The 260,273-nt window shown below is 41.2% G+C and overlaps 2 protein-coding genes, 1 long non-coding RNA gene, 1 other non-coding gene and 2 pseudogenes across 11 annotated transcripts; 4 read left to right on the forward strand and 2 right to left on the reverse strand.

Moving 5' to 3' along the window:
- Positions 1-16,838: 16,838 nt before the first annotated feature.
- On the reverse strand, positions 16,839-144,395 carry ATP6V1H (ATPase H+ transporting V1 subunit H). 2 transcript variants are annotated; one of them, XM_053558756.1, is made up of 14 exons: positions 144,175-144,395; positions 142,819-142,966; positions 133,961-134,063; positions 128,839-128,928; positions 126,696-126,809; positions 123,207-123,311; positions 119,895-119,948; positions 107,805-107,902; positions 100,073-100,265; positions 70,352-70,530; positions 67,543-67,668; positions 57,827-57,928; positions 40,021-40,134; positions 16,839-17,172 (listed from the first exon to the last, which is right to left on the reverse strand). In XM_053558756.1, the coding sequence occupies exons 2-14, from the start codon at positions 142,929-142,931 to the stop codon at positions 17,112-17,114; spliced, it is 1,452 nt and encodes a 483-aa protein (XP_053414731.1). In that variant the 5' UTR covers positions 142,932-142,966; positions 144,175-144,395; the 3' UTR covers positions 16,839-17,111. The 2 variants fall into 2 exon arrangements, with proteins under 2 accessions (XP_053414731.1, XP_053414732.1); XM_053558757.1 differs by lacking the exon at positions 119,895-119,948 and having other exon boundaries at positions 144,175-144,394.
- On the forward strand, positions 25,329-25,429 carry LOC128564219 (small nucleolar RNA U13). The gene has a single exon (XR_008374077.1). It is a non-coding gene; the product is annotated as a small nucleolar RNA U13 (small nucleolar RNA).
- LOC128563464 (importin subunit alpha-1-like) lies at positions 73,574-75,485 on the forward strand (annotated as a pseudogene). The gene has a single exon (XR_008373791.1). The product of XR_008373791.1 is annotated as an importin subunit alpha-1-like (transcript).
- LOC128563525 (60S ribosomal protein L3-like) lies at positions 84,167-91,142 on the forward strand (annotated as a pseudogene).
- Positions 144,396-155,907: 11,512 nt separating the features above from the next.
- On the reverse strand, positions 155,908-177,709 carry LOC128563496 (uncharacterized). Its single transcript, XR_008373795.1, has 3 exons — positions 177,600-177,709; positions 172,542-172,655; positions 155,908-156,002 (listed from the first exon to the last, which is right to left on the reverse strand). It is a non-coding gene; the product is annotated as an uncharacterized LOC128563496 (long non-coding RNA).
- A 148-nt stretch (positions 177,710-177,857) lies between these two features.
- RGS20 (regulator of G protein signaling 20) lies at positions 177,858-237,904 on the forward strand. 6 transcript variants are annotated; one of them, XM_053558821.1, is made up of 6 exons: positions 178,295-178,779; positions 179,129-179,212; positions 214,652-214,797; positions 222,390-222,473; positions 230,503-230,737; positions 235,246-236,808. In XM_053558821.1, exons 2-6 carry the CDS (start codon positions 179,144-179,146, stop codon positions 235,432-235,434), a joined length of 723 nt encoding a protein of 240 aa, XP_053414796.1. In that variant the 5' UTR covers positions 178,295-178,779; positions 179,129-179,143; the 3' UTR covers positions 235,435-236,808. The 6 variants fall into 6 exon arrangements, with proteins under 6 accessions (XP_053414798.1, XP_053414796.1, XP_053414801.1 ...); XM_053558823.1 differs by lacking the exons at positions 178,295-178,779; positions 179,129-179,212 and adding an exon at positions 177,858-178,268 and having other exon boundaries at positions 235,246-236,798; XM_053558826.1 differs by lacking the exon at positions 178,295-178,779 and having other exon boundaries at positions 178,978-179,212; positions 235,246-236,802.
- The last annotated feature ends 22,369 nt before the right edge of the window (positions 237,905-260,273 follow it).

Here is a 260,273-nt window from a genome sequence, read left to right on the forward strand (position 1 = left end):
AGTTTAGCCATCCTGGGAGGACAGCTGGTGACAGTAAGCAGGTCAGACACCAAATGGTGTGGTTACAGCATCCCCTTCCCCACCCTCCAGAAATGTTTCAAGGCTGGTGTTGCTGGTCCTGGCTGGCACTAGAGATAAAGCCTTCATGCAAGATTAACATCTTTTGTGGAAGGCAGTAATTTTAAAATCAGTCTTGGACACAGCCTCATTCACTCTGCAGGAAAGATGACCTCCCTCACCTCTCATGCCCCCCTCCCACATTCCAATTACACTAATAAAAGTCCCTTGAAACTGTGTGAAGGGGGCTGACTTCCATCTGCTCCTTTAAAATAAAGCCTATCCTGAATCCCTGGACTGGCCTCCTCTCCTTCCTCCGGACCGTGGCCAGATCGAAACCTCTCAAAAAGCATCTGGAATTGGTAGGATAAACTCAACTGGGACACCTCTGCAATTAACCAACTGAGAGGCCCTGAGACCCAGTTTGCAAGAATGGCAGTTCGAGTAGAATTAAAAGGCTGTTGACGTGACAGATCTGTGGCTAGACCAGGAATTCCTCCTAGGCAGGGATTAAGCCCTATTCATCTAGTTAATAGCCCCACTTTGCACAGCACCCAGAGGAGGTACAAGATTTTCTGAAATAGGCTCTACATGACTTGACAAGTTGAAGAAATGTTGGCAGTGAAACCTAATGACAGAGAATGCCGTGCTGCTGACTGCCACAGAGAAGCCACAGGAGTATTTGAAGGAGAATTGAGTTGATGGAGGTTGAGCTGGACCTGCTGCAATCAGAGTGGTAATGACACTGGTGCAGAATCTTGAGAAAGAGCGGGGCCAAAGATTTGGTGGCCTAAACATCTAAAGGACCCAACAGAACTGGTGGAAAGGCCTGGGTCAAGCAGCATCCTGGAAGCCAGACTTTCAAGGCCAAGAAAGTGGGTCTGCATCCTACTGCAAAGGGCTTGAGGGGCCTGTGGGAGAAGAGCAATCAACTGTGTTTGGGAGGGCACTGGAAACAGTGGAGTGAGCACCTGTGGTAGGACTGTCCCCCCAGGGCTGGGCGCTCGTTGTACTCTCCCGAAAGATTAAAAAGTTTCAATGCCTCTTGACAAAAATTGATTCTCACTGGATCAAATATTTAAATTTAAGACACAAAACAATAAAACTCTAGAAGAGAGTGTAGGGGAAATGCTTGACAATATTGACCTGGGAAAAAAAATTTTTGAAGAAGACCCCCCCCCGACAATTGCAGCAATACCAAAAATAAATAAATGGGATCTGATCAAACTAAAAAGCTCCTGCACAGCTAAAAGGACCACAAATCAAGCAAACACACAGCCTTCAGAATGAGGGATTTTTGCATGTTACAATTCTGACAAAGGGCTGATAACTAGAATCTACAGAGAACTCAAATTAATCAGTAAGAAAAAGCAACAGGCTGGGCACCTGTGCTCAGTGTTTAGGGTGCCAGCCACATGCACCAGGGCTGGTGGGTTCAAACCTGGCTCGGGCCTGCTAAAAAAGAGAAAAAAAAAAAAAAAAGCTGGGCATTGTGGCGGGGGCCTGTAGTCCCACATACTTGGCAAGAGAATCACTTGAACCCAAGAAGTTTGAGGTTGTTGTAAGCCATGACATCACACATCACTGTCCCGAGGGCAACAAAGTGAGACTCTGTCTCAATAATGAAAAAAATAAAAAAGAGCAAACAAGTCCATTTATAAGTGGACAAGAGACTTGAACAAAAACTTATCTGAAGATGACAGACCAATGGCCAAACATGAAAAAAAATGCTCATTTTTAATCATCAGGGAAATGCAAATCAAAACCACCCTGAGATGTCACCTAACTCCCATGACATCAGCCCACATTACAAACTCCCAAATCTACAGATGCTGGCATGGACATGGAGAGATGGGAACACTTCTATGCTGCTGGTGGGGTTGCAAACGAATACAACCTTTATGGAAAGAAGTACGGGAGAATTCTTAAAGAACTAAAAGTTGACATTTCTTTTGATCCCACAATTGCATTAGTAGGTAACTACCCAGAAGGACAAAAATCATTTTACCACAAAGACATTTGCATCTCCCATTTTTAAAACATACTCCAAATCTACAGTAATTAAAACACTGTAGTACTAGTGTATGACAAAATATATAGAGCAATGGAATAGAATTGAGCGTCCAGAAACAAAAAAATATATCTATGGTAAATTGATTTTCACCAAGGATGCCAAGACCTCTACACCCTCTCCTGGCTGGTGAACCTCTTTTCATCCTTGAATGTTCGACTCCAGGATCATTTTCTTTAAATAACCTTCCCTGAATCCCAGGTCAGATCAGGGATGTCATTGCTGTTCTCCCGTTGCACGTATTCTTACTGCAGGTATTCTTGAGGACCCTTGTAAATGACACTCCTTTTCCCTACCTGATCCTGAACCCATTGAGAAGAAGGTTGAATGTCATTTTTGTTATGAATGCAGCTGTTGCTGAGAATGCACACAAGTCAGCTTCACATGCCTGAGCTCCAGACCTTGGCTAACCCAACCAGTCGTGACTGTAGGGAGATGGACTCTTCCAAAGAGAGCAAACCTCTCAGCAGGCTGCTTACTCTAGTGTATTGGAAAAGAAGCTTCTGAGAGCCACATGGCAAGTGTCTCCTAAATCACTCCCTGTCTCCTGGGTAAAGTGACTGAAGGACCCCAGAGAGGCCAGCTGGTTGCCACTCAAGCAGCTGTATACATAGAACAAATCGGGAAGCAGACAAGATGCAGAAGAAATGCCCACTTTGCCTTCTTCACAGCAAAACTAGTGTAAATTTTCATCTAGAGCTGACGCTTCTCTCAATGAACTGTAAGTTACTAAAAGACAGTGTACCCAGTGGGTAGTGTGGCCCACACACAGGGAAGTTGCTCAGTAAGAGCTTCCTGAGCTGGACAAGGCTGGATTCCCTCCCGCTGGGACTCACCTCCATGCCCTACTCACTGACACTACCAGATGCCCCTCCCCAACCACAGGCAAAGAAGGCTCAGCACCTAAGAGACCCTCCTTGTAAGGGTTGTTGTCCACTGTTTCTTTGAAAAAGATAATAAAATAGATGATTATAAGTGGTGGTAACAGTGAAATTATCTAGTGATAAAGAATGTTCACCATCATTGTAGGGTCAGCAAATAATGTTATGTCAAACAAGATTCTACACGCATGATAAATGCCGTTGAGATCCTACTGCTGAAAAATAAAGCCGCATCAAAATACAACCTCTGTTTGTTAATGTGGTCATTGTTTCCCAGATCAATGGCAAAAAATGAGATGCCCCCCCCTTTTTTGGGGGGAGACAGAGTCTCGCTCTATTTCTCTGAATAGAGGGCTGTGGCATCATCATAGCTCACAGCAACCTCAAACTCCTGGGCGCAAGTGATCCTCTTGCCTTAGCCTCCCAAGTAGGTGGCACTATAGTCATCCACCACAATGCCTGGCTACTTTTTCTGTTTTTAATAGAGCTGGGTTCTTGCTCTTGCCCAGGCTAGTCTCAACCCCCTGAGCTCAATTAATCCACCCACCTCAGCCTCCCCTGAGTGCTAGGATTACAGGAGTGAGCCACCGTGCCCAGCTGACATTGCCTTTCAAAGGTGGAATATGATTACAAAATATCCACATAGAGAGAGAACAAAGAGTAGAGAATAAGCTCTAACTTAGAAATCGAATATGCTGAAAAAGAAAAGATAAAACAAAGTACTTTCAAAAATGGGAAATAGTCATTTTCAGCAAATTATATTATGTTAAATTAGTACAGAACCTCAGAAATCACAAATATATTTCAATTTTTTAAAATACATTTCAATTTTTAATGCTGATCATTAATGAAAGTATCGTATTTTCTGCATTAAAAAGTGAAACAATATCAATGACAACACTAGTAGGGCCAAGGTCACATGTAGAGCCATACACACTTATGTGCTTCTAGGCCATCTGTCCTCTCGATGCCCAAGATTACATATGTCAAGGGTCCTTCTTTCTCTCCTATTTATTTATCTTCTAAGTCTTCAGGGAAAGTTAGGAACTGTTAGGGTTTGGAGGTATGGGTGCCCTCCAAAATGCATGTGTTGAAACCCAAACTCCATGTCTTAAGAGGTGAGGCTTTTAGGAGATGATTAAGTCAGGAGGACAGAGCCCCCAAGAATAGGATTAGCAACCTTCGGAGAGAGTCACAGGGAACCAGCTTGGCCCCTTTCCTCTCTTCTGCCACAGGAGGATATAGTATTCCAGCAAGAAGGTGCCATCTTGGAAGCAGAGCCCCAGACACAACTGCCAGTGCCTTGATCTTGGACTTCCCAGCCTCCAGAACTGTGAGAAATTTTTCTTTTTTGTAAATTATAAAATACACTCTAGTATTTTGTTTAAGTAGCACTAACAAACTAAGAAAGGAACCAATTCAGGAGCATAGCTCTGGGCCCACCTCTCTGGGTGCCATGAGAGGGAGGAAGGTGGGCAAAAGGGAGCCCATGGTACCTGTTGTCAGAGAAAACAAGTGGGTTTTAAATATCCACTCAAACATTTGACAGTTTTAGGTTTCATATTCAAGTCAAAGATCAAGTTTGAGTTCATTTTTTAAAAATTTAATATCTAATTGTTCCAGCAACATTAGTTAAAACAACTATCTTTTGTCACTGAATTGCCTTTGCACTCTGATAAATCAATTTATCACATAGGTGTGTGTCTATTACTGGACTCTAAGAACATTAAATCTCACAGTGATTTCTATATTTTTTCTTAAGCCAATATCATCCTGAATAATTATTGAAGCTATAAAGCAAGTCTTTACATCAGGTCCTCTAAGTCTCCAACTTTGTTCTTCTTTTTCAAAATTGTTTTGGCTATTCTAGGCCCTTGCATCTCCACATAAATTTTAGAATCATGTGGTCATGAGTTCACTCTAAGTTCTTTCTAAGTTAACATTACGTTGCTTCTAAACCCTGCCTTTCATTAGCATGCAGTTTTGTTGATAGCTAAGACTTTGACGTGAGTGAAGTCAAGCAGGTAAAGGACTCTATGTGCTGCCATTCAAAAGGCAATAAGGACAGTATTTCTCTTTTTAACACCAGTATTCAAAATCCAACTCACCTGGCATGTATTGGGCATCTGCTCCATGCCAGACACTTTGCACGGGTACCTCCTTAGGCTCAGGGCAGTCATGAGCAGTTGGCATGATGGCACTGCTTGTCAAAGGAAACACCACAAACCCACCCGCCGTGAGACTGTGTCAGTGCAGAGCTGGCCACAGCAACTCGATAGAGGGGATTCCTGGGAAGAGAAATGAACTGGCTGAGAGCCATTGACTGGCTTGAAACAGTCTTCCTGGTGCCCTTCAGCTTGTCTTCTGGCCACCAGATACAGTCAAGCTTCACCAGGACAATGTGCATGACCCTGGCCTCACAGGGAGCACATCTTACCTGTGAGTCTTCAATAATCATAATCACTTAGGAATCATCTTAAACAAACAAAAACAATAAAGCAGATTCCTGGGCATTGGACCAAATCTCTTAAATCTGAATTTCTGAGGGTGGAATACCCAACCTTAATCTAGATCCAGTCCTGAGGAGAAAATGTTGCCATAAAGGACTAAGGTCAACAACAACAAAAAAAATTAGCCATGGACAGTCAATCAGACAAAAGCAAATACATGCTTATTTAGTTGATCATCACACCGTGGTTACATAAGATAATATTTCTATTCTGAGCACACATTTGGTAAGATTGAGGGCTATGATGCATGTTACTTGCCATCAAATGGTTCCAGAAAAATAATATGTGCTTGTGTAAGGAGAGCAAGAAAGACAGAGAAAGTGAAAATGATAAAGAAAATGGAGTAAAATATTTTTTAAAGGCGAATCTCTGTATAAAGTTTCTTTATGCTATTTTTTCACAACTTCTTTGTAAACTTGAAATTGTTTCCAAACAAAAATTAAGAAAAACTATTTTAATTATGCATTGATTTTTAGCAACCCTTTGCATCAGTCAAGCTCTTCACGTTGAATAAACTCAGAATCCCTGGGAAACTGTCTGTATCCTAAAAGAACCAAAAGGAGACATGAGTTCCTGTACGATGCACTTGTATTAATAGAACAGTGAGAGGTTACTAAGCAACTCAAGACACCTTTCACTGACACTATTTAAAGACTAAGTCAGGTTTCTCTTTTAAAAACCTATTTAAGTAGACATCCAACTGGTTGGTGCACTTCAATTCTATTTTCTTCTTTTCAAATCCTCCAAAATCCTTCGCTAGGGCTGATATGCAGATACACATCTCATAAAAACCACCAATATTTACCAAGCACCTGCCATGCGTAGGAGACGGTGTCAGGTGCAGGGAGTAGGCCGTCTCTCCACAGTCTGTGCTATACACTCTGCAAGGAGACGTGCTGGGCGTGCTGGGCTCGCCTGCTCGCCTGACTGAGAAGCGGGGCTGGGACAGGCATATGCACACACCCCACCCAAGAGTAACCTTGTCTAGAGCTTGGAGGACTAGCACTCTCTTTTTATTTACTGAAGAATCTTGGAAGGCCCTTGCCAGAGCAGGGAGCAACCTTGGGCCTGTGCAGAGAACACTGCAGCTGGCACCAGAAAACTGGTGCCAAGACCACAATTCACTGTGCATGCGCCAGGTTGCAACTCTAACACAATGGGGGATTAAGTCACAAAGCTGATCTGTGGTAGAGCTGGGATTTCAGCATCTATCTCACTTCAACAGCCTATGGCCTACTTTTGTTTTATTTTTAAGAGTTAGCCCAACTATTTCACTTTCAATATTTAACTTATAAAGCTCAAAAGGTAAGAAACATCTTTTTCTTTCACCCAAGCAAAGTGAAGGCTTTAGAAGACAAACTCAGATCATGATCCTCAATCTATTACTATCTGATATATTTGTTCTATTTTTTTTTTTTTTATTTTACTCTCCCTAAGTAGGCATCACTCAATTAGTTTTGTTTTGCCAAGCTCTGGACTCTATTCTGTCCCACTGGTTTATATGTTGGCCCTTACACCAGTACCACTCTGCCAGGAGCACTATCTCTAAACCAGACTTGTAAGTCTTCCAACTTGGTTCTTTCTTTCAAAATTGTTTTGGCTCTTCTAGGTCCTTTCCATTTCTACATAAATTTTAAAATCAGCTTTTCAATTTCTTTAGAAAAAAAAGCTTAACGAGTATTTCTATCAGGATTATATTGAATCTTTGATTTAATCGGGGAGACGTGCCTTTTTTTTCAATTTATTTTATTTTTTTGAGATTTGCCTTTTTAACCTTACTGCACTTTCTAATTGATGGTCATGTTATATCTTTTCATTAATTTAGTCTTCTTTAAATTGACTCAGCAATGTTTCGTGGTTTTCATTGTACAGGTTTTTCCCATATTTTGCTATATTTTGTTGAGTAGTTCATATATTTATGCCATTTTAAATTTCTATTTCTAATTGTTGGTTGCTAGCAAAGAGAAATGCTTTTGATTTTTGTACATTGACCTTGTATCACATTTATTAGTTCTGGGAATTTTTGATGTTACTTCAGATTTTCTACATCAATGGTGATGTCATCTATGAATAAATAAAGTTTTATGTTTTGCTTTCCAATCTATAGGCTTTTTTTTTTCTTTTTTCTTTTGGCCAACTTGTGCAAAACTGGGGCTTACATTACAATGTTGACTAGGACAGACATCTCTGACTTCTTCCTAATCTTAGGAATCATCCAATCTTTCACCATTTAAAATAACGTAAACTGTGGGTTTTTAGTAGGTGCCTTATCAAGTTTAGGAAGTTTCCTTTTAGGTCTGTTTTCTGTAATTTGTTATAATGAATACATATTGAATTTTGTCACATTGTTTTCTTGCATATATTAAAATATTCAAGTGAGTTTTTTCTTTTAATTTATAAATGTGGTGAGTTACAATGATTTTTTAAAATGTTAAATCTCTCTTCAATTCTTGCAATAAAATTTACTTGGAAAAGATGTATTATCTTTTCTATGTACTGTTGGATTCCATTTACTAAAATTTTGTTAAGATGTTTATGTCCATGTACATGAAGAATATTGTCTGTTGTCTTCTTTGCTTGTAATTTGGTTTTTCTTGCCGTGGTGTCATTGTAATTTTGGCCTTTGAAAAAATGAATTGCAAATTATTCCCTTGTCTTCCTTTATCTGGAGAAATTGGTATAAAATTGGCATTGATTTTTTTTCCCTAAGTTTTGCATATTTCACTAGGGAAGCCACCTTGATGTAGAGTTTTCTGTTCTCTGTTAGAATATTTTTACCTACAAATTCAATTTCTTTAGCACAAGCTTTGCTTGTAAGTAATATGAAGGTTTACAATGTCCTAACTGGCAAGAGTCATCCTGCCCGCATGTCCAGACTCCAGAAGGCACAGAAAAAAGCAGGGACATGGGTCCAGAGGCGCTGCCCGCTCGGCGTCCACGTGTTCTGGTCACTGCTGCGGCCACCACGTTTGGGGCTGGCCGCGTCCAGTGCCCAGAGGTGGTTCTGGGTCCAGTAAGAGCTGAGCCGGCTGTAGAAGGTCCAAGTCCTGGTCTATAGCCTTGTATTTCCCGCGCTCTACGTCTTCTTCACACCACCAGCTGCCCTGGACAACCAGGGCCCAGAACAAGCCCACCGGCTCAGGGCCTAGCGCGCAGGCAGCCCCCCAGGGAGCTGGGAGCTCCAGACGGTGCCTGCCTGGGGTGACCAAACCACTCCTCGAAATGATGCATTCCTGAGGAAGCCATCTCTCCCTTTTACACGTCAGTAAAATGTTTAAAACTTGTATTGTCTGAGAGGTTAGGTGAGGTCGCTTGGGGCGGGGTGGTGGTGGAGACAGAGAGACAGAGGGTGAGGGACAGAGACTTCCAAGGGAGGGGGTGGCTGAGCTCTTCGAGCCCCAGGCACTCTGCTGCCTCCCCACCCGCAGTGACAGTGGAGGAGCAGGGCTCTGGGAGCTTCCGGTACCATTCCCACTTAGGGGGGCCCCCTCAGCTCAGGTTGTACAAGGCAGTCTCAGCTCTCCACAAATCTGAAATATCTGCAGAGACCTGATGGCCTTAAATTGACATGTAATAATTGTGCATCTTGTGGGGTACACACATAGTGAGTTTTGACACATACAAATGTGTGGTGATTAAATAGCATCGTTAGCAAATCCGTCACCTCAAATATTTACCGTTTCTTTGTGCTGGGAACTTTCGAAATCCTTTCTTCTAGCTATTTAAAAACTCATAATAAACTATTGTTGACTACAGTCACCCTACTGCACTGTAGGACACAAGAATTTATTCGTCCTACCTAGCCTTGATTTTTTACCTTGTAACCAATCCCTGCCCCTTCCCTCTCCAGCCTCCCACAACCACTTCTAGGCTCCACTTCTCCAAGCTTGACTTTTTTAGCTTCTGCATGTGAGTGAGAACACGTGGTATTTATCTTTCTGTGCCTGGCTCATTGCGCTTCACCCCTGATGCCAAGAATGACGGGATTTCATTTTGTAAGACTGAATGGTATTCCACTGTGTACACGTACCACATTTTTTAAATCCATTCATCTGTGGGTGGACATTTAGGTTGATTCTGTATCTTGGCCGTTGTGAGTAGTGCTACAATAGCACCAGACTCCAGATCTCTTTCTGATACACTGACCTATTGTAGAAACCCATTTCAATATATAACCTGAAAACATTTCATGCCAGAGGGCACTGCTCCCATAATGCATCATTTCCTGTGACACGTTCAGTTCAGCTGTCTATAGGCTGAAGCGGTATCTTTTGTGGGACTTCTTATTCACAGTAACTACATTTGAATTCTGTGCCCAATTATGTCAACAACAAAAAATTGACATGCTTTAATAATTTGAGAAAGTACTTTCATTTTCAAAGAAGAAAGTAAGGTTGGTTCCATGAACTAGCAGGCACTTTTTTAATGGCTTACCATTTCGTTTGTTTGGGGTTTTAGTTTGGTTGAGGTTGTTGTTGTGGTTACTGTTCGTAGACCACTACTTAGGAGGAAGGGTGAAGGCTTCAAGCCAAGCCTCTATGACTCAGATGCAAAGGCAATTTGGCAGGTGGACGGGAATATTTGTAGAGGGAGAGAGAGTCAGAGGACAGGAAATGAGACATGCATGTGTCTGCTATTTTGTGAGGCTGAGCAGGTCACAGGTTGGGGTCCCAGGTATTGGGAAGTACATTCCCTCCTTCCTTTTGAGTTCTTCCTGTCTGTCCTCAGCATGGTGCTTAGCACGCCATCAATATTCATGCCTTAATATTCATTTATATTTAGCAGTAACGTGGCAGAGAAAAACAAGGTAAGCAAAAGTTTAGGAGATTCCCTTCTTACTTTCAAAATGTAAAAGCACCTATAAAAACTTCATAGTAACTGCATACTTTTAATATGTGGAGTCAGATATCTCAGAACAATTTTTATTTAGTGGTATTATTAAATATAAAATGGTAACATTTTTATGTAATTGTAAGAGTGTGACTTTTAAAGGACTTTGTTATTCATACAGTCCAATGTGAAAGTCCATAGCCCTTGAAAAAAGAGGACAGACCCCACATTGTCTCCTTCTGGGGTCCCCCTCCCAGTGCCTGTGCTCACAGTGGTCAGGACAGAATCCAGGGCAGCAATGAGGAGAGCTCATTCTAGAGGAAACCTGTCAAAGTCTACCTACCAAAGGCGTCTGTGTTCTTTGTGCACATAGAAATGTTAAGAGCCCAAGTCCAGTGAAATGCCTTAATGTTTCTGGATTATATTCCCTGCGTTTGAAATGTACTGCTGAGTACCTACTGAGTAGGTACAATCTACTCCCAAAAAGCTGAGAGTAGATTCTCCTCAGTAGACGTGCACTATGTCGTTTACACTGTGCCCACAGGCGGCCCCGCCTGGCAGCAGGACCCAGGCAGGCCCTTCTCTGCTGCTGCTTGTTGACAGGCAGGTTAGGATTAGAATGAGCAGGGCAGGCCTGCAGCGCATCGTCCACTGCCAGGGCTCAGGATTGGACTCAGCATCCCCAAGGCCAGGCCCGGGGTGATGGCAGCTGTCTTCAGCCTGAGCGTGATGTGCAGCCAGCCCCATGCCCATTTGAGGGTGATCCTTTCCAGAGCCGCCTCTTGGAAAGTCACCACTTGACTGTCTTAACCCCTGGCTCCCCTGACATCCATCCTGTTAGCAAGGCTGATGACAGGTGGTACTCAGGAGAGCCCTAAGCACTGGGCTGATGGGTTCTATCCTCCAGGGCTACTCATCCGAGACAAGTGCAGCACACACTGAGTAAACATGACTGCAAAGGGCCGATCGTACACAGCACTACAGAACAGCGATTTGTCGGACTCACCGACAACAGGGCCTCGTTGGGGGAAGGGCTGGAAGACAGAGTAACATTCACAGTAAGCAGGGATCATCTGGGCAACTTGTTCTTATCCTGGCACTGGTGGAAATTCAAATCCAGGCCTATTAGCAGAAGGGCCCTGGCTTCCTCCCAATGCACCACGGTGTCTGGAAGGTGGCCCTCTGCAGCACCACACAGCCGGGACCCCTATTCCTCAGAGGATGGTGCTCACTCAATCCACCTCCATGTCTGCACACTGTCTCTGCCAGTGGAACACTGCTATGTTTAGGTACCTCCCTGCTCTACCCACTTCAGGGGAGCAAGGAAGGGCATCCCCCTTAACCTCACAACTCTGCCAATGACAATGCCCTGCTTCTGGCCAGTGAGAAGCCAGGGAATGTCTATAACAACTTGTAGACAAAGAAAAGGACATGTGGAGAGAGGGTGGTGTGAAGCTCAGTGTCCAGGCTGGGGAAGGGTCAGCCTGAGGCACATGGACGCATGGTGGAGAAGCTGACAGCCCAGAAAACAGGATGCCCCCAGGTTTCTTGTAGGGGACATGCTGGTTGCTCACATCAAGTTGTTTAAGCATCATAAAAGGACACATCTATGTAAGACTTAAAGGATTAGATCTCCTCACTCAACACGACTTTGCAGACCAAAGTTGTCAAAGCAAACCCAAAATTCTGATGATGTTCCCTATGGCCTTTACAGTTAATGGATCATAAAATAGAAAGTGTTATGAATTATGGAAATGAGGCTCTAACTGGAATGTTTGGGTTCCTTTCTAATCGATTTCCAGGTTCTAAAGCTGGCCAGGGTCTGGTCTACATTTTCATCAACCACTTGGATGAGGACATAAAAGTTAACAGTTCTTAAAGGTGCAGGTGGCCAAAACCGAGAGGCATTACTAAAAATCACAGAGCGAGCATGTGAAAATTTGGGAAGCTGGAGAGTCTGTGAACAAATGACAACTGACTTTGGTTTCTGCTTTCCCTGTGAAGGGGCCATGGCCATGACAAGCCACTCAGCACTCCAGACCTCTCTCCCCACATCCGGGGCCTGGGCGCGTGGGCTTCCTGCAAGCGGTGGCCGTGAAGCAGCTCTGCCTCTGCAGGGTGAGGTGGCAGTCCCAGACTCCTGCCCGCTGCTGTAGTTACTGGAGGGTTTCTGTTTACTTTCTTGCTACGTGTATTTATTTTCTAAGTGTCCTCTTTGCTGTATATTCTTCTTCTGCACTATTCTGGGTTAATCAAGTATTTTTCTATATTCCATCTCATCACCACTAATGGCCCTTTAGCTTTGTCTTGTAACTTCAGCTTGTTTACTGTTTTGCTGGTGTTTTAGGGAATTAAATATGCATTCTTAGCACATCATACCCTACTCTACATTAACATTATAGCATTTCAAATCTAAAGAAACTGACAAGAATACCAGTCCGTTTCCCACTCTGCAACCTCTGTGCTATACTTTCAAGCACCTCATTTCTACATGTTAGACTGTTACTTGGTGTTCTTTAATCTGTAGATTGGTTCTTTCAACCAAGTCCCCTGATATTTTCTTTCTTCCTTTGAGAAGGGAAAAAAAGAGACCAAGACATAAAAGACCATCTCTGGACGGCAAAACATGGCAGATCAGTATTCCTTTGATCATAGAAGTGTTTCTTCTACCCTATTTTTGGAAGAGTAATCAACAGTCTCTCTCTTAAGAGTTAAAAGATGTGAACTTGATGTCAGATTTGCATACGACATTGAAGTTTAAAATTGTTCCTAGTTCATTCTTCCTCCCATCCGACTTTCTCATTAGAAACTTGTTCAGAAAGTTAAAGAAGCTACTTCTCTTCACCAGAACATTTTGTACAGCAAAACAAGAGAGAAATTTAGAACTAAAAAGAGATGTCATTACCAGGTTCATATTTGGGAAGTAACTTTGCCACCTACCAACTTTGAGTGATTTCAGAATTCAGTCAAAAATATTCCCTATTTTCAAAGAGAAACAATGAGAACAGAGAACTTTTAAAATAATTTTCAGACAAATCAAAAGCATTGCAACCTGTCTTGTGCTTTCCAAGGTTGAAAGCTAGAGTTTACAAGGTTGAGTTTTAATGATATGAAAATTAACCCCATTCATTCTAATGTGGCTAAATAGGAGAAAATCATTTTAACTGGAAACATTCAGTAACTTTGACATGTGTGGCTGGCCAGTACAACGTGTGGGAACAAGCCTCATCTGCCAATAGGAAGGCCATTTACATGCCTCTTTTAAAATACTAGGACCAACAAGACCCAAAAAAAGTTTTCCGAGAAAGCGATTAGATTTCATTCTCTATTTTTTTTTCTCTCTTTAATGCAAATGAATGTCTGTGTGCACCTCAAAATCTGAAAATTGGAAGTTTTCTTTTTGTGAAATTACTAGTATACCTGGCTCGGGTTGGATGATATTTTAGAAATTGGTTTATATAGTTGGGTTTTCTGTTAGATTTTGTAGAGTCTATTATGCCCTCAAAAGAAATCCATTAATACCCCAATTTGACACTATGTTTCTTCCTAATATATTTCAACTTTTAGTGAAATTTTGACAAATTAAGAACAGACTGATGGTCAGTGAAAGCCAAGAGGATTTTAAGATAGAAAGGGGAGAGACCGCCTCCTACTGGCAGAGGCAGACAACTGAACTCGGAGTTATATTTATCACCGAGATGAATAGGAAAGCCCCTTCATACACTGAGTTGCAAAAGGGAAACTTAGGTAGTGGACTGGAACTGAGTTGAAGAGCATGCACTTTAAAAACTCAACTGACAAAAAAAAGGAACGTGTGACCACAAAAACAAATGTACGCCATTAGCCCTATAGTATTGATGAAAATAAATAACAACACATTTTATAATAATGGGTTGTTTAGGCTGCTTTTGAAGATGCTCAAAAATGCTTAGATTTGTAAGCATTTTCTAAGATTTTCTTTGTCAGACTGATAAGTCTACTTAAGTGTTGGACGTTTAACTGTAGGTGGTATTATAGTTTAAGGAGGATTTAATCACTAACATTTATCAAAAACATTAAGCAAGGAAAAAAATGAAAGTGATTGTTTTCATAGTTGTTATAAGTTGTATAAGCTGAGTGCAAAAGTTTAGCGGGGGAAATGTGCCTAGAGATAGTTAATTTTAATGTACAGTATAGTGTAATAATTCCACCATGATGACATGGGAGTATTGCTTCCTGTGTACAAAGGCACTTGTTCCTGGGAGTTAAAGCACTAATAATTTCCACCAGAACGAATGTCACTGATTTCTACTTCAGAACCTCAGAGCTGTGAAAAATGAAACTAAAATCAGAACCTATATCATCAAATGAACATGTTCTTATGAAACTCAAAAGATTGCAGTATCTCCAGTTATCAGAACTTCTAGAAATTAAGTATCTTTAAAACCTAATAACTTTATAGGCTATGACTACATTAACATGAAAACTGATCTTTTGCTAATGGAGAATATAACTAAGAGAAAAGCTCTGCCTAGTGATTTTCCACGTGTCTGGAAAGTAAATTATGTATATCTATGCAATTTAAAAAATTTTAAACTTTTGGGGGGCGCCTATGGCTCAGTGAGTAGGGTGCCAGCCCCATATACTGAAGGTGGCAGGTTTGGACCCGAACCCAGCCAAACTGCAACAACAACAAAAAAAATAGCCAGGCGTTGTGGCTGGCACCTGTAGTCCCAGCTACTCGGGAGGCTAAGCAAGAGAATTGCCTAAGCCCAAGAGCTGGAGGTTGCTGTGAGCTGTGATTTCACAGCACTCTACCGAGGGTGACAAAGTGAGACTCTGTCCCTACAAAAAAAAAAAAAAAATTTAAACTTTTAGTCAAAAGAAATATTGGTTGACCAGACTCCCTATATTCAGGAAAACATGAAATCCTTTAAGGAAAATCACTGTATTATGTGAACCCACAGACTAACTTCTCCCACAAGTTTTCTATAAGCCTAAGTGTCCATCGACCCATGAATGGACTAGCAAATTGTGGTACATGGGTGACTAAGTTAAGACTCTGTCTCAAAAAAAAGAGAAAAAACAACCAAGCATAAAAGTATTGAAAATAAATGAAGCTAATACTAAAACTTTCCACAGAACAGCAGATGGAATATTATGCAGCCTTAAAGAAAGATGGAGACTTTACCTCTTTCATGTTTACATGGATGGAGCTGGAACATATTCTTCTTAGCAAAGTATCTCAGGAATGGAAGAAAAAGTATCCAATGTACTCAGCCCTACTATGAAGCTAATTTATAGCTTTCACATGAAGGCTATGACCCAGTTATAGCACAAGAATATGGGGAAAGGGCCAAGGAAGGGGAAGGGAGGGGGGAGGTTAGGGTGGAGGGAAGGTAATGGATGGGGCCACACCTACGGTGCATCTTAGAATGGGTACAGGCGAAACTCACTAAATGCAGAATACAGATGTCTACATACAATAACTAAGAAAATGCCATGAAGGCTACATTGAACAGTTTGATGAGAATATTTCGGATTGTATATGAAACCAGCACATTGTACCCCTTGATTGCACTAATATACATAGCTATGATTTAACAATAAAAATAAATAAAAATTTTTTAAAAATAATTAAAAAGAAAATGAAACAATCTTTGATATTTAAACAGGAGATGAATCCTATGGGTGTCTTTCTACAAAAGGGAAAGGAAAAAAACCTAACAGAATAAATTGCTTATAAACTTTAGCACATGTATTCAATATTCATCAACTGTTATGAAAATGAATGAAAAATGAGACTCAGAGAGATCAGCTGATGAGGTTAAAACACAAAAGGCTGAGATTTGGGGCTGAGGGCCTACATGCTACATGTGCCCTGCTAAAGGGCTATGGTTCTAGGGATGTAAAAATCTATTGGCAGCCAGGTACAGTGGCTCATGCCTATAATCCTAGCACTCTGGGAGGCCAAGGCAGGTGGATTGGCTGAGCTCCTGAATTCCAGACCAGCCTGAGTCAGAGTGAGACCCCATCTCTAAAAATAGCCAGGCATTGTGGCCTGTAGTTCCAGCCACTCAGGAGGCTGAGGCAAGGAGATCACCTGAGCCCAAGAGTTAGAGGTTGCTGTGAGCTGTGACACCACAGCACTCTACCATGGGTGAGTTAAGACTCTGTCTCAAAAAAAGAAAAGAAAAAAAAAAACAAGCATAAAAGTATTGAAAATAAATGAAGCTAATACTAAAACTTTCCACGGAACAGCAGATGAAATTCTTTTGAACCGCAGCACCATGTTAAAAATTAAGACTTTACAATTCTCTAAGTAATAGCTGCAATGTGTGTAGATAGATGATAGATGTATCTATAGAGATGACTAAATATAATGATGGATGAGAGATGGTGACAGATAACTTCAAAACATTTACTTGACATTCACTGCTTTGCAATTAATAATTTCCCAATCTGGCTTGAAGGTGACTTTTGTACATAGTCCACGTAAAAAGAACACACTTGGAGTGAGAATCCTTTAATAATTATATTCATTTCCAGTGAACAATAAATACAGAAATTGCAAGCAGTATATGTAACACTAGTATTTTCCTTGGATATACCTACTTTTATATAACTTAACGGGAAAACACTGTTTCAAGAAGTTAGCATCAGGAAAAGGTAGACAACAGCAGGAAATTACAAGTAAAATCACAAAGTGTTTATCTTGGCCCTGATCATGGAGGCTCACACTCCCAGCTCACGCCGTGGCAGGAGGGAGGCCGCAGCCACAGCTCAGCTCCGGGCGGCCGCAGTCTGGGGCTGCTCGGATTGCAGCTGCTTGCCAAGGTATTCCCTGAAACACAGAATGAAACGCAGGGTTTAAAAGACAAGTGAACCTCCTTGAAAGTCGAGACACGATATACTTACTTAAACATCTCAGAATTACTAATAAAATGGCCTTAGAAAACTAAACTTCTCCACATTTCAGAAGCTCCTGCACTGTATGAATTCCACTCCTTATATCACACAAAGACAAGCTGTCACACAGCTTGTAATTCTTGTACTAGTACAAGTACAATTACTCAACTGGGAAATGTAATTACTTCTCAGAGAAAGCCCACTTCCCTGCCCAAATAAAGGTCTGGTTTATTGCGGCTGCCACCCCTGCAATCTGAGTTCAAAAATCAGCTTAATTATGACTCCCAGTGGCCTCATGTGTGAAAAACAAATTTCCTGCTGTTGGAGAACACCCATATCTACAGCCTGGTATGGGCACAAGAGCACATGAAAATCTATCACCGAAAGTAACGGCAAGAATCACAACAGCAACAGGAGCTGTGCACGGCGGGGAAACAGTCCGAGCCCTCACCAGAGGTCATGCCAGATCCAGACAGAAGGGCAGAGACGCCCCCCACGTCTCACCTGCCCCTCTTGTCTCTGCTTCACGGCCCAGTGCAAAGGAGCAAAGACTGGCAAAAGCAGCAGCACCAGGAAAGGGGCAGAGGCGGCGGCATCTTGGGGGAGCGCGTGGGAGGTGCAGGGCCCTCCTGGAGGCTGGAGAGAGTGAGCCGAGCTTTCAGACAGGAGGCCGACTGAAACTTCCCGTGGCACAAAGATAGCTGATGGGCCTTTTTACCTTACAGTAAAGTTCTGATGCCTGACTCATTGATTTGGGGTGTCACATTGAAGTATCTAATACTCTGTGTTACTAGGAACTACCCTGACATACTTTAGACAATGGGCATCTACATCCAACCAGGAGTAAGTAAACAGTCATGTCCATTTTATGCAAAGGCCAAAAGGGAAGCCCTTCTGTAGATTTTATCAGACAGGAAAGAACAGGAGTTGATGGTCACTGCTAACGCTGCCCCTCTTATTGTAAAATTTCCAGGTCTTATTTTCAGATTTTATATTTTTCCTACACATACTTAATGAATTAAACCTGAAATTAAATGTGCTCCATTTCAAGGAGCCTTCAAATATTCCAATTTTGAATGTTAGATTGTTTAGCATGGATCCTTAGAGAATATTCCCAAGTACACTCAGAGATGCCGCGGCTCCCTCTGATTACAATAACCATGGTGCTTTCAGTCAAGGAAGGCCCAACATTTCCAAATAGCCAGCAAGGTAACATCCTTTTATACACTCTCACACTTCCATACCTGCAAGGTGGCCCAGAGGCATCCACTTCTTCATGACCTGGTGCCTGACTTGTAGATAAACCTACACCTCCTTTCCTGCCTGCTAACAGGGGTTATGCAGCTTAGGGTCTGGGGGAAAGATAAGGACACACATAGATGTAAAGGTTCCAACTAAGAACTACACGTTACCAGCCCTGGGTGAAACTTTGAGAGCTAACTGTCAGAAAATACCAAAAGCCCAAGAGACGAGCCTAGACGAGGTCCCAGTGGAAGAAGAATCAAATCTCTACACACTTTAACTGCTATTTGTTACGGCATGTGGGTCACTAAAATATCAGAAGGGACTGAGCCACGGTTCACGTGAAAAAGACAGTGTACTTCATAGAGAAAGACCTAACACGAACTCTGGAGAAAACCTACTCCTTTGAACTGGGCTTTAAAGTATTTTAGTTTGCTCCCTGATGCCAAAGGGCAATGTGCCGCCAAATGAAAACATTCCCAACACTGGGGTACCCAAGCCAGTCTCTGACTCCCAGGGGTCCTCCAGCTAAGGGCTCGGGAACACAAGACAGCTTGCCCACTCTGCACTTAAACACGGCACACCCACGCATGACCCTCTTTCATCTCGGAGCACCCCTGCGAGGTGGGTGTCACCTTCTCCATGTTACAGGAGAGGGAAGAAAGTGTGGAAACCTTCAGTAACCTGCCCAAGGGCCTGGCCAGGGCTCTGGTCCCACACTCCTTCTACAGTGGGGCTGGCCGGCCTCCAGAAGAGTCTGGAAAAGTGCAGAAAGCAGACACTTCCTATTTTTATAGATTAGAAAACAATGAAAGGTGTGAATAACTTCTTCGGGTTAAAGTTACATTTCTGACAGTAAGGATTTTATCTCAGGGGATTATAATGTATGTACAACAAAGGATGCCAGAAGAGGTCTTCTAAATGAATGAAGTATTGAGTCAGTCGATCCTTCTCCCTATACACGAAGATCGACACAACAACAAAAATTCAACTTACAATTCCCTCAAAGACGCCTGATTTGTATCAACAATCTACAGCAGTTTAACACTAAATCTTTGTTTCTACTACCTAAAAAGCAAAATTTGAGATGATAATATTTTTTTTCTCTTTTACTTCATTAATAACCAAAACTGCCAAAATCTTAACATCTCAACATCTCTGAAACTGAAAACAGGAACAGTCTAAAACCTCCCCTTAAAAAAAAAAAAAATACAAGTTCAAAACGGCTCACAAAAGACACAGTGTATGCTGCAAAAGGTATATATCTGACTAAGAAATGCATAAGAACTGCTTTCCAGTTCCTACAAAGCACTGCTGAAATAGCTAAGACATGACAGGCAGGGGTTTGAAGGTGACGTTAACAAGCTAGTTTCTATGTGGTTAGAAGCAAAGGCATCAGAAAGCATTTACTTGGGCTATATTAACTCTTAAAACAACAGAAATGTCTTCAACATATTATAATTAAGTGCCAAACCTGCACAGTCTCACTTGCCACCCTGGGTAGACTGCTGTGGCGTCACAGCTCACAGCAACCTCAAATTCTTGTGGTTGAGCAATCCTCTTGCCTCAGCCTTGTGAGTAGCTGAGACTACAGGAGCCCACTACAATGCCCGGCTAGTTTTTCTATTTTTAGTAGAGATGGGATCTCACTCTTGCTGAGACTGGTCTCGAACTACTGAGCTCAGGCAATCCACCCGCCTCAGCCTCCCAGAGTGCTAGGATTACAGGTGTGAGCCACTGTACCCAGCCAATATTTTTATTTTCTTTAGAACTATAATTGAAGACATTGTGCTAACAGTATTCAGCAACATGTTAACTTCACCTATGTAACTGAAACACATGGTAATGGTCGCTTCGGCTATATAATTTAGTGCCAGGAATTACATAGTATAACTTCACTGATTTAATTTAATGACAGGAAAAAAGTGAATTTTCTACTGATAAACACATTAATCAATGAAAACTATAAAGTGTATCTTATTTATTTCACCTTGCTTATCACAAAGCTCAGTGGAAAACCCATCGTTAAAATGTTCACATTTCTGTATTATTTTCCCTGGTTTTCTTTCAGGGTGTAAATTTCCCACAACTGAAATCATAATGTTCCTGGAATTCTATATCTTACTTCTTCCTCTGAGTTTATCATAGTTGTTATTAAAACTAACACTGAATCACAATTAAATGATCTGTTTTCTTTTCTTCATTTTAAAGTTTATTTTTATAGATTTAAGGAGATACAAGCACAGTTTTGTTACCTGGAATATATTGCATAATGGTGAAATCTGGACTCTTACTGTACCTATCACGCAAAGAATGTACACTGAATCCAACAGGTAATTTCTCATCCTTCACCCCATTCCCACCTTTGGAGCATCCAATGTCTACTATTCTCCTCTGTGTGTCCGTCCACGCATACCCATAATTTAGCCCCCAGTAAAAGTGAGAGCGTGTGGTATCTCACTTTGTGTGTCTGAGTTATTGCATTTAAGATAACAGCCTTGAGCAGGGCAGGGTGGCTCACGCCTGTAACCCAAGCACTCTGGGAGGCCGAAGCTGTGGATTGCCTGGGCTCAAGAGTTCAAGACCAGCCTGAGTAACAGTGAGACACCCATCTCTAAACGATAGCCAGGTGTTGTGGTGGGTGCCTGTAGTCCCAGCTACTCAGGAGGCTGAGGTAAGAGGATCACTTGAACTCAAGAGTTTGAGGTTGCTATGAATGACACCATGGTACTCAACTGGGGCTACAAAGTGAGATTCTATCTCAAAAAAAGAAAAAAAATAGGCAGCGCCTGTGACTTAGTGAGTAGGACGCCAGCCCCATATACCGAGGGTGGCAGGTTCAAACCCAGCCCTGGCCAAACTGCAACAAAAAAAAATAGCCAGGTGTTGTGGCAGGCGCCTATAATCCCAGCTACTCGGGAGGCTGAGGCAGGAGAGTCACCTAAGCCTAAGAGCTGGAGGTTTCTGTGAGCTGTGACGCCATGACACTCTACCGAGGGTGACAAAGTGAGATTCTGTCTCTAAAAATATTAATAATAATAATAAGATAAAAGCCTCTAGTTCCATCCTTATTGCTGAAAAAGGCATGATCTCATTCATTTTTTATGGCTAGGTAATACTTCATGCTTTTCTTCATCCAATCATCTGTCAATGGACACAGAGGTTGATCCCATATTATGGCTACTGTGAATAGTGCTGCAATATACATACAAGGAGCATGGGTGACTTTTTACATAACGATATAATGTGTTTCTTAACCTTTGTCCTGTTTTGGAAAACAAGTTGGTATGATATAAATCATTTACAGACAATTCTCTTTTGAATATATAAAAATAATTTATCTTAGAAAATATGATCTTTACAAGCTACTTAGAATAAAGATCTGTATTTGGTAAAGAGGAATAAACTGTAAACCATTTTATAAGGTCCTATTTTCGTTATTGCTAACTCACTATAGTTCAGTTACAAATTCAATGATTCCTCTAGCTTTTATCATGATTTTGAATATGAAACACAAAGCAAATGTAACTGAACCATGTAAAAAGCACAGGTTTGTCTCTCATCGGCATCTAATTTATAGAAATATTTAAATTCAAAACATAAGGACTATACAATCAAACTGTTTCCACAATACTGGAAGACCTCACCCTCGGTCGGACAGTATTAACCATGACACACACTGTTCCCACAATACTGGAAGACCTCACCCTCGGTCGGACAGTATTAACCATGACACACACTGTTCCCACAATACTGGAAGACCTCACCCTCGGTCGGATGGTATTAACCATGACACACACTGTTTCTGGTGCCAGCTTTTCACTAAGCACTGAACTAAGTGACATATATTTTCTTATGGTCTCTTCATATTAATGGTGAAGGGAGAGATAAGGCTCATGTAACAGTTGTGTAACGAGACTTCAGCAGTGACAAACAGCCAGGTGTAAGGTTAGGACAGCTCAGTAAGTGGTGGGGCATGTCTGTCTGATTTTGAAACTTGGTTTTAGTGACTAGGTAGTACTCCTGGGACTCTACCTCCCAGCGGCCAGAGACACTTACGGTCCAGATGTGAGAATCAAGAGCTTAAGAACATCGTGATGTGAATCTCTCATTTATTTTCTCAAACATAATTTCATAACCACTAGCTCCTTCTTTTTCTAACAGCATTTAAATTCAAAAATTAACAGATTAGCAGTCCCCCTAAACTGGTGACCCATACAATTTTTAAAAAGTGGTCAGTGATTCTAAAAGTCTACTCTGGAGTCTCATGTGAGTTGTAGTCTGTAGAAACAAAAACATACATTTTATTGTAAAAGCAATTGCATTAAAGAGTATATTCTGAACAGTAATTTATATAAAATTCATAATAACAAAGTTATCTTTCCTACAGGAATTCCACTTATCAAACTCTTTTTTCACGAGTCATAAAATCTAAACATCACTAGCCAAACCCTGAGTTTCTTTACCTCTGGCCATGCTCAAAAATGTGCTCACTCTCTGCCACGGGTCAGCAGTATCTCAGTGCTTCATCATTTGCCTAACGGATGATATGATGGCCAATGCCCAGAGCCACCTCATTTCCTTTTTTTTAGAGACAGAGTCTCACTATGTCGCCCTCAGTAGACTGCTGTGGCATCACAGCTCACAGCAACCTCCAACTCCTAGGCTTAGGCGATTCTCTTGCGTCAGCCTCCCGAGTAGCTGGGATTACAGGCACCCGCCACAACGCCCAGCTATTCCACCCCACTTCCTTTTAAACGTTGTCTCCTGATCAGCAAGTAGTTACAACCAAACCCAGTTCCGCAATTCGCACCATGGGCAGCAGCCCCTAATGGAGCACACTGCACACACAGTGGCACAGGGTGCAGTGGGAGAGAACCGCCTGTGTTCATAGAAGGACTTCTAACAAGAAAGCTTATTTTATATTCATTACAAAGATAGCGTGTCAGCAAAGTCTACAAGTAAGACTTATGATCTACTCCTTTTTCTTGAATTATATTTCAAATGTAAGACTGAGCGCACAAGATAATGGAATGAACGATTTATTGTCTTTTAGTATTTAGACCAGCGCCTGGCAGAAAAGAGCTTGAAGACTGTCAAATAAAAAATGGCTGAAGATTCATTCCCACGGGAAAGCTAGTCCTGGAAGAGGATGCATTTTTCTCCTAAAAGGAAATCTGCTGAAACACCAGGAGAGACAAAGCCGTCAGCAGTTAAACCTACCAACTACTCCGTAGTCTAAACCATTCTATCGCTGTAGAAATGTTCCAACAAAATTAAATGATTTTTACTTAGAGAGTATGCTAGTAACAAAGAAAGTTCAACTAAACCCACGGTAAAGAAACAACATTTTAGAAAACTAGTTCAACATTTTAATGATATGTAACAGAAAAGGAATTAAATCAGCTTTACAATTAAGCTTAGAAGATCTGCTGGCTTATAAAACTGTTCTTTAGGGCATCATCTCCCCATGAGATACAAAAACCTAAAATAAACCAAAACATGGGGGCAGTTGTTTTTTCAACATGAATGAAATGCTTCTCAGAACTCTTTAAAGAATAAAGCAGCAAAATTATACAACTACATCCATACAAGCTGAGGAGAGGTTTTCAGTTCATTTGTCTGATTTTGTTTGGTAACAGAGCATCAGCTGTGGACCTGGGAGGTCGCTGGCCTGCTCCCTCCTTATTCTTCCCAACACCCACTGGCGTCCTGGTCTTGCAGATGTTCTTCCCTCAACGTGGAGTGTATCTTCCCCTGTCACCCCGTGTCCTGGCTTCCCTGGGAACATCCACACATTCTGTGACTTGGATTGAATCTGCGGCCTCCTTACTGGCCTTTTTTCCTCCAGTCTTAGACCTTCTCATCCACTATCTTCAGAACGGTCTTCCTACAATTTACAATCACCCTGTTATTTTCACTATCCCCTGGTAGTTTTCCACAGCCTTCAGGAAAGAACTCAAACTTCTCAGTACAGAAAAGATGGTTTTTTATGGTGTGGCCTCTATGCACATCTCCAACTTTACAATCGGACACCCACTACCTGTAAACACCGCTAACCCCCCTACCTGGGTATGGTCTTCCCACCTAAGTGTGTTTGCACACAGGACCCTCTCTCCTGAGAAGCCCCTCTCTTCCCCTTTACTGGTTACTCCTCTAATCTGTTCACAGTTTCCCTCCTCTCTGGCCAGAACCTTCCTGGCTGACATGAGGCCCAGCCTGCACATGGCTGCACGGCCCTCCCTACGCAGTTTGATAATGTGCATTCGCTGCTCTCCCCACAGGACGAACAATCTAGCTTTCCCCCAAAAGGATCAACAGAGAAGTTAGACTTGTTTAAATGTGAAGATTTGATATAAACTTAAAGAGTATGTCATTAATGGAACTACCAACGACTATATATCACCAACCTTCTCTGACAAAAATCACTTTTCAAAATATAAATTCCAAATAAAGTTCATTCCAATATACTCTACAATTAGCTATTTTTAAGTTAATAAACCAACAGAAGTGATATAACCACTTCATTGGTTTTGATTTCTTAAATGTTTCAAACATTAAAACATAAAAATTCTTGGCAATTTCTATGCCATAAGATTTACCAAATATTAATTATAAGCAAGTACAAGATTTTTCTAAAACTCTTGAAGAAGGGGCTTAAAGGCCCTGAAACCAGGCAGGCGTGGTAGTATGTGCCTGTGATGCCAGATACTCAGGAGACTGAAGTGAGAGATTCACTTGAGCCCAGGAGTTCAAGGCTGCAGTGAGCTGTGATCTTACCACTTCACTCCAGCCTGGGTAACAGAGTAGACTCTGTCTCTAAATGAACAGATAAATAAGTAGTTATTTGACCATTTGTAGTTCACAACTGTGACAGTTGGGTTTTCATGCTCACGTGTGAGATTATGTCTCCTTCAAACCTTGTTATCACATCAGCATACTATCTGACTTGGAAAAAAAAGGTCCTGAAACCCAAGCAAAACCACAACTTCCTCAATTATCTACACTGGTGGAGGTGGGTGCTGTGCACACCTTCCTAAGGACCTAATAATCAAAGTCAAAGCAGTTAGTTATAATTCTACTACATATGCACATAACACGTATAGCAGATTTTTAACTCCTGGGGAAAAGACTATTTGTTTCCCAATATCTTTTTTCTCTCCTTCCTCAATAATAGAACCCCTAAATTTGGGTACAGCATGGATCCTACCAGGACAAAGACCTCATTTTCCAGTTTCTTCACAGTTACATGCAGCCAGGAGCTGAGTAATGACCAGTAAGGTGTAAGTGGAGGTGTAGAGGGCAACTCCTGGAAGCTCGCCCACTGTCTAGAACATCCACAGCCAGGAGGCTGAGCCCACCCCAGGCACAGCAGCATGCTGAGCTGGAAGATGTGTGGATCCCTGAGCACTTCCAGTGCTGGACTGCCCAGCCCTTACTTGGATGTGAAATAGAAACAGACATCTGCTTTGTTTAAGCTATGGTTATATAGAGTTTCTGTTATATCATTAGCCGAACCTGTCCTTCCAATTGTCTCTTCTCTTGAGTAAATGACCAGTATCCATGCCAGATCTACACCATGGGATTTAAAATATACCTAGGTAACAATCTGCCTTCAAACTTAAACAAATCCGGATAGATGAGCAGAACTCTCAGATTGTTTTCAGCAGCTCATCTGTCATCTGCTGCCCCTCCTTCCAATTCTCACCCAGAAAAGAACAGAAAGGCTGAGTGTGGTTTCAGGTCACAGCTAACAAAATAAAGTCTAACTACAATAATATAGAAAATCTTGAGTACCCCTAGAAAACATTCAGCAAATAAAGTAAATGATGACCACAAAATGTTACTATCTACCCCAATCAGAAAGCTAGCACAGCTTAAGCAAAGAGAAAGAAGAAAGGAATGGAAAACACATAAAAGTAGCTGGGAAAAAAATACCAGAGTTTGATGAGCTGTTTTAATATTACTCTTTGGAAAGTCCTAATTCACATATTAATGATGTTTCTAAAAGCATAATATATGAGCACCTTGGTCTGAAGTGCGCTGACCACTTGCAAAAAATTATTTAGTGTGAAAAAACTAAGCAAAAAAAAAAATTTTTTTTTGAGACAGAGTCTCACTTTGTTACCCTTGGTACAGTGCCATGGTGCCATAGCTCACAGCAACCTCAAATTCTTGGGCTCAAGTGATTCTCTTGCCTCAGCCTCCTGAGTAGCCAGGACTACAGGCACCCACTACAACGCCAAGCTATTTTTAGAGACAGGGTCTCACCCTTGCTTAAGCTGGTCTCGAACATGGTAGCTCAGGCAATCCACCCACCTCAGCCTCCCAGAGTGCTAGGATTACAGGCGTGAGCCACCGCGCCTGGCAGCAAAATTTTTAACAAGTGAAATGTAGAGCAAATCAAAATTCTTTGTTTTAAACATTTTAGACCTCAATCTACAATCAAAACTATCCAAAGATTATTCAAGTAAAATAATTAATACAATTAATTTATCTTTAAATAAGTTAATTTTTCTAGTGTTATGCCACAAATATGAATGCTTTTAACAACAGTAGTATTGTTGTTAGGCACACTTATATATTTATTTTTGTATTTAATAACTGACCTCAATTATATGACCATAATTTATTATATTTGCTCTCATTTAATATGATATAAAGGCAAAACAATTTCTACTAAAGATCATTTCAAAGTTGGAAGCTTGGTTGTTATCTTAAAAGTTTCAACTTAAAAATTTATTTTAGGAGCCAGGCATGGTGGCTCATGCTTATAATCCTAGCACTCTGGGAGGGCTCACGAGTTCGAGACCAGCCTGAGTAAAAATGAGACCCTCTCTTCTCTACTAAAAACAGAAAAACTGAGGCAAGAGGATGGCTTGAGCGCAGGAATTGGAGGTTGCTGTAAGCTATAATGCCACAGCATTTTACCCAGGACAACAGCTTGAGACTCTGTCTCAAAAAAAAAAAAAAAAAATTATTTTAGGAAACTAATTGGTCCCTATTTGTCACAATAAAAAGTGTTCCCTTCTCTCCACGTCCATGCCAGCAACTACAGCTTTGAGACTTTGTGATGTGGGCCATTCTCACTGGAGTTAGGTGTTAGCTCAAATTAGACCTCACGTTTGATCCTGCAATCCCATTACTAGGCATCTACCCAGAAGAAAAAAAATCCTTTTATCATAAGAACATTTGACCTAGATTGTTTATCACAGCTCAATCTACAACCACTACAATGTGGAAACAGCCTAAATGCCCACCAACCCAGGAATGGATTAACAAGCTGTGGTATATATATACCATGGAATACTATTCAGCCACTGAAGAAGATGGAGACTTTACATCTTTTGTATTAACTTGGATGGAGGTGGAACACATTCTTCTTAGCAAAGCATCACAAGAATGGAGAAGCAAAAATCCAATGTGCTCTATTCTAATATGAAGGTAGTTGAGGAGCTAAGACAAGGGGGGATAGGGGAATGAGCAAGAGGGGAGGGGGAGGAAGGAGGGGATGGAGGTCACAGTGTACGGCACACCTCTTAGGGGGCAGGGCACAATTATAAGAGGGAATTTTTTTTTTTTTTGTAGGGACAGAGTCTCACTGTACCGCCCTCGGTAGAGTGCCGTGGCGTCACACGGCTCACAGCAACCTCTAACTCTTGGGCTTACGTGATTCTCTTGCCTCATCCTCCCGAGCAGCTGGGACTACAGGCGCCCGCCACAACGCCCGGCTATATTTTTGTTGCAGTTTGGCCGGGGCTGGGTTTGAACCCGCCACCCTGGGCATATGGGGCCGGCGCCCTACTCACTGAGCCACAGGCACCGCCCTATAAGAGGGAATTTTAACAAATGCAATCAGTGTAACCTAATTCTTTGTATCCTCAATGAATTCCAAACGATAAAAAAAATGTAAAAAATAAAAAATTTGAAAAACAATTTTAAAAAGATACTATTCTACCATGCTACCAAGAGGAATTTCAGAATACTGTTTAAAAAACAGATGCCCAAGTTAAGCAATATATTCTATCACCAGCAAATAACTTCTGTATAAGTGAAACCCTAAGGCATAAAAAAGTATGAGAAACATTATTTCAAACAGACTACAAGTGATAAAAAGGTAATTTTTTTAATGTTTGACACTAAATAACAAAATATAGATAATTCCAAATACAGGTACTTGTAGGAGGAAAAATTAGGTATTGAAATTGCCATGTGATAAATCACTACTTGTAAAAACTTCTTAAATAGATTATTTAATATAGCTTTAATATGTGGTTTTAATATTTGAAACTACTATATTTAATGTCACATAATTCATTTTCTTGATAGTATAGGTAAGTAGGCATAAGTGATTAAATGAGACAAAAATCACCCTCATGATTTCAAAAGCCAAGATACCAAAAAAGAAATGAATGGTGTTAATTCACTCTGTAAAATTTGAAGGCTATGACAGCCTTCTTTACTTAAATACTTGTAACTCATGTTCTGTCTACTCCTAAAAAGATGAAGATGCTTAACATGGGGCTTAGGAGTCAGGCAGAGTTCAGTTGTCTTTAGAAGTTGTTTTCTTAACACTGAGGAGGTAAGTTACCCTAAGCTTAAAGTCAACTTGGGAAATAGGGCTACCCTGTTTCCCCGAAAATAAGACAGTGTCTTATTTTAAGGTGTGCTCCCAAAGATGCGCTAGGTCTTATTTTCAGGGACGTCTTATCTTTCCTGTAAGTAGGTCTTATTTTCGGAGGATATCTTGTGTTCGGGGAAACGGGGTAGAAAGGCATTTCTTTCCATCAACCAAGAGCCAGGACCAGCAGGCAGCAATTAAATAAATGATGCAAAAAGAAGGAAAGGCCAGGCAATCAACCTACTGGGGCCCGTCCATTAGTCCCAGCTGTAGAAAAGGCATGTCTGATTGCTGGGCAGGACCTGCACGTAGCCGGCTTCCTGCATAAAAGTCAGGGTGTGGGGGGAACAAAAGAAAAGAAGAGACAAAAAAAAAATTGAGATCATTCAACAAACTGTAGATACAGTAGCTGCAATCGAGACAGAAATGGCAACGAGTTGGGAGGAAAAGCAAAGAAAGGTGAGGACAGTAAGCAACAGACGCTGACGATGAAAACATGAGAGAAGAGATGGAGGAGGGTGGATCTCCACGTCAGTGCCGTCCACACAGCAAAGCGAATCTCAGAAACCAGCAAGGTGGGAAGAAGGCTCACTGCGTTGAGGAAGAGGCGTAAGCAGCTGTACGCCCCGCAGGCCCAGCGATGCCTTACTGGAGGCAGGATGGAGGGACACCAAGTTTGAAGTTGGGGTTCCAATCTAATGCCCATAAATGGAAGAGTCTGAGACATTTCCTTACCTACCCTTAGACCTTGGACTTCTTATCTATAAACAGGAGAGGCCTGACCTGTGCCGTGCGGGGATGTGTGAGGATTAAAAAGACAACATGTGCCCCTGGTCAGTGCCGCTTTAGTTCCTCAGTCATGTTAACTGTCTTCCCTCCCACGGTGTAGCCAGGACTGCCCCGCTCCACTCCCATCTGCTATCTGTAGCACACACGATAATTGATAAGGACCGGGAAATACTCTGCACTGGAGCTACGGCTGTGAGAAACTGTGGACAGAGGAGAGGCAGATGGAAGAAGGTGCTGCAGCTCCTGCCAGTTTTCCGGTCCCCAGCTTCAGTGGACCGTGTGATTTCACCTAACGTGAGATCGATCCTGTGAGCTACCTGACATCCTATAACATTATCTCCTGACATTTAAGCTAACCTGAGGTTTCTTTTTTTTTGTAGAGACAGAGTCTCACTGTACCACCCTTGGGTAGAGTGCCGTGGCGTCACACGGCTCACAGCAACCTCTAACTCTTGGGCTTACGCGATTTTCCTGCCTCAGCCTCCCCAGCAGCTGGGACTACAGGCGCCCGCCACAACGCCCGGCTATTTTTTTGTTGCAGTTTGGCCGGGGCTGGGTTTGAACCCGCCACCCTCGGCATATGGGGCCGGCGCCCTACTCACTGAGCCACAGGCACCGCCCAGGTTTCTGTTTCTTGCAAACAAACTATCGCTGAAGATAAAGAGTAAGAAAACCATGTTTAGACCTTAGTTTAACTAAGGTAGCCTTTCAGTGTTTCTATAATTTTTTCAATTATGTTATTTCATATAGCTTCATATATAGCTTCTTCAGACAACCTATAAAAACACTAAAACTTTAGATTATCATTTAAAAATCAATTTTACCATCCCTTCTATTTTACAAAAAATGATATTAATAAATCAAAATGCGGGCGCGCCTGTGGCTCAAGGAGTAGGGCGCCGGTCCCATATGCCGGAGGTGGCAGGTTCAAACCCAGCCCCGGCCAAAAAAAAAAAATAAATAAATAAAATAAATAAATCAAAATGCATTATTCTTACTTAAAATAACTTATTCTTCCTAGGGGAGGGGAGAAATAGAAAAATTGTTGTAGGTTGTCAAGAGACAATAAAGTGGATATATTTGATTTTTAACATAGAATATTCAAAAGATATTTTTAAAAATGGATGTGTATGCACACATTTTTCTTTTGTAGGCAGAATATAGTCCTTCTTCCAAATGAAAAAAGAAGTCTTAAAATTATGCTAAAAGTTTGTTAACATTATAACGTATTAGTCATGAACATATGAACCTTACCAAATAATACAGCTCATTCATTTATATTTCCAATCATTAAAGAGAACAAATGTCTGTAGTAATCGAAACCTCTTATAATTTACTTTCTTAAAATTGTATTCATGTGGGAAAACATTCACTCTTGGTATCCCAAATAAAATCTCCAATACTAAATTCTGTTGAAAAGCTTGGTAAGGAGAAGTTTTTCTAATACCTTTATTACCACTGTCATAAAAACACCCTAGAAGAGATCAAAGATACATCATTTTCAGAAAATCATAACTAAGATAGGAAAGTGATATTGAGTCCCATTTTTCTCAAGATAACTACCTGAAATGAAACTTATCAAATGGTACTTAGGTGCCAGACGGAAAACAGAAATGAGATAAAGTACTCCCTGGTTCCCAAGCTCAGGGCCATTCTTACCTCCTCCCAGTCTCTCAAGGAAACTCACACAAGTCTCCCAAACTGTTCCATTTTCTCTGTTTAAGATTCAGTTTCTTATGTACTGCTCACTAAAAAGGCATTAGCACTTTTCAAAAATAAGATCTCAACAAATATTTTACAACCTTTATAATAACTAACTCAGGTAAGAAACACCCATGGATGCTAAAATAATTGGGTGAAGGTGTGCTGGGAAACAGAACAAGTATTTAGAGTCTCAAAATATCACCCCCTAGATTACTTATGTTCTACAAAAGAAAAGAAGTTCACATACGGTGAAGAAATCTAACAAATGCCACTGTAACTACGTGCTCCAGGTTAAATGACCAGTGACAGGGTGAACTGACTCAGGAGCTTCCTGCTGGAACACTGGGGGGACACATCTCTCCTGCCGAAATGTACAACCTCCATTTCATCATGAGGAAATACAGGCGGACCCAAAGTGAAGGATAACATACAAATAAATACTGTCCATGTCACGAAAGACCAAAGAACTGTTCTACTGAAAGAGGACCTGACAGCTAAATGCAATGTATGATCCCGGATCAGACAAAGAAGTATTCGCTAATAGCCAAGAGTACAAACAACAGACAGGAAGTCTAATTGTGAGCTATAAATGGCGTCAGTGCAGCACAGAAAACCCCCCTTCTGAAGTACTCAGGGTCCCAGGGTCATTACGTCTGCCACTCATCCCCCAACAGTTCAGGGAGACGGAGAGAACGCTGAGTGGGAGTACAAACCATGCGGCAAAATGTCAACACGGGGGAATCCAGGTGAAAGTGACTCTTCCATAGGTAAAATTCTTTCCACTTAAAACAGTCAGAACCCAAACCAACCAAACAAACAAAGCTTCATAAGAAAACTTTCTTCTTTGCATACTTTCCTTTTTCATCACAACCAGGACAAAAGCTTCATTCTACAGACAGGGAACCAGGAAGGCTGAAGGACGCTGATGCCTTCATGACCTTGTTGAGCTGCTACTACTGACTCTGGACTTGCCAACATGGACAGCTCACGTGATATGAGAAAGGCAAATCCTTTACTTATTAAAATAAAAATCCTAAAAGAAATAAAACTGACATTCAGATTACTATGATCACATTCGCAGGGTGCCTCTGCAGGGAAGTCCTCCCTGACTCCAACTTCATCTTCCCCACCTGATTCCTCAATCCTCAGGACTCAGCTCAAGCACCACCTCCCTCAGGCACCATCCCTGGGCTCCTGTGACACCTATACATACTTCTGTCCCAGCCCTCGTGACACTGCATTGAAACTGTGGGCTACGCCTTGATGTCCTCCTTCTTATTTCTCTACATTAGCACATTCTGAACATCTATTATAACAAGTATTCCTGCCCCTGCCCAATCTGTGACAAGCAGAGATCAAAGTAAACACTCCTGTAACTCATCATCAGGGACAGGAACCACATACAAATGGAACAGGGCAGTGTCCAAACCAAACACTAAAATGTGTTCTCAGAAGATATTTCTAGGATATTTACCAAGATAGGAAAAATTGTCATCCCAGAAACCATTTTTGTTTCAGGTGTCTACAAAGACCAGGCCTTAAAGCCCTTAAGAGCCAACACAGAGGTATAGGGAAGTAGAGCTCCGACCTCTTAGGGAAACCTCTGGCCCTCAAGCTAACACTTTGGCACCTTTTGTCTGAATTCATTTTCTTTTAAATTTAAGTAAGGATAGATGATAAACTTCACTTAACACATATAAGGGGATTTTAAAATATTAAAAAAGTCACTGCTACATTACTGCATAATTCCTTTAAAATGTAAATTTAATAAAAATACAATTAAAGAATATTTATATCAAAAGGCACCTTTTTTAAGATGACAGGTTTATCACGACTTTTGGGGTGGGAAGGGCCGATTCTTCAGATTTTTACTAGTGACAAAAACTTGTCAGTTTATTTCCATTGCCCAGGAGATTTTCCCCCCCATCAGATACAACTTCTGGATGATATACATAGAAAGAAAACTGAAAAAATAATTCAAAACCTTAAATCTTGGGCCAGGCATAGTGGTTCACACCTGTAATCTTAGCACTCTGGGAGGTCAAGGCAAATGGATTGCTTGAGCTCAGGAGTTTGATACTGGCCTGAGCAAGACTGAGATCTCTGTCTCCAAGAAACAGCCGGGCGTTGTCGTGGCTGCCTGTAATCCCAGCTACTCAGGAGGCAGAGGCAAGAGGAACACTTGACCCCAGGAGTCTAAGGCTGGGGTGAGCTATGATGCTACAGCACTCTACCAAGGGCAACAAAGTAAGATTCTGTCTCAAAAACAAAATAAAAAAATTGAATCTTTTTAGAGAGTAGATATAAAGTTTGTTTAACCTATAATAAAGCACTTTTCAGCATACTCTACAGACTATTGTATTTAAGTTTATTTGATTACTTAACACATGCATGCACACACACCAAGTGACCACAAAGTAACTAACCGCTCCACCCACAGAAACAGAAAACATATAAAAGGAAAGCAAATTAATTCATTTATTCTTCTATTTCTTCTTACTAAACAAGCCTTTTCTGTTCTCTATGCTTTATCAATTCTTTTTTTTTTTTTTTGTAGAGACAGAGTCTCACTTTATGGCCCGCGGTAGAGTGCCGTGGCATCACACAGCTCACAGCAACCTCCAGCTTTATCAATTCTTTAAAACCTAATCCAGGTATTTTGTCTGGGAACTTGATCCTAATCAAACCAAACCAAACCATGAACTAGATCCACCCGTCCTCATCACTGAGTCATATGCACCTACACGTGAAATCTGTATTTGATTTAATATTTCATTGCCAACTGCACAGACTCCATTATCTATCAGGGGGTTTATTTTCTTTACTGTGAAAATGCTTGTTATCTACCTCTTCCATCTTAAGATTTATGTTATGCTGGCATTTCCAATTCAATTCAAATTAAGTGGTACATAGTATCTAGAAAAAGAAAAAGTCAGTACAGCCTCCAGCAGTATATCTTGGCCGGGCGCAGTGGCTCATGCCTGAAATCCTAGCACTCCGGGAAGCCAAGGTGAGTGGATTGCTGAGCTCATGGATTGGAGACCCTGTCTCTAAAAATAGCCAGGTGTTGTGGTAGGCACCTGTAGTCCCAGCTACTTGGGAAGTGGAGGCAAGAGAATCGCTACTTGAGCCCAAGAGTTTGAGGTTGCTGTGAGCTAGGATACCATTGCACTCTACCGAGGGTGACAAAGTAAGACTCTGTCTCAAAAAAAAGAGAGAAATATCTCTTAATTAGCAAAGCAGAAGCAGCTTTAGACTGGGAGACAGAATTGCTCAACTGATGGTGAGACAACAGTTATAAAGATCTCCTCTTTACTTGTAACAGATTTTGATACTCTTTTAAAACCCAGTTGTTTTTAATACACACAGAGGATGACAAAAAATGTATACACATCTTTAGAAAGGAAAAGACTATTAAAATTGTAATACTCAAGTCATGTTTGATGTCTGCAATTGTAAGAGATATCAGATATAATATACAAGATAACAAACGCCGTTGGTATATATTGAGTATTACAATTTTAACACACTTTTTCCCTTTTATAAAATGTGTTCACATTTTTTGGCACCCTCTCTGTGTATGTGTGTATACACACACACACAAAATTAATACACAGAATATATGACAGTAAAGATATTTTCAAAGGTTCCTCCACTAAAAATGTCATAAGAATAATGTGGAAAATTCCAGGCACCCAGAAAGAGACCACAGTTTTCTAAATTAATTTATGGAAAAGTTTAATCTGGAAATGTTATATGTTTATTGAAAATCATATGGAAGTTTAATACCATGATTATTGATGCTAAAAGTTTAAAACACATAAAAGGTTTTTTATTCAGTTCATAAATAAGTATTTTAATTACTATATTTATGGCTCTGCGCTTATAGAGAAACTAAAATATCCTAAATAGATATAAATATCAGAAAACATAGCAGTTTTATCCATGCTGTTGACCTAGTGGGTTTTCTCTGTTATGTTAATCTACCTATATATAAAAGATCTAGAGAAGGGAATACTCTTATAACTTATTCTGCTTTAGAAAGGGTTGAAAAAGAATCTAGAAACACAAATAGAAAATTCTGCATGAGATCCTCTACCTACAAAATTGAGTGTTTCTTTCCTGAAGTCCTGAGCTGTCCATATGCACATACTGTTGCTTCTGAATTAGAGGCTGATTACACTTAAAATCATTCTGTAGGAGAAAAATGATGACATTTTATGATGTTAAATAATATGAACTGGGAGTATATACATAAGTTCTCTAGAGTAAGTTGTCATTGCTTATATATTTTGCCAAATTTATGAATATAAAAATTCACACTGCAGAAAAGAACAAGGGATAGACCAGGAATGTCAGGGTGGATATGAAGAGATCAGAAAGCTGTGCGTGTCACTGTGAGGGGACCCGTGAGCAGGAACCACCTGCTGGAGGCCTCCTGAGTGAGGGGTCCCCAGTGGGCACCAACTGTCCCCTCCTCCCAGCGACTCTATTCTTCTCCCCACCCACACTCAAGTAGGCTATCTGTAATCCATTAGTCCACATAAACACAGATGTGAAGCAGAAGGGAAGAAACTGGCTATTCTAAGACCTAGAAAGAAATAATATAAGACAACTATAAAATTATGAAAAGTAAACATGTTTACATGTTATACGGCTCTATATTTCATGTTATAAAAGCTTAAATCTATCTCTACATTATCAAGAAATTGTACATAATGCCTTATAACAGAATTAAAATCAAGATCCATGGCCAACCCAGTTTCATGATTTCACAAGTATCTAATTTACACATAGAATGAAATTTTAAAATTATGCTTAAAATTTTTTTTAATTCCCTGCCGAAAATAATAAATATTAACTTTACTATGTCAAAAATTACAAATTAGTCTAATAAACAGAAACTTTAAAAATAAACAATGCAATATCAAAACTTTAAAAAACATTTAGGGTAGAAAAGTAAAACATAGCCAGGGATTGTGGCGGGTGCCTGTAGTCCCAGCTACTTGTGAGGCTGAGGCAAGAGAATTGCTTAAGCCCAAGAGTTTGAAGTTGATGTGAGCTGTGACACCACAGCACTCTACCCAGGGCAACAGCTTGAGCCTCTGTCTCAAAAAAAAAAAAAAAGGAAATTCAGATTATACTGCAAATGTAAATTGTGACATGGGAGCAAATGGTGACTCTGGAAAATGGCCAGCAAGGTCAGGAAAGGGTTGCTGTTGCTGCCACACACACAGATTTCCATCCGACTTTCATCCACAATTACATTTTAGTTATTTTCAAATAATGTATTTTACTATAAAGTGCTAAAATACATCATTTATAAAAACTCATTTCAATTTGAATCAAACTGATTCTGAGGCAACAAACTCAACTATGTTTCAAGTTTTCACTTGAAGTACTTCTAAGAGAAGTTTATACGGTTCAATCAATAAACATCTTTAGAACATAACCAGCGTATTTTAGAGTAAAAAATAACTCCTATTATGGGAAGGTAGAAAAGTAGTTTTAAGCAGCATGGCTTAACATAACTAGTTTACCTGAATAAAGACACTGACCCAAACCCCATTTACATTTGGGGATGTACTTTGTAAAAGATTACTTTCCAAATTGTATTCTATATACTCTCCTATTAATCTGATATAGAAATAAATTGATTGGATTTTGACTATTGAAAAAAACTAAATTGCTATTAATTTAGCAACTTTCATTCCTCTGGCTCACAAAGACACAGAAATTTGTTAAGTCACAACAGAGTATAGAGGTCACATATGAATAATAATCTTCCGTAATATGAAAATTTCTTTATAAACAAAGTATAGAAGAATAGTAAGACTAATCTTGTTCATTAAATACAAAAGAGATTTATCAAAATTAAAACATTAAAGTTAAAATAGCTTGGCACATAACTACAGAGAGGGAAGAAAAAGAACACCTTGTCATTAGCCAGTTGATGATAAAGAACAAATAAACCAGTTTCTGTCTATAAAAACACACTCTTCTTCTTCCAGTCATACATAAAAAATGGAACTATGAGACTAAGTTCCTAAATTCAAGGGAAAAAAATCAAATTTCAAATGTTTTATCCTCTACCAAAAAACACAAGCTTGTTCCCAAAAATAAATAAAATAAAATATTTTATCTTCAATGCATAATCATTTAAACAAAAATTCTCAACCAAAATATTTCCTCAAGCAATGGGGAAAGGTCAACATTCTATTTCTATTTTATACACATCTTTTCTTTCACTCAGAAATATACACTTTTTTAAAAAACAAGAAAAACACTAAACCAACCAAAAAACTCTTCAAAAAAAGGCTATTAAAATGAAATCTTTTGTATTAATAAAACAAGAATTACATTTGAGCAAAACTAATTTCAGCAAAAAGGGAAGATAAAACTGTGACTTGCACAGAACCCTAGAAAGACATTTAGCAACAGCCCTCAATTCTATTAAACACTCAGATCCTTTAATTTTGTGAAAGATCCGTAAACAAACTGTAAGGCATGGAATTTCTAAATATTCATGTATGTTGAAAAATCTAGCTCAAGGTAAGGTAAAACAAGGGGGAAAATCCTATAGAGTGTTCTGTGTTTGACTGAGAGACTGGGAGAGTTCTTCCTTCTGCTACACATAAGGAACTGTTTGGGGCACCCTCTGCTTCAATCCCATTCATCTTGCGGTGGGATCTTCAGCCCATCAAGTGCTGACAGCACCAGCTCTGAAATCTATCCCACATCCATCTACTTCTTTTCTCAACATTTATCATTGAGTCCAAGCGCCCAACCATCTGAACCCCAGAGCACCATGTGGCAGCTAAAATGTTCTCACTTTCACACTAAGCCCTGTACGCTCTGATCCTCAGAGAGTAGCCAAAGTGATCTTTTTAAAACATACACCAACTTTTGTCGTTCCCCTGTTTAAAAATCTTTCAGTGGCTTTCAACTCACTTTACAAAATTAAGAGTCAAATGACGAGCTGTTAAGACCTTCTGTGGTCAGGTCCTGCCTGCCTCTCCTGAACCACATTTTTCCATCCTAGCCCTTGTATCATCTTCAGATCAGGGCTTCTCAGTCTCAGAACTGACAGGTTGGGGCCAGATGCTGCAGTAATGGTAGGTACTGTCTATGTCCCGCAGGATGTTTACCAGCACCTCTGGTCCCGACCCTGTAGTGCCAATGCTACCTCCACCCACAAGTGTCACAACCAACCAAGTCCCAATATACTGTTTTAAACAAGCCAAGCTCATTCCTGCTTTATGGGCCTTTTTCCCTCTCACTTCCTCTACCTGAAATGCTTATTATCCCCTAGTAATTGATCTGTCTGCCTGGTTCCTTATTATTGTTTTGGCTTAACTATCTGGCCTACTCAAGAAGTGTTCTCTAATCATCCTATGTATATTTGTACCCACTTCCATCATTATTTATAGCCAGCACTTAACACGTCAGGGTAGGAAGTGCTCAAAAAGCAGTTGTTGTTAAGAATGCAAAAATGTCAGTGTCTGTGAGGGAAGAGCTTGAGTGGCAGGACCGTAATGTATACCACGGGACTCCACAGCAGCTCTCCATACCCCCTCCTACACTGGTCTGTCTGCACCAGCAAGCGCACCCCTGCTAACGCACCATTCATCCCTTCCTTTGGAGGCACTGGTAGCATTATCATTACAGGCAATGTATTATTGTTCCTTAAAAAAACAGTCCAAAAATCTGATCATTCTTCCAGAGGGTGCAGAACAGAGAGGCACCTGGACTGTCCAGAAGAGCACTGGGAATGCTGAATGCATAACTGGTGACTACAAGCACCCACGCCAAAGGCACCCATGTCCTTTCATGTCACGAAGGGCCCACCATCATATCAAAGCAAATGCTCCTTAACTTATCTTGTTTTAAGTAGGTTAATAATTTTTATTTTAAAAATATGAACAGACAATAGGAAAGCTTAACTTCAGTTACTTCAAAAGCAAAAAAGCTGTGATGAATAAAAGGTGACAGTTGAATCTGAATACATTCATCAGTTTTTAGTGCTCTTATGTGAACTGGTAAAATTCATTCAGGCTAACCGTATGTTGAACAGTTAAACACTGCACAAGTGGAGCATATCTCTAAAGTAATCAGTAACCAGCTGTATCCCGTTCAACTATAAAACATACTGACTTACATCACAGGGTTCTTTAATTTACTTCTACAGTTACTTTTGATATCATTGCTCTGAGCACATTAATACATTCTTTGAAACTATTAGTGCAGTTCATCTTTTCAAAATTATCATGTCATTGCTCTGAGCTAATAAAATATATTTCTAAACTTTTAATCAAAATCACTGGTATTAAAAGTGATCACTCATAAGATCATTACATAAGAACTTTGGAAAGGCAAACAAGAACTTGCCGACCGATGTAAGAGGACAAGCAAAAAGCTGAAACGTACCAGTTGTGCACCATGAGCTTCTGCACAGCCAGCAGCGCGTTGTACCGGACCTGCTGGTCCTCGTGATGCATGTGGTTCATCACCAGCTGCTTCCCACCGAGCTGCTCAATGACCCTGACAACAAAGGAGGCTTGGTGAGGAGGCTGCAATTACTTTGACGTTCATGCTGTTCGTAAGCAGAAAGTTTAAGTACCCAAATGCCAAGGGACTTTTTAAAAAGTTACAGTATACACCAGGCATGATGATGGCAATGCCTGTACTCCGGAGCTACTCAGGATGACAAGGTAGAAGAACGGCGTGAGCTCAGGAATTTGAGACCAGACTGGGCTATATAGTGAGACTCTATGACAAAGTAGTTAAGTTAATTATAATTAAATAAAAGTTATATTTGCAACTAAACCATGTCTTTTTTACATAATTTTCTCTGAATCGCAGATTTAAAGTATTCAAATCCAACTGTTGTTTTCATTTCTTAATCCAAGAAAACATCATCTCCCTACCACAAACGATATTCCAGACTAAAGTTTTCTGGGTGGTTGATCACTAACTTATTACCAGCATTTCTGGCTTGCTTAAAATCAGTATTGAGTATCATCTCGTCTCTATAATAAAATAAGATTAACATGAAGTGCACTAGAGACCATGCTGTGTGACAGACACGGACTGAGAAGATTATCAGGGGACAGAGGGTCAAAGAACATCCATGTTAATTTCCTGGACAAGACTGTCCATTCTAAGACACCTGCCTCTTTCTCATAACAAAAGACAGAGCCATGTGACCCTCTGGGCAGTGAGATGAGGAGAAAATGCTTATCTTCCAGAGCCCCAAGGTGATGGGCAGCCAGCACTACTGTCTACCACTACCTCCCTGACACCCTGAAAATCTGCTTACTACAGACACAAAACTAAAGTGAAAATGGCTGTTAGCTTCATGAACAGAAAGACAGAGATTCTTTATTCCTTTGCAATGGTGTAGTCACGGAAGGAGCAGTGTAGTTCTCAGCCCCAGAATGCCTGTGGGGTTCCCTGCCCATTTTTCATCTGCCAGTACTGTCTGCTGGACCATGTCCATTACACAGTAACAAGGGACACTTTAAAACAACAGGGCCTTTAGTCGTTTAAGCCAAACTCACAGATCAAGAAAGTTTCTAGGATCTCAAAGAAATGAGATGAGGGTTTGAGGGAGGGCTTTTACCTGTATTTCTTTTCATTTTTTTATTTTAAAAAATTATTTTAATGTATTAAGGGGCAAAAAAAGAACACAATATAAATATAATGAAACATTACTAGAATACTTACTATGTACCAGGCACTGTCCTTTAAAGGCATAAAGCCCATGTCCCCACACCACAGTGAGCCTAGGTTGGTTGCCATGACAACGATACAAGGGCTGCCCACCTTCTGTCCATTCTCCTCATTGTGGTCAAAGGGATCTTTGTGAAACTCTGAATATCAACTTTCTGCTTAAAACAATTCCGTTGCTTCCACTGCTGTTAACAAAAAGACCAAATGCTTAGAATAGATGGCGAGGCCCTGTACGGTCTAGCTTCACAAAGCACAGCCATAGGCCCCGTTCTCCGGGACCCTCTCTGAGCACGGTGACGCCTGCCTGCAGGAAGCCTGTCTAACACAGTTTCTCCAGGCACATCCTGGCCTTCAATGCTCAGGAACACTACATAGCACTTGAGTACTACACTGGGGGCCCATTTTAAACAGCAAAATCACCACCAGAAAAGCACAAAAATGAAAAAAAAAAAAAAAAGTGGCACCAAATCGACTGCACGGAGGACACTTTATAGAGCAAGATCAAAGAGAAAGGGCAGAACATCACCATCCCCCTCCAAGGGGAAAGTGCCTACTGACAACTCAAGAAAAAGCACCACGGAGTTCTAACGCAGGTAATCTGAGCAGGTTGGTGACTTCCCAACTCTTGAATCTGTGAATAATGAAGATTAAGACAAAATCTCAGAAAGCTATCATCTTATAAGCAAAATGTGACTGATAAAAACCAGATCACACCCCATTGACCATAATACCAACACGAGCACTTTTCCACAGGTCGGGCCCTATGCTAAACGCTTAATATTTTTTATCTCATCTAATCCTCACAACAAATCTACTGCCTAACACTCTATAAAGCAGAGTGTTATTTTTTGACATTTTACACTACCCTGCCCCTTATGTATCTTCCTTCTCATGCTACCAGCAGCCAAGAAAATTTTGAAGAGCTTTGTTTTTCATAATTGATATTATGTTCATTTCTTAAGCATTCATTTTCAAACTACACATGATTGCTCTTCACCCCAGCAAGCAAGCAGATCTCATAGAGAGGCAGGGAACCTCACCTCGATAAAACTCACATTGCTATGAAACAATTGTCCATTTCATCCTTTCAATGCCAGATATAACTGAAGCACTGATTACTTGCAGATTATATAAATCTCTGATACCATAAATACTTGAAAAAAAAAAAATGGTGAGAAGAAGCCTTCCAGCTGGCAGATCACAAGACATTGTTAAAAAGATGTGATACTTGGGTGATTTACTTTAGAACTAGATTCAAGTACTTCATTTATTAGCTATTGTCTAAAAGGGATAAGCTTGTTAATCATAATTAAAAACAAACCGAGTCAATAGCATGTTAAGCTTTAGGGATTTGTAATATTATATACATGATTAACAAGCTCAACAACAGTAAGCACATTGAAGGAGTACAAATAGCTACAAAGAGAGAAATGACATTTCAGAGTCAACTTTAAATATTCTAAAAAGCACAGAACTATTTTTGTTATAAACAGCGGTTCTCAACCTGTAGAGAATACACAGGAACTGTATTAAAGGGTCGTGGCATTAGGAAGGTTGAGAACCACTGGGTACAAAGGTCTTTTTCCCTCTTACTATAGTCTAATTCAGATGAATTTACATAAAATGTCACAATAAGAATTCTATTTTTTAGCATTCTATTAATGGCTGTTTAGGAAATTACTTCATAGTATAACAATTTGATTCCACACATATTGCTAGAGATGGTTAATTTAGGTTTCATGTATACCTCCACCGATATGTAAGTCAATATACACTCTAGAGTTTATAAATTCAATGAGCACAGAAACCATGTTTATTCTGTTCCTCACAAAAAGGTTAACTTTTTTTTTTTTAAATAATAAAGTTCATGGGGGGGGGGGCCGCTGTTTTTTGTTTTTTTTGGTTGGGGCTAGGTTTGAACCCGCCACCTCTGACATATGGGACCAGCGCCTTACTCCTTGAGCCACAGGTGCCGCCCCAAAGGTTAACTTTTTTTAAAGTAAAAAAGATAATTATTTTCCAGATTTCTTTTTTTTTTTTTTTTTTTGAACCTGCCACCTCCAGCATATGGGGCTGGTGCCCTACTCCTTTGAGCCACAGGCGCCACCCTCCAGATTTCTTTTTTCTGGCAGTTTCTGTCCGGAGCTGGGTTTGAACCCACCACCTCTGGCATATGGGGCCGGCGCCCTACTCCTTTGAGCCACAGGCGCTGCCCTGCAGATTTCTTAATGGAGATACTTTTTTTGACACAGAGTCTCACTCTGTTGCCCAGGCTATAGTGCTGTGGCATCAGCCTACCTCTCAGCAACTTCAAACTCCTGGCTCAAGAGATCCTCTTGCCTCAGCCTTCCCACTAGCTAGGAGTACAGGTGCCCACCATAATACCTGGATAATTTTTTTCTGTTTTTAGTGAAGATGGAGTCTCACTCTTGCATAGGCTGGTCTTGAACTCCTGAACTCAAGAGATCTTCCCCCCACCAGCCTCCCAGAATGCTGGGATTACAGGTGTGAGCTACTGACCCAAACAATGGAGACATTCTTTCTAAGCGTAAAAGTAATTGAAGAAACCACACAGGTTTTCCTGGAATGAATATTCCATGAGACAATACTCAACATGGTGCCCAGCTCCTAGAAGATGCTCAATAAAACACTGCTGACCTCATGAATTTCACTATATGATAAAAATTTTTGTGAACAGAAAAATAATGCAAATGGCAATTTTTAAGTGTTTATCTTAAAGATGATAGCTAATATTCATAATAAATCATGAAAGTAATCAAAATATAAGTTAAATGCACCAGGAGGCATTTTCCCTTAAGAGAGAAACAACAGCACTCAGAGCTACAGAGAGGTTGGTGGAAATGGTGCCTCCTATGTTGCTGAATCAGCCTACAATTAATAATGTTTTTAAAAAATCTCAAAAACACGGACAGACCCTGGAGTGGTGTCTGAAGGGAGGTCAGTCAAGCCACTGGCCGGCCCAGGTGCTTCCTCACAATTCAAGATAGACTGCATCAACATTTACTTTTTTAACAAAAGCACTTTGTGACTTTAATAAAATACTAGAGAATAGCAGGATCCCTGGAAGTCCTTTACAAAAACTTATAATAAGACAATTTTGATGATGAACAGATGTGGCAACAACTGGAATAGCAAAAGGAACTAATTTTACAATACTTCCAGAATGCAGGTAGTGAGACAGTTAAAGAAGAAGACACCAGTCTTCTCCCAGAGAGTGAAGAGGAGGATGCCCAGGAGGACCGAGAACAAGTTTTGGAGCAGGAGGAATTCTCAGACATGGGTGCTGATGATCCTAAAGAGTATGAGAGAGCTAAAAACTCAAGTAAATTTGATATGAAGGAAAGCCCACTTTTTAGTGATAAGGATTCTGATCTTGATTTTGGTATCGGCAAACTGGAGCAGCAGAGCAAGGTGCAGTGCAAGAGAAAAACAAGAGAAAAGTGCATAGATGATAAATTCTTCAAACTGCATGAAATAGAGGCCTTTTGGAAAACACAGAAAAGAAGAGCAACAAAAAAGTGAGGAGGACAAAGCAGATATTGAGTTTTTTGAAGATGTTGGTTCTGATGAAGATGAGGAAGGGCTACCTGGAAGTCAGAAACTGAAGTCAAGTGAAAGTTGCAGAAACCTGAAATACACAGATTTCTTTATCCAACTGAAAGTGACGAAGACAGCGAGTGTTTGTGATGATGAACTAGGTTCAAACAAAGATGAGGAAGAAACGGCTGAAGAAGCAGAACTAAGCATTTCTGAAATGGATGAAGATGATGACCTTGAAGAAAATGAAGATGGTAAACAACACAAAGAAAGTTTGAAAAGAGTGAACTTGGCTTTGCCAGACGATGGATGATGAGGAAGCTGAGGATACACATGTTTTAAATATAAATAAAAATTCTGATGAAGTTAAATCTACCTTTGAAAAAAGACAAGAAAAGATGAATGAAAAAATTATATCTTTAGAAAAAGTTGTTGGAAAAAAAGCCTTGGTAGTTTCAAGGGGAGGAGACAGCACAGAAGCACCCAAAAAACAGCCTCTTGGAAAACACAGTACTTAGACCACGCCATCCAGAGGGCACCTGTGATTACAGAAGGGGGTTCCCTTCAGCTAGAAGGCCTCATTAAACAGAGGACAAGGGATCAGCTCGAGATGAGGAGGTACGTGAACAGAAACCTAAAGAAGATACGTCTGACATTAAACCATGAGAAGAGTAAACTGAGCCTTGCTGAAATTTATGAGCAGAAACACATCAAACTCAACCAGCAAAAAACAGCAGAAGAAAATCCAGAGCATGCAGAATTTCAGGATATGATGGATTCCCTCTTCTTAATAAGATTGTGTCAAGTCTACCAGCCATCACCATGGAGGAAGTGGCCCCAGTCAGTCTCAGCAGTGCAACTCTGCTGGCCCCAGAGGAGATCAAGGAGAAAAATGAAGCTGCAGATATAAAAGCAGCTGCTGAGAAAACAGCTACAGACAAGAAACGAGAATGGAGGAAAAAGAAATGTCAAAAGCATATGAAAATAAAGGAAAAGGAGAAGCAGAAAAACTGCTTAAAAAGAGGCAACCCAGAACAAGCAGGGAAATACACCAAAGCAGTAGCTCTAGAGAAGTTCCGCAGCTGACTGACACTGGCAAAGCTTCCCTAATGAAGGGTGAAGGTAAAGACAAGGCCTTAAAGTCATCTCAAGCATTCTTTTCTAAATTACAAGATCAAGTAAAAATGCACATCAATGATGCCAAGAAAACAGAAAAGACAAGATATTTCTGTTCACAAATTAAAGCCGTAATATATTTTGAAAATAATGTAAATATTAATATGTAATCTTATATTTTGTCATTGTTCTGTTTTATAATACAATTCTTGAGAGCCTTAAAAAAAAAGTCTCTTTCTTGGGAGACTCAAAAAGTCTATGGGAGACCAGTCATTTCATTAAATGTATTTCAGGGGACCTTTCAGAGTAAATTGGAATATATGTGCTAAGGCAGCACTGAACTTATTTTCAAAACTTTGTAGTTGGGCAACATCCATGATGAAGGAGTAAATGCAGGAGATAAAATAGGAGGTGTCATATGCAGAAGATCACAGTTTCCGAAGAAAAAAGTATATACTATATATATGCATGGGGAAAAAAGCTGAAGAGTAAACCATGATTTTTAACTCAGAGTGTGTGATATCAAGGATGCTTTTTTCCCTTCAATATTCTTTTCTATATTTTTCAAGTTTTCTACAATGAGCATTTGTTACTTTTCACAATAACTAGAATTTACAAAAGAAATCAACTGGGTTTGGTCAACAAACGGTTTGTGCCACCATCAAAACAATTTAATTTGTATTTGCATATGCTGTGCTGGGCTTGTGAGCACTTCAAGAGAACAAGCGTGAGTTCTTTTGGTAGCTCTGTCACACACCATGGAGTCTGCTCTCCTGTGTGGTGAACACTAGATCTAGTCACATACAGTGGCTCTCTTTTGAAAAATTCACAGTCTCATGAGGGAAAGAGAAGCAATCAGGTTATCTACTAGTCAAAATTTTTAGTTCTAAGTCACAGAACCTTGACTCCGTCTGATGAAGCAGGAAAAAAATTTACTGAAAAGCAACTACAATGTCTAGCTTGGAAGACTGGAGAATCACACTTGCAAGTTGCCCAGGCTGAATAATCAACCTAAAAATCAAGCTACCCAAATGAAATGTTGGCAGCTACATTTCATTTGCTGAGCTCAGCCCACTGGCTAAATGTAAGGGCGCTTAGGAAAGTGAACTGTGGGCATTTTTATCTTCAACTAAGGGAGAAGTGGTGAATTCCTTGAACATGGGAATGTGTTCTAGATACTATACTTCCTTAAAAAAAGAAAAAGCCCACTATGACATTCCAGGGTTTTGCAGCCAGCCAAGCTCTGTAATAGACTTCGGCAGTGGTTTGGTAGTATTGCTATCACAATGTTTTAACAGTTGAAACACTGTTGGATATATCAGACTTGTGCTATTAATTCATTTATGCAAAGGGGGCAAGTTCCCTCAGGATGACTGTCTGGCACCAGTCATCAAGGTGTCTATCAAAGGCCACAAGTGGTTTGTGTTTCCTGAAGAAAATGCAATAAAACAGTTTTGCTGATGTGCATCATATATATTTGAAAACTTAGATTAATGAAGAAGTGTGTTTCCTGGAATCATGTTACAATCTTCAGGGTTACAAGAACTTAATTGGCCAATACAGACGATAGGGTAAATTTGTTTATTTTTGTGTTATTTGTACACAATTTGTACAATTTGAGGGCAATTAACTGCCATGTTATGCTCTCCACCCTAACTTACAAAACAGGTAATCAGATCAAAAATATCTCTTTGAACTACAAAAGCAGTTATGAAAATAATATATTAAAAAACAGAAAAGGTGTTTCATGTTGAGAATTGAATATAAAATACAATATTTGGTACAGTAAGTCTCCACTTAATGTGGTTAAAAGGTTCTTTAAAACTTAAAATTTAAGCAAGATAACATAAAACAAAATTAATTTTTTTCTCATCAACATTATAATGAAATGACTTTATTCAAGGACTTGATATATGTCATTTCACTTACAGTCGCAATTTCCAAGAACCTACTGATGATGTTAAGTGAGGACTTATTCTACCTAAAAATATATCAGTGGACCAGCAAAACACTGACCTGTAGTCCCCCAAAACACTTGTTATAAATTTTATCAACTGATAAAGTCTACTGTTTGAGATAGACAAAAGGACAAAACTCTACAAGAGTTCTGACACTCTACTCCTGACATTCTGACACTCCACTCCTAAGAAACTTGTAAAAAGAAGACCACAAAGTTAATAACATTATATTCTTAGAGAAAGCCAAATTTCTTTACCAAGTAATATGAAAAATCACAATATGAAAAACAGTGAAGAACAACCGTCATCATGTTGAGTAGCAGATACTGTGCTTAACAATTGGACAAAGTCACCAGTTGACTTGCTTTACCAAGTTCCTTAGCAGTGCTTACTCTCAGCCAGCAGGGTTTTAAGTGTTTCTAACTCTCATAGCCATTCCCGCCAACTGATAGTAGTGACTTAGCATCTTCTAATTCAGTAGCAATAAAAAGCATAAAAAGAAACTTGAGTATAGTGATCCTGACTTACGACTCTAGAAGCCTGTTACAGATATCTCAGTAAAAGATCACAAACGAAATAATTCCTATCAGTGACATAAAAATTATCAATAATTTAAAGTATAATTTAAAATTTTTGAATATTATAATTAATCTTTTAAAACGTTTACTTCAAATCATTGGTCTGCAAATCCACTGAAGACCTATTAAGCTTGAGAAAACCCTACTAGCTTCCCTTCCTCAAGTGTAATTAGGTAATGCAAAGCCTACAATAAAAAAATGATAATCTGCAATCCCACAGATGAGAGATAACACCCTTTCATAATAAAAACCCTCAACAAACTAGGCAGAGAAGGAACATATCTCAGCGGGTAGGGCACCAGCCACATACACCAAGGTCGGGGGGTTCAAATCCGGCCCAGGCCAGCTAAAACAATAATGACAACTCCAACAAAAAAATGGCTGGGTATTGTGGCAGGCGCCTACAGTCCCAGCTACTTGGGAGGCTGAGAATAGGTTAAGCCCAAGAGTTTGAGGTTGCTGTTGAGCTGTGACACCACAGCACTCTACCGAGAGCAACATAGCAAGATTCTGTCTCCAAAAAAAAAAAAAAATATATATATATATATATATATATATATAAAAATATAAAATACCAAGTAGAGAAATGTATGGCACAAAATTATAAAACTTCTAGACAAAAATGCAGGACAAACTCTTCTAGATATCAACCTGGCAAAGAATTTATGACTAAGAATCTAAAGGCAATTATAGCAACAACAAAATAAATAAATGGGACTTGGCTAAATTAAAAACCTTCTGGAAATAATCAACAGAGTAAATAGCCTACAGAATGGTAGAGAATATTCATAAACTATTCATCCAATAAAGGGCTAATCTCCAGAGTCTACAAAGAATTCAAACAAATCAACAAGAAAACAAAACAAAACAACTCCATTAAAAAGTAGGCAAAAGACGTGAACATAAGTTTTTCAAAAGAAGATAAATGGCCAACGAATATATGAAAAAATGCTCAACATCACTGATCATCAAGGAAATGCAAATTAAAACCACAATGAGATCACCTTACGCCAGTTAGAATGGCTTTTATTTAAAAGACCAAAAACAATAGATACTGGTATGAATGCAGAGAGGAAGGAACACTTACACACTGCTGGTGGGACTGCAAATTAGTACAGCCTCTATGGAAAACAGTATAGAGATTTCCTCAAAGAGCTAAAAGTAGACCTGCCACTCAGTCCAACAATCCCACGACTGGGTCATCCACCCAAGGAAAAGAAGTCATTTCAACAAAAAGACACATGCACTCAAATATTTATTACAACACAATTCACTTGCAAAGATGTGGAATCAACCCAAGTGGCCATTAATTCGTGAGTGAAAGTAATGTATATATACACACACGTACATATGTATACACAAACACATATGTATAACACACATACACACACCCTGAGTACTACTCAGCCATAAAAAAAAAAAAAAAATGAATGTATGTCTTGGATGGAACTGGAGACCATTATCCTAAGTACCTAAAGAATAAAAAAACAAATAACACACGTACACTGTAATAACTTGGAACTAATTGACAGGCATAAGAGGGAAGTAAAAATCAGTGGAAATCAAGAAGTAGAGGGATGGGGAGAAGTAAAAATTCAACCAACAGGTACAAAGAACACTACTGGGGTGATGGGCACATGTACAGCCCTGACTAAAGCACTATGAAAACTACCAGAGTAACAGAAATGTTTGTACTCCCCTAATATTTTGAAACAAAAATAAATACAAATTATTTTATTTTACTAACAGATAATAGCTTGAAGACCCAGCCCTATCAGGAATAATTTCATATAAAAGGAAATGTTTTAAACTAACAATAGGGAATTAAAACAATATGAAAAGAATTCTCAAAGACTCAGCATCTTCCTAATATTCTGAAATCACATTACTTAGACAAACATTCTTCCCACATATAATCCTTGCCACATGTCTAGATCCAGGCAGAAACTATAAAAGTAATGGGACAATCTCTTGCTCCTAGAATTGGTGGAGTCCTGACATCTCTTCTCCTTAGACGCTAATCTGCTAGCCAAGATTGCCCTTTTATAGATGTTGGAAAAGAACAAGGGACAGCATTAGTTGGGCAATCAGGAATCATGGAGTTCAGCATTTGAAAAGAAGAAAGTAACTTGATTTTTTATGCTGTGCTTTCTCTGTGCTTAAAATGATAAAAAAAAAAAAAAACTTAACTTGTTTCAAAAGAAAAGAAGAAAAACCATCTGTAATCCCACAGATAATAGACAGCCACTGTTAATATGTCTATTGCTTTGTTTCCTATAGCATGTGCATGTTCTAACGACTAAGGCTGTGTTTTGCTCAGTTTATTGGACATAGTGACAAGCATTTTCCCATGTCATTAAAGACACCGGTTATTATATGTGGGCACCATACTGTTTGTCACCATTATTGCATTTTTTTTTTCTTTTGAGACAGTCTCACTGTGTTGCCCTGGGTAGAGTGCCGTGGCGTCATAGCTCAAAACAACCTCCAACACTCGAGCGATTCTCTTGCCTCAGCCTCCCAAGTAGCTGGGACTACAGGTGCCCTCCATAACACCCAGCTATTTTGTTGCTGTTGTTGCAGTTACCATTGCTGTTTAGCTGGCCTGGGCCAGGTTCAAACCCACCAGCCTTGGCATATATGGCCAACTCCGTAACCACTGTGCTATGGGCGCGAGCCATGCATATTTCAATGACTTTCAAAGTTCTTTGCTATAATGGCCTTTTGGCTAGAGATGCCAAGTGACGAACATAAAAAAAGAAAAGGTGGGAGTCACCTGCGCAGGTGTGTGCTGGCGGTGAGGGCGGAGGCTCAAGTAGGTGGTGCAAGATGGCGCCCGAGGAACAGCTTCCCTGCAACTGGGCACAGTGAGTCTGGGGAGATAAGACTCCAGGCATCTCTGGCTGGTGGGATCTGCCTATAATGATCCCTTTCAGGATACAGGGAGTCAGCAAGGCACTTCTGGACTCCAAGAGGAGGACAAAAACAGTGGAAAACTAGCAAGTGGTTGCGTGTGTTCGATTGACCTAATACCGCCGGCAGCCATAATTACAAGCAGCAGTGAGACTGCAAACTGGAAAGGCCTTACCTGTGAACTGTTTCAGTATTTTTGAACTTGGCACTCAGTTGAACTGCCTTGGGGAGAGCTTGGGCAGGAGTGTGGAGAACTTTGAGCATTGCCTAGGGCCCCAGACTGAGCCACTGACCCGGACGGAGCTAATAGCTAATAGTGTTCGGCTGTGAGAGAGCTGCCCCCGCAAGCTCCTCCTCAGGGTCGCAGAGCAAGGATCGGGCAGGAGCTAGTAACCTAGTAACTGAGCAGCCTAAAGGTGGGGACTGAGCTGCCTTACAGACTTAACCCTCAGGGGCAGAGTGAGACCGGTTTTGGCACACTGGAGCCTCGGGCTGTTGCTCTGGGTAGAGTGCCACGGCGTCACAGCTCATAGCAAACTCAAACTCCTGGTCTTGGCGCCGCCCAGACCAACCCGACCCACAACCCGCACCCACCAAGGCTCTGCATGCCCTGACCAGGAACTGCAGGAACTGTGCAACCCTGCATCCTCCCTCCTATACCCTCCCTGCCTCCACATCGGCCCACTCGTCTGGCCAGGGACTCTGGTAGCCTCCAGAGCCCTCCCTGCCTCTGCGCAGAGCCCTCTCCTGGCCAGAGACTTCTGGAGCCTTGGGTTCTCTGTGCCAAAGTCACTGGGCACCAGGCACTCCCAGAACCTGTGTGCACCACCTCCCACCCTCTTGCTGGATCCGGGGGTGTCACATTCCGGAGCTGCTTCCACAACCAGAACTCCCTGGCTGGGGCAGCCTCAGAGGAACTACACAGGGTCACTCCCTACAAAGATCCAGCAACAATAGAGTGATCCTGCTGGGGTCTAATCTTGGAGAGACACCTCCCCAACTCCAACGACAGCCAGAGGCAATGGTGAAAAACAATCATGAGGTGAAATCAACAGAAAAACTCTGGCAATATGAATAATCAGAGAAGATCAACTCCCTCAAGGATCAATGGGGCAGACACAGCACAAGATCCCATGCACAAACAAATAGCTGGGATGTCAGAAATCGAATTCAGAATCTGGATAGCAAATAAGATTGAATTAGAATTCCAAGCAGTAACCCAAAAGATATCTCAAGAATTCAACGAATTCAAAGACCAAATGACCAAAGATTTTGACACATTGAGACAAGAAGTTGCAGCCCTCAAAGATCTGAGAAACACAGTAGAATCTCTCAGTAACAGAATGGACCAAGCAGAAGAAAGGATTTCTGACATTGAAGACAAAGCTTTTGAACGCTCCCAAACTCTCAAAGGGAAGAGAAATGGAGGGCAAAAACAGATCACTCTCTCAGAGAGCTCTGGGATAATTCGCAGAAAACCAATATCCGTCATATAGGGATCCCCGAAAGCGACGAGTGGCTTCACAAGGCACAGAGTCTCTTCTCCATGAGATTGTGAAGGGGAATTTTCCAGACATGCCAAGAGATTCCGAAATTCAGATAGCAGTTTCAGAACTCCAGCACGACTCAACCCAAATAAGACATCCCCCAGACACATCATAATCAATTTTACTAAAGTTAATATGAAGGAGAAAATTCTGAAAGCAGCCAGACAAAAGAAAACCATCACCTATAGGAGGAAGAATATTAGAATAACTGTAGATCTCTCTGCAGAAACCTTTTTGGGAGTATACCTAATAAAGGATGTGAAAGATCTCTACAAAGAGAACTATGAAACTTTAAGAAAAGAAATAGCTGAAGATGTTAACAAATGGAAAAACATACCATGCTCATGGCTGGGAAGAATCAACATTGTTAAAATGTCCATACTACCAAAAGCAATATATAATTTTAATGCAATTCCTATTAAAGCTCCATTGTCATATTTTAAAGATTTTGAAAAAAGAATACTTTGTTTTATATGGAATCAGAAAAACCTCGAATAGCCAAAACATTACTCAGCAATGAAAACAAAGCAGGAGGAATCACACTACCACACCTGAGACTGTTCTATAAATTGACAGTGATCAAAACAGCATGGTATTGGCAGAAAAACAGAGAAGTAGATGTCTGGAACAGAATAGAGAACCAAGAGATGAATCCAGCTACTTACCGTTATTTGATCTTTGACAAGCCAATTAAAAACATTCAGTGGGGGAAAGATTCCCTATTTAACAAATGGTGCTGGGTGAACTGGCTAGCAACCTGTAGAAGATTGAAACTGGACCCACACCTTTCACCATTAACTAAGATAGACTCTCACTGGATAAAAGATTTAAACTTAAGACATGAAACTATAAAAATACTTGAAGAAAGTGCAGGGAAAACTCTTGAAGGAATCGGCCTGGGTGAATATTTTCTGAGGAGGACTCCCCAGGCAATTGAAGCAGTATCAAAAATACACTACTGGTGGGCGGCGCCTGTGGCTCAAAGTGGTAGGGCGCCGGTCCCATATGCCGGAGGTGGCAGGTTCAAACCCAGCCCTGGCCAAAACCCACAAAAAAAAAAAAAATTAATATAAAAAAAAAAAAATACACTACTGGGACCTGATCAAACTAAAAAGCTTCTGCACAGCCAAGAACATAGTGAGTAAAGCAAGCAGACAGCCCTCAGAATGGGAGAAAATATTTGTAGGTTATACCTCTGATAAAGGTCTAATAACCAGAATCCACAGAGAACTCAAACATATTAGCAAGAAAAGAACATGTGATCCCATCTCAGGGTGGGCAAGAGACTTGAAGAGAAACTTCTCTAAAGAAGACAGATGCACGAAACACATGAAAAAAAGCTCATCATCCTTAATCATCAGAGAAATGCAAATCGAAACTACTTTGAGATACCACCTAACCCCAGTAAGAGTAGCCCACATAACAAAATCCCAAAACTAGAGATGTTGGTGTGGATGTGGAGAAAAAGGCACACTTCTACACTGCTGGTGGGAATGCCCACTAATACGTTCCTTCTGGAAGGATGTCTGGAGAATACTTAGAGACCTAAAAATAGACCTGCCATTTGATCCTATAATTCCTTTACTAGGTTTATACCCAGAAGAACAAAAATCACAATATAACAAAGACATCTATACCAGAATGTTCATTGCAGGCCAATTCATAATTGCCAAGTCATGGAAGAAGCCCAAGTGCCCATTGACCCACGAATGGACTAGCAAATTGTGGTACAGGTATAGCATGGAATATTATGTAGCCTTAAAGAAAGATGGAGACTTTACCTCTTTCATATTTACATGGATGGAGCTGGAACATATTCTTCTTAGCAAAGTATCTCAGGAATGGAAGAAAAAGTGTCCTATGTACTCAGCCCTACTATGAAGCTAAATTATAGCTTTCACATGAAGGCTATAACCCAACTATAGCACAAGACTATGAGGAAAGGGCCAAGGGAAGGGAAAGGAGGGGGGAGTTTAGGGTGAAGGGAGGGTAATGGATCGGGCCACACCTACGGTGCATCTTAGAATGGGTACAGGCGAAACTTACTAAAGGCAGAATACAAATGTCTACATACAATAACTAAGAAAATACCATGAAGGCTACGTGGAACAGTTTGATGAGAATATTTCAGATTGTATATGAAACCAGCACATTGTACCCCTTGACTGCACTAATGTACACAGCTATGATTTAACAATAAAAGAAAAAAAAGAAAAGGCACCCAATACAGGTTCCCTAGGCCTTTCAGAAAATACGGAGTTGTTTCTACCAGAAAGGGGATATTGTAGACATCAAGGGAATGTTCAAAAAGCCCCCACAAATCTTATTACAGCAAAACTGAAATATCTCCAATGTTACCCAGCAAGCTGATAGCATCGTTATAAACAAACAAGTTAAAGGCAAGATTCTTGCCAAGAGGATTAATGGGTGTGTTAAGCATATTAAGCACTCTAAGAGCCGAGACAGCTTCCTGAGATGTGTGAAGAAAAATGATCGGAGAAAAAAGGAAGCCAAAGAGAAAGCTGCCTGGCTGGGTTAAGCCGAAGTGCCAGCCTGCTCCACCTGTGAGAACCAATGGAAAGGAGCTGAGGTGCTGGAACCTACTCCCTAGGAATTCACGGCATGATAGATGTAAAAAATAGAAGGCTACTATAAAATGTAAAAAAAAATTGCTCTTATAAATAATGCTGCAAGAAATAGTATAGGATCTTTTCATGTTTTCTTTTAAATTTAGAATGAAACATGAAAATACTATTTTTTGTTAACAGGTTGAGCATCCCAAACACAAAATTCCCAAGTCCTCCAAAATCTGAAATTTTTCAGCACTGACATGACACTAAAAAGAAATGCATATTGCAACATTTCAGATTTTAGAGTTTTACATGAGAGATGCTCAACCAGGAATGTAAATATTCCAAAATCTGGAAAAAATTCAAAATTCAAACTACTGCCAGTCCCAAGCATTTCAACTAAGGGATACTCAACCTGTTTTATTTTTCCCCAAAAGAGTTTTTCCCCCTCAATGTAATCACTTTCCACCTGTTTTTGAAGCTTCTTGTAAAGTACAAACATACATATGCTCTCTCACACACCTGTGTCTGTGCCATCTGCTTCCTGCAGGGCACCTAGTACAGTGAGGGTCGATGCAAGACCAGAGACAAGGCCTTGCACCTTTGGATCAATGTCCTGCAGCTCAAACACTGAGTGATTCAGGGGCTACACTAATGTTCCATTTTCCCTGGCACGTGCTCCAACATTCTGAATCGTTTCCCATCTTGCCCAGGAGCTCCCTGCAGGGCCAATTCACAGTGTTCAGGTATCTACAGGGTGAGAAGTCTGAGGAACTGCAGAACACTCCTGTCTGTAGCTACAACCGTGGCTCCGCCAATTTTTCCTCACATTCTAAAAAGTCATGTGTTTATTCACGGTGACACTGTTATTTGACACATACATTAGTAATAACAGCAACAGTTTTCCTGGTTGGTGATGCTCTGTGTGTTTGGTCATGTACCTGTGCCAAGGAGGTACTGCTACCCTGACTCAGGGCAAGAAGACACAAAGCTCTACATTTGGAGATTTTCCTGGACTCTGCCCTAGGTTTCTCTTCCTTTATCTGATTCTAATTCATAGTCTCCTTTGCCTGTAACAAACTGTGAGTTAAAAATGATAATAATAGCGATTGCACTAATGTACACAGCTATGATTTAACAATAAAAAAAGATAATAACAATAAAAGCAGCTAATAATTATTAAGTATTTACTATGCACTTATCAGCACTATTCTAAACAGTGTACTTGTATTAACTCATTTAATACTCACATCAACCCCATGGGAAAGAAATATTATCATCACTCTAATTTTATAGATTAGGAAACCAGTTAGCAAAAGGAAAAGCACTACACGTTCCTGCTTTTCTAAACAACAACAAAAAAAAAGACCTGTTGTCCCATTTCATGTTCTCTCCCTTGATATAATATTGATACCTTGATTTCCTGATTTTCCAAAATAAACTTGACCATCTTTTGTTCATAATGTACCTAAGTAAATTTACATTGTATATCTTCTCTTCGGGAAAGCCACACCCGTCTCCACCCACACCTCAATACTCTGAAATACATAATCCAATTACTGTGCATCTGCTGTAACTTTTCCTTACAGATGTTATATTTCCTTTCATATTCTGAATCTACTAAGGTCAATAACAATGTCTAATTCATTTCTGTAAATTGTACTCACAAAATGGCTATTAAATTAAGTCATACCAGCCAAAGAAAATCTTTAACATAAGAGCTAATATGAGTTAATATTAATAAAGAGCTAATATGATCCTGCTGGGCACTAAACAGCAGTATAATGCAAGGATACTTATATTTTTATACTACTCTTTGTTTTTTTTTTTTTGAGATAGAGTCTCACTCTGTCACCCTTGGTAGAGTGCTGTGCCATCACAGCTCATAGCAACCTCAAACTCAAGGGTTCAAGCAGTCTGATCCTGCCTCCCGAGTAGCTGAGACTACAGGTGCCTACAACAAGGCCCTCCTGTTTTTAGAGATGGGGTCTCACTCTTGCTCAGGCTGGTCTGGAACTCCTGAGCTCAGCAATCCACCTGCTTTGGTCTCCCAGAGTGCTAGGATTATAGGCATGAGCCACTCACCCAACCTTTAAGTACTCATTTTTAAATCGGTTTTACACAATTCCTACTATTGTGGCAATCTTGCCTTCATTTACGGTGTTACTTCCTTGGCTAAACTACTCTGTTTTAAGTAACACTATTAGGATTCTGTGTCAAAGGTTTCAAGAAGCCACGTCAAGTGAATGGATTTCTCTCACCGTTTGCCTCGTGGGTAATGCCGCACATACTCCCCAACATCATGAGCAGCAACCGCTAAGACTTGCGGATCATCCGACACCTCCAGAAGTTTTGTCAAAATTCTGAAATCAACATAATCCAAAAGAGATCAAGTTGTAATTTCTCTGTAGAACACAACAGAATACAAGTATAGCAAATATCTTCCTGAAAATAGGCATTTATAAATATAACCATGTTTTTCTAGGGACTTCACATATAAGTTAGCAGTTTCCAAACCTTTATACATACATAACAGTTTACTTTCTTTTTTCCTTTTCTTGAGACAGAGTTCCTCTATCACCCTGGGTAGAGTGCCCTCGTATCAGCCAAGCTCACAGCAACGTCAAAGTCCTGGACTCAAGTGATCCTCCTTGCTCAGCCTCCCATGTATCTGGCACATGCTACCACGCCTGGCTGATTTTTCTATTTTAAGTAGAGATGGGGTCTCACTTTGCTCAGGCTGGTCTCAAACTTCTCAGCTCAAGTGATCCTCCTGCATCAGCCTCCCAAGTAGCTGGGACTGTAGGAGCCTGCCACAATACGGTCTAATTATTCTATTTTTAGTAGAGATAGGGGTCTCTCTTTGCTCAGGGAGGCCTTGAACTCCTGACCTCAAATGATCCTCCACCCTCGGCATACCAGAGTGCTAGTATTACCGAGGTGAGCCACTGTGCCCAACCCATTACAGGTTACTTTGAGATTCACAACAAATACTATGCATTATTTCCAAACTATGAGAGACTTCCTCCCCTTCTATCTGAAATAAGACAAGCAGAATAGGCTCGGCACACGTAGCTCAGTGCGGAGGACGCCAGCCACATATACCGAGGCTGGCAGGTTCGAGCCTGTACTGGGCCTGCTAAATAACAATGACAACCGCAACCAAAAAATAGCCAGGTGTTGTGGTGGGCATCTGTAATCCCAGCTACTTGGGAGGCTGAGGCAAGAGAATCACTTAAGCCCCAAAGTTTGAGGTTGCTGTGAGTTATTACGCTACGGCACTCTACTGAGGGTGACATAGTGAGACTCTGTCTCAAAAAAAAAAAAAAAAAAGACAAGCAGAATAGGAGTAAAAGTTATTTTAATATAAGACTTACCAGTGGATCATTGCTCATTTAAGTAAACCATTTGTAAAGCACAGGAGCTACTGTCAGTACTGGGGCACATTACTTTCAATGCCGTATAACCAAGATGTTGAACTAAGTGCTAAGCACACACACCTCTGCTCTTTCTTGCCCCAACTCTAACAAAAGCTTGGAACATATACTTTACAAACAGAATGAAATCCATAATGCAAATGAATGTGTCTGAAAGACGGCAGCCTAAATCCACCACGTGGCTCCTTTCTCCTCCTGATACTTTCTTGTAGTGCTGCTGCACCTGATGGCTACTTCTGAGCACAAGAGAAGGCTCCCCTTGGGAAGCTGGGCTTTGACACCAGCACCTGTGACCCTTTGAAGCACTTTTTCCAGGGTGAGTTCATGAACTTAACTGTCAGACCATGTATGATGACAGCTCTGATATCCATTATAAAATAAAAGTTCCAAAATCGCTTTGAAGGGTGGACTAAGAACTGGCAGCAGTCATAGCTTCCCAAGGAGAGTGCCTCGGAAGTGGCTGCAGTGACATGCAGCAAGGAGGCCAGCAGCACTAGCCAGGAAGGGTTTGCAAACTTAACTGTCCAACTTAGTGTGTGTGTGTGTGTGCTGACTATTCAACATTGCAAACATGGTTTATGACCAATGTTTGATTTTTCAAACTTGTAATCCTGGGAATAAAATCAAAACTTCAGATTGAAAGGACAACCTTAATAGCAAAATAACAGAAAAATTATTAACTCATAGTTTTTCAGTAAGGCTAAAGTCAAGCATAGAGCACTCGCTCTCTGCTCCCTCTCTTAGCTGACTGACAGGCTTCTGCATGGTTCTGTTTTCACAACTCCTAAAAGGACCCGAGAGACAGAAAGGAAACATAAATCTTTCTTTTTTAAAATCTTACTTTGACGCTGGGCATGGTGGCTCACGCCTGTAATCCTAGCACTGTGGGAGGCTGAGGCGGTGGACTGTCTGAGCTCAGGATTTTGAGACCAGACTGAGCCAGAGCAAGGCCCTGTCTCCAGTCCCAGCTAACTCAAGAGGCTGAAGCAAGAGGATCTCTTGAGCCCCAAGAGTTTAAGGTTGCTGTGAGCTATGACGTCACAGCACTCTACCCAGGTTGACAAAGTGAGAGAGACTCTGTCTCAACAACAACAACAAAAAAAAAACTTCAATTTTGAGAATCTCTTTTACAGCCTTGAAGAGTTCCTGAACAGACAGGAGAGGGTGTGAGCTGTACACAGGACTCAGTTTCTGCTTCTGCGGCAGAATCAATGACTAGACCACAATCTTCAGTGACTGTCCTCCTCCATGGACAGGCAGGGAGCCAACTCTTGAACTTGACATCCTGCTGTCACTTATGTTAGCTTCTATTATCTGCCTGAGGATGTATCATTCACAGTCCCCTGTTAATTTGGCTACAGTCATAAATCTTCTGCACCCTCTTGACAACTTCTAAATAAAAAGCCAGAGTACCTGATTTTCTCAGGCAGCATACTCTCCCACCTTCACCTCTGTGATGGTCCTTTCTACCCAGGAAAAGTAAAATAAAGTTTTTCTTTTTTTTTTTCCTAATCTTTGGAGAAATCTTTCTCAAAACCTACATCCACTAGCTCAAACCTTAATCCAAGTACACTTCTGCTACCTAATGGGCCATTTAAACACTTACAGAAGGATTTCATTCAATTGTCATTTTGAATGTATGTTTTCTTATTGTACAGAAGCTTTCCCATGCAAGAAAGCTAATGCTATAAAGGTAGCTAAATGGTTAATAGGAAATGTTTTCCTCATGAAACGTTCCTGGAAATATACAGGATGATAGAAGTACTTGCTTCACTGGAAAAGTTGCAAAATAGTTGAGTAAAGTATTACAGATATAACACTATCAGTCAAAGCTAACCAAACTGATTGGGTTGCCTTGATCAAAGGTACTGCAGATTGATGACAATCAGACTCACTTTTAGCGGAAAACACAAGTTGATCCCTTATGAAATAGTCACTGGAAAGCCTAGGCACCTAATAAAAAAACCTCTCCCGCTACTACACTCTGATACAACTAATAGCCGCAAAGCTTTAATACATTATGCCAAAATGTATTTCTGCCACGTAAAGAAAGCTTTTCATGGTTCATACTGACTGAGGACAATCAAACGCATTACAATCTAGAACCTAGACGCTGGATCTTCTGAGAATGATATCAGACTGCCCTTGCCACCCACACTGCAGCAAAACTTCAGGACCCTGAACCTTGGATTCATAACCTCACAACTCGGAAGGCCCTCTAGACTCTTGCAGTGGTACTCCCTTTGGAGACCTGATAGTGAAGCTAGCCAGAGAAACTTCTCCCCAGAAGAAGACAGCATCCTGCAATGGACAGCATTTTCCCAAGATCACAGATCATGGCTGCTCTGCTATCAAGATCTCTTCGTTTTTTCCTTGTTTATTCCTTAACAAACAATAGTACCAAAAAGGGGGGTCTCTTGTGTAGACTCATGCAATTTCTCATATATGTATTTATATTTTTAATATTTCAAACTGTGTATATTCTTTTTAAATGCAAACTTTCAAATTATTCTTAATCTTAATTTAACTGAAACATTTCAGTAATTTCAAAAGATTAAATTACTTTGATCACTTTATTATGTGATTTTTAACATTAAGAAATTATTTTAAGGAATTGTAAGCAAATTACATTAACAGAATTTCTTAAAAGCACGACACAATCTTCATTCTTGAGAAGAGATAAATAGCTCAGAGGAGTCTGAGCTCTGTGAAATAGGCACAATTTATCAAGTCCAGAGGGACCTGAAAATGGGCCTGAGGCAATTTGTTTGAAGTCATTGTGCCCCCAACTAGCCACCTTACCCATTATCTTCATGTTTCTGGAACTTAAGATACAAAGAACCAAGTAGAGCCAATAAATACTCTAGGTTATTTTAGTGTAAATTCTTGGTAAACAATTTAGGAGTTGTCTCTTTTCCTTAAAAACCCACTTGTCACTGCTGCTAATTGAGATGTATATTTAGAGCAACCTGAATCTGTATTTTCAAATAGCCATCCTCAAACTCTTGAGCTCAAACTCCATACTTACTCCTATTTTCTGAATCTCACTATCTAAGGTTGACATTCCAAATTCCTCAAACCAAAAATCAGCAAATCACAACTCAAATCCAAACATGGCTGCCATCTGTTTTTGCAAATAAAGTTTTTTCCGAATGGACGCTTTGGATCACAATGGCACAGCTGAGTACTTGTGACAGATTAAATGGCTCACAATGTCTAAAATGTTTCTGGAACATCTAGGCCTTTATAGAAAAAATTTGCCAATTCTTGCCTTAAACCAGTGGTTTATAACCTTCCTAATGCCACGACCCTTTAATATAGTTCCTCATGTTGTGGTGACCCCAGCCATAAAATTATTTTTGTTGCTACTTCATAACTGTAATTTTTGCTACTGTTATGAATCGTAATGTAAATATCTGATATTAGGCGACCCCTGTAAAAGGGTCGTTCAACCCCCAAAGGGGTTGTGACCCACAGGTTGAGAACCGCTGCCTTAAACCACATTCAGTGACTTAAGCCAAGAAGGGTGAGGTCCAGGAGAACAGGTCTTCTCAAGGAGACCACAAGGATACACCTGCAGGGTCCTCTCCACGGTGACTCAGCTCTTGGAAATTTGTAAACTTAACTTCCTGAAACTAGGAAATGTCCAAGTTCTGTGAAATCCTGTAGTTCTGTGGGGGAAATAGCATCTCCCGCTTGATTCAAACTGGCCAATGAGAAGAGTACCTGTGGGGTGGAACTTTTTGACTGTCAATAAAAAGGGAAAGACCAAGGCAGTCCAGGACATGGCCATTTGGAATTCTTCTATGCCATAAGCTCCCAGCTGGTGAATAAAGCCCTTCCTCTTATAAACGTGGTATTTGGGTGCTCTTTCTCTCCGTTGGGCCTTATCTTCCTGCAACATTTTTGGTTCCCTGACTGGGAACCGAGATCACCCCTGGAGAGAACATGCATCTGGTAGTTGCCGCCAATTCTCTGGACACCCACGTGGGGGCCCCTGATCAGCCTGGGCGACGTGAACCACTTAGCACACCAGGGAGGCAGTTTGGCCTCCCTGTGTGGACGCCTCGACTGGGCTGAGAAAAGACCCCATCGGCGGGTCTTCAAGGAGTCAGACACCAGGAGGAACTGGCATGCGGGAACAGGTACCTACACAGGGAGACGTCAAAGGCAAGGTATGATCGAAGTGGGGGTCCCACTACAGTTTTAGTGGAAGAGAAGCCTGATCAACTCCTTGGGCATTAGATCGCTGGCAGGTCTTTTGAGAGGTGTGTGAGAGTGTGTGGATGTGGTGTGACTGAGAGAACTCCGAGGGTGGAGTTGGACCTCCCTTCACAGGGCCTGGGGGAGGTAGGTTTGCCTCCTATGGCTAAGTGGCAGCTCGAGTGGAAAATACAAGGATACACATGCACAAGGATACACATGCAGGGTCCTCTCCACGGAAAGCCCTTCCTCTTATAAACATGGTGTTTGGGTGCTCTTTTTCTCCATTGGGCCTTGTCTTCCTGCAACAAAGCCATTCTCCATATGGCTGGCACCCGATGTACAAGTACAAAATACAGTGCACAAATCAGCAGCAGCGGCATCACCTAAGACACCTTTTAGAAATGCTGAATCACAGCTCCTACTCTAGACCTACTGAGTTTGAATCTGCATTTTATCAAGATCTCCATTAACATGTGCAAACCATAATCTGAGACTCAAAGAATGTCAGAACTGGAAGAAAGCACAGAGACTTTCTAGTCAAATTTACAAAACACAGAAATGATTTTCATGATTATAATGTAGGGACACGTCAGAGAAGGAAGGCTGAGGACACGAGCGCAGCCATTCTGACCAGACACCGACCACCCTGAACAAGGAAGTTGAGGCCTGGGACACTTAGTAAGGATGGACTTGCGAAGACTTACTAAGCCAGATCTTACAAACTGTTTGTCCTTACCTTTCTGTGACAGCAATTTACGGTTAACCTTTCCGGCCTGACCTCAAGACAAGGCTGGTTATGTACAGAGTTTTTGAACATTTAAAAAACATTAACATGGCCCCATTAAGGGTCCCCCTCCTGCTCAGGCAAGAACCCCTACTCTGTGCAGAAGCTTTTTAGTTTGATCAGGTCCCAGTAGTGTATTTTTGAAGCTGCTTCAATTGCCTGGGGGGTCCTCCTCATAAAATACTCACCCAGACTGATTTCTTCAAGGATTTTTCCCTGTACTCTCTTCTAGTATTTTTATAGTCTCATGTCTTAAGTTTAAATCTTTAATCCAGTGAGAGTCTATCTTAGTTAATGGTGAAAGGTGTGGGTCCAGGTTCAGTCTTCTACAGGTTGCCAGCCAGTTCACCCAGCACCGTTTGTTAAATAGGGAATCTTTTCCCCACTGAATGTTTTTAATTGGCTTGCCAAAGATCAGATAACGGTAAGTAGCTGGGTTCATCTCTTGGTTCTCTATTCTGTTCCAGACATCTACTTCTCTGTTTTTCTGCCAATACCATGCTGTTTTGATCACTATTGATTTATAGTACAGTCTGAGGTCTGGTAGCGTAATTTCTCCTGCTTTGTTTTTATTTCTGAGTAATGTCTTGGCTAGTCAAGGTTTTTTCTGATTCCATGTAAAACGAAGTATTATTTTTTCAACATCTTTAAAGTATGACAGTGGAGCTTTAATAGGGATTGCATTAAAATTGTATATTGCTTTGGGTAGTATGGACATTTTAATAATGTTGATTCTTCCCAGCCATGAGCATGGTATGTTTTTCCATTTGTTAACATTTTCAGCTATCTCTTTTCATAGAGTTTCATAGTTCTCTTTATAGAGATCTTTCACGTCCTTTGTTAGATAAACTCCCAAATATTTCATCTTCTTTGGCACTACTGTGAATGGAATAGAGTCCTTAACTGTTTTTTCAGCTTGACTATTGTTGGTATATATAAAGGCTACTGATTTATGAGTGTTGATTTTGTAACCTGAGACACTGCTGTATTCCTTGATCACTTCTAAGAATTTTGTAGTAGAATCCCTAGTGTTTTCCAGATATACAAGAACACAGTAAGTAAAGCAAGCAAACAGCCCTCAAAATGGGAGAAGATATTTGTAGGTTATGTCTCTGACAAAGGTTTAATAACCAGAATCCACAGAGAACTCAAACGTATAAGCAAGAAAACAAGTGATCCCATTGCAGGCTGGGCAAGGGACTTGAAGAGAAACTTCTCTGAAGAAGACAGGCGCACGTCCTACACACATATGAAAAAATGCTCATCATCCTTAATCGTCAGAGAAATGCAAATCAAAACTACTTTGAGCTATCATCTAACTCCAGTAAGATTAGCCCATATCACAAAATCCCAAGACCAGAGACGTTGGCGTGGATGTGGAGAAAAGGGAACACTTCTACACTGCTGGTGGGAATGCAAATTAATACATTCCTTTTGGAAAGATGTTTGGAGAACACTTAGAGATCTAAAAATAGATCTGCCATTCAATTCTACAATTTCTCTACTAGGTATATACCCAGAAGACCAAAAATCACATCATAACATTTGTACCAGAATGTTTATTGCAGCCCAATTCATAAATGCTAAGTCATGGAAAAAGCCCAAGTGCCCATCAATCCATGATAATAAATTGTGGTATATGTACACCATGGAATGTTATGCAGCCTTAAAGAAAGACGGAGACTTTACCTCTTTCATGTTTACATGGATGGAGCTGGAACATATTCTTCTTAGTAAAGTATCTCAAGAATGGAAGAAAAAGTATCCAATGTACTCAGCCCTACTATGAAACTAATTTATGGCTTTCATATGAAAGCTATAACCCAGTTATAACCTAAGAATAGGGGGAAGGGGGGAAGTGAGGGGAAGGAGGGGGGAGGATGGGCAGAGGGAGGGTGATTGGTGGGATTACACCTGCAGTGCATCTTACAAGGGTACATGTGAAACTTAGTAAATGTAGAATATAAATGTCTTAACACAATAACTAAGAAAATGCCAGGAAGGGTATGTTAACCAGTGTGATGAAAATATGTCAAACGGTCTATAAAACCAGTGTATGGTGCCCCATGATCGCATTAATGTACACAGCTATGCTGTATAATAAAATTAAATTAAATTAAAAAAAAAGAAAATACAAATAGACATCACATAATACCATTATATGCCCACTAAGATAACTAGAATCAAAAGGTCAGATAATCACAGGTGTTGGTAAAGAGCTAGAGAAATCAGATCCTACATATACTGTAGATGAGAATATAAAATTGTACAGCAGGATCAAATGGAACACAGTCTGGCAGTCCCACAAATGTAAACACAGAGTTACTTATACGTCTCAGCAATTTTATCTACCCAAGCAACAGGAATGAAAACATATGTCCAGACAATAACTTGTACCGCATGTATTGGCAACAATATTTATAATAACAAAAAGGCAGAAACAACCCAAATGTCTACTAACTAATGAATGAATAAATATGGCCTTATCCACACAATGGACTATTATATAAAAAGGAACAACGTACTGACAAATGCCACAACAGGGATGAACCTTAAAACATATTATAGTAAGTGAAAGAAGCTAGTTACAAAAATAGGAATATTTTATGATTCCATTTATAGGGAGTTTAATAGGCAAATCCAGAGATTAGCGGTTGTTTTGGGGCTAAGCAGATGGGTGGATAGAGAAGTAACGGCTAAAAGATACGGGGTTTCTTTTTTAAAAGGTGAAAATGAGCTAAAATTGACTTCTTGATGATTGCACTTACCTGGGAACACACTAAAAACTAGTGAATTATACACATTAGGTAAATCATGTATGTGATATGTGAATTATATCTCACTAAATTATATCTCACTAAATCATGTATGTGATATGTAAACTCTATCTCATGTTTAGTTATCTTATTATAATGGTAAACCACCAGAGCACTGGAGTTTCCAATAAATCATGATGGTTCAATTAGATAGCCATGTAAGGAAAAAATAAATCTTATTGCCTACTTTTTATCTTACCCATAAATCAAGATGGCCTGGAGATCTAAATTTAACCTCTTAAGCTTTTAAGAGGTTAAAAGCTCCTAGAAGGTATTATAGAAAGACATCTTTATGACCTCATATAGGCAAACACTTCTTAACCAGGACACAGGAAAGCACTAACCAGAAAGGAAAATAAGTTAAGCCATATTAAAATTTAGATCTTCTCTTCACCAAGACACCATTGAAGAGTAAAATGGTATAGAACAGAGTGGTACAAAATAATTGCAATGAATTTATATTTGTGACAAAGAACTCATGTTTACAATATATATAGAATTCATATAAAATGAAAAAAAAAAAAAATGAAGACTTGACTAGGCACTTTTGCCAAGAAAAGAAGATGTCTAAATGGCCAAAAGGATATGAAAAGGCATTCAGTCATCTCAGTCAGCAAGGAAATATAAATTAAAACCACAGACTATCTAACACTTAAATAGTGACAAAAACAAATGTTGGTAAGGTTATGCAAGGAGAGGTATTAAGAGTGTAAAGTGGAAAAAAAAAAACTTACTTCAAGAGCTCATAATTCTTCTCATTTAATCTCACAGCATTCTCTCTCCAAAATTTCTCAGATTTATGCACAGGACTCCATTCCAACCTTCCAGATTTAAGTTCTGAACTGTATTCATCAAATGAGCTACAAAATTTTAAAGAATTCAAAGTTTATTAAAATTGGGGAGTTACTCCAAAATTAAGCAAAATTAACATCTTCACGGATGATTTAATTATAAAGACTGACCATCTTTTGTACATTAACAAACTACCACTAAGCAAAGTTTAAATAATCTTTAATAACAAATGTGAAATTTTATTCCATGTACTAAGGTCCAACATGCCTGTCAAATTTGAATGCTAAGCATGACATTTAAAATCAACACATTTTCAAAATCCATATCCCAATGGGTCTAAATAAAAGACCTGATAATCAGAATTTCTACCAGGACACTTGAAATTCTGTATTTGCCAGACCACTAAATATACTAATGTAAATTTATATAAAAGCATAGTACTTTAACATAATAGTGTACTCTATTAGTGTAGGTATCATAAACCACATTAACACATCACAAAAACAAGTATCAGCACAATATTTTACAATGTGATTACCAACAGGGTAGAGGTAAGTTATTAACTGAATTAACCTATTACACATTAATCAAAAACAAAAACTTGTACATATAACAAATTGCAATTCACTTTACTTCAAAAACCATTCACTATGTAAAGAATAACTTGATTATTCAAAGCTTTATAATACAAAAATCACTAATGTGGTAAGCTAGCAGACAAACACAGTGTTAGCACATATTCAGACTTAACAAGTAAAAATTAAAGAGATGTGGCCATTCAGATATTGGCTGGTAATGGAGTGTAACCAGGTTACACGTGCATCACTACAAAAGTTTTGAGAGAATCTTATGGTCCATTATTTTGCTTTCAAGAAACACAGTCCACAGCATCCTTTCTGATTCACCTGTGCAAGTTTCACTTTGCTCAGCTTATCAGTGTTGCTGGGAGGGCTTCGTTTGTTTCTCTCCATGAGGATTTTATGTTTTTTGATTTTAATGACCAACCCATGTACTGAGTAAATTGATAAGAGTGTCTTGTTTGAATAAAGTAGTAATTTACTTTAACATAGGGCCAGCCACTGTAAGAGTAAACTAGTATTTTTAACATTCGTATCCTATACCTGTAACAGCAAAAACAGGGACAAGCCTCTTTCAGGTATCTCTATCACCCATTTGCTCTATGTAAATAAATTCAGTTAAGCAATAATAACTGGCTCACATGGATTAAATCATTTAGAAAGCTAACTATCACTAATCTTACCTTTTAATAGGCCTTACAAAATTATTACAAAAGAAATGATCATAAATTGTTAAACATAATTATAATAGAATTTGTTTGTAAATACTACTGTTGGCCTGCCTATTATATTACAGTCAAATTATCCATATTTGAAATTATAGAATGACAAAAATCATTTGCTTCCCTCCACAAAAATCCAGTACAAACCTATGATACAAATAACACCTGCCATCTCTGGGAAATGTCTTGGGCCTTGGGATGATGGCTGCACTGAATTATCTGGTAAATTTCTGAAGCACATACTATACTACAGGCATTTGCTGGGCAGTAGAACCTTACAATAAGCTCACAAAATTCTGCAATGTGAGCATTTGTATCACTGTTTTACCAAAAGGGCTTTAAAAAGTCAAGCAGCTTCTATAAGGCCACACATGGAGAAAGCAGCAAAGAATTCAAACCCAAGTCAGCTTTGTCCCGAACTCTAATTTACCTATACAGTAGGCTCTATTTCCCGAGAATGGTTTGAAAACAAAGAATACGTGTTAATAGGAAAGATCATCAAGATATTATGAAACAGGAAAAGAACAGGATCCACAAGAATCTGTAAGTCCTATTTATTTTGTTGGGAGGGGAGATATAGGCAGAGAGGGGCTAGAAGGCGTTTTGGAAACAAACACAAGAAACCAGAGGTGGAGCAGGACTAGGCTGGGACTATAGAGAGAGTAGTATGGAGCCCCTTCAATACTGTGTAAGAAGTTTCTTTATTATATGTATATTATTTGCATCATTTTTATATAAAAAAATAAAATTTCATATAATAGTTTTTTCATATAAAAAATAAAACTTTCATATAAAAATAAAATCCACCTGGATGTGGTAGCTCACACCTGTAATTCCAGCACTTTGGGAAGCTAAGGTGGAAGGGTCACCTAAGGCCAGAAACATCTAAATCAGCCTGGGGAATATAGCAAGACCCTATCACTACAAAAAAATAAGAAAAATTAGCCAAGCATGATGTTGCATATCTGTAATCCCAGCTACTTGGGAGGCTGAGAGGCCTCTAGGAGGATCCTTTAAATTCGGGAGTTTGTTGTTATACAGAGCAAATGGGTAACTCAAGCCTGGGTAACAGAGCAAATAAACAAAATAAAATATGCCAATAGGACCTTCAGAAAGCTGGAAAAAAATTCTTGCTTCTCCCACAAATTAACAAACTATCACTGTTGCTTAAAGGACTCTGAGAGAAGACTTCCAGAGAGTTCCTCAGGGAGGAAAGCCAGTCAGCTTTCAGACTGCAGAAAACAGTGGGAATCTCCCTGAGTGAGGAGGGATAGGACACAGCTGTCATCAACTGTTGCCATGTTAAGAATGATGTCTTAAAAGAATACATGCTTTAGTGAAATCTCTTGATTTTTATAGTTGGCAACAAATATAGGTTTTCTTAAACTGTTACACAAGTCAAAACAAAGCTGAACAGATCCAGTATTTGAAAATTTAAAAGAAAAACACACCTAAGGTCCTGGACACTCTCACCAAGTTTTTCCAAAAGAAATTTGATGTCTTCACTGATATCTTCATCATCATACTTCTGCTGTTCCAAGTTCTCCAACTGCTTCAGAACTTTGCACTGAATCATAGCTAGAGCATATTCTTGGCGAGTTTCTCTTTCAGTTGATTTTTCTAAAAAGTTCTGAGTTAGACAAAATGATTATCAGAAACTGTATAGTTTGTCCTGTGATGCTCTCAGACCTCTGAACATTCTTTTATACCCTCACTCCTCTTCCTACCCCCAGATTTAACTACCACCTTCAAGTGGGTGATTCCACCTCAAATCCTTACTTTGTTCCTGAGAGTCTGCACCGTATCAGAGGCCTACTTCTGATTACTTCTGTACTTCCTGGCTTTCTAAATATCTTTAGTTATCAACCCAGATGAGCCTTACAAGACTGAACTCATTTACAATTAAATCCATCACAATCCTTTCTCATGGCCTGCCTGCTGAGCACACCACAGTGAAAGCTCCCTTTTCTGCCCACCAAGAATACTTAAGATACTAAAAAAGAATGTTTCTTCAAGTGTCTCTCTAGTTTTCAGTCACCTTTTTTCTCCTCTCTAATTAACCAGTAAGTGCACAAGTGACAACAATTTAAAAAAACTCTCTTGTCTGAATAATTATCAGAAAAGTTTTGACATTAAGGCAAATTCTTTAGCTTTCTTCTGTGACTTTCTATTTTTAAGATACTTAGGAAAATAGCAAAAGAACCTGCAAGTGTATAAACTGTTCATTGAATTAACCAATATTTCTGAGTAAGGAACAGGCTAAGCCCTAGAAGCAAGAAGAAACAAGACAGAATCCAGCTCTCAAGAAAGCTACTTTCACCAAGCTGGTAAAGAGCTGTCAAATGCCTAAGCAATTAAACAAACAAACAAATAAATAAATCATGCAATCCAAAGTGAAAATCAATCATGCAATAACAACTCTAAATCAACTGCCAAAATTTGAAACTACTTCTTTTTCTTTTTACAAGCAAGTTACATCCTTAATAATTAGGATAATGAAATGAGAAAAGCGAATTAGTGCAGCAGGTAGAAGTTAGTGAGATCAATGCCCACGATTCTTCTTCCCTTTGTTTCCCCCAGATTTTACTTTCATAATAGTTTCTCTTAGTTTATTTATAAGTGCCTTGACAGTAGTTTCCCCCTTAGTCTATTTATATTGCCAGTGCTTAGCTCAATATCTGGCTCACAGTCAATACTCAATAAAATATTTGTGAAGCTAATATTCCTCTTCAGTGCTTACTTACATCTATAAATATCACAAACTACTCGAAATCCTTTTTTATTGAAAACAGGTAAAGAGTAGCAATAGCATAACTAAATTAACTTGCTATAAGAACTACTTCAAAACAAAAATGTGAACTCCCACCCAAGTATGAGGGAACAAGAAACTGCTGGACAAACACCTCTCTTGCAGAAAATATAAAACCTGGACAGACTGACAAAGCGCTACCTAAAAAAAAACAGTGAACAGAAGCAGACGGATCTGACATGAAGCTCACGCTCACGTAGGGTAGAGAAGTCAGGGAACAATACAAGTAAGTTCCTGTCACTGCAGTTTTTATCCTGAAGTTAAGTATGGTCAGTGCATTGGGCACGTGGCAGTCAGAGAACCCACAGAGAAGCTCAAAAGTAGCCCTTTGCCCTGGAGGACCAAAAAGTAAAGCTGAAAAATCACAAACACTGAGGGAGATGAAGAGAACCAAAAAGAAGACAAGCAAAGCTTAAAAATGGACCCAAATTCTGTCTAATCACTTCTCTGACCAACCTGACACATGTATGTACAGACAAACTCCAAGCAGCTCTGCTAATCATAACCAGAGCTGCTGCCCAGAAACAAACTCTGCAGTTCAAAGTCAAAGAAAACTATGAGCTAAAACAAAGGAAGCAATACTAACTGGAGAACAATACCAGAAGGCAGAATCTCCACAATGAAGTATTCATAATGTTCAGGATATAATCTACAATTACCCTAAATACAAAAAACCATGACAAAATAGAATACAATCTCAGAAGAAAAAGAATCAACCAGATATTGGAACTATTCAACAAGGATTTTAAAACAACTACTACAACAATCCTCAGTAAAATAAAATATGCTTTCAGTGGATGAAAATCTCAGAGGGAAAAAACAAATTATTAAAAGGAATCAAATGGAAATCCAAGAAGTGAAAAAACTTAGTGGTTGAATGGACAGTGACATAAACTGTCCTCCCTCAATTTTATTTGTTGAAATCCGAACCCATAGTGTAATAGTATCAGGGCCTGTGGGAAGTGATCAAGTCAAGGGGGCAGAGCCCTCGTTAATGGAATCAGTGTCCTTCTAAAAGAGGACCTGGAGAGGACCTGCCTCTCTTCTGCCATGTGAGGGCAAAGCAAGAAGACTGCCCTCACCAGCCCCTGAATATATTGGCCCTTTGACCCAAAACTTTCCAGCTTCTAGAACTGTGAAAAACAAATTTCTGTTGTTCATAAGCTATCAGTCTGCAATAGTTTGCTAAAGCAGACCAAATGGAATACAGCAGAAGCAAGACGCAGCAATTACCCTACACTTATTGGCAAGAAATCTGTATGTCAGAGGGTGGGAAATAAATCTCACTAGAATTCTGGGGTCTTCTACATCAGTAGAAGGGTTTCTAAGGGTCTAGTGGTGTTCAGCATATCAAGATGTCCCTGCTAAGGTCAAGGATAAGCTGGTACACCACACTAGGTGCGGGCTTATTTGGATTATGGTAGCAACATACTCATTTGGGTGTATTACTCCAGCCCATTTACCAAGTGATCCCAAAAGCTCTTAGTTTTGAGTGAGACCTGGAAGAACAGAAGGTTCTGCCAGAGGTCCAGGCTGCTGGTCAGCTGCTCTGCCACATGAGTGAATGGTGCTTGAAGTGTCAGTGACAGAGATGCTGTTTGGAGCCTTGTGCAGATCCCTGTGGGTGAGTCACAGCAGAGGCCTTTAGAGTTTTACAGTGAGGCCCTGCCATTATAAGCAGATGATTACTTTCCTTTTGAGACACAGCTTTCGGCTTGCTACTGGGCCTTCGTAGAGACACATCAGCCACCATGGGCCACCAAGCTACCAGGCCTGCTTTACAGATGGTATCAAGATATGCAGACACCGTGTTCTGCCTGAGCTGCAGTGGACGTTTCCAGGGCAGCCAACCCAGATCTTCTGAGTCCTGCACCACCTCCTGTGGAAGCTTGAGCTAGCTGTGCAGCTATCTCCCTTTGTCTCATAACCATGTCCACCAATGAGAATGCTAATTCACCAGCTGCCCGACTTAACAGGTTCAAGAACAAGGGAAAAGACAGTACAGAAATGAGGCGACGCTGAATAGAAGTTAATGTGGAATTGAGGAAAGCTAAGAAAGATGACCAGATGCTGAAAAGGAGAAATGTAAGCTCTTTTCCTGATGATGCTACTTCTCCACTGCAGGAAAACCGAAACAACTAGGGTACTGTAAATTGGTCTGTGGATGACATTGTCAAAGGTATAAACAGCACCAATATGGAAAACCAGCTCCAAGCTACTCAGGCTGCCAGGAAACTACTTTCTACAGAAAAACAGCCTCCCATCGACAATATAATCCGAGCTGGTTTGATCCCAAAATTTGTGCCCTTCTAGGGTAGAACTGATTGTAGTCCCATTCAGTTTGTATCTGCTTGGGCACTAACTAACATGCTTCTGGGACATCAGAACAGACTAAGGCTGTGGTAGATGGAGGTGCTATTCCAGCATTCATTTCTCTGTTGGCATCTCCCCATGCTCATATCAGTGAACAAGCTGTGTGGGCTCTAGGAAACATTGCAGGTGATGGTTCAGTTTTCCGAGACTTGGTTACTAAGTACGGTGCAGTTGACCCACTGTTGGCTCTTCTAGCTATTCCTGATATGTCATCTTTATCATGTGGTTACTTACGTAATCTTACCTGGACACTTTCAAACCTTTGTCGCAACAAGAATCCTGCACCCCCATTAGATGCTGTGGAACAGATTCTTCCTACTTTAGTGCGTCTCCTGCATCATGATGATCCAGAGGTATTAGCAGATACTTGCTGGGCTATTTCTTACCTTACTGATGGTCCAAACGAACGGATTGAAATGGTTGTGAAAACAGGAGTTGTGCCCCAACTTGTGAAGCTTTTGGGAGCTACTGAATTGCCAATTGTGACTCCTGCACTAAGAGCCATAGGGAATACTGTCACTGGGACAGATGAACAGACTCAGGTTATAATTGATGCAGGAGCACTTACTGTCTTTCCCAGCCTGCTGACCAACCCCAAAACTAACATCCAAAAGGAAGCTACATGGACAATGTCAAACATCACAGCTGGCCGTCAGGACCAGATACAGCAAGTTGTGAATCATGGACTAGTCCCATTACTTGTTGGGGTTCTCTCTAAGGCAGACTTTAAGACACAGAAGGAAGCTGTATGGGCTGTGGCCAACTATACACGTGGTGGAACAGTTGAACAGATTGTATACCTTGTTCATTGTGGCATAATAGAACCATTGATGAACCTCTTAACTGCAAAAGATACCAAAATTATTCTGGTTATTCTGGATGCCATTTCAAATATCTTTCAGGCTGCTGAAAAACTAGGTGAAACTGAGAAACTTAGTATAATGATTGAAGAATGTGGAGGTTTGGACAAAATTGAAGCTCTACAAAACCATGAAAATGAGTCTGTGTACAAGGCTTCATTAAACTTGATTGAGAAGTATTTCTCTGTAGAGGAAGAGGAGGATCAAAATGTAGTACCAGAAACTACCTCTGAAGGCTATACTTTCCAAGTTCAGGATGGGACTCCTGGGACTTTTAACTTTTAGATTGTATAGCTGAGGCACAAAGTTGTCGTGTACTGCATTTGGTATAAGTTTGTCTTAACTATTTCTCTACTACGAACTCTTTTTAAACGTGGTTTGTTATTGTAGCACTTTTTACAACAAAACTATACTTGAACAGTTCCAAACTGTACATACATACTGTCTGGAGCCTATCCTCTGAAAGGGTTTCTTATTTCTATGTGGAATTTCATATCTTGCAGTGTCCTGTAAATAAAGATTAAAGTCTACCCTTTTCTTTACTTAAAAAAAAAAAAAAAAAAAAAAAGATATGCAGGCACCACTTGAAAGTGGACAGCTGCAGCAGACCCCTGTCTGGGATGTCCCCAGGGGACAGTAGTGAGGGGAAGTCCTCCCATCAGGTAGAACCATGAGAACTGTATCTAGTTGTTCTTTTTCTTGGAGAAAAATAGCTGGATGTGTGAGTATATATGATTCATGACCCAGTGGTCTGGCTGGATGGGCAGGAACATCCCTTTTCATCAGTTCTGTCAAACCAATCACTAAGCCTTATCTATCCTTCCTTAAAAACATGTTCTCATTTCATTGTTCCGTCTTATTACAAAGAATGAAAAGGAGCCTTCCAAGCAAGATGGTGGCCGAGTGATAGCTTCTGTGTAACGGGCACAGTGAGATTGGGGAGAGAAGACTCCAGGCATCTCTGGCTGGTAGGTTCTGCCCAAAAACTTTCCTTTGGTAAAAAAGGAAGTCAGCGAGAGACTTCTGGACCCCACGAGAAGGACAAAAGCGGTGGAAAAGTGACAAGTAATAGGTACGTTTGCTCAGGTCAGAGGCTGCCAGCAGCTGTAACCATAGCAACAGCAAGACTGCAAGCAGGAAAAGCCTTATCTGTGGGCTGTTTTGGTTTTTTTGGACTTGGGCACTCGATTGAACTGCCTTGGGAGATCTTGGGCAGGTGTGCGGACGACTTTGGGCATTGTCTGGGGCGCCGGACTGAGCCAGTGACCCAGAAAGGAGCTAATATTCAGTTGTGGGCTGCCCGCACAGCCACTGTGAGGGAGCTACTCCTGCGAGTTGCAGTGCTGGGATCGGCAGGGAGTAATCTAGTGACTGAGCTGCCCAAAGGCGGGGACTGAGATGCTGGGGAAGAGCAGAGATCTAAGTGTTTGGCAGATTACAGACTTGGCGCTCAGGGGCATAGACTGATTTCGGTTTTGGCACACTGAATAAGCAGGCAGCCACGCCAGGAGAGATCCCAATGATAAGTGCTTTCCTTAGAAAGCTTCTGCTTAGCCAAGGTTCACAATTTGGAGTGTCTGTTAAGCAGGCTGAGGAGACATTTGGGCTCCCAAGCCTGCGGGGTCTGAGAAATCAGCAGAGGCCTCCAGTCTCCCTCTCGTACAGCTGTATCAACATTGTGATTAACATCTCATACCTCAGAAGATCACCTGTTCCCTGGAAAATATTCAGCAAGATACATATACTCTTTGGTTTTTTGGTTTGGGGTTTTTGCTTTGTTTTGTTTTTTCTTAATTTTGACATTTTTTTCTCTATATTTTTCTTTTTTTTCCTTTTGTTCTTTTTTCTACTATTCTGCTTTAAATACAATCATCCATTTTTGCCTTCTTTAACAATTAGAATTGCATTTTTGCCAGGGTTTCTGCCCCTATTATTTGTTTTTTCCCCCCAATTTTATACTGTAAGTGTTTTTGTTTGTTTGCTTCAGTTTGATTTATAGTATTTTTGTCTTTCCTCTCTACCTGGTGGAGGTGGGGTACTGTGTCTGATCAGGCTGGCAAAGAATTGTTGACCTCAAAGGAACCACCCAGGCCAGCACCCCCAGAGATTGGGGGGTTTTAAGGTTGGGTCAAAGTACCTTACTATACACCTATATTACTCCTGTCTCCTTTTGGTGCCTCTCTTCTTTTTGTCAATATTTCCTTTTACTCACTCCCTCTTCTTTTTCTTTTTTCTTTCTTTCTTAAATCTTTTTTCCCTTCTTGCTCTTCAATTTTCTCATCCTTCTGGTCCCATACCAAAAGGACTCATTAAAACTTTAGGCCAGAGGCACAGAAATTTAAAGAGCAAGAGGAAATGAAAGGGCAAGGAAATCGATACAAGAAAACACTCATGAAGAAGAATCAGCAGAAAAATTCTGGCAACATGAAATACCAGTCCAGAGCAACCCCTTCAAGGTACCATGAAGTAGCTAGAGCAAAGGATTCCACCTATAAAGAAATGTTAGAAATGACAAAAAGGGAATTTAAAATACAGATGATGAAAACAACGAAGGAAATTGCTGATAAAGTGGAAAACAGCCAAAAGGAAATCCAAAAACAGAATCAAAACAGAGATGAACAATATGAAGAATATAGGAAGGAGATAGCAGAAGTGAAGGAACTGAAGCAGTCAATTAGGGAACTTAAAGATGCAATAGAGAGTACCAACAACAGATTAGATCATGCAGAAGAAAATCTCAGAGGTAGAAGATAAAGCACTTGAGATAACTCAGATAGTTAAAGAGGCAGAAAAGAAGAGAGGGAAAGCAGAACATTCACTGACAGAATTATGGGACTTTAAGAAGCGTTCAAACATACGAATTATAGGTATCCTAGAAGGGGAAGAAAAATGCCCCAGAGGAATGGAAGCCATTCTAGAGAATATCATAAATAAAAATTTCCCAAATATCATCAAAGATTCTGACATACTCCTTTCAGAGGGATATCGATCCCTTGGTCGCTTCATCTCAAATAGAGCTTCTCCAAGACACATTGTGATGAATCTATCTAAAGTCAACACAAAAGAAAAGATTTTGCAAGCTGCCAAGAGTAAGCGCCAACTGACCTACAGGGACAAATCCATCAGGGTGACCATGGACTTCGTAAATGAAAGTTTTCAAGCCAGGAGACAATGGTCATCTACCTTTAATCTACTTAAAGAGAACAATTTCCAGCCCAGAATTCTATATTCTGCTAAGCTAAGCTTTAAAATTGACAGAGAAATCAAATCTTTTCCTGATATGCAAACATTGAGGAAATTTGCCACAACAAGACAAGTTCTACAGGAAATACTTCAACCTGTTCTACACATTGACCATCACAATGGACCAGGAACAAAGTAAGCACCCAGAAATTAAAGGACAGAACCTAGTTTCCACAATGATGCAAAAGACAAAAATAACCAATGGACTCTCACAAAATAAGATGAATAGAATGTTACCACACTCATCAATTATCTCAATAAATGTTAATGGCTTGAATTTCTCACTGAAGAGGTACAGATTGGCTGATTGGATTAAAAAACACAAGCCATTTATTTGCTGTCTCCAGGAAACACACCTCACGTCAAAAGACAAATTAAAACTCTAAGAGTTGGAATTCAGAAGAAAAGAGGGGTTCCAATCTTATTTTCAGATACATGTGGATTTAAAATAACTAAAGTCAAAAAAGACAAAGATGGTCACTTTATGTTGGTCAAGGGAAAAATACAACAAGACATTTCAATTCTAAATATTTATGCACCCAATTTAAATGCTCCCAGATGCTTGAAACAGACCTTACTTAGTCTGAGCATTATGATATCCTATAATACCATGATAACAGAGGACTTTAACACTCCTCTCTCAGAGCTGGACAGATCCTCTAAACAGAAATTAAAAAAACATATAAGATATAAATGAGACCCTAGAACAACTGTGCCTGATAGACGTATATAGAACACTCCATCCCAAAGATAAAGAATATACATTCTTTTCACTGTCCCATGGAACATTCTCCAAAATTGATCATATCCTAGGAAACCTCAACAGAATCAAAAGAATTGAAATTTTGCCTTGCATCTTCTCAGACTACAAGGCACTAAAAGTGAACTCAACTCCAACAAAAACTTTCAACCACACACAAAGGCATGGAAGTTAAACAAAGTTATGCTGAATGACAGTTGGGTGCAGGAAGAAATCAAAAAGGAAATCATTAACTTCCTTCAGTATAACAACAACGAAGACACAAGTTATCAAAACCTGTGGGATATAGGAAAAGCAGTCCTAAGAGGAAAATTTATGGCTTTGGAAGCCTACATTCGAGAAACAGAAAGAGAACGCATCAATAAACTCACAAGCCATCTTATGGAATTGGAAAAAGAAGAACAATCTAAGTCTAAACCCAGCAGAAGAAAAAAATGTCCAAAATTAAATCAGAGATTAATGAAATTGAAAACAAAAGATTCAGAAAATTAATGAAACAAGGAGTTGGTTTTTTGAAAAAATAAATAAAATAGATAAATCTTTGGCCAGACTAACTAGAAATAAAAAAGTAAAATCTCTAGTAACCTCAATCAGAAATGATAAAGGAGAAATAACAACTGATGCCACAGAGCTACAAAATATTATCTCTGAATACTACCAGAAACTCTATGCCTAGAAATTTGACAATGTGAAGGAAATTGATCAATATCTGGAATCATACCCTCTCCCTAGACTTAGCCCAGATGAAATAGATCTACTGAACAGACCAATTTCAAGCACTGAGGTCAAAGAAACAATAAAAAATCTCCCAACAAAAAAATGCCCTGGTCTGGATGGCTTCACACCAGAATTCCATCAAACCTTCAAAGAAAAGCTTATTCCTATATTGTAGAAATTATTCCAAAAAATTGAGGAGGAAGGAATCTTCCCCAAGGCATTCTATGAAGCAAATATCACCCTGATACCAAAACCAGGAAAAGACCCAACCAGAAAGGAGAACTTTAGACCAATTTCGCTAATGAACACAGATGCAAAAATTTTCAACAAAATCCTAGCCAACAGGTTTCAGCTTATCATCAAGTCATGCATCATGATCAATATGTTTCATCCCAGGGATAGAAGGCTGGTCTAATATATGTAAATCCATAAACGTTATTCACCATATCAACAGAAGCTACAACAAAGCCCATATGATCCTCTCAATAGATGCAGAAAAAGCATTCAATAAAATCCAGCATCCTTTTCTAATTAGAACACTGAAGAGTTTAGGCATAGGTGGCACATTTCTTAAACTGATTGAGGCTATCTATGATAAATCCACAGCTAATAGTTTACTGAATGGAGTTAAACTGAAGCTTTTCCTCTTAGAACTGGAACCAGACAAGGCTGTCCTCTGTCGCCATTACTATTCAACATAGTGCTGGAAGTTTTAGCCAATACAATTAGGCAAGACAAGAAAATAAAAAGGTATCCAAATGGGGGCAGAGAAGATCAAACTCTCCCTCTTTGCTGATGATATGATCTTATACTTAGAGAACCCCAAAGGCTCAACCACAAGACTCCTGGAAGTGATCAAAAAATACAGTAATGTCTCAGGATATAAAATCAATGTCCACAAGTCAGTTGCCTTTGTATACACCAACAACAGCCAAGATGAGAGGCTAATTAAGGATACAACTCCCTTCGCCATAGCCCCAAAGAAAATGAAATACTTGGGAATATACCTAACAAAAAAGGTGAAGGACCTCTATAAAGAAAATTATGAAACCCTAAGAGAGGAAATAGCAGAGGACTTTACTAAATGGAAGAACATACCATGCTCATGGCTGGGAAGAATCAACGCTGTTAAAATGTCTATACTTCCCAGAGCAATCTACCGATTCAATGCCATCTCTATTAAAATATCAACATCCTATTTTCAAGACTTGGAAAAAATGATTCTGCATTTTGTATGGCACCAGAAAAAAACCCGTATAGCTAAGGCAGTTCTTAGTAATAAAAACAAAATCACCATACCAGATTTTAGGCTGTACTACAAAGCCATAGTGGTCAAGACAGCATAGTATTGGCACAAAAATAAAAACACAGACACTTGCAATCAAATAGAAAACCAGGAAATGAAACCAACAACTTACAACTACCTAATCTTTGATAAACCAAACAAGAATGTCCACTGGGGGAAAGACTCCCTATTCAATAAGTGGTGCTGGGAGAATTGGATATCTACATGTAAAAGACTGAAACCAGACCTGCACCTTTCTCCACTCACAAAAATTGATTCAAGATGGATAAAGGACTTAAATTTAAGGCATGAAACGATAACAATCCTCAAAGAAAGAATAGGAAAAACACTGGACGATATCAGCCTGGGGAAAGACTTCATGAAGAAGACGGCCATGGCAAGGAGACTCCTACAGCTAAGGAGACAACAACCAAAGCAAACAGACAACCTACCCAATGGGAAAGGATATTTGCATGTTTTGAATCAGACAAAAGCTGAATAACTAGGATCTATACAGAACTTAAATTAATCCACAAGAAAAAAACCAGCAAGCTCATACATCAATGGGGAAGAGAGATGAACAGAACCTTCTCTAAAGAAGACAGACAAATGGCTAGCAAACATATGAGAAAAAGCTCATCATCCTTAATTATTAGAGAAATGCAAATTAAAATCACCCTGAGATATCATTTAACCCCAGCAAGAATGGCCCATATTACAAAATCTCAAAACTGCAGATGCTGGCGTGGATCTGGAGAGAAGGGAACACTTTTACACTGCTGGTGGGACTGCAAACTAATACAACCTTTTTGGAAGGAAGTATGAAGAAACCTCAAAGAACTCAACCTTCTTCCCATTTGATCCTGCAATCTGTTTACTGCAGCTCAATTTACAATCGCTAAAATGTGGAAACAGCTAGGCGGCACCTGTGGCTCAAAGGGGTAAGGCGCCGGTCCCATATGCCAGAGGTGGTGGGTTCAAACCCAGCCCTGGCCAAAAACCACAAATAAATAAATAAACAGGAAACAGCCTAAATGCCCCTTAACCCAGGAATGGCCTGGCAAGCTGTGGTATATGTATACCATGGAATACTATTCAGCCATTTAAAAAAATGAAGATTTTGCAGCATTTGTATTAACCTGGATGGAGGTGGAACACATTATTCTTAGTGCAGTATCACAAGAATGGAGAAGCATGAATCCTATGTATTCAACTTTGATATGAGGACAGTTCATGACAATTAATGACATGGTGGGGCATGGGGGAAGGGGAGAGCAGACAGAGAGAGAAGGAGGGAGGAGGTGAGGGAAAGGAAAAAAAAAAAAGAAAAGAAAATGGTGACTAATTCTCACATAAATTGTATTTAATTTTGACCAAAGTACATTACTTGAACATTAATTTTTAATTCAACTTGTTAATATGTTGTTTAGGATATTGCATCCTCATTTATAAGTGACATATGTTTGTTATTTCCCTATGTAATAATATATTTTTCCAATTTTAATATCAGATACATCCAGATGAAATAGAATGATTTTGAAGTATTTCTTCTTTTTCTATTGTCTATAAGATTTGGCATGATCTGTTTTTTGAAATTATCTTCTATTTTTATTTATAAATATTAGTTGTCTATTTTTTGAGACTTTGGGGAAAAAAACTAAGAAGTTGTTAACTGATAACTCCATACTGAACTTCAGAGTCAAAGCATTCTATGACAGACATACATTTATCTGACAATCTGAATGTTACTCTTTTTACATTATTATTATTATTATTGCTCAATAAAAAAAAAGAATGAAAAGGAATGAAGGGTTATGAAAAGCACTCAAGAAACCGAATTTGCAAAGGCGGATGGATCACTTGAGCTCAGTGGTTTGAGCTTGCTGTGAGCTGTGATACCATTGTACTCTACCAAGGGCAACAAAGTAAGACTGCCTCAAAAAAAAAAAAAAAAAAAGAAAGAAAAAAAATATTTAGGGGGGAATTGTGGGAAGGTGACTGACCAGAAGCAGCTTTCACCAGAGGCTTGTGCCCTAAGGGAGAGATATTGGACTGAAGTGAATGGAAACCAAATGAGAGGAGCTCTGCACTGTGAGGACTGCATGAGGTACACATCACCTAGGCTGAACAAAGTGGCAGAAACAAGAAAGTGGAAGAGGCTGAATGCCCGTAGCTCAGTGAGTAGAGTGCCAGCAAAATACACCAAGGCTGGCAGGTTCAAGCCCCACCCTGGCCTGCTAAACAACAATGACAAGTAGAACAAAAAAATAGCCGGGTATTGTAGCAGGCACCTGTTGTCACAGCTATTTGGGAGGCTGAGGCAAGAGAATCACTTATGCCCAAGAGTTGGAAGTTGCTGTGAGCTGTGATGCCACAGCACTCTACTGAGGACAACATAGTGAGACTCTGTCTCAGGAAAAAAAGAAAGTGGAAGAAAAACAACAGGTACAAGCCCAGGTCCCAGAAGAAGAGAGACCCCTCCCCATAAACGGGAGCTCTGTGGTAGGTGACCAGTCAGCCAGCAAACTGGGTTTATCCCACGGGAGAGCAGTTGCTAAGTCCCAGTCCTCCCTTCGTCACTACTGAGTTCCCACCACTGAGACTGGGTCCCATTCTGTCTGGCACAAAAGACCAAATATTTTTCCTGTAATCCTGAGCACCTAGATCACCCTTCCCCCACTCTCCTTGCTGGAAGTACTGCCCCTTGTAGCATCCAGATTGCTTGACAAGCTTACTGGGAAGCTAGGGAAGTCTGCCGCCCACCAAGCTGCAGTGTGAGAACAGTAGCACAGCAGTCCAAGCTTTTGTGGGGAGAGGGTGAGCTACCCATCTCCAGCCTCTCAGGCAGCTCTGTTTTCTGTTCTTCAGGACAACTTCTGAGCTCCATTGGGTGGGCAGGGCCAGTGCTTAAACGATTTTGACTTGTGACTGAACGTTGGACCTGCCCCCTCTGCTGGGTACAGCTCTCTGAGCTTGACTGGATGGGCAGGCAGGTGTCTAAGTGACACTGGGCTGAACTTTGGACCTCTGGCCTCATCCAGAGGGGCTTCTGAGCTCAATTGGGTGGGTAGGGCCGGGTTCAAGTTACTTTGGACTGAACTTTGGGCCTCGGGCCTCTACCAGGAGGGGCTCTCTGAGCCCACCTGGGTAGGCAGGGCTGAGGTTTAAGCCACTTTGGACTGAACTTTGGATTAGCACTCTCCACTGGGTGGAGGCTCTATGAGCTCAGTTGAGTGGGTGGGGCCGGAGTTTAAGCAACTTTGTACTGAATTTTGGATTAACACTTTCCACTGGGTGGAGGCTCTCGGCGCTCAAGCAGGTGAGTTGTGCCAAGTGCCTAAGGGACTCTTATCTAAACTTTAGATTTGCACCCCCTGCAGGGCAGCAGCCACCTGAGCCCCAGTGCCCGAGTGACTTTGAGCTCTGGGCCTACACTGTCTACAGAGCTGTAGCCCTCAGCACTCGACTGGCTGGATGGTGCCCAGTACATAAGCATCTCTCCCGAACTCTGGGCCAGCACATTCTCTCCTGAACTTGGGCAGCCTTATGAGCTCGATTTGGTGGACAGAGACAGCACTAGATGAGCAACTTTGATTGGAACTCTGGGCCAGTACTGCCTACTGATACTTGGTAGGCAGAATCCTGGAGACACTGGGGCTGCAGATTCACCACTTATCTGCCCTTGTTAGTGCAGCAGTGGCACTGGAATGTGAGGAGTGGACTCATCAGGGACAACCAATCAATTCAACTGAAAAAGTATAATTAACATATTAAAAAAGAAGAAGCAGCAGAAAATACTCATGAGGAGAAATCAGCTGAAGAACTCTGGCAACATGAAAAATCAGAGCAGATCAATACCTCCTGGGGACATCAAAGAAAATACAACAAAGAATCCCATCCACAGAGAAATTGCTGAAATGTTAGACATAGAATTTAGAATATGGATGGTAAATAAGATAATTGGAATGGAGGAAAAGATGGAAACAGAGAACACAAAAACAGTTCAGAAGTTGCCTCAAAAATGTAATGAATTCAAAGACAAAGTCACCAAGGATGTAGACAAAATGAGGAAAGATATACCAGAGCTTAAGTAATTGAAAAAAGTATTTGAGGAGTTTCAAAATACAGTAGAGTCCCTCAGAAATAGAGTTGAGCAGTGTGAATAGAGAATCTCAGATAAAGAAAACAAGACTCTTGAACTATCCCAAGCATTCAAAGAGGCAGAAAAATAGAGAAAAAGAACAGAATATTCCCTGAGAGAGTTATGGGATCATTCCAAGAAATCAAACATGCAAATTACAGGGATTCCTGAAGAAGAAGAAGATGGTCCCAAAGGCACAAATTCTCTGCTCCAAGACACTATGGTAGAGAATTTCCCAAGTATTGCAAGAGACACAGAAATTCAGATAATAGATAGTAGAACCCCAGCATGACTCAATCCAAACAAAGCATCTCCTAGATACATTATAATTAAATTTGCCAATGTTAATATGAAGGAGAAACTTCTGTAAGCAGCCAGGCATTAAAAAAAGCATTACTTAAAAAGGGAAAAGTAAAAGGATGCCTGCAGATTTTTCAGCGGGAACTTTCCAAGTCAGAAAAGGATGGTCATCAACCTTCAACCTTCTTAATACAATTTCCAGCCCAGGATCCTATATACCCTGCTAAACTGAGTTTCCTTTGCAAAGCAGAAATCAAATAATTCACTGACATCCACATGCTGAGGAAATACGCCATGATTCAACCAGCTCTACAGGAAATACTCAGACCCATTCTTCATAACAAACAACAGGAGGGTACACCACCAAAGGAAACCTACTCAGAAATTAAAAAACAAAGTCTAGCTTCCACAATGGTGAGAGGCATAAAATTAAGCTCTGGACTTGTGAAAAAAAAGATGACAAAAACTCAGCCACATCTATCAATTCTCTTAATTCATATGAATGGTTTGAACTCTCCTTTAAAGAGGCATAGGCTGGCCAGTTGGATACAAAAACTCCAGCCAGATACCTGTTGCCTACAAGAAACTCACCTTATCTCAAAAGATATAACAAGACTCAGGGTGAAGGGAAAGCACAAAAAAGCTGTGGATGTAATCTTGTATGCAGACACAATCGGATTCAAACCAACAAAAATAATGAAAGACAAAGATGGACACTTCATACTGGTGAAGGCAAACATTCAAGATGAAGAGATTTCAATAGTTAACATATGTGCACTCTATCTGAATGATCCTCGGTATATATAAAATACACCCTAACTGATCTGAATATGATATCTTCCCATACTATAATAGTTGGAGATTTTAACACGCCATTGGCAGTACTGGACAAATCCTCCAAGCAAAAACTAAACACAGAAATAATGGACTTAAACAAGACCTTAGAACAAATGGACATACTAGACATTTATAGAACACTTTACCCTAACAAAAACGAATACACATTCTTCTCATCAGCCCACTGATCATCTTCCAAAATTGATCATTCAAAATCGATTAGTCACAAGGCTAACCTCAACAAATCCAAAAGAATAGAAATTATGCCCTGAATCTTCTTAGACCATCATGGAATAAAAGTTGAACTCAACAGCAACAGAAATCTTCATACTCAAATAAAATCATGGAAACTAAATAACCTTGTGCTGAATTGATAGCTGGTTCATAGACAAAATCAAGAAGGAAATAATTAGATTTCTGGAACAAAATGATAATGAAGACACAAACTGTCAAAACCTGTGGGATACTGCAAAGGCAGTCCTCAGAGGGAAATTCATAGCATTAGATGCCTTTATCAAGAAAACAGAAAGAGAGCAAGTCAGCAACCTAAAGGGCCATCTCAAGCAACTGGAAAGGGAAGAACAATCTAATCCCAAACCCAGCAGAAGAAAAGAAATAACCAAAATTACAGCAGAACTAACTGAAATTGAAAACAAAAGAATTATTCAGAAGATCAGTGAAACAAAAAGTCAGTTCTTTGAAATGAATGAAAATCTGATAAACCCTTGACTAGACTTACCAGAAACAGAAAAATAAGATCTCTAATAACTACAATCAGAAATGGGAAATAACAGATGCCATAGAAATACAAAAGATTCCCTTGGGGCTAATCAGCAAATAGCCCTCAAAAGCTGAGTGGAAATGACACTCAGGCCATCGCCAGAACCCCACAAGCAGGTGGTGGTCCCCTGGGTTCCCACCTTTGAAAATTCTATTTTGTGTGTCTTGTCTCTTTCTTTCTCATCCTTTCTAACTTTATATCTCTTCAGTCCATCACCACCAGATCCACAGATCTTAATAGACACTGCCCTGGGGCAGGACCCTGGCAGAATCCTCCCCAACACATTCTGTGAAGCAAGTATCACCCTGATCCCCAAACCAAGAAAGGACCCAACAAAAAAAGAAAACTATAGACCAATATCATTAGTGAATATCGATGCAAAAATATTCAACAAGATATTAACAAACAGAATACAACAACATTAAAAAGGTTATACACCATGATCACGTGGGTTTTATCCCAGAGACAGAGGGTTGGTTCAACATACACAAATCTGTAAATATAATACACCACATAAATAGAATCAAAACAAAGACCATATGATTCTTTCAATTGACGTAGAAAGGCTTTTGACAATATCCAGCATGCTTTCATGATAAAAACACTAAGGAAGTAGGCTTCTCTTGTTAGATATATTCCCAGGTATTTCATCTTCTTGGGTGTAATAGTAAAAGGAATAGAGTCTTTGATTTCGTTCTTATGGAAGCAGAAAAAAACCTGAATAGCAAATACAGTTCTTACAAATAAAAAAATAAATTCTGGAGACATCACATTGCCAGACTTCAGGTTATATTACAAGGCTATAGTGATCAAAACAGCATGATACTGGCACAAAAATAGAGACACAGGGCGGCACCTGTGCCTCAAAGGAGTAGGGCACCAGACCCATATGCTGGAGGTGGTGGGTTCAAACCTAGCCCCAGCCGGAAACTGCAAAAAAAAAAAATAAATAAATAACAATAATAATAGAGACAAAGACCTATGAAATAGGATAGAGAATCTAGAGATGAACCCAGCCACATATCATCATTTAATTTTTGATAAGCCTAACAGAAACATGCAACAGAGAAAAAAAAAAATCCTTATGTAACAAATGGTACTGGGAGAACTGGTTATCTACATGTAGAAGACTGAAACTGGACCCGTACCTCTCACCATTAACAGAAAATTGATCCTTAGATAAAAGATTTAAACTTAAAACACGAAATAAGAAAAACTGTAGAAGAGAGTGTGGGGAAAACACCTGAAGAAGTATCTGGGAAAAAAATTTATGAGGAAGACCCCTCTAGCAATTTCAGCAACACCAAAAATAAATAACTGGAACTTGATCAAGCTAAAAAGCTTTTGCGCAGCTAGGAGTACCACAAACAAAGCAAACAGACAGCCCTCAGAATGGGAGATTTTTGCAAGTTATGAATCTGACAAAGACCTGATAACTAGAATCTACAGAGAACTCAAACAATAAGAAAAGTGCAAACCACCCTGTCTGTAAGTGGGCAAGTGATCTGAACAGAAACTTCTCTGAGAAGGACAGACGAATGGCCAACAAACACATGGAAAAATGCTCATCATCTTTAATCAAAGAAATGCAAATCAAACCTACTCTAAGGTATCACCTAACCCCAGCAAGATTAGCACGCATCATAAAGTCCCAAAACACCAGATGCTGTCATGGATGTGGAGAGAAGGGAATGTTTCTACACTGCTGGCGGGATTGCAAACTAATACAGCCCTTTTGGAGAGAGGTATGGAGAATCCTCTAAGATCTAAATGTAGACCTTCCATTTGACCCTGTAATTTCATTACTAGGTATCTACCCAGAAGAACAAAATCATTTTACCACAAAGACATTTGCACTAGAATGTTTATTGTGGCTTGATTCCTAACAGCCAAGTCGTGGAAGCAACCTAAGTGCCCATCAACCCATGAATAGATCAACAAACTGTGGTATATGTATACTATGGAATATTATGCAGCCATTAAAAAAAGATAGAGGCTTTACATCTTTTACATTTACCTGGATGGAGTTGAAATACATTCTTCTTCTTAGTGAAGTATTGCAAGAATGGAAAGATAAATATTCAATGTACTCCATCCTTATATGAAATCAATATATAAACAATTACATATTCCTAACAATAATCAAACACTAATATAGCCCATTTCACGTGTAGAGGGAAGCGAGAAGGGTGAGGACATTTGGCAGAAGGGGAGGGCATGAGGCGGGATCTCACTTAATGTGCACATTGTTGAGGGTGTATAACATGCTCCTGGGTGAGGGGCTATTCTACAAATGGAACTTTACCCTGGAAGTGAGAACAATGTAACGTAAATATTGTACCCTTATATTAATTTGAATAAAGTTTTAAAAAACTGAATTTGCCATAAATGTTACATAATTTAGCAGCAACATATTCTTTGAATATGTCATTCTTTCTCTAAAACTAAATTATATCTTCACCTCAAAGTCAAAAGTAGCCAATCCAATATAAATATCATTTTGCTTTTGGAAAATTAATAGCATGAAGAGATTCTGACTTCACTAAGGACAAGGTGGAATCAAGTGACAACTCAGATCTTTCCATCACCAAGACTAAACTGCTGGCCTTATAAATGTTGAAGCAGTGCTTCAAAAGCCACCCATGATAAAGACCAGTTCTGCTTGTTTATTAATTTTCAACTAGTCAAGAGCAAAAAATACTTTTATAGAACACAGTAAGAATGACTTTTAAAAGACATGCAATGATGGGTACACTGAGAGCCCTCATTTCAGCATGATACAATTCATCTATGTTAAAACACACACACAACACAATAATAACAAAAAACACTTGTACCCCCTAAATGTTTTTAAATAAAAAATAAATAAATACAGTTTAAAATATAACCTGGAAAAAAAGACATGCAAAATACAAGCTCAATCTCTATCAGCAGAATTTGATGACAGAATATCTCACAGGAAGTTCTCAGCCCCTAGACATGGGTCCCTGGCCTTCTTGCTTCAGAAGTGCAGTAGCAGGCATCATGAGAAGGTAAAGCTTCGAGAACTAAGGATGACCCTTCCAAGCCTGTCTCTGCCTCACAGCCTTCCTGGGACACAAGGCTGGCATGACCCATGACATGTGGCCAGGACCCAAAGAGAACAAGAAGGAAGCTGTAGAGGCTGTAGCCACGTGGAGACACTGCCCATCCTGCTTGTAGGTATCGTGGGCTACATGGAAACTCCTCGAGGCCTCCAGACTCTCAAAACCATCATTGCTAAGCATATCAGTGATGAGTACAAAAAATGCTTATACAAGAACTGGTATGAAATCTAAGAAGAGAGTAAAGTCTTCACCAAGTACTGTAAGAAATGGCAGGATAAGGATAGCCAGAAGCAGCTGGAGGACTTCAGCAGCATGAAGAAGTACAGCCACATCATTCTCACCACTGCCCACACCCGGATGCAACTCCTTCCTCTATAACAGAAGGTGGCCCATCTAATAGAGAGCCAGGTGGAAGGAGACACTGTGGCTAAAAAATTGAATGGGCCCAGGAGAAGCTGGATCAGCAGGTAAACCAAGGGTTTGGTCAGGATGAGATGATCAATGTCATTGGCATGATCAAGGGCAAAGGCTACAAAGGGGTGATAAGTTGTTGGCATGCCAAGAAACTGCCCCACAAGACCCACCAAGAGCTCCACAAAGTTGCCTGCACTAGGGCATAGCATCCTGCCCATGTGGTTTTCTCCATGGCACAGTCTGGGCAGAAAGGCTACCATGACCACACAGAGATCAACAAAAAGATCTGTAAGATTGGCCAATGTTACCTTATCAAGGATGGCAAACCAATCAAGAATAATGCCTGTACTGATTATGACCTATCGGACAAGAGCATCAACCCCCTGAGCGGCTTTGTCCACTACGATGAAGTGACCAATAACTTTATCATGATGAAAGGCTGTGTGGTGGGAACAAAGACGCAAGTCTTCACCCTCTGCAAGTCTTTGTGCTATAGATCAGTTTTCTGGAGAAAACTGACCTTAAGTTCATCAACACTACCTCCGAGTTTGGCCATGCCACTTCCAGACTATGAAGGAGAAGAAAGCCTTCAGGGGACCACTTAAGAAAGACCCAATTGCCAAAGAAGGAACTTAATATCAGGAATGGATTGAGCAGCTGGTAGGATCTCAATAAAAGTTACTTCCCAGTGGAGGAAAAAAATACAAGCTCAAATTTTATATTATAAAATTCAATGGACATACAATTACTGTCAAATTTCTGTAAGTTCCTAAATGCTTACTTCCACTGTCTGTACTTATCCACTGCAGGCTAACAGTTCACTGCACTGATAACACAGACCACTCTATAGAAAGTGCTGTATTAAGAGGACTCACTTCAAGATTAAAAATGTCAAAAAAAAAAAAAAAAAGATTAAAAATGTCTCAGTCTTGCTAGACTTCATCCAAACCTGGTATCTACTAAGCAAGATAGTTAATTAAAGAGGTCAAAGCAAAATTCCTAAGATAGGGAAATTAAGAATAAAATTTCTTCATGGCAATACTTTCATGTCAGACAGTGGCAAACAGCCTCCATCCACTCAGACCAGAGCCAGCTTCTTTGGAAGGGTTACAACTATGAACTGCCCACACAGAAAATGTACATATGTGCATGTCTGCGTCTGGGTGAGTATATGTACTCATGTAGATGTGACTTATAAATCATGATTAATACATCTAACAAAAAGAAGAACTCAATTTAGTGGTGATTCTTCCTAAGCTTTTCTGAGAATCACATACTGTAACAATACAATTTTACTTTATTATCTGACATATGACACAGACTCTCAACTAAGCAGAACCAAAAGGAGAAATCAAACACATAACAGACATAAAACAAAGATGATCTTCAATATCTTTCTCAGTCATGGCACCAAAACATTCTAATTTATTTTAGGAACTGACGTTTGACAAATCAATTTAACCAAAAGCAGTAATATCTGCAGAGACCAGGAGTTCAGCACCTACTATGAATAAGTGAGATTGACATTTTCAAAAATAAAATTCATCCAGCCAAATGGGAAAAAAAAAAATAATTAGCAGCTGCCAGATTTGTTTAGCTCACAGCAACTTAGCAAGCTTCCTAAAGTCTTCAGAAAAAAAAAAAAAATCTTTCATTTTGAGATTCAGGATGTGGGGGAAAAAATACATGACCAGACCATCTTCAAATAATCTTATCCATGACATCTTTTTTAAAGATTATAGGAATTTGAGAAATTTTTTTAAATCATCCTTCTTTCCCCCACCTGTTCGATGGTCTAAAAATTACAAATGGCTTTATTAGGTCCTTACAATAGTTCGATTTTAGCTCCATTGTGTATATGAAAGTTGTGAATGTCTAAAGATGTTCTTCTGACATTCATCTCTCAGCATGTGCCCATAATGATTGCATTATCCCAAATTTAGCACAGAAGAACAAAAAAAAACTAACATTTCTGGCAGTGAACTGGATCTACTTTAAATAATCTAAAAACCAAAATTAGACAAGAGAATTCCAGAAGTTATGTTAATAAATTCCATGTATTATGGGTAAAAAAAATGAAACAAGATTTTTAAATCTTATTAATTTTAGTGACATGTTCATGCTTCCTTTTTAAAAAGCAAACAAAACAGCACTGGATCTTTGCCTAAGCTCAATATAAATTTAGCAAGAATCCAGTTTACCGAGATGGAAGATTAAAGAGGTCAACTGCTATAATAGTATGAATTTATGGAGAAAAAAGAGAGGGAAATAAGAACATATTGTACATTTACTATTGTCTGGTACTACACATGTTATTGACTCCTAATTCAATCTTAAAGTGAGTTAAATATTACCTACCACCTCACACCAGTGAAGAAAGTAACTCTGGAAGTTTAAGCCATTCTCCCAATACTGAACAATCAAGTGCAAGAATTCACACCTGGGTCTGACTACTCTAGAGACACTCTATCTTTCTACTGCACCACACTGAAAGGAAAATTAGCAAAGAGCTACACTACTTCCTAAATTTCCATAAAAGTAAATACAAGAGCCAATGTGGTGGCTCATGCCTGTAATCCTAGCACTCTAGGAGGCTGAGGCAGGTGGATTTCCTGAGCTCACTGGTTTAAGACCAGCCTGAGCAAGAGCGAGACCCCATCTCTAAAAATAGCTGGGTGTTATGGCAGGCACCTACAGTCCCAGCTACTCACGAGGCTGAGATAAGAGAATCGCTTGAGCCCAAGAGTTTGAGGTTGCTGTGAGCTATGATGCCATGGCACTCTACCAAGGGCAACAAAGTAAGATCATGCTCAAAAAACAAAACAAAAAAGTAAATACAGTACAGCCTCTGTAAGCTGACCACCCCAAGGACTATACCGAACAGGTCAACATATGGAGGCCGTCAACATAAGGAACTTGGCTGTGTACTGAGGCCTCTGTACTGTCAACTTAAGGAGGTAATCAGTGTAGGGAGGTTGTCAACTAGGGAGGTTCTACTGCAATGAATACAGAGAGCTCCCAAATCAGGTCAAAATAAAAACTAAGGCTCTCAAACTCTATACTTCCTGTGACTTTTTGAGCTTTGTATAGTGTAAACATGACGACTTCACCAACTCACTCTATCAAGACAAAGATTTAAACAAAATGCAAAGACCCTGTGTCAAGGTATTTCTTTATTCAAGTCTGTACACCCTCAGAAACTAACACATTGCCTTGTACATATTTAATCTTCAATAAATATCTGATACATTAATAGGTAAATAAATAATCTATGAGTGGAAGGAAGGAAAGGAGGAAGGGGAATAAGTAGAGAGAGAGGAAGAAAAAAGAGTAAGGATGAACTTAAAGGGTAGGATTCAATTAGTATCAACTAACACTTTTCTTTGATATTACAACATAAAGAGATACCTGCTTCTAATGACCCTTTTATTTTACATAATAATGATCCAAAATGAAAAATAATGGAAGAGAGGAGGACCTAGGTGGGAACAAAAAACTCAACAGCGTTTGTGGAAAGCTCAGACAGAACAGCTACCATAGACGACTAAAGTGGTTTGTGCTGCTTTAGAGTACATTTCAACTCATCTCTATAAATTATTAACATCTGATTTTTTCCTAGAAACTCAAAGCACTTAAAATACTATTACTTAAATAATACTTTAAAAATTAACGTACCTTCTCAAAACTGAAGGGAAATACAAACGAAAAGATATCTTCTTTGAAACAACAAAACAGCCAAGACCTTGACTTCTGTTATACCTCTTTCCCACACCTCTATTGTACATTAAATAAACAAGTTTATTTTTAACAAATTATTAGAAGATTATGACAATATTGTATGGTAAATTTTGATAATCATTATTTTAATAGATATTTTAATTTCCAAAAATATATAACAGAAAAGGACAAATATGAACAACTGAAAAATAGTATAGTCACTTCCATGTTAATTACTTAGGAAACTGTAGACCTTTCTATTGCCCAAAAGTATTTTTTAAAAGTCATACAAAGAAAATAAAAACAGTATAACTCATCTTTCTAGGATAATCTAACTACAAAGACATCCTATAAAGAGTAACTATCTTCCCTAATAGTTTAGCAAAAAATAGGTTGTCCACTTTTAATTGCACACAAACCTTATGGACATCCTGTAGATCTTATTTTCTGAAAATAGCTTTCAATACCAAGTTTATGAACAGCTTCCAGTTTTGGAAAAACTGCACTAATAGAAAATAGGTTCCCTTTTTCTCTCTCTCTCGTCATGCTTTCTGTGATATGCTTTTAAGTGGGTTATTGTCATAAACTTCTAATATACTCTAAGCAGGCTTAACACAATTGTGTAAAACTAGATGTAGGAGACTTTGAGGTATATCAATTCTTAATACGACAGAAGCTTCAAGTGAATAGATATTCCGTCATAGAATATTATCAAAGTTTTAAATATGAGAAACCCAAAAAGTATCCAAAAGTTTAAAGAAGAATGTAACTTGGTCAATAAGGAAATCAATTAAAATACTAGGACCAGACATGGCTTTCATTAGACATATAAAAAAAAGTTGCAGTATGGAGAGGTTAAGCAACTTGCCAAAGACCCGGGGGCCAGCCAAAAGCATAGCAAATCTGATCTCCCGTGGACAGGCTGTGCATTCCCCAACTTGAGTGCACATACCCCTGCAGTAATGGGTGTCAAGCACAATCCACCTAAGTTGTGAAGAGACAAGAACTCAGAGACTCCAGCTTCTCTGCACCCACTGCAGTTCATCCAAAGTTAAAGGCTTGTGTAGTAAGGAAACAGAGATTATAAATCACTGGGTTTAAAACGTCAAGAGTGCACCATACTGGGAGTGAAACCGTAGGTAATTTGTCGTTTTTTCTTAATATTTCTCTATCATATCTTTTTAACCATAAGACCATATTAACAAACTAGCTCAATTTTCCTAAAATGGTAGACACTTTAGTCCAGAAGATCTTAGTAAAATAAAGGTTGCTGTGATTATAATAGCACAGAAAAGAGGAAAGACAAGGGAGAAAGTCAAAACAAAGGCAAAAGGAATAGAAAGAACTTTAAGCCTTTGGAGAATAAATACATCAAGTCGAAAAGATGCCGTTAAGTATTTGACCACAGTGAATAAATTTAAAAGAAGAATCACTCCTTATTCCATGTTCCCTCAGAGTATGCAAAGTACACAATAACATGGCAGAAGTACATCAGACGAAGAATCTTATTTGAAGGCACTATGCCTTGGTGCATGATGTCTTTAAGTGTGAATGTAAGTTAAGGTCAGATAGCCAACCTTATTAGTTACCTGACATACTAGTGTTGACCTCACCAGTGCAATGCCCAGAATAGAAGCAAAAGCTCCATTTACAAAGCAAGTCAGTGTGGCTTGGCGCCTGTGGTTCAGCAGCTAGGGCGCCAGCCACATACACGGGGGCTGACAGGTTTGAACCCAGCCCCGGCCTGCCAAAACAATGACATCTGCAACAAAAAAACAACCGGGCAATGTGGCGGGCACCTGTAGTCCCAGCTACTTGGGAGGCGGAGGGAAGAGAACCTCTTAAGCCCAAGAGTTTGAGGTTGCTGTGAGCTGTGACCCCTCCCACACACCACGCTACTGAGGGCTACATAGTGAGACTTTGTCTCAAAAAAAAAAGCCAAGCAGGTCTGTGCTTTCGGAAAGTAGACAGCCACAAATACCAGGCGTGTATCTGCAAGAGCCAGGTTTATGTGCTCCATTTACTCTCTCAGAATTCACTTGGGGTGGAGGAGCAATAAATCCTACAAGAACAAATTACTGATGATCCCAGAAGGTTCCTTCCTTAGTTGTTAACATCTATCAATCTCTCTCCACTTTTGCACTTTCAAAATAACCATCTATTCTTCGTGCACTTGTATCCCATGAATATATACTATAAAAACAAAACAAAACAAAACAAAAAAAAAAAACTCTCTCACTCACACATACAAATAAGAGGCCATTTGAGTCCTTTCTTCTCTGAAACTTTCCGAGAACACCCTGCACCCTCTCGTTCACAATACTCTGCTTCTGTACAGTCTGCCTTCACTGAACAGAGAATTACAGTGTTCAGCTGTACCTTGGTCATCTGTATTCTCTATAAAGATTAGCAAAGCACTAGGCACATATAAAGGACATGAAACTTTTTTTGTCAAGAAGAAATTAGCAGAAGACTCTATTTCTGTAATCTTTCATCTTTACTAAATAAATAATATGGACAACAAAATGCTTAAGTAGAAGAAAATGTACATTCACTTTAGCTACTAAAATATTTTAGAATAAAGCCTCATTAATATAACCTAGTCTGATTTAAGAATTCTTAAATGCTTTATCTGAACTACTCTGAAATTTACCTCGACAACTCATACAGAGTTTGCTAGAAATACAAATGGCAAAGCCATCGTGGTATAGAAAAGGCACAACAAAAAAACATGTTTGCCTGGTTCTCAAGAGTAAACTACTTTAAGGGCCACAGAACAATTTTATATGAAAAAGAGGTTACTTTTTATAAAGCAAATCTAATGGCGAGATCAATTCTGAGGGACAGCTGGTCAGCCGGCCACACTTTGACCTCACTTCCCACTCTCCTGCAGCATCTGTGCTGAACGCAGCCTCCCATACCTTCAGTCCCTCTAGAGTCAGGACAGTCACCGCTAAACACTGACAGCTGGGATTTTAGGCAAAGGCACCCATCCTGCTCGTATTAGCTTTATGTTGTGTCACCAGAGACGCGAAAGAACAGCAGCTATGTTTATTTCTAAATATTATCCTACACTTTGTTTTCCTTTTCACAGTTTTCCCCTCTTTTAATGCCAGTCTTAATGCTTCTGAGAAAATACACCAACACAAGAAAAAAAGGAGATGAAAGACAGGTTGAAAGGACAGCTTTGGAGCGTAACAGATCTCACTGAAATGCAAACCCTATCACTTACTGAGGATTAATCTCCAAGTCTTGGTTTCCTCATCTAGAAAATATAAATAGCAATAGAACCTCCTGGGTAATCATGAAGATTAAATAAGGCAATACATGAAAACCATTCAATAAATTATAAAAATTCTAATTCTGAACATCAAAAACTGGTTAGCATAATGGTTCAAAGTGACTCACACTGTCAGAGGTTAAATCACTGCTCTGCCAGTTCCTAGCTATTTTGGTAAATTATTTAACCTCTCATGGCCTCAACCATTGCCTGGAGTTCTTGGGACAATTAAATATGTGACATATTTAAAATAATTAGAACAGTACCTGACAGAGAATAAGCTCTCAATAAACATTAGTTGTTATTATTAACTACAGACATCTAGAAAAGAGTTCCTACACATCAAATTTTAAAATTAAAAGGTGACAAATGCTATGAATAAGCAATTTATAGAAAGAATATAAATGACCAATGACAACATTAAAAGATGCTTAGACTCATTCATCAACAGAATGCAAATTTAAAACAATGATTTCAGCTAGGTCCAATGACTCATGCCTGTAATCCTAGCCATCTGGGAGGCTGAGATGGGAGGATTGCTCAAGCTTAGGAGTTTGAGACCAGCTCTCAAGACAGCGAGACGGAATCTCTATTAAAAATAAAAAAAGTTAGCCTGCCATGATAGTGTGCACCTGAAGTCCCAGCTACCTGGGAGGCTGAGGCAGGAGAATCACTTTAGCCTAGGAGTTTGAGATTGCTGTGACCTATGCTGATAACACTGCACCCTAGCAGTGATGCCAAAGTCAGACACTATCTCAAAAAATTAAATAAATAACATTTTTTATTTTAAAAATTTTTCAAAATAAAATTTCATTTTTTACCTAAGATTTTATAAAACTTCAAAGAAAGATAATATGAGATGCTAGTGAGAGAAAAGAAAAACATGTACTCCCAAGACACATTTGATAGAAATGTAATATACCTGCACATTTTTGAATTGGTATCATCTATCAAGTAAAAAAGCATATAAACTTTGACTAAGCAATTCTATCTCTGTATCTATATCCAAAAATATCCATCTATATATCCATATATCTACCTGTAACTATATCCAAAAGAAACATTCAAGTATGCAAACCTATGTAAAAGAAACTGTAAACACTTCATATGCCCATTACTTGGGTACCGATTAAATAAACCACTTTATACCATCACAATGGAACATCACCATAAAAGAATACTAAACACCTACATCTACAAAAATGAAAATATATTCATTATGTATTGTTAAAGTTATAGAACAATACTTATAATCTGATGCCATTTTTAAATATAAAAAATTATATAACTATTTATATATTTATCTCTATGTGCTTGGAAACATCTGAAAGATGTTAGTGACTGTATCTGGCAAATGTGATATCTATTTCACTTTCTGCAATACATCTACACTCCTTCCTATTTTTGATTTGTTGCTATTCATTTAAAGAAAGCATGAAAACAGGAATAGTTAAAAGTACAGATTCTGAAGCCAACTTCCTGGGTTTGCATGTCTACTATTTACCAACAATGCAACCTCTCTACTTCAGCATCCCCATTCATAGGGTGAAAACCAACACTAGTATCATGAGACCTATATACTTTGTTATATCAAGAACAACAAGAATTGCCACATTAGAGGGCTCTGAAGAGCACTGAATGAGTAAATAGAAAGTCTGGAGAACAACGCATGCCACAGAGCAAGCACTAAATGAGACATGTCCACCATTATTACGCTTGGGTAATGAAGCGTAATGTCTCTTCTTATGCTTCAACTATGTAGTCAGTCAAGAGACTTCAACTAAGCCATCCCCCAGAAGCCCATCTAAATCCTAAGGCAATCAACAAAATTATCAATACCATCAGCATAGCCAATTGCTATAGCAAACACATTGGCTCTGGGTAACCAATCAACAATGCTTTCTTTCTGTCTCACAACTGCCCTTCAACTTTGGACAGATTCTAGCTCAGCTCCTCTCTTGTCCTCAGCTTCCTCATCTGTTCATAGCAGGAGGCTGATTTAGATAATGAACAAAACTCTAATAATCTAATAGGATAACTTTACCATTTAAAGTAATTACAGATCTTTATAGTTGCCTCAGAAACATATTGCTAGTCAGTAGGTGCAGCATCTGAAGCACATGTGCATACTGCACCTGAGCTCTGTAAGAGAAAACTCCTTCAGGTACAGCCTCTTGAAATCCAGGGCAGCAAAAGAGATCCCTGCCTCTAATGGGGTGCCATTACAAGCATTCTATAGCTCACAGCTCTCATCCCCGTAGGGGGCTTCCTCTCCCCTGTCTACTGCCCCCTACCATAAATACAAATTAGTCCTTCTTGCTCTAGGTTCAACAAGACTCTACAGTTTCACAACTACTTGGAAAGTAACTTTTTCTACTTCTCAAAAACTCAAATATACCAGTACTGCACAGTAAAAAATGCCTCACGGGGTGGCGCCTGTGGCTCAAGGAGTAGGGCACCGGCCCCATATGCTGGAGGTGGTGGGTTCAAACCCAGCCCCAGCCAAAAAACCGCCAAAAAAAAAAAAAAAATGCCTCATAGACACACACCCTGAACACAAAGTACTTACATGAAATGCTGCAAGAATGATTCTTGTTACTTTCTCTTTGACAGATTCTTGAAGGATGTCGGACAGAACAGGAATGATATTATAGCGCCGCAGATGCTCACACATTTGAGGACTGAATGCCAGGAGCCATATCGAAAAAATCATCTGATACTGGAGTTGAAAGCCACACTTGTTACTCAAAACTCCCATTATGCTGAAAAAGAGAAGGCATTTAGAAAACATTTAATAGAATAGCACAACAAGAAAGAAGAGAAAAGCAATTATTCTCTTTTTGCCCTAATGGAACAAGTCTCTCTGAATTACGTCATCAGTTTCTGCTCTGCCAACAATAACAAGCAGCTGGACTGCTACTCACAGAGGACCATTTCCTGCACAGTGCCACTTAATCCCCTCCAAAAGTCACAGGAACTCAGGAAGCAGGAGTCCTTGCGGAGTGGAAGCAATGAAAAAGGGAACAAAGACTTAGAATATGGCAGGGGAGATGGTTAAAGGAATATGACAGCAAAGAGAGCCATGTCACACAGAGATTCTGAGTATGGGTAATCGGGAGGATTTTCTTTTTTTTTTTTTGACCCCCTCATTTCCCACTTTTATTTGAAACCCCTGGTCAGGAGGATTATTTTCAAAAGAAGTTCAAAGCACATTCTTTTTTTGACTCTTTTTTTTTTTTTTGATCAACATAATTAAAGTGTGCCATGGAAGTTTAACTATAGGTTCAAGTGTGCTGTGAGATTTAAAAAAGGTTGAAAAACAGTGGCTCTCAAAGTGTATTCTGTGAACCACTGGAGGTATTTTTTGAGTGGTCTACCACATCGAAACTGTCTTCATGATACTGCAAAGGAGTTATTTACCTTTACCAATAAAACTGGTGGTGCTTAGCATGAACCAAGACCACAACACCAAACCAGTGGTAGTCGCTATGATCATCGCCACCAAGTGCTTGCAACTAAAAAATAAAAAGCCAATGTCACGTAACCATTTCACCATATAGAAACTGAAATTTCTGAATTTCAGAAACTGAATACCATCTCCCTATACTTTTTCAAACTCTGGACCCTTGAGTGATGTCTTTTTAATATTCATGACTGAACAGAAAGTTTATAACACTTGTGCTGTGCACAGGGAAAGTCATCGTGCAACTGTTTGAGCTGTGAACTGAACTAGCCATTTTCGTGGAAGGACATTTTACCTGAAAGAATGACTGGTGATATTTGTTATAACTGATAAAATTTAAGTTTTCAAGAAAAAATTAGAACTGGAGAAAACTCACACCTGCTCCCTTGAGCATCATAGCTTTCGAACACATGAAGACTTTTTTAATGAGATTGGAGGGATTAATGAAATTGAAAACAAAAGAATCATTCAGAAAATTAACAAAACAAAAAGTTGGTTTTTCAAAAAAATAAATAAAATTGATAAACCTTTGGCCATATTAACTAGAAACAGAAAAAATAAAACCTCTAATAACCTCAATCAGAAATGATAAAGGAGAAATAACAACAGATGCTACAGAGATGCAAGAGATCATCTCTGAGTACTACAAAAAAACTCTATGCCCAGAAATTTGGCAACGTGGAGGAAATCTATCAATACCTGGAATCATACCATCTCCCTATACTTAATCATGAAGAAATAGATCTCTTGAGCAGACTGATTTCAAGAACTGAGATCGAAAAAACAATAAAAAATCTCCCAACAACAAAAAAAAGCCCTTGTCCAAATGGCTTCACACCAGAATTCTATCAAACCTTCAAAGAAGTGCTTATACCCATACTGCAAAAATTATTCTAAAAAATTAAGAAAGAAGGAATTTTCCCCAACACATTTCTATTAAGCAAACATCACCCTGATACCAAAATCAGGAAAAGCCTCAACTAAAAATGAGAATTTCAAACCAATTTCACTAATGAATGGATATAGATTCAAAAATTCTCAACAAAATCCTAGCCAATAGATTACAGCTACACATTAAAAAAGAAATCATCTCGATCAGGTAGGTTTCATCCCAGGGATGCAAGGCTGGTTTAACATATGCAAGTCCATAAATGTAATTCACCATATCAACAGAAGCAAAAACAAAGATCATATGATCCTCTCAATAGATGCAGAAAAAGCATTTGATAAAATTCAGCATGCTTTTCTAATTAGAACTCTGAAAAAAATAGGCACAGGTGGCACATTTCTTACACAGATTGAACCCATGTACAACAAACCCACAGCTAAGGTAATACTGAATGGAGTAAAACTGAAAGCTTTTCCACTTAGAACTGGAACCAGACAAGGCTGTCCTCTATCACCACTACTATTCAACATAGTGCTGGAAGTTCTAGCTAACACAAGGCAAGAGAAGGAAATAAAGGGCATTCAAATGGGGGCAGAGGAGGTCAAACTCTCCCTCTTTGCTGACAATATGATCTTATACTTAGAGAACCCCAAAGACTCAACCACAAGACTCTTGGAAGTGATCAAAAAATACACTAATGTCTCAGGATATAAAATCAATGTCCACAAATCAGAAGCCTTTGTATATGCCAAAATAATCAAAATGAGAAGCTAATCAAGGACACACAATCCCCTTCACAATAGCTTCAAAGCAAATGAAATTCCTAGAAATATGCCTAACAAAAGAGGTAAAGGACCTCTATAAAGAAAAGTACAAAACCCTAAGAAAAGAAATAGCAGAAGATATTAACAAATGGAAGAACATAACATGCTCATGGCTGGGAAGAATCAACATTGTCAAAATGTCTGTACTTTCCAAAGCAATCTACAGATTCAATGCCATCACCACTAAAATACCAACATTATAGTTTCAAGACTTGGAAAAAATAATTTTTCATTTGTATGGAACCAGAAAAAACCCTGTATAGCTAAGGCAGTTTTCTGTAATAAAAACAAAACTAGGGCATCAGCATACCAGACTTTAGGCTGTACTACAAGGCCACAGTGATCAAAACAGATCACAAAATAAAGACATAGACATCTAGAATGGAATAGAAAACTATGAGATAAAACTAACATCTTACAGCTATCTAATCTTTGATAAGCCGAAGAAGAACATACACTGGGGGAAAGACTCCCTATGCAATAAATGGTGCTGGGAGAACTGGATATCCACATGTAAAAGACTGAAACTGGACCCGTACCTTTCTCCACTCACAAAAATTGATTCAAGATGGGTAAAAGATCTAAATCTAAGTTATGAAACAATAAAAACCCTCAAAGAAACTGTGGGGAAAACATTTGAAGTAAATCCGACTGGGGAAAGACTTTATGAAGAAGACTTCCGTAGCAACTGCAAGAACAACAAAAATAAACAAATGAGACTTAATTAAATTGAATAGCTTCTGTACAGCTAAGGAGACAACAAAAACAAATAGACAACCATCAGAATAGGAAAATATATTTGCATATTATGAATCAGACAAAAGCTTGACAACTAGGATCTACAGAGAACTCAAATTAATCAACATCAAAAAGGCCAACAATCCCTTATATCAAAAGGCAAAAAGGATGAATAGAACCTTCTCTAAAGAAGACAGATGAATGGCTAACAAACATATGAAAAAATGTTCATCATCCCTAATCATCAGACAAATGCAAATCAAAACCACCCTGAGATATCACCTAATCCCAGTGAGAATGGCCCACAACACAAAGTCTCAAAGCTGCAGATGCTGGCGTGGATGTGGAGAGAAGGGAACACTTTTACACTGCTGGTAGGACTGCAAACTAATACAACCCTTTTGGAAGGAAGTGTGAAGAATCCTCTAAGAACTCAAACTAGACCTCCCATTTGATCTTGAAATCTCATTACTGGGCATCTACCCAGAAGAAAAAAAAATCCTTTTATCATAAGAACATTTACACTAGACTGTTTATCGCAGCTCAATTTACAATTGCCACAAGGTGGAAACACCCTTAAATGCCCACAACCCAGGAATAGATTAACAAATTGTGGCACATGTATGCCATGGAATACTGTTCAGCCACTAAAAAAGATGAAGACTTTACATCTTTTGTATTAACCTGGATGGAGGTGAAAAACATTCTTCTTAGTGAAGCATCACAAGAATGCAGAAGCAAGACTCCAGTGTACTCAATTCTGATATAAGGACAAAGGATGACCTGGTACATGGTGGGGGTGGGGAAAGGGAGAGTGGAGAGAGGGAAGGGGGGTCACGGTGTGTGACACACCTCTTGGAGGCAGGACACAATCGTAAGAGGGACCTTCTCAGTACCCTCAATGAATCCACAACAATAAAAAGGAAAAAAAAATGGACACCGCATCAGAAATGTTTTAGAAAAGTCAGAATAAAATGAAGCTTTACTGTTGAGTGGAAAATATTACAAAATAATAATAATAATTGAACATAGTAAATTGCACATGAATGTTATATTCACCCTGTATAATACTGAAATAAATTATTATCCTTTGCAATTGCACTAGCCAAATATTGCATCATCTTTTAAGAAAGTAAAAAAACTGGCAACACCATTTTGGTAATCTACCTTTAGGTTTCTGTGCAGAAAAGAGTTAACAGCAAAGTTAACAGTCTTCCCAAGACTGCTAGCCTTACAAAGATCTGCTTATAAGCCTGGCTCTTGGCTGGCTTCTAGGAACTTGGCTGATGAACAGTTTCCTACACTGATAGAGTATTTTTCCTAAATGATAAGGGTGGCTTGCTGTTTGTATAAACAATATGGTTTATGCTGAACACCTACTGCTATCATCCAAATGCTTGTGTTCCTCCTAAATTCACATGTGAAATGCTACAGAGCTCTCATGAATGGATCCCTTTCCCCTTCTGTCCTGTGAGGTTACAATGAAAAGATGGCCATCTATAAATCTGGAAGCAGGCCCTCACCAGATATCAAATCTACTAGTTCCTTGAACTTGGACTTCTCACACTCCAGAGCTATAAGAAATAAATTTCTAAAAAAAAAAAAAAAGAAAGAAAGAAATTTCTGTTATTTATAAGCCACCTAGTTTACAGTATTCTGTTATAGCAGCCCAGATACTTTCCTTTAGGAGTCTGGAATTTTGTTGTATTCTAGACAGAGGGTGCACATGTGACTCACCTCCAATAAAAACCTTGGGAGCTAAGTCTCTGATGGGTTTTTGGACAGAAACTCTCCACACAAATTTGCTGCATTTTCGACTCAGGGGTAAGAAGTGCTGTGTGTGACCCTCGTGGGAGGAAGAGAGCATGAGGAGGGCTGCATGCGAATTCCTCCAGACACGGCCTGTGTCTCTGTCCCCGTGATCCAGTTGTTCATCCTAACTACGTCCCTGTAATAAACTGTATACTAAGTCCATGAGTCTTTCTAATGAATCTCCTGACACAGTGCAAACACAAAGGAGAATCCAGAGATTTTTTTTTTCCACCTACAGTGGAAATTAACAAAGAGAGGCATTTCACAAACATTGGGTTAATCGGAAGATGAAGACAAAGAGACAGACAGCACTCCAGTTTCTAACGGGAATAGTGAAACTGGTCAAAAAATTAAACCTTAAACTGTGAGTCTTTAGATGACTATGCCTTATACCAGTTTTCTCAAACTCAGGAACTGATTAGTGAGCAACATATTTAGGACAAAAAGGAAATACAGTATTCTCACCCAGTTAGCCACTCAATAGAAAAAGCTTCTACAGCAGCGGTTCTCAACCTGTGGCTCGCAACCCACAGGAGCTGTATTAGAGGGCCAAGGCATTAGGAAGGGTGAGAACCACTGTTCTAGATAATATTTTACAAATCAAACTTCAACCGTGTTGATCAAGGACATGTGATGACTTTCTTTCATCTTTTATAATATTTGTGAATCAAAATATACTACTACAAAAATGTCTGCTATGCTTAAATTCTTATTAAAATTTATAATCATTGTTTTTCACTCTCTCTTTATCCCAAGTTCTGTTCATTTTTAAAAAAATGACTAAAACTCAATTTTTTAAAGGGCATATTATACCAGATAGCAAATTGTGGTGGGTATTTTTCCTGCCACATTGGGAGCTAAATTAACATGAATTGATTTGAACTGTATAGAATAATATGAAAATAATTACTAATTTGTTAAATTAATAGATATTAAGCAACTGTGGCACTTCAAATCCAATTCTTAAGAATAGCCTTGCAAACCTGGCTTATTGTACCCTCAATGAATCCCCAACAATAAAAAAAAAAAAAGAAAAAAAGAATAGCCTTGCAGAACCGACTCTATGAAACTGTACCTAAATAGTGTCTGAGGAGATCTAATCAACTCAGGTCTCTTTTCCAAGTACATCCCTACACTGGAGATGTAGTGCAGGCATCTGACGGAACCTGATGCTTGCTCTACATCAGTGTTTTTCAACCTTTTATATCTCACGGCACACTTGAACCTATAGGTAAACTTCTGTGGCACACTGAAATGTTGTTGAGCAAAAATAAAAGTTAAGAATATACTTACTGTGCTTTGAACTTCTTTCGAAAATAATGTATTTAATGATCTTTAAAAATTTTCATGGTAAACCTAATATCCTCTCACAGCACACCAGTTGAAAATCACTGCTCTAAATCCTCACCAAGCAACCTGTGGTTGACAACCTGTATAGGTTTTCTAACAGAGAAATAATGCCCTCACTAACTGAAAAGCATATCTGGCTGAAGAATAGTTAGGTTGTTCGTTATAAATAAATAAACTGGCTTTCTGGTGGTAAAATAGAGCTTCCATTGTTTTTTGTTTTTTTTTTTTTGAGACAGAGTCTTACTATGTTGCCCTAGGTAGAGTGCTGTGGTGTCATAGCTCATAGCAGCCTCAAACTCTTGGGCTTAAGCGATTCTCTTGCCTCAGCCTCCCAAGTAGCTGGGACTACAGGCGCCTGCCACAACATTGGGCTATTTTTTGTTGCAGTTGTCATTGTTTGGCAGGCTCGGGCCTGGTTCCAACCCACCAGCCCCAGTGTATGTGGCCAGCGCCCTAACCACTGAGCAACGGATGCCACGCCTGTTTTAAGGTTTTCTTTGGTTGTTTGTATAAGTTTGTTAAGCCCAAGAAGGCAGCTCCTCAAAGTTTTTGTACCTGCAAATTAGAACCCCACGAAGAAAGAAAAAAAAAAAAAGAACCCCACAAAGAATGAGCTAAACTATATGGCATTAGAAAGGAAGGTGTTTTTGTTTTTGAGACAGTCTTATTTTGTCATGCTCAGTAGGGTGCCATGACATCATAGCTCACAGCAACCTTAAAATCTTGAGCTCAAGTGATCCCCTCTCCTCAGTAGCTGGGACTACAGATACCTGGTAGCTGGGACTACAGACACCCAGCACAACACCCAGCTATTTTTAGAGATGGAGTCTCCTTCCGGCTCAGGCTGGTCTCTAACTCATAAGCTCAGGTGATCCACCCACCTTGGCCTCACCCCAGCCTCCCAGAATGTCAGGATTACAGGCATGAGCCAAAAAGAAGGTTTTTAAACACTTTTTGGGTAAGACTTTTTCTTGTTGATTTTTGCCTCTACTTACCACAAAATATTTATATAATTTTTTCATATTCTGAGTACTCGGAATTTTTATGTGAAACATTAACATCTTATAAAAGCATAGATTAAGAAATGTTCGGTTTGATAGTTACTAACTTCTAAGAAGGTAAGCATAAATCCATTGTTAAATAGACATGAAAAAAATAAAATACTTCTTTTAGATGATGTATTTAGTTCTTTGAAAATGTCACATTAAAAGCAAAGGGCACTCACCAGTTCACCCCATCTGCTTCCACCCAGGCAAAGCGGTACTCATTGACCCGGAGCATCAGCTGCAGACACCCGGCAACACACTGCACGTACTGGGAACTCTACGTGAGAAGAAGCACACAGTCTTCAGCATGGGAAGTCCTGAGACCATGCACACCCATTTCTAGACAAAAAGTCTGTCAGCACCACAACATCTCAAATTCCCTAATATCATCTCAAAAATGGATATTTACTATTATCTGTAGTCCTACCTCTCCCAAATCAAACTTCCACAATTCCAGATGACTTAAACACACATATTTAGAGAAATCAGGAAAAAAATAATTATGTCTTTGACATAATTTGATAAATAAGCACATTGTCTGATAGTGTTTCACACACCACTGAATAGAAATACTATATAAACAGAATACTGTTCTACATAATTATAGAAATATCAAAGAACAACAAAATCGAAAAAAGAAGAATGTGTATTTTGAGACACTCGATGACCTTGGGCAAGTTACTAAATCTTTCCAATACTCACTTTCTTCATCTTTAATGAAGACAACACCATCAAGTGTTGTCCCAGAAGGAGCACTGTTAGGTTTAAGGGAAATAATTCATTTAGTAAGCAGCTAGACATACTGTAAGACCTTCATAAGTGGAAACTTTATTAAAAAAAAATCTCTATGATACATAAAAAGTCTAATTTAACACTTGAAAAGGCTGCTTATGTTTTGGGGGTTTTTTTTGCAATTTTTGGCCCGGGCCAGGTTTGAACCCATCACCTCTGGCATATGGGGCCGGCACCCTACTTTTTTGAGCCACAGGCGCCACCCAAGATGGCTTATGTTTTTAAAACTGTTAGTTCAATAGTACTGTCTCACAGAAATTGTACTTAAATCTGAAACTTAAAATAAACAGGAATAATTCCCCTGGAAGTTGTAAGCCCCTTCACTTTACCAAAGCCAGCAGGAACGCCTGGCCTGTGCTCTGCCCTGAATATTGACAATGACCCTTATATCTTCAAGAGGTAAAGAGAAAAAAGGAAATTTCAGATGTCAGACTTCACAAAGAATATGCTAAAAAAGTTTTTGTAGGTGCTATATATTCACAAAATCTAATACAGATGATGCTATTAAACTAGTCTAACTTAAATAACATTCAGAAAAACTGAACATTCAAAGAAATTCCAGGCAACACAATAATATAAACACATATGTTGGAACAGTCAAATTTTATCAAGAAAATGTTGTATTAGGTTCTAAGTAGAAAGTAGTTATTAATATAGTTCCACAAAAAAACACCATATATCCAGAAATATATATTATTGGCCTGAAAACTCAAAACATTAGCAAAACTTAATGACAAAGAAACAGCGCATTTTTTAGCTCTAAAACAATCCTCCATAATGGAAAGAACACGTATTTTCCCAGTTAAGTCAGCAAGTAGAAACTTTTTCTGAAGAAGAGGAATCCCACCTTTCTTATTTGGAAAGATAACCTAAGTAAGGTTTCTAGACATTGTAGCACAGCCCGTATAGCCTATGGCTAGGAGGAGTGAGAGTTATAAGAAATACCTGTATAGCTCAACAATGGAGCACCGTGGTGGAAAGGGCATGGAGAGGATTTAGCGCTCCTAACAAGCAGGAGAGCTCGCGAGATGAGAGCAGTGGTGAATTGGCAGTCTCTACACCTGTGGTGTTGAAAGGCGCAAGATCAGCCTTATATTAGGCTGGAGGAGCAGGCAGTTGGGAGCATGCGCATTCTACCACGGACCCGCTTACTCTGACTCTGTCTCTTCACCTGCCTGCAGAACGCCAGCACGGCGTCTCTCTGCTGAAGATCACTAAGCTCTACTAAAGACTAAAATCTATTCTAAGACGGCTTTACTCTAAGACTCTCTCTCTCTCCTGCTGAAGTAGATAGCCCTCAGGCACCTAAGGGAAACTGTTCCTGAACAAGGCAGCTTAGTGGTCTGTGTCCAGAACCTAGTTAAGCTGGGCCCGAGACCCGGCCAATCCCGGGCCCTAACAAGACATAACTAAATAAGAAGGCAACCTAGAGCACTCTCTTCTCCTTGATTTACCATCAATTTCCTCTCACGGCAAAAATGTGTTGGTTCAGTACAGGTTGCTATACCATTCCAGGGATTACTTTGAAAGTAGAGTGAGACAGCATTGGCAAATGACTCAGTATTGCCTTCGATTAAACAAAGTAAAATGCATCCATTTGTCTTACACTTAAATCATCTTATGAGTCTGCTAAAGAAAATAATCAGCCTCAGATCAGTCCAACCAGTGACCACCTCTAATTCTACGCATGGGCAATTCAATCCTGCTGGAGAGAATCACAGGACCACGCAAAGCCATAAGCACCTGGCCTCTCTCGGCTACTGCCTAGGGTCTCTGCAGTCACCATCCTCCTCCTGTCCTGTTCCTTTCCCTCACTCTCTGCAAGCAAGAGAAAAACAGAGATTCACGCATTAGAAATTTACTCAACTATCAACACATCTCACCCCAAACTAATCTACTTCCAGACAGACCTGGGAGAGACGACAGGCCTCTTCTCATCCAAGAGCCATAGCTGCAGAAGTCTGTATCCCTCCCTCCCCTAGAGTGCCCCGTAAATCAGGCCTTTCTTCTACGGGTTCATCTCCTCACGCCTTACGTTTCCCCAGGACAGCCTGAGCCAGTGGGAACCCCTAGATGAGACCCTCTGTTGTACACTCAAAAGACTCTGTGCTTCTGCCCTATGGGCAGTACCACTAGTTTACTGAAATAATCAACTGTTAATTACTTGTTTCATGCTGTCTTCCCCAGATACAATGTAGCCCTCTGAAGGCAGGAATCATGCCTTGTTCAGTATTATATTTTCAGCACCACGCATTGTACCTATAAGGTACACAATAAATATTTCTTGAATGAATAAATAAAAGAAGTGCAAATAAACTTTATATCTTATACTAATTCCAAGTGAACATTTGATATCGTGATCAATATGGTTAACAGTCTAAAAAGTCTAAAAATTTGACTAAAAATTCTATATGATAATAATATTGAAAAAATATGCAAAACATGGCACTTACTATTACCCTATTTCTTTTTGGAGCCAACATGAGATCTCATTGTTAAAAGCGCTTCCTAAAGCAAGTAAGGACCTTATAAAATCACCTAAATTTTTTTTACGCTATCTCAATTGCAAAACTAATACAAATTGCTAATAAATTTTTACCTCACCCTAAGTCACCCTACTTTACTAAGAAATATTTATGGTGTTAGAGCTCATTTAACCAGATAATAGCTTAAATTTAAATTGCTAAAGTAATTCATTTCTCCAATAACAAAGTACTACTGTAAATGGAATTACTTCACAAAATCACATTCACATAAAAAAAAGAGTGTTAGATGCTCAATGTACTGTTTCCTGAATACAATTTTGTTTGTTTTAATGTCATTCGATAATAAATAGTTCTTGGTCATAAAGTTTTCCTGTTTTTTCTGTAATCAAAATATATTTTTTAGCCCTCGCAACTACCAAGAAAACCGTCAAAAAAGAAAAAAAGACCACTTTTTACAAAGGCAAACATGCATATGTTTTTAAAGTATGCATTTACATGATATGTTAATAAAGTACTTTCTAAAGTACTTTCAAATGAAAATAATAAAAGGAAAAAAAGTCCTATTTTAATGACAATAGAAGCTCATTATGATAATGATTTTTTCAGATGAGAAACCCAAAGCTTAAGAAATAATTTGTTGAAATGAAGATAGTTAAGTCTTAAATTGACACTTGAAGTCAACTCTCTTCGCGCTTAAACTAGTCTTTAGATTTGTTCTGCGTTAAGATTCTCAGGCTGAGAACTCACCACAACATGCAGTAAATCTCAACAGTGGAGGAAAAAGACTTATTTCTCAACACATTTAAGAGAATATCATTTAGATAAATTCTACAACATTGCTGAAAATGCAAACTCTTACACTAGATGGTAGAGTAATCACATCATAGTGAAAATAGCTTCACCTTCCTGGTAAGTATGTTCTCAGAGAGCCATGTTCTGTAGAATTACAAAGTCATTCAAAAATGGAGAAATTTCAAAATAAATATACATTAAAAGACCAACATAAAGCCATCAGTGATATTGTACCAAAGTAAAATAAATGTTATAAAAATGTTTATAGGCTTGGTGCCCATATCTCAGTGGTTAGGGTGCCGGCCACATGCACCTGGGCTGGCAGGTTCGAACCCGGCCGGGCCAGCTAAACAACAATGACAATTGCAACAAAAAATAGCCGGGTGTTGTGGCGGACACTTGTAGTCCCAGTTACTTGGGAGGCTGAGGCAGGAGAATCGCTTAAGCTCAAGAGTTTGAGGTTGCTGTGAGCTGGGACACCACGGCACTCTACCGAGAGTGACATTGTGAGACTCTGTCTCAGAAACAAACAAAAAAAAATGTTTATAGAAACATTTTCAATAGTCATCTACAAAACACTAGGATTTAAGTATAAACTACATGAAAAAGAGTAAAGATAACATTCACCTAAGTTTTGGAATTGTCAGCCTTTGAGAAACCAAGAATGCACTGAGGTAAAGGGCATGCATCTGTCCCAAGGAGACAGAGTAAAAACACACAGTGTGTTGGTATCAGTGAAGCACCAAGATTAACTTTTCAAACACACAACTGACTAAACTATAAACCAGTTTTATATGAAATGCGACGATGCTGAGAAGTACTTCCAAAAGTACAGAATGCTTGATGACTACTAACTGACTCTCTCTCCTCTTAGAACCAAAAAGTGAGTGTGCACGTCTGTCCATGGAAGTTTGGCTTCTATTATAGATACTCGCTTAAAAAATAACCCAAGACAATATCAAGTGTCAGTAGAGAACTACAACAAATGCAATTCTCATACCATGTTGAAGAATACATACATTGGTTTAGAGAATTGATAGGCAATACCTACTAAAACTAAAGGTACCTATCCCATTGCCTAGCAATTCCATTCTAAAAATCTAAAACTACCCAGACAGAAGGATACATATCTGCCAAAAGACATATATAAGAATGTCCATGGGGCAGCGCCTGTCCAAGGGGTAGGGCGACGGCCCCATATGCCGGAGGTGGCGGGTTCAAACCCAGCCCCAGCCAAAAACTGCAAAAAAAAAAAAGAATGTCCATGGCAAGATTATTCATAATAGTCAATACCTAGAAGGAACCCAAATATCTACCAATAAAGAGAATGGATAATACACATACATGTGATGAAATAATACCCTGCAAGGAAACAGAATTGCTGCTAAATGCAACAGGCTTTGAAAGACACATAGAAACCTAAGCGTTCACACTCCATATGATTCCGTTTCTAGAGTTCCACATCAGACAAGGCTACTCTACAGTAACAGACAGCAACATAATGAGAATCTCTGTGGGAGGTGAGGTGAAGGCAGTAGGAGGGACCATGCAATATAAATTCATCCTGCTGAACACTCAATGTCTCTGCATTTGACTTTAGTAAGGAATGACATAATTTAAAATAAAAAAGACAAAAGAAAGGGAAGGAGGGAAGAAGGGCACAAGTACTGGGATAGGAATCAGAAGTTCAGCCACATTACACTGGACAAATCATTTAACCTCTTCAAATTGTTTTCTCATCAACAAAGGAAAATAATACTAACTCTACCAACCCCGCCCCAAAAAAAAACTTCTATGATACTAAAGTCAGTTTCTATATAGTGTTAATTAATATTCAGGGATTAAAATATATTTTCCCCAAGAATCTTTTTAAAGTTGGCTTATTAAAAGAGATTCTCTAGTGAATATTCACAAAATACCTAAATTAAATTAAGATACAGTCTTATAAAAAAACATAATTTCACAATTAGCTTAAAAATGTATAAATCTTCTTCAAGTACTACTTTCGATCTAATGTGTTTAATCATATAAGTAGTTACACGATTACTGGGATCTTTATTAAAGGGAAAAATTATTGCTGGCATAACTAAGAAAACATGATTTACTTTATAAATTATTCCTTTGTATACAACTCCCAAGAAAACAGCTAACAAATACATAGTATTGTTATTATTATCAGTGCTACACTCTGAAAATGACACATAAAAACAAAGTTGTGTGCTTAAATAGCATTTATTTTCTTTTGCATTGCCAGAATATATCTCCAAGCAATCCTTCCAAAATCTTACCAGAAAAACAAAAGTCACAGGTTCTTATCCTTCCTCCTTTTCTTAGCATTCATTCTATGCACTTATTTAAAAGATTCCCAATGTTTGAAAAGTATTAAGTTTGTAAAAAGAAGACAACAAAGAACCATCAAGAATTGCTTTAATAATACTATTGAAACTTATACACACAAAAACATGTAGACGCTCCTTGACTTAAGATAGGGTATGTGACAACAAATCTCCTGCAAATTGAAAATATCTTATGTCAAAAATGCATTTAATACACCTAACAACCAAGCATCATAGCTTACCTTAGCCTACCTTAAAAAAGCTCAGAAGATTTACACTGGCCTACAGTTGGGTAAAATCATCTAACACAAAGCCCATTTTATAATAAAGTGTAGAATATCTCACCTCACTTTTTGAATACTGTACTTGAAAGTGAAAAACAGAACTATTGCATGAGTACTCAAAGTACTGTTCCTAGTGAATGCATATTGCTTTCACATCATTGTAAAGTCAAAAAAATCGTGAAGTTGAACTATCATGAGCCCAGGGACTGTTTGTCATTGATTTGAGTTACTTTAGGTCTCTACAGACTTCAGGACTCATAAGCAGGAGATTACATCTGAAGAGCAGGCCTGCACTGTGTGAATTACTGACACGGCCCACTGCTTTCTGCTGCTTGGGCAGCACTCATTACCATGGACTTACCAACAAAGTGGTAAAGAACTAACTCCAGGAAGTTCTCCACCTCTTCTAGAAGACAGACAAGCATCATATAAGCACAGCATTAAATTAAAAACAAAGCCAAAGCTGGAAAGTTAACCTCCCCTTCACAGGGATATTAGAGATACCACAAAAAACAATCTAAGGAATTTAGCCTAAAGCAAAAAAAGTCTAAGGTTTCTGTCCCCTCTTCATTTTAAAATGCTGTTATTTCATGCTAAAACTTGGATGAATCTAGAAAACATTATGCTCAATGAAAGATGTACATAACTTCATTCACATGAGCTGTTCAAAAGAGGCAAGTCTGGAGATGGAAAGTAGCTAATGGTTGCTGAACATTGGGAGGGAACAGCAGGAATGCGGAAGACTGCTAATGAGACCAGGGCTGGTGTTTTAGGGGGGTTTTGTTTGTTTTTTGAAGTGTTGAAATGTTACAAAGTTAGAGTGAGATGGAAATGCTTGCACACTCTAAAAATATTAACCACTAAACTGCAAATGAATGAATTTTATGGTAAAAAAAACTATTTTTTAAAATTTTCTCTCTATATATACATGTGTTTATTTGGTTTCCACTTTTTGCCTTCACAAAATTAAAAAGGCTTAAAATTTAATAACAATAACAATGTTTAAGATAAGGACTAAAAACCAAAACCTCGTAAAGAACAAACGAAGATAAATACATTCAGAAAAGAAATCAGATGATTGCTGCAACAAAATATTGAGCAATAATAATAATAATGCAAAAAAAGTAACATTCACATTGCCAGATAAGAGTATGTCTATCATAGAGTGCTTTGACTCTGAGGTTCAGTAAGGAGTCAGTTAACTTATTTTTTTTTCCCAAAGTCTCAAAAAATAGTTTTTTTCAAAGTCTCAAAAAAGCTATTTTTTTCCAAATTCTAAAAAAAAAAATCTATTTAAAAAATAAATTGAAAATCTACATCCTCACTCACACTGGCCACATTTCTAAGTATGCCAGAGTCCCATGTGGCTAGGAACGGCCATAATACAGATATGTACAGATACACTTCACATTTCTAACACCACAGGAAGTTCTACAGACAGAACTGTGGAGAGTCATCAGGCCCAGACCATGATCCTGGCAGTGTAGGAGGCCAAGGTAGAAGGACTGCTTGACACCAGGGCCTTAACACTAGCCTGGGCAACATAGTAATACCCCATGTCTACAACAAATTAGCCAGGTGTTACCCTGTTTCCTTGAAAATAAGACACTGTCTTATTTTAAGGTTTGCTCCCAAAGATGTGCTAGGTCTTATTTTCAGGGGACGTCTTATCTTTCCTGTAAGTAGGTCTTATTTTCGGGAAAACCGGGTAGTAGCACACACCTGTAGTCCCAGGTAGCTGGGAGGCTGAGGTAGGAAGACTGCTTGAGCCCAAGAGTTTGAGGTTGGAGTGAGCTACCCTGGGCCGCCGCACTCCAGCCCTATGACACCGCAAGATCCTGTCGCCAAAAAAAAGGAAAAAAAAGAACCAGAACCACTGAAGAACTGAACGGTTTAAGATAAGAACATGCAGTTTGATATCATCCACTATTTTCACAAGTAGAGAAGACACGCTAGTGCATTTTAAAGAAATTCCATTTACATACTTTTATTTACATTAAAATGTAATGGTTCACTTACAACTTACGATGATGCTTCTGTGACCGTTTTAAAAGTAATTTTGTTGAATCATGTTTCTGTTGCTCTTTGCAGTGTAAAACTTTGTGTTATACTGACATCAAGTGGCAAGAACAGGTAATGCAGTTTACTAAGCTACTTCCACCCCTTTGTGAAGATCTGAAGTGACTTTAAGACACAACATCCGCATGTTAAAAAATCTGAGTAGGCAATGTCACTTGAGGAATTCCTAAAGATCCAATTCCAGTTCAGCTTCCTCAAAAGTAATTCTCCAAGTAATGCATTCCGTTGGAGCCACTCTTAGCTGTGTGACTTCAGGCAGCCTGGTGTGCTTTCCTGTGTGGCATTGCCACTCATCCACAAAATGAGGCTAATGTTGCAACCCACATCTGAGACAGACTGTAAATACTCAAGGAGATGTATCCATAAAATGAGTGAGATAGCGCCAGGCACATAGCTAGTGCTCAGTAAACATCATCTGCCAGATTCAGATCCCCCTATGAAAATACTGTCAGAAGCTTCCAGATAACTGAGTGTATGGCAGTTCCCAGAGGAGGGCAGCCAGGGAGGACCATGCCCCGCTACTGTATCCTTTGTAATATCCTTCATAATCAATAGGTAACGTTCAAAACAGTGTCCTACCTAAACATAAGGATCCCCTTCCAGTTTTAAAGTCGGGGAGCTACTGAAGTCAAAGCAGCAACTGCTGTCCCTGAGCCTGAGAGCTCTGGGTGGTGGCAAAGTGGTTGGCACCACAGAAGTCAGTGTCATGAATAAGGGGCGATAGGGGGTGGGGAAGCTGACCAGATCACAATGGATGTACAGGGACAAAAGTGTGCACTGATATGTGAATGGTATCAGTGATATGTCACAGAAAGTGTGACCTTTTTTGAATGCAGTGTTAAAGAAGCTAGTAAATTAAATGAATTTCCCACATCTGACAATAAAGGAATGCAAATCTGGGAACAGATGTCAGAGAGCATACTTTCTTTTCATATTCCTGAGGAACTGATTTCCCTTGACACAGAAGATTTGTGTAGAAACCGGGAGCTAAAAAACTTGAACTTTCTCCACACTGGGTCAATCTACAAAAATCAGATCCTTACTCACTGATCAAATGGTGATAATGTGTTCCAAGATATTCCGACAGAACACAGCAAGTAAACAGAGTCCTCTTTCAAATCAAGCAGCAGCAAAGAAGAAACATTAGAATTTGTTCCAGCAAATCTGTATCTACAAAGAAGGTATATACACAGCCCTCATTTGAAAGACGCTCTCTACGAAGCCATCACTGTGGGAGCCCCAGATGTCCACTTTCAGGGGTGTAAGAATGATGGTCTTCAGAAACTAGTCCACGGACTTGAAATGGGAAGAAAAATACTGGATACGAGATGATTAGTACTATTCACCTGAAAACAATGCCAAAGCAAAAAAGTTCTCAGCAACATCAATCAACTACAACCTCCTACTGCAGCAGTTCTCAGCCTATGGATCGTGACCCCTTTTAACTGTACTAAAGGGTCGTGGCATTAGGAAGGTTGAGAACCACTGTCCTACAGCAACCCATGCAGACCTACTGCTTAATTCTGAAAGTCAGCATTCCCCACACAGTTTGAAGAATTCTTTAAAGATGCTTCCAGAAGGAAGGTCCAAATCATCACTACAGTTGGGAAAACGAAATACTCAAATCCCCACTGGTGTCGCTTCCCGCATACATGGCCTTTCATAGTGTCTGGAAACACAAATTGACTAAGTTAAAAAGTAAGCTGCAAAGTACTGCTGGGGATCAAAATGAACTGGCCTCATTCTCTTTTCAAACCTTACAAAGGACTATCTTTTTCCTTAGAAAAAAATGAAACCTGTTATTGGTTGATGGATATCTTCTCTTTTCCTTAGCATCTTTTCTTTTCCTTGGTTTGTGGTCTTATTAAATGAATTAAATTAAATTATATTTTGAAAATTAAAAAAATATATACGTATCAAAGGAAGTACTGACACCCTACTCTAATTCACGGGGTTACTATTCAAGTGGACAGATATCCGACAAAGTAAGAGCCTTTAGAAAGAGTGTGAGAAGATGTTCAGGTTTGAGGAGCACTCAAGGAAGAAGGAGGGAAATCCCAGGCCACCTTTTCCTTACAATGACCCTGATGCTAATTTCCATTTAAAATGTGTGTGAATCCACCAGATAAATCATTCAGACAAACACACTGCCAGTGCAATTCATCCGTTTTGTTTTTCCAAGACACTGGACAGAAAATAGCAAAACAAGAATGTCGTGTCAGTATCTCCAGACTTCAGCTTTAATAACCTACAAATAGTTTAGCCACTTACATAAGTTTATAAGACAAATGATTCCAAAAGTGTCTTTTTAAAAAAATCTACCAATAAGTCACAATGCACAAGTTTTCAAAATTTCAAACTGGTAGAAATCAAGTCTCATGAAATAAAGATTCTTAATTTAGACATCTGCTTCTGACTGCACACCTAGATTTCCTCCCCACCCTGACCCCAAGATGGTTCAGCCAGCTCTACATCTTGTTCTGATTCCACTTCAGAAAGCTAATGGCCATTTTCTGGCCCAACACAGTATTTGTGAAGCCTTCAATTCATGCCCCAAGAGAAGACCAGCAGCTCTTGGCTTTGAAAATGGATTCCGCTGCCGTCTATGGTCTTCACAGACACATACAAATATGTTCCACTCAGATTCTGGAAGGATCAGTCACCAATATGGATATTCCCTGGCTCCTAGGAGCTTCACTGAGGTCTATCTCAGGCAGGCTGGAGAACTGCCCTCCAACACGCGTTCCAGTTTCCCAGAGATATTTCCAACACACAAAGCTAGATGCATCTCCCTACATCTCTCGTTTTCCCCTTTCTCTCAGCTGGCTCCAGTCATGCCCATCTTTCCTTGTCCAAATTCACGGCCAGTTTCTGGGCTATTCTAAGAATACAGCAAAGTTAAACCATTCACAAATGGGAAAGATAACTTTGGTCAAGAAAGGAGAGTCATGATTAGTTTTAACCTTTAACTCAACTTTTGACTCTCCAAAAATGTAGGGAGAGACTGATCAAAAAAAGAAAAAAGGGGAGAGGCTTAGGGGTCGGCCACCACACAGCCCCACATACAGCCTTGAACTGCAGAGGGCAGCAGCTGAGTTTTAGCACTATCAGGTAACAGAATTTCTTTCAATTGTTGATATATTGTTTAGCCATTGACTAGACAGATATTAGTTTATCAGACGACTGAAGTTTGAAAAGGCAAACTATGATTAGTCACTTCAGTTGTGCATGTGAATTCACGTGCCTGCCTGGACTATGCGCCCTGAAACAAAGGGGCGTAAAGAAAAGAGCAACAGGGAAGAACAAGTCTCATGTCTACTACAGGAAAACGGATCACCACAGACTACAAATACTATGTACACACTCTCACTACACATCAAATCCTTGGATTTACAGCTTGGGAACTAGTACACACCTTCAAAATTTTAAATGTCTATGACTCAGAATAATTTATGTTCAGGGTGTGAGGAGGCCAGAGAATTAAGAAGGAAAATACTTACATCACTTGAAGAGACCGTTCCTGTTTCAACAGCAACACCGCTACCACGCAGTTTCTATTGTGGAATAAATAACTTAGTACTTAGTTTTGTTTTTAATTTTATCCTATCAAAAGGAAGCTAAGCAACCTTTTTCCCTAATTCTTCTTAATAACATTTTCCCCCATAACTTTCACCCAATTCTACTTAACAAAAGCATGGGGATGATATAAAATATTCTGTACATTATTACGCTCTTCCAGATAATATCTTCACTAATAAATTAGAACAATAATAAACTGAATACTAAGCTCCAGCTAAATTTCATAGGTGAATCTGGTGCAAATTTCCAAGACTCAGGATTTACTTACTAAATTGTTTTCCCAATGAAGTGCCCACCTTAAACTGAACTATGTTTCACGGTAAAACTTTTCAAAGTAGGGGCGAGGTGACAGGAAGATAGCATATGAGATTATGAGACTTAAAATGAGTTTATCCACAGCAATGCAACAAGTTGTAATGACAATCAAGATCTTAAACAAAAATGACGAGAGAAAAGTTAAGACAGAAGGTCAGAGGCGAAAGTGCAAGAAAAAGTGATAATTTCTGAAAGGATGTCTTTATTTTGTTTTATTCAATAACTATTACCTACTAAGTATTGGACATGAGCCCCCATAAACCAAGTACAATATTTACAAACTACCTAGAAAGCTTCCCTCCAAAACCCCAAACAAGGTAAAAGAACAAAATATACAAACTTGAACTTCTGAGAATTTATTTCTGTTAGAATTATGAAAGTGGGGTCCTTTTCATGAAGGAGAAAACACTTTATGATAGAGAAAAAGAGACCTCCAGATCAGTACTATCATATAACATCTGAACAAAATAGCAAATAAAATCCAAATAATTCTATGTTACTTTTTTTAAACAAGAAGCCTGCAATTCAATCCTGATAGAAGGCGATAGAAAGAGTCTGCCCACAGTAAGAGAGACAGTGCCATGAGAGCCAGGCAGAAACAGTGACCAGACTCTGAGAAGCAAAGCCAGACTTTGCCAGTGCCCTGAGAGGCACCTTGCAGCAGGAAGATTTGCAAAGCAGAAACAACAAATCACAACTTCAAGTCAAAGAGTCTGTGATAAAAAGAGCACACTAGAAAGATACAGAAAACATCTTAAAGAGTATTTATCTAATACCAAAAAGCTTGTTCGTTTTTTGTTTTTTTGAGATAGAGCCTTGCTATTGCTCAGGCTAGAGTGCAATGGCATCATCACAGCTCACAGCACCCTCAAACTCTTGCACTTAAGCAATCCTCTTGCCTCAGCCCCCTGAGTAGCTGGGACTACAGGTGCCTGCCACGTCTGGCTAATTTTTCTATTTTTAGTAGAGATGGGGTCTTGCTCTTGCTCAGGCTAATCTTGAACTCCTAACCTCAAGCAATCCTTCCACCCTAGCCTCCCAGAGTGCCCAGCCAAAAAAGATGTTATGGACGGAAGTATTTGCTTCCACTGGGGAAGAGAGAAATACTTTCCCCCAGTTATTGGACATGATTAATTACAAACAGAATTAATCATTCCAAAAGTGACAAATCACCTATAAGATACACCATAAATTTTATTTCTGTAACAAAAATCTAAGGTGAAATGGCCCCAAAGCTAGTAGCAACTATAGCAAGCACTCTTCCTACCAATTTTCATTTTATGAATTTAGTTACAGTATAGCCTAACCACCACTATTCCCAAAAGTTAACATTAAAGCAGAATAAAGTTTATTTAAAGGAGATCATTTCAAAGTAGGAAAAAAATACATCTATTCTTTTTTTCAGTTTAGATATCTCACAAACTCTCACAGTAAAATCTGCAACTTGGTGGCTCTACTGAGGGCCAAAAAGTGAGACTCTGTCTCAATAAAAAAATAAATAAGTAAACAAATAAAAAAATTAAAAATATTTTTTAAAACCAAGGCCCCCAAAATGGTTAAATTGATGTTATTGATATAATAAAGATTTGATTTTTTTAACATTGATCTCTATCCAAATATAAAGAGCAATTAGGCTCCCCCCAAAAGGCAGACAATGGAAGTGCAACTAAGGAAAATAGCAGGGCGTCTCTCACTGCCGCAAATTAAAATCCATTACAATAAGGTCAGTCGAACTCTTAATTACAACTTACAAAAATCCTATTTCAAGTAGACATTTATTTGTAATCTAACAACCTATCAATTATTATTTCTCCTGATCCCATTCTGCCATGACACCCACCCACCCCCATTTTCTTCCACTTTTCATCCCCAGAATGCTCTGCCCCCACCCGTCTTCATTCTCCTTTTCTGAGCATCATTCCCACCAAACCTCCCCCTTCCCACCTAACACTTCACCACTGACAGCTTAAACAAACCCTCCACAGAGCCTTCTTTAGTGCCCTATCTCTTGTCCTACTGTTTTGAAAGGGAAAACTTGTCATTTTCGCAGCCATTACACCTGCAGGTTGGTTTTCCTGCATGGAGAAGCTACAGACGTGGAAGCAACCAAAATGACCAATAAGCAGGCCGCATGCTTCACTGTGGCCCAAACCCTTCACTTCCACAATGAAACCACGAAATCATGACAACAAACCACTGCAGGAGTCAAAGTCATCTTGCAGCTACAGCAGCAGCTCCAGGCTCACCCAGGGACAGCTGGACGCCTGGTGCACATGGGGCCAGACAAGGACACGTAAGCTGATTAATGATCTATCATGTGCTGTTTGCAGTCGACACTCCTTTAGCAGCAGCCAGGACCAGTTAGTTCATTGGTATAACCAGTTAGACGGCCTGGGCCTGGTTATGTGACCAAAAGAGCATAAAAGACCTCCCTGGAAACTTTCCGAGTGCTCTCCCCAAACCAAACTTTCTCACACACATCTTGGTGATGTGCAGTCCTGAGGCAGACTCGGGAGAGGCACCTGGAGTCTCAGCCTGAAGCCGGCCCGCAGGCTCGCTCTCTTGCTCACCATTTCTTTTCCTTTCTCACAACCCTTACTTGAGCATGTCTGTGGAGTTCCGCAGGTGCTTCCAATTCTCCAATCTGTGTAATCTTGGCAGCCACCTAAAAGGAAGATACACCCTGACCCCTAAAAAGAGCAAGTTGGAAACACCAAGTGACAGAAAAGTTTGAATTGAAGCCAATCAAAGAAAGAAAAAGCAAAGCACACTATTACGCCTAGAGTAGTCTGGCTTACTTATCAAAGTAAAATGGCATTATTTTAATAAAACTTTTTTTGTAACTTAACATATTTACTATAAATAGCTTAAGAGAACATGGCTGTTATATTCCTTTCTGAGAAAAAAAATTCTTTTACCTGTGAACTCAGCTGAGTTTTTATCCAGTTGAAATAGTAATTTAAGTCACTGCCTTCCATAAGTTCTTTTCCCCAAGCTGCTAACTTGGCAATAATCCGTGCTGCCTGACAACAAATAAGAAATAAATTTGAATACTATATTGATACTAAAAATCACCTCATATACCTTTAAAAAAAAAAAAAACTTGTAATGGTTTTGCTACCTGATTTCTGTAACATTCAACTCCTCAAAATATAATAGGTATACTATGAAACACAAACATTCAAAATACATTTTTCAATATTTCTATTAAAGTGGACCAAAACTAACATTCCCTTATTATTTTGAGTTGAAACTCAAACTGAAACTCATTCCCTGTTTATTTTGAGTTTCAAAAATAAAATATTCATTACATGGCCAACAAAAAACAAAAGAACACAAAAATCTTTCTTAGAGGCAGACTTTCACCAAAAAACTTGCCAAAGTTATAAGCAATCTCCACAGCAAGCTGCCAATCACTCCCTCGCTCACTCCAAGCCTCTATGAGCTTGGATATGTAAAATCCGTATATCTTTACAAATTTTATCCTCCTTATTAAGTCATTTCTCTCTCAGCATAAACAAATACCCTTTTCTTCTAAAAGACTTCTCCATTTTTTTTTTCAAGTTATAAAACTAATCATCTTTTTATTAAACAGGCAATATACAATACTACTTCCCCACACACAAAGACAATTTAATAAACATTCTTTTAGTACTTTCTGAACACAAATCACTGCTTAAAACTCTAATTATTCAGCAATAATTAATCTCAGTAGAGAATGAAAGGCCTTGGCTAGCTGACCCCAAAATAATTTATTTCCTGTGCTGGTAGATGGATGTTTGTTCTTACATTTGAATACAGCTAAACCAGACTGACAAAGGCACATTTCCAAGGTCAGAATAACAGACATTCAAGCATCCTATTGTACTTGGATTTTATAACCCAGGGGCTCAAAGGGACACCTTCATGTCTCATTGAGTTGTGACATATTGATACTTTCACGTGCCTGCTCAGTAGATCTATAGATACATTATCCAGACTGATCTAACTTTCACAAAACAGACAATTGACTTAAAAGAATTCCTGTTAGGAACTCAGTGATAGAAAATATTAGCAGTGCATGCAAAATCAAAAAGAAAAAGACAAAGGAAAAAGAGACCAGACATTTCTACTCCCAGTATAAGCTCCTTATTGCCATCTAGTAGACCGATGTCGTCAGACCGTATGACCCTTGAAATTAGAAAGCCTGGCCAAAAGTAACCGAAGTTATCAAGAAGTTCATATGGAGTTAGCTGAACAATTAATAATAGTGAAATTCGCTCTCTCTATATATTTTTTCTTTAATGTATTTGTCAATTTTATTATGATGCTACGAAGACATTTAAACCAAATAGTGAAAACCATTCTCAAAAATTTGAAAGAAGGCCAGGTGCGGTGGCTCACGCCTATAATCCTAGTACTCTTAGAGGCTGAGGTGGGTGGATTGCCTGAGCTCACGAGTTTGAGACCAGCCTAGGCAAGAGGGAGACCCTGCCTCTAAAAATAGCTGAGCATTGTGGTGGGCACCTATAGTCCCAGCTACTCCCAGAGTGAGGCAAGAGTTTGAGGTTGTTGTGAGCTATGCCACCACGGCACTCTACCAAAGGCAACAAAGTGAGACTCTGTCTCAAAAAAAAGTTTCACAGCTGGATAATACAATGAATAATTATATATACTCTATCTAGATTCAATAAGTGTTAATTTTAAAAATAAATAAATCATAAATAAAATTTCAAAGAAAAAAAAATTTTTTTTTTTTTTTTTAAATTTTTGATACAGTCTCACTCTGTCACCCCAGCTAAAGTGCATCTTTTTTAGTTCAATACAACCTGAAGCTCCTGGGTAGGAGCAATGCTGCCTCAGCTTCCTAAGTAGCTACAACCATAAGTGCCTGCCAGAAGGCCGGGATAATTTTTCCATTTTTTGTAAAGATGGGGTCTCACTCTTGCTCAGGCCAGTTTTCAACTCTTGACCTCAAGTGACACTCCTGCTTCAACTTCCTATAGTGCTAGGATTACAGACATGAGCTGCCATGCCTGGCCTTGTTATTGTCTTTTTTAAAGTATTCAACAAAATATAGTTTATTTCATGAGTCCTCCTCAATTTATCTCTTTTATAACTGTTCTATAATGTACACAACATATGAGTATACTTATATAGAAATGACTATAGAGTAGATGTGGAAGGAACAGGAAGGAAAGAGAAAGAAAGAAAAAACACACATGCTCAAAAACATTTTACTGCCAGTGGTCTAGGACCACTGAAACTTTAAAAACATCTACTGATAAGCAACTTGTGGAGCTCTCACCCCACGCCCCACCCCTCCCCAGCCCACTCCCCCTGGACACAGAGAAAGCTCATCCTTACAGGGCTCGTTCTCCCAGCCCACTCCCCCTGGTCACAGAGAAGGCTCATCCTTACAGGGCTCGTTCTCCCAGCCCACTCCCCCTGGATACAGAGAAGGCTCGTCCTTACAGGGGTTATTCTCCCAGCCCACTCCCCCTGGACACAGAGAAGGCTCATCCTTACAGGGGTTATTCTCCCAGCCCACTCCCCCTGGACACAAAGAAGGCTCATCCTTACAGGGGTTATTCTCCCAGCCCACTCCCCCTGGACACAGAGAAGGCTCATCCTTACAGGGGTTATTCTCCCAGCCCACTCCCCCTGGACACAGAGAAGGCTCATCCTTACAGGGGTTATTCTCCCAGCCCACTCCCCTGGGTACAGAGAAGGCTCGTCCTTACAGGGCTCGTTCTCCCAGCCCACTCCCCCTGGATAGAGAAGGCTTGTCCTTACAGGGCTCATTCTCCCAGCCCACTCCCCCTAGACACAGAGAAGGCTCGTCCTTACAGGGGTTATTCTCCCAGCCCGCTCTCAGACCTTCTCAGACTCTATGGAAAATTCTTCAGTGTTAGGGCTTCCAAACATATTCCTTTGGGATAAGATTAAAACAAGAGCATGTTTAAAATATTTTTAAGAAAACTAAGCCACTACTTAACTGAAATAAAAATGAAAGACAGTAGCTGCTTCAAAGTAAAATTTAATTTCTCTACAATAAAATGTCCTTAGTCTTACTGCAGATGATCCAGAGCTGTTCACACACCTGAATTCACCACAGGCTTTGATGCTAATGAAGTGGCTGTGGTATGTTCTACAAAGCTCTGCACAGAACACCCTACACCCTTCCAACTCTCGGTGCCTCCTCTTCCCTGAACACTAATTGAGAAGCTATTGTCACAGCTGTTCTACTCTAGGGGAAGAGACAGGTTACCACGTCATAAGATACCTAGGTTTGCTTCTTACCTAAATCAGAACATGAACACAATTTCACCTGTCAATTTAAAAATAATGATAAAAACACTTTTTGCAGTAAATTCCCTCCTTGCATGTATTACAAAAAGAAAAAATGTGATCAATTCAAAATTTACCATATGAACAGTAAAGGGATCCTGACGATTCAACATTGGCAGGAAATAAGGCCACGCAGTATTCTTGCTTCGTTTTGCATAATCAAAAAAAATGCTAACACGCTGGTGATTTTCCTAAAAAAGAAATGATATCAATAACCAGAAAAACTTTTACTAAAGAATTAATAATTGTACACCACTTTGCGACCTTTCATTTTATATCCTATCAGTGTGTGTTCTCTTATCAGTGTGTGTGTGAGAGAGAGAGACAAAGAGAGATTTGTTTCTCTGTCATTATTACTACGGGGCAGGGGTGGGACACTGGTAGGGACAGATATTTTATAAGCATGAATGATTATGATTATTTTGAGCCCCAAGGTATGGGGCTGTAAGTTACATTCTTTCTCTGCCTGTACCTGTGACCTACTGTTTGCAATGTCACCGTGACACCTCTACCAAGGTCAGTGTGTGAACACCCTGGCTATCACACAAAGGAAGCTGAAATCAGGATGGGCAGAGAAAGATCACAATTTAGATCTAACTTAAGGAGCAGCAGGAAGTTCCTCACACCATTAACAAACAGGTACGGGAAACAGGGAACTAGATAAATCTCAAATGTTCAAGGTCACTTCTTAGCATATCACAATAGAAAAACTCAGGACAGACAAATGACAACAAAACCCCCAGTATATCACACTAGCAGGTGGAGAAAGGATTTGAGAAAGAGTGAATTAAAATGTTATTAAAACTTCACCTCTCCTTGTTCTTAGTATTCAGTATTATATGAATGTCCTTTCTCTTTAACTTATAAAATTTAACAAAACTTGGTAATAATACCAACAAACTTTTCCATAGACCTAGATACGCTGATGCTCAATTTCATATTGAAACAGCATGCAAGAATACCTAGGAAAATAATGGAAGAGAAAACAAACCACAAAGGGAACTGGCTGTAAGGTCCTCTACCATTAAAACTGGGTGGTGCTGGAACACGAATACACAGGCATTGTGGAACAACAGTGCACAAGGTAAAGAAATAAACCTAGGTACACAGAGATCTTTAATGTTAAAGAAAGTATCTCCACCACTACAGCAAAGACTGATGCCCCAGGGTTTGGTTTTTCTTTGAGACGGGTCTCACTCTGTTGCCCTAGGTAGAGTGCTGTGATGTCATAGCTCACAGCAACCTCAAACTCTTGCACTTACGCAATTCTCTTGCCTTAGACTGCTGTGTAGCTGGAACAACAAGTGTGAACCACTACATCCAGCTAGTTTTTCTATTTCTAGTAGAGACAGGGTCTCACTCTTGCTCAGGCTGATCTGGAACTCCTAAGCTCAAGCGATCCACCCATCTCTGCCTCCCAAAGTGCTAGGATTACAGGCATGAGCCACCACACCTGGCCAGGACTGATGTTTTAATAAACATCACTTGAAGAACATAAAATTAGATGTAGACTTTACACACTCTTCCTAACTTTTGTATCCCCAGTCAGCACAGTGCCTGGCAAGTGGCAGGCCACCAATACATGTGTTTTCTTATAAACTAACAGAACAACACTCCATAAGCACCAAGACTGACACTTTGCTTCAAGTCTCTGGGGATTTGCAGCCAGGCATGAGATTTAACAGCTGGATAGTGTCTCGTAAGAACTGCTCTACATACCAATAATCTAAACCTAAATTGCACTCTAGTGTAAAATACAAAAGCATGAATAAAGGAGGCCCCTTTGAGTTCAGGGACAGAAAGCAGCAAATAGAAACTTTATGCAACTGGAAAAGTTTCAGATAATAAGCAGAACAGTTCTCAAAAGCAATAAAACACATGAGCACTGAAATCTTTTGGCTGACTGAAAGTCGTATCATCTACAAGTAAATACAGAGAGCACCCAGAAGCCTCCGTTGATCCACCAAACTTTACCGGTACTCAACAAAAACTCTGAGATATGTCAAGAAAAAACACATATTGATTCTTGATATTCTGAACAACGTCAAAATTAGCCTGGGTGGGGGGTACCTCAGTCTTTAGTTCTATTAGCAAATCACAACTCACATAATTAAAAAATATGTATCACACTCTAAAAGAGAGCCAATGCTGTAAGTGACACCTACGGAAAATGTGGCTAGTGTGAAGTATACAAGAGTATTAAGTAGAGAAAAGACCTACCTGCAGCATATCATCAACCATAGTTAGAATATACTGAACGGTCTGTTCTTTGGAGATATGAGTCATCAGATTTATAAATGTTTTAGCACACTAGAAAAAAGTGAAAATTAACATTAATTATTGTTTTCCTTTGTAAACACAATATTTTAATGGAACATTAGTAAAACACTTTTCCTTTATAAATTAGAATACAAATGCGTCTAACAAATTTTAATTATAGACCATGTATATAAATACAGCTGTTCGGAAGTATGGAAGGTCCTTCTTATGAATGAATCAGATTTTTCCCCTACAGAATGCTATATAGGATGCATCAGAGTTTTGATCACTTACAGTGATGAGTTTAACTATTTTTACTATTTTTAGCCATAGCTAGTAACTATGAACTCTTCATTACCCTTGACAGCATAAAGTTATATAATTAGAAATTATAATCGGTACTGCATATTTATTTTTTGTTTTGTGCTTACTGGAAAGCAGAACCCTAAAGGAACAAGAGTGCTGAAGGTTGGCTGGGATTAGAAGGCCCTGACCTGTCTGTATTCTTACAACACTGCAAATACACGACAAACTCTCTGGAATTCAATAAAAATGGGAACCTATGGGAACCTATGGTATGACCCACCAATTCCCCCAGGATTACTACAAGGATCACACCATGTTGTACATGGGCTCCTTCAGACAACCAGAGCCCTATATCAGCAACTCTGATGGGCACTGAAACTGTACCTTATTATGGGGCCAGTTTCTAAACTCAGCATACGAACCAAACAGGGTACAATCAAAATTCCTTTAAATGTCTTATGTATGCAACACCATTCGGTAATAGGTTTGAAGTCATACTTTGAAATGCCTTCCCCACCCTAAGGACATATAAATTGAAGTGTATTTCATTCAGTAGTCATTCATTCAACAAACGTTAATGTAACAAACAGCATGTACTAAAGGCCATGCTATAAGAAAAGTATGCCTTATCAAAATCATACTCATTCCAGAACTTACGTATATCTGAGAGTTATATCTTCCACGGACAGATAGCCCACTTACCACAGTGAATAGCAGAACTGAAAAGATTACAAAATTAATTCCTATAATAACACTTTAATCTCTTTTAGCAAAAATAAAATAAAATTGTCTGTGGCACTTCCGTCATAACTTTTCTTCTCAGAAATACTGCTATTTTGTTTGGATAAAACCAAATGCTTCTTTCCTGGCGACCATCCCATAAAAAGCCCATCACTTCAGACACTAAAGTTAAGAAAGCACCGTCTTCATTGCCTTACTAATACCACGTCCCCAGTCTCAGGCCTGAGACAGGGATTCAGCTGCACGTGCTGAAGAAACCCTGGTCACACGTACCTTCTCCCTAATGCACACACGGTCGGAGTGGGGAGGCTTTTCCAAATGATGACACCAACATCAGGCAACAGAAATGAAAGAAGGAACCAGATATATTCTGATTTAAAATTCAATATGGCGGTGCATCTTACAAGGGTATATGTGAAACTTAGTGGATGTGGAATGTAAGTGTCTTGGCACAATAACTGAGAAAATGCCAGGAAGGCATTTCATTACCAGTGTAATGAAAATGTGTCAAACGGTCTGTGAAACGGTCTGTATGGTGCCCCATGATCCCATTAATGTACACAGCTATGATTTAATATAAATAAATAAATAAATAAAATAAAATTCAATATGGCAAAGAGTCCTATAAACCAACTCAAAAATTTAACAAAGAACTGGGAAAATAATGGCATAGCATACCCACAGCTGGTATACCTCACACATAAAGGAAGCAGACAAATCAACAGGAACAGTATAAACTCTTCCACAGAAAAATAAAGACTATACAGCCATGTGTTGTGGCATGACAGGGATGACTTCTGAGAAATGTGGCATTAGGTGATTCTGCCACGTGACCATCACGGAGGGCACTCACACACGTGGATGGCAGAGCTACCACAGGGCTGGGCTTTGTGGGATAGCCTCTCGCTCCCCAACTAGGAAGCTGTGCAGCCCGTTGCTATACTGAATACTGCAGCCATGTGGACACAATGGTAAGTATCAGTGCACCTGAACATATCACAGAAGGGAAGTAAAAATGCGATATCACCACCTTACGGAAGTGCCATCATGGATGCAGCACACGGCAGTACAGAAGCAATCACTACGGACAAACAGGAGCCAAAACCATGACACGTGTGTGGAGCTGTCACTTTACAATGCTATTTTTCACCTATCAATATGACCAAGAGATGAGTGACTGGGCCCAGAGCAGGTGCTGGCACAGCAGCGCAGCACTGACCTATGCTGCTGGCAGGGGCTGCACACAGGTGCAGTCTGTCACGAGCGTGTCTTCACAATGTACACAGAAACCCTCACAAATGTTCAAGTTGTTTCATCAATAATTATACTTACAAAATTTATTATGAGGAAATAATTCAGAATGTTCACCTCAAAACTGCTTATTATAGAAAAAAATGGAAGTAACTAAAATATGCGTTTAGAATACGTATATATAGATTCATCCATTAAATGGAAAATTATGCAATTATTTTTAAAAACTGCAGGAATACCTTTATAGGCATGCAGTGAATTATAAACAAAAAAGAATAAAACCACATATATTATCCTATTTTGTAAAAAAGTTCACGTTTGTAGTAGTGCGTATGTTTATACGCATAGAAAAGTGTCTAGAAAAGTATACACCAAAGTGTTAACACAAGTCATCTTGAATAGAGGTATACAAGGTAGATTAACTCCTTTTTTTTTTTTCTTTTTGCTTAATAGTATTTTCTTATTCTGAAAAGATGGAAACTTTTATGTTTACCTGGAAGGAGATGAAACACTTTTCTTCTTAGTAAAGTATCTCAAGAATTAAAAAAAAGTGTCCAATATACTCAATACAAATATGAAACCAATATATAAACTACACACCCACACAAAAGAAAAAAACACAAGTATAATCTAGCAAGGAGGAGGGGAAAAGGACGGAAAGGGGAAAGGGGAGGGGAGAGGAAGAAGAAGGGAAGAGGGAGGAGGGAGGTGGGAGGAGGGAGGAGGGAGAAGGGACCTGGGAGGAGGGGAGGTGGGAGGAGGGAGGAGGGAGGTGGGAGGAGGGGAGCTGGGAGGAGGGAGAAGGGACCTGGGAGGAGGGAGCTGGGAGGAGGGAGGAGGGAGGTGGGAGGAGGGAGAAGGGAGCTGGGAGGAGGGAGGTGGGAGGAGGGAGGAGGGAGGTGGGAGGAGGGAGCTGGGAGGAGGGAGAAGAGACCTGGGAGGAGGGAGCTGGGAGGAGGGAGGAGGGAGGTGGGAGGAGGGAGAAGGGAGCTGGGAGGATAGAGGTGGGAGGAGGGAGAAGGGAGCTGGGAGGAGGGAGGAGGGAGAAGGGAGCTGGGAGGAGGGAGGAGGGAGGTGGGAGGACAGAGGTGGGAGGAGGGAGGTGGGAGGAGGGAGGAGGGAGCTGGGAGGAGGGAGAAGGGAGCTGGGAGGACGAAGGTGGGGAGGAGGGAGGAGGGAGGTGGGAGGAGGGAGAAGGGTGCTGGGAGGATGGAGATGGGAGCTGGGAGGAGGGAGGTGGGAGAAGGGGAGCTGGGAGGAGGGAGGTGGGAGGAGGGAGGTGGGAGGAGGGTGGAGGGAGGTGGTGGAGGAAGGTGGGAGGAGGGAGAAGGGAGCTGGGAGGATGGAGGAGGGAGGAGGGAGGAGGGAGAAGGGACCTGGGAGGAGGGAGCTGGGAGGAGAGAGGAGGGAGGAGGGAGCTGGGAGGAGGGAGAAGGTAGCTGGGAGGACGGAGGTGGGAGGAGGGAGGAGGGAGCTGGGAGGAGGGAGGAGGTAGAAGGGAGCTGGGAGGAGGGAGGAAGGAGGTGGGAGGAGGGAGGAGGGAGCTGGGAGGTGGGAGGAGGGCGGAGGGAGGAGGGAGGTTGGAGGAGGGAGGAGGGAGGAGGGAGGGCAATTGGTGGGATCTCATCTCATGTGCACAGTGTGAAACTGTTCAGCACCTTCCCTGGCTGAAGGGCTCAACTACAACTTGAACTTTACCTTAGCATTGAAAACTATGTAACCTAAACATTTGTTACCCTCTTATTAACCTGAAATTTTTTTTAATAGAGTAAAGAAAAGAATATTAAAAAAGTATTTTCTTATTCTACAATAAATATGGATCAAAAAAGAAGGTAAAACATCAACATATGTGACTACATAAACATTTTAAACGACTGTAAATGAAAAAACTCCACAATTCACAGATAAACAGTAAATAAAGAAACCATGTTTGTGACAAATATGGCAAACATTAATATACTGTGCTTATAAAAAGACCATATAAAATAGAAAATGCCAAATCTTACAGGTTAAAATAAAATGATGCCTGACCTCCCCACAATATAAATTTCACTGTAATATCAGCCCTTTGGGAGGGAGGCCAAAGTGGGAGGATCCCTGCAGGCCAGAGTTCAAAACTAGCAGGGCAATATAGCAAGACCCCTATCTCTTCAAAAAAATTAAAAAATAAAAATAGCAGGGCATGATGGCACATACCTGTAGTCCCAGCTACTTGGGAGGCTGAGACAAGAGGATTGCCTAAGCCCAGGAGTTCAAGACTACAGTAAACTGCGATCCTGCCACTGAACTCTAGTCTGGGCAGCAGTGGCAGACCTCACTCATCTCAATTAATCACTAAATTTCAAGATGTATAAATATTTATATGGAATCCATGAAAAAATGTCATACCATGTTATCAAACTAATAAAATGTCCCTTTTTACCTAACAAACTCAAATATTTTTAACTGTATTAGGCATTTCAAACATTACTAGTAAGAATACAAAATGGAAAAACTTTTTTTGTAAAGTTAAGCAACTTTTAATTTACTTTGAAACAGTAATCTTTCTTCTAGCAGTCTATTCTAAAATATTCAGAAATGAAGAAAGGATGAAGGTATACATGCACTCAATAGAACACTGTTTCCAAAATTAACAACAAAAACTGGGTGCCACTAAGTATCTTCTAATACAAGATTTTTAGTTATAGTACATACCTAATATGGAGTATCATACGATCACTACCATTTTTCTAGAATTTTTAATGACATAGGGAAGTGTTCATGATATAGCATTTGTATCAATCACCTGGCTGCCTTCAGTTTGAAGCATCTCTTGTTTCTCTTCAGGACTTCTTTTCATTTCAAACCTTTGAATAAATTCACAATCTTCAGCAGAAATCATCTGCCCTCTATAAAGTAAGAATAAGAAGTTGTTGTGTTCAGTAAGAGCTGAATGGCCACTGTGAGCAAATGACACAGGGGTTCCCAGCCTTTCTCCTCTCTCCTTGGCAGTAAACCACAGGGCCCTGGCATTAGACAGATCTGAGTTCAAAGCTTAACTGTGCTTCTTACTAACCATGCAAAACTCTCTGGAACTTGAGTTCATTTATCTGGAAAAGGGGAACAATAACCATATTACCTTTAAGCAGTGAACTGATGATGAAATTAGATATTCCAACAGGCTGATTATTAGCAGAGACCTGGCCCATCACAGTAAGGTAAGTCCTCAACAAAATGTCACCTCTTAGCATTATACAAAGTCTCACCCTTAGAACCCCTCCCAAGGCAAACAATTTACTTGGCATTCCAATTACCACGTGCAAAGCTACTTTGCATGAACTTCTATAATCATTTTCTCCAGCACATTCTTTCCCTCCAGACAAAGAAAAAAAAGGTGATTTTCCTCCTCTCTGAAAAATAAGTTATCCCTCCTGGCCTAGTCTTCCCGGCAGGCACCCCACACCATTCTGTTTCCCCACCCCTCTCTTCCAAGGGTCCCTTCATCACTGGCTCTTTGCTCTTCAAGACTTCTCCCAAGACTTCTCCCTGTGCTTTTCTTTTCCAAACTCCTTCCTGTGAGAAATGCAAATCAAGAGTCCATTCTTCTTTTTCTCCCAAAGCATCTCCATATAGATGTCTTAGCATTTTCACAAGCTCAACATCATCCTGAATCATTCAGCTTCCTGGCCAAATCCAGCTTGATTTACCAACTTTTCCACTCTTCAGATACTCAAATGCATTCTTTCCTTGTTAAAAGACACGTCTGCAGAACAGCCTTGCTTGACTCTGTGACGATTCTGGGCATTTCGCATCAACTCTCTCAGCTCAGCCGTTCAACATGGTATGAAAGCACAGCATTTGAGTCGATCTGAGGATGCTTCCCCATTCCAGCTGTGAAACTTTGGCAAGACACCACACCTCTGACCACTATTTTCCACACCAGTAAAATGGCGATTACAATACCACCTGCCCTGTTCCACTGAACAGTTATGCAAATTAAATGGGAAACCGCAAGAAAAAGCACTTGATATATTTAAGCATAGAGTAGCAGCACGAGTAAAATTTTTAAAAACGTAATAGGGCGGCGCCTGTGGCTCAAGGAGTAGGGCGCCGGTCCCATATGCCAGAGGTGGCGGGTTCAAACCCAGCCCCGGCCAAAAAAAAAAACGTTGTAATATACTTTACCACTCAAACAACAACAATAAATTTTTTTAACTGCGTTAAAAAATTTAGTTGAAAAAGCTGTCCCTATTAACCAGTGTGATGAAAATGTGTCAAACTGTTTATAAATCCAATGTATGGTGCCCCACGATTGCATTAATGTACACAGCTATGATTTAAAATTAATAAAAAAAGAAAAATAATAAAAATAAATAAATAAAAAGCTGTCCCTTCCCCTTACTCCCAAGTATGCTGAAGGACTGGTGCTCCACAGAACCTAATCAGAGATATTGACTGAGCCACTGGGTCCCAATGTGCAGGATTACAGAAGCACGGACCTGTTTCAGAGCTGTCTCGGGTCAGGGTCCCAGAGACAGGCAGGGATGGAGAGTCGTGTGTGAGTGACTCAGGGAGGAAGTGCTCCCAGGAGAGAGCAGGGATAGTGTGGAAGGCACATGGTGCTGAAGAGGAACAGAGAACAGCTTCCCCTGAGCCCCAGAAGAGCCTGGAAAGGTGAGGCACTCAGAGCCGTCTTCTGCCCAAGACAAGGGGGCTGAACAGACATGCTTCTTACTACCTCCACCACAACCCCACCCTCTTCTAAAGATCTTCATTTTTATGTATTCAAAATCTATCAGTGTTTTACTTTGTCCCTTCACAATAAATTGTTTTATATACTTTGAAGTTACTTCTGGACTTTCTAACCCGCCAGACTGTCTTTTTCCTAACAGTTTCACACTGTTTAAGCACTGGGACTTTGTTTGTATATATGCTTTTTTTTTTTTAACTTTTTAAAAAATTATTCTCATGTATTTATTTTTTTCCAACAATTCCTTAATCACAGCCCTCACAAAAAAAGAGGTCAGTCCTTCCTACACCTGAGGTAGGCAGCACTGCGGCCACTTCTGGCTACTCTCTTCCTCAGCGTCCAGATTCTGCTCATCCCCTCAAGCCACTCCTCAGTCCACTTCAGTGACACCTGAGCCTCTCCCTCTGCCTGGGGACTAAGGGCTCTCCCCAGGTGCCACCTTCTGCCCCGGTGCTGGTAACTCTCAGTCTGAACTCAGGCAGGAGCTCCCGAAGTCCACCTCCTGCCACAGACAACAGAGGCACTCCAGACCCTGCAGATGCAGAACTGAGACCATCAACCCCCTAGGCTGGCTAATGGAAAGCTGAAAGCAAAAATAGACACTTTGCCCAGTTCTGATTCCGACTCAGCATACTGCAATAGACAAGGTCGTTCTGCCCAGGTCTGGTCCCAAAATAAATGAAATAAATAAACCTGACCTCCCTAGCTAAAACAACTGTACCCCAAAAATTTTGCTATGCTAATATGTAAAAGTTACGTCATAAACTTTGTGAACGGGATAATCATGTAAAAAGCTGCAGTTTCTCTACCAGAAAGAAAGTGCACCATAAAGGTTACTCTTCGTAACCTTATAATTTTTAAGTTTTGTTTCCCATTTAAATAACTTTTTAATTTGGCAAGAGATTCCTTCTGAAGTCTTTCCTGCAATCCTGGATAGCCATTTTCTTTCCTTGTTTAAATTCTTGTCTCTGGGTCTTTGACAGTCTTTGTACATAATCTAGCTGGTTAGAGACTCTGGTGTCTTCTCTAACCACACACAGCCAATCAAGCACTAGTCTGAGCAATTCTCCCACCCAATCCCACTCCCTTCTCAGTCACCCACAGCCAAACAAGAACTAGTCTGAACAATTCTCCCACCCAATCCCTCTCCCTTCTCAGTCACCCACAGCCAATCAAGAACTAGTCTGAACAATTCTCCCACCCAATCCCTCTCCCTTCTCAATCATCCACAGCCAATCAAGAACTAGTCTGAACAATTCTCCCACTCAATCCCACTCCCTTCTCAATCCCCCACAGCCAATCAATATCTAGTGTGAACAATTCTCCCACCCAATCCCACTCCCTTCTAAATCCGTGCCTCTACAGTAGCTCAGTCCTACTTAACACTCCAATGTTACTTCCTTTTCCAAATACTCATCTCTACCACTTCCTAACAAACACAATATTCAATTCATTCATAATTTAATCAGTTAATATTAACTGGCAACATACTAAGTGCCAGGCGCCTTTTAACAGGTGACACAGGAATTTACTTAAGACATCCCTCTTTGAGCTTACCTTCTTGTGGAGAAACAGAAGGTACACAAATACAAAAATAAATGATTTTTTTTAAGACAGTCTCACTTATTGCCCTCAGTAGAGTGTCCTGGCATCACAGTTCACAGTAACCTCAAACTCTTGGGCTGAAACGATTCTCTTGTCTCAGCCTAAGTAGGTGGGACTACAGGTGTCCCCCAAAATGCCCAGCTATTTTTAAAGATAAGGTCTTGCTCTTGCTCAGGCTGGTCTCAAACCTGTAAGCTCAGCTATCTACCAAACTCGGCCTCTCAGAGTGCTAGAACTACAGGCATGAGCCACCGCACCCGGCCTAAAAATAAATGATTTTTTAAATATACATACACATCACCATAATGCTAAGGCTATAAATGCTATGAAAAACAGTAGGCCAGTAGGGTGCTACAAAGTGGCAGGAGCCAAGAGGGAGAAACGTATTTTAGTTAGGGTAACCAGAGAAGGCCTTCCTGAGGTCACCCACACAGACACCTAAATGAAGTGAGTTATTAGGTTATCAAGTATGAAATGTCCAATTTCATTTATGTACTAAGTTTAACAGTTGATACCCCTGAAATTTTACTTTGACACTTATTTTTTGTTTTGTTATTGTGAAGGTATATCCTCACTTTCAATGCACACTTTCACTTGTGATTATTTTTCAATTTTTTTAGAGCATTTTTTGTGAAACCACAGACAAGTCAAAAATTCATGCTATTTCTTGATATGAATTCCACTGTGGAATCCACGCAGTGCATACAGCTAAAAATACCAATCAAGTGTTGTAGATGGATGTGGCCAATGAATGAACAGCAGTAGGTCAGTGGTTTGAAAAGTTCCACGGTAGTGATTTTAATCTTGAAATGAGTCACACGGGCAACCTGAGACGAAGATGTGGATAATGATGAGCTGAAAGCTGTACTGGAAGCAAATCCATCTCATCCTAAGTGTGAATTAACAGCAAAGTTTGCTGTTACTATTCCAACAATATTAAACCATTTGAAACAAATTGGCAAGGTAAAGAAGCTGGACAGATGTGTTAAGCATTTAAATGAGCATCAGAAGAGACACTGTCTCAAGGCTTGCAAGAAAAAGGCAAACCACTTCTACAACATATTGCTACATGTGATGAAAAATGGATTCTTTGTGGCACTATGACTGGATAAAGATGAAGTGCCAAAACACAGTCCAAAACTGAATATTCATCAACAAAAGCTCCTGGTGTCCAGAGCTGGTATTATCCACTACAGCTTCATGAAACCTCATCAATTATAGCAGATGTCTACTGCAACCAACTGGCTGAAACGATGAGAATGATTGGTCAAAAGAGAAAGGCCAGTCCTCTTATAAGACAACACTGTTGCACAAACAAGGCTGCTCAAGGTACAGAAGCTGGACTTAGAAACTCTTGTCATCCACTGTCTTCACCAGACTTTGCACTACCTACCATTTCTCACTCCTTGCAAGAGCAAGGAAAAATATTCAATTTTCAACCAACTGTGGAAAATGCCTTTCACGATTTCCTCGTCACTCACTCTCCAGGATACTTAGCTGCTGGCATGCGCAAGCTACCATTAAGATGGCAATACTATCAATAGTTTAGGTGCATACTTTAATTATCCTGCTTCTTGTTTGACATAATAAACTAAACTTTTAATTCTAAATCAGAAATTTCAGATGAATGAACGAACAGTAGGTCAATGGTCATTGAATGAACAGTACGTCAACAATGGGTCGTTAATAGTGACTTAATAATAAACTGAATGATCTAAGTGTAGAGAGACAGAAGTGCAGGTGCTACGACCTGGGGCTTGCTGTGGAAGGAAGAGTAAGGAGGGTGCAGGAGCGCTTAGTAGGATTGGATCTAAATATGTTTTAAATCACTCTCACAGCAATGTGAACAATTGCTCCTATGGGGGCAGCAGTGAAAGCAGAGACACGGGATGAGAGGCGGCAGTAACAGAGTGCAGGACAGAGCAGGACAGCAGCCACGAGGTGGAGAGGAGTGAGTGGTCAGATTTGGGATACGATTTGGACTAGCACTTACCGAATTATTAATGGACTGGATATGCACTATAAGGGCAATAGAAGAGTCAAGGACGACCCCTGGATTTTTGGTCTAGGAAACTGGGTGAATGAAGGAGCCACACAGTGGCCTGAGGGAGCCTGGAGGGAGTCACACTGTACTGGAACTTCCCAAGCACTTTGTGTTCCTTCCAGCAGCCCCCAGCTCCTCTGCCCAGACCACTCCTGGGAGCATATTCGCATGTTCTGTGAAAACTTCCCAGTACTCCCAACAATTATTTGCTCTTGCCCTTTGTTGTATATTTACTTTTGTTGCAAATACATACACTTTAAAGACTTTTCTAATTTAACACCATAATTTATTATTAATTAGCTTAAAGGTCTGTTTCCTCATTAGACTTAAACTCATGAGCAAGGACAGCATTCTGCAATTCTCGTATCTCAGGATATAGTTTTACTGGATCCCAGTTGGACTAAAACGTAGCCACAGCCATTCGTTTATGTACTGACTGGTTGAATTATCAAGAAAAAATTTAATCAAATATAAATATATTTTCAAATGTATTTTTCTTTTTTTGAGACAGACTCTCATTTTATCACCCTAAGTAGAGTGCCGAGGCATCATAGCTCACAGCAACCTCAAACTCAAGTGATCCTCTTGCCTCAGCCTCCCAACTAGCTGGGACTACAAGTGCCCACCATAACACCCGGCTGTTTTTAGAGACAGGGTCTCACTTTTGCTCAGGCTGGTCTCAAACTCCTGAGCTCAAATAATCCACCCACCTGGGCCTCCCAGAGTACTGAGATTACAGGCGTAAGCTACCATGCCCGGCCTAAATACCACATTTTCATAACAAGCTAATTAGTAAGGAACAAAAGCATACTGGCCTTTTGACATTAGAGAACTCTGCCACAGGATCTATCCCATCAGTATACACTGTGATACCAGACTCACTGATTATTCGTGTGTCACATCCAGTCACACTGTATCAGCTCTTTTAGGAGAGGCACATTTCACCCCTACTTGTGTCTCTATGTTCAGGCACAGAGTTAACTGGTGCACAGGTGCACACATACAGAGTGGAAGGGATTTGTAAAAGAAATCTGTAAGATGGACGAGAATAAAGGACAGAGTAGGAAAAAGCATACAACATGCTCAGTAGGCCATGAGACAGGAGGAAAAGAAGAGAAAGCAATTAAAAAACCCCATGTAACTAAAAATGCTCCCGCTGCCAATGTTAAAGCAAGTTCGGTAGGTCTGCCCCTGCTTTAGGATCAACAGTATTATTCTATTTAGGTTATAAACAGACCCAGGCTTTATAAACATGAAACTCCTTGTCCTCTAATCTAAATGTACTCTGCACTAAAGAAATGAGGAAAAAGAACTGGGAATCCTAATTTCACTGGAAATTTAAACAAATACACATGTACTCGTAAACAATTCCCTCTTCCCGTCCCTCAGTCAGTGGCCCCCATAATCCGGTTCCCTCAAGTGGGAATCCAGAAGTCCTCCTAGACTTCTCCTTCACCCCCACACAGCAACCCAGCCACTGAGACTGTCTCAAATCTACCCCATTCTATCCACGGACAGTCTCCAACTTACAAATATTCAACTTACATACAACTTGCACTAACACACAGAGGCTATTATAGATAATAGGTAAATGTACCTGTTCCAACTTATATACAAATTCAAATTAAGAACAAACCTACAGAACCTATCTAGTTTGTAACCTGAGGACTGCCTGTATTCCAAAAATCTTAATTACTTCTATAGCCTCTCCTACCTCTAAGCTTATTACCCACAAAATCACCCTTTATGCTGTCAGAACAATCCAACCAAGAGGCAAGTCTGATCATTTAACTCCCAGCCACAAGCTTCTGTGGTTTCCAGTACCTACTATTCCTTAGTCGCTAATGGTAAATGTCTCAAAAGAGTCTGAGACACACAATCCTGAATCCATCCCACTACCATTTTCATCTGTTCTATGCAGCAAGCTTCCTTACCTGCTTCACATCAACTATGGGTTTCATGGCTTATAAAACAGTGACCAGCAGGATCAATTCCAAACTCTTTACAACCACACACAGGACCTTCATAATCAGTCCCTCGCTCTCTCCAGTGTAACTCTCCTTACTGCCATCTCCAAATTACAACTCCCACCCAGCCTGCTGTTTTTGCTTCCTTTGCTCATGCTATCTGTTCTATTTGGAAGGCTGCTCCTTCTCGCCACATGGCTAAATACTTCACTCATCCTTGAAAAATCATTTTCAAGGATCATCCCCTTGAGGAAAACTTCCTGGGAGTAGGATTAGCTGTCCTTTTTCTATGCACCCCTCAGACCCAGGGCAACATTCTATTATTAGTTAACATACTGAATTAAAATGATGTGTTACTACATCTGACTTCCTTACAAGAATATAAGCTCCTTTAGGGATGGCAATCTATATATTTTTTGGTAGCCTCAAAGCCTCGAAAAATGTTTCAAAGTTGGCAGTTAATCAATAAATGTTTGATTTATATCCCTCCCAGGACAAAACAAACTACTAAATATAAAACTACCAATTCTTCAATATTTTTTAAAATGTATGTGCAAATATGAACTGAATTTCCTTGATAACTCAGTTATAAATATACCAAAATAAACAGTTATGAAGTAAAGTCCCTATGATAAAATATAGTCAGGAATAAACACTTTTCAGATAAATATAGAGTATAAAAATATCAGCATACTGGCTCAGCGCCCATAGCACAGTGGTTATGGCGCCAGCCACATAGACAGAGGGTGGCGGGTTCGAGCCCAGCCCAGGCCAGCTAAACAACTACAACAAAAAAATAGCCAGGTGTTGTGACAGGCGCATATAGTCCCAGCTACTGAGAAGGCTGAGGCAAAAGAATTGCTTGAGCCCAAGAGTTGGAGGTTGCTGTGAGCTATGATGCCCTGGCACTCTACCAAGGGCAACATAGTGAGACTCTGTCTCGGAAAAAAAAAAATCAGCATACTAAATCTTAATATACACAAGAAAGGGGGAAAAAAACATGAGTGTATTCAACATACTAATGCTTGTATTCAAATGGCCTAATACTTTTAACATGTTATTTCAGCAACAACTCTGTGGGATATGCATGTTTATTTCACATGTGCTTTACTGAACCTCAAAGAAAGAAGTACCACACTACCCCTAACTCCCTAAGATACATAATTATTCTAAGAAGGAAGTGTTTCTTCCACATTTATTAGTATTTTTCCAGTATTTCTCTCATACAAGCATGACCATGAAAAAATCTGATGCAAAAGCATATGATTATCCATGATTCACAGCAAACTGGTACTTACTGAAGATAAGACTGCCAGTTCACTTTGTTTGCCCGGACTTCTGCAGCCTTGGCAGCAATTATATTGGTTGGGACAGCAGCATCCACAGCACCTCGGATATCCATTTTGGTCATTTAAATTTTATGAACTTGAATGTTTTTCAACAGATCTTCAATAGAGATGCAAGGTGAAAAGATAATACCAGGTGTTATTTGTTAACAATTATTATTTTAATATCATCAACATTTTAATCTCCCCAGGCATTTAACAAACACTGAATTTCCTAAGTCTGAAAAGCCCTACCATTGTATTCCAAATCTTGTCTGCTAGTCGATAAAAGAGTTGTCCAGGCTTTTTTTTTTCCCAGGAAAGGTTTTTTAAATTATTGGCACTAATATGTAGCAAGATTCTTTTAAATGGCTGTTTAACGTACTGAAATTGGAAATCATGAGTAAATAGAACAGGCATACAAAATAGAAAAAATATTTAAGTTTATACAATTGGCATTAACTTTCTCTTCTGAAAGAAAAAAAATAAGAACTTGTATAGTACAGATAAGGCCACTTTATAAACTTTTACTAAGTATCATTTTGCACTGACGTTAAAAATTTTAAGTCCTCCCTAAAATTACTCAAATAAAAATAGACAAAATAGAAACATAATTTCTCAGAAGACAGTGCTTTCCTTTTCAAACAAAATCCGTAACACTTTTGAAATCAATTTGAGGGAAACTTTAGAACAAATAACTATTCTAATTTAGGTAAACCAACAATAAGAGCCTGACAACAAGAACCCACAATAATAAACTTCTATGTAATTCTCACTCCTAAATTTACAGATAAAAAGCTTAAGGTTGATTTTATCACAACACGAAATATAGGTCCCCGTTAGAAACTATTTGCCAAGGCCCCACAGAAGCTAAAAGCTATACCCAAAATTCTATTCCGTTTCCCAGTGCCCTTAGTGGATAGGAACTCACTGTATCTGAGGATCTGCTGTCTAAACAAGCAAGAGCAGCACGGACGGGCAGGCCCAAGTCTAAACAGGCTCCATCCAGGCCAGGCTAGAAGGCTGGAACTAAGCAGGCTCAGCGCCCGCGACCTTCTGGGGGTACCGCAAGACGTCTCGAGACAGTTACCAAGTCTCTGAACAACTCGCACCCTCAGCAAGCCGGGGCCTCGGCCCACTTTTCACCCGTCTCCTGCCCACCCCTCCCGTTACTTCTCCGGGGGAAGGTTCTGCAATTTCGTAAATCTGCCTGAGGCCTGGAAAGAGAGAAATCTGGCAACCCGGGGCCGAAAAAGGGCAGGAAGGGGCTCGGGCGGCGCGAGGCCTGCATGCACCGGCGGAGGTGAAGAAGCCGCAAGGTCGCCTCACCTGGTCCAGACGCGAGACGACGCGACCCGGAGGCGGTCGCACTTGGTGAGCTGGGGAGACCCCACAGCGCACCGCAAGGAGGCGGAAAGGGGGCGGCGGGGCGGGGCGCGGGGGCCACGGCCGGGCTGCGGCGCCGAGTCGGAGCCAGGTCCCGAGGCCTAGACAACGGCGGGGCCGAAAGGGAAGCGCTCGCCCGAACTGAGGAGACGTTGAGGACAGCGCAGGAAAGGAAGCCGGAGAGGCCGAGTAGAATGACAGGAGCGCCGGTCACGTTACCCGAGGCACGTGACCGCCGCGGAAGGCGGAAGCCGGGAAGGTCCAAAACAGCCGGGGGAGCGGCGGGCGTTGCGCTGAGAAGGGGCTTGGTCCACACCGGCCGCTGGAGCCTGGGGGCCGCGACTTAGGCCCCAGAAGGGACGCGTGACTCGCACGGGGCCAGCAGTGCAGCACGGAGGGGCAGAACCGGCGGGCGCGGGGGGCCGGCACCCCCAAACCGAGCGCCCGGATGGGGCAGGCGAGGACCTGTGCCAGAAGGAGCTGCAGAGGCCAAAACTTTACCGTAACCGCATTCTGTGTTAGCTCAAGGCAACCTAATAAAAAAATTTTTTTTAATGTAATTCAATTTATTTTCATTCCTCTTCTTATTTGTTGGCTTTTTGTTGTTGTTGCAGTTTCGCAGGGGCTGGGTTCGAACTTTCCACCGTCGGTACATGGGGCTGGCACCCTACTGGCTGAGCCACAAGCACCACCCAACCTAATAAAAATTTTATTCCTTGTTATTTAATTCCTCATTTGGGGAGAAATTAAATTCAATTTTTAATTTTAGTTTAACTTTTTTTATTTTTTCTTTCTTTTTTATTTTTTATTTATTTATTTTTTGAAACAGAGCCTCCCTTTGCCACCCTAGGTAGCACGCCAGTGGCATCATAGCTCACAGCAATCTCAAACTCCTGGGCTCAAGGGATCCTCTTGCCTCAGCCTCCCAAGTAGCTGGTATTACAGGCATCCACCACAAGCCTGGCTGTTTTTCAGAGATAGAATCTCGCTCTTGCTCAGGCTGTTCTTGAACTCCTGAGCTCAAGCAATCCATCTTTCTCAGCCTCCCAGAGTGCTGGGATTACAGGTGTTAGCCACCTCACCCGACCTACTTTAACTTTTCTTTTTGTGATTGGGGGCAACAACACAGGAAAGGTTGAGAATCGCTGCTTTAAACAAAGGATTTCTGATGATATTTGCTTCCTAAGGCTAAAAACAGAAATTCATTCTTTCTCTCTTCTAGAGGCAGAAGTCCAAAATCAAGGTGTGAGCAGAGCCACACACCCTCCCAAGGCTCTGGGTGAGAATCTGTTCCCTGCCTCTTCCAGCTCCCAGGGCCTCCAGCATTAGTAGCTGCTGCTCTCCAATCTCTGCCTTCATAGTCACATGCTTCCTCCTCTTCTGTCTCTTCTGAGGTCACTTCCCGAACTTAGGGCCCAGCTGGATAATTCAGGATGATGTGGAGATCCTTAATTGTATCTGCAAAGATCCATTTTCCATACTGGTAGAAAGAGCAGCCAGGCCACATAGCTCTTGACTACTGACTATGGCATTTGAGAAAAGGAGATCAATATTCAATAGGCTGGTCAACTCCAATTTTGTTCTAAAACATCTATACAGTAGAAACTTCCGGGCGGCGCCTGTGGCTCAGTGAGTAGGGTGCTGACCCCATATACTGAGGGTGGCCTGTTGGAACCCAGCCTGGCCAAACTGCAAGAAAAAGTAGCCTGACCTTGTGGCGGGCGCCTGTAGTCCCACCTACTTGGGAGGCTGAGGCAAGAGAATTGGCTAAGCCCAAGAGCTGGAGATTACTGTGAGCTGTGACACCAAGGGCAACAAAGCGAGACTCCATCCCTAAAAAAAAAAAAGAAAGAAACCTCAAGTCAGAGAAAAAAGGAAAACACAGGAGAAAGGCAAAATAAGGAATCTCCACAGGAATTTGATGTGGACATACTTTCTGGAGATCAGCATTCAAAAGCTACTTTGGCAAATACAGGTCCTAAAAAACACTACACAAAGGTAGGAAGGTCTTATCTGGACTGCAGCTAGACTCCCTGATTTGTCAGGACTCATGTGTCACCCAGGGCTGATTCTCAAGAGTTTGTAATGCAGTAAGTCATGGACAAAATGCATCTCCCCAGTACTCACATGTTGAAGCTCCAAGCCCCAATGTGACAATGTTAGGAGATGGGGCCTTTGGGAGGTAATTAAAGATAGATGAAATCATGAGGGTGGGGGCCCCATGAAGGGATTTTTGTCTTTATAAAAGAAGACCCCAGAGAGGGACCCATCTCTCCCTCCACAAGCACAAACCCAGGGGAAAGGCTAGAAGGCAGGAAGAAAGCCCTCGCCAGTACCTGGCCATGCTTGCACTCTGATCTTAGACTTCAGCCTCCAGATGAGTGCAGTGTCTGTTGGTTAAGCCACCTGCACTACAGTATTTGTTTGGGTAGCTTGAGCACACTAATCACAATACAAGTGAAGCTTCTTAATCTGACCCCAGAACAAAGTGTGAATAAACATCACTTACGACAGAGGAACATTAAAACCCCCATAAACAAACACAAAACATAAGGGAAAGGCTGCTTAATCTCTCTCACTCAGTTGGAGACACATTTATTGGGTGACCCAAACTTGCCAGGCATTCTTTGGGATTTCTTTAGTTTCTCAAAGTCGAGGTGAGAAGCACAGACTCAGGGAGATAATCCAGTAAGAGCAATAATGGACATGGGTCTACCCGGCTGGGAGGCTGGGACAGGAAGCTGCTGTCCACAGACAGGAGGGGCAGGTGGGGCCCCTCAGAAGGTCTGATGCTTGCACTCATCTTGGACAAGGCAGGTGATCAAGAAACAGGTGAAAGGCATTCCAGGAAGAGAGAGAAAGAGTCTCAAAACCTGCAGGAATCCCTTATTTCTACACCTGACCCACTTGCCAACATGGTCAGTTTTAAGATGAAATAGTTTGCTTTATGGTAAGAAAAATCCAGAGCAGAAGGTCTCACTCATAACATAGAAGATAAAAATTGATCTTGTGGAGGTAGAGAGTAGAAAGGTGGTTAACAGAGGTGGGAAAAAGAGATAAAGTTAGGGGAGGGAGAGATAAAGAAGGATTGGTTAATGGGACAAAATACAGTTAGATAGAATAAAATTGTGTGTTCAGTAGCACAGAAGAGCAACTATAGTTAATAAAAAGTTCTGTGGCACTCTGGGAGGCCGAAGCAGGTGGATCACTTGAGTTCACAAATTCAAGACCTTCATAAGCAAGAGCAAGAACTCATCTCTAACATGCACTAGAATGTTTATCACAGCTCAGTTTATAATCACCAAGATGTAGAAACAACCCAGTGCCCCTTGACCCATGAATGGATAAATAAACTGTGGTATATGTGCACCATAGAGTACTATTCAGCCATAAAGAAAGATGGAGACAGGTGGCGCCTGTGGCTCAGTGAGTAGGGCCCCGGCCCCATATACCGAGGGTGGCGGGTTCGGGCCCGGCCTCGGCCAAACTGCAACCAAAAGATAGCCGGGCTTTGTGGTGGGCACCTGTAGTCCCAGCTGCTCTGGAGGCTGAGGCAAGAGAATTGCGTAAGCCCAAAAAGCTGGAGGTTGCTGTGAGCTGTGTGACATCATGGCACTCTACGGGCTGCAAAGTGAGACTCTGTCTCTACAAAGAAAAAAAGAAAGAAAGAAAGAGACTTCACATATTTGTATTAACTTGGAAGGATTGGGAGAACATCCTCCTAAGTAACGTATCACAAGACTAGAAAAGCAAGCATCCAATGTACTCAATATTAATATCAAACTAGTAGATGAACAACTAGATGCCTACATAAAAACATAGTTAAATTCAAGAAACGGGAGAGGGAAGAAGTGTGGTAAAGCTCTCACCTAACGGCCTAATGTACGTGGCGCACCTCTGGGTGAAGGGCTCAACTACGACTTGGAATTCACCTAACAAATGCAAACTATGTGACCCAATCGTATGTACCCTTATAGTAATCTGAAATTTTAAAATATACACGTAAATTTTATATGTTCGTATATATATGAGCGATTTACAGTATTCTCTTTTGCGGGCTTCTCTATCACTTTTTTTGTGATGTACTTTAAAACACAAAAGTTCTTAATTCTGATGAAGTCCAATTTTTCTTGTGTCATTGTGCTTTTGATATCACATCTAAGAAGCCCTTACCTGATCCAAGGTCACAAAGATTTACTCTTATGTTTGCTTCTATGAGTTTTATAGTTTTAGCCCTTCCATTTAGGTAGATAACATCTGTGATCCATTCTGAATTTTTGTACCTAGTTTGGGGTAGAATTCCAACATAATATTACTGCATGTGGATAACTAGTTGTCCCAGCACCATGTGTTGAAAAGACAGTTATTTCCCCCATTGAATTGTCTTGGCACCTTGTCAAAAATCAATTGACCATAAGCGTATAGACTTATACTGTGTAGATACTATTCCATTGATCTACACACCTATCCTTATGCCAATAACTGTACAGTCTTACTGTAGCTTTGTAAATTTTGAATTGGGACACATGAATCCTTCATTTTTTTTTAATATAGTTCTGGATATTCTGAGTCCCTTAAAATTTCATATGAATTTTAAGATCAACTGTCAACTTCCGTAAAAAAAAAACAGGGAGCTTGGTTGTTAATGGGGATTAGGTTGAGTCTGTAGAGCAATTTGGGGGGACCCAGAATTGCTTTACAACAGGGAACTTCTCTAGTTCATACTCCCTGGTAATACATATCTGGGGCCCTTACCCTTGTGCACCAAATCCAACAGAAACCACTTGGACCTTAATCACAGCTTGAGAGAAAGGTATTCTACTTTTCTGCACTCTATTTAATAATCTTATATTTATAAAGCAGGTTATAAATATGAAGTGTGGTGTTAGAAGCCAATTCTTGGCTCACTCATTAGGTGGGTGAAAATCAATTTAATTCCATATGATGTAAATAAAAAGTATGACAATCCTTGATTTTAAATTTGGGTATGTGTTTATCGTACATATAAGTTTCTAGCTACAAAGCTGACTGCTATGAAAATGACCTTTTAAGAAACTTGGAAACATTAAGCAAACCATCTGCCTGTCAGTTGCATAGCCCAAGATTGCCAAATGCCATTACCTATCACACACCACTAACACATAATTTTTCCAAACAAACTATTTAATTTTATCATATATACTAAGGTGTACATCACTCAAATCATCCCTTTCTGTTCTGATTTACAGTTACCTTTAAATTACAGATACATGAAAGGAATGTGGCTCGTGCTTGTAATCCTAACGCTTTGGGAGGCCAAAGCAGAAACACAGTGAGATTGTGACTTTACAAAAACAAATTTTTTTTTTAATTAGCCAAGTGTGTTGACATGCACCTGTAGTCCCAGGGACTCTAGAGGCTGAGGCAGGAGGATCAGAAATCTGAAAGTTGGAGGATCTCTTGAGCCTGGGAGTTGGAGGCTACAATGAGCACTCCAACCTGGGCAACAGAGAAAGAAAGAAAAATAAATAAATAAAACATTTCCACCTTTAGACGGCACTCATAATATACAGTACTTAGACATTCAAAATAAGCAGCTCTACCAGGAATAGAACATTAAAGATCTGTGGATAAGCTACTGATCTAAAAAAAGATAATCCCTTTCCTTTGATTAGTGTTTAACTTTCCAGGGCAGCCCCTGGCAGACTCAAGAGATGGCCCAGCATTAGCCAAAGGGAGAGAAACAGAGTGGATCTTGCACTAATGTTGGTAAAACCTGGCACCAGGACTCATTGGGGGCCTTTACTGCAGAAACATGTCCAGGCTTTCCCAAGACCACCAAGAGTGCCTTCAGAAACATTCCTCCAGGCCATCTGTGTGGACACAAGTTCTGCTTCGATTTCAGACCAGGAGATACAATGTAAACATTCGCCAAACCACAGAAAATGGAGGGGACCCCAAGGCTGTGCCTGATGTCAAGGTAAGATGATCTCCACAATCCATGATTCTTTCTGGGCAAGGGAAAAGGTTAATCCAGAAAGAATACAAAACCATAAGCAAACTTTAGTGCCATCACTCACTGAGGCACTATCTTATTGTTTGCTCAAAGTGTTTTCAAATCAACCCCAAGAGCAATCCAGCACCTTGATGATAACTACCTGACGGATACAGTTTCCTCCAAACGAAACAGCTTAGTTTACCAGACAGGTGATCACTGATTGCTTTTCTTTCTCTTTGCTTATTTCAGGAGATAATGTTTGAGAAAGCAGCAACTCTAGACAAAGATTTTGTAGTTACTAGTATTAGCCCTTAAGATGTTTTTATCTGATGTAAGTATCACATCCTATATGCAATGAAAAAAAGAAAAAGCATAGACTGTTTTCTACAAAAATTCCAAGAGGAAAAAATTGATAAGCCAATACTTAGGATGATAAGAACATTAAGGAGTGTTTTTGCTAAAACCAAAATTTCCTAAGGTGAATTTTCTAAGCTTGAGTTTCTATGACTAGGTAATAATATTATTTCTCCAAAGAGTGACAATTTTCCAACTTAACATTATGTGTATCTTTGAAGAAAGTACAAATTAAGTCTGTAAATCCTCTTATCTATTAATAGAACTGTCTCTTAAAAGGCTATTTGTGGGCTAGGCACAGTGGCTCATGCCTGGAATCCTAGCACTTTGGGAGGCCAAGGCGGCTGGATTGCTTGAGGTCAGGAGTTCAAGACCAGCCTAAGCACGAGGAAGACACTGTCAATACACAAAATTTAAAAAATTAGCCTGCTATGGTGGCATGTGCCTCTTGTCCCTGTTACTTAGGAGGCTGAGGAAAGAGAATCACTTAAGCCCAGGAGTTTGAGGTTACAGTCAGCTAAAAAGGTTACTTGGTATAAGGGTTGGGGGGAACGTGTCTTAATGTCTAATAAACAATAAGCAGAGCTCAGAATCATCCTACAGCAAACCTACCCAAATACCTTAACACCAGAAAAATTCACCTGTTCCTATGCCACGTCTCATTTCATGATATCAATCATTATTTATTTACAAATTCTCTGTTTAAAATTCATTAGTTGTCCCCTTTTTCCTGTAACCAATTGGTACATGCAGAAGAAAAGTTGTTTTTTAAAAAGTCATGAAGAAGTTTTTCCATAGAAAGGCACTGACATTTGCTTTTGAGCTTTTGAACATTGTGAACAAATAACATAACTTTCCACACCCCCTGTCGTCATATAAGCACCAAGAGTTTAGGAAACTAGAATGAAATAAGATGTAGTGGACAGGAGTCTTTAATTAATGGGCATCTAAGGTAAGATGTACATAAGAGATAATTCTAAAATGTAGCATTTAGAGGCTACCCTGAGGAAATAGATAGCAACAACAAATCTAAGGAAGACATGAAATAATGTTTAAGAAAGTGCAGAAGCAGAAAGAGGGTACAAGGGCTAAAACGTGTGTCAGTGTCCAGGGGCCAATGAGAAAACCTCAAAAAAGTCTCAACCTAAGCCTCACACTTATACAAAAATTAATCCCAAATAAATCATGGGCTCAAATGTAAAACAATAAAACTTTTAGGAAAAAGTGGGAGAAAATCTTTGTGACTTAGTGCTAGGCAAAGAGTACTTAGACATCAAAAGCATGATCCATTAGAAAAAAAGAAAATCAGTAAATTCACGCTTATCAGAATTTTAAAGCTTTTGCTCTGCCAAAGAGACTATTTAAAAAATGAAAGACAAGGTATAAACTGCAAGGGAATACTTCCAAACCCTGTATCTGCCAAAGGCCTTGAATCTGGACTAAAGAATTCTCAGAACTCAAAGAGTAAAAATGAACAGTCCAGCTAGAATATGGTCAAAGGAAGTGAACAGACATTTCCCTGAAGGGCATGTACAAGTGGCAAATAAATGCATGAAAGAATATTCAGCATCATTAGCCAGAAGGGAAATGCAAATTAAAACCACAGGGAACCACAGCTACACAACTGGCAGAATATCTAAAATGGGAGAAAATGGTGGCTATAAAAATGGCTAGAATGGCTAAAATTGTGTAAACACCAACTACTAATAAGGATGCAGAGAAACTGGGTCACTCAGCAATTGCCAGTAGGAACGCAAAATGGTATAGCCAGACTGAAAAATAATTCAGCAGTTTTCTAAAAGCCAAATATGCAGCCACCGGCAATTTCACTACTGGAATGAAAACCTCCATCTACACAAACACTGCACAGCAACATCCACAGCAGCTCCCTCATCACCGTCAAACACAAGATACAGCCCTGAAGCCTCTGAAGGGGAAAATGATTAACGAACAGTGGCACATCCCTCGTGGAATACTGGGAAGCAACGAAGAGGAATGAACTGCTGACCAATGAAACAGCTCAGGCGGATCTCAAGGAAATGACACTGAGTGAAGGAAAGCCAACCCCCAAAGGTCACATCTGTATGATTCCCTTTATAGACCATTCCTGAAATAAAATTATACTCAAGGAGAACAGCTTGTGGTTGCCAAAGATCAGAGATAAACAGGCTGGTGGATGTAGTGACATAGGGCCACTATGTTAGAGGGAGCCGTGTACGGCTGGAACAGTTCTGTGCCTTGACTGCAGCAGCATTACACATGTGACTCGTGCCATGTGATGAAATTGCGTAAATGTCTACACACGCCTATGCCACAAATGAATGCGTGGAATGCTTGTGAAATCCGAATAAGCTCCGTGAACGGGAGGATGCAAATTTCCTGGCTTTGATATCATGCTTTAATTACGCCGTCTCCATGGGGAAAACTGGGTAAAGGGTGCATGGAGCCAGCCTGTCCTTTTTTTTTTTTTCTTTTTAACAACTTCCTATGAGTTTATCACTATTTGAAAGTAAAGTTTTTAAAAAACAAAAAGCCCAAAACCTCCAAAGGCTAATTAGACTGACAGCATGGACACATGAGTTACCTACATCCTGCTACTTCCAGCTGTTCTTCTCATCTGGATTCTTAGGTCAGCAGCACCAACGTGGTCAGACCCATTTTAGTGATCAGGAAACAAGTTTGGACTTACTGTTGGTTACATACGTGAAGTCAGTGGAGCAGTGATTGGAACTTAGATCTTCTGACACTGATTTCAACACTAATTTGTTAGCCTCTGACCTAGAAAGTGAACTGTCATTTCCTGGGCTTGAAAACCAGCCTTCTCAATGGTACTTTCTCTCCCATGCATTTTGCCCAGGATACTCCAACATGGGCCACTGAGTTACTACAAAATAAAGCAATACCTCCCCCACACACACACACTTGCATGTGTCTTTGTCAACATTTTTGCTTCCTTCCGGGGCAGAAAGAGCAAATGGGAGCCAGAGTGTACTCAGGGCAAGTCTTCCTAGACAACAGACAAGAGAAAGAGAAAGCATTATCACCACTCTGGGAGAAGTCAAATCCACCGATACAGATACATGTATGTGTGTGCGTTCTTTTTAAGTAATCAGTGTGGTCAGAACTTAGACAAGAGAGTTAATTCCACAAAATTCTTCTTTAGTTCATTCCATTGTAAATGTCCTTCTAACAATGTGGGCTTCTGCATGCTCTACTATTTCAGACATGTGATCCCTTGAGAAGCTGATCAAAGCCCTTCTTTTGAAACTTTTTTTGTTTTGTTTTGTTTTTGAGATAGAGTCTCAACAGTGACAGAGTATGTCACCCTTGGTAGAGTGTCGTGGCATCACAGATCACAGCAATTTCCTACACTTGGGCTTAAGTAATTCTCTTGCCTCAGCCTCCCAAGTAGCAGGGAGTTCAGGCACCCGCCACAACGTCCAACTGTTTTCTTTTGAGACTTCATGTACAGAAAGGAGAAAAATAAATCTCAAGGCACCAAAGAGCAGCTACAAAGACAATGGAGCCCTGTGTGATGAAAAGGATAAAAGAAAGAAAGGAAAAAACATATTAGTAATAAACAACTGAGCTTCTGGTATTCAAACCTTAACATTAATTCATTCAGAAGACAGAATTACCCTGGCCTGCCTCCATTTATGAAAAAGGTTGCTGAGAAGAATAAAATTGTTTCTTAGCTTTCTGAAGACCCTCTGAAAACAATTCCACAGTAATTAGCTTAACACTTGAGAAGTTCACAAACCCATTTAGGAAAAGGCTCATTTGCAAGTCCGCCATGTTTCTCTCTGCCATAGTCAACATTCACATTCAATGGAAGTTTCTCCAGAACCTACTGTAGGATCTTTCCAGACACTGCGATGGTTGTATGTCTCCATAGGCACCAGACTCAGGACCTTGGGTCCTCGCTGAGTCACATTTACGTGGCCTTCCTTTAGTGGGGACCATGAAGAAAACCTTGAGTATGGTCTGTGGAAAAGTGAAAAGGGCTCTTCAACAATTCAGCCTCTAGCTCACAGATCCCAGGACAATCCATATGACATTAAGAAGAAAACAAGGAGAACGGATGGAGAGAGGGACCGATAGGGTGACCATAGTTAAGACAGGTTGAGTATCCCAGTCTGAAATTTCAAAATCCAAAATGCTCCAAAATCTGAAACTTTTCAAGTGCCAATACAATGTGCAAACAAAAGCCTCATTGGAGCATTTCCATTTCTGATTTCAGATTTTCAAATTTGGGATGCTGAACCAGTAAGTAGAATACAAATACTCTGAAATCCAATAAAATGTGAAATCGAAAACACTTCTGGTCCCAAGCATTTCAGGTAAGGGTAATAATGCATTGAATGTTTCAAAATTGTAAAAAAAAAAAAAAAAAAGTAACTTTTAAACTTTCTCACCACGAAAAAAAGTAGGTACAGTGATTACTATGTTAATTAGCTTAATTTAAGCTTCCTACAATGTATACAACTATCAAAACATCATATTGTACCCCGTAAGTATACATAATTATGTGCCAATTAAAAATAAAGAAAAGGCAAAACGAAATAAAAATAAACTCAAATACTGTGTCAGCTAGTCATAAAAGCTGCTCCTTGTCATCCCAATAGCTTTCCTTATTTAACTAACTTGGACGATCTCATAACATAGCATCTAAGATACCAGCTAATGCCTTTCAAAATAATAATAAATGAAATGGTGATGGATTTAAAAGTGAATGGCAAAAGGCAACCTCTAAGATCTCTGATATAATTTCCATAAAATTTAAGAAATGAGGCTCGGCACCTGTACCACAAGTGGCTAGGGTGCCAGCCACATACACCAGAGCTGGTGGGTTCAAATCCAGCCTGGGCCAGCTAAACAGTGACAACTACAACCGAAAAATAGCTGGACATTGTAGTGGACGCCTGTACTCCCAGCTACTTGGGAGGCTGAGGCAAGAGAATCGCTTAAGCCCAAGTTTGAAGTCGTTGTGAGCTGTGACGCCACAGCACTCTACCCAGAGCAACAACTTGAGACCCTGTCTTAAAAAAAAAAAAAAAGAAAAAGAAATTTAAGAAATGAACGCTGTTTTCATGAATAACAAATAAATATATTTCTCCTCGACTGACAAAACACCAAGGACCACACATTAGATCTTCAAGGTGGGCAGCTCAACTCAGACCACCTGTCTACATCAGCCAGGCTGTCTGGGTCAGGCCACAGTACCACTAAACCCCTAAGATTTCAGAGGGAGGTAAATCCCATTAATCGCACTCAAATTCACATTTTAGACAGAACCAGACCATAGCAGATCTAATCGTAAAGGAAGCTGGGAAATATCCAGGAGCCCAAATGATCAGGAAGCACTCTGGTCTCCAGCACACCTGCCACTCAGCTCTAATCTGAATACTCGTGCATTCAGTTTGTAATCCTCAGGGGGACTCTGAAGAGGAGAAAGGAAAAACCGTTGTATCAGGAAAACAGAGAAGTATTTTATTGTGAACAATCCTGTTGGTAACAAGAGAAGTCATAAATAAAAAACTCAGATGACTGGAAGGAGGGAAGGAAGGGAGAAAGGAAAGGGGGAGACATGAAGGAAAGAGGGAAAGATGGAAGGAAGGAGCAAACGAATGAATAAAGGAAGGAAGGAGGGAAAGATGGAAGGAAGGAGCAAATGAATGAATAAAGGAAGGAAAGAGGGAAAGATGGAAGGAAGGAAGTCATCCATCACACATCAGAAAAGAGTATGTGTGCAAAGAGACCCACGGACGTGTATGCATATATATAAGAAGCAAGAATGTCCATCTGTGCTTTTCAGATCCACATTGGCTTAAATAATGAATTGCGTGGCAAAGTAATATCACAAGGTGGCAGAAGAGGCAGAGGTAAAGAAAGACAGGGAGGGGTAGAAAGGGAGATAGCATGCTATAGTGAAGAGAGCTTGGATTCATCCTGGAGACGTCTAGAAATAACTAAGACTCCAGGTGGGGAAGACGAGGGAAGTCTGCAGTGATCAGCTAGGGTAAGCTCAAAGGATTATTTCCTATCATTAATGTAGCCCCATTTTTTTTAACCTGTAGGCAGAGGAAGCCTGAGAGCCGTATACAGCACCTCCTTGACTGTCTAACCCAAATGAGACTATGGTTATGCTTTAAAAACAAAAACTGACCCGGGCGGCGCCTGTGGCTCAAAGGGGTAGGGCGCTGGTCCCATATGCCAGAGGTGGTGGGTTCAAACCCAGCCCTGGCCAAAAAAAAAAAAACTGACCCAAAAGTGGGGGAAATGCTGAACGTGCTTTCAGAAGAAGTGATATGTGACTTGTTTTATAATTATTTTATAATCCAATGAGCCAGCCTGAGCAAGATCAAGACCCCCCACACACACTCTTCTACTAAAAATAGAAAACATTAGCTGGGCCTGATGGCACCTGTCATCTAAGCTACTTGGAAGGCTGAGGTAGGAGGATTGCTTGAACCCAGGAGTCTGAGGTTGCTGTAAGTTGTGAGGCACTCTACCCAGGGTGACAGAGTGAGACGCGGTCTAAAAAATATATGTACATATATACACAGAGAGAGACAGTGTCTCAAATATGTAAATAATCTTAGGAGCAGGGAAGTTGGACTGTGGAGATGAACCAGAACGTTGAAACTGGGGGACAGACATAAGGTTCTTGAGCCTAGTTGCTTCTTTTATTTTAAAAATTAGCATAAGAAGATTTTTTTTAAATCCTAAAGATTAGAGTTTAGAATTTACCCTTTAAAATTAAGTAACAAATAAATAACACAGCTTTCCACACCCTATTTCCATCACACCACGGGAGCCACCGTGCATGCTACCCAGCAAAAGTCCAGCAGACAGCACCATCCACCTTGATCTTTCAGAAGAGTCTTTTAAAATGGCAAAAGATCCTATGTGGAAATCTGAGAAGCATAGTTTATTATTTTAAAGTAAATTTATTTCAAGCTAATATGAGGGGTACAAGCAACCAGGCCAAAATATTTGATTTTGTTAGATAGAGTTCAAAGAAGCGTACTTTAAAAATCCTGGTCAGGTTTCGTACGTGGATTAAGTGGTTTGTTTTTTCATAAATTTTATAACTCTCGGATTTTATTTTATTTTATTTACTTTTTATTTTATTTATTTATTTATTTTTTGAGACAGAGTCTCAAGCTACAGCCCTGGGCAGAGTGCCGTGGCGTCACAGCTCACAGCAACCTCAAACTCTTGGGCTTAAGTGATTCTCTTGCCTCAGCCTCCCAAGTAGCTGAGACTACAGGCGCCCATCACAACACCCAGCTATTTTTTGGTTGCAGTTGCTGTTTAGCAGGCCTGGCCTGGACTGCCAGCTTTGGTGTATGTGGCTGGCACCCTACTCACTGAGCTAGGGACGCCAAAAAATAACTCTCATATTTTAAATTAAAAGGAAGAAAAATATATCTAAGTATCATTTCCACTGTTCAAAAAGTCTCATAAAATCATGTCGGTGTCCCTGCTGACATCAGGCCAGCCTTCACAAAGCTGAAGGGTCACCCTGATCACTTTAGGAAATGTACATTTGAGTGTTGCGCCTTCCTACAAGGTAAAAACATAGATGAACTATGCTGGGCACTTTAGTAAACTTTAGTAAAGTAAAAGTAAACTTTGTTTAGTAGAGTAAACTTTTTGCTGGTAGGAACAATTTATTTCCATTCAGTGAGAAAAAGCAATTCAGATCAAGCATGTGTCGTTTAAGAGTTTATTTCAATAACGCCGGAAAGGCTATGTTAACCACTGTGATAAAAATGTGTCAAATGGTTTATGAAGTGAGTGTATGATGCCCCATAATCATATCATTGTATACAGTTATGATTTAATAAAAAAATTAAAAAAAAAAGAGTTTATTTCAAGCCTTTCAGCTGGAAGCGCCATCTCCCAGTAATTCACCAAAATGACAAACACAAAGGGAAAGAGGAGGGTCCCCCGATACATGTTCTCTAGGCCTTTCAGAAAACACAGAATTGTTCCTTTGGCCACATATATGGGAATCCACAAAAAAGGACTGTTGTAGACATCAAGGGAATGGGTGCTGTTCAAAAAGGCATGCCACACAGATGTCACCATGGCAAAACTGGAAGAGTCTACAGTGTCACCCAGCATGCTGTTGGGCATTGTTGTGAACAAACAAGTTAAGGGCAAGATTTTTACCAAGGGGATTGATGTTTGTATTGAGCATATTAAGCACTCTAAGAGCTGAGATAGTTTCCTGAAATGAGTGAAGGAAAATGATCAGAAAGAGAAGGAAGCCAAAGAGAAAGATACCTGGGTTCAACTGAAGCGCCAGCCTGCTCCACCCAGAGAAGCCCACTTTGTGAGAACCAATAGAAAGGATTCTGAGCTCCTGGAACCCATTCCCTATGAATTCATGGCATAATAGGCTTACAGCAATAGCACACAGGAGAACCAAGACAACCAATGGCACCATGATATTAGGTGCTGGAACCTATTTATTCCCCATGAATTCATGGCATAATAGTCATACAAAGCTTTGTCACATTCAATGGCAAGGTGCCTCCCTGAGCTAAGGAAACTTTTCCCTATGAATTCATGGCATAAGGGGTATTAAAAATAAAAGCCTACTACTACCGTAAAAAAAAAAAAAAAGAGTTTATTTTAGGAATTTCTATAGAATGGTTTTATAGCTGCTGCATTTAAAATGACTGAAAAGAATTAGCACAGTAGCTCATGCCTGTGATCCAACCACCTTTGGAGGCCGAGGCAGGAGGATTTCTTGAGACCAGATGTCTGAGACCAGCCTGGGCAACATAGTGAGATCCCATCTCTACACAAAAATTTTGATGGTGCACACTTGTAGTCTAAGCTACTCAGGAGTCTGAGAAAGGAGGATCCTTAATTAAGCCCAGGAGTTTGAAGTTGCAGTGAGCTATGAGAACACCACTTCACTCTAGCCTGGGGATAGATACAATGTCTCAAAAGAAAGAAAAAGATAAAATAAGAAAAAAGGAATTTTAAGATGAAGCAAGTATGTTTAAAGGATAATAGTTTAAAAAAACAAAGTGATAATTGGAATATCTTCAAATATTCAAGAGTAAAACCCAAATCATGGGCTATGTAAATAATTTGATTTGTGGTCAACTATATAGGTTTTAAATAAGAATGTGTTTTGCTTACATGACTTTGAACTCTAAGCCTTAATGATTTATTTTCAAGTGATAATTCAAGGATTTTTATTCAAAATAAGATTTTGAATAAAATTTTATATATTTATATATTTTATATACATTTTATATATTTACAAAATATTATAAATTAGTCTCAATGTATTTTTGTAACTCTGTTTATTGCATATAACTAGAAGACAAAAGGAAAAAACAAGGAAGCAGAAGGCTAGCAGCTCAGAAACCTCAGCCGAGGAGTCTGTGGAAGATGCTAGAAAGACAGGACAGGGCCAGCCAGCCCTCATCTTCATGTTCTCATCTCACATTCCCAGGAGGGAATGTGATCTCTACCTCTTGATCTATCAGCTCTGGCCGTTCTGTAGGTTGTAAAACAATCTTCAGTTGTCCAGCTCTTGTTTTGAGAGACTACAACTTTGAACCAGCTGATGGGACTCCCAAATTAACCGTGACACTTGAAGTGGACAGCCCCAGCTTGGGTGTTTGACTTCAGCATTTTAATATCTGTCATTCACAAGCTTTATAATCACACCTCAGAGATAAATGCACTTATCTTCTCTGTTTATCTCCTGTTCTCACCACCAGATAGCTTGCAAAGTACCTGTGGACGGCCCAATAAATGTAGAATCTGGAGTCACCAGCCCCCCAGCCCCCCAGCCCCTGGGAGAGCTCTCTGCTCTCTTGACCAGGCCAGCTGATTCAGTGTGGATTCCCAACCACATCAGTACATGAATATTTTTGCTTATAAGTTACTGATAAAATGTGCAGATTTTGTGAAATTATGAAAGAATATTTGGGCAAAACATGACCAAATACAATGAATAAAATATTATTTCAAAGAAATTATCAAAGCATTTGATATTACCCACATCACATTTTTAAATTCTGTGATAAATCTGCAGTCTCTAATTCCACAAACTGGATCGAAGGCTTTTTCATCTGTGACCATTTGCCAAGTGGATCACATGTTCTGGAGGGTATACTTTGGAAGTTTTCATTTGAAGAGAAAGCTTTATCATCAGCAGCATCATCCAAGGAGGACATGGAATTAATTTTATACAGTTTTGTTGCAGAACAAATTAAAATAAGTGTATGATCAGCCCATAAAAGCCAGGTACGATGGCTTTCTTCTTTTTCTTTTTTTATCTTTTCTTAAAAATAGCTGCATAAGATTATTTTAAATAACTTATTAGTATAATTAATGTCGGCAAGCTTCCCCTTTTCCACATCTGTAATTTTGGAGAAGGAAGCTAGATCTCCCATCATTTGTTGGCTTTGGGAGGCCAGCCTTTTCCCCGTGGGCGTTCTTTATAACATTCAGGATGACAGAGGGGAGGGGAGGAAGGTCTGAGACAGAAGGCAAAGGAGGCCCTGGGGGTTACGAGAAGTTCACCGCCCACCTACACACAGCCCCTCACTTTAGGCCCTTCCCCAACATCCCCAGGCATACCAGAGAGGCCGCATTCTTTCATTCTCACCTGGTTCTTCTCTTTAGGAAAAGAAATAAAATTTAAATTCCTATGTACTCGGATATAAATTAATTATAATATATTGCTCCTGTCGATGATCTACAAGGAACGCTCCTACTAGAGCCACAAGAATGAACCCCAGAGACTGTTTCCAGCCCCTCCGCACAAGCCACATGTCAGCCTGGTCTAAGTCCAGCTGTTTACAGAGGGGAGGCCCTGCCGTGTCCTCTCCCATCCCCCCTCCCCGCACCTCTTTCTTTTCGATGCAATCTCGGCCAAAGGCCAGGTTATAATTCTGCTTGGTTCCCCCATTAGAAATGGGTTGACTTTTAGACATACAAAAGCATATCGAGGAGGAAAACAATGAATGCCTTTAGGTTTTAGGAAACTGGGGGACCAGAGAGCTCAGTACAGTTTCACATGCTTTCTTTCTGAGTCAAGATTCAAAGCTCAGATTCCCTCTTCTCTGCCTCAGGCAGAGATAACAATAAACATTCTCAGGAATCCTAAGAGTGAGATGGGCTCTTAATACTCTTTAAAAAGCAGAGAGTGGGGGAATGGTGAATGGTGACATCTGCTGGGAATCCAAGCACTGCAGTGTTTCCTCTCAGTAAATCGGAGGCTCAGTTGTAACTAATGTAGGTTTGACAACTTAAGATCGACTGAAAAGTCTCAGTAATACGCACTCTTTTGCAGGACTCAGGTACAAACTGCCACCAAGCAGGATGATGAAATAAAGAGTGACACCTTTGAAATGGCAAGAGCTGGTTTTTGAATTCAGACTAAGTTGGATTTCATTCTCTGAGTCTTGGTTTTTAACCGAGAATCTCTAAAATCAAGACCTCTGGGGGCAGCGCCTGTGGCTCAAAGGAGTAGGGCGCCAGTCCTATATGCCAGAGCCCTGGCCAAAAACTGCAAAAAGAAGAAAAAAATCAAGACCTTTCACGCCTCATTTCAATTGGTTGCTTTGAAAAAAGACGAATGAGATATTGTATAAAAAAATGCTGGTAAAATACAAAGATGTGGGCTTTTTGAAAAATCAGATACTTTGATTTTTTTTTTTCCGAGTATGCATCTGTAAGCTCCAGTTCCCATTAGTCCTAAGCTGCCATCCTGGGAACCCCCTGGAGCCCTATGTGCCTGGTTTGCAGCCAGTTTGTCCCATAATCGTTGTTAACCGGTTACCTCCATCTAACGGTGGGCCTTGCACTTACTGGGTGTAGAGTCAGAGCCCAGTTAATATTGACTGGCCAGTTGATTAGTAGATAGAAATGAATGCTTTCCAAAAAAAAGAGAAAGATAGGAATGCTTTCCCTACTTCATTCCTGCCATGTGGATGGAACCTTACTCAGAGAAAATAGGTATCTACAAACCACATATACTCCAAGAGAAAGAGGGAACAGTTATTCACGCCAAGTGGCCCCCAAAGGGGGTAATTGCATAGTAGTGCCAATGCCCAGTATCCCCGAGAAAAACGTTCCTTTTAAAATGCCAAGTAAAGAAGTACGATTCAGTCGTGTCCAACTCAAAGAAATCAATGACCGCTAACAAGTTCTCTGGGCGGCTGGGCCAGGAGAGGGAGAAGGCTGTAGGAGGACACAGCCCTGCAAGGCCTGGGTAAGGAGGCTCACACAAAGCCCCGTTCATTAGCAACTACTGGAAAAGCTACAAAGCCCAGGCACCCTTGCTGAGCCCTGTCACAAATTGCCCACTTTGGACGGGACAATGTCTTCCCTTGTTCTTGCCATCTGGTTTGTGGATTTTCAGGCTCCACCCATGTAAAATTGGGAGATCCAGCCCCAGGACCAGGGGGAAAATGGAGCCTTCCCTTATGCTTCAGGCCTTCTCTGAGCACCCATTCAACAAACCTCACACCTCCCAGGTTTGTTCATGCCATCGTGGCTGCTACATTGTTTAGAAATGTAGAACTGCATCTATTAAAAAATAATTTTTATTACAAGAAAGTCAAACATATATAAATGTAACGAAAAATACTGCAGTGAAACCTTACATTACTCAGGTGCAACAATTATGAATTCCACATCATGTCATTTCGAAGTTCATTCATGTAACAGGTATTCATGGAATACCTCTTAGGTCCTAGTACTACTCAGGATTTTGAGACACAGTTCCGAATAAGGCAAAGTACAGAGTCTGCCAGAGCTCAGAGTCTAACAGGAAAACAAACTCCCACAATACAGGGTAGTCAATGCTGTGAGAACTCAGCAGAAGCAGGTAACCCAACCCAGGAGAGCTTCCCGAAGGAAGCTGCATCTAAGCTGGGATAAGCAGAATAAATGGGAGATTGCCCTGGGAGAGAAGAGAGGAGCCAGTTGGAAAAGAGAGTAGTTCAGGCGGAGAGAAGCATTGATGCACAGTCCCAAGAATGAGAATGAACAAGGAGATTTTAGGAACTGAAGGAGCATTAATATTATCAGTGCTTTGCAGACAAAGGGAGGGAGGGAGGGAGAGAGAGAGAGAGAGAGAGAGAGAAAGGGAGAAATGGGTAGACAGAGTACAGGTTAGCAAATCATGGAAAAGTCTACTTGCCATATGAAGTCGCTTGAACTTCATCCTATGGAGAAATGAGGAGCCCCTGAGAGGTTAGAAGGAGGAAATTAATATGACAACTTCTGCCTTTTAGAAAGCTGGCTCATGTGCAGGATGGGGACGAGGTTAGAGTGGTCAGAGGCATCGTGTATGAGCAAAGGCAGAGACTGCGCAGAGGCCGCTGTGATTAGGACAGCTGGGGACGTCGCTGTGAGGAGGCTGACGAGACTATGCTTTGGGAGGCAGGTTGGCTCTGAAGCTCTCTGGGGATTCTGCTCCGCTTCCACTTTAAGGTAGGGCCAAGCTTTGGGGTTGCTGTTTCCCAAGAGAGGGCCTTGGAGACTGATTATGTATCAGACAATGGGTGCCATATTAAACCCAGAAGTACCCTTGGTTAGGAGCCCTGGAGACCATCTTCACTAAGTCTCTTGTACAAAAGAGGAAACTGAGGCCCAGGCAAGTTCAGTGATATATCCAAAGTTGCAGGGAAACTTGTGGTAGGTGCTCCTGACCCTGCATCCCTCCTCCACCTATGGCTTTTCCAACCCTCTCCCTTTATTTCACTAGGCACCTCAGGCAAGTTTCAGAGCCTGGGAAAATGTTGGAATACAAATGACAGAAGAAACCTGCATCTTCTATATATACAACTCAAAACACAGAAGTGTCACTCTGAGTGGCCCATGCCCTGCATTTCCCAGGGAGCATTTTTCATGCTTGCATTTTGCAGCTCTTAGAATTTTGATGAGAGGGTTTTTCATTTCTCAGGGTCATTGATATCAATCTTTGAAAAGCCTTGAGAAGAAATATTACAGCACAAATGCTTGTTGACTTGCTTTACATTTTCCTAAGAAAAACTGTATGTGAAGGGGAAAATGTGTAATTTATAATCCCATGATGGCCATTGATCATTTTAGAAAGCTTTTCTGCACTAAGATATCAGCTTTCTTGCAAAAATATAATTAAGTAGAAACTTAGGATATTACCCAGAGTTTCAGACTAACAATATTCTGGACTCTATGGATTTACTTTAACAAGGTGTCTGAAATCACGTGAGGCAGAGTCTCCAAATGCCTTCACTTTGGTATGTATTCTTTACTATCTAAACTGTCAAGGGCTCCTGTGATCTCTAATGCCTTTTTGGTATCCAAAATACCATTCCCTGATTTTAGATAAATCAGATCACTATGGAAGCTATATTACTTTTTTAGAACCTTAGGAAACTAATCAATTTACTAAGGAAGGTGGAGAATTAGCAGCCATGACACTAACCTATCCAGTACCTATAAAACTGAAGTCAGTAATTCAATCTCCAGTGAAGGTTTAGAAGTATGAAATTAGTAATTTGTCATGGAATTTACATTATTTACTAAGAATTACTGTGAGAAGAATGAAAAATTGGAATTTTGGTCCAAAAGAATGCATGTGGTCAAAGGTACTTAATTCTTATTACACCTAGAAACTATCCCAGGCCTTGAGGAAATATGAACCAATAATGTCACCATCATAGGTTACGGTCATCACCATCAGGAAACAATGACTGTGTCTCCTGGGTGTGGCGTCAAGAGGCATCACAGTCAGGAAGCAGAAATTGGTGGGCTAGTTCTCCTCCTTACTAGTTCTAACAGAAGTCATCTAGCCTCACTGGGCTACAGTTTTCTCATTGAATAGCTGGGCGGGAGAGGTCAGTGTTGAAATAATGTACATGGGAACATTTTATCAGTGTCTATACCTCAGGGTAAAAAATGTCAATTATTTTTATGATCAAGGTAAGAATGACAAATATAATAGGGTTTTTGTTAGGGTTCTCCTTACTTTTCTCTAACAACAGCTCGTTTGGTGAAAAAATAGGTAGATGTATATACAAAACGTGCATATTAAATTTCTAAAATTATAAACCTCCCTGGTAAGAAAAGATAGTAGTTTAAAACTGTGGTAAATGGGCTTGGGGCCTATAGCTCAGCAGCTAGGGCGCCAGCCACACACACCGGAGCTGGAGGGTTTGAACCCAGCCCGGGCCTGCTAAACAACAATGACAACTACAACAAAAAAATGGTCGGGCGTTGTGGTGGGTGCCTGTGGTCCCAGCTACTTGGGACCTGAGGCAAGAGAATCACTCAAGCCCAAGAGTTTGAGGTTGCTGTGAGCTGTGATGCCACAGCCCTCTACTGAGGATGACACAGTGAGACTCTGTCTCAAAAAAAAAAAAACCTGTGGTGTATGTATACCACGGAATATTATTCAGTCATTAAAAAAGATACAGACTTTACATCTTTTACATTTACCTGGATGGAGTTGACATGCATTCTTCTTCTTTTTTTTTGTAGAGACAGAGTTTCACTGTACCGCCCTCGGTAGAGTGCCGTGGCGTCACACGGCTCACAGCAACCTCTAACTCTTGGGCTTACGCGATTCTCTTGCCTCAGCCTCCCGAGCAGCTGGGACTACAGGCGTCTGCCACAACGCCCGGCTATTTTTTTGTTAGTTTGGCCGGGGCTGGGTTTCAACCCGCCACCCTCAGCATATGGGGCCAGCGCCCTACTCACTGAGCCACAGGCGCCACCGAAATGCATTCTTCTTAATAAAGTATCATAAGAATGGAAAAATAAATATCCAGTGTACTCCATACTGATGTGAAATCAATATATAAATAATTACATGCTCCTAAGAACAAAAAACACTAATAGAGTCCAGTTCGGGGGTAGAGGGAAGCAGGAGGGGGGAGGACATTTGACAGAAGGAGGGAGGGCTTGAGGTGGGATCTCACCTACTGTGCACATTGTGAGAGTGTCCAACACGCCCCCTGGGTGAGGGGCTCTTCTACAAATGCAACTTTACCCTGGAAGTAAGAACAATGTAATCTAAAAATTGTGCCCTCATATTAATTTTGAAAAATAAAAAAATACTCAAAAAAATAGAAGTTTAGACAAATGCAATTTTTGTAAATCTGGAGATCCCAGAAAAATATCACTAAAGCTTCAGAAATGAGTTTTTAGTTTCTCTTTTCCATGCTCTGATATCGTATGTAATAGTTTCCTTCCTGATCTCTGAAGATATAGAATGCTATAAATGAAAGAGTATAGGCTTTATTTTATTCCATTTTGGTTTTTCTTTTTAATGAGCCAAGATATAAGAAAAATGGAGAGAAAACCTATGTAGATCTATATATATATATTTTTTTTTTTTTTTTGAGACAGAGTTTCACTTTGTTGCCCCTGGTAAGGTGCCATCACATCATAGCTCACAGCGACCTCAAACTCTTGGGTTCAAGCAATTCTCTTGTCTCAGCCTCCCAAGTAGCCACAGGCACCTGCCATAATGCTCAGCTATTTTTAGAGATGAGGTCTTGCTCTGGCTCAGGCTGCTCTCCTGCTCGTGAGCTCAGGCCATCCGACTGCCTCGGGCTCCCAGAGTGCTGGGATTAGAGGCGTGAGCCACCATGCCCAGCCCATGAAGATCTTGAAACCTTAGAACTTCGATGCATGGACCCCATGTATTCCTGCCATTTAAATTGTTTTAGGTAATTCACATTTATATTTTAGACTGAGTATTCAAAATAAGAATAGCACAGGCTTTTAGTTGTGAGCCTAACGGAATGCATGGTTACAACATGGTGACAGAACAGACTTCCCAACATCCAAAATTTGGTTCAGATGTCAAGACGGGTTAGGCCACATACACACCAAGAGAGTGTAGAAAGTGTTCTTGGTCACATAACAAAACTTTTTGAGAAGGGTGTGGCAAATCCAAAAATGGCTGACAGCAAAGAAAAGAGCACAGCTGGGAGTTCACGGTGGGGCTGAGCTGAGGGTTCCCATTTGAAGGACTTGGTGTGTTTTGCACTTTCCGCAGATTGGAGGGAGCACCTGGGCTTTTGCATCAGTTCACCTGACGTGAGGCAGCAGTGGCTGGGGCAGTGGGGGGGATGAAAAGCCACCAATGGTCAACCATTAAAAACAATTCAGACTCTGCATTACAGACTCTTCATGACAGTAATATGAAGAATTAAGTACACGCAATACAGTCTCCAACCCACCCACTGCCAACTACCATTCTCCCAATCCAAGGCAACTGCTCTTCACTTTTATCAACTTCTGTGCATCCGCCCAGAGGTAGTTTACGGATATACAAAGATGTGTGGGGACACAGACGCATGCACGGGCTACACACACACACACACACACACGTAATTCATTTTACTAAAGATTCAAGAGGTAAAAAGCAGACAGACAGATCAGGATTTGCTTAAATTCCTTCAAACCAGCTCTGCTATTTTCTGGCTATGACACCTTGGTCAAGTTATTTCACCTTTGTGAGTCTCTGAAGTCTTTACAGTCCTCCGTAAAATTCAGGTGAAACTACTCCCTGCTGGCATGCTTATTATAAAGAATAAATGACATATCACAGGAACAGTGTTGGGACTGTCCCAGATGGTATGCATCTTATTTTGTTTTCCTTCAACTTCTTTGGCTGCTTTTTATCAGCCTCATTTGAAATTTCCTTTCCTTTACTGACTCTGAAATACAGTATTAGGAATTTCCTATTTCTTCAGCCTTAGGCTTTTTCTCTCTTTATTTGACTCATTCTTCCTGGCTGATCTTGGCTGTGTCAATGGCTTTGCGACAGCTGTATGGGTTGGTGACTCCACTCAGCTTTGTCTGCTGCAACCCATACATGAATATACAAATGTCTACTAAACATCTGGATTGACGTATCTAGTAGGCCCTTCAAAATTAGCAATACGGAGGCCGAAGCAGGTGGATTGCTTGAGCTCAGGAATTCAAGACCAGCCTGAGCAAGAGCAAGACCCCATCACTACTGAAAATAGAAAAAGTAGCCATGTGTAGTGGAGGCACCTACAGTCCCAGCTACCCAGGAGGCTGAAGCAAGAGGATTGCTCAAACCCAAGAGTTTGAGAGTGCAGTGAGCTATGATGCCACAGCATTCTACCCAGGATGACAAAGTGAGACTCTGTCTCAAAAAAAAAAAGGTCAAAATTAGCAACAAGTCTTTACCTTTTCCCAAACCTCACTTTTCCTAAGTTTTGTATCTTAGTAAATGGTCCCATTGTCTACCTGGTTCATTGAACTTAGAAACTTGGAAACATAATTCTCGACCTTGTTCTCAACCTCATTTCACACCTCCAGTCAGTCCCCCAAATTTTGTCAATGCTACTCAAAATTATCTCTTGACCTGCTTACTTATCTAACCCCATTAAATACTTCCTAGATCAAGTCTTGATCATTTCTCAAAAAGTTATTCCAACAGCCTCTTCCCTGATCATGCTGACTTCTGATACCAGAGGACTGAGAGACCTTTCTAAAACAGAACACATAATCATTTTAAATTCTTCATGGAATTTTATGAGTACATCTCCATTTCCACCTGGATCTGCTTCAAATTCCTTATGTAAATCCAGTGTTTGTCTTGTCTTTTTTTCTCTTTCCCTTTTCCCCCTCAATTTCTCCTGGTCTCTAGAGATCTCACCCAACCAATTCTAATAGCTTTAAATGCCATCTTTTGCTAAGGATTACAAATTTCATGCCCTAGACTCCTACCCAACCTCCCTACCCTGACCTCAAGTCTCCTTTACAGCAACTCCTGACATCCCCATTTGAATGACTCACAGGTACCCCAGATATCTGTCTTTACCAGGATTCTTGATTTCCATCCCCATCTCCAATACCCTGTTTCCCCATTTCAGCAAAAAAATGAGGGAAAAAACCACCTAGTAATTATCTTTAATTACCTTTTCCTCAACCTGTATATCCAATTCATCTGAAGTTCTGTTAATTCTATCTCTAAAACTCTTTGTCCATTTCTTTATATTTTTATTCCCATTAGCTACCTGTCCAAGTCATCTCTCTTACTCCCACCTTTGTCCCCCATTCATTCTAATATGCAGCAGCCAAAGTAGTGTTTAAAATATAAATCAGAACTTTTCTCTCTTGCTTAAAACCTTTCAACAACTTCCCGTTGCTTTTAAAATAAAATCCAAAATCTTTACCCTGACTTGCTTGCCTTATTCAGCTTATAGAGACTCTTACTACCCTCTGATTCACCACACCATGAAAACAGGTCATTTTCTTTCTCACTCTGAATCCCAATCTAGAACAGTGCTTGGTACACAGAGGACACACAATAAATTTTGTGAAAGTATGAATAAGTGAATGGCTTACAGGGCCCTTTGGTCCCTGCCTCAGCTGTCCTCTTTCTAAAACTTTCCCATGTTGTGACCTATGTTTCACCACATGCTACAAGTAGAACGGAACTAGGCAAGTCTCTCTTATGAACACTCTGAGTGACGGCAGAGAGATCAAAGTGAGAGAACTCTGGGAGACAGGTGAAAACTCAATGACGGTGTCCACCGTGACTAACTTAGCTATGCTTCCTCCCTGGTGGACTTCTTTGGGCTCCTCTCAGCTCACACCTTAAAGTGGTTCAAGAGCTTTCTTTTTACATTTTAGTAAAATATAAAGGACATAAAATTCACTCTTTACAAAATCAACAAACATACCATCAGCATGGATGGAAACACACGAAGCCCTCCTAGCAACACCAATAAGCCAACGAAGCTGAAACTTGCGAAGGTAAATCAGAAAGGATGCTGTCAACTATGTTTCTGGGAAGTGAAATAATAGATCATAACATAGGCTGTCTCAAAACTTTTGTAGTGACCTACATACGATTCAGTGTATTAAGCGCAGTCATAGTGTTTTGTAACTGTCACCACTATTGTATTCTACTTTTTGTCTCTATAAATTTGCCTATTATTGGTATCTCATATACATGGAATCATGCAAAATTTCTCTTTTTGTGTCTGGTATCTTTTCCTTAACATAATGTTTTCAAAGTTCATCATGTTGTAGCACATATCAAAATTCTATCACTTTTATGGGTGAATAATATTTGAGTTTGTTTCTAATTCATTTGCCCAACAAATATTAGTTGAGTACTTCATTAAAGGCCAAGCACTGTTCCAGGCTCTATGAAGAGGGCAACAAACAAAAGAGACAAAAATTATTACTTCTTTATTCTTGCAAATAAATGAATGTATAGTGTGTCAAACAGTGACAAGTTCTATGGAACAAAAACAATATTTCGGGGATTTGTAGCTTTGTAGGAAATAGAAATCTTCATGGTAAGGTGGAACTATTCATGTAGTCCCTGGAAAGGGGTAGTATAAGAATTTTGTATTTTACTGTATGGAGAGAAGTCAGTAAGTCTGCAGAAAGTTCCTAGCTGGGCACAGGGGCTCATGTCTGTAATTCTAGCACTTTGGGATGCTATCCCAGAGATGTTGAGACCATCGGGAGCAACATAGCAAGACTCCATCTTCACAGTTTTTTGTGTTTTTTTTTTTTTTATTAGCCAGGTGTGGTGGCACATGCCTGTAGTCCTAGCTACTTGGGAGCTGAGCCTGAAGGATCACTTGAGCCCAGGAGTTAAAATTACAGTGAGTTATGATCATGTCACTGCACTCTAGTCTAGGTGACAGATTGAGACCCTGTCTCAAAAAAAAAAAGTCTGAAAGTACAGAGTGACATAATCTGACCAATGTTTTTAAGGAAGACTTTGGCTTTGAACATGGCAAAAGGGAAATAGAAAAACCAATGGGGGGGTGTATATTAGCCAAGGTTCCCCCAAAACCAGAACCAATAGGATGTGTGTGTGTGTGTGTGTGTGTGTGTGTGTGTGTGTGTGTGTGTGAGAGAGAGAGAGAGAGAGAGATTTATTTTAAAGAATTGGCTCATCAATTGTGGAAGCTGGCTATTCCAACATCTGTAGAGTAAACCAACAAGTTGGAAATTCAAGTCTTGAGTCTGAAATCTATAGGACAGGCCAAGCAGGATGGAAAATAAGGCAGGATTTCTATGACACATCAGACCAAATTCCTTCTGAAGCAGAATCGGTTGCTGAAAAATAAAAAAGCAGAATCTTCGACATTCTTGGCTTGTATCACCCTAATTCCTGCCTTCATGTTTACGTGGCCTTCTCCCTGGGTGCAAGTCTATGTCCAAACTTTTCTTTTTTTATGAGAACAGCAGTCATAGTGAAGTAGGGCGGCCTTCATCACAATAAGCACATCTGCAACAATCCTATTGCCAAAGAAGGTCATACACTGAGGTTACTAATCCCTACTCTATACATACATGTCTGTAGGTTAAAAATTGGGGAGTGAAAATCAACCTTTGACAGAGGGTAAATCTGTGACTACAGGAAGCAGTTGGATTTGGCTACAGAGTACAAAAAGGAGAGTCAGGATATTCCAATATTTGTGACCTGAACAAAAATTATTAAGTTTCCATTTAGTGAGACGGCAAAGACTGTAGGAGGAGAAGGCTGAAAGGGAAAAATCAAGAGTTCAGTTTTACTTCAGTGGGTAGGGCACTGGTGATATACACTGAGGCTGGAGGGTTCAAACCCGGCTCCGGCCAGCTAAAACAACAATGACAACTGCAACAACAACAGCAACAAAAATAGGAACAAAAAGCCAGGCATTGTGGCAGGTGCCTGTAGTCCTAGCTACTGAGGCAAGAGAATCGCTGAAGCCCAAGAGTTTTTTGAGCTTGCTGTGAGCTGTTCCGCCACGGCACTCTACCCAGGGTAACAGCTTGAGACTCTGTCTCCAAAAAAAAAAAAGAGTTCACTTTTGGGTATTATAAGTTTTCAAATAAAGCCCCATTTCCTGCTCTTGGCCCCTTAGTTAGCAATACCCATGGGGGGGGGCAAGTACACAGAAGGCTCAGTTATCTTTGCAGAGCAAGCACAGGTGTTAGGTGTTTCCCTTACCCAGATCTGCACATCTTCTAAGTAGTTCTCATTATGGTCCATTCCTCCACCCTTCTCCCTTGTTTTCATTGCCTTCAGTATACAACATCTTTTTATGACATCGCCACATAAGCCCTGGAAATAAATGCATTTTAGAAGTTGGTAAAAGAATGGGTGAAGTCAGAACGAATTATGAGCCACAGAAATATTCTTTTTAATGGTTGTAATTTCACTAAGAAAATTGAGATTCTAAATGAACCTTAATAATAGAAACATGTTATTAATAGTTTGGTTGGCCTCAAATTAATATGAACTTCTGACTGTAATAGGCATGACCTGTTTAGCTTACTTTTACTGTCGCCATCCATTCTGCATGATGGATAGCGCAGGCAAAGGATTTGCCTTTGTTGTCTTTAAGAACTGTCAGCTAGATTCTTTGATACAGGTGGAAAAACTACCTGTCTTCAGAACGTCCATCTCCATAACGGAAAGTAAAAACGTATAATAGGGCTAAACCACGGCAAAATGGAATGTTTTAAAATTAAAGTTCAGGAGAAAGCAGAGCATTTCATGAAATTAAATCTAATCTCAAATCTCATTATAACACTTCATCGTAATTCTAAAGGTCCTCAGAAATTTTGGTAAAAGAGTACTTTATTCTGCTACGCATGCTCCCTTTATAAATGGTACTGTTTAGACATGAAGGAAAATCTTCAATTTGCCTTTGAAAAGGATGAGACCTTGTTTCTATTGACGTGAGAGGTGGTAATTTTCTAGTCTGCAGGAAGGGTCTATAGCCGCTGTTTAATGGACGACACGACTAATTAGAATAAAATATTCCCTGAGTCTTTTGGATCCCTAAGGAAGGCCCAGTGTTTTCAATAATACTGGTTCCACCGCGATTCCATTCTGTGGCTAACGTTCGTGAAATCCTCAGACCTCAGACCATCATCTACAGTCAGGCCTAAATGGGAGTGGGTACGGTACTGCAGGCAGCTGAGGGTCTTTCCTCAAATAACTTCCCTCGGATTGAATTTTCTGGCTGCATTGATAACTCTGTCCTTGCCTGAGCCGCAGGAAGTCAATGGATTCCGGCATCCCACACGTTTCTTGCTTCGCACCCACCCACCCATCACAGGCAGTTAGAGAAGGCGCTCGTCCCCTGCCAGGCTGGCTGTGAGCGCAGAGTGGGAGGCCCGGAGCCAGCACCGGCAAGCAGGCGGCTGATCAGGAGACCCGCCTGGGGAAGGGCAAACAGTGACTGTCTCCAGAGGAGCCAAGGATTCTGAACTTTGTTTTTCTGAAATTGGATTTGGGACTTATTCTGCCTGAACATTTCCACCGCTTCCCGCACAAGAGTCTCTGTCTTGAAGCGCAGGACCGAAGCGAAATGCCTAATGAAGCGTGCGCGCCAGGAAGGGCGCGCGAGGGGCTGGGGAGGGGGGCTGGGGCGAGGAGAGAAAGCGAAGGGTCAGGTTACAGGTTCGCACGTTCTTACAAACCCATTTGAAAACCGGCTGGCGAGGCCAACTTCTGGGACCCAGGAAAGGCCTCTGATGCTCCTTCCTACCCCTCAGGATTGGGCCTGAGTCTAGACGGGTGCTGGGAACTCACTTGCGGTACTTTCGGCTTCTTTCAAGTCCCTACATGGGGTCAGGAAGGAGGTGGGTGGGCTCAGACAGGCTTTAGGTGGTTGGAGTCTGGAAGGTTCTCTCGACTTCTTAGCGTCGTCTCTCCGGCCTGGGAGCCGGTGTCCCCCGAGGTTCCTGCCCGCAGAGCTGGCCGAGCGTCCACTCCCCCTCCAGCCCCAGGGCATCCTCCTCCCGGGGGAGACCAATGCCCGGCGGCTCTGCTGCTGGACGCCAAGGCCAGCTCAGAGTGTTTTCCAAATCGCCGGTTTCCCACCTCCAGAGTGAGGTGTTGGCACTGGTCCAGAAGCCGCCCGGCTCTCAAAGCTTCTAAAATAAAAGGGCTTTGCCAAAAACCGGGGGAGGGGAGTATCTGAACAAGGAGAATGAAAATACTAACACGACCCCATTCTCCAGGAAAAGGTAATGAGGGGAAGTGAAACAGTGCGAATTTAGTCGGAAATGCAAACCGAGTCTAACTAACCCCAGCGCATACCAATGACTGAAAGACAAATCAGCCACGGTTCTCGGCAGCTTCCCACAAGGGCCTCATGAATGAGAATGGGTTGCTAGGTTTCCTGCCTCCTTCCCGACAGTCGCTTCCCACAAGACTTCCACCGCGGAGAGAAAACAGGCCGGGCCTGGTGACTGCGGGGCGGGGAAGCCCGCCAGCCCCGCGTGGCCGCTCCCGCCTTCAGGACCCTGGAGAGCGGCCACCGAGCCCCGAGGCCCACCCCAGCCCCGCGTGCAGCGCGCGCCTCCCAACGCTGCCACTTTTATTAGCTGCTTCCTGCCTCCACCTTCATTTTTCTTGGCAACCCTCACTCTTGTTTTTCACACACAGATTAAATTGTTTTTTTGTTTTGCTTGAGGGGCTGTTTGGATTGGCCGAGTTAGACTCCTGTTTGTATCTACACTAAACGGTAGTGCGCCACGAAGCCCTGAGAGCATCTCAAAGACGAAAACCTGAACCAAACAGGTGCCCTTAAAAAGCCACTGCGTTCGATTCCTTCACTTTATATATGAAGTACATGAACTCAAAGAATCAAGAGATAGTCCCAAGGCTAGTGCTTAACTTAGTGGCAACGCTAAGTCTAGAAGCCAGAGCTCCTGATTTCTTTTCTTTTTTTATTATTAACTCATAGCTGTATACATTAATGCGATCATGGGGCACCACACACTGGTTTTATAGACCGTTTGACACATTTTCATCACACTGGTTAACATAGCCTTCCTGGCAGTTTCTTAGTTACTGTGTTAAGACATTTACATTCTACATTTGCTAAGTTTCACATGTACCCTTGTAAGATGCACCGCAGGTGTAATCCCACCAATTACCCTTCCTCCTTTCCCTTTCCCCCTTCCCCCATTCTTGGGTTATAACTGGGTTATAGCTTTCATGTGAAAGCCATAAATTAGTTTCATAGTAGGGCTGAGTACATTGGATACTTTTTCTTCCATTCTTGAGATACTTTACTAAGAAGAATATGTTTCAGCTCCATCCATGTAAACATGAAAGAGGTAAAGTCTCCATCTTTCTTTAAGGCTGCATAATATTCCATGGTGTACATATACCACAATTTATTAATCCATTCGTGGATCGATGGGAACTTGGGCTTTTTCCATGACTTAGCAATTATGAATTGGGCTGCAATAAACATTCTGGTACAAATATCTTTGTTATGATGTGATTTTTGGTCTTCTGGATATATAGGATTGAATGGCAGATCTATTTTTAGATTTCTAAGTGTTCTCCAAACATCTTTCCAAAAGGAATGTATTAATTTGCATTCCCACCAGCAGTGTAGAAGTGTTCCCTTTTCTCCACATCCACGCCAACATCTCTGGTCTTGGGATTTTGTGATATAGGCTAATCTTACTGGAGTTAGATGATATCTCAAAGTAGTTTTGATTTGCATTTTCTGATGATTAAAGATGCTGTCACAAAAACAGAGAAGTAGATGTCTGGAAAAGAATAGAGAACCAAGAGATGAATCTAGCTACTTACCATTATTTGATGTTTGACAAGCCAATTAAAAACATTCAGTGGGGAAAAGGTTCCCTATTTAACAAATGGTGCTGTGTGAACTGGCTGGCAACCTGTAGAAGACTGAAACTGGACCCACACCTTTCACCATTAACTAAGATAGACTCTCACTGGATTAAAGATATAAACTTAAGATGTGAAACTATAAAAATACTAGAAGAGAGTGCAGGGAAAACCCTTGAAGAAATCGGTCTGGGCAAGTATTTTACAAGGAGGACCCCCCCGGGCAATTGAAGCAGCTTCAAAATACACTACTGGGACCTGATCAAACTAAAAAACTTCTGTACAGCCAAGAACACAGTAAGTAAAGCAAGCAGACAGCCCTCAGAATGGGAGAAGATATTTGCAGGTTATGTCTCCGACAAAGGTTTAATAACCAGAATCCACAGAGAACTCAAACGTATAAGCAAGAAAAGAACAAGTGATCCCATCGCAGGCTGGGCAAGGGACTTGAAGAGAAACTTCTCTGAAGAAAACAGGCGCATGGCCTTCAGACATATGAAAAAATGCTCCTGATTTCTAAAGGAATGCTTCCCTCTGCTTTTCAGGGAGCCAGGGACCTCAATGCTAGGTCTCCTAAGCAACCCGTGAAAGGTGGCAGGGCCTGTGTCCTCTAAATAAAATGAACACGTGGAGTGCCAATAAGGGCCCTAGGGAATGTTCACTTGTAGCTGTCTCAGGATGGAGCACCAGTCTCTCCACTCCACCCAGCAGACCCAAATCCGCCGGCCCCTTTCTCCAGCTACCAGAAGCGGGGTGGACCCCTCACCCTTCTTCAGTCACTATCTGAATGTGCCCTGGACAACTGTCCAGCAGGGCTTGGTAGCCAAGTCCAGCTCATTGTCTCTGGTAGGTTAGGCCCTAGGCACTTGGGAGGTCGGAAAGAGGGTGGGAGGACAAGAAAGGGTCAGAGGAAGGAGGGAGGAGCACGGGTGGCAAATGTAAACTAAGTGATTTCCAACCAAATACTAAAGAACCAAGAGACGTGAACACAGCCTCTTCCACACACTGCGTCTCCCTACTGCGCACACCTCGGATTCCGAGCAGTAAGCTGCGCCCGGCCGACATCCTCCATTTATAACCAGCTTCTGGGTGTTGGCAAAGCGGCCACCGACCACACATGAGTTAGGAGAAACGAGAGAGGGCGGAGAGCGGAGGAAAGAATCTAACCACAGGCCTTTCCTTTTGCTTGCACAGACCTTCTAAGTAACTCCTCCTAGTCAACTGCCCCATCTAAGTGGCTGGACGCCGCAGTAACCGAGCGCGGGTTTTGTTTCTCTCTTTCCCCTGCCCCCTGCGCTTCCCGCCGCTGGCCCTGCACAGCTCCCAGACTCGCCCGCTGCCCCGGAGCTGCTCAGCCTCCTTTCTAGCCCGCTCGCCAGCCTCCCGCGGTTCTTCTCTCACCTTCTCCGGAGACCCCCTGCTGAGGCTCCCCGAGGGCACCCGGACTTCTCCTCCGCGCTTCCCGCCCCACCGTCTCCCTGGCTCCCGCCGGGGCGCGAGCAGCTGCCGGGCCGCCTCTCGCTCCTGCTGGGGGCAGCGCTGGCACTGCCCGGCCGACCCCCAGGGGGTAGCCCGCTGAGGCCCGCCCGTCCAGCCGCCGAGCCCGGGGAAGAGGACGCCAGCTCTGGGCCGAATTCGCTCCTGCCCGTGAGTACCGTGGTCTCACCACGCCCCACACTCGGCCTCACCGCGACGCCAGCCTCTCTCGCTTCTTCCTAACCCGACTGACCCACTCCGCCTGGGCCAGCAGCGGGAGGGTGGGCAGGTCGGGACAGGGCCAGGCACATCCCGGGAAAGGGCGCGGGCGGCTTTCTTGGCACCGCCCTCCCGCTCGGGACGGCACTCTAAGCCACTTTGGGGCAAGTTCCTCTCCTGGGTGGCTGGAGGCAGAAGGGAGCGCTCACTCTTCCCGGAGGCTGCTTTTCAAACTCTGGGCGCGAAGCCCTCCTCCCCTCCTCCGAGTCTCCCCCGGACCCGCCTCCGCCGGCTCCCGGCGCTCGCCTTCCTACTCGGCCGCCCTCTCTGCAGGCAGGCAAGGGAGGAAATGACGTGATGTTATTTTGGTGTCAGGTCAGTTTGTGGCTTGGTCTTAGACCCCGCAGCTCGGGCGCGATGTGCCCCGCCGCGTCCCACACCGGAGGGGACCGGCGGGCTCGGGAACGGGAGGCTCTGCGAGTGTGCAGAGCTGGGCGGCTGGGCTCCTTCGCAGCCCAGGGTTTGCCCTCCCCCGGACTCTGGAGTCCCCGGAGAAGGGGCGACAGAGGGCGGCCCCCACCCCCATCGGTAGCCGGGAGCGGCCTCCGGGCTTCAGCCGCAGGGAGAGGGCGAGAAGCCCCTTTCTGAGCGGGAAATCCGGAGGTGGAGGCTGCACCGGGTGGAGCGGGGGCAGAGCTCAGAGAAGCGCCCCTGGGCCGGGAGAAGGTGGGGGTTCCCTCCACAGGCGCGGCTGGCACCAGCACGGGCACAACTCACGGGGACCCAGCGCGCCCCTCACCCTATTCCCTCCCTCTGCTCCTTCCATTCACAAGGTTCCAGCTCGCTGCATCCTCGAGTCTGTCTCGGCGCCGCGCCCGCAGGCGAGGTGATGACAGTGGGGGCTTTGCAGGCGCCCTCAGCTCTCGCCTGTCTGCGCGCCCGCCCTCTGGGTCCCTCCTAACCCGCGCTAGAAATTGGGGCGCGGGGCGCGCTCGCGTGGGGTCCCGGAGGTGCCCCCGCCCCAGCCCCGCCGCGCTGTAGCGCGCCGCCGCGGGTGGGAGGCGAGACCTGGGATTGCCGCGCCGGCTCCTGGGGAGCCAAGGGGCGGGGAGGAGGCAGAGCCGTGGGAGGAAGAGGGAGGGAGAAGAAGGCGCGAGCGGAGACCGAAGCGGAAAGCCGGAGACCGCGGTCGCCGGCGGAGTCAAGGCAGCACTAGTCTTTGTAATAAAAATAAGGCACTCGCGGGACGCATGCGCACGGCCAACGGAGGCGAGCCGGCCGGAGCTGCCCCTCCGGCCGGCAGGGCGGATGGTGGGATGGTGAGTATCCCGCTTCCTCGGCACCTTTTTCTCCTCGGACTCTCCCTGAGTCCTCGGGCTGGACAGTGGCAGAGGCTGGGCAGGGCGTGCATGGCTGGCGGGACCTCCGGCTCTAGGGGTCCCTGTGGCCGCGGCGGTGAGTTCGGTCCGGGGACACCTGGGGGGTCCCAGCGCCCTCGGTTAGTCCGGGCACGTTTGGGGGCGGGGTGTGGGCTGGGGTGTGTCTCTGTTCTAAGCCGGGGGTGGGGGGATGTGGAGCCTGCTGGATCAATTTTTACCTGGTGGGCCGAGGCGTCAGAGATTGCACCTCCATGGGTGGGTGACTGTGACTGGGTGGGGGACGCCGCAGTCTAGACCTTCAAGCCTAAAATTCATATTGACCACTCGAAGCGTATTTTGGAAACTCCAGGCGGTGAGGCGTCGGCGTTCTCACGGGGTGGAGAGAAGGACCAGGCGGGTGGTTTGGGCACAGGTGGGAAGGGAGAGGAGGCGCTCCCGGAACCGCGGCACCTCCCTTTCGGAGAAGTGCCACCTAGGCGGGGGACCCGGGGAGCAGGGCCAGGAAGTAGGTCCCACACGTGGACCCTGGAGGAGCCGGCTGGGTGTCGGCGTTTACCCAGAGCCTCTCTTCACCCTCTGGAGAACCCAAGGGGCACAGCCATCTCCCACCATTTCCTGCGCCAAGACAGTTAAGGTGCGGGCGCTGCGGGGATTTTTCTTAAACCGTCTCGGAGTTTCATCTTCCACATTCTTGCGGTTGCTCTCGGGAAGTTGGGCTGAGTCTGGGTGTCCGGGATGCAGAGATTGGAGGGCGGGAGTGGGGTATGGGGACGCGGGCTGCCACGTGGGACAGAAGTAGGCGCTGCAGGGCAGGGTCTGTGAGCCAGGCTGCCTTCCAGCGTTGGGGGAAGAGGACGGATTAGGGACCTTTAGAAAGGCGGCTGTCCTCGACAGGGTGGGCTTCTGGGGGGTCTGTGCGCCGCGCTCTTCCTCCCATCCCACTCCAGAGAAGGAATGGGGAGTGTCCTTGGGGGAAGCGGCTCGCCCGGACACCGGTGGGTATTTGGGGATAAAGTGTGTGCGTTGGGGCCCTCCGGCTGCTGGGCGAGGGGGTGAGAGAGGATGAACTTTGGAGGGAGTCGCTCTGTGCTGCAACACCCTCCCCCACGCTTATGGAGGAGTGAGTGGCGCGGAGCAAGGGCCTGGCGAGAGGGGGCGCGCGGGGATTGCGATGGGTCGTGAGCTTTCCAGACTTGCCGGCATCCGAGGAAAACCCGGGGGGATTGACCTGCACGTTTGGGGGCGGGCCTGCGAGCGACCCCAGCAGCACGCGGGACACGGTGGTGAAGGGCTCCAGCCAGGTGAGAATGGCCCCGCCCGGGGTGGACTGGGCGAGGTGAACGTGGAGGCACAGGATTTCTGTCTGGAGTCTCCTTGACACCTTTCCTTCTCAGAATTGAATTGGCAAAGGCCAATTTTTTTTTTGTTGCCTCCCACTCCACCGCACCCGGCAGCCTTCTAGCTGGGGTTCACTAGCTGTAGTTTCAGCATCCCCAGCGAATGTCCTCAGCGCCAGCAGGCTCCTGTCCCCCCCTGGCTACCTGCAGTCACCCGCTCACAGGGCTCTTCCTTGCCCCAGGAATGTGGGAAGCGGGGTGGCCCTGAGGTCAGGGGCTTCCTCCTGGCACAGGTGGCAGGCCCTTGCGCGGCTTGGCTTCATTTCACTTCTAGTGGTTCCAGACAGTGGAATTGACTCTAAACAAATGTCCTAGTTCTGGAAATGTCTGACTTCCTCCCAGACTTGGTAAGGACATTCGTAATGAAATTACGCTATCTGTAAGTTCTCTGGTAGAAGCATGATTGGCAATTTACTATTTTTGTTAAAATAGTTGTGCTGGAAACCTAATTTTCCATCGGCTTCTCATCCTGTTTATCTTCTGTTCACTAAGTGACACCTTTTGTATCACAAAATAGACACGCATTTGAGAGATAACATTGCCTATATAGTAAGGGTCTTGAGCTCTATAACCAGCTAGTTTCAAATCCCAACCTAGCTGTGAGATCTTAGACTAATTGCTTAATCTCTCTGTGCCTTAGTTTTATCATCTATAAAATGGGGGTAATACCTCATGCAGTAGCTGTCAGCAATCAGTAAATTAATGCAGCAGAGCTCTTATGACTGAGCACGTACCAAGCAGAAGCTATCATTACTGTTGTTATATTGATGTTAAATTGGCTAAGTAGACTTCAAATATGAAAAAGATCAGGAACAAAATACTTGTTTTTGTACGCTCTAATGAGTAAGCATATGCCGGGCATCATGGCTTATGCCTGTAATCCTAGTACTCTGGGAGGCCAAGGCGGGTGGATTGCCTGAGCTCAGGAGATCAAGACCTGCCTGAGTGAGAGTGAGACCCCATCTCTAAGTAAAAATAGAAAAACCAGCCAGGCATTGTGGCAGGCACCTGTAGTCCCAGCTACTTGGGAGGCTGAGGCAAGAGGATCACTTGAGCCCAAGAGTTTGAGTTTGCTGTAAGCTATGATGCTAAAGCACTCTAGAGTATGCATAATGAAATAGATGTCCTTCCTCAAAATTAGAAAAAAAATTTAGGAGATTCTGGGAACATACCTTAGAAACTAGAAGTGCTAACCTTTCTGAAATCACTGTAAAGATTTTAGCTAAAATACCCTTCATATCAAAAATATAGAATGATGAAATCAGAGGACTTATTCTGTTGCCTTCATTTTACAAATACGGAAACATGCAGAGAGGTTAAGGATCGGAGCCCATGATCTCCAGCTAATTAGGAGTCAAAATAGAGTTAGAATTAGGGCTTTGGTTTGGAGGGGGCAGGCACAGTGGCTCACAGCTTATAAACCTAGCATTCTGGGAGGCCGAGGCAGGCACAGGTGAGAGGATTGTTTAAGCTCAAGAGTTCTTGAACAATCAAGAGTTCAAGAACAAGAGTTCAAACAAACAGTCTCAAACTAGCCAGAGCAAAGCAAGACCCCATCTCTACTAAAACTAGAAAAATTAGTGGGACACAGTGGCATGCACCTGTATTCCCAGCTACCTGGGAGGCTGAAGCAGGAGGATTGGTTGGACCCAGGAGTTCAAATTTCCTGTGAGCTAAGCTGATGCTATGGCTCTCCAACCTGGGCAACAGAGTGAGACTCTATCTCAAAATAATAATAATAATAATACCTTGCTTTCTTCCCAGAGTTCTTACACACCACACTGATGATTTCCTGTTTACCAAAAAATTATGAACCTTTAACAAACAGGAAACCAGAAGGTAAAAAGGAAAAAAATAGGCAAGCATGTGTTATCACTGGCACCGAGAAACACCAGGCAGTAATGTTGGGGCTATGGTTGTCTCACAGTTTTGTCATGGTCCTTCACATCATTAGACATGACCACAGGACTTGCCTCAGGTAAGGTAAGGCCACAGATCAAGTTAGAGAGAGGCAGAGCCAGCATTAGAATAGAAGGCACCGCTTGGGTATGCATTCAGCTGCATATTCTACTAGTCTGTTGTAATAGTTTTTGGGGGTTTTTTTGGCCGGGGCTGGGTTTCATCCTGCCACCTCTGGCGTATGGGGCTGGCGCCCTACCCCTTTAAGCCACAGGCACCGCCCCATAACAGTTTTATATTAGAATCATTTTTGAGCTTTTCTTGAATTCTTTTAAAATGTACTGGCTTTGAAGGTCTTTCCTATAAGAAAGCCTTTTAGGAAAGGTCTTCAGGATTACACAGATGAAGATTTTATTATTCCAGATTTCTTTCACTTTCAAGAGTGACAGAAAAAACCTTCTTGTTTTAATGCAGTAGCCTGCTACTGGATTGATTCCGGGCACTTCCATATCAACTAAAATGCTACTATCTTTTCATTTCTGCATGTGGCAGTCTTAATGACACTTACCTTCCATGGGCAGATGCACATGGTGTCTTAAAAGTCCATTCCTCACCTCACATGAACAGTTTAAGAATTGTGTGGCAGAGCCTTTCAAGTAAGCATCTGGTCTTAAGGTTATTTACAGGACTGGTGTGCCTTTCAGGGAAAGTACTTCTAGGAATTGTGCCTGCATCCTTGAAAAAGGAAACCATGGTTTTCTCCAGCACATGAACTGAATATCTTCTTCTTTTTTTTTTTTAACCCAGAGAAATCCCTTGCATAAATATCTCACTCTTGACTGCATCACAGGCCACCCACGACATGTTCTTAGACAGAAATTCAGAGCATTATGTAGGGAGTGACTTTCCAGCATGCTCCAAATCCAGTTCGGCAGAACTGGGTTTTGAAATCGTATGTGTCAGGTCAGGTCCCAATATGATTATATGTGAATCACTCTGCAGTTGGGGATGTTTCAGGTTGGTTTTCAGAGCTCCACCAGCTGACTCACAATGTGAGCTTCTATTCAAATAAGTACGGTGTCAGTCAGCAACTAATAGGATTCGCTCTGAATCAGAGATTAATATTTAATTCAATAAGTGTTAGTCATTGACTACGGCACCATCTGAGATGGTCCCCAAATGTTACCTTGAGCAGCTAGCTAGAGAGTTAAGACAAGGCTGCATGGGGTGAGTCAGTTCATAGTATGACTGAATGGGCTCTTGGTGAGGCCATTCATAATAAAGTTTGGTGTGATTGAGTGCTCAAGGTAATATTATATGATTATGAATTCATCAAATAGATTACCTTGATTCAAATCCAGCAGATTAGAGTATAGCTATTTGCATGGAGAATTGTTTGTGAAAATATGAGTAATGCATGTTCTTTTGCCCAATGGTGATTTTTACATGACTTATTTCAATACTTAACAATGCCAGTTGATCTTTCTGATTTGGGAATGCTCAATTTCTACTCAGTAATTACCATGACTATATATTAGCATTTGGATTTTACTCAGACAGAGGCATCTCATGCAGATTTATCCAGGAGTTGGGCTTCTCAATGTTCTGGGTTGTACAATGTACATGTCTGTCCAACAGTGGAGTAAAGGAGGGCTCCCTGCTGTCTGGTTTGCTCCATTTGTGCCCTTGTCATCTCTGAAACTAACTGAACAGTAGGTGCCCAAAGCTAGAACACAAGTTTGTTTTTGCTGCTGTCAGACTAGCAACACTCACACTTCTGACCCTTCTAGGGCTGTCTGGTTAGAATCAACACAGGTTTATATAGCTATTGCGTTGATGCAAAGATGGAAGCGAGAATTACGCAATCTGTTCCTTACTCCACCCTTGTAAGTGACTTTTATGTCTCAGAGTGGGGCAATAATGAGATTTAAGGGACAACAGATTTCTTAATTTGTGTGAAAGTCATGTTGATCACTAGTGGCAAGAACTTTTTATCCTCGGAACCAAGATAGACTACTGTTAAAAAATATGTGTATATGGGCAGTGCCTGTGGCTCAAAGGAGTAGGGCACCGGCCCCATATACTGGAGGTGGTGGATTCAAACCCAGCCCCAGCCAAAAAAAAATATATATGTGTGTGTGTGTGTGTGTGTGTGTGTTTCCCTATGCATCTTCTGATGGCTCCAAGAGAGTCTCAGAAGTATGGGCTCTACCGTATACATTTATTGTACTTTTATAAATATTCATTTCCAGTGATTTCTGAGATGCTAATTCATATATGTCCTGCAATGTAGGATACTTCTTTGCATTTAAGGACCTACACAATGTAGAGAGTTTAATTCTCTCTGATTTAAGTGGAAGCAAAGTTTCTATATAAGTTTGCTAGGTTTCCGTCAGGATATTAGGTATTTTTGTGAGATTCATGATAGTTTTTAACTTTGTTTATGTGAGTTGTAACTTTAAGTCTGCACATTAGATTACAGCTTCAAAAAAAAAATAAAAGAGTACAGCTTACTGAACTGTATGTAAGTATCCACCCATAAAACCACCATCTAGATCAGGGTGTCGCAGCCTCAGCACTACTAACATTTTGGGTTGAATAACTCCTTATAGGGGGCTGTCCAGTGCCTGGTGGGATGTTCACTGGTACCCCGACCCCTCCCACAGAATGTCAGTAGTACCCCCACCCTAGATACAATAACCCAAAATGTCTCAAGACATTGTCAAATGTCCCCTGTGGGCAAAAATCACACCACTGCTCTAGATCAAGATATAGGGTATTTTCATCCCACCCTATAAAACGCCATCTTGCAGCCATTTTTGTAACTTCTCTCACCATAATCGGTTGTGCTTACTTTTGAACTTCATGCGGAGTTATATCGTACATCCTCTTTGCATCTGGTTCTTTAGCTCATATTATATTTTTTAGGTTCACCCATTGTTGGGGTGTTGTTATTTTTCAGTGCTGTGCAGTGTTCCCTGTGTGAATGCACCACAACGCATTCGTCCAGTCCACTGCTGAAGGAATTTGAGTTGTTTCCAGTGTTGGGCTATTACAAATAATGCCCATTTGGACATTCCTGTTCATGTCTTTGGATGAATTTAGTTCGGTTACGTATATGCCTAGGATCAAAATTGCTGAGTACGTGTCCAGTGTATGGTTTAGTTTTGGAAGATACTGCCAAAGTGTTTTTACATTTCCAAACAGTTTATACGCCTACCAGCAAAGGATGTACGGCTTCACATTCTTACCAGTACCTGGTGTTGTCCACCCCTAAGTTTTAGTCATTCTGATGGCTGTATCGTAGTATCTCATTGTGAACAATTTTGACTGTGAACAAATAGGTGTTCAAACAAGATGTTCATTTGGTGCAGACAAGACCTGTAGGTGTTTCTCATTTTGCAAACAAAAACTTGACAACACCTGTTATTGTTGTGTTACCTGACTTGACTGTGTAAGCATCACACCCTTCATTCTCAATACTTTTCACAGTTGTGCCTGAAATAATTTGTACAAATAGTGGATTCTTGTGGCAGTACACATAAATATGGAATGTGATAAATCTGAAGAGTTGTCAAGTTCAGAAAACTTGACCATTGTTGGAGAATTTGGATATAGAAGTAGCTGTAAGAATACTCCTCACAAAAAAACATGAAGTGTCAGGAACTTCAGAATCTGATTGGGAAAATGAAAGTGTAGAATCTATTTCAAATTTTTAAAAAGTAAATTCTCAGTAACTTCAATGGAGAGAAGACAATTTGAATCCAAAAATATATGATTTTGATGCCTTTTGGCTTATATTTATCAGGAATAAAAGCTAATATTCCTAACAAATCATCAATTTTAGAAGTCTTCCAGCTGTTGTTCTCAGAGCATTTGGTTAATCATATTGTACAGGTCTGGAGGAAGAACCGTTTCTACTAACAACCTATTCCATCTCGTGGAAAGGCATTTTCTATCAAAGTACAACAATCCAACAGGAGTATGGCAAAATGCCCATCAGAGATGTGCTGTTTGCACAAAATATAAAAAGTGAAGCAAAATGCGATATCAATGCATACAATTTAATATTAGCTTTGCATCAAACCATGTTTTGAAATATACCATACAAAAAAGATTATTAAATTTTTATTGATAGCTTTATCATGTCATATTAATTTTTGTTTGCATATTACATTTTAATAACTATAAATGTAAAAATATTGAAACTGAAACCAATTTGGGTGAATTATTTTGATTAGTAAGAAATCAAAGAACACCCAGTAGCATACCATATATCCTAACAGCTGTTGTGATCAGTGCACTCCTCAATCTGCACATTTCATTTCTGAGCACTCCTGAGTGACAGGGTTAATTTGTGTTTCTCTGATTACTAAGGATATCAATCACCTGGCTGATTTAAAGTTTTTCTCTTTTTTTTACTTACTACAGTGAATATAATGTGCCTAAGTATGGGTTTTTTTCCCCACTATTTTATTCCATTTTGGATTTACTGAGCTTCTTGTATCTGTAGATTGATGTCTTTCATCAGCTTTGGACATTTTTCACTCTGTCTTTCTTCAAATATTGCTTTTGTCCTGTTTTCTCCCTTTTCTGCTCCTGGGACTCAAATCATATATATGATAGACTTTTTCCTTTTTTCCCTCATGTCTTATTCTCTTCTCTGCTTGAACTTTTTTTTTTTTTTTTTTTTGGTCTCTCTGCTTCAATTTTAATACTTTTCTATTGACTTGTGTTTTGGTTAATTAACTTATCCTTTGTTGTGCCTAGTCTTCTGTCCAACCATCTAGTGAATTACTAATTTAAGAACTTGTTTTATTCTAAAGGTAGTAGTATATCTATTTATTTCTTTTAATAAATAGCCTGTATTTCTATCAGTTTTGTCCATCTAATTCTTATCTACTAAATCCAATATTGAGATCATTTGTGTACCTATATCTATTATTTCTTTTTTGGTCACGTTTCTTTGCCTCCTCACATATGTAGAAATTTTTGAAATGTGTAAACATAATATAAAAAGAAACTATGCAGGTTCAGATAATTTCTCCCATCAGCAAGGAATATTTCATTGAAGGGATTTCCTTTCGAAGAATGAGGGACTGATCACTTCAGGCTAGCAGGTGTTGTAACAGTTGGGCTGGTAGCAGCTTTAATAAGATTTAACTTACCCCCGGTTCCTCCCTGTTCTTCAAGAATCTTCTCCTTGACTTGGATTGAGAGCCTAGTAGATTTCTACCCCCTCATCTTGAACGAATGGGAGACTCAGTCTCACCTTCAGAGCTTTTTGACCTTTGTTCTTTGCTCCACCTTTACCATATGGCTTCCACATTTGGTGAAGGTCTTGAAGAAGCCAGGCAGGTGCCTGAAGAAGACCTTGGTGTGGAAGGGGACTTATTCTCCTTTGTGAAACCAGAGTCCTTTTGTATCCTCAGCTCATACTCAGAGTCAACAAAGGCCCTCAGGAAAGAAAAGAGATTGTGATAGACTGTTTATCTTGGAAAAGCTCTCCCTCTCAGAAATTTTATTTAGTCTTTTTTGTTTCCACTGTTCTCTAATGTTTTTAGAAATGCAATTTTACCTATTTATTTGGCTATTTAAGTTGTTGCAGAATTTCACCTATTGGTATTTTCCTTGAATTAAGTTTCTTTGCCTTCTGTCTTTGGATTACATTTTTACCTTTCATTGTATCATTTGTTTCCAGTGCAAATGAATATTACCAAGTTTTCCATTTACATATGCAGTATGTGTTTTCTGAGTTAGAAAACATACGAAGGAAAAGAAGTATGTTTTAATCCTTGCAAGTCTTGATGCTTCAGATTGCATCAAGATTGTGATGCAATCACAATTGCTTCAGATTGTGATGTAAAAAATATAAGCATTGGAATGAATGAGAACTGGACTCAAATTTTGACTTTGCTCAATAGTTTTGTGAGTCTCTGAATCTGAATGTTTATAATAGTGCTAGTAATACTTAATGGTAATATATGTACAACAGAGGTTTCAAGAGAGTGTTCAATAAGTGGTCCATGTTACCAGTATTCTTCTATGTTTATCCATAATTATTTTAAGCCCCTGACCATAATCATTTGATCTTAAACATTTATATTTTTATATATTTCTATTTGATACAGATTCTAAAATTTTTACTGTTTGAAAAGGTTCTGGGAAAAAAAAATTTTCAATATAGGACAGCACCTGTGGCTCAAAGGAGTAGGGCGCCAGCCCCATATGCCAGAGGTGGCAGTTTCAAACCCAGCCCTGGCCAAAAACTGCAAGAAAAAAAAATTTTTTTTTTTTTTCAATATAAAGCCCTGTAGTCTTCTGGGAGGCTGAACTGGGTGTATTGCTTGAGCTCAGGAATTCAAGACCAGCCTGAGCAAGAGCGAGACCCCATCTCTACTAAAACTAGAGAAACTAGCTGAACTAGCTGGGCATTGTGTCTGGCACCTGTAGACCCAGCTAATCAAAAGACTGAGGCAAGAAGATTGCCTGAGCCCAAGAGATTGAGGTTGCTATGATCTAGGCTGATGCCACAGCACTCTGGCCCAGGGTGACAGGATGAGACTCTATCTCAACAACAACAAAAAAAAGCCTTACTTTTGAGTTAATATTAATATCTAGAAAAATATTACTGAATAAGTTTATGGATCTGTATTTGGCCAAATCATTGTCATTTGTCGGCCAAAAAAAATTACCTTCTGAAACTGAAGGATTTAGATAAAATTTCATTGCCGAAAGAATTGCCCTCAGAATAGTCACTGTCAGTGAAATGTACATCTAACTACTTTGGGTTATACCCAGTAGGGCTTATTATAAAATATCAGTAATAAGAAAAATATGTTGCCTGGGTGTGGTGGTTCATATCTATAATCCTAGCACTCTGGGAGGATGAGGCAGGTGGATTGCCTGAGCTAATTGGTTGGAGACCAGCCTGAGCAAGATCAGTACCCTGTCTCTAAAAATAGCAAGGCCTTGTGGCGGGGGCTTGTAATCCAAGCTACTTTGAGACTGAGGCAAGAGGATCACTCAAGCCCAAGAGTTTGAGGTTGCTATGAGCTATGACGCCAGGACACTTTACCGAGGGCAACAAAGTGAGACTTTGTCTCAAAAAAAAAAAAAGAAAAGAATAATATGTTGAGAAATTTTAAGAAAAAGCTAACGGTATTTTCTGGAAAGGACAGCTGATTGACCTTTGCAGAGGAGTGACTCTTTGAATAATTTTAACATTATCTCCACGAATGATTTAAATATCATTAATTTGCATATGAAATTTTCTGTTACCAAACTGCTCTGTTACTTTGACTGCAGCATTCATTTCTTGGGGGAAAAAATACTGTTCTGATATATGGAAGCAATTAGATTCTACTCTACATCTGAGATGAAAATAGTAATCCTGGAGGCAGAGGACAAAAGACTGTCCTGACTGGCGAGGACAGCTGCATCTCCCGTTTGTGCCCCTGAGTCCACAGACTTACCGCAGTCTTCAGCATGGTAGTGTGATGACAGCCAGCTTTGCTGCTCTAACTCTTTACTGTGAGAAGGACAGCTGTTTTTATCATTTGTGTGCACGTGTAAGTCAAGACACAAGAGTTAATGGGATCTAGTTATGCAACCTGGAATTTATCAAATTCTCACTAGAGCTAAGTTTTTGCTAAAGTAAATGAGCCACTCGCTTCTGGCCCTTTAAATGACTTATTAGTCTGTGCTGTTCTTTTTAGTAAAACAAAGTACTCATCAACAAAAACACCAGAATATCATAACAAGACCATGTCAAAAAAATTAGATTTAAAGGATGAAAGAGTATTAAGTATGAAAACGTTAAAATTATGCACAATTTAAAGTTAAAAAAACTCATCTAGTGCATGTTAAACAAGTGTCATAAAGATTTCATTTTCCTTATCTTCTAGTGATCTATTTTCAAAATCATGCAGATATAGAAACTATAATACTGACTTAGAGAATATATTTATTTAAATAAATATGTCATATCTGTTCTGAGAACTAGGAGACTATGTATAGATTATATTTTCTTTTTTTTTTTTAAACAGAGCCTCCAGCTGTCGCCCTGGGTAGAGTGTCGTGGCATCACAGCTCACAGCAACCTCCAACTCCTGGGCTTTTGCAATTCTCTTTCCTCAGCCTCCCAAGTAGCTGGGACTACAGGTGCCTGCCACAATGCCTGGCTATTTTTTGGTTGTAGTTGTCGTTGTTATTTGGCAGGCCTGGGCTGGATTCGTACCCGCCGGCTCTGGTCTATGTGGCTGGCGCCTTAGCCGCTTGAGCTATAGGCGCTGAGCCAGATTCTATTTTCTTAATTGAACTAGTCCCCTACCAGCCTTTTAACCTATACCTTAGACTAGCAGTTTTCTTCCTGGGTCTGTATATCTAAATGCCTTATTTTATCTCACAAAAATTATAAATTTCTATGACTCCCTATAAAGAGCCAAAAATATGTAACTGCTGAACATTTCAAGTCTTTGTTTGAAATTTCCTCAATTTTAAGTATTTGTTCAACATATCTAGCTATTTGACATTTCAGACCATGGGGAATGAGGGATCTAAAGTTCAGTAGATATCCTGGTGCAAATTATAGAAAACTAAAACCTTGAGGAATAGAGATTCTCTCACACATACCCCAAGAATGGCAAACGAAAACATTGTGTTGGGGCAGCCCAGAGAGAACTGCCTTGAGAACACCAAGGCCACATAGGACCCAGTAATGCACTGCAGTTTCTATTAGCCCATTTGCATCAACAGCAGATCTGCTGGAAAAAGGACTCCAGAGGCATTCACTTATGAGCATCCAAAAATAACCTAAATGTGTCTAATTATGGCCCATGCACAGCTGTGGTGGAGGAGCAAAGCTCGGTGGGGTGGAGGAATGGGTCCATCCAGGCCTGGAGCCAATCTAGATTTAAGTCTGTTTGGGGGCTACCTGAGACCTTAGGCACAGCAGACAAGCTCTCTGGGTCTGCGTTTCCCCGTTGATAAAATGGAATCTTGAAATTCACTCCACAGAATCATTTCAAAAATTAAATGGCAGGTGTGTTACATTTGCTCAGGTAGACATGGGAGAAATTGTTACCACAGAAAGGAGACCCTGATGGGAGTTTAGATTTACTCTAGTGTCAAGATTTGCCATTGAAGGCTCCAGGAGGGAATGCTCACAATCTGGATTCTATTTCAAAACAATGAGTAGGTATCTTAGGCCTTGTGGGCCACGTGTTCTTTTTTGCAACTATTTGACCCTCCTGTGGTGGGAAAGCTTTGAAGACAGAGGGAAGGGGCGGATTCTGGGATTTCTGTAACTGTCCAGGCAGGGGACAGGCCCACCCAGCCCAGGGAGGGGAATCGAAGGCACAGGGCAGGGCTGGCAGCAGCCTTGGAGATGCAGTCCTCTAGCTGATGACTGTGACTCAGGAGACCAGGATGAGGGAGGAATCAAGGTAAGCCTTTCCGTGTCAGTGGATGGTGACACCATGCACAGCCCTGGAGGAGACAGAAGGAGGAATAGAGCAGCTGGTGGGAGAGACCCAGGAGTCCCTCTTAGAACCTTATATGTGAGGTATCCATGATGTGGGCCGAGGAAGTGGTTGCATCCACGTGAACGGCCATCAGAGAATGGCCTGGGCTAGAGGCAGAAATGAACATTTGTTAGACTGTTACGATACGTAGCTTTCTGTGCTGTGGTACACAAAATTGCCATGAAGTTATGCTGGGAAATTCTTGAGCATAATCAGCAGACTGTTACTACTTTAGAATCTGAATGTCCTTTTCTCAATTATCTATAAACAATCTGTGGAAACTCAGGCACGTGGGCCAAATCCAGCCCACTGCCTATTTTTATTGGGCCTGAGCACTAGGAAAAGTTTTTACATTTTTAAATTGGGGGGGAGGAATCAAAAGAATAATAATATTCCTTGACACACAATTTTACAAGATTCAAATTTCAGTGTCCATAAATATAGAAGCAGAGCTGAATAGTTGCACAGAGACCACATGACCCACAAAGCCTGAAAATATTTACTCTCTGGTACCTCACTAAAAACATTTGCCTATCTATAACATAAATGTGAGTATTGAGCATTGGTAGGTTCTTCTAGAAAGCAATCTATATAAAAGTAAACAGAAAGTTCATGTAAATTCAAGGAATAACAGTGTTATCTCTTAATCCACTCTCAATAAAAAATTCAAAAAGGCAGAACAAAAATCCAATTAAAGGCAATCTCCTATAGGAAATAAAATCAAAGGACTTAACTTAAGGTTCCTTTGGGTATCCACCATTTCAACATTCAGCATTTTCATAGGAACAGGAAAACTTAATAGCAATTAACAAGCCCCAAAAGTACTAATAAGGAAGGACCACAGGGAAATAATATTCACAAAGGTTTTGTGTATAAGAGAGCTCAGATGGCTTTCAGAGGTACAAATTACTTATAGCTTGAAAGCTTTAAATAAAATGAGAGCTTGCTATTTCATGCCATCCTGGAGTAAAAAATTCACTCTGGTAGAGTGATGCCTCCAGCTTTGTTTTTATTACTAAGAATTGCCTTGGCTACACAGGATTTTTCTGGTTCCATAAAAAATGAAGTACTATTTTTTCCAGTTCTTCAAAGTAGGATGTTGGTATTTTAATGGGGATTGTATTGAATCTGTAGATTGCTTTGGGTAGAGTAGACATTTTAACAATTTGATTCTTCCCAGTCAAGAGCATGGTATGTTCTTCAATTTATTAATGTCTTCTGCTATTTCTTTTCTTAGGGTTTCATAATTTACTTTGTAGAGATCCTTTACCTCTTTGTTAGGTATATTCCTAAGTATTTCTTTTTTTTAAGCTACTGTGAAGGAAATTGTGTCCTTGATTTGCTTCTCAACTTGGCTGTTATTGGCATATACGAAGGCTACTGGTTTGTGGATATTGATTTTATACCATGAGACATTACTATATTTCTTTTTTTTTTTCTTTTTTTGAGACAGGGTTTCACTATGTTGCCCTCAGTAGAGTGCCATGGCGTCACAGCTCACGGCAACCTCAAACTCTTGGGCTTAAGCAATTCTCTCGCCTCAGCCTCCCAGGTAGCTGGGACTACAGGCACCCACCACCATGCCTGGCTATTTTTTTCTTGCAGGTGTTATTGTAGTTTAGCTGGCCCTGGCTGGGCTTGAACCTGCCAGCCTCGGGGCATGTGGCAGGCGCTGTAACCACTGTACTACAGGCCCCGAGCCACATCACTGTATCTCTTGATCACTTCCAGGAGTCTTGTGATTGAGTTTATGGAGTTTTCTAAGTATAAGATCATATCATCAGCAAAGAGTGAGAGTTTAACCTCCTCTGCCCCCATTTGGATGCCCTTTATATCATTCTCTTACCTGATTGTATTTGCTAGAACTTCCAGAACTATGTTGAATAGTAGTGGCAATAGTGGACATCCTTGTCTGGTTTCAGTTCTAAAAAAAAGAACCGAAAAGCTTTCAGTTTTGCTCCATTCAGTATTTTAGCTGGGTGTTTGTCATAGAAATGTACCACCTTAAGCCAGCTTAAGAAATGTACCACCTATGACTAAATTCTTAAGTGTTCTTGTTAGAAAAGGATGCTGAGGGCGGCGCCTGTGGCTCAAGGAGTAGGGCGCCAGTCCCATATGCCGGAGGTGGCGGGTTCAAACCCAGCCTCGGCCAAACTGCAACCAAAAAATAGCCAGGCGCTGTGGCGGGCGCCTGTAGTCCCAGCTACTTGGGAGGCTGAGGCAGGAGAATCGCCTAAGCCAAGGAGTTGGAGGTTGCTGTGAGCTGTGTGATGCCATGGCACTCTACTGAGGGCAATAAAGTGAAACTCTGTCTCTACAAAAAAAAAAAAAAAAAAGAAAGAAAAGGATGCTGAATTTTATCAGATGCTTTTTCTGCATCTATTGAGAGGATCATATGGTCTTTGATTTTGCTTCTGTTGATGTGGTGAATTACGTTTATGGTTTTGCGTTTGTCAAATGAGATTTGCAGCCCTGGGATGATGCCTGCTTGATTGTGATGTATAATTTTTTTAATGTGTAAGTGCAATCTATTAGCTAAGATTTTGTTGAGTATTTTTTCATCAATATTCATAAGTGAAATTGGTCTGTAGTTCCCATTTTCAGTTGGGTCCTTTTCTGGTTTTGGAATCAGGGTGATGTTTGCTTCATAGAACATGTTGGGGAAGGTTCCTTCCTTCTCAATGTTTTGGAATAGGTTCTTCAGTATAGGTACAAGCTCATCTTTGGAGATGTGATAGAATTCTGGTTGAAGCCATCTGGTCCAGGACTTTTTGTTGTTGGAAACTTTTTTTTTTTTTTTGTAGAGACAGAGTCTCACTGTACCGCCCTCGGGTAGAGTGTCGTGGCGTGACACGGCTCACAGCAACCTCTAACTCTTGGGCTTACGTGATTCTCCTGCCTCAGCCTCCCGAGCAGCTGGGACTACAGGCGCCTGCCACAACACCCGGCTATTTTTTTGTTGCAGTTTGGCTGGGGCTGGGTTTGAACTCGCCACCCTCGGCATATGGGGCCGGCACCCTACTCACTGAGCCACAGGCGCCGCCCGGAAACTTTTTTATTGTTTCTTCAATCTCAGTGCTTGATGTTGGTCTGTTCAAGAGATCAATTTCTTCCTGGTTAAGTCTAGGGATAGTGTGATTGCAGGTATTGGTCCATTTCCTCCACATTGTCGAATTTCTGGGCATAGATTTTTTTGCTGTAGTCAGAAATAATCTCTTATATCTCTGTGGTATCAGTTATCATTTACCTCTTTTGTTTCTGAATGAGGTTATTAAAGATTTTACTTTTCTGTTTCTAATTAATCTGGCCAATGGTTTATTGATTTTATCTTTTTGAAGAACCAACTTTTTGTTTCATTAATTCTCTGAATGATTCTTTTATTTTCAATTTCATTTATTTCTGATTGAATTTTGGTTATTTCTTTCCTTCTTCTGGGTTTGCGATTGGATTGCTCTTCCTTTTCCATTTCTTTAAGATGATTGATTAGGTTGTGGATGTACTCTCTTTCTGTTTTTCAAATGTGGGCATCTAATGTGATAAATTTCCCTCATAGGACTGTTTTTGCAGTGTCCCACAGGTTTTGGTAGCTTGTGTCATCATTGTTGTTATGCTCAAGGAAGTTAATGATTTCCTCCTTTATCTCTTCCTTGACCCAACTATCATTCAGCATAAAGTTGTTTAGTTTCCATGCCTTTGTGTGGGGATAAAAATTTTTGTTGGAGTTGAATTCCACCTTTATTGCCTTGTGGTCTGAAAAGATACAAGGAGTAATTTCAATTCTTTTGATTTTGTTGAGGTTTGATTTGTGTACTAGGATATGTTCTATTTTGGAGAATTTTCTGTGGGCTGAAAATTCTATATTCTTTAGCTCTGGTATGGTGTGTTCTGTATATGTCTATTAATCCCATTTGTTCTAGGGTCACATTTAAGTCCCTTGTATCTTTGCTTAGTTTCTGTTTAGAGGATCTGTCTAGCTCTGTAAAAGGGATGTTAATGTCCCCAGCTATTATGGTGTTATGGGATATCATATTGCTCAGACCAATTAAGGTTTGTTTCGTAAATCTGGGAACATTTATGTTGGGTGCATAAATATTTAGAATTGAAATATCCTCTTGTTGTATTGTTTCCTTGACCAGTATGAAATGACCAAAAGGACATTATTTTTAAAAGCTTGGTAGGTCAGTTTAGCATTTACAGAGTGGCTAACTCCAAGGCATGTCTGGGCATAGGCTGCAAAGACAACTAGGTGCACCTCTTATGACTTCTCATGCTGCAGGATCTTAACAGTGTCCCCTCCAAGCCAGCCCTTGGAAGCCGTGTTCCTCAGTAGGGCTGGAGCCCATCCTCTCACCGGTACCACCACCAGGAGCTACTGTTCTGCCTCTCCCTGGCTGTAACTTCCCTGCCTGGCGTGGAGAGAGACAATGTGATGATGATGGTGATGATGACCACCATCATTGCGTTTTCCCTGTGCACTGTTAATTAGACAGTGTTCTAGATGATCTTCAGAAATGCATCTAAGGTTATCACATGTTGGCACAGGCTCTTGACATACTGGTGTTGAGAGCACTCTGAGTGTGCGTAGAAACATGCATGGCAGTTAGGGAGCATGGAAGGGACTTTATGCGTTTTTCCCTTGGGTGGCTGTATTCCTTTTATCACTTCATAGCCAAAAAAGAAACTGGCTTCCTTCTTAACGTTACACTGTTTTCATCATTACTTCAGGCACTTTAATAGAAGTGTGGATTTGTAGAGGATTTAAAATTCACACCAAATTTCTATTCATATTTTTTAGAGTTATATTGAAGCAACCATTATACTCAATACCCTGTGGGCTCTAGAGTACTTAGATTGCAAAACTAGAGATGAAAATGAAATATGTATGAGATTGAGCACAGTAAGGGCTTAGTGCATTAATTGTACATATTATCTTCCCTATTAAATAAAACCTGAAATATAATTAGTTAAGCTTTATGCATTTCTGCTTCTACAGAAGCACTATGGAAACCCACTTTTCCACTGGTGAACATTGGACAGAATGCAATAATTCTCTAGGTCACTTCCCTAGCCCTGCAGATGCTTTTAAGCAAGGAAAGGGCTTGTGTTCCTGATCTTGGTATTGACTTATGTCTATTAAGAAAAACACTGAAGGGCAGCACCTGTGGCTCAAAGGGGTAGGGCACCGGCCCCATATGCCAGAGGTGGTGGGTTCAAGCCCAGCCCCAGCCAAAAACTGCAAAAAAAAAAAAAAAAAAAAATGCTGAAATGCATGTTCATCTGTGGTGTTCAGGGAAAGTATTTTTATGACACTTTTTTTTGTTTTTTCAAATACACACAGCCAAAGTTTGGTAAATATTAGGAACTCCGTGCTGTCCTGGGCTGTGATGCAGCATTTCCCCCATCACAGTTGGGCTGCTGGTCCCCACATTGACTACACCACATGACCCTCCTGTGTCTCTCCTCCTGTCCCCACAGGTGCCTGTGCCACTGTGTTTGTCACTGTACCACCGCACACTGCATCTGCTATGCCCTGCTGCCTTTTGTCCATCTTTATTCTTCTTTGGGGGTAGTTTTCCTTCCTTTTCTGATATGTCTAAGTGTTAAGTCACAGAATCATAACTATATGGAACAGAGTGGGGAAAGACTCAGCCAACAGCAGCCGGAGCAAGCAGATGACTCGTGGAAGGTCACCAAGTTGGCGAAAGCTAAACTAGCATCCTGCAAACCTATTCTTTTTGGCACTTGTTCCAGCCCACTGTGCTGCTTTCCAAGTAAATTTAAAAAGCATCATTTAAAAACCATTTTATGACATATAGTTCACATACCTTATAATGCACACATTTAAAGTATACAATTCAATAACTTTTAGCATTTCACCACAGTCCATTTTAGAACATTTTTATCATTCCCAAGAAGAAACTCAGCAACACTTTGCTGTCACTCACCAAGTCCCTCCCTCCTGCAGCCCTTGGCAACCACCGAGCTATTTGCTATTTCTTCAGATTTGTCTGTTCGGGACTTTTCATGTAGATGGATCCATATGCTATGTGGCCTTTTTTAATTGGCTCCTCTCGCTTAGCATCATGTTTACACAGGTCAGGCATGTTGTGGCACATAATGACAGCATTTTAGACTGAAAGGAAAAATGTGATCGTCTTGCTCCTCTAATCTGCAGAGCAAAAAACCCAGTCCTGGGGAGGTGGCCTCACTGCCAAGGTCACAAAGCGGGACCCTGGAAGAGTGGACCAATGACCACATTTATATCCCGCTCCTCCTTCTCAGCTTTGCCTGGCTATTTTGGTCATCACTGCACATCCTGGAGGCATTTGGGGTCACTTCTGGGTTTGTGAATGGTCAGATGCAGATGTCTGAGGGTGACAAGTACAGTCCTGATGCTTCACTCTCTGCTGAAAATAAACACAAAGGAACAGGAGCACTTTGTTTATGATCTGAAAACAAGGTCTTTCCATCTCTCTATTTTTACATTAACTATCGATAAGTACTAAGTCTAACAAATAATATTAATGGCACTGAGCCTTCAGAGAACTTCCCTATACATTCTTTCTCATTTAATACTTTAACAAGTATGTTCCAGGCTGTTAGTAGCTATACGGATGAGGAGGAAGAGACTTAGAAAGGCAAAGAAATTTGGTCTGCACCTCACAAGTGGCAAAGGTCAGGCTGGCCGGGCTCCCCAGTGGACGCTCTCTGCTGCCCTCTCTGTGTGGCTCTGACAGCTCCATATTCTTTTTTTTTTTTGTAGAGACAGAGTCTCACTTTATCGCCCTCGGTAGAGTGCCGTGGCCTCACACAGCTCACAGCAACCTCCAACTCCTGGGCTTAAGCAATTCTCTTGCCTCAGCCTCCCAAGTAGCTGGGACTACAGGCGCCCGCCACAACGCCCAGCTATTTTTTTGGTTGCAGTTTGGCCAGGGCTGGGTTTGAACCCACCACCCTCGGTATATGGGGCCAGCGCCTTACCGACTGAGCCACAGGCGCTGCCCCCAGCTCCATATTCTTGAATGAGTGTTCACTGTTCCTCTTTTTTTGTCTTTTGTGATTACCCCAATCAAGCTAATTAGCATAACTAATAATCTCCCTACCCTTTTTTGTGATGAGAATATTTAAGATCTACTCTCAGAGCAAATATCAAATATACATTATTATTAATTATGGTGACCATGCTGTACGTTGGGTCTCCAGGATTTATTCCTACAATCGCACGTTTTTACCCAGTGAGCACCATCTTCCCATTTGTTCACCGTTTTTCAAGGAGTCTTCCGTAGGCACCAGCTGTGGTCAGGAGGATCAGCCCAAGACTCACAGGACTCTTCTAAGTGAACCGGATATTGCCACCTGGACCTCTGACCTCCGTCACGCCAGTCACGAGATGCTCAAGATCCTGCTCTGGCTCTGTCGGATGGCCCTCCTTGTCACTCACGCTGTGCCTTCGGTGCTCGGGTTGACAGCAGCTCACTCCCTGGCATTCACAGTCATCTCTGAATGTCCCTATCCCTCTCACCTCTCACCAGACTCTGGCTAGAATTTGAGAACACTGCTTCCTCCATGGCCCTGGGAAATGGAGACATTTTCCCACTGAAATTTCACCATGTACTTCAGGCCTTAGAAGTAAGGTATGTGTCTCTTTGTTGTCCGTTGCTATTTCCAAAACATTCCTCCTCTGAAAAACCCCACGTCTTGAAATCTGGCACATGCTACAATACTGTTAAGCCTCAAGAACATTATGTTGAACCAAAATGAGCCACACACAAAAGGACAACACCGCACCATCCCTCTTGTAGGAGGTACTTAGAGTAGTCAGAATTATAGAAATAGAGTTGGGCACAGGGGCTCATTTCTGTTGTCCCCGCTGCTTGGGAGGCTGAGGGTAGAGGATTGCCTGAGCCCAGGAGTTCAAGGCCAACCTGGACAACGTAGCAAGACCCTGTCTCTTTAAAAAAATCATAGGGATAGAATGTAGAGAGGAGGTCACTAACGTTGTTGATGAGATTCATCTTCATGTTGAGGTAGTTGTAGACTGTTCATTCTCGTTGCTGAACATTATCACATTCTGTTGTGTGAAAACACCACAATTTGTCTATTCTGCTATTGATGAACATTTAAGTAGTTTTAGGTTATTATGTATATAACATGCAGGAACACCCAATGTTGTTTTCGGTACAACTTTTCCGAGGAGTATACAGCAGGGATTGGAATGACTGGGTCAGGGGGTGTGCATGTGGTCAGCTGTCCTGCATTCTGAGTGTTCCCAAGTCAGCAGTGTAAGAGTTCTGGTTGCTGATACCCTTCCAATCCTTTGGCGTTTCCGTCTTTGTGTAGCTGTCCTGGTACATGTGTGGCAGGGGCTGTGGGGTGGAGGGTGTACGTGTGCACGCCGTTCCCTGTAAATCGATCGCTGCAATACTGCACTGGATCATTAAGCCATTAGGTTATAGATACTGCGTGAAAATGAAGAAAAAGACAAGCTTTTAAATATAAAAACAAAATGATGGATCCTTGTATTTTTGAAAGAGGAATCAAGTGGATTGGTTTATATACTAACAGTTAATTTTATGCTAAATCAAATGGACAGGTTAATTTATTAATCTCTGTGTTCTGTCAAGCAGATGTGTTCCCACTATTGCACATTTGTGTGTGCACATACGCTTAGATAGGTTTGTGTATTTGTACATATGCGAATACATGTTTTGCTCGACATATAATATTTCAGGTATGCTAGACATATACAGCCTACAGTATGCTAGACACTTCTACTATCATGAAAAAAAGGATTGCATTGTTTTACTATTGTTTTCTTTTAAAAATATTCACAATACAGTAAGCAAACAATGAAACTTCTAATTATTACACTAAAAGGAATATCAGTTTAGAAATCCTGGCTGCATCTGCGCTCCACAGCAGTTAGATCCTGGGAGGAGCAGCCCACAAGAAACCACACAAAGCAAATTGTATTCCTGACTGGTTTCTGCTCCTGATTTTTGCCAGCTCTCCGACTCTGGTGACCTCTGTCCAACAGCCCAACACTCCACATCCTTCTTCCAAACCCAGGTGAGAACCTAAGCAAACCAGGATCGGGCAGCCTGTTCTTCTGCCCATGACCTGGCCTTCTCCACTCAACACAGGCATTTCCCAAGCAAAAGTACACCCACCCCAAGCCAGCTCCCCCCAGCCAAGTCTCACCACTGACGCTGCTTTAGAAGAAGCAGACGAAGACCCCAGGTGAGGAAGGGCACATGTAATGCGCTCACAGCTTCTACCGGAATTTTACCTTTTTTTCTAGTTATCCCAAGCAAGAATGAAGGCAGAGTGATCAGCCTGGAGACTTCTGTCATAAACCAGGCCAGAGACGTCCACGAGGGCTGTGGCATGTTGAGAGGAACAGGGGTGGAGATGAGAGACATTCCGGGCAACAGCCTTCCTTTGCTTTTGCGGGAGTTAGAAGTGGGAGGAGTGGAGGAAGTCGGAAGATTCCTCGGACAGCTGTACAGATAGTAACACTGCTTACCCAGAGAGAAAAGCAAGAGGCTGGAGGGTTTGTCCAGGGAGATGGTGGGTTCCATTTTAGACATTAATGTTTCCATGTCGTAAGTACTTTGCCCTGTCTCTTCTATAACTTGCAATGATTGCTCAGAAATTATCATTAAGGAGCTTTTTCCTTTCTGGGAAACACTAAAAAGCTGGCAGAGGCCTATGCTCTGTTGATGACTGCCTGACACATTCTTCAGCCATCTGGAGAGTCCTAAAAGCAGCCTTGAGAACAAAGTTTTTGTTTGTTATTTGTTTGTTTGCTTTTGAGACAGAGTCTGATTCTATCCCGCTGGGTAGAGTGCCATGGCATCATCACAGCTCACAGCAACCTCAAACTCCTGGGTTCAAGTGACCCTCTTGCCTCAGCTTCCCAAGTATCTGGGGCTACCAGCGCCTGCCACAATGCCTGACTAGTTTTTCTATTTTTCTATCTTTAGTAGAGTCAGGGTCTCACTCTTGCTCTGGCTGGTCTTCACCTCCTGAGCTCAAGCAATCTACCCGCCTCAGCCTCCCAGAGTGGTAGGATTACAGGTGTGAGCCACCGTGCCTGGTCTACTGTGAACAAACATTTTTAGTAAGTGTGCGATACTTTCAGAAGTGTCCCTGGGCTCAGTCATCACTGGGAAGGCACCCTGTCTGCAATCTTCTTGAGAAATTTCATGGTTTCCTGAGATAGGGAAATCCCATCATCAAGATTTCAGTCAGCACTGGGTGGTGCCTGTGGCTCAAAGGAGTAGGGTGCCAGCCCCATATACCAGAGGTGGTGGGTTCAAACACAACCCCAGCCAAAAACTGCAAAAAAAAAAAAAAAAAAAGATTTCAGTCAGCAGTTACAGAATGCGCCTTACTTGTTAGTTTTAAGAACAAGTAAAAATATACATAATTTATTAACTTCCTTCGAATCATACTCTTATTATTATTTCTAACATTTTCCGAAAGGCAATTGTAAATTGACTTAGGCATTGTGTTTATTTAGTAAGAGCAAAAGAGGAGAGAAAGACGCTGCTATTACAGTCTTAAAACCTTCACTGACTTAAATCCTCCTGGGGCTTACACATTTGGCAACAGCTATATAAACAAAAGTGTAAAGATTTCCATGGCAAGTCACTGAAATGCAGATGGTAATATGCTAAAGTGGTTTTTTTAAAGATGTAATTACTTCCAGATGGATGGGGCTACACATCCATCTGGAAGTAATTACAATTAAAAAAGTCTTTTGTTACTATTAAGCTTCCAGTTGACTTCCCTTACTAGAAAACAATGAACCAGATTTTCTTAAAATAGTCAAACCAAAATATTTAGACAATAAGACCAAAAGAAAGCAATTTTGGGAAACTCAGTTTTGCCCGGAGGCAGAGTTTAGGACTTCCCCCACCAGAACCCACCAGCAACTGAACAGCAGCTTTCTGCCAGCATGCGGTAGAGGACAGGGCTCGGGGCGGGTGTTTCCGTCTCCCTGTGCTGAAGTCAGTGCAGGTGCTTCCAGCTCTCTGTTAATATTTGATGAGCTGCAGCAAGATGGACCTTTTCTCTGGCCATGACTGTACTGCAGAGTAATGGGCAGTGCTGGCTCGCCTAAAATCAGCTCATCTCCGCACCCTGCTGAACCAAACAGAACCAGCACTGTGACCAGGATTCAGCTGCTTCCCCGCTGCTGGCACTAACAGGCGGAAGCCTTGGCGGACAGAGGGCCTGTTTGAGACTTAATCAGGGTCAGGCGATCCAGCGTTAGGCTCTGCATAAAAAGATTCTGAGAGAGCTGCGTTTGCCTGTTGTTCTTTTCAGAGTAGGCAGCTAAACCCAGGAAGAGTTGAGGACGGTTTCAGTGGGTCTGTCTTTCTAACCTCATCATATAGATTCTTGAACAGAGACTTCCAGTGGACCACTCAGCCTCAAAGCCAAACATCTTCAGAAACAGTTCCCTGAGGTTCAGAAGCCTGGTACTCTGCACATAAGATCTGTCCCTCCCTCCAACAACACTTTAGGCCCCCTGTCCCCAGCCAGGTGCCTTTTCCTTCCCTTTTCTCTTCCTGCTCTTTTGAGTTCTCTCTGTTCTGCCTGGAGTAAGAGTCTCAGGTTGACAGGGACTAGATGATGCTTTCCTCCTCCTCCAGCCACAGGACCCAATCTAAGGGCCAGGGTTTCTAGCAGCGGTTTTCAACCTGAGGGTCGCAACCCCTTGTAACAATGAAAATACATCCTGCATATCAGATATTTACAATACGATTCATAACAGTAGCAAAATTAGTTAATGAAGTAGCAACAAAAATAATTTTGTGGTTGGGGGTCACCACCGCATGAGGAACTGTATTAAAGGGTCTCGGCATTAGGAGGCATTAGGAAGGTTGAGAACCGCTGCTCTAGAGGGACATGCAAGAGACTCATTCTCGGCTCTCTGCCACTTTGCTATCAAGTGCACCCTCAGTGTGCCAGCAAATGTGGTAACTGAAAAATCCTCCTATGTCCAGGGAAAAATAATATCCAGGCAACAAGGGAAACCTAGAAGGCCGGAAGACCAAAAAAAGGATAAAATTAGGAGCTAACTGGAACGCATCGTGCTAAATACTCAGAAACGTTACTGCAGGGAAGAAGGAAAGGAGAGTGTCTCTTGAGGCCGCAGTGCAGAGGATGTTCCTGGAACGTGGCCGGCTTTTCGTGTCTCAGTAGGACAGTCAGCAGGAGCTTGGAGAGGAGCGGGATTGCAACAAACGGGGCTCGTGAGGAAAGTAGCTTTGTTCCTAATACAGGGCAACAACCAAGATCTGATCGTTTGAACAGGGTCAAAAAGAGTACTGTGAGAGAGAGTACAGGGCACCACGGCGGAAGTCAGGTAAAATGAAGCTTCCCAGTCAAATGCAAGGGCAAGAGGCGTGCCTGAGCTCGGAGGGAGACACGCATGTTTGTAGTTGATCTACTATAATTGGTATATTGGGAATCATAAAAGCAGGAAAGTCCCCACACCCAGCTCTCCAGCTTCACTTCCCACCCCATTTTAACAACATTAATAACTTTTTCTCTTTTTCATTATTAACTCATAGCTGTGTACATTAATGCGATCACGGGGCACCATACACTGGTTTTATAGACCGTTTGACACATTTTCATCACACTGGTTAACATAGCCTTCCTGGCATTTTCTTAGTTACTGTGTTAAGACATTTATCTTCTACATTTACTAAGTTTCACATGTGCCCTTGTAAGATGCACCGCAGGTGTAATCCCACCAATCACCCTCCCTCTGCCCACCTCCCACCTCCCTCCCCTCCCTCTCTCCCTTCCCCCTATTCTTAGGTTATAACTGGGTTATACCCTTCATGTGAAAGCCATAAATTAGTTTCATAGTAGGGCTGAGTACATTGGATACTTTTTCTTCCATTCTTGAGATACTTTACTAAGAAGAATATATTCCAGCTCCATCCATGTCAACATGAAAGAGGTAAAGTCTCCATCTTTCTTTAAGGCTGCATAATATTCCATGATGTACATATACCACAATTTATTAATCCATTCATGGATCGATGGGCACTTGGGCTTTTTCCATGACTTAGCTATTATGAATTGGGCTGCAATAAACATTCTGGTACAAATATCTTTGTTATGATGTGATTTTTGGTCTTCTGGGTATATACCTAGTAGAGGAATTATAGGATTGAATGGCAGATCTATTTTTAGATCTCTAAGTGTTCTCCAAACATCTTTCCAAAAGGAATGTATTAATTTGCATTCCCACCAGCAGTGCAGAAGTGTTCCCTTTTCTCCGTATCCACGCCAACATCTCTGGTCTTGGGATTTTGTGATATAGGCTAATCTTACTGGAGTTAGATGATATCTCAAAGTAGTTTTGATTTGCATTTCTCTGATGATTAAAGATGATGAGCATTTTTTCATATGTCTGTATGCCGTGCGCCTGTCTTCTTCAGAGAAGTTTCTCTTCAAGTCTCTTGCCCTGCCTGTGATGGGATATCTTGTTCTTTTCTTGCTTATACGTTTGAGTTCTCTGTGGATTCTGGTTATTAAACCTTTGTCAGAGACATAACCTGCAAATATTTTCTCCCATTCTGAGGGCTGTCTGCTTGCTTTACTTACTGTGTTCTTGGCTGTGCAGAAGCTTTTTAGTTTGATCAAGTCCCAGTAGTGTATTTTTGAAGCTGCTTCAATTGCCCGGGGAGTCCTCCTCATAAAATACTCACCCAGACCAATTTCTTTAAGGGTTTTCCCTGCACTCTATTCTAGTATTTTTATAGTTTCATGTCTTAAGTTTAAATCTTTAATCCAGTGAGAGTCTATCTTAGTTAATGGTGAAAAATGTAGGTCCAGGAGAGACACCTGGGACTGTGCAGAGGGTCAGTAATGATGCTTCTGGGAGGTGGCCAGGGGTATAGAATCTGGCATCTAAAGACTTTTTTGGATCCCAAAAAATGAATTGCCGGTTTATGCTTTGTGTTATACACGCAGAAGAACTGAGGACCAAAAAATTTACTTATGACATAAATTGAGTTTAAAAGTATTGTTATTATCCTCGGGAGGCTGAGGCAAGAGAATTGCGTAAGCCCAGGAGTTAGAGGTTGCTGTGAGCCGTGTGACGCCACGGCACTCTACCCGAGGGTGGTACAGTGAGACTCTGTCTCTACAAAAAAAAAAAAAAAAAAGTATTGTTATTATCCACCCAATGCCATAATGTGCCAGGAAAGATTTGGTCAAATCAGGGATCATTTCAGGTATTAATAATTAGGATTTGGGTGAACTTTAAGAAGTCACTTTTAGGGCAGTGCCTGTGGCTCGAAGGAGTAAGGTGCCAGCCCCATATACCAGAGGTGGGTTCAAACCCAGCCTCGGTGAAAACTGCAAAAAAAAAAGTCACTTTTAGTTTTCCTCAAACAGAAGAATCCAACTGGTGATGGCGCTAAAATACTTAACAGGACATCTAAGGATTATCACAGAACCCTTGACTATCTATAAACTACTACCACCAAGATCCCGGTGCCCAAACGGAAGGAGAAACCTCGCGCTGGCCTGTCCAGCCATGGGACCTGTGCGCTTCCCAGGGCAGTGTTAGACCCAGCATGCCAGGGGTGAGAACTGCACCCAATTTGGGCTTTGGGGGGGAAGGTACCTTTCTTCATAGATTTCAGCAGATGGATTTTTTATTTATATGTTAGATTGCAGTTATAACACAATGATAAACTGTCTAATTCCCCTGGATTTTAAATGTCACTTTTCCCTAGGTTGTAGTTAAGTAGATGAGAGATAGCAAGCACAGTAATATAAAAATAAAGGGTGAGAGGATTTATCCTTGGGGGCAAATTAAATGGTCTCAGACTAAACCTCACTAGAACTTCTTCCATCACACCTTGCCGCCATTTCTAAAAGTGAGGCGTGGTACTCCTGGCTAGGGGTCATTAAGAGCCAGCTGAGACAGGAGGGGCTGTCACCCGGCCCTGCAGCGTTGTCAGCGTCAGCCCAGAGAGTGTCCATGCAGAAGTGCAGTTTGTAGTGTGGAGCCTCGAGTTCAGAAAGTCACAGAGATGAGGTTGAGAGGTCGAAGCTGCCTGACCGTTCACGATGCTGGATGGGGAGCACTGGATCTGGGGACCACTGACACCGACACATGGAACTACCCAAAATGACGTGTGTGCGTAGATAGGACAGACAGGAAATGTGTCAGGAGATGGGATAATGGGTGATTATGCTTCCTTTTAGAAGTTTTCTTTATAGAACATTAAAAAGTAGCAAATTGGAAAGGAAGGCGTGTGCGACCCAGTAGATAAGGAAAGGAAATTACAAAACTTAGAAACAGCAGTTGGGATGAGGCAACAGATAAAGGAGATACAGAAAAGTGAACACTGCTACCAAAGAGACCAAAACCGTATTTATGAAGACTGTGTGTCAGCACAGAAAGTCATTTAGATTGTGAGGTTTAATGAAAGAAGACCAATATTCAAAATTATAACTGTTCTCTTGTAATTGTGTAAATAATTTTTCTGAGCAGGGAAAAACATAAAAAGTAAAATTAAAAATGTTGAGATGGTGGCATTATGGCATGTTATTCTCTTTAAATACATGGTTAACATGTATTGAGCACTTAATAATTTCAGGCACAAGGATTTTGTATGCACATGGGTCACCAGGACAGTTTTGAGACAGACTGTTATGGTCCACTATTTCACTTCCAAGAGGCAGAGTTGACAGAGTCCTTTCTGATTCACCCCCGCAAGTTTCAACTTTCTGTTCCCATCCACGTGAATTTTACATTTCTTTTTTTTTTTCTTTTTTGAGACAGAGTCTGACCCTGTTGCCTGGGCTAGAGTGCTACCACATCAGCTTAGCTCACAACCTCCTCAAACTCCTGGGTTCAAGTGATGCTCATGCCTCAGCCTCCTGAATAGCTGAGACTACAGGCACCCACCATGACACCCAGCTATTTTTTTTTTTTTCTATTTTTGGTGGAGATAGTGGGTCTTGCTTTGCTCAGGCTGATCTCAAACTCTTGAGCTCAAGAAATCCTCCTGGCTCAGCCTCCTAGGGTGCTAGCATTATAGGCGTGAGCCACTGTACCTGGTTGATTTTGTTTCTTGATATTTGTGTATCTCAAAACTTTCACAATGACCTACATGTTATCATATTCATTCCTCCCAGCAACCCCACAAGCTCAGGACCATTATTTTCCAGGTTTAACACTCAGAGAAATTGGGGTGAGTTGCCTGTGGTTGTACAGGTGGTGGTGATACTAGGGCCATTTGATTCCAAATACTCTATTATTCATTACGCTATTTTTAAAAAACTGAGCCTATAGCTCAGTGGTTAGGGTGCCAGCCACATGCTCCGGGGCTGGTGGGTTCAAACCCGGCTCAGGCCTGCTAAACAAAAAACCAAAAACCAAAAAATAGTTGGGCATTGTGTCAGGCCCCTGTAATCCCAGCGACTAGGGAGGCTAAGGTAAGAGAATCGCTTGAGCCCAAGAGTTTGACGTTGTTGTGAGCTATAACAGCACGGCACTCTACTGAAGGTGACAAAGTGACACTCTGTTTCAATTAAAAAAAAAAAACGTTACAATAGTTTGCAGGTAGATCTTTGAATGCATGTTTATGCGAAATATTTGGAGATATGTTAATATCCTATGGCAGCATGCTATCTTAGTACTTGATATTAAAGGTTTCTTGATTCTAGTAGCGAAGTAACACGCCATAATAAATAGAGGTACAGAAAAAAGGAACCGTTGTATTAACAATGGTGAACCGTTCCGGAAAATGGATTAAAAGTGTATAACTGCACTTGTCTTTGACAACTTCTGACTGATGTGGAAGGACAGAGGGGAAGAGAAACTTGGCAATTAGAGGGAGGAAAACGCCGTGTGTGTGTGCGTGCGTGCGTGTGCGCGCGTGTGTTTTCTCTAGCGCCCTTCCTACACAGCAGTCTGAGGTCGAGGAGTGAAGGGGACCAGGGGACGGGTGAAGAGCAGGCAGAAAGGCCTTCCTGCTTACATGTCAGCAAATTGCCAGGCCTGTGATCACACGGAGGGGACTAAGAAGCACTCAGTCTTGAGGAGAAATGCCGAGAGACACATTATTAGCTCTCCGGTCATCCATCAAATATTTATTCAACACTTCTGTGTAATCAAGTCCAGCAAAGCCCTGTAAAGAGCATGGGAACAGTTGTCAGTGAGAAGTACAGAAGGACACACTGGCACCAGCAAGAGCAGAAAGCTGATATTTGAAGCTTCAAGCTGTGCCAAAAAGAGTTTTACCAAGACATTTTACCAAAGAAGACGTGTGCATAGAAGATAAATATATGAAAAGATGCCAAATGTCCTTAGTCAGTAGGGAGACGCAAATTAAACCCACTATGCCTTACAGCATACGCCTGTTGTAACAGTCAGAAAGAGGGGCGTGCTTGCATTCCCAGTGCTTTGGGAGGCTGAAAAGGTGGATTACTTGAAGCCGGGAGTTTGAGACCAGCCTTGGCAACAAAATGTTAAAAAATTAGTTGGGCATGCTGGTGCATGCCTGTGGTCTCAGCTGCTTGGGAGGCTGAAACAGGAGGATTGCTTGAGCCTGGAAGTTCAAGACTACAGTGAGCTATGATCATGCCACTGCACTCCAGACTGCAAAATAAAGCATGATCCTGTCTCAAAAGGGGAAAAAAGCAGGAAAAAATCTGATATCAGCTGGCTGAAGCTCTCTTTCATTGCGGGTGGGACTGGAAAAAGATAACAGCCACTTTGAAAATAGTTTGGCTTTTTCTTTCTTTTTTTTTTTTTTTTTGTAGAAACAGAGTCTCACTTTATGGCCCTGGGTTGAGTGCTGTGGCGTCACACAGCTCACAGCAACCTCCAACTCCTGGGCTTAAGTAATTCTCTTGCCTCAGTCTCCCAAGTAGCTGGGACTACAGGCGCCCGCCACAACGCCCAGCTATTTTTTGGTTGCAGTTCAGCCGGGGCCGTGTTTGAACCCGCCACCCTCGGTATATGGGGCCGGCGCCTTACCGACTGAGCCACAGGCGCCGCCCTAGTTTGGCTTTTTCTTATAAGCATATACTTAGTGTATGACCCAGTGAATACTTACTCAAGAGAAAAGACAACATACACTAACACAAAATGCTCTGCACAGATGTTTGTAGAAGCTTTATTCACAGACACCAAAACCAGAAAAGAACTCAAATGTCCACCAACAGGTGGCTGGATAAACAAGCCATTAAAACAACCGTACAATTCAGTACTGCACAGCAATAAAAAGGAATGGACCTCTGACCCTGCCACCCCCACCCTTGGTATGTGGTTTTAATTTACACCCCTTCTCTGTATGATTTTCTGCCATGTAAATTTTAATCTTTCTTCTTAAGTTACATGGATTTTGCACTTTCATTGTTAACGGAATTCTTCATGATCTCACACAGTTTCCTTCTCTCAGATAAATTCATTTTACTGGCTTTCAGCTACTGTTCAACCATCTCTTCTCATACCCCACCGAGAATGCCCATAGTCTTCTAAATTTACTTTCAATACATCTGAACATGTTTGCATAGCTGACTTGAATACATATATATGTAGCGTATGTGATTTCTTCATCTATTATTTCTTCATTGATTAGCTGGCAAACTTTCTTAAATAGAAACCTCCCCTTATCAACTATCAGGTTACTCCTATAGGAAAAATAGGATAAAAACTTGATTCTTTCCCCTTTACTTATGTTTTCAAAATTGCTGCCTGTCATCTTCTAGAAGTGATTCACGAGTTGTGAGCACCATTATGAATCATGGATTTCCACATACTTAGTGTGTTTCACTGCACTGGACTTGAGATTCCTCTTGACAATTACAGGCTCCCATACTTGGCTGGGGGCACCTCGCTTATATTATCTTTTATGGTTCAGAAGTTTAGCATTTTGGGCAGTGCCTGTAGCTCAGTGAGTAGGGCGCTGGCCCCATATACTGAGGGTGGTGGGTTCAAATCCAGCCCCGGCCAAACTGCAACAAAAAAATAGCCAGGTGTTGTGGTGGGCACCTGTAGTCCCAGCTACTTGGGAGGCTGAGGCAAGAGAATCACTTAAGCCCAAGGTTTTGAGGTTGTTGTGAGCTGTGATGCCCCAGCACTCTACCAAGGGCGACATAGTGAGACTCTGCTCAAAAAAGAGAGAGAAATGTATCATTATTATTTTTTAGAAACAGGGTCTTGCTATGTTACCGAGGCTGGACTCAAAACTCCTGGGCTTATGCTATCCTCTGGCCTCAGACTTCCCAGTAGTTAAAACCACAGGTGTGCACCACCATGCCTGTAAATAGTAGACAAAAGCTTGTTAACTTGTAAAGTTATCTTCTAGAAACTTGCAACACACATCATACATATCAGTGCAGCATCACCAATCTTCTCATTAAAGAAAGTCATAAAGATGACAAAGTTATCTAATAGTATTGCTATATTTTTTAATATTTACTAAACTTCCTGGCCAGTGTAATAAGACCAGGGTAAATGGCTCAGCACCTATGGCTCAAGCAGCTAAGGCACCAGCCACATACACCTGAGCTGGCAGGTTCGAATCCAGCCTGGGCTTGCCAAACAACAATGACGGCTGCAACCAAAAAATAGACAGGTGTTGTGGTGGGCGCCTGTAGTCCCAGCTACTTGGGAGGAAGAGGCAAGAGAATCACTTGAGCCCAGGAGTTGGAGGTTGCTGTGAGCTGTGATGCCACAGCACTCTACCCAGGGTGACAGCTTGAGGCTCTGTCTCAAAAAAAAAAAAAAAAGAGCAGGATAAAGACAGATATTTTGAAAGGTATGGGAAGCAAAGAGGTTAGGGTGATTATTTATAGACAGCACGATTGCCTGAGTAGAAAATCCAGGGAAACAACAGGAACACTATGAGAACTGTGGGAGAATATAGTAGCCTTAGCCCTTCTTATATTCCAGAACAACTATTTAGAAGACATAGTTGGGAGCAGCGGGAAGATGACACAACAGCAACAAAAATATATCTACAAAATATTCAGGAATAAACCTAACAAAAATGTGCAAGGCCTGTTTGCAAAAAACTCTTAAACTATATCTTAGAGAGGGTGAAAGATATTTCATGTGCTGACTGGGAAGATTCGGTGTGGCAAAGATGTTGAAATGGGAGTCCCTGAAACCTTTGGACAGCAACATGCCACATTCCTACTTCTGGGAAGTAGTTGGATTTTTTTTGGAGAGTCTCACTCTGTCACCCTGGGTAGAGTACCGTAATGTCATAGCTCACAGCAACCTCAAACTCTTGGGCTCAAGCAATCCTCTTCCCTCAGCCTTCCAACTAGCTGGAACTACAGGCACCTGCCCCAACACCCAGCTAGTGTTTCTATTTTTAGTAGACACAGGGTCTTGCTCTCACTCAGGCTGGCCTCAAACTCCTGAGTTCAAGGAACCCACCTACCTCAGCCTCCCTGAGTGCTGGGATTCCAGGTATGAGCCACCATGTCCACCTTTTTTTTTTTTTGTAATGAAGTGTGTTTCATTAATATCTCTCAGAAAGTAATGATTGCCTAGAGTACCTTTATCTATTCAAAGCATCTTTGTTTGGAGTTTGGGGGCTGTTCTGGGTTTTCCTTGTGCCTCAGTGTCCTGAATGAAGTGAAACTGTGGTCGGTCTGTCTCCATTGCAGTGCCACAGGTGAGGAGCAGGTGAGGCCTGGAGTCACTTGAGCCTACAATTCCTGCCTCAGGGGCATTAAAGGGGCTTAGAAATCTGTAAGCTTTCAAAGTCATCACCCAGGCATGCCCATAAAACATGGCTGTGAGGGCGGCACCTGTGGCTCAAAGGAGTAGGGCGCCCCCCATATACGGGAGGTGATGGGTTCAAACTCGGCCCTGGCCAAAACTGCAAAAAAAAAAACACGGCTGTGAATTGGGCAAGTGTCTTTGCCTCCACCTTTTGACCAAGTGAGTTATATCAGCTCGGGAACCTTGGACAGCTCAGCCCCGGCTGAGGCACTGTGGGTGGTATCTGGGTGTTGGGGGCATTATTTTTCCCGATCTCGATGAAGGGACAATAAAACCCTTTGGGGCCAGGCGAGGTGGTTTACACCTGTAATCCGAGCACTTGGGAGGCCGAAGCAGGTGGATTGCCTGAGCTCACAGGTTTGAGAACAGCCTGAGCCAGAGCGAGACACACACAACCCCTAAAAATAGCCGGGTGTTGTGGCGGGCACCTGTAGTCCCAGCTACTTGGGAGGCTGAGGCAAGAGAATCGCTTGAGCCCAAGAGTTTGAGGTTGCTGTGAGCTATGATGCCACAGCACTCTACCAAGGGTGACAAAGTGAGACTCTGTCTCAAAAAAAAAAAAGAAAGGAAAGCAAAATCCCGTGACAGATGTCTTCTCTTGCAGTCCTGAAACTTAACATGCCAAGCTAAATAGAAAGATACCCATAAATCTGTGTATTCAATGTAGCCCTAGTTAAAATTCCAATGTGTTATTTTTAGACCTTGACAGACTGATTCCAAAATTCAACTGGGGGAATAAAAATAGGCAAGAATAGCCCCTCGTCTCCAAAAAGAAATAAATAAAAATCTTTCAAGTTAATGAGGAGAAGGTATCCAATAAAAAAACATAATAAGATTAGAATAATTAGAATAAAGGCCAGTAGCATACCGGCTCCACCAGGTAATACTGAAGCAGAAAAGACAAGTCTGATTTGGAATAGAATAATAAATCTATAATTTAATTCCAAAATCCTATCTGAGGTTCTTGACTGTATCTTTGATATTAGCTTTTAATTAGTTCTATTAAGAATCCAATGTTAGTCTCAAAAGTAAAACTGGACTCAGCAATTTCTCGTTTCTTATGCTGCTCCTGTGTTGCCTTCACACATTCCTGGACAACTCAAGGACAGACAGAGGCTGTCAGGTGCACCACTGCTGTGTGGGGTGGCCCGGCCTCTGTTGAGTTGGGTGAGGGCGACGGCCCTGGGATGGACAGGCAGATCCGGGCAGGCCACACACAGCCCTGGCTCATCTGCTTCGCTTCCTGGGAGTAATGGAGCAATTACTCTGTGCCAGGACGGTTCTTGAGTGCTTTGCGAGGACGGACAGAGTTGGGTAACTCCTGCAAGGTGACCCAGCCGGGCAGCCCTGAGCCTCGTTGGTCTGGCCTCCCAGGACCGCCCTGCTGTGCTGACCTGTATTCAGGCGGCAGTGGGGTCGGGCTGACCTGTCCCGCGTGTCCTCGTCCTGCACCTGGGCGCCGCCTGGTGGGCCCCACGGAGAAGTCGGGGCGCGGAGCTGGCGCCCCCTCGCTGCGCCATAGCGTAATGTGCGCCCATCTTCTTGCAGCACCGAGAGGGCCCAGCCTCTGCCTTTTTGTTCCTAGAAAGCATCATAAGGCTTGGCAGATGCTAGACATTAACTGTTTGATAAATTGACGGATTCTAAGATTATAAGTCTCAAATTTTAGCAGAATTTTGCAAATGACCTGCACTAGATACATGGTATCTAAATGATGGAAACCACGGAGTCCCCGGCTTACGTCCCCCCTCCTCTCCTGCCGCAGCCCATGGGATCCGAGCGCACTGAGACGCGGAAGCGGCCCCCGCCGGCCCCGCAGGAGGCTCCGGACGCGCCCGGCCCGCAGGCAGCGGGGAGCCGAGGGTCCAACGCGTGCTGCTTCTGCTGGTGCTGCTGCTGTAGCTGCTCCTGGTAAGGTCCGGGGCTGTCTTGTCAGTGTGCTCCTGATGGAGAAATGGCACCCTTGCATGGTGCCCGTATATGATTAATTCGGTGTTTGTTGTTGTTTCGGGACCGGGTCTCACTCTGTCCCCTGGTAGAGAGCCATGGTGTCATCACAGCTCACGGCAACCTCAGACTCCGGGATTCAAGCTAACCTCCTGCCTCAGCCTCCCCAGTAGCTGGGACCACAGGTGCCCTCCACAATGCCAGGGCAGTTTTTCTATTTTTAGAGACAGGGTCTCACTCTGGCTCAGGCTGGTCTCAAACTCCAGAGCTCAAGGCATTCACCGGCCTCAGCCTCCCAGAGTGCCAGGATTACAGGGTGAGCCACCACGCCCAGCCTTAATTCAGTGTTCTTCAAAGCAACTACTCTACAACTCTGCCCACGCTGTGAGGACACCCAGGCAACACCACCAGCAATAGCCGGCCTCTGCCTGGCTTTCAAGTGACTGACACTAAAGTCCTGGAAACCAGGGTAGCATAAGTTAAACCACCAAAGCACAATCTCAGGTGATGATTGAATATCCACCCTTGGGCAGACCCTGCCTGGGTGACCCCACAGGTGCTGGCTCTAGGCACCCCCATGGTAATATAGGCTTTGTGGAAGGCTTAGGTCTTAAAGGTTAGGGTGAAGGAATAGAGAGAGACTGGATTTTATTTTCCACTGCTTCAATTTTATTAATGTTGGTTTTTTTCAATAAAGGAAAGTGTCAAACTGTGCTTAAATAGAAAGAGAAATATAAAAATATAGGCTAATGTATCACGTTGCTTCAAAAAAGAGATAAATGACTTAAGTGTAAAACATTCTGGAGGAAAGGGTATCATTTATACCTAAAAATCATAGGGACGTCAGGCTGCATCTTTGAAACCTCGGATATGAAAAGTGCTGTGTGCCAGCCAAATTTGTATACCACTTTAGGCAATTAAATTATTGTAAATTTATGTAGGCTTGGCTGTAAATTAGACCAAGGCTTCACTACCCAGTGCAAAAGGAGAAAAGCGGACATTGGGACTGATCAAGGACTGTTGTTTGGAACTATTAGAACTGATCTCTGGGGAAGAGGTGGGAAGCTGGAAATAGCACTTATATTTGTTATATGTGGGTACGTAGGTCACTATGAAAGTTTTGAGACAGACTTTGTCACAACTGTTGTTTCACTTGTAAACAACACAGTTGACAGGGTCCTTCCTGATCCACCTGCGGGAGTTTCACCTGGCTCGGCTTATGGGTGTTGCTGGGAGGGCCTCGCTGGCTTCTGTCAGCGTGGATTTTATGTTACTTGCTCTTTCTGTATCTCAAAACCTTTGTAATGACCCACATATGTAAAAGACAGCAGATCAGTGCCTTCAAAGTACTAGAGAAAGTGACTGAAAAATTAACCAGACTATAATTCAGGAGGGTGGTAAAAGAAGAGATTTCCAGATGTACAAAGGTAAAGAGAGTTTATTACCTTAAAGAACTAAGAAAGGCCATAATTCAGGGGGGGGAAGTGAATCCAAAAGAAGGACACAGGGAACAGTTAACCATGGGGGATACAAAAGGGATAAGGTAGAGCTATAAAGTGTGCCATTTAATTTTCTTTCTTAATTTTTTTTTTTTGAGACAGAGTCTCACTATGTCACCCTCAGTAGAGTGCTGTGCTGTCACAGCTCACAGCAACCTCAAACTCTCGAACTTAAGCAATTCTCTTGCCTCTACCTCCCTAGTACCTGAGACTTCAGGCACCCACCACGACACCCGGCTTTTTTTTTTTGGTTGTAGTTGTCATTGTTGTTTGTCAGACCCAGGCTGGGTTTGAACCCGCCAGCTCTGGTATATGTGGCTGGTGCCCTAGCTGCTAAGCTACAGGCACCAACCACATTTAATTTTCTGTTGAAAAGTATAAAACCAAAGCTATAAACAAATAATCTTGTGTCAGTCATGGACAATTCGAATAACTTCAGACTTTCTTAGAAAAAGTTATAAGAAATTTTTCTTTCAAAATTAATGGCATTCATAATTAATCTAAAAATGCAGCATGTAGTTTAACCTCAATGGAAAACGATAAAAGAAAACCTTGCCAACAGATAACGAAAGTGGCGTCAGCAAAGGAGAAAATGAACTATTCAGTAAATACCAGGATATCTGTTTTAGCACCGAAAAGTCCCCTGAAGTATAAATTTCTGCAAGTGCCAGGCAAGCCAGGAAGGTTGGTCATCCTACCTGGTATCCAAAATCTATGAAAATAGATTTATACTTGTAAATTCCACCATAAACAAAAATCACTTCCCAACTTCACAAAATCAAAATCAACTCCAGTGGCTTAAAAACCAATAAGAAAAGATAAGATAATATTTTCGTGACCCTGGTGTTGGGAAGAATTACTTTTAAAAAGAAAATTCTAAATCCATAAAAGGAAAAAATTCATAACCGTATCTTCATTAAGTATAAAAATATATTTAACAAGGACTCAAGATGTGTTCCCATAAAGACTTGTATGTGAATGTTCATAGCAACATGATTCATAACAAATAGTAGAAATGCCTATTAACTGATGAATGGATTAAAACATGTGGTATATCCCTACAATGGAACACTATTAGGCCATAAAAATGAAGTACCAGTACAGCCAACATGTAGGATGAACTAAAAACATGCTTAGTGGAAGAAGCCAGACCCTAAAGACCACATATTTTTTGATTCTATTTACATGAAATGTTGAGGATATGTAAATTTATAGAGACAGAAAAAAGATTAGAGGTTGCCTAGAAACGGGGGAGATAGGAGTGCCTGCTAATGTGTGCAGTGTTTTTTTTTTTTTTTTTTGGTGGGGGTTGGTGAATGGTTTAATCGTGACAAAGGTTGTGTAACTCTGTAAATGTACTAAAAACTATGGAATTATACTGTGTAAGTTGGCACATTGTGTGGTGTTATCTTAATAAAGCTATTTTTGAATGTGTGTAACAAAAGCTACCAGAAATAAAATGAAAAGACTCAGAGAAGTGAGCTATAATACATTTGACAAAGAATTCATATCCAGACTATATAAACGTCAAGAGAAAAGACTCAGAGAAGTGAGCTATAATACATTTGACAAAGAATTCATATCCAGACTATATAAATGTCAAGAGATTAACAGGGGAAAAATGGCCAGAAGGAAAGTAAACAAATGAAAGAAAACAAAAATGATAATCCATTTGTGCTTCCACTAATAAGGATCAGATAAAGGAAAGTTAAATATATACCCTTCCTAGGATGGGCATGGGGGCTCACGCCTGGAATCCTAGGATTCTCTGGGAGGTGGAGGCAGATGGATTGCCTGAACTCATGAGTTCAAGACCAGTCTGAGCAAGCGTGAGATCAGGCGTAGTGTTGGGTGTCTGTAGTCCCAGTTATTCCAGAGGCTGATGCAGGAGAATCACTTGAACCCAAGAGTTTGAGGTTGCTGTGAGCTGTGACATCAGGGCACTCTACTAGGAGGACAAAGTGAGACTCTGTCTCAAAAAATATATATATACATATATATATATATATATAGCCTTCTAAACATACAGGATGTCCACTATGTCCTACAAAAGGAAGTGTGTTTGCAAAGATTTACTACACCCTTAATCCCAGTGATAAAAACTGAAAATGGTTCTCAAGTTCATGAACAAGAGATGGATGAATCCTACAATGCAGCATTTAAATTCATATAATGGAAAATAGTCAATTCATATGCTAGAGAAAAACAAATTATAAAGCAATACATATCACATAATAACATTTGTACAAAGTTTAAAAATACATATGAACATTTATGGTAGCAGAACTACAAACGGGAAGGATAAACAACAGGTTAAGTATGGTGGTTATTTCTAGGGGAGAGAGGGTGAAATGGGATGGGGAGAAAGTAATAGCAAATTTTAACTGTTTTAATGTTTACTGTCCTTTATTTTTTCCTCAGCATTCCTTCTGAGGTTTTTCCATAGTAATACATGGAGTAGAGTCAATTTTCAAGAAAGGTAAAGGGTAATATGTTTTCTAAGCCCTCGTGATGCCTTTCTCAAAATTCTGCTATATAGCCTTCTGGTATTTGGTGTGATGAAGGAAGGCATATGATTCTTGTTCTCTTGAAAATAAACTTGTTTCCTTTCCAAACGGTTGAAGAAGTTTTTCCTCTTTACCACTCAAAATTTTGCCAAAACTTATTTAAGCGTGGGTCTTCTTTCGGAATATTCCTAACTACTGGATTTCGGGGAGCACCTATCTTCGTGGCCTCTACCAACATGTTCTGGTTCTTCTGACGTCGGGAAAGAAATGACAAAAAGTATATTCTTCGCTTTTTTAAAAGCACATTGTCTCTTTAAAAAGTATTCCTACTTAAAATGAGGCAGAAAATATGTCAAAGCTTAAATAAATGTTGCATTCTTTAGTTCATAGTAAAGCATCTGATTCTCTGCAGAGCCTTGTGCCGGCTTCATTATTTTTCCCTGGTGATACCCACTGTGCGATGATGTGCTTTGCTTACAAAAGCAGCCTCAGAAGTCAGGCTGTGATAACACTCATGCAGAGAGAATACCACCAGATGCCTCTCAAGCTTTCTTTTTAAAGAAACCATTATGTACTGAAACTTTTCAGTCCTGACAGCATGAAAGAAACAAGCCAAAAGGATTTGTAATGGCTCTGCTCGGCTTTAAAGAGAAATAGAACTACACACACACACACAGAGTAAATTTGCAAAGCAGATAGGCTGAAAATAAGCTGAAAGACTTTTATAAAATGGAGTGATGAATGTCAAAGAAAAATATAATAAAAGGAACAGAAAATTTCAGACATCTGGGCACAGTACTTCATGCCTATAATCCCAGCACTTTAGGAGGCCAAGGCAGGAGAATCACTTGAAGCCTGGAGTTCAAGAACAGCCTGGACAACACAGGAAGTGGAAACGCCCATCTTTTCAAAGAAATTAAAATTAGGCAGAATGATGTCACCTGCCTGTAGTCCTGGGGAGGCTGACGTACAAGGATCAGTTGAGGCCTGGAGGTCAAGATGGCACATGCCTATAGTCTTAGCACTCTGGAGGCTAAAGTGGGAGGATCCCTTGAGCCCAAGAGTTCAAGGCTCCAGTGAGCTATGATCGGCCACTGCACTCCAGCCTGGGCAACAGAGCAAGACCTGTCTCTAAAAAAATAAAAATAAATTGATTTAGAAATAGTTAAAAGATTTGAATAGATAATCTCTCCAGAGGAGATATACAAATAGCTAATAAATACCTGAAAAGATGTCCCATATCATTAGTCATTAGCAAAATGCTAATCAAAACCACCGATGAGATACCACTTCACACCCCGTGAGGAGGCTGGAAGCAAAGAGATAATAACCACCACCACCATTGGCAAGGATATGGAAGCCCTGGACCCCTCAGATATAGCTGGTGGGAATGTGAAATGGTGCAGCGGTGTTTTGGAAAACAGTTTGAGAATTCCTCAAAATGTTAAAAAAAAAAAAAAACTAAAGTTACATGTGACTCAGCAGTTTCACGCGTGGGCATCTACCCAAGAGAAACAAACACATGTATGTCCGTACACATTTGCAAATGAAAGTGCAGAGCCACGCGATTCACAGCCAAAATGTGGAAACAACCCCAGCGTCTCTCCACAGAAGAACGGATAAACACAATGTGTGGGCATGTCCACACCAAGGGATGATTCAGCTAGAAACAGGAATGAAGTCCTGGTACCTGCTACAACATGAAGTAGCTGTGAAAACATTATGGCAAGTGAAAGGAGCCGGCTGCAAAGATCACATATTGTATGACTCAGAAGAGGCCAGTCTCTACAGACAGGAAGTACGTTAGCGCTTGCCTAGGGCTGCAGAGTGGGAAGACCCACACAACAGGGAGTGACTGCTACTGTGACCAGAATTTCTTCTTCAGTGGATCCTGGGTCTCCCAGATTCAAAGAAGGAATCCACCTGCAGATCAGTGGTAAGACAGGATTTTTTTTTTTTTTTTTTTTTTTTGAGACAGAGTCTCACTATGTTGCTCTGGGTAGAGTGCCGTGGTGTCACAGCTCACCGCAACCTCAAACTCTTGGGCTCAAGTGATTGTCTTGCCTCAGTCTCCCAAGTAGCTGGGACTACAGGTACCCACCACAACGCCTGGCTATTTTTTTGTTATTGTCGTTGTTTGGCAGGCCCTGGCTGGGTTTGAACCCACATATGTGGCAGACGCTCTAACCACTGAACTATAGGTGCCAAGCCAGACAGGATTTATTTTACAGGAAAAAAAAATACAGAAAAAATACCAGAGTTTCTGGCAGAAGGAAAAACTCACGTCTGGAAAAATATCTCTCCCTGGGTCCTATAGGAGTATATATATATATTCTCCTAACAAATAAATGGATACAATTCCTTCTCCAGGCAAAATGTCAGTGCCTTCCCAGGCCTAGGAAACGTACATGAAATTGAGCAGACCTGGGAAATGAGAGGCTTCTCTGTTCAACCACAGAAGGGTAGCAGGTCCTCATGTGAGCTGGGGCCAGGCCGCCAGGGCCACCACTGCTCTGTGTCACTACCAGGTATAGGGTTTCTTTGGGGAGTGATGAAAATATTCTGGAATTAGTGGTGATGGTTGCAGAATTTTGTGAATATACTAAAAAACTACAAGTGATAGCTCAATAAAGCCATTAAGAAATTAAGAAGTGGCCAGGTGCAGTGGCTCCCGCCTATAGGCCTAGCACTCTGGGAGGCAGAGACCACCTGAGCTCAGGAGTTGAAGACCAGCCTGAGCAACAGCCAGACCCCATTTCCACTAAAAAATAGAAAAACTAGCAGGGCATTGTGGCAGGTACATGTAGTCCCACCTACTCGGGAGACTGAGGCAAGAGGATGGCTCGAACCCAAAGGTTTGAGGTTGCTGTGACCTATTATGCCATAGAACTCTACCCAAGGTGACAGAGACTCTGTCTCAAAAAAAAAAATGAGCAGCCTTCATATGTATACACGATAATCAGCTAGAAAATGAGATGGAAGCAGACATTCCATTTACAGTAACAACAAACACATATGAAATGGGTTTGCAGAGAAATATTCAAAATGTATATAAGGAAACTCAAACTCTCTTAAATACAATAGTAGACTTTGTGCACTTTCCTGATTTTCTGTAAATTTTTGTATATGTGCCTATAAATATATAAAGCCTCCATTTTGACTGGAAACAAAGCCTGAAAGATGTATACTTTTTTTTTGGTAAGGTGCAGAAAATGAAATGAAAACCCAAACCATCTGACGTCTTACCTTTTACTTCTTCTAGTGAGTCTGTATTTATGAAAAGAATGATTATTCTAAATGTAATTGAGTATGATAATCTATAATAATTTCTTCCTCAATTAGTATAGACTATAGTATTGTAAATAGATATAATTAATTTCTTATTGTCATACTTTCGATTTTCTTAAGAAAGCAAATCAGGGTCACTTCTTTTTTTAAGAAGAGAAGGAAATTCAATTTGGGGATCTGAAGTTCTCTTCAAAATACTTGTAAAAAGTCTTTCCTTGACAGAGACAGCTCAGTCAACAAGTGAATGTCTTGTTTTTTGCAGTCTCACTGTTAGGAATCAAGATCAGAGACCCACAAGAGCTTCCCATGAACTCAGAACAGATGATCTTCCAACCTGCGAAGAAAGGTAAAATCTCAAGTTTTTTAGCTTACTAACCTAAGAAATACCAACCTTTTTCTTTTCTTTGTATTTTATGTTCAGTAGAGAACACACAACTTCTTTAATTGTAATTTAGTAACATCACATCCTAATGTGGCATCCCATTTTCCCCCGGCAGAACTCCTTGTAATTCATGGTGTGACACATCATTTCCATCATTGTCCCCTTGCTACTCACAAATACAAATTGGTGCTCCTTGACAAAATATATGTTTGTTTTTATAATATAGTTTAAAAAATAAAAGACCATAATGAAATATACACATCTGATCTAAGATACTCTTATTTCCTTAACCGTAGACTTATACTAAATGGCTAAGGTTTTGTTTGTTAAGTCTAAGTATTTTGAAAAATAATACATAAGTTAGTTCTTACATAAATGCCAAATTAAATTTTTTTTTCTTTCTGTATTACCAATTGGTTTACTTTCAGTCACTTTTCTTATGCCTATTATTAGTATTGTGTCTTTATAATTAGACATTAGACTGAAGAACTATCCTAAAAGCATTATTCAAATACGTTTTATATTAAATTGCTGCTTTTTGAGGAAAAAAAAAAGTAGTGTAAAAGTTCAGTTAAATATGCTGCACATTCTTTATCTTATTTATCCTTGCCCTGTTTTCGTTTTTTTTTTTCTTTTTTGATACAAGCAACATGTTAAAATCTTTGACAATACCTGAGTTTGTCCTGTTTAGAGCCCTGTGTACGGTGTCGTGTGCCCAGGCTCTGAGAGCGTCCCCGCCTGCAGTCAGAGCTCGGCACCTCGTCCCGCCTCTCTCAGCCCGCCTGAGTGACCTTGAACACTGTTCTTAGTAGCTACCACCTTCTGCCTCATTTTCCTTACGTGTCAAGTGTGGAATGACTGTAGTTTGTTGGGGGTGAGCCAGTGAAAGGCTGTTGTGAAAACTGAGGAAGACAAGTAAGTAAAACACTTAGAACAGAGCCAAGCAAGGGGCTCAGGACATGGGGGCCTTCAGGGTTCTCCGTTGTATTCAATGATATAAACCACTCTTTATCAACTTCACTGTCTTTTGCTTGCACTACTACTCAGATATTAATATGATAGTTGCATTTGCCCCATTTATCTTGTTTGTCTACTTGTTTCTCACTTTTTGGTAAAAAATAGCCTTATTTTGGATTTTGCTTTTTTGGCCTAGTTGGAGTCTCTGGGGTTTTGGGGGGTGAGGAGGGGTTGCGTGTTTTGTCTTTGTTTTGTTTTCTTGAGACAGAGTCTCACTCTGTCATCTGGACTAGAGTGCAGTGCCATCAGCCTAGCTCACAGCAACCCCAAACTCCTGGGCTCAAGTGATCCTCCTGCCTCAGCCTCCCAAGTAGCTGGGATCACAGGCACTCACCATAAAACCTGGCTAGTTTTTCTGTTTTTCAAACTGACTCAATATAACTACATTCTAATGCTCTATTTAAAAGAGATGGGGTCTTGTTCTTGCTTAAGCTGGTCTTGAACTTCTGAGCTCATAGAGCATTAGAATGTGGTTATACTGAGTCAGTTATTTTGATCATTACTACTATGATTGATCTTCTAGCAAATGCTTTGGTTGCCTTCTTATAATACTTCTAATTATTTCTTTATTTCTTTTCAGTGAACTAACATATTTCTTTGTTTTTATATTCTTCAGTAATATGGAATATATGTATGATTTCTCTTTCTAAAGCAAAATTCTACTACTGACTGCCTTTACATTTTGCAGAATCATTCTTTAATATATAGTGTATTTCTTGGGCTGGGCATGGTGGTTCACAGCTGTTAATCTTAACATTTTGCAAGGGGGAGGTGAGAGGATCACTTGAGGCCAACAATTCTAGACCACCCTGAGCAACATATTAAGAACTACTCTTCTTTACAAAAAATGAAGTAATTATATAGGTGTGACAGCACACAGGGGCTGTAGTACCAGCTATTCTGGAGGCAAAGGCAGGAGGATGGTTTGAGCCCAGGAGCTCAGGACTGCAGTGAGCTATGATGATGCCACTGCACTCTAGTCTGGGTGATAGAGTGACACCCTATAAGACATATTTGAACAATGCTTTTATACCTGTCTAATGTCTGCAACAACAGGTATAAGTATAAATGTTTAAGTATATATGTATATTTTAAATCAACAGGACTAAAATTATATATTTTATATATATATATATATATTTTTTTTTTTTTTTTTGAGACAGAGTCTGATTTTCACCCTTGGTAGAGTGCCGTGGCATCACGGCTCATACAACCTCAAACTCTTGGGCTTAAGGGATTCTCTTGCCTCAGCCTCCCACGTAGCTGGGACTACAGGTACCCGCCACAACACCCGGCTATATTTTAGAGACAAGGTCTCGCTCTGGCTCAGGCTGGTCTGGAACTTGTGAGCTCAGGTAATCCAGCTACCTTGGCCTCCCAAGTGCTAGGATTGCAGGTGTGAGCCACCTAAAATTAAATTTTTTAAATCTACATATTTAAGAAACATAATTTAGCCTACTTTAAGCTTTCTAATCTAATTTTTGATTAAAATGATCCAGGATTCATATGTAGGGTACTTTAAATTATTATTTTAAAAGTATACATCTTTTCTTTCAAAAATACCTTTTCCAGAGTTATGGTGGGTACTTTATTTTTCTATGTGTAAATACTTTTTTATGATGAAGAATTCATATGCCCATGATAAAAATGAAAATCCAAGGTGGTAGAGACAAGCCCAAATAATGTCAAAGAATGAAAACAAAAGGGGTAAAAGTAAAGAGAAAATGTATACCAGACAGACGGTTTTAGTGGCTGAAACCGTTATAATTGACACCGAGTACTGTGTGCCAAGAACTATACGCGTGCTTTACAAATATTGACTCATTTAATCTTCACAACTCTATGCGGTAGAGTCTGTTATCTCAGAGATAAGTAATGTGCTCGCAGTTTCAAAGTTAGTAAAGCCTACCACCCATAGCCAGGCAAACTGTTCTTTGCACAAGGGCACCTGTCCAGGGGTACACAAGTTAGCTCAAACAAAGCCTGCATCCTTGGGCAAGCTGTGTACCCTGAAGCTGGATTGGGTCCTGCCCAGCAAAGAGACACCTTTTCCTAACTGACACAGAGGTGTCCTGGGAGCTGGGCTGGTGGCAGCCTTGCAGGAATGGTGATGCTGAGATTTGAATCAGGCAGTCTGACCTCCTAGTCTGCTTTTGTCCACTATTCTATACTTTTTCCACAAATTAGTATCAAACAAAGTAGTATCTGAAAAGTTTTAAAGGCACGTTAGGGATAGAGAGATTCACTACTAAAATGTTTAAGGACATAGTTTAGTGAGAAGGCGTAACAACTTCCCTGGTTCTAAAACATAAAAAGCAAAAATTGCTAGAGCAAGAAATTTACAACTCTGCTACACCAGTGGGAGATTTCCACACTTGTTTCTTACTTACAGATATTTCTTTCTTTCTTTCTTTTTTAAGAGACAGAGTCTCACTTTATTGCCTTCAGTTGAGTGCCATGGCATCACAGCTCACAGCAACCTTCAACTCCTGGGGTTAGGCAATTCTCTTTCCTCAGCCACCCAAGTAGCTGAGACTACAGGTGCCCACCAGAATGCTCGGCTATTTTTTGTTGCAGTTTGGCTGGGGCCAGGTTCGAACCCACCACCCTCAGTATATGGGGCTGATGCCCTACTAGGCACCACCCACTTATGGATATTTCTAAGGGATAGATATTTAAAACATTGTAAATTTTTTTAATGCAATTAACAAGCTATATTTGTTGTTCATGTATAAAAGCCCTGTCCCCTGACCATTTAAAAATACATATTCTTTTTAAGCCAAGATGAAACATTTATAATAATTGACCCATAATTAAAATGTCTTGAATAGATTTCAAAGAGCATTATTAAGCAGACTGCTCTTTGACCCCAATAAAATTAAAATAGAAGTTAGGAATAAAGAAACAAAGATCCTCATACGTTTGATACTTTTAAAATCTCTTCCATGTAACTCCCAAGTCAAAGAATAAATTATAACAAAATTTTTATAACTAATCTACATGAAAGTCCTACATATCAACCTGTGGGATGCAGGGAAAGGAGTTAAGTAGGGGAAAAAATATATATATATATATATCCTTAAATGTATATATTAGAGACTGATCACTAATGAGCTAAGTGTCCAACTTAAGAGTAAGCACAAAAATGTCAGATGAGGGAGATGTTAATATAAATAATAAATAAAATTGAAAACAGACACAGTGGAGGTCAAACAAAAGCTAATTCTTTAAAAAGACACAGAATAGGCATTCGAGAGAAGGCGCAATGAAATAATATTAGAAAAGAAAACAAAACAGATAACCCAGCAGAGATCGCTAGTGTGGTAATACTAGGAATAAGTTATGTCCAGGAACTTGATAATTTACACACCCTGAACAAATTTCTAAATAGGGGGATGTTACTAAAACAGGATCAAGAAGAAATAAAGGGTCCCAGTGGTCCTGTGACTATTAAACTATGTCAGTAATTAATAACCTTCTATATTAGTTTGCTAGCACTGCCGTAACAGAGTACCAAAAACTGAGTAGCTCAAAACAACAGAAATTTAATGCCTTGTGGTTCTTGAGGCCAGAAATCCATACGCAAGATGTCAGCAGGGCCAGGCTTTCTCTGTCGTCGGGGGCGCTGGGGAGGCCCCTTCCCGCCTGGTTCCAGCTTCTGTGAGTGCCGCCCGTCCACGGCACTCCTCAGTTTGTTGCTCTGGTCACATCATCATCATCTCTATGTGTCTTCATGTCACTTACTTCCATGTCCAGATTCCTCTTCTTAGAAGGACACCAGTCATCTGAGACTCACCCCAATGACCTCATCTTAACTTGGATAAATCTGCAAAGACTTTACTCCCAAATAATGTCAGCTTCTGAAGTATTGAGGGTAGAACTTCCACATATCTTTGAGGGACACAATTTAACCCACGACATCTTCCTACAGAATAAACACTGAACCCAGATGACCTTACAGGCCAGTTCTACAAAACGTTCCAGGACTTGCTCCTTCCAAGCTTATACAACTTTTGCATAATTGCTCCAATATCCAAGAGGCCAATGAAATAGTGATACCAAAACCTAATAAGAAGAGAAGAATGGAAAGTTAGGGATGAATCCCACTTAAGGACTCTAGCCGTGTACAACAGGAGTGAAACTTAGGTGTAGAAGGATGGACGCCATGCTTGCAAAGGACAGTTACTGATTCTTATCACATTAAAAGGAAACGCTGAGAACAGGACGGTCTCCTGGCAAGCCCAGAGACGTTTTGTGACTTGGGGGCAGTCCCCCAAGTAACTCAGTGTTCCAGAACGAGATAAGATCCGTCCCTCACTAGTAAGCAGGTGTTAAACATGGATGCTTAGTACTTCTTCATGGGGGGTGTGGGGAAAGAGCACGTGAGGAGAGCACATGGCAATCCTTACACATGCAGCCCTTAACTCTCCACACCTGTTGGGTATAACCTTAATAAATAGCCCTTGCAGAGGGGACTCTGGGCTACCCTGCACTTAAGGTCAGCCTGCCTCCTGCAAGCCTGTACTTCTAATCCGTGTCACTCCTGGTTCCTTCCTAGGGCGATCGAGACCAATGCCAAAGGGGTCGCAACACTTAGGAACTTACTGTTGGGCAAAAAAAGCAAGTAGAAGACATGTCTAGTAAGCCATTTTTCTGAAGTTTTCTTTTTTTTTTTTGCTTGTTTTTTTTCATTGTTAAATCATAGCTGTGTACATTAGTGCAATCAAGGGGTGCAATGTGCTGGTTTCATATACAATCTGAAATATTCTCATCAAACTGTTCAATGTAGCCTTCGTGACATTTTCTTAGTTATTGTATATAGACATTTGTATTCTGACTGAAGTTTTCTTAAAAAACTAAAGAATACATTTTTCAGGCCTGGTGTAGTGGCGGGTGGTTCATGCCTATAATCTCAGCACTTTGAGAAGCTAAGACCAGAAGACTGCTTGAGCCCAGGAGTTTGAGGCTGCAGTGAGCTGTGATTGTGCCACTACACTCCAGAAAAAAAACTTTCCTCAGGATTACATAAGTACATGAAAAACTATGAAAAAAAAATAGAGAAAATAGATATTAAAGTTCATTGTTGGCTGGGCACAATGGCTCACACTGTAATACTAGCACTCTGGGAAGCCAAGGCAGGAGCATTGGCTTGAGGCCAGGAATTCAAGAACAGCCTAAGCTTAAAGAGCAAGACCCTGCCTCTACTAAAGATACAAAAAATTAGCTAGGCTTGGTGGCCCACCTATAAAACCAGCTACTAGGGAGGCTGAGGCAGGAGGATCACTTGAGCCCAAGAGTTTGTGGTTGCAGTGAACTAGGCTTACACCAGAGCACTCTCTTTAGCCTAGGCAACAAAGTGAGATTCTGTCTCAAAAAAAAAAAAAAGATGTGTCATTGTTAAATAGACTGTGCCTTCTGACCTCAGTGTAGTTAAAATAGAAGTAAAAAATAACTCTAAGTCATGGAAAAAGCCCAAGTGCTCATCAATCCACAAATGGATTAATAAATTGTGGTATATGTACACCATGGAATATTATGCAGCCTTAAAGAAAGATGGAGACTTTACCTCATTCGTGTTTACATGGATGGAGCTGGAACATATTCTTCTTAGTAAAGTATCTCAAGAATGGAAGAAAAAGTATCCAATGTACTCAGCCCTACTATGAAACTAATTTTTGGCTTTCATATGAAAGCTATAATGCAGCTATAACCTAAGAATACGGGTTGGGGGGGGAGGATGGGTGGAGGGAGGGTGATTGGTGGGATTACACCTGCGGTGCATCTTACAAGGGTACATGTGAAACTTAGTAAATGTAGAATGTAAATGTCTTAGCACAATAACTAAGAAAATGCCAGGAAGGCTATGTTAACCAGTGTGATGAAAATGTGTCAAATGGTCTATGAAACCAGTGTATGGTGCCCCATGATCGCATTAATGTACACAGCTATGAGTTAATATTAATAAAAAATAATAACTCAAAAAGAGTGAACCCAAAATCAAGTAGAGCAGTTCTCTCGGGGATGGAGCAGGGGAGAGTAGCCAGTAGAGGTAGCCCAAGAGCAAATGCAACTTCGTCAGTGCCGCAAGGTAAAATGATGCATTCGTCAGGGTTCATTTTGCTGTCACCCTTCATAACTTGTATAGATTCATTATTAAAGTTTTGAGAATACACAGAAATCAAGAATCGTAAAATCTATGTGTGCAGAAGCGAAGCCCCCCCAGCAACACCAATAATCGGAGCAAGTTGAAACTTGCACAAGTGAATCAGAAAGGAGGCTGTGGACTATGTTCTTGAACATAAAATAATGGACAATAACAATCTGTCTCAACACTTTCATGGTGACCTAAGTATTACAAATATTCCTTTATCTTTCTCAAATATTACTAAAATTTGAAAATATGTTAAATAGACACTTGTAGCCAGGCACAGAGGCTCATGTCTTTAATCCTAGCATTTGGGGAGACTGAGGTGGGAGGACTGCTTCAGGCCAGGCATCGAAGGCTATAGTGCGCTTTGAAGATGCCACTGCACTCCAGGCTGGTGACAGAGCAAGACCTTAAATGATGCCTCGTAGTTTAGTGCCATCAAATCTGACTTAATTCTGTCCTAGGTAGATTAGGAAATTTTTGGTCAGATGGTGGTAGGATTTTTCTTTACTTTTAACAATTTAAAAAATATTGCAAGGTATGTCCAGCTATAAACAAATATGTTCTTAGCAGTTGTCCTAGCAGCTTGGTTTGCAAGCAATTTGGCTGTAGCCACTTGATCCAGATAAACCATTTGGAAGTGTTATACTCACATAGGCTCTTACCAAAGGCTTGAGGAAATGAGAGCGCCTCCTTCCCTTCCTACAGTGGCCTCAATGCACACATTTTTCGTTCTTGGAGGATTAGAGACCCGTTTCTAGTGATGAAATTCAAATTGACTTCCAATAACAATTACCTTTTGCCCCCTCTCTTATGGTCTCCATGAAGCCCAATGCCCACTCTGGAAGAAGTCAACGCCTGGGCTCAGTCCTTCGACAAACTGATGATTACTCCGGCGGGAAGAAATGCTTTCCGAGAATTCCTCCGGACAGAATTCAGTGAAGAAAATATGCTTTTCTGGATGGCCTGTGAGGAACTGAAAAAAGAAGCTAATAAAAACATGATTGAAGAGAAGGCCAGAATAATATACGACAACTACATTTCTACCCTTTCTCCTAAAGAGGTATGTGACAGTGAAAAGGCTTCCACTTCCATGCCTGCGCGTGTTCACCCTGCACAGTAACAGCCACTCTAACAGGTAGAAATCAGCTCTGTCCACATTCCCAGCACCCACACTCCCTCGGCTGTGGGCCCAGTGATGGGCTCCAAGTGCCCCCCGAAATCTGTGAAAAGTTTTGTGCATTTTTCTGAACAAAGTCTCTGTAACTTTCATCAGATTCTCTAAGACAGAGAGTCTGCACATCTCCTGTTACTACTGTTTATAATATTGCACCCTGGAGACATTCCTTGAAATAAATTGTCCTGTTATTCTGAGCAAAATCTTTTTTACAGGTATCTTTATCTTAGCACTGATAAGATACTGATACTGCAAAGATTTTCCCCAGAGTATCCTTTTGTTTGATCAGAGAAATTGTCACATGATTTGGCTTTTGTTGTTGTTTTTCTGACACACAGTCACCCAGGCTGGAGCAGCGGCCCAATCATAGCTCACTGCAGCCTCCAACTCCTGGGCTCAAGTGATCCTCCTACCCACCCATCTCAGCCTCTCAAGTAGCTGGGACTACAGGTGTGCACTGCCTTACCTGGCTAATTTTTCTTATTTTTTTTATAGAGATGAGGGAGGTTTCATTATGTGGCCCAGGCTGGTCTTTAACTTCTGGCCTCAAGTGATCCTCCCACCTCAGCCTCCCAAAGTGCTAAGATTATAGGCTTAAGCTATCATGCCTAGCCTCTCAGAGGTTTTAGTTTCTTCAAATCTAAAATTTAGGAGGTTACTGAGGCAGGTGGATTGCCTGAGCTCAGGAGTTTAAGACCAGCCTGAGCAAGAGTTTGAGACCCCCATCTCTAAAAAAAAAAAAAAGTCGTGCATTGTGACAGATGCCTGTAGTTCCAGCTACTCTGGAGGCTGAGGCAAGAGGATCAGTTGAGCCCAAGAGTTTGAGGTTGCTGTCTGAACTGTGACACCATAGCACTCTACCATCAGCAACAAAGTGAGACTCTGTCTCAAAAAAAAAAAAATTAGGTTAGATTGTTCTCACAATTAGGTGCTTTGAAGCTCTACTTCTGTGGTTCTCGACTTTCCTAATGCCACAACCCTTTAATACAATTCCTGTGGGTTGCGACCCACAGGTTGAGAACTGCTGCTCTAATTATAACATCATTGTTATTTCCTACTTTGTGCCAATAAGAATGTAAGGTTGATAAAGCAGGGCCTCTGCTGTCAAGGAGCTCCCCGGGAAGTGGACAGACAGGGGCCCCTGGGGACATGGCTCAGTGTTCACAGTGACTGGGGGGGGCGGGTGGGACAAGAATGGGCTGGGGCTGAAGCTCAGCAGTTCTCAACCTGTGGGTCACGATCTCTTTGGGGTCACCTAATATCAGATATTTACATTACAATTCATAACAGCAGCAAAAATCACAGTTATGAAGTAGCAATGAAAATAATTTTATGGTTGGGGGCCACCACAATCTGAGGAACTGTATTAAAGGGTTGCAGCAGTAGGAAGGTTGAGAACCACTGCTGTCGATGGACTGAGGATAATGAAATGGACATTACCAGAAACAAAATGGGATGAGGACATCCCAGGGAATAGGACTAGATGAGCCAAGAAGAAAAGCATAGACCTGCGTAGCAGGGTGAGCGTAGAGTTTGCTGTGCAGGGCATGTGCGCTGCTCCCCCAGCCATGAGGGTGCACAGCACACAGCTGGGGGAGATTGAGAAATGGGATAGTCCAAGAGTATGGGGGATTTGGGGTGCCATGCTGAGGAGTTCAGATGTTCATTCTGGGAAGCCCTTGGCTTTGGTAATATCACACAATTTGGATTTCTAGATGACCAGTATGGCTGTAGAATGGTGTGGGAGCAGCATCGCGGCAGAGGGCGTTAGGGGACTAATTCAGGAGTCCAGGCACAGGGAGGCCTCACTAGACCAGCTGAAGAGACAAGGGAGGGAAGATTTAAGGTAAACCGCAGAGTCTCAAATACCTCCCACATGTCTGGTTTAGGCAGACTGAATGCAGAGATGGTCAACTGCCTTAAGTTTGCATTGGTAACCTGGAGAAACTCAGTTCACGTGTTTAAATACTGAGTTCACAAAGTTAATTTCATTTTGGATTAATAAGAAACAAAAGAATTTTTGTCCTTTAATTTATGACGTCCACATATCTTTATTTTGTTACGATTTTCCTTTTTTTTTTGAGACAGAGTCTTGTTATGTTGGATTTTTCTTTTAGTAAGGCAAGAATTTTCATTATTGTCTTTTAAGGCATTACATGTGTACAACCAAAAAAACTTAGCAAATTTACAAATGAAAAACGATATAAGATGACCCTTTTCTCCCAAACATGAACATTTAGTATTTGAAATGTAAAAGCTTGAAGAAGTTCAAGAGCACAGACCCAGGGGTCAGCTTAGGCTGGAACCTCGGCTCTCCCTGATGAGGTGTTTTTCACACCCTTTGAGCAGCTGTGCACAAAGGGGACGTCACACCTGTCGGCTTGGCTGGGACAGGAGGAAAGGTTATTCTAGATGAGGGAACAGGACAAGATGGTTCTGGCTCCTTCTTTAATTTCAAGTGGAAGAGAGAAGTAGAGCTGGCAATCAGTAGCAGCAGAAGCTCAAGCTCTGGACTTGATCTTCAGAGCACCCGTGAGCCAGTGCAGGCTGTGGGGCTGGAGCGTCGGGTTGGGGTTTGCACTTCAGAAAGAGCCCCAGGTTGGACGCGTAGCAGGGCTTGCCGAAGCACGACACTGGTGCCAGGAGACCAGGTAGGAGGCGGCTGACAGATGCCGCAGGAAAGGGTGAGTGACCTCCACAAGGGTCATGGCCGAGAGGAAGGAGGAGTTGGACAGATTCCAGAGTGTTGAAGAGGCAGGGTCAGCGGGACTTGGTTCACTGGGTATGGAGCCAGAGGGCAAATTAAAGGACAGGCGGGACTGTGAACTGCGTGGGCACAAGTAGTGTCATTTTTTCACAAGCTACACAAGGAAGAGACCTGGAGATGCCGGGCGTCTGTTTTGAATGTAGTGGCTTAAAGTGCCCCTGTGGACAGGAGAGAGGGGCTGTCCAGGAGGACGGTGGGTAGACACATTGCACAGGTGGATCCCTGAGGTCAGTATCTCATGGTTAGCGCACCGTGTTTTCAGTTTGACACTAGTGCATACGCACTGCATGGCAACAGGGCTGCCCGGCCAGCGGGTACAGATGTGGTCCAGCCAGAAGAGAAGCCTGGGTTCATCTCTGCAGCTTCGACCTGGACTCCTCTTGGTCTGTGGTCCTATTGGAAACATCTGAGCCCAGTAGCTTGCTGGGGTCTGTGAGACAGTCTTGCCTCGGATGAGTAAGACATCAGAGCAATAATAGCTGGCTTCTGCTAGGGGCTTAGTAGATTCTAAGCCAGGGCTCCTCAAACTGCGGCCCGTGGGCCACATGAAGCGGTGTGAATTGTATTTGTTCTCGTTTTGTTTTTTACTTCAAAATAAGATATGTGCAGTGTGCGTAGGAATTTGTTCATAGTTTTTTTTTTTTAAACTATAGTCCAGCCCTCCAACGGTCTGAGGGACAGTGAATTGGCCCCGTTTACAAAGTTTGAGGACGCCTGCTCTAAGCACTTGAAGTGAATTCTCGTTATATCACCAAAATCTGGAAACTACTTTCATCCTCATTGCCATCCGCTTTAAGAGACACCGAGTTTATCTTGCCCAAGACCTCACAGCTGAGCAGTGACAGAGCCGGGATTTAAACACCGGCCCTCGGTCCCCGCGATTGAAGCCGTCTAGGGTGCTTGAGTCAGCTTCCACTTCACCCCATGCCCACCCCTACCAGTGGTCTGTCACTCGCTTCCAGAAATCTGCCCCCGTGTCCAGCCGGACAGAAGCTTGAAATGTAAAAGCTTGAAGAAGTTCAAGAGCACAGACCCAGGGATCAGCTTAGGCTGGAACCTCGGCTCTCCCCGATGAGGTGTTTTTCACACCCTTTGAGCAGCTGTGCACAAAGGGGACGTCACACCTGTCGGCTTGGCTGGGACAGGAGGAAAGGTTATTCCAGACGAGGGAACAGGACAAGGGAGGGAAGGGGCCTCCATGTCCAGGCCTCATGTTATTAGTAAAAAGCAAGGGATGACTCTGCACACACTACATTTTTTCTTCAGAAGACATAGGAAATGCCTTTTAAAGAAGCAAAACAATGCTATGGTTTTCTAACTGAGTGTGAGCCTACCAGCATTTCTTAGAACTTGTGAAAAACACAAATTTCAGGCCCCTCTCAAGACCTCCTGAGGCTGGGGGTGAGGCTGCAGGAGGCTGCTCAGCTCTGCTGGAGCTGCAGGAGGCTGCTCAGCTCTGCTGGAGGTCTGCAGGAGGCTGCTCAGCTCTGCTGGAGGTGGCTGAGGCCACAGGAGGTCCAGGCCCCGGTTCATTATTCATGTAGTTTCCTTCTGCCTTGTGATGTATTGGGGTGGTCTTGGTGGCTTTGGGCCGCGTTTACCAACTGAAGTTTGTTTCCACTGGCAGGTCAGCTTAGACTCCCGGGTCCGGGAAGTCATCGACAGGAACATGGGGGAGCCATCCCAGCACGTGTTTGACGACGCTCAGCTTCAGATTTACACCCTGATGCACAGGGACTCGTACCCCCGCTTCATGAACTCTGCTCTCTACAAGGATTTGCTGCAGTCCTTATCTGAGAAATCAGTTGAAGCGTAGAATTTTCAAATATATTTATTATTGATGAAATAATAAAAGAGCTCACAGGCTGCCTCTAGCACAGGGAGCTTAGGTAGTGATGTCTTCTGCCTGAGTAACACTCGGCCATGTTAATAACCACGGTTTCCCGCCACAGATAGCCATCTACTCAGAACAGAAACTGTAGTCACCTTTAGTGATTCTCTGGGGGGAGAAGGGCGTGGCTGTTTTTAGAAAGATAGTGTATTTACAATGACAGCCACAGTAGCACGTGTCCGTGGCAGAGGACACACCGGAAGACCCCGTACTACCTACGGTACGCACACCCACAGAGCAAGCAGGACTTCTCTTTTGCATGAGTCCACAGACACACTCCTTCCCCACCCTCCACGCCCTCAGAATGACACTCAGATGTTTCCCAGGCTCCCCTTCAGGCTGGTTTTGAATGCGTCCCTTATCAGTGCCATCAGGGGACTCAAATTCACATTTCATAAGGATATGAACACTTCTTGTGACAGCGGCATTCCATTTTATCTGAGTGTGTGTGTGCATACATATGTGTACGCGTGGATCTCTCTACGTGGTTCATGGAAAGCACTGTGGTCCTAAGTGGATCGGCCTGGAAGATTTGGTAAGAGAAACTTAGAAAATTCTTTTGTTTGCAAGGAGTTACTGTTAACGTTATTATCAGAATGTATTATCCTAAAAGAATGAACTTTTAAGTTCACAGCTTGGTTGTGTTCACAACAAAACATTCAAATAAGCCTATTTCCACTTTTACTATTGAAAGAAATATGGGCATTTTCACTCTTAAAAAAATAAAGCACAAGAATTTTACCTCAATCTTTATTTTTCTCATGTAGAAGTGGAAGATGATGTAAGTGGGGACATGTGCAGTGCACCCTTTAGCTCCCAGACTAGGGTTCTGTCTTTAGATGCTGCCATTTTTATCATAGGTAAATGGAAGAACTTCAGAACTTATGGGTAAAAATACTGGTAGCCCTAAACCATCCTGAAGAAACGCATCTCTACAACAATTGAAAAAGATAGTCAAAATCTGGAGCGAAACAATGGGCTGGAAGTTCCTTCACAGGGGCCTCCGGTGGGGTGACTGTCCTTCCCCTGAGTCACGCTGTACCTGCCCCCCCAGCAACCTCCCTGTATCTTCATGACTCGCCTCAAGTCCCAACCTGAGTTCTCAGTAAACCATTTTACCTCCCACTTTACTAATGAACATCGTGTCCCTGCCCCCCGCACTTGCCGCGTAAGCTACAGATACACCGTATATAGATGAGCATCTCTTACCACCTCCTTCAGTTCAGACCCAGAAAATGGAGCCTTCTTGCCTCCCTTTCAAGGTGTGAACCCCTGGCAGGTGCTGTTGAATCCATCTCTCCCAATCTCATTTTTCACTGAACAAAGAGGACACAATTGCAATTAAGACATAAGCCCTATCTCCTAGCAGTTCACAGTCAATTAAGGGAGTCAGACGTGTCACTGGCAACCATAAAATAGGGCAGTGGGTATTGCACGGAAGAGCCCAGCTGTGAGAGTCCTGGAGGATCACGAGATTTCGGCAGGAGGGCACCAAAGGCAAAGCTGCCTAACAAGAAGAACGTGTAAGTGTGGGGCAGGGAGGGCACTGGAGAGGAGGCCTGCGTCATTGAAGCTGTCCCAAATAGTCCAGTTAGGGACTGTGAGACATACGTAAAAATGGAGATGTTGAGAAGTGAGGTGGCTGCAAGGACCCTGGCCAGTGAGAGCCTGGGACCGATCGGGGATTTTTTAGCAGGGACTGACAGCATGGAAAAAGGGCTGAAGACAAATCTGTACAAAGGCGGACAGGAAAACAAGAGGCCCAAAGGAGATGAGAAGGATTCACCTTCTCAATACGGGTAGGAAGAAAGTCAGGGAACATGGGGATTCCTCAAAAACTGAAAAACAGCAGACGATGTGTCAAACGGTCTATAAAACCAGTGTATGGTGCCCTATGATCGCATTAATGTACACAGCTATGATTTAATAATAAAAAAAAGAAAAGAAAAGAAAAATAACATGACCAGGAGCATTTGCAGGGAAGGCGGCCAACGATGGGGAACCAAAGCTCTCCCCCCACGCTCTCCCCACTCTGCTCTGGGAGCTTCACCAGTGGAGAACAGCCTGCAGTGGGCAAGGCCAGCTCCTCCGTCCTCCCTTCCCATCACACTTCTCACACTGGCTGTCCCCATTGTTTCATCTCCTTGCTCACCCCTCCAGCCGCGATGGTGTCCCCACTGCTCTGCGCAGCCCCGGGACGCTCTGCTCCCAGCCTCAGCTTCCCGACAGTGACAGAGTGGACAGCCCCTGACTTGCGAGGATGCTCCCTGTTCTATGAGACGGTCTCTGCTCCGCCACGTCCCTCTCGTCTCTCCCCGTTTCCTCCTAGCCAGCAGAGCACAGCAGCTGAAGGTTTGGGCTCCAGATGGATATCCAGCTTGACCTTCTGACTTCCCTGTGTGGAGATTTCGCCTTCCTGGGTATTATCCTGGATAAAAGTGAGGATACCAATGGTACTTTGTCTGTAGTGTTGCTGATGATTAAAACGACAGCACCTCAAATCCAGTAGCACTTACTACATCTTAGTTACCATGATAGCTCCCAAGGTGGGGGCTTCAGATTATGTTTCATACCAGTCTGTATGTTCTCCTATGGTTCTCATATCCCCTTCTCATTGTTTAAAATACCTACCAATCAGAAATGTCAATTAGTACGGCTGCTACAGAGAACAGTATGGAGATTCCTCAAAAACTGAAAAATAGGGCCGGATGTGGAGGCTCACACTCTGAGAGGCCTAGGTGGGTGGACTGCCTGAGCTCACGAGTTTGAGACCAGCCTAGCCAGAGTGAGACCCCATGTCTAAAAAACTAGCTGGGCGTTGTGGCGGGCGCCTGTAGTCCCAGCCACTCTGGAAGTTGAGGCAAAGGGATCACTTGAGCTTAAGAGTTTGAGGTTGCTGTGAGCTATGACACCTCAGCACTCAGGGTGACAGAATAAGACTCTGTCTCAAAATAAATAAAAACCCTAAAAATAGAACTACCATAGGACCCAGCAACCCCACTGTGGGGTACATATCCAAAAGAAAGGAAATCAGTATGTTGAAGAGATTGCTGTACTCCCATGTCTGCCACAGGAATATTCACAGCAGACAAGATCTGAATCAACTAAGTGTCCATCACTAGATGAATGGATAAAGAAAACGTGGTACGTGGACATGATGGAATAGAATCCAGCCATAAAAAAGAGCGAAACCTGTCATTTGCAACAACATGGATGGAACCAGAGAACATTTTGTTAAGTGACATAAGCCGGCACAGAAAGACAAATTTCACATGTTCTCACTCAATTAAAACAAGTGCTCTCCTGGAGACAGAGCGTAGAATGAGAGTTACCACAGGCTGGGAAGGGTGGCAGGGTCGGGGAAGGAGATGGTTAAGGGTGCAAAAAATATAGTCAGAATGACCAAGATCTACAGGGTAACTAGTTATTGATAAGTTATTTTATATTTTAAAATAACTAAAATAGTGGAATTGGAATATTCTTAACAAAAAGAAATGATAAATCCTCAAGGTGACAGATACATCCATTACCCTGATTTGATTATGACACATTTCGTGCCTATATCAAAACATCACATGCCCTCCATAAATATGTACAACTATTATGTACCCATAAGAATTAAAAATAAAAAAATTAAAACAGACCCAAATCAATCACTGCAAAAAAATCACATGTAAGTTTTTTTTTAATTAAGAGAGTTTAAACAAATTTGACTTGATGAACAAAACAAAGAATACATCATTATCATAAGACTTTATTGATTCAAAAGCATTTGCTACCCAACATAAGTCACTGTGTAAACTAAAAAATAAAAATAAACAAGATACTTACCAATATACAGATGAACACCAAACTGGGATCTAGTCTAGACGCTCTCCTGAACTTGAGAATGGCAGCCAGCTGTCAGCTCCAGGGGCATATCCTGAAGATGAGTGAAACACCAGGTCTTGATTCTGACTCATCACCCACTGCCTGCCAGCATCCCCCGGACCCAAACGGTCACCTAAGCTCTCATCTGCGTGTTAACGTCCACCCTGTCCCGCGCCTCCCAAACATAATCGTCCAGCCTCACCAGCGCCACCTCCAAGCGTTTCTTGTGTGTCTTTTCTCTGTCCTTCTCCATGATCACACCTGCATCACTGCCCAGAGAGCCTCCTGTCCCGTCTCCCACATCCAGCATCAGCCTGTTCAAGTCCATCCTTCAGCCAGCCAGTGGGTGAGCTTTCTCACACCCAAATCTGCTTGTCACCATCCTGCCAAGCCTTAAAAGTAGTTCCCAATTGGGTGGCGCCTGTGGCTCAAGGGGTAGGGCGCCGGTCCCATATGCCGGAGGTGGCAGGTTCAAACCCAGCCCCGGCCAAAAAACAAAACAAAACAAAACAAACAAAAAAAAAGTAGTTCCCAATTGCCTGGGGTACAAATATCAAGTTCTTGGGCCACCATATAACCAAGGGCCTCTGTAGTCAGACTGCTAGCTCTCTGGCCAGCCTTGCCTTTGTTTTATTTATTTATTTATTTATTTATGTATTTATAGCTTTTTAAAAATAAATCATGTGTTTCAGTGTAACATGAGAGCTCAATGCTATATCAAAGTAGCAAGAGTGAAGACTCCTGGTCTTTTTGTATAAATACTGAATAACAGTACACTTGCCTTCAACTTTACAAGAAATTATTTTCAGGTCCACAATGATTCACACAGCCGGGACGTGAGTGTTGAACTAGTAGACAGTGAAAACCCAATAACTGAGCTTCACTCCAAAGCCATACTGGGGTGGTGATGGTGGCAATGGTGATAGGGCCAGCTTGCTGAACAAAAAACCCATGTCTTTTAATTTAGTCACTTAGTGAAAATATAGTATATGTCAAAATTATAGAATACCGTGCAGGAATGGAGCCATAGGAGACACACACACTGGAACCCTGAAGCAGTGAACGTGTGTCCACCCGTTTTGAGATGGATCTAAGTCCTGCAGCCGTTGAATCTCCACACACATAAAGCTACCATCTGAGGAAGACCAGAGTTCCCTGCCCTGCCCAGGGCTGCTGACGGGTCACTTGGCCCATGGCTGTGTGTCTCAGCAGTAGTTGGCTGGAGTACAGGCCGGGACTAAGATCATAAGCCACCACCTTCTACGGTCCCACAGGTCACGCTTCCAAAGCTGCTGCTCCCTTGGGAGAGTTCTTTAAAAACCCAAGTGTATTTAAAACAAACAGCAAAAACCCACAGTTCTGACCCCATAACACACATTACCATCCAACCCACCACAAGAACTATGTTCCACTTGGTCACAATAGTCAGACTCCATTGTATCAAGTTACATTGATAGTATTTTTGATACAGTATTTTTCTTTGTTTTTTTTTCAGTTTTTTGGCCGGGGCTGGGTTTGAACCTGGCACCTGCAGTATATGGGACTGGCACCCTACTCCTTTGAGCCACAGGCGCCACCCTACAGTATTTTTCTTAACAAAAATCAGGTTGAAAACAAGATTCTTTTCCTCCAAGGGCAAGTAAAAGCTGGTTAAATACTAGTTAAGTGAATATTTCAGTTGTGAACTGTACAGAAGGACCTGACTTGAATGGGACTTTCTAAGGGAAGCCATTTCTTCTCAACCGCCAGTGAAATTAGATTTTATCTGCAGATTGTTAGTATGGTGATTGGCCCTTAAGAACCTCCGCAGCTGACTACCTCCCTTCACTGACCACCTAATTTTCAGAGACCAGACATGCACCATGTGTACCTATCAAGACTGGAGGCCTAGCTCCTAGCTCCTTGTGTTGACCTCTCTGTATGTGAACCAGTTTGTTACTCTCGGGGGCCTAAAGCAGCCCACACAAACCCGTTTCCCCTCCTCATCCTCCTAAGACAAAGATACCAAGGATCTGGTTAGCCCACCCCTTGAGAAACAAGCCAAAAGATCCTAACTTTCTAGGCAAGCTACAGAATTCGCTAAACCCCCTGTAGTCCCACCTGGCCCCAGGTGCCGGCACCATCTTTGCACTCCCAGAGAGGTCACCCTCCCCTTTCAATAAGCCTGGCCTGGCCATTTCCTCTGTGACCTCGTCTCTGGACGCCATTGTTTATGCCTTTCAGTTACAGTCCCTGGGTGGTCAACTTACAGAGATTCCACTGGATTTACCTGGACCCTTCACACTATTTTTTGTTGTTGTTTTTGAGATACAGTCTCACTTTGTCACCCTGGCTAGAGTGCCGTGGCATCATAGCTCACAGCACCCTCAAACTCTTGGGCTCAAGCGATCCTCTTGCCTTAGCCTCCTGAGTAGCTGGGCCTACAGGCGCCTGCCACAACACCTGGCTATTTTTTAGAGGTCTGGCTCTTGTTCAGGCTGGTCTCAAATCTGTGGTGGGCTCAGGCAATCCACCCACCTTGGCCTCCCCGCAGTGCTAGGATTAACGGGCCTACAATTTGCCCACCTTGGCCTTTACAGTACTAAGATTACAAGCCTATAAATTTGGGTTTTGATACCATAAACGACTTGTAACATGTCACAAACCATAAAATATTTTCAACTTTTAGCCTCAACTTAGCCGTCTTCCAAAAAGTAAATGACTACAGACGCCCGCCACATAGTCGGCATCAATACTTGGAATTCTTGGAATAGGCGATGATTCAGTCCCTGGGCCCCTAAGAAATTCACAGAGTTGATGACAACTTGCATGTCATAATCCATTTTTAAAGGTTTTATGCATAAATTTTCTTGATGTACTATATAAATGATACTTCATCAAATCTGAGTTTAGGGACAGCAATTGCATTATCTTCTATTAATTTTACAAGTCCATCTCTTTTACTTAGAATCGTTGGGCACCATTAGTAACTATATCAGAGACGGTAACACTAGACAAAGAAAATCACTTTATCATTTTTTTATTGCTTCATATAAATCTCTTGATTTAGTTGTGTCTTTTTTTTTTTTTTTTTTTGAGACACAGTGTTACTCTGTCACCTTTGTAGAATGCTGTGGTGTCATAGCTCACAAAAACTTCAAACTCTTGGACTCAAGTGATCCTCTTGCCTCAGCCTCCCAGCACTACAGGCACCTGCCACAATGCCTGGCTAGTTTTTCTATTTTTAGTAGAGACAAAGTCTCCCTCTTGCTCAGGCTGGTCTTGAACTCCTGAGCTCAGGTGATCCACCTGCCTCAACCTCCCAGGGTGTTAGGATGCCAGGCGTGAGCCTAGCTGTGTCTTGATGGCACTAAAGAAGCCATTTCTTCCGACGTTATATCATCAATACCTCCAATAACAATGCCAACGTAAGCCATGTTTGCAGCAGCAGTACCGTCATCTATAGCCAAAGCATAAAATTTACCACGAACAGCTTTACTGTGCAAACTTCTTTCAATAGATTTTCCAGTTTCTTCGATTCATCTGGCTAGAGTCTGGTGAGACAAACTGATTTTAGAAATATCCCCCTTTTTCTACAAGGCAAATTATAGCTGCCATGCTGTCCATACATTAATAAATTCTGGTTTTGATTGTTTTACTATTAAATATGCTACCACATAACGAGCTTTAACAATGGAATCCATCTGAGTTGTAACTTTAAAATTCTTTTTTTTGGGGGGGGGGAGTGTTTTGGCTGGGGCTGGGTTTGAACCGGCCACCTCTGGCATATGGGACCAGCGCCCTACCCCTTTGAGCCACAGGTGCTGCCGTAACTTTAAAATTCTAATGAAGGCTTGGCGCTACAGCTCAGTGGCTAGGGCGCCAGCCACACACACGCCATTCTAGACTATGCATTTGAAGAACAGACACATATGCCTCTCAGACTTTCATGATTACTGATGAACCTTGGTTTCTGCTCTCTCTAAAATGCCACCTTCTACCCAGCTAAAGCACCCTTCCTTTAAGAATACCTCTATTGGCTTGGCGCCCATAGCTCAGTGTTTGAGGTGCCAGCCACATACACTGGCACTGGCGGGTTTGAACCCAACCCAGGCCTGCTAAACAATGACAACAACAATAAAAACAAAAAATAGCTAGGCATTGTGGCAGGTGTCTGTAGTCCCAGCTACCTGGGAGGCTGAGGTAAGAGAATAGCTTAAGCCCAAGAGTTTGAGTTTGTTGTGAGCTGTGATACCACGGCACTCTACCGAAGGCGACATAGTGAGACTCTGTCTCAAAAATAAATAAATAATAAAAAATAATACCTCACTACTACTTCCTCCAAGAAGGCTACCTGACCTCCTTGTGGGTGACTTTAGGATTCATTCATATAAAAAGTCCATAGACGGAGTTGCTCTCCAGCAGGTGTGAGTTCTCTAGTCACATAGGTAGTGATGGTATCCTCTAAAACGAGCAGGGATCTCTGTGATGAGTATTGATGATAAAAACTTGTGGTGTGTTCTTTCTCACTTTCATCCCTTGTTACCCCTTCATGCAATGTTCCCCCACTAGGTGGAGATGTCCTCTCAGGATTACAGGTGGCCCTGACAGTCCCTGCAGGCTCCCACCTCTTACCATCCATCTTCCTCCTTGGTTATTGCCTGTGATATGCCCACTAATTATAATTTTTTTCATTCTCAGTTGTAGACCAGTAATTCTCCACCTCATTTCCCGATTTATTAACCAGACAGGCACCCCAAAACAACCACTCATATCCTTGCCCTACGTGGGTACCAATCAGTCCAGACTGAAGACGCAAGAATGTTCCTGCAAACACCACTCCCTCCACCTCCCATTTTCTATACAGGTCGTCCACATCACCCCCTCATGTCCCAGGAAGCAGCCAAAGAGACACCATGCCCATCACCTCACCTCCTTATAACAGACTAGAAATACTGGGAGGACCGTTAAATCAGAAGAGGAATTGGCTTACCTTCCACTAGGAAAGATACCTGGAGTTTAGATTTGCGATTGTCCAGCAGCATTTTGATCTTTCAGGGACTGTAAGTCTTCAGCAACTAGGCCCAGGAGGTCAGGAAATTCTGCCATATTCTGAGAGTGTCTGTGAGCCAGGTCCACAGAAGGACCTGCGCAGTCAGATCTCTGTAGGCTGGACATGGTTTGGGAGGGGTTTGGATTTGGGCAATGTTTTGCCCAGTAACCTGGCCTATTGCACTTAAAACGTGGTCCCGGAGGAGCCCTCGTTCTTTCGGGGTGCCCTGAGGAATTACGAGGAGATGCCAGATTTTGTCTAATGGCAGAAGCCAATACCTGGAGTTCTAAGAGGTGGTGTTGTCAATGAGATCTCAGGGGTGTCTGAGGGTACAAAGGAGATTTTGAAGTTTTTTCTAGGTATCAGGTGTAGACTGAGAGTTAAAACCTATGTTAATGATGAGTCTGCCTTCATTACTCTCTGGTGATATGGTGGCCTAGTGGCAGAGACTTTCGTTAAGACAGGCTAAAAAGCGGGCAGGATATTCATCCTGTTTTGGAAATGGAAGGCCCAAAGTTGTGGCCAGACCTGGTCTGGGGTGGGGAAATTGGGTCCGCCATGTTTCTTCCTCTACCGCTATAGACCACATGTGGAATTCTTTCCTGATCAGGAACTTCACCCCACCTGCACCAAGATGGAATAAGACCACATTGACCACACAGAACCAGGACTCCGTTTTTCTTTTGTTTCACACCTCAGAATAATCTTTCGTCTTTGGGCCTGAGCTCAGGAGTTCTAGACCAGCCTAAGCAAGAGTGAGACCCCTTCTTTAAAAAAAATACCCAGGCATTGCAGCAGGCCCCAGTAGTCCCATCAGCAGTGTCAGCTACTCTGGAAGCTGAGGCAAAATAATCACTTGAGCCTAAGAATTTAAGGTTGCTATAAGCTATGATGCCATGTCTCACACTATTAAGGGAGACAAAGTAAGAGTCTGTCTCAAAAAATAATAATAATATTAGAAGAGCATATAGATAATATTTTTATAACCTCAGATAAAAGATTTTTTTCTAAGCAAAATATAAAATTCAAAAACCATTTAAGAAAATACTGATAAATTCGATTGCATCCAAAAATTTTTAAATTCTGTATCATGAAAGAAAAAGTATAAACCTCAGGCTATAAAATTAACTAACGATTACTCTATTAGCAGTCTCTAGAAATTAATAAGAGACAAATGGCTAGAAGAAAAAAGGCACAATAAAAAAGATAAGTAACCGAATCAACCGGTTAACAAACAATAAGATGAATATAATAAATACAAGAAGATAATCACATAAAAACAAAACAGTGAGATGATTGTGGTTACTATCTCCCCTTGGATTTGCAAAAACCAAAAGGAATACAAAGTATCCAATATCAGCAAAGAAGTCAGGAAATGGGCACAGACACGCACTGACAGAGATGTAAGCTCCCATGACAGCTTGAGAAGTAACCTGGCAGGATCTGCCATTTTGAATGTAGTATCCACTAGCTGAGCAGTTTCGCTTCCAAGAATCTGGTTAGGAAATGCTCAGTTGCTCAGAATCTACCCCAGCGATCACCAACTAGGGTTTTTCTGAATCTGTCCCACAGCCATCAAGTTCAACTATAAACAGATACATTTCTGTAGTCACTGACAGGTTCGGAAGTGCTCAGTTGCTCAGTAGGTGCTGTGGGCCAGGCAAGAAAAGAATTTCTCTAGGCCAAGATTAGGATATAGGAGTACTAAGTTTGTTTGTTTGTTTGTTATGTTAGGTAAAGGGAGGAGAGTAGGGGGAGGAGATGAGAAGAGAGAGAACAGAGAAGGGGAGAGGGTGTGGGGGAGAAACGAGAGAGTGGCATGGCACCCACAGAAAGAAAGGAAGAAGGCCAGAGCTGAGTGCAGTGGGGAGCAGAATTTAAGGGGGGGAGGAAACTGCAGCTGAACTCACAAGGTGCTGTGAATGTGAATCCTGTGTCTGTTTTTCCTCGGGCAAAGTTGCAGACAGACATTTTCTCGGTCTGATTCTTCATCTATCAGGGATACTCAGAAATCACTTGAGGTTTAAATGAACAAATTCTAAAAGAGAAAGGAGCTGGGGAAAGGTAAAGAGAATTAATGTTTCCTTTTGGTCTGTTGGGTTCCTCAATGGATAGAGATCCACAAGAGTTGGGGGGAGGCAGTTAGGAAGAGAAAAAAAGCAGGTAGGGAGATTTCATGCCTCACTGAAAGCTATGTGTTAGGCTCGGCGCCTGTGGCTCAAGGGGCTAAGGCGCCAGCCACATACACCTGAGCTGGTGGGTTCAAATCCACCCCGGGCCACCAAACAACGACGGCTGCAACCAAAAAATAGCTGGGCATTGTGGCGGGCGCCTGTAGTCCCAGCTACTTGGGAGGCAGAGGCAGGAGAATCGCTTGAGCCCAGGAGTTGGAGGTTGCTGTGAAGCTGTGATGCCACAGCACTCTACCCAGGGTGACAGCTTGAGGCTCTGTCTCAAAAAAAAAAAAAAGAAAAAAGAAAAGAAAAATATGAGTTAATAATTTTTCTATTATTTCACTATAAAGACCAACCATCATTACAGTGACAAAAACTACCTACTGGGGAATGTCTAAAAGGAATTGGTAAATTGAGGAATTGGTAAATCCATGGGTCATTTTACCCATGGATTGAGCACTCCATGGGTAAAATGACCCCCTCCATGGGTAAGGAGGTGAGGTGATGGGCATGGTGTCTCTTTGGCTGCTTCCTGGGAGATGAGGGGGTGATGCGTCTAGACTAGCTGCAGGGACAAGCTCTGAAATTAGCCGCTAATGGAGACAGCACATGGTAGGGCACACTGTGTCCCAGTTCACAAAGTCAATAGTAGCCATTCCAAACGCTCCCTCACTGACTGAGCTAGGTACTATTCCAGAGCTTCACACATTGTTTAGTCCTAAGCTACACCCTATGAGAGTATGATATTCTGATTCCAGTAGGGCAGAGAGAGGAGGTGCCTTGCTCAAAGACTCACAGCTAGTAAACCAGAGTGAGATGTGAGTAAACCAGAGATCACAGTGAGCTCACTGTGCAACACCAGTGTCCTTGGAAAGCCCCCCGTGAGCACGCGTGCATCAACACAGATGTAAACCAGAAAATCAGAGCACCGGGAGAGGATTTCCTCCAGTTCATAATTTTATCCTAAAAGAAGAAGGCAATAAACCCCAGTTGGGGGAGGTGGTGGGGAGAAGAGCCCCTTCTACAGACCTCCTTGGCTCTCAGGGCCTGTGGAAGCTAGCCAGCCACACTGCTTTCTTACTGAAGTTAACACAACAGAATAAACACACAAAAATCCACCTTCACTTGTAAAGATGACACTACTACAAATAAAATCATTGGTGTTTTCCCTGTTAATAAACTTAGAGCTAAGTCAACTAAGCTTTCTTTCCTGACATGTGCGTAATCATAAATTTCAATGTTCAATGTCTAACTTAGATAAAGGGCAGCAATCACCAACTAGGGTTTTTATAAGTAATGCCAACTTACCCAATGGGGGATGGAATTGCAGACCTGACATTAGAGTATATTCATTTGAATGAACTGTCACAGAAGAATATGCTAGTAAGGCAAATAATCAAAATAGAATATTATTTTAAAAAGTAGTTAATTAGGCTCAGCGCCTGTAGCATAGTGGTTACTGAGCTGGCCACATGCACCGAGGCTGGTGGGTTTGAACCCCGCCCGGGCCAGCTAAAGAACAAAGACAACTGCAACCAAAAAATAGCCAGGTGTTGTGGTGGGCACCTGTAGTCCCAGATACCCGGGAGCCTGAGGCAAGAGAATCACTTAAGCCCAAGAGTTTGAGGTGGCTGTGAGCTGTGATGCCGCCACAGGACTCTACCGAGGGTGACATAGTAAGACTCTGTCTCAAAAAAAAACTAGTTAATTAGCTGGGCATGGGGGTACATACCTGTATTTGGTGATCTACATCTGTATTCCTAGCTACTCGGGAGGCTAAGGCAGGAGGATGGCTTGAGCTTAATGAGTTCAAAGCTACAATAAGCCCTGATCACACCATTGCATTCCCACCTGGAAGACAGAACATGACCCCATCTCCATGTACACGCATACACAGAAAGTCCAGGCACAGTGGCTCAGGCTTATAATACTACCACTCTGGTAGGTCTAAATAGGAGGATCCCTTAAGGCCAGGAGTTTGAGACCAACCTGAGCAAGACTCTCATCTTACTAAAAGTAGAAAAATGAGCTAAATGTTATGGCAAGTGCCTGTAGTCCCAGCTTATCTGGGGCTGAGGCAGGAGGATTCCTTGAACCCAGGAGTTTGACGTTGCTGTGAGCTAGGCTGATGCCGGGAAACAGTAAGATTGTCTCAAAAAAAGGGGGCTGGAGATTGAATCAAACCAAATTAGCTTAAGAATGACATGTCTGAATTTAAAAATAATTACTAAATATAAAAAGTTTTTAAAGGAAGAAGATTAATTATTATTTGGTCTTATGGACATGTTTTCTCACACACACAGAATTAGACGGCCATTTTAAAAAGGGGAAAAAAAGAACGGACATTTATGTAAGTCCCATGGCACCCACAAGAAATTACCTATAAAAAATACACAAGGCACCCAGCCCTGGCCAAAAGCTGCAAAAAAAAAAAAAAAAAAAAAAAAAGTTACTAAATACTAAATAATTAGTTACTAAATACTCCCATACAACATCCTTACAAAAAGGGTGTTGTGTGGGAGTATTTAAAAAAAAAAAATACACAAGGCAAATCATGCTGGCTCACACCTGCAATCCCAACACTATGGAAGGCCGAGGTGGGCAGATTGCCTGAGCTCATGAGTTCAAGACCAGACTGAGCTAGAGCGAGACCTGCCTCTAAAACTAGCCAGGCGTTGTGGCAGGGACCTGGACTCCCAGCGACTCAGGAGGCTGAGACAAGAGAACGGCTTGTGCCCAAGAGTTTGAGGTTGCTGCGAACTGTGACACCACAGCACTCTGGCAGGGTGACAAAGTGACAAAACACACACACATGAAAGAAATAAAACACAAAGGAAGACAGAAAAACAAGAGATAAAAAAGAGCTACAAGACAAAAAAGAATGAAAAACAATGGTCAGTTCTACTTTATTAATAATTCCTTTAAATGTAAGTGGATTAAACACCCCAATCAAAAGACATAAAGTGGCTGAATAGATTAAAGAAAAAAATTGAACTATATGCCACTCATGAAAGACTCATTTTAGATTTCAAGACACACGCAGGCTGAAAATTAACTGATGGGAAAAGATAGTCTATGAAAATAGTGGCCACACTTATACCAGGCTTTAAGTCAAAAAAATGTAACAAGGGACAAAGAACATTATATAATGACAAAAGGGCCAGTTTGCAAGCAAGACAACAATTATAAATCTATATAACCCAACATCAGAGCACCTAAATAATGTGTATAAACACGAACAGAACTAAGGGTGTAAACAGAAAGCAATCCAATAACATGAGACTTGAACACTCTACTCGGAAGGATGCACAGAGCATCCACACGGACAGCCAGGGAGGAGGCAGAGGCCTGACCAGAGCCACAGACCGAATGGGTGTGACAGACACACACAGAGCGTCCCCAGTGGAGAACACATACTCTCCTAAACAGCACATAGAACATTCTCCAGAACAGATCACATGCGAGGTAACTGAACAAGTCTTTTTAAGAAGACTGACATCATACCAAGTATCTTTTCTAACCACCAAGGCCTAAAACTAGAAATGAGTAATAGAAGAAAGAAATGAAAAATTCAAAAATATGTGGAAATTAATACTCTTAAATAACCAATGGGTCAAAGAAGAAATCATAAAGGAAGCTAAAAAAATACTTTCAACTTAAACAAAAATACAACATCAAAAATTATGGAATATAGAAAATGTAGTACTGGCTCGGCGCCCATGGCTCTGTCAGTAGGGCGCCATCCACATACACTAAGCCTGGCGGGTTCGAGCCTAGCCCTGGCCTGCTAAAGAACAATGACAACTGCGACCAAAAAATAGCCGGGTGTTGTGGTGGGCGCCTATAGTCCCAGCTACTCGGGAGGCTGAGGCAAGAGAATCGCTTGAGCCCAAGAGTTTGAGGTTGCTGTGAGCTGTGATGCTACAGCACTCTACAGAGAGTGGCAACATAGTGAGACTCTGTCTCAAAACAACAACAAACACACACACAAAAACACAGAAAAAGCAATACTAAGAGAAAAGTTTATAGCAATTAAATACATTAAAAAAGGAAGAAAAATCTCAAATAAGCAACTTAATTTTATACCTCAAGGAACTAGAAAAAGAAGAACTAAGCCCAAACTTGGCAGAAAGAAGGAAATAATAAAGACTAGAGCAGAAATAAAATAGAAGACAGAAAAATAGAAGACAGAATTCAGTGAATCTGAATTTTTTTTTCCTTCTTAAAGATAAACAAAACCGACAATTTCTAGCTAGATTGACTAAGAAAAAAGATGTAAATATAATCAGAATGAAAGAGGGGCATTATTACTGATGCCACAAAAATTTTAAAAAGATCAAAAGATTAACAATTATCTACCATCAAATTGGGTAACATAGAAGACATGAATAAATTCCTAGAAATATACAACTTACTGAGACTGAATGCTGAGTAGAAAATAGCAAGGAGATTGAATCAGAAATAAAAAGTCTTCCTTCGGGCAGTGCCTGTGGCTCAAAGGAGTAGGGCGCCAGCCCCATATGCCAAAGGTGGAGGGTTCAAACCCAGCCCTGGCCAAAAAAAATTGCAAAAAAAAAAAAAAAAGTCTTCCTTCAAAGAAAAGCCCACGTCCAGATGGCTTCACTGGTGAATTCTACCAAACAGTTACAGAAGTCAGGCCAATCCTCATACTGTTCTCAAAAAATGAAGAGGAAGGAACATTTAACAAACTTACTTTATGAGGCAAGAATTACCCTACCAAAGCCAGAAAAAGACCTATAAGAAAACTACAGGCCAATATCCCTGATGAATGTAAATACAAAAACCCTCAAGAAAATATAAGCAATCCAAATTCTACAGCACATTAAATGGAAAAGTGAACTTCATCCTGGAATGAAAAGATGGTTGGCTAAACATAAGAACATCAATCGGGTGGCGCCTGTGGCTCAGTGGAATAGGGCACTAGCCCCATAAGCCAGAGGTGGTGGGTTTGAGCCCAGCCCTGGCCAAAAACTGCAAAAAAAAAAAAAAAAAAAGAACATCAATCAATGTGATAAACCAAATTAACAGAATGAAGGATAAAAATCACATGACTAAAAAAAGAAACCATTTGAAAAAGTTCAATATCCTCTCATGACAAAAAATAAAAAACACCCTCTGAGCTAGAACTATACATAGAAGGAAATTATTTCAACATAACACGTCTGAAAATATCGTAACTTAATAGTGAAAACCTGAAAGATTTCCTTCTAAGATCAGGAAAAAGGCAAGGATGCCCACTCTCCCGTATTTTACATATACCTGTAGATCTGGAAGACCTAGCCAGAGCAATTAGGGGAAAAAGGGAAATAAAAGGCATCCAAATCAGAAAATAGTGGCCTGAATGAATCTGCATGCCCCTGAGATAGCTCCTAACATCCCCTGTCCAGCCCCCACTGTCACTGCTACCACCTGTGTGGCCACTGCCTTGGGACTACCTGTTGTAAAGCAACAATCTTCAGTGACTAAACAAATTCCCTTCGTGTTCTTGGTCACACATTTATAGAGTTTCTGACAGGCAGTGGAAATTACTGCCAGGCACAGTACGACCTCTATGCAGATAAGTAAACTAGAAAATCAACATTATTCCACCAAGAAGCTCCATCAGAGGGATTCATCTGGACACAGTGCTGAAATGGAATTTGCAGACCAGTGAAGAGCTCTGATCTGGGCCGGCAAACCCCAGGGCACTTCCTCACTGTTGCCCCGGTACTACTGGATTGTAAGAATTACTACTTGTTGGTGGAAGATTAATTTCATTTATCTTTCCTTCCAACGTCATACTGAAAGCACTGAGAATTTTAAGTGGAATATACTGAAGTGTTTCTGTGCATCATTTCTGCATTCGATTTTTAAAACTCTTTCATAACCCTATGGAGTGGTTTTTTTTTTTTTTTTTGTCTGTTTATTTTAGACAAGAGTCTCACCCAGGTAGAGGGCAGTGGCAAAATCATTGCTTACTGTAACCTCAAAGTCATGAGCTCAAGTGATCTTCCTGTCTCAGCCTCCCAAGTACCTGAGACTACAGGCCTCCACCACCACACCTGGCCAGTTGTTCTATTTTTAGTAGAGAGAGGGGTCTCCCTCTTGCCCAAGCTGGTCTCCAACTCCTGACCTCAAGCAATTCTTCCACCTCAGCCTCCCAGAGTGCTAGGATTTCAGGTCTGAACCACTACATGAGGCCAAGTAGTCAAAACAATGATTGAGAAAGAAAAACAAAGCTGGAAATATCACATTTCCTGATTTTAAAATGCATTACAAAACCACAATAATTAAAATAGTATCATATTGAACATAAATACAGATATAGTGACCAATGGACCAGAAGAGATAGCCCAGAAATAAACCCACATGTGTACGGTCAATGGATCATCAACAAAGAAGCTAAGACTATATGCTGGGGAAAGGACAGTCTATTTAATAAATGGTGCTGGGAAGATGGGATGTCCATATGCAAAGGAGTGAGAATGGACCCCACCACTCACCATGTACAAAACATCTCACAATGAATTAAATGCTAATTAAGCTAAACATTAAGTTGTGAAACTGTAAAACTCTTAAGGAAAAACACAGAGGAAATGCTCTATGACACTGGTCTTGGCAATGGTTTCTTGGATTTGATACCAAAAGCACAAATCAAGGAACAAAGCAAAAATAGACTAGTGGGAGGGTACATCAGAGTAAAAACTTTCAGTTCTATAAGTGGAACAATAAACAGAGTGAAAATGCAACTTGTGGAATGGGAGAGAGTATTTGCAAATCACGTATCTGGTAAGAGGATAATATCCAAAATAATGTAAGGAATTCCTATAACTCAATAGTAAGAAAAACCCAATTTAAAAATGGGCCAATGGGGCAGCGCCTGTGGCTCAGTGAGTAGGGCGCCAGCCCCATATGCCGAGGGTGGCGGGTTCAAACCCAGCCCCAAACTGCAACAAAAAAATAGCAGGGCTTTGTGGTGGGCGCCTGTAGTCCCAGCTGCTCGGGAGGCTGAGGCAAGAGAATAGCGTAAGCCCAGGAGTTAGAGGTTGCTGTGAGCCATGTGACGCCATGGCACTCTACCAAGGGCGGTACAGTGAGACTCTGTCTCTACAAAAAAAAAAAAAAAAATGGGCCAATGATTTTAAAAGACATCTCTCCAAAGAAGACAAATGACCAATATGTATATGAAAAGATGCTCAGTATCACTAATAAGGGAAACGCAAATCTAAACCACTAAGATATCCTCTCACACCTGCTAGAATGGCCATCAAGAAAGCAGAAGATAAGCGTTGATGAGGATGTGGAGAAATTGGAGTCCTTGTACACTGTTGGTAGGGATATAGAAATGGTGCAGCTTAGCCATTATAGAAAACGGTAAAATTTTCCATTAAAATTAAAAAATTGAATATAGAATTACCATACCACTTCTGGGTGTTTGTGCAAAAAGAAACACTCCCATTTATTGCGGCCCTATGACAAAAGCCAAGATGTGGAAACAATATATATATCCATTGATGGTTGAATGGGTCATGAAAATGTGATTACCTATATAATGAAATCTTATTCAGCCCTAAAAAATGATGAAATCCCGCCTCAAATGGTAAGACTGATGGATCATGACGACGGACGAATCCTGAGGATGCTATGCTGAGGGGAAGAACTCCATCACAGAAGGACAAAAACTGCCTGAGTCTGCTCACAGGAGGCATCTAAAATCGTCAAACACACAGAGCCGGAGTAGAATGGTGGCTGCCAGGGGCTGGGGAGGGAAGCGGGGAGTTGCTATACAGTGCGTACGGAACTTCAGTTAAACAAGATAAATTCTAGAGATCTGCTAAACATCGTTATGTTTATAGTTAGCTATACCATACACTTAAAAACTTAAGTGGGCAGGCTCGGCGTCTGTAGCACAGTGGTTATGGCGCCAGCCACATAACACCGAGGGGGCCGGGTTCGAACCCAGCCCGGGCCAGCTAAACGACAATGACAACTGCAACAAAAAATAGCTGGGGGTTGTGGCAGGCACCTGTAGTCCCAGCTACTTGGGAGAATGAGGCAAGAGAATAGCTTGGGCCCAAGTGTTCAAGGTTGCTGTGAGCTGTGACGCTACAGCACTCTACTGAGGGCGACAGTGAGACTGTCTTAAAAAAAAAAACAGCAAAAAAAACTTAAGTGGGCAGATCTCATGTTATCTGCTCTTACTACACAAAATAAAAAAATGTTAAAAAGATGGAGATAGACCAGTAAAATAACACTGAGATAAACCAGTCTGATAGGACCCGTAGCTGTCACTGAAACCGTCGTCCTATTCCACATCTCTTTTGCTTCTGCAGAGTGATTGGAAATCTCAGCAGTGTTCTTACAGTTTTCGATATTCTGATATCAGTTCTTTAGTTTAACGCAAATATTAACCTAAAATAATTTAAGATATTTTCCCCAAGATATTGGTCATGAAAGAAACCTGTTTCAAACAAGCTTAAGCACAAAGGAAAACTGACTTCCATACGACTAGACTGATGTCCAGCATTACCAGGGCTTTCTCTCATCTCAACTCCCCTCAGCTTCATTCTATCTGCATATGACAGGCCATGGGGAGCAGGGAGCCCCAAGGGACGGTTCATTCGTGCTAGCTCAGCAGTCATCAAGGACGAGCACAGGACAGAATAGGACAGTGAATAAAACACCCGGAGTCCACAGAGAGAGCTGCTGTCCTGTAATAAATCAGGAAAAGTGGGGATTTTGTTCACCACTTCTCTGCTCCAGATGTCATGACCAAAGTTTCACAGCAGCAGGAGAAGATACAGGCCCTGGACATCATCGAGCTGGCAGAGCCCAAGGAAGACTCCAAGCAGTTTCTGCTGCCGTCATCTGCAAGGGGCACGAGGACACATGGGCCAGGAGCAAGTTGTGGGAGATGGACAATACGCATCCAAAACCCAGACGGGGCCGGGCAGGGGGCTCACGCCTGTAATCCCACCACTCTGGGAGGCGGATGCGGGTGGATTGTTGGAGGTTAGTAGTTTGAGACCGGTTGAGCAAGAGTGTGACTCCTGTCTCTAAAAATAGCCAGGTGGTCGGTGCCTGTAGTTACTCAGCAGGCCGAGGCAAGAGAACTGCTTTAGCCCAAGAGTTGGAGGTTGCTGTGAGCTATGACATCACAGCACTCTACAAAGATGCCACAACAACAAAACAACAACCTAGGTGGAGGCCTGGGAGGAGAGTGCACTGAATTATCTTCAGGACCCAAATGTTGAAGTCAAGGGCAGGGTGACCGAGGAACAGGCAAGGACAGCAGAGGTGCTGCTGGAGCTGGTCTGGCAGATGGAGGAAAGCCAGTTGTTTTGAAGCAGCCCTGGTGGCATTTACAGCCAATAGATTCTGGTCAACGGGTGACTGACTGATACCCTGGAGAAAATGAAACCAGAGGGCCTTTTGTTTTCTCTTTTTCCCTCTGCCTATACTGTCCTTCACTTACACCATGTTTCTGCTGTGGTCTGTGTCTCAAAATGAGTTTTGATTGTTCAATGTTTTTGGTTGGGGAAATTGTTTTGTTTGGAAAATTCTCTCCATACAGGAACTAATTAGGTTTAGATTATAAGGTCTTGCAGCAGTCACATTTGTTCCTGGCTTTGGTTGTTATTTCTAAATATCGAGGTGCTTTGTTCTTTTCTTTTCTTTTTGTTTGCAGTTTTTGGCCGGGGCTGGGTTTGAACCCACCACCTCCAGTATATGGGGCTGGTGCCCTACTCCTTGAGCTACAGGCACCGCCCTGCTTTGCTCTTTTTCTTGTGTGACCTGATAGCTCCCTGCAACTTCGGTGTGTTACACAGAAAACTCAGAGTTGGGAGTTCCAGCTCTGGAGTTGCTGAAGGAGCTACATTGATTCTGGAAGACAACTCCATGCAGCAGCTGCTGAAGAAAGGACCAGACTTCAACTGGAAATGTAGATGGGGCTGATCCGGCTAGCCTGATGAATCTGGGGTGAAGGTCAGTATTGTCTATATTTGGGGACTTTAATTTCTGTGTGAGACCAAAAGAGGAGTTACGTATTTTGTTTGAAATTTAAATTCTATGTGGTACACTATCTGATGTAATTGTCCTGTGAGTTTATTTGGACAATGTAACTCATCTTTATCTGACATGGAACCTAGAACAGAGGATGCAATCTTGATGTTCTGTACAAGTTGATGTAACACCCTGATGCATTTCAAGGAATCCTGGGCATAGAAGGGAGATGTGCAAAAGCCCTTGAGGGGTTGGGGGAAAAAGCATGGAATCATCTGCCCTGGACCCTAAGCTGGCCTGGAAGGGACACTTTAAAGGTTCATAGGTTGTTCAGGTGTAAGTTCATTTGAGTAGCAGAACTGCCAAGTATTTGAGGTCAAAATCCTACCATGTTTAAAAGGAAAACAAAACTTAACATGTTAATAAAAGTATTCATCTGCTTGAGAAGAAAAAAGAAAAGTATTTGGGAACTAACTAGTGCCAAACAGATGAAGGCTATAGCTACACCATCTTGAACTCTGGTGCTCTCTTTGCTTTTTTAGTATAAGCTACACTTTCACATTGGCTTTGTTACACAAATAACTTTTATTTCAAAGCAGTTATCGTCCAATTATGAAAACATTTAGACTAATTTAACCTGGCTATCTGGGATACGGCTATGAAATGTGTTTATACTTTTGCAGTCATGGCCATTAAGGGAAAAAGTAATAATTAGCTGTCTTCATCCAAGGCAAGGAATCAGAACAAGGTAAATTCATTTGAGGTAGTTACCTGTGCTTTCATTTTCCATCCTCCAGTTGGACAAATTAGTATAAGAGTGAGTACACAGGTTGATTACAAACATTTTTTTTCAACTATTAAAACCATTGCATCACTCTGCAGAATTAAAGCACCAAATGAGATCTCCTGAGACCCTAGCTCATTATATTTCTTCCTTTAGAATCTAAAATATTACCAGCCAGTAGTTATCCATCCTACCTCTACAGGTCCTCAACCTGTGGAACATTCTTTGTATCTTGACTCCGGTATAGCCAAGAAAAAACTGTAACAGTTTTTTAACAGACAAAAACATAACTAAGAAAACTCACGAGCACACTAAATACGACATTCTTCTAGGCTGTGAACAAATTTCCCACACCAACTTACCAACTCCATCTTAAATTATTAAGTTAAAGCTATTGAGCTGGGCCTGGTGGCCCATGCCTATAATCCCACCACTCTGGGAGGCCGAGGTGGGAGGATCCCTTGGGCTCAGGGAGAACAAGACTCTGTCTCTATTAAAAATAAAAAAAATTAGGCAGGCATTGAGGTCAGCGCCTGTAGTTCAGCTACTTGGGAGGCTCAGGCAGGAGGACTGCTTGAGCCCAGGAGTCTGAGGTTGCTGAGAACTAGGTTGACACCATGGCACTCTAGCTTGGGCAATAGAGAGAGACCGTGTCTCAAAAAAACCCACAAAACCACCCAAACCTCATAGTTATTGGTTATCTAACAGCCAGGATGAGACTTTTTCCTATTACATAGGCAAACCCTGGGTTACAAGTGAGATTCAATCCTGAGAACACCTTTAGATTGGGTTTGTATGTAACTCAGATCCCTGATGAACAATGGGTATACTGTAATAATAATGCTATAATGGCTCATACGTGGTAATAATAATGAAATACAATAATAATCCTCCTATACTAAGTTACAGAATTATCTGTGCTCTTTCAATTCCTAGGCTAATAAGAATGTTACACTTATTTTGAGCTAACCAAATCAATAATAACCTTTCCAATAATTAATCTACTACACAGCTTAGTAGAACTGGTGTTTTCACTGGAGCACTGCCTTGCCTGTGTTCCACCATTCTCATTTTACCCTTTTTAGTTGCTCTGATAGTCAAGCTACTACTAGTCGTGGCCGTAAGGGAAAAAACTGAATGATGGCATCTAGCCTTCTGAACACTCAATCCTTCCGACTTTCATTTCCATTATAATCGCCTCTCTTTGTTCCAGGGCCCCTGGACTTGCATGGACTCTGGAGGCACAGTCACAAGGGTAAACACAGACTTACAAAATTGAATAAAAAAGCTTAGAAGAAAGTGAGCTAAACAACGAATGTACTATTGTAAAGATGCTGCACGACAAAAAGCTTATGCCACCCAGGTTTGCTTACATGCAAAGAAACTAGCTCCTGAGTTATTACTTAATTATCAACTACCCTCAGAGGGAATTCCGGGAGCCCACTCGTAAGTACAGAAAATCCTAAGTCGATCATATGAAATCAAGGGATTGCCTGTAGTTCACTATCACTTTCAACTGACTTCAATTTACTTAAATTATCCTTAACGTAATTTTTCTATCACTACAGTGCTTTTCAACCTTTTTTTAACCTCACAGCACACTTAAACATATAAATTTCTGCAGCACACTAAATTATAGTTATCAAAAAAAGAGTAAAGAAAGGAATATATTTACTGTGCTTTGAACCTCTCTCAAAAAAAATTTAATTAATGATCTTTAAAATTTTTCATGGCACACCAGTTAAAGATCACTGTATTACTACCTAGGAATTTGTAACTCTGTCCTACTTCCTGTGAAGTGGTATCCTTAAGGCTGGTACTTAGCTTATTTCTTGATCTGTGGCTTTTGCCTGTCCGTGATTAATTACCCTCATCACATTTCCCAGTGGGATATATAATTCCTCTTGAAATGCTAATTTTTTATAGCTAAATGGGGGGGGGGGCATGAAGAATAAATGTTGGTTAAAACTCTTTAAATCACAATGTTAAATGTACCTTTTTATTTTGAGAAGTCAGTCAATTCAAATCCTCAAGTTACACTTTAACTATTGTGTAGTTATAAAAATTCAAAGCACAGCCTGTTATTTCTTTTGCTGACCTGTTAGTACTTTGAACATTTTCCGTCTGTAAGACGTACACAGATTTAGGTATCTGGGTGAACATAAATGTTTTAGAACTTTTGCCATGGCTTAACAAAATTTATAAACAAATGCTCACCACTACTCAGGTCAGCAAGAAGAAAACTAAAGTTGTGGCAGTGCCACAGTTCAGTGGGTAGGGCACTGGCCACATACACCCAGGCTGGTGGGTTTGAACCTGGCCCGGGCCAGCTAAACAACGACAACTGCAACACCAACAAAAAATAGCTGGGCGTTGTGGCAGGCTCCTATAGTCCCAGCTACTTGGGAGGCTGAGGAAAGAGAATCACTTGAGCCCAAGAGTTTGAGGTTGTTATGAGCTGTGATACCATAGCATTCTACGAGGATAACATAGTAAGACTCTGTCTCAAAAAAAAAAAAAGAAAAGAAAGGAAAGAAAGAAAACTAAAGTTGTTACTTTTTGTTTTTCAAGAACGGTTCCTCCTTGTTTGCCACTATGTCTAACTTAATCCCCCAGCATGTTCATTTAATAGAGTTACTTTGCCCAGGAGGTACATATTATAAAATATTACCCTTGGCTCATGCCTCTAATCTTTGCACTCTGGTAGGCCAAGGTGGGAAGATCACTTGACGTCAAGAGTTGGAGATCAGCCTGAGCAAGAGTGAGACCCGTCTCTACTAAAAACAGAAAAATTAGACAGTTATACAGGAGGCTGAGGCAGGAGGATTGTTTAAGACTAGGAGTTTGAGGTTGCTGCAAGCTAGGCTGATGCCACAACACTCTAGCCTGGACAACAGAG

The sequence above is a fragment of the Nycticebus coucang genome, chromosome 13 (genome assembly GCF_027406575.1).
Source record: "Nycticebus coucang isolate mNycCou1 chromosome 13, mNycCou1.pri, whole genome shotgun sequence".
NCBI lineage: Eukaryota > Metazoa > Chordata > Mammalia > Primates > Lorisidae > Nycticebus > Nycticebus coucang.

Excerpts from the sequence above, each read along its gene's own strand:
- ATP6V1H (XM_053558756.1), bottom strand. The coding sequence starts at position 142,931 with ATGACCAAAATGGATATCCGAGGTGCTGTGGATGCTGCTGTCCCAACC. Across the intron at positions 119,949-123,206 it reads AAACTCAGCTGAGTTCACAG|AAACTGCGTGGTAGCGGTGT; the intron begins GTAAAAGAATTT and ends ATTCCACAATAG. Across the intron at positions 107,903-119,894 it reads GAACGGTCTCTTCAAGTGAT|AGTTCCCAGTACGTGCAGTG; the intron begins GTAAGTATTTTC and ends CTTCTCACGTAG.
- RGS20 (XM_053558821.1), top strand. The coding sequence starts at position 179,144 with ATGCGCACGGCCAACGGAGGCGAGCCGGCCGGAGCTGCCCCTCCGGCC. Across the intron at positions 214,798-222,389 it reads TGCTGCTGTAGCTGCTCCTG|TCTCACTGTTAGGAATCAAG; the intron begins GTAAGGTCCGGG and ends TGTTTTTTGCAG. Across the intron at positions 222,474-230,502 it reads CTTCCAACCTGCGAAGAAAG|CCCAATGCCCACTCTGGAAG; the intron begins GTAAAATCTCAA and ends GTCTCCATGAAG.